The 288,358-nt window shown below is 40.3% G+C and overlaps 3 protein-coding genes across 3 annotated transcripts; 2 read left to right on the top strand and 1 right to left on the bottom strand.

Moving 5' to 3' along the window:
- Positions 1 to 33,110: 33,110 nt before the first annotated feature.
- SLC16A9 (solute carrier family 16 member 9) lies at positions 33,111 to 37,484 on the top strand. Its single transcript, XM_080347624.1, has 4 exons — positions 33,111 to 33,204; positions 34,070 to 34,165; positions 35,802 to 36,710; positions 37,048 to 37,484. Exons 1-4 carry the CDS (start codon positions 33,126 to 33,128, stop codon positions 37,224 to 37,226), a joined length of 1,263 nt encoding a protein of 420 aa, XP_080203750.1. The 5' UTR covers positions 33,111 to 33,125; the 3' UTR covers positions 37,227 to 37,484.
- Positions 37,485 to 46,650: 9,166 nt separating this feature from the next.
- Positions 46,651 to 181,548, top strand: FAM13C (family with sequence similarity 13 member C; the record flags this gene model as incomplete). Its single annotated transcript, XM_080348188.1, has 20 exons — positions 46,651 to 46,675; positions 46,879 to 47,088; positions 48,791 to 48,974; positions 61,669 to 61,804; positions 85,936 to 85,982; positions 131,145 to 131,183; positions 136,004 to 136,060; positions 137,818 to 138,016; positions 144,386 to 144,507; positions 152,547 to 152,610; positions 159,675 to 159,825; positions 160,196 to 160,261; positions 165,454 to 165,664; positions 166,584 to 166,722; positions 168,090 to 168,171; positions 170,082 to 170,293; positions 177,208 to 177,303; positions 178,548 to 178,747; positions 180,243 to 180,344; positions 181,058 to 181,548. The coding sequence occupies 20 exons, from the start codon at positions 46,651 to 46,653 to the stop codon at positions 181,179 to 181,181; spliced, it is 2,466 nt and encodes an 821-aa protein (XP_080204314.1). The 3' UTR covers positions 181,182 to 181,548.
- Positions 181,549 to 183,563: 2,015 nt separating this feature from the next.
- Positions 183,564 to 222,316, bottom strand: PHYHIPL (phytanoyl-CoA 2-hydroxylase interacting protein like; the record flags this gene model as incomplete). Its single annotated transcript, XM_080348294.1, has 5 exons — positions 183,564 to 184,098; positions 187,300 to 187,417; positions 188,433 to 188,607; positions 193,575 to 193,771; positions 222,211 to 222,316. 5 exons carry the CDS (start codon positions 222,314 to 222,316, stop codon positions 183,564 to 183,566), a joined length of 1,131 nt encoding a protein of 376 aa, XP_080204420.1.
- Between the last annotated feature and the right edge of the window lie 66,042 nt (positions 222,317 to 288,358).

Genomic DNA, 288,358 nt, shown 5'->3' on the forward strand with positions numbered 1-288,358 from the left:
GTATGGAAAACTATGAGGTGGATGTATGTTTCCTTCTATTTGTCAGCCTGTCATCACTGAGAAAGAGAGGAAGAAAACGAGAACTCGGAATCTGAGAAAGATATGTGCGTGTCTTTATTTTTGCTTGTCTTTGATTCTAGTTGGGCCATTTCTGGTATTTTCACTTACATGGCTGAGTGGGAAATCTGGAGATTATCCTATGTGCATAATAAAGTTTGCATAAGAGATGCTTCCCACCTTGGATTAGGTGAACGTTCCAAGTATAATCATGCGTGCTTGACTCCATCAGTTTTACTTGTATCTTGGAAGAATGCAGCTGAATTTCTTGAGCTGTTATTGTGGGGAAATTCCAGAGTATCTTTCTCCCCCTGAATTAAATATGTAAGTTTAACCTTTTACAGCTGCCTTCCAGTGAGGGTTCAGGCTTTTTTTGCCATGGGAAGAACTGCAGTATCTTTTGGTCTGCTTACCTTGAAGGTACTTTCTGATGACTGGGGTTAGGAGAATAACAATTCCATCTTTTTCTGAGTTTTTCTAAGCTCATAGGGGCAGAGATGTGTATTTTTACAAAGTTACAGAAAACGCGTGTGTTGAATCAAAATCAGTATACAGCAGTACAGTTGCTTTTCTAATTGGATATATAGTATGAGAGGAAGAGAAGGGGAAAAAAATGCCTGTATTAAAGGATATGCTGTATATTTTGTAGTTCAGAAAAGAGTGCTTTTGCTATTTCTTTGTAAAAAGGAATGTTATTGTATCTGGTGGTCTACTTCAGCTTTTCTTGATTTTCTTGTAATCGAACCTGATTACAGTTAAGTAGTTCTACTATTGATGGATTCAGTCATTTCCTAATGGAGCTTTGTCTTAGGAATCCGTGATTTCTACTATTTTGACATCTTATTAAAACATTATTTATGATATTTAATAATCAATATTAAAGCATTAACCAGTTAGAATTTATGGATAACTTTTTTAATTGTAGTGAGTGCTTGCTTGATACTGGGACATCTTATTAGCTATCTCTGGATAGAAACAGAGAGCAGAAAAGCAGCCATAGTGTATTATAAGTGCGGTGTTATAGCTGAATTATAAAATATGCATTTACAGTTGAATGGTTAACTTTAGATGCCTAAAGACTATGGTATGCATTTGTGAAAATTCTCTGTGCACTTTGTGTCGTCCATTGTGAAATATGTTTTTATCACCTTTTTATTGTATTAATTCATTCATCAACTTGGTGCAGAGCTCACCTGTGTGGCATACTCCAGAGCTTTTGTGAGGATTACTTGCCGTACCTGGCTCTATTGCCAAGTTTCTAGGCTTAGTTCTTAGGCACTGAACAGAGGATAAGCACGGTAAGTCCTACTGAGACTGAGTCTTGCTGAACTCATTGGTTGAATCCACTCATCTGTCTCGTCTTTCAGCTGTTGCCCAGACACACCTCTGACCACACGCTCTGCTCTGGTCAGCCCAGGCCTCTGCATGCAATATCGAGCGTGCTGTTCCATTTTGACCAGTAAAAGCCCTGTGTTATGGTGGTGGCAAGTTCTTGGGTACCAGGCTGTGGAAGTACTTGAGTGAATGCTAATCTAGCTATCCATGTTACTCTGTTCCTAAAACACATGCAGTATTTGGTAAAATGCCTTTATTCTCTCTCCACTGCTGCAGATGCTGAGCAGTTGGACACTGACACAGCTGGTGGGGCTGGGAGCTGGATGAATGAGCTGTGGTAATGCTGTCTGTCTTCAGCCATGTCATTTGTTTTTTGTCTGGCATTTGAACAGAAATGAGTCACTTGAACATGCATGTCATCAGTTTAACTTCAGGTTGCCTTGTCCAGGCAATCTCCCCTTTAGATGGTGGTTCTGTATTTTTTCTGGTGCTTGTACCCATTTATAAAGGAAAGCAAATTCCCAGCATTGCAGGAGTTCGCTTAGATATTCTGGTAAACTGCTGAGAGCAGGCTAATGAGTGATGCATTGCAAAGCGAACAGCTTTAATAATCCCTCCTGTATGTAAAGATGCTGGCTTGGATATCAGGCTGTTTCATGTGCTTTTGAGGCCGTTCTGTACCTTCAGTATATCCTTCAGCCCAGAAGCACAAGGGGGTTGAAGTCAGTCCTGCATTCCCCAGGTGGAGACTGAAGGTATGTATAAGGACCATTGTATCACTTTAATGCAAAAAGACGAAATACAAGTATTGTGGAGGCTGCGATGGGACCCTTGCTTTCGAGTCTCAGTGGTCTTCATGAAAACCAGCTATGACTTTACTCCTGCATGGGGAAAAGTCTCCTCATGCTAACTGGTGGTGATGCCTGCTGTGACAAAGTTCTTTTCATTTGGGTGATATGAAGCAAGATGAGAGTATTTGCAATGAAGAATAAAAAGCAAAAGCTGAATACAGGTTGGGGTTGCTGAGTGGAACAAGATTAATTTCTAAATCTTCATATTTGTGAAAATTCTGTACAGTATACTGTTTGTTTTGTTTCGCTTTGTGTTTTGTTTTGTTTTTCTCTAAGGATTGAACAAAGTCTGGCATGTAAAGTTAATGAAACCAGAACGGTGTTCTGTGGGAGTCTCAAGTATCTGTGGTGTGACCATCTGCATCCTTCCTAACAAGGAGGGAAATACTGATGTCTAGTGGGATTGATTTAAACTTCACGGCACTAATGCTTTTCTTTGTCACACTAGAGATTACTTGGAGAAGTTGCAGGAACCTCCTAGTGTAGCCAGCATGGTCAGGGGTCACGGTGTGGTAGAGACCACTTCATAGCTTGAGATCCCCTTTATAATGGAGTTTTATTTCACCCAGTCACAGTGTGGAATGCATTTCTGGGGCTGAACTTCAGAACTATACCACTCATACCTCTCTTTTTCCTCAGTCCCTATAGTCACACTCTGGCTTTTCTCTGGTAACTAAAGGCCCCTTTGATCTGGTGAGGTAAAGCAGTGTTGCAAACTGGGCTCTTGCCATTCTGCATCTGAGTGCGTTTTGACAGTTACTGCTGAATGAGACAGGTTGTAACTCCATAGTGTATCTTAACACTGTCTTGGATGTCAACAGCAAAACATAAATGGAGAAGTGTTTGATAACGAGTATTTTATCTTTCTGCCTGGAGATGGGAATTTAAAATCTGCTGTGACCTGTCTTTTTTTTCGTGCTTCCTTAAATCATCTGATTTTTGTCTGGCTCTTCAACACATAGTATCTACTTTTGCTTATTTTTTAGGGAAAGAAGGAATGCTAGTAATATGAAGTAGTTTTGCAGTTCAGCTGAGATCAGCACCTGATTTTCTTTTGAATATGCAGACTTGCTAATCTGAATCAGCAAATAAGGCAAATTGTTTGGATGGCTTGTACGTGAATTTTCGCAGTCATTGCGATATGAAAAGTGTTGGATGTTGTTCTTTTGTTCTGGAGTGTGGCTGTGCAGCTCAGGGCTGTGCACACACAGGTGCTGTGAGCCCGCCAGGCTGGGGGCTGCAAGGGTTGGAGCCCCCACCGCTGCCCAGCTGTCAGCAGCGTTCTGGCTCTGCAGAACCTGAAGCAGCAGGGATTTGCAGATGGAAGGCCAGCTCAGCTCAGCAGCCCTTTCCTGTGGGCTGTGCTCTGTGGCTCTGCCACCGTGCAGGCTTGCCTGATTATCCTAAAATCTGAGAACAACATACCGTAATGGCCAAAGAAAGCACCTCTTCATTTGAAAATGGCACTGCACCCAATCCTATATCTGCAAGTGTGTCTAGTACGGTTGTGTGACACTGATAAGCGACTGAAGGAGCACATTAGTGTCACGCTGCCACGATGAGCAGAAGGAGAACAGAGGGACCTGGTTGAAAGGGAAGAGTGATATTTGAGGCTAATAGAAAACCGGGCAGATATTCAATTACCTTTTGACTAGCCCTTTCCTCTCTGCCTAGCTAGGACTGCAAAAACCATTCTCTACTGGCGGCTGAAATAAATAACTTACATTTTTTCTATGGATAAACAACATTTAATCCAATTCCTTGTATTCCTTACACACGTGTTCATTAGAGCATAAGCAAAACAGCGCTGGGTGCGCGGGGGATTCACTCCGCCCAACACACACACTTTTAACAATAAGAAGTGTGCTTAAATACAGTATAGTATCACATATTCATAATGACCCCAGAAACGCCTATACATATTCATGATCTTTCCCACTTCTTGTTAAAATGAGTCTCAGATAACCATTTACATATTCCCCTCCTTGACCCTCCCCTGTCGTGCCTGCGCAATGTCATTTGGTGAATTTGAGGAAGGGTCTTTAGGGGTCTTTGGATGAAGGCTCCTTCGGCTTCGTCACAGTGGACTTTTTCCCTTTGGCTCATTAGGAGGAACTGGCTGGAACCCAAGCTACCAAACTGACTGAAACCAGACTGGCGCCCCCTTTTTGCTGTAAATCTCGGCTATCTTGTCTCCTCAAGGTTGCAGCTGGTGCTGTAAAACTTCTTATCTCGGCATTTAATGAAGTCCTGCTTTTTTTAACACAATTAGTTACATACAGCTCTAAACTAGATATTAATAATGTGGTTTAAAATGTTAGCTTGTTAGTAGGCCCTTATTATATAGTTGCCTAACCCTTAAAATGTTAGTTCCCTCTATCAATATAACTTCCTAAACAAGTTTCATAACTTTTTACATAGAACTTAACCACCTTTCCCTTTTCCAAGTTCAGAGTCCGTGCCTCATTTGGTTATACCTGTAAACATTAAACATCTTAAAACGAATCACAACTGCATTTTTCACACTGCGAACAGCCCTAAGCTGAATCACAGAGTTTTTCTCACGCAGCAGTGCTGGCACCAGGGAGGGTCACAGCAAACTCCAGTCAGATCAGAGAACTGGGTGAACTTTGGAGAGACTGACTTGCTGGAGAGCCAGGAGCAGAGAGGAGAGCGGAGGGCAGCGCAGACCGAGAGCTGTAGGGGCGCTCCCAGCGGGGAAAGGGAGGGAAGGAGCCCAGGGGGAATCGCTGGGGTGGTCGGTTACCCCAAGGGACCAAAAGCTCCTGGAAGTGATGATACAGGAGACAGGACATTGTTTCTAAGTTGTTAAATGACCCATGGCAATGAAGCACCCCTCTTTACCTGAAATAGGTTATAATTTATGTTTTGGTATATACTTGAGCAAATGGGGGAAGAAAAGATTGATGGTGAGTTTGGGGTTACTCTCCTGCTCTTACATGTCTTGTAGATCTAGATCTACCTTATTTTGGCCCCAATTTAAGTAAAAATATTGCACAGCCATGGTGGTAGAGAAATTGCAGTTCCTAAATATGATCAAATCCACAGCTGTGGTGTTACCTATTGGCAAAATCTTAATTTTCACAGAAACTGCAACTAGAAATGAGTTTCTGTGGATGGGTGATTAAAATGATTAAGGCTTTTAAACTTAATATGCTCTTTTGTTGCTTTTGCTTGTCAGGACATATTTCTCTGTAATTTTAAAAGCCTCTGTTCACTTTTACTGCACGGAGATTTTTGCACCAGATTTAGTGAACTGCAAATGTCATAAGTTTTATTTAAATTTATTTTCCAGGGTTTTCTTTCCAAAATAAGTGTTAACCATGGCAACATCCTAAGGAATTAAACCTGTTAAAACTTACTGCATTCCTCACACTATTAAGGAACTCTAGGATTAGTCTGGCTGTTGTCTTGACTGTTTAATTAAGGATGATTTTAATGCTGTCAGTTCCTGAACATAATTAAGGGTTTTCAAGTTAACTGTGTCATATTGTGAAAAGTCATTAAGTTTCTTTAAAAAAAAAGAACTTCTGTGTAGACTGAAGCTTCTCCTACTATTAAGAGTGTATGGATTGACTGTGTGTAAGTGAAATTAATATCTGAATTAAGAGGGATTTTAGCTGAAACACCCCAAGAGCTTCCGAGGCATGCTCTGGGATTGCTGTGTCCTTGCTCCAGCAGTCTCCTTGATTTAAGGGATGATGTATTGCAAGAACAATTTGTGAAAGTCAAGATTGCATGATAAATCTTTGTCTTGTATTTTACCCTCCACTTTACAGAATGTTCATTTGAATCATGAAACAAATCATTATGAGCAAAACATGTAAACAGATTGGATGTGCCAGGGGAATAACAAGGGTGAAGAGGGCACCATGTGAACAGAATACTTGCCTTTCCATTGCCTAATAACTGAGAGGGAAATCCAGCTTGTTTTCTTAACAGGAAATGGAGCAGATTTTGATACTTTTGCTACAGTTAAATGGCTTGGTTTCTTTCCAAATACTTTCACTTTACTCAGTCTTTACAGATCCATGGTCTTTTGAAATATTTGTAATATTCTGATTCTGAAACTTTCAGGTTTCTGTTAAGAAGGTATCTCCATGTTCCTGGGTTACCTCTTTGAAGAAAAAGATAAAAATAAGCTAGTTTCATTTCCAAAGAGAACTAATATTTAGTTGATCAGAGTCAGAATGCCTCCTGATAGTAATAAAATTTGCTCAAGATTTGCTAAAGATTTACTAGATTAAGCCATTAAATAATGAATAAACTGTACACTGTTAGAACTGATTGTAAGTGAGGGAGTCCTTCAGGCTACAAAATTCACATCTTGAATGATTTATACTGGCACAAGCAGCCAGAATTGTAGCCTGATACTTGTGTGTGTGTGTGCACAGTATAATGAAAGTACACTTAAACCTCTTGCCTTCATTATTTGGTTTGGGTGTTTTGAGGTTTGGTTTGGTTTGTTTTCTTTTGGTTAACATGCTGCCAGGTTTATTTGCCTGCTACTTGCTCCTCTTGCAGTTCTTGCTCTTTGGTCCATATTGAGTTTTAGCAATCTTTTATAATTGCTGGGGCAGCTTCTTTTACCAGTGCAGAACTATATTTTAGAGTTTTTCTTTAATGATACAAATGTCTTGTAACTTACAGATGATAATGCACCTGCCAAGCTTAGCTGTCATGCTATAGGGGTCTTTGCTGCTAACAGTAGAACCTCCACATTCTCCCATGCTTTTCAGTTATTTCCTATCTTCCAAATTCCTGTTTTTAAAACTGTTCTGGAAACAAGAGTTTGTAATGGTTTGCTCTTTTTTTACAGCACTGCCACTTGCATTTATGAATTGCCACCTGATCTTATTTAAAATGTAATTCAGCAAACATCAATGTACCTTTGCTTAATTCCCCAAAATACTTGGGTTGGAAAGTGTCCAGAAGAGGCTACGAAGTTGATGAAGGGTTTGAAGGGGAAGCCGTATGAGGAGCGGCTGAAGTCACTTGGTTTGTTCAGCCTGGAGGAGACTGAGGGGACACATCATTGTGGTCTGCAGCTTCCTCACAAGGGGCCGAGGAGGGGCAGGTGCTGAGCTCTTCTCTCTGGTGACCAGTGACAGAACCCGAGGGAATGTCAGGAAGATGTGCCGGGAGAGGTTCGGGTTGGACATTAGGAAAAGGTTCTTCACCCAGAGGGTGCTGGAGCACTGGAACAGGCTCCCCAGGGAGGTGTCACGGCCCCAAGCCTGACAGTGTTCAGGAAGAGACTGGACAACACCCTCAGACACACGGTGTGAACTGTGGGGTTGTCATGTGCAGGGACAGAAGTTGGACTCGATGATCGTTGTGGGTCCCTTCCAACTCAGGACATTCTGTGGTTCTATGATTTCTTGAGGGCTGAAATTGGCACTTACCTAGATATTATGGGTCAGCTGTGGTTCTTGTTCACACTGATGAATTAACTAAAGTGAGGTTATTTTGGACTTAGACAAGCAGAAATGAGAGCTGAGTTGGGTTGCAAATTCCAAGTGGATGAGTGGCCTTTGAAATCAGCTTTGATGTCTTCTGCACCTTCCTGAAAATTTTACAGTGCTTTCTAAACTGAACGTATCCTCCAAGCCTCAGATCTCAGAGTTCAATGAAAGGCACAGCAGCGTTCTGCAGGGGCAAAAGGAGCCAGGGCTCTGTTCTCTCGGCATTTATGCCCTGACACTAACATTGCCCACATGATGCTCAGGCTTAATTTTCTTCCTCTGCAGCAAATCCCCCCGAATAGAGCAGTCAATAAAAGCCTGACACTTCTACAGCTTTCCCATCCAAGTTGGCCTAAGGCTGAGGTGGGGGAGGTCTCAGCGAAGAACAAGGATTCAGCAAAGACATTTTTGTTTGTTTTCCCCTCCCAAGGGTTCCTGGCTGTGTCTCTCCTGTTGCCAGAGCAGTTACACAATTGCTGCAGAACTTCAAAGATGGCTTCACGGAAGCCGTGAAGGATGTTTTCTGTTGCTGGACTGGAGAAACTTAAGGTGGTTTGTCACCCCACCCTAGAGCAGAAAACTTCCCTCTAAGGAAAATAACTAATTTTCTGCAAATGCAGTTTTACTTTGGTGTTGACCAAGTCAAATTTAAAATTCATCTCTTCTTACCTGTTTTACTTCAGCTCTTTTAGCTGAGGTAAATCTGTTCTAAGATTATTCTCCTTGGTGATGGGTATCTAAAATAATATTAAAAAAAAGAATAAATCTGCAACTTGAAGCAATGGCATTTTCATTTGAGACCCTGGCCCTGTATTTAAGATGCTGTGTAGTTGTGTGTGAAGCCTGCGGCAATTGGTCTTTTAGGCAAATTATGTAGACTTCTTTTAATGACTATATGAAGGGAGGAAACAGCCATGAGGAGTAAAAAGGAACAGGAAATTCATGTGTCAATTTGCAGACCTATTAATTGTATAGGAATGCTTTGTGTGTTAAAAATAAATTCCAAGCCTGTGTAGAGATATTTAAAATAAACTTTCTCCAATGTCTCAGTTATTTCTAGAATATAAGAATTAGTATAGCCAAATAAGGAGAGCTTTTTGTTTGTTTGTTTGTCAAATGGACATTTTTTTCTTTGACTCTCAAATCCTCTAAATATCCTTGCAGACATTGTGTCTATTCTGAGGGACTTCTCATTACCAAAAAGTGGGCCACGTGAATCAGTGGAGAAATAACCTTTCTCTGAGGCAAAACTCAGCCCTAATGGTAGAAAAGAATCGGACGAGCCCACTCCAAGCCCAGCCTACCCCTGCCTAAGCTGCACTCCAGCGCAGAACCTTGGCTTGGCCCTCAGTCTCATATCGTAGTTATGGGTCTGGCTTGTGCAGCCCCTCGGTTTGAGGTAGGACTGCTTCCCTCTTTCTGGAAGCATTCTAGATTCCTGCTGAAAGGGGTCATTCTTTGTGTTAAATACATGACTTTGCTCTGGGGAGGGGTGGGGGAAGAGACAAAGTCTTCTCCAAAGCTTTGTGAATTCAAGTTAGGGGCTTCACTCTGTGTCTTAGATGTGAGATGTGGTCTAATTTCTGACTGTTCAGGCAAAAGCTTTTCACGTTTTGATAGCTATTGTAAGGGACAAGAGGATCAAAGCAATCTCTAGCTAGAAACTCTCCAAATGAATGTAGACTGGACACAAACATGCTACAAGATCTCCAAGGCAGACCTGTTAATGCCTGCTAGAGTGTACTTCAGTGCTTTCCAGCGGCATGGTCTGAATGCCATCTAAATCCATCTCTTGGAGCTCTGTTCGTGTGTGTCACAGCTTCTCTCCAGATCTCTCTGCCGAGGCGGGAAGCTGCTTTGGCATTGCCTAGTCTGAAACACCCTGGGAGACAATTTTCCATTTGATGCCTTGCTTGTATGTGTGGTGCACAGACTGTTTAATCCACTGTTTCTGAGCCCAGAAATTCTGTAGGCTGAAGGAAACCAAAGCACAATAGATGGTCTCTGTGCTTTATATCCTTAGAGGGGATGTTCTCTTGTGCCTCATTCATATGTATCTTTCTGGCCTATCATACCAGGAAGGCTTACAAACATCTTTTGTGAAATAAGGATAACTCCAGCTGTCCAAAACTCAGGTACTACAACAAAACTTTCTGCCTTGTTTAAAAATGAATGTTTCCAAACATTGACAGCACTTATGGAGAGCTGATAGTCTGAACAGTTATGTCACTCCCCTGTGGCTCCAGCTGCTGCTAACAGTAAGCACCTGACACCTGATTTGTAATGGGCAGCAGGTGCTCCTTGAGACTGTTGAGGTGCCCCAGCCTGGCCATGCTGTGTAAGGAGGGTTATTTGTGACAGGTGTCTGGAGTCTTCCTCAAGTGGGAAAAAGCCACAGACAATGGCAATGGCAATTCCTCACAAAATGATAAAGGAGTACTGTATGGCTTTGGACAGGACTTGCTCTGTGGATGTGTTGCATTGAAAGTGTCATTTGCAACACTGAGAAGAAGAAACCTTTCTCAGTCAGTTTGTGGGACAGATTTGGGTATGTAATGCATATATTCTACTGACACTTTGTTTTTCTAATTTTTCTAGCTGTTCCACTGTTTGCTGTAATGATTACTGGAGAATTTGGAATACTCCACCTCAAAGAAGATCACAAAAGTTTCAAAGATAGATCTTTTTACATTATTTAGTTGGTAGATGATGTACCTCAGAGGTGAAAGACCCTTTAGGTTCAGCTATTACACTGAGGTTTGGAACCATCCCAAATGCTGACCCTGCCCAACTCTGACTCTGGATCAGCACAAGAGCACAGCACTGGCAGATCTTGGACTGCTGAAATACAGCATCCCAATCCTTTCACCTGGCAATCTTTGCCATATACTCTTTAAGTAGCAAAGCCCAAAAGCCAAATAGAATTTAACACAAGTGCAGTTTTGCATTTGTATCTGGTTTACAGAGAAGTCCCCAAGTTGTTTCAGTGAGGATATACTTATTTGGTATTTGGACTTTTTTTGGTAAGGAAGCTCAAATTATCAGTAAACAGACAGTGGTTTCCAATTATCTTTACGGTCACTTGGAGAGAGTATCACATTGTAGTGGTAGAGCACACTGGATATGTTTACATGGTAGTTGTCAGAACAAATACATTTTAAGCTAATTTATTGATGGTAAATTGTCTAAGCACTTTGTAGGTGGTGTGAGATTACCAATACTTGAGATAGAAGATTTCAGTATAGTGCACTATTTATGCTGCAGAATACAAGGACTGGCGATTCGGAGCAGAGCAAGCATTAGCAAGTGTAGGACAGGAGTTAGCAGGAAACCATGCCAGGATTTCTGAGTGGTGGAACAACGACCCTCACCTGCCCAGCACAGGCTGTTTCCTGCCTCATTGCGTGTGAGCTGCTGCAGAAGCTCGAGGAACGTCCCTGTTAGTCCCTGCCGGCCTGCCCTTTGCAAACTGTGTGGAGTGGAAGAGCTGGACCTGAAAGCTACAGCCCCTGGGTGAGCTTGCTTCTCATCTTGAGATCACTTACAAAGGTTCCCGAAGCTTAGATGGCAGAGGCGAGATGCCAACAGGAGGAGGGAAGTAAGCTTATCTTGGTTAACGTTTCTCTTTGGATGCAAAAACACACTTACAAACTATTTCTTCAGGAACTGGTTGTGAGAGTTATGGTGGGCCTGGGTGTGGATGTAAAGCCTGCTTGTCACTGCTGAGTAACTCTGTGTGTGTCTGCACTAAACGCAGACTAAAGGTGTTTACTGTGGACAAATCTATATTTAGACAAGCCCTGGTGACAGCTTAACATGGGCTTAAAATAAACCTCTTCCATTGTGGAATCTTCCTTTCCCTTTTGTGCCTCCACTGAGTTTATCTTGGAGTACAAAATTAAAATACATAGACTTTTTGGGACACTCAACAGAAATTTGGATACAAATGGTGCACTGCTTTAGCATGTGCTGTGTTGCCAACAAATCGGTGCATCTGCATAACTACAAAAAATGCAGCATAATTTGGAATCCTGGTCTCAGCCTGTGAAGACCCAAGAGGAGGTGAAGGGTAGTACTGGAAAGAAGGCTACATCTTAACTGGCAGAATTGCATTATACAGAAAAAAAATGACAACATTTGCATTGAAATGAGATTGCACTGAGATGAATTTAGGTCGCTGGCAGTTTCATGCTGCTACTATTAGCCTCTCCGTTTCATTAACAGAAAATAAATGCCTTCCTCAGTATTTTAATATAGTTAAATAAGTGAGGGAAAAGCTAACTCAATTCTATTAAATGAAGGTAATACTCAAGCAGGATACAAAGCGTATGCCTGCATTCTGCAGAGTCTCACACAAATGCATTGTGCTGCTTCCTGCCCTGATAAATGTGTGCCATGAAACTTCAGTCAGTAGACAAATTGTCAGTGGGAAATGAGCAAACACTTCTGAGGAGCCAACTCCAGTATCCAGCTCTACCTGGTGGCTCCCTCAACAAAAATACTTGCCTTTGGTAGGCTGAGATTGTCATCTTTGTGCTCTGGAGGTGAAGTCAGCCTGTATTTGCAAAGGCTATTTCACAGAGCCTTTACGAAGACTAAAAGCTGTTCACCAGAGGGAAACTGAGGATTTCTAGAGCGCTGTACCGTCCGAGTCCTGCTGGGAAATCAGCAGGCGTGTGATGAGGTTGGGAACAGCCCTTCTCCATGTCAAGTGCTCAACAGGCAGAAGCTGGAGAAAGTTCTGTGTAACAAATGAGTCATTATTTTCTTAAAAGACATCCTTTAATGCATTTTTGCCACCTCATCATGCCCTTTGCCAAAGCTCTGGTTACTGCAGCTGTCACCCAGGAGTTTGTTGCATTCTGGTACTTGTTTTGTTCTAGTTCATGCTGCTTTTCAGCAACACCAAGGATCTAGTTCTCTATTTTCTGTCCATCCTCTGCTGAAAGTAAAAATGTGCTTAACTAATTTGCATCATATTTTTTAATAAAGACTGTTATGCTAGCATTTTAAAGCATGAAGCTAATACAAAATAAAATTTAGAAAAGATTAGAAAACTTAAAACTTAGAAAAGATTAGATTAGAAAATAAAAGTTAGAAAAGATATCTGATATTCCTGATTAAAAACAAAAAAAACAGAGTTAGCATAAATCAGTCTGCCTTCCTATAGTTAAGCACACACTGTATGCACCCTATATACCATAGCTCAGAAAGAGGTGTGACATCTAGAAATGGAAAAGATCTTTTATCAAGCTATTAAGTTATTTTCTGCAAAAAATTATTTGATTATGTGTTGTGATTTTTTTTAATGTGCTGGTATTTTCACTGACATCTGGTTCTTCAATGTAACCACACATAGTTGTATGTACAAGACTTGCTCCTATATGAGATAGCTCTGACCCTCACCTTTCTTCCGTAAGGAATCTTCTTTCGATCTGTAAAGAAAACCAAATCCTTTCCCTGAAACGAGTGCACTCTGAGCTATCCCAGTACAACATGCACCATCTTAACCAGATTTGAGCTTTACTGTGAGGGACACTTAACAAGATCAGCACCACACCGGAAGATGGGGATCAAACAACAGAAAATGTGTATCTTGGTATAAATAGCAATTTTGGTCTGTACTGGCATCGATCTTGGTGAATTTATGGCAAACCCAGAGGTCATGAGAGACCTGTGTCAAAATGGAAATGTACTACTTTGTATTCCCTGAAGGTGGATGCTCTAGAAAAATGGAGCTGATATATTTATTTGCTTGGAGATGCAGCAGTAATTTTATTCCCATTTTACACTCTTAGCAAATGCACTTCCTGCTGCCAACACTTATCTGTCATTCCACGCACACTGTTGTATTTTACTTGAAGTATGTGTGTGTGTGTATATATATATATATATATATGTATATGTGTGTATCTCTAAGGAAGAAATTCCTCCCTATAAGGATGATGAGGCCCTGGCACAGGCTGCCCAGAGGAGCTGTGGATGCCCCATCCCTGGCAGTGTTCAAGGCCAGGCTGGATGGGGCTTGGAGCAGCCTGGTCTAGTGGAAGGTGTCCCAACTCATGGCAGGGGGGCTGGAATTAAATGATTTGTAAGGTCCCTTCCAACCAAACCATCCTATTGTTCTATATGTGATTTTAAAAATAGCCTTAAATTATTGTGATTTATCTTTGATGTTCTAATACGTAAAACATCATTATTTAACACATTCAAATAGCTCCTTTATCAGTTTAGATAATTCAAATACATGCAGCAGATTAAGAAGATTACATTATGTAAAAAATTGCCATAGTTTCCTAGTTTGTTACAACAAACTTATACTAAGGAACTTTACTTCTGAAATCTTCAAAAAACATTCCTTGCAACTACATTAGTTGCTTGTGTTGCATAGCAAGTGTATTTAAGTGAGCGGCGAGACAAAATTACTTTTCTTAGATAATTTTGTCCTGTAATCTTTCCATGTCTTCATTACTTATATGGTAGTGTAAGGTGAAAACAAAATACAAACTCACCTTTCAGTCTTGTAAAAGTGAAAAAGCAGTTATAGATTATAATTTTTCAACCTAAATGACCGCTACATTTCTTTTGCTACAAGTTTTGCAGAAGGTTTTCACATGATGTTTATTTTGCATATACATCATAGAATGGTTTGGGTTGGAAGGGACCTTCAAAGCTTATCCAATGCCACCTCTGCCATGAGCAGGGACATCTTCACCAGCTCAGGTTGCTCAGAGCCCCATCCAGCCTGGCCTGGGGTGTCTCCAGGGATGGGGCATCAACATCCCTCTGGGCAACCTGGGCCAGTACTTTTCCACCTTCATTGTAAAAAAATTTCTTCCTCATGTCTAACTTAGATCCTCCCTTCTCTAGTTTAAAACCATTGCCTTCTTGTAACACACTGTTCTAAAAAGTCAGTCCCCATCTTTCTTATCGGCTCCTTTTAAGTACTGAAAGGCTGCAATAAGGTCTTCCGGAGCCTTCTCTAAGTAGGATAGCATGATGGAACACTAGAAAGGTACATAATTAATACCCTGAATAAATAGAAAACCAATTTACAAATCAGCATTTGGAAGTAGGCAGCTGAACAGTCTATTAGACAGTGGTTACGCTGGTGGTACAGTTCATCTGAAGACCTGCTTCAGTTCTTGACCATTATGGGACCTCTTCAGAAGAAACATATGTGGACACATCACATTGTGTGTTTGCAGTGACAGACAGACTGGATGGAGGGAGGTGGTTCTGCCACTAGACCTGCATCTCCTCAAACAACATAAGTCAAGTTCCCTGTCAGCATAGCCATGATGACAGCAGGGGGATTTGTAGTACTTCATTGGCATCTCAGGGGAAATCTGTGTTCTTTGCAGCTTCTGCAATCTTATTATCCCCTTTCACACGAACCTGAGAGAAGGTATAATGACCCTGTTTGTGTGGTCAAGTGTCACTCTTTCTGCCTCTCACATGAAGGGTTATAATATAACTACTGAAGTATTGCCTTTTAAGGCTGCTGAAGACAAATGAGTGTCCTTTAGACTCTGTAACTGCACAGACATTTAATATATCTGCTTAAATTAAACTGTGGTCAAACTACTGATTGCTTTCCTCACCTTTTTTCTCCTTCAATCATTAACAGACATTTTTCACAAGCAAGTTAACAAACCACCAAAGAAGACAATGAACTTTAGGTGTATTAGCTTGGCCCTTTCATTCCAGAGTCTCTCCTCCTACTCAGATTGTGTAAAGACCGCAAACATGCAAAAGAATGCTTCTCAATCTGGACCACAGGTTACAGGACAGTAGTTGATCAAATATTTAGAATTGGTTTATGTTTTGTGATTTTCCTCCATTGCAGGTCATGTACCTTCAGTTTAAAAAGAAACAAACCAACCCCACCAAAACTACAACCAAACATCCAAACAAAAACAAACAAAAACCTCAAAACAAAAACCAACCCTGGACATCCCCACTTCTACCCAGCATACCAGCTGCGTTTCTTGGTGGGAAGGACTGCTTCCAGGATGGCTGCATGAATGCTTTCTAAATTTCCTCTCTGTACCTTCAGGAGCTGCTGCACTGCCTGCAGAATGGAGAACGTTCCCAGATGATCTCTATGCCCAATATAGCTGCTAGTGACCTAGGATTGGAAATCCTGCACCCATGGCTCACCAAAAATAAGGTAACCTTTTAAGTAGGAGTTGCTCTCAGCCCTGGCCTGCCTGTGTGAGTGCCTTTATCCTTTGGATTCTTTAACCTCAGAGTCTGGGGAGGGAGAGGTTTGCAGGCATTATTCAATGTTCCCCTTCATTTTCTATTTTAAAGAGAAGGTCTAAGAATTCTTCTGGTGATGTGTGGGGCAAACGTGTGGTTACAAAAGGTGCAGCCATGGCACTGTTACAATTCACTTGCCTTTGGAGGCCCTGTAGAGTTTCTCAAGTGAAGAAATAAGAAGATTAATCAGCAATTTGAAATCCAAACCAAAATGTAGTTGCCAAAATACTGTAAGATGAGTGAGCAGAAACCTAGAGTTGGAGGGAGATGGGTTGCTTGTTATGAAACCAAGGACAAAAACACATGGAGGAGGGACTCTTTGCCTTAGCCTTTTGGTTCTGTGCCTTAATTTCACAGGTTGGTCTTTTGCCAGCAAGGTTGCCCTCTCAAAATTATGGTATGCCCTTGAGTGACATGTTGATATGAAAGGAACGTTAATTAAAAGTGGAGGACTTGTCATCAGGAGGGCATCCAGAGAAGTTAAAGCAAAGCAATTAGGATCAATATGTATTGATTTAAAGTGCATTTTAATTCTCAAGTGGGGTTTCTCTTTCAGGTCCAAAGCTGCCTGTGATCTAAAGTCAGTTTGCATCTGACTAGGACAGATTTCTCTGCATGAAGATCCAGTGTAGGCTGTAACTGATGTGCCTTAACTCTTGGGAATGTTCCTGTGTGGATAATTCATTATGAACTCAAGGCTTCTTATATGCAGTAGTCTGATAACTACCTGTGAATACAGGAGTATTCTTCTTCACTATTTTTTAGACAGTCGTCACCAATTTTGCTAGAGTGAAATGGCCACTTAGTTTTAGCCCACAACATTCTTTCTTAAGCTTCTATAGAGCTCAAAAAGCAAAACACTTACATCAAGCACTGTAATGGGAACTGGAGCTTTATATGTGCTGTATTTATTAGTTTTTCTATTGAAGTGTAGGATACAGGACATCTTGAGGGATTGTTTCAGAATTGTTATTTTCCAGCTGTCTCTTGTGTGGCTATGGAAAGATTTCAGCTAGCTTTTCGATTTCAGCCCGTGTCCTGAAGCCCAAGAAATTATCAAAGTAAACAGCGGCTGTTTACTATCTGGGCAGCTGTCTTCAGTCATTTCTTGTTTCAGCAACTTAGTACATGTGTGTTCCTGAAATTCTATGCTCTCCCAAAGAAATCTCTGCCAGTGTCAAGCTAGCCTTGCTTTTCCTGATATTTAAAGCACTAGTTGATGGAGTTTAAGCCTACTTGCCTCTTCTAGTTGTCTAATGCTTATGCAGAACAATTTGTTCCTTTGTCTATGCAATAACTTTTTATAGTTATTGAAGAATGCTATCTACCTTCTTTCTAGATGAAATGCCATTTATTTCAGTTCTCCTCCTTGGATCAGTTTTCTAGGCTCTGATAATTCCTGTTATCTTTTTTTTGTTTGTTTGTTTTTGTTTTTTTTTGTTTTTTTTTGTTTTTTTGTTGGCTGCCCTTTTTGACATGAGATAGATACCCAAAGTTGAACCATATGCCAGCAGAGTCCTCCCCACCTCAGAGATGTCTTAGAAGTGAGTCTTGAGTTTGTGTCATTCTGTCAGTCCTTCCAGTAGCAAGTGTTAATTTTAATATTTGCTTGAACACTGTTAGGTGGATCCAGGCACTTTTAAAGATACTTGAAGTTCATGAACCTTTGTAAATATTGCACAGAGGAGTAGAACTGGACTGTGGATCTGAAAGGGGAGCTATGCTATATGTGTAGGAACTGAACAGGCTCTAAACATCTTACATCACTTCAGAATTTCAGCTCTAGGAATATTTCGGCGCTCAGACTTTCACCCAACTCTGGGAATGTTTGTTTCCACCTGCAGCTTGTGTGGGTACTTGAGCTGACTTAATTGGGTACAAAGAGCAGCAGAGCTGTCATGCTGAACACACACCCATGGGTAGATCCTGATATTCCTGCATATTCAGCCAGCTTCTACAACAGATTTTGCGATCTGGATAGCACAAGTTGCAGGTGGCTGAACTTGTGTGAGTTGGCAACTACTTTGTCATACGCGTAGCAGTGCTGTGTGTGCCCTGCACACTGATCTGGGCTAGAGCTCTGATGAGGCTGCCTCTGATCCGAAAGTGGATCTCTTACTGAGCTGGCAGGCTAGGGTAGCAGTGCTGTGTGCGCTGCCTGCATTGCTGTTTGCAGTGCAAGTTTGCGACCTTTGGGGAAAGGGGCGCCAGCACCCACCGCCGCCCTGCAGCCCCTGGTACCCGAGCAGGTTCGAGCCCGCTGCGGTTATGCCTGGAAGAGCCGCGCTCGTGCTCTTGCCTCCCGTGCGTCAGCGCGGGCGTGCGAATGAAGGGATCAGGGTATGGTGGGAGGGGGCTTTGATCTGCCTTGGGGCCAGGCTGGCGGTGGGGCGGGGCGCGAGGAGAGGCGTGACACCACGGTGAGCGGCTCCTGCCCCGGCTCCGCTGCGGCCGCCTGGCCCCAGGCTGGGAGCGCCCCTCGGCCGACGACCGGTGTCCGCCTCTCCCCGGCGAGAGCGGGGCGCAGGGAGGCGGAGGGTCCAGGGTCTGCCCGCCGAGCAGGAGTAGGGCGGGGGTCCGCCATGGAGGTGAGCCGAGGGGCGACCGGCCCCACGCCTGGCCGGAGGGGCGGGGGCCAGCCCGGCAGCCGGGGGGAGGAGGGGGTGGCGGCCCCCGGCGGCTCCTCCCCCGCCCGAGTTACAACCGGTTCGTGCCGGCACCGGCCGCGCCTCGCCCCACCGCGCCGGGGATGCGGAGTTGCCCCGGCTCGCCGGGGCGGCTCCTGCCCGCCGCCCTACGGGCCGTCCGCTGCTGCCGGCGCGGGGCGCAGGTAATGGGGACGCCGCGGCTCGGGGAGACCCGGGCTTCGGCCGGGCCTTGGGGGGCCGCGGGGGTGTGCGGAGCGAGGGGCCGGGCCGGCCGGAGCTGCGGCGGGCGCCGTGCGCCTCCCCTGGCGGGACCGCTGCCGCCACCCGGCCCGGCTGTCTGGCGGGAGGCCTCGCGGGGCTGTCCCGGCCCCGGGTGTCGGTGCGTGGGGCGGCTGGGCCAGGTCGGTGGCCCTAAGGGGGCTCTCCACGGACGTCCACGCCGCCCAGGGTTCAGAGAAAGAAGCTGGCTCAGGATCTGCCGTCGCCCCTGGGTGCCCACTGAGGTGGCCGAGTCCCTTGCGGTTCCCATCGACGTCCGCCCCTCGGTGCCCTCTGTGAGCACCCCGCGGGTACCTCCTGGTGTTCCTTGTGCATGCCTGGTGGCACCCGGTGGTCACCCAGTGGTGTCGCGGTGCCAGTGCCCACTATGGCACACGGCAGTGGGCACCTGAGCATCCGTGCGTGTCCGTTGCGGGCACCTGTCAGCGATTCAGAGGCCGCAGCTGCTCGGGAACAGGGCAGCACGGCGTGGCCGTGACTTGATGCGTGCGTGACATCGGGCTGCCAAGGGCAACCTTTCAGTCATGAGGGTGTGCGGATGAGCGCTTCCCATTGAAACAGGTCTGGGGGTGGAAGGCGTCAATGTGTAATGCATCCCTCTGGAGCGGGAGTGTGGGCTGGCCCTGGGGGTGTGGGGAGAGGCGAGGCGAGCCGGGGGCTATAAGAGCCCGTCCATCCTCACGGAGGACCTGGGCAAGGGGCACGGACCATTTGGGAGAGCAGGTGCCAAGGGGAGCCCTCGTAGGTTGTGATGCGTAAGGAGGCGCACACCGTGCTCCTGTTCTACAGAGGAGCTCTCCCCTAGTAAATGAAGTTTGCTGGTGGCTTACAACAGCACCAGATTGCATCTGCCTGCGTGGATGTGTGCTGGCCTCTAACAGGCAGTCATACTTAGCGGCGGGGGGGATTCCATCCCTCTGAAGCTCTGGAAACAGGTAAGACAGGTTGCCCTGAGCTGACAGATTTGTACAAAGCTGACGGGTTTATGTTCTGTCCTGGTTAATGCTTCTTTATGTGAACTTATTTTGCACAATGGAAAAATGTTATTATGTCGTCAGTAAGTGTTGTTTTGGTATTTTGTTTTGTTTTAAACCCCATGCTTCTTCCCTCATTGGGCAGAAATGGAAGAATCTGTGTTGATGAGCCTCCTGCATAATTTACAAATGGGAAAGTGGAGGAGCACAAAAAATAGGTAAACCTGAATGCCAAGAGGGAAATAGCTACATCCAGTGTGAAAGAACTTAAAGACAAATTTTTAAACAAGGAGAGCTAGTGCAGTGAGAGCGTCAGTCAAAATCTGATGTCATCAAAGTACAGATGCGTCTTTTTCATTGCATTTAATACAATGCTTATATTGCCATGTCAGTACATGTGCAGGTGTTTGGATACGATGAATATGTTAAAAACAATTGTAATGTATCACTGCCACTTTAATGGTCTTAAGTGTTATTTGCAAGCCAAGGGTAGCAGAAACTTCAAATGATACTTCCAAGAATATTGCCTGAAAAATAAATAGAAATTGACATGCAATCTAATTCAGCTTAAAATGAGGGATGTTATTAATACTATTCTGGCTGGTACCATCTTAATGTGTACCAGTGCCTTGCAAAACTGGAATAACTGAGTGTCAACCACACAGTGGTTCTGCTGACACCGGCTTTCTTTGCAGCCATGTGCTGCTCACAGAAAGCCGCATACTTAACCAGACTCTGCTTGCACAAATAACAAACTGGAAACAACTGTATTGCTACTGTCTTTCTCAAGATTCCCTTTGCCACAGATTGATTTCTATGCTGAAGGCTAATGTTTCAGTTGTGCTCCTGTTCTTTAGACCAATTATTTTTTTTGTGCTCCTCTGCCATCTTTTAACCCAAATTTTAAGTTTTATAGAAAAAGAGCTCAATATTGTGATAAAGATGCTTAGATTAAAAAAAAAAAAATAGTTGCAGCCACACACTTCTCTCTTTCCAGATTAAAATTTGTTGTTCAGTTTGTTCTCTAGAGTTTCTTCTTGTTGTTGATGGTAAAGGCTTTCATCAGGCAGCTCCCTTCCTCTGATTCTTATTCACAGTGAGTACGACTCACTGAAAAGCTTTTTCTGACCAAACTTCAAGTTACAGTTTAATTCTTTATGCTTCGTCCCTCCATTTCAACATTTTTTGATGTGACTAGGTTTTCTGGAGTCTGAAACAACATCCTTAGGTTTTGTGAACAGTAAGGTTTGTGAAGTGGTTCCGACCTGAATCTTAAACCCCTGGTTGTTTGTCTCCTTCCAGGATCACACAAATCTTCCTGGCTGGTTCCAAAGGAAAGCAAAACTGTTAAGTGCTCATTTCTGTATGCGTTTCTGCTTCTTTATTTTAGATGATTGCACATATCTGTGCGGCCTGTGTCTTCCTTCCGCACAGGTAGAAAATAGTAAAAGACACTTTGAATCCCTCCCAAGTCATCACACAGATTTGATGCCCGTGTTGGGAACAACGAAGATGTAGTTCCTACTGTCAGCTCTTGTCTGTGCTACCAAGATTTTACACTACAACTTGACGTTTTCAGGGAAGCATTAAATAATGTACCAGTAAATGGTATATGGATATCCACAGTCCCAGCAGCAGCTTGATTGACTGGAACATCTTCAACCATGTATCATAGCAGAGAGCTTTGGGAATGGGCTCCTTGCACAGGGCTCTCAGACTTTGTGCCTCCAGGGAAATTAGAAAATACAGCTTATTTTAGTTGAGAGGCACATAGGGGTGTGAGGTGAAGGGGCAACTTGCAAGAAAGGGGAGGAGAAGCCAGGTTGTGTTTCTTCTAAAAAACAAACTCTAGGACTCTGTAGGTCTGTTTGCACTTTGAGGATGATTTCTGGGGAAAAAATGACAGTGGTTTTCACTTTTTGCTTGACAATCACAGACTGTAAATGGCTCAAAGTGTTTAGAAAGTAGAGATGTTTTTACTACCTAAAATCTTGTTATTGTGCTAGAAGATGCAAAAGACATCTGTGGTGCAAAATAAGGAGTCACCAGGATGTGGGAGGTCAGCTCTTGCTGTGTAAGTCGGGAGCAGTTGGTTAAAGTCAATAAAGCTGTTCAGACTTGCAGGAGATGAGGAACTGATCCAGCGTTTTTTGTCTTTCTGTTAGAAAAGACTACGTGACCTAAGACTATGAAAATGTCTTTCCTCTCCTGCCCTGCCCTCCCCTCTTCCCCATCAAGTGTTTAGAATAGCAGAACTGAACTCAGAGTTGTCTCTGTGCCAAATTTTAGGACGTCAATATAGTGGAAATCAATATAACAGCGAAAATGTGTTTGTTTTCTAAAGGTTACTGTTTAAACAAATATGAGTTGGGATTACTTACTCTCTATTCCCATTATTTTATGGTTTTCTGAAAATTTCCTTGCTTTGTCTCAGTGGAAGTGCTTTTTCTTGAAGCTGTTACTCATTTCCACCATTTTTACTCCAGTCAGGGACAAAACAAGCCAAGTGAGACTTATTTAATACACGGAGAGATGCATATGTCAGCTCTTTTCGTGATTGCATGTATATAGCTTAAATATTTTGTGTAGAAATGTGGCGATCCCCTTTTGTATAAAGGTTATTGTAGCAGGAAAATAATGGTAAGTGGCTTTTGAATACTTCGATAGCATATGGTATGGCATGATTTGTGTCCATCTCAGCTGTCACCCTGGCATCTGATGTAATCAAGGGACAGTTACCAGGCATTTGAGGGAGTAAATCAGAGTTTACATTTATAGCTGAAACATGTAACTTTGTAACATTTGTAACTGGAAATACTGTATCTTAAAGGACTGTCAGTATGATAAAACTGTAAATCACTCCTAAAGGACCTTGAACATCAAAGCTTATTTCACATTAGTAGACAATGTTTTTGTTATTTTGGAGCTCAAGGATGCTGTCAGCTGCTAATGAATTGAGGGGGGATCAGTACTTTTCCACTAAGATAACTTGGTTACTTCTGAAGTTCCTCTGAAAACATATTAAAAAGAAGAAATTTAACATGAAGACACGAGTTTTTCAGAGTTGTGTTCCCTGTTGCAGTGATACTTCAGCTGAACACTTGCTTTGCTGCTCTTTTCCTGCAGGTAGAGTCACCACATGAAGGCACATCTGTAGGAAGCTGAAGGACTTTTTTGTCATCATCTGTAAGTACCTACCCTCAAAGTAACAATATAAGTGCATCTGTAAACTACAACTGGCCTTTTTCAAGTCTCTATAGTAATTATTCCTCAAAAATTTGTACTGTAGCTTTCTTTTGTAAGGTTTCAATGCAGATTCTTAAAAGTTACTGGAGCAAAGAAGTTGGGGAGCTTGAATGAGAGTTCTGCTACTGTCTACTTGTTTATACCATTGCTTTCATACAGCAGTAATTTTTTTTCCATCTCTGCTGGGTTGCGAGTCAAAAAGGCAGTGTGACTTGTTTATTTTTCTGCTTTATCTCATGGGTGTCTCCCAGAGCAGAACAGTTATTGCAGCAGCCTTAATGCATAAGCTGTAGTGTGAAAATGGTCTTTGAGGGTATTTCAAGAAGAAAACAGGGTAAGATCTTATCTCTTTGTATCTTACAGGGTAAACAAATTAAAATTGTTGAGAATCACACGTCCAATTAGTGACAGAGCCAGGAACACAACATGGGTTTTGTGGTCATCACTGCAGCAGATTTCTCCCTGAAGAGAGGGAGAGCGGGTTAGTTGTGTGCACAGGGACTTACATATCATTGGAGTTGTCCAAACTCCAAAGCACTTTGGCCTGGAAACTTCTAAATTCTTCACCAGAGGTTAGAGGCATTGGTCCCTACTTTCACAAACTAATCTTGAGAAGGTGTGAGGACAGTCAGCTATTTAAAGCCGTAGATGTATAAGTGATGGACCTTGCCATGCAGAGGACTAAGGGGGTATTTATGGAGTTCAAGAAGTGGGTGCCAGTTTGGGGAAGGGTGATGTGCACAAAGTGCAGAGAGGGGACACTGCAACAGGTTACAGGAGGTTTTTGTGTGCATGTTTAATACTGTCATGTCTTGGCATATAAGCCAGCACCTATATACAATTTTAGGACTCACTCCGCTTACTAATATGTACAAAGTGATTTTTGGATGTATCACTCCTCTTCACATCACCGTGCTGACAGAGCAAAGTACTGAACTGTTACTATTTCCAGAATGCCAGTTTTCCTCTTGGCCTGCTCCTCCCAGATTACACTATCCAGTGGCAAACACCTTGCTAAACTGCAAGGTACTGTGCCGAGACTACAACTAAGTAGAGATTTTTCTTCTTTTGGATCTTTAACTAATATTTTTATACGTGTGGTTTTTTTTTTGTTTGTTTTTTTTTTTTTTTTTTAATCCTAAATTATTTGCTGGGATTGTTTTATACTTGTAGCTTTTCTTGTCCTTCAAGCCTATATGCTTCACTCATGATATCCGAGGGCTTAACAGCTGGTGGCCATGTGGTTCTCTTATTGCACTATGTCAGATATTAATGCCTGAGGTCTTCACAAAGGCTGTTTAACACTCAGAAAATGAAATGTTCACCCTTTCTGTAACACAGTGCTGGTGTATGTATGACTTATTAATGCTTTGTGTACTGTTCCTGTGTTATCCAGAAGAGGCAGAAGTACCAAATGGTAACTAGTTTCCATTGTCTGTGTGTTGAATATATTTCTCGAAGGCTGGTTGAAACAAGCCTCTGTGTGAATGTGTACTTCTCTGTACAGCTCAATTGCCTTAGCAAACCTAGATCAGTCACTCTTCTAATGCTTGTTTCTGTTTGTTGTTTTTTTGTTTACACAGGCTCTGCCTTCACATCTGCACTCATCTGGCAAGATGGTATTTCGGAAACCACCCGATGGTGGCTGGGGCTGGGTGATCGTTGTCGTTTCCTTCTTCACTCAGTTCTTGTGTTACGGGTCACCGCTGGCGGTGGGAGTCTTGTATGTAGAATGGCTGGATGCTTTTGGAGAAGGGAAAGGCAAGACTGCTTGGGTTGGATCGCTAGCAAATGGAATCGGATTGCTTGCCAGTAAGTGTGTCTTAAATCAAAATGTTTCTTTCTAATAGATGCTTCTGTCTGTGTGCGCTTTTGGAATTAAATGATAAACAGCTTCAAATGATAGAATGAGGATGCTGCATTTTTGTTTTAGGTCAAGACAGGTAAGAAAATTACATCTGTAGTTCCACTATACTTAAATGAAAACAATATAATCGTAAACGAGCAATAAAAGTATTACCCTTAGAAAATTCAAAATTATTGTATTTGAGTAAACAGGAAAAACCAAACTGGGAAACTGAGTGGTAATTTTGTTGATGGGATTTTAAAAAAAAATATAATGAGTCTTGAAGACTAAAATTTGCATTACTATCTTTAAAATCAGAGAAAACTGTTAGAATGAAATGGTTCAAGTGCTTTAGGAAAAAAACAAGGTCAATCAATAAACCAGTTACGCATTTTTCAGCTCTAGAAGTAAATCCACCAGTTAGGGTGGGTGAGGGCTCTTTTTCAGTGTTTGCTTAAGAAAAATCTCAATTTGAAGACTGGAAAGTTATGGATAACAGTGGCATTAAATAAAACAACTTTCCTGGAAGGTTTTCTTTAGTAAGACATTGTCACTTTGAGAGTAACAGCAGGGTTTTAGGGAAATAAACCATGACTTTTCAAGTCCATATGTCCATTTTTTATTGTTATTTTAATATCGAGCTTGAGTATTGTACTGGGTAATATCACTAACTTTTGTTTTTTGAAGATTCACCATGGGAACTATTATATTTTTGCTGAATCTGGAAAAAAATTGCATGTCAGTAGAGAAATTGCTATCGGCAAAAGCAATTATATAGTTTAATGGACAAAATGCAGCTCAGGATTCTGGTGAAATCTCTCCTTAAAAGAAAGTTGACATTCAAATAGCAATACAGACCTGAATAAAGACCACTGCTTTGTATGGCACTACAACTGGCCGAATAGTGGCATCACGCTTGTGTTGGGGTTTTATATCACTAGGCAGGATGGAAATGGGCAAAGGCAGGTGTGTCATCAACCACAAGAAGACTCTTTTCAGTCCCAGGGTGTAAGTGGGCAAAGGACTGTACGCCGCTCTTCATCATACTTTTTTATTTTCCTGTTTTGAGGGCATTAACTCCTTTTATTAATGGATCAGGACCTAAAGAAACCTGAGTGAGAGAATGAAGTGGGGGAAGGCTCAACAAGATAGTTACTGAAGAAAAACTAGGCAGAAAGGGATTGCAAGAGACAGAGTGAAAACAACTCGCTCTCTGGAGATCAGAAGTCTCCGGCTCACTCTGCTGACACGAGCCTCAACCCTGTTTCTTGTATGTCAGCACCGTGCTGGTTTCCAGATTTCTTAATGCTCTCTGTCTTGCCACTGTGAGCAATTGTCAGTAGTTGCTTTATAGCAAATACAAATGTCTGTGAATGAATAATAGAAATAAAAGATACCATTGTGTTTGATTTTGGCATGGAGTGCTTAAATTACTTGAAATTTTGATGGCTTAGGAGGAATATTGTCTGTCACTGTACTTTTGTTCTTTCAGTTTTGGATTTAGAAGCTTAATAAATCATTCCTACTTTTAACGCCTTCAAAGAAAAGTACAGTGAGTTCCTTTTAATTGCATTGATATATCAGAGTTGAGTGAAAACAAAATGCATGTTCCCCGCTTTACCTGAAATAGAAGATCTCAGTGTCTTATCAAGCTGGGATCTGACCTTAATGATAACTTTACTTAAAGTAAACTTGTTGGAGGGACACTGTAAGTATGATAAGCTCTACTTAAAACTTGAATGCTCTCAACAAGTCACAACTTTTCATGCAGTTTTCATAGCAGTCCTTTTCCAGACCTAGTCACTAGAGTAAAGAATGTGTGTGTTTTCAGCATGAAACCATTGATATAACACATTGCAAAGTTGGGCCCTTTTCAGGAATATAGGAAAAGAGAACTTGCTTCTGTTCTTATTTGTGCTCTTGCAAGTTCAAGTATTATAGGCCAGGTGGAACCACTATGTGTTGTAGCCTGTGTTAACTAGATGATTGGGCTAGATGACTTTTTCTAAATTAACATGTTTTCATGTACGTGAGGAGATACTATCTGTAACTTAATAACAACCACCCCAGGCAAGCTGATTTCAGAAGCAATATTGCATGTATGGATGCCAGTAACAGGACAGCTTCACCCCAAAGCCTTTTGGTAGTTCCCTTGCCTTTTTCTGTTCCTAACTTAACTCTTCTAGATTTTGTTGTTCTTTTCCTTCTCCTTCTTTATTTTGGTTTCCAGTCTCTGATCTAGTTATCCAAAGACATATTTTCAAGTATTGGTACTCTTAAAGCAACCCGTGTTGCATGCAGAAAATACTGTAATTCTCATTTGATTTAGGGCACATTTGTTTTATGCATTCTCTGTCTCTTATGGCTTTTCTCAGTAGTTCGTTCCCTCCTTAAAAGTATGTAATCTTATGATACAAGTTGCTTAGTTTTCATTTTCCGATGACTAATGATGTTATCTTTAAGTGGCATATTTTGAAGAGACTCTGAATAAGTGTGGTGTGTGTCTAGAGCCTGCAATCAAATTACTTCTGAATTTTATTTTAAGCCTGTATCTTGATACAGTCTTTTTGCCATTGATACAAGAGACTTCCGCTCTTTTAATTAAGACTCTTCTGGGAAGCCTCTCCAATTAACATCACTTTTCTGAAGCTGTAGGTGACAGACTGGAAAAAGAATGGCAGTTGTGGCAGATTTGCAGCTACATCCAGGAAATAAGTTAGTGTCCATTTTGTTAAGGCAGACTTTTCTCATTGATAGCACTAGAAATCATATTATCTAGCTTCTCTAACTGTGGAAGGTAGGTCCAGTAGCTTTGCTGTAGTAGTACTGTAATTTCACCAAAAAGAAGAAAATGTCCTTCTGTGTATGCCAGCTGGCACAGGAAAAGGTTCTGTGTGTCTTCTCCCCTCTCTACATGTAGTCTTAAAAATTTTCTGAAATAGCTGATGCTGGTGAGTCCGTTCACATTTGTTGTATCCTTTCTACAGTGTTTACCTCTTGCTTGTGTGAGAGCTAAACTTAGACTCGAGACATCGAAATGCAGGACAGCACCTTGTTTATGGAGATGAATTTCCCAGCCGCCTGGTGTTGGGTTTCTATCCTGCTCGCAGCACAGACAGCGTCACTCAGGCCAGAGTCCAGCCCGGGGCTGGGCTGTTCAGCTCATCATCTGGAAAAGGGAACACAACGGGAACATGGTTGATCTCTTCCTTGCAGGATGACTTGAGTTACAACTTTCTGTGATGCAGCCTTACGGTGTATGGGACGAAATGTGCCTAAAACAGTGAGAGAAAAGCATCAGTGTTATTGCACAGGGCAGTGGTGAGACCTCCTCTACAATACTGGGTGTCATAACTCTGGTCAGGCCGTATAGTAGATGCAGCACATGATTCCGTGGATGATGCAGGGCTTTTTGCATAGGAAGAATTTGAAAGAGCTTAGCATATTTCCCCTGCTAAAACATGTCAGAGAAGGATATTTATTATGCTGTTGAAGATCGCACGTTTCTCCTGCACCAAGTGTTCTTAATTTCTCATCCATTTGGAGCCTGAAATTAAATTTGATCCATGTTATACTTGTTGAAAGCAAAACAGACAAAGACTTTGGCATTTGTAATTGGCACCACAGCTGTTTATAGTAAGAATTGACTTCACAGTACTTGGCATAGCAGGAAGCACCAGCATCGGTCTCCTATTCCCACTCCCATTTATTAATGGAGAAAGAACAAAGGGAAGATTCTTCCTTCAAAGGCATGTTTTGATATATTAATGGGATGTTTCTGCTGGCCTGAAGCATTCAGTGTTAAATGTTGAAAAAGCTTAATTTTGTGTTTTCAAGCAACATTTTTACAACTTTAAAAAAACCTTCACAGAATCTACATGTTTTTGGGCAAAACCCTCACACGTAGGTAGCCACCACCATAAATTATAGAAGCTATACATAGTTTGTGGGGAGCGGAGAAGATGTCCCAAAGGTTCCCCTAAAGAGGACCCCAGTTTATTTAATAACTTTATCAGGAAGGAGTAGGCCTTTCAACCAGTTGGGAGTAAGTTGCTGTCCCATGTAAAAATGCTTTTGCTGATCTATATTCTTATCCAAAGGACAAACGCTTGGAGAATATTATGTTTATTGTGATCAGGCCTTAGCAGTGCATTTAACAGGCAAAAAAATACTCTTGTGTTCTGTCCAGTGGATTTTACGGGCATTCCATGAGTGTTGCTTCTACTCTATGGTTTCCACATGCTCAAACAGATACCAACAAATAGGGTGGCTCAGATGAATGCAGGCGATAAGAAAATGAACTCAGTTGTCCAGTATTGTTTGTTTAGCAAAAGGCTTTGTTTGTGTATGAGGTGAAGGGGGGAGGACCCTTGAGACAAGCAAGTGAAGGAGAGTTGATTCACAGAATTTTTCTCTTCATGCAAGAAGTCTGAGGAAGAGAGTGCTAGCTCTTGTTGTCTGTGAAACAAAACGAATTTGTACTTGTCTGGAGGTCAGAAGATCGTGGTAGTTATAAAGTCCCTGTGTGAGCACCAGATGACTTGTTCTCACATCTCAGGCAGGACTCACGGCCATGTTCAGGTCTCACTGAGGTTAAAGTCTTTTATTCAAGGAAAAGTTAATGAAAATATCAATATACAAATGATTGCTGCTAGGAGTTGTTCTTTGATCTCTCTACATGAAGATCTACTGTGAGAGCCCATCTTCTTTCTGCTACTTCTTCCCATTTTGTGTGGGGATCTTCTTGACTCCTCCTCTGCATTGCCTGATAATTGTGTTTCTGGCTGCTGAGCCTTGACGGGTTATGTGCTGAAGAGCAGTGGCTGTACCCCTGCTGGCTTCTAGGTCTTTCTGAACAATACCATTTTCTTCCTAGAGTTAGCTGTTATTCTTATAAGCTGAGCTGGTATCTTTTTTTTTGGTAGAGTTTGGTCTAGTTTTAAGATACATCATTTGGAAGGAAAAAAGCTCCAGGGATTTTATTTGTAAAAGAGGTAAATATTTATCAATTTATCCAAATATTATTCTAATACTAGTACTAACCCCTGGAGTTGTTTGACAAACTGAACAAAATATGGTCTTAAAGGCCATTTTCCATGCTTACTATTGAGGATTGCCCCTGGAATTTTATTTTTATGTTGTTCATGTTAGAGTGAGAAATACATTTTCAGTAGAAGGATCTTTCTGAACAAGAGTCAACTAATGAAAACACTTATGCTGCCTGAAGAACGTTCCCTGTGTGACTGTAGATAGACTCTTACATTCTTTGGAACTTCCACTTTGAACAAAATCCACAGGGCAGGAGTTCACAGAGCAAGTCTCAGTCTCACTCTGGGAAAGCTGGATGTTTGACCAGAATTAACTGCCTCGAACCCATTGTTCTTGAATTACTTGTAGAGAATGACATGTTTGTGTACAGTGAGCTCCTGTGCAAATACCATGGTAATAACCAAAGGAACTGTGCCTGGTGGAAAAAAATGCCAGCGCTTTGGGAAACAGAGAAAGAGAGGGAATGTGGTGAGGAGGGAGAAGAACAAAGAGGCTGGCCGTCATGGAGGTTTTCTTTTGTGAGTTTTATTTGCTAGCAGTAGGATGAGGGGAGTGTGAAAGTAAGACCTGGTGTGAAGGGGAAGATGGAGCTGTTTTTCTTGTCATCCCAGAGGCCTATAATGACTTTAAATACTTATGCTGGCATTCCTTCTTATAAACAGCGCCATTGCTGAGCTGCCAGATCTCTTGCTGTGTGAGATGCCACATTGACACTGAGTTTATTGGAGCAGGTTCTTCAGTTTTGTGCAGGTTATTTTCCACGTCCAAGCAAAAAGATCTTTGTACTTTCTGTGCTCCTTTGGGATTATTTTTTGTAAGCGGGAGAAGCTGGAAGAGCGTCTCCTTGGACCCTGTCAGAGATGCTTTTGATGAAGTTCCAGAGGAGAGTGTCCTTGTCAGATTATGAAGACATGTTCTTCATATCTGTGTCTCCCTTGTTCTAGCTTGAGGTCACAGGGTCCAGCTTCACGTTGGATCCTCTTGTGGTGATCAGTGCAGTCTGTAGCACCACTCCAGCCTGGACAGACACCTTCTGAAAGAAGCTGCATTGAAATACAGAGAGCAGGTAGAAGGGAAATGCTGTTTGTTTTAGCAAATTAGTGGGTGAGAATTAAAGAGCAGAAAGAGTGCAAATTCCTCTGCTTAATTGAATTATGTTATCACTACCTAATGTTCTCTTAGTGCGGAAGAACTTTTAAGGAATTACAGATTCAATCCTTTGTTTATTTTTAAATCCTCTAGTTTTAGGAAACATACCAATCTTAATTTGGCAGTTCTAGTAATTAATTCTAAGAATCAGCAACAATTTAACACTCTCAGCTTTTGTTCTCTGCAAGTTGCTCTGCCCAAGTTATTCTGGCTGGCTTTCATTCCCACAGCGTGCTGGCTCTGGAGAAGCAGCAAGCGCTTACATATTCCTTTTTCATTGTTTCCAAAATCCAAGTAAGCCCCACTTCCCCAGATTTTTCTCGATTCTTCTTTGACTCTTTGCCTGGATAAGCCCAAATTCAGACTCCTTTCCCTTTACATTCCCTAGGCAGATAGCTCTTATGTAGGGCAAAAGTTCTGATCTGCCTCGCCTTTGAGGATTGTTTCACCTGCTGCCGAATCTGTGCCCCTGCTTGCCAGAAATGCTTGTCCCATGGCCGGTAACCACAGGAAAACCTTGCCTGCATTCCCAGCTGCTACCTCCTGTCTGCAAACCTCAGCAAGCACCATCCCCAGCTCCAACTGCTCTTCACCTCGGATCACCTCTCTGGGCTCACCTCCCATCTGCGGGGAATCTCGGTTACATCTGAGTCAGGGAGGACCAACCTTTACAAACAGACTCCAAAGTTACTGCTTTTGCAGATAGAATGGACCGTGGGGTGTCTCTGTACTGTGAATGAGATACAAATGTGGTGAGAGTTTTGTTGTTGTTGTAGTTTTTTAAATAATGTCATTCATCTGTTTATCAAACTTCTCATATCAGAGTTGCTGAGTTTAGGCTCTTGGGGCTAATATTCAAGTCTATGAATGTGTGGAACTGCAGATTTTCAGATGAGAGATTGTCTTTTGCAAGCCAAGTGCCTTGCTGGTTGCTTATTTATGCAGGGCACCAAGCTTGCATGCTACTTCAGACTAAAAGGTGTATTCCAGGTCACACAACTGAAAATAAGTGCTTGTTCTACAACTTCTGTGAGAGCAGAACTGGCTGACTACAGGCAGAAGTACGAATGTTGCCTGCACTTTGTTCTTGTTTTGAAAAGCTAACCAACCAAGAAATATTGTGGGGGTAAAGAGAGGGAAGAACCTCTTCCCAACTTCATGAACATTGGTCTGGACCTTCTCAATAAATATCTTTTAGTTTCCATAGTTTTACAGTAGAATCCAAGATAGTTAATAAGCAGTTATTCAGTAGAATTGGAACTAGCAGGTATTTAATTGCCTAGAAAATCAGGGGCAGAATACTGTTTGTCTTTATCTGGTATCTCAGCAGATATTTCCTCTAAGCACCAGGTGGCATTCTTACCATGGTTATGATCAGGAGTTAATATTTTCCATTTCAGTTTTATAAATCTCATATCAAGATAAATACAGATACTGTCTTTTTTGAAACACAGGTTTTGGGCTCCATCAAAAAATATGCACTTGGTTAAAGCTTGATTGATGGTCTAACTTCTTTTGGTACCTAAAGAGGGAGATTCTCTTCAGAAGCTTTGTACAAGTCCTTAGGTGTGCAGTGACAGTGTTACAGTCTAGTGTGTATGTGTCATCCTGTGTTTAAAGAATGTTTTGCTTACTGTCTCCCTCCCAGCCTTGGTACTGTTTTGTGGTCTTGATATCATTTTATTCTTGAATAAAAATCTCGCAATCCTGATCTTGTATGTTTTTATAACTGTCTTTAAAAATCTTATAGAAATGAGTACTCTCAATTGTTGTTTAATATAATTATATATTCAAATAACTATTGCAAGAAACATTTCCACAGACTGAATTTTTTTCTGGTATTTACTAAGAACGTTTCTCCTGCTTTTCCTTTAGGTCCTGTCTGCAGCATATGTGTGTCATCTTTTGGAGCAAGACCAGTAGCAATTTTTAGTGGCTTTATGGTGGCCGGGGGGCTCATGATGAGCAGTTTTGCACCTAACATATACTTTCTGTATGTTTCATATGGGATTGTTGTTGGTAAGAAACACTTCCCCTTCATATAGAGATTTATTCTTTATTATTTTGAGTCTTGGTTTATGAATCTGAAATGGGAAACTGATTCACAGAGGCAGCAATGATCTGAGACTTGTATTATCAAGATATACTTTATTTTGGGGCATGGAGGGGTGTCGCACAGGCAGGCTGTTATTATGTAGTGAAAGATAAAGGCAATGCACATATTCTCCAGGGTTTGAAAACAGTTTGTCCTGTGATGCGATTGTTAGAGATGGAGAAGCTGAGGTTTTACTAAAGAGTAATCAAGCAGGTCTTCTGCAGGCATGACGTGCCAGTCTCAAAGTAATAACTTCTCTTCAGGAATTTTGTCATGTACTCATTCTAATTTGATAAATTAGAGGTCATTAGGGAGCACTGTTGTGCTCCACATAACTGGATTGCACCTGAAAAGCTGTGCTAAAGGCACGAAGGTCCTGTTCTCCTGGCAGGTGATGACCTGCCCCTCTGCTGTGGGTGGTTTATCGAATTAAGGGTGCCGGGAACTGAGGCAGTTTCTGGCCAGCAGGCACCCAGCAGCGTGCTGGCCGGGGCACTGAGCCCTGCAGTGCAGCTCCGTGGGCTGACAGCCAGGTAACCCTTCACATAGCACTAAGCCTGGGCCAGTAAACGCCTCAAACCCAGCCTGCAAAGGCAGGTTCTGCAGCCAGGGGTGCTGGGGGCAGCCCAAAGGCCCTGTTGGCATGAGGATGGTCTGGCTGGTGCTGAGACAGAGTTAAAAGGTACCTCTGTGCCCAGGGTACACTACTGTATTATCTGGGGAAGGAAAAAGGGGGCGTTCATTTCCCTGAGTATGTTACATGCTTTATTTCTAACTCTTTTTCCCAAGGGCTTGGATGTGGCCTTTTGTACACTGCAACGGTTACCATCACTTGCCACTATTTTGACAAACGCAGAGGCTTTGCACTTGGTCTGATTTCAACAGGTATGACTTTTAATTGTCGTTCTCTCTGTCTTTTGAACTGTGATACAGCTACTAGCTATTGCCCTAGCAATAAACCCCAGGAGATTATATTTTTCTCAGTTACTTCCTGAGGTACTTAAGTCAAAACATCAGTAGCAATGAACAGATAAAATCAGGCTTCAGATAAAATATTAACTACACTGCAGGTGTATGGTATGGCTTGTCCATATAGAGGAAAAAAAGGAGGTTCAATAAAATAAAAGCAGACTCACGAGTAACTTGGGCTTTATGCCATGGGTAATAAGGGGGTAAACTTTCTATAGGACTCTCTCCTCCCTCTTCTTTCTTACACAAGATCCAAGGTGAGAAAGAGATTGGAGATGCGGGGTATAAATGCTGGATCACCATAACCTCACATTTGCTGTATCTTTAAAGGAGTAGTGGAAGTTTGGGCTTACGTTTTTAATATTTTTTCATTTCCAGTCTAAAAGGAGACTAAATTCTGAAATCTTCCAAAAACTCATCCCAGCTTTTTGTCCACGTATGTTAAAGGGATCCTAGGAAAAACAAGTCTTTGATAATAAAAGGAGAGTTCTCAGGTAGCTGTTAGTGAGGAGAGGCCTGGTCAGTACAGGGTGTTGTGAGATGTTACTGTCAGATCCACACCAGTGGAATAAAGGGGAAATTCTGCAGAAGTGTTCCTTGGAAGCATTTTCAGTGGCTTTTGTTGGGATTCCAGGTAGTTTGCCTTAAGGCCTGATCTTAATTTTAGTACCTGGCAGACAAAACAAGTCTGAATTTCATAGTTTTTTCCTTTTTTAGCACTGAAGTATATAGATGGCTTTAATATAACCTAGAGACAGTCTTCACCAAATCATTTTAATTTAAAGTTTGTCTTTAAATTGGCCTGAAAAAACTGCTCTGTATTTGTGAGTGAACATCCATTGATTACAATGGATTTATACTCACTTCAACCGAGAGCTTTCTCTTTACATTGGTGGGATTGCATAAAATGCTTGTATTCATAGTAATTACTTACTCTTTGGTGTTTTCTTCTGAATAGCCAAACTTCTCAAATGCATGTTTGGCCCTGCAGAACTTCAGAAAGGCCTTTGGAGTAGTAAACTCGTACTGTGTGAGCCCCCCTTCTTAAACAGCAAGAAGTCAAGGGCTCTTTCTAGGAGGGTTCCTGGTGCACCCCAGGTCTATTCCTGCCTTGGAGGAGGAAGGTGGCAGCGAGGGGGAGAGAGGGGAAAATGTTGGTGTGTGAAATTCTGACTGTGCTAACTCAAAATGGTACCTAGAGGAGGAGTAGGTGTATATGAGGGCATGGCAGAAGGATGGCTTAATAGTTCTTTGGTGGTTTTGACCAGTTATAGTATTGATCCTACTTGTTTCTAAAGTGTCTGCAGTGTTAATCACCATAAATTGTTCAGATATTTTGAAAAGCTTTTTATTTTGTGCATATTCAATAAAGAAACTGTAACTTCAAGAGGGATGGTAACTTACCAGTCTGTTAGACTGGGGAGAGAGGAGCACAGATGACTTACCATCCCTGTGATGGTACATTTGTAGCTGCTGAAACGTAGAAGTTTGTTAGTGTTGAAGAATGTTCTCAGGTTCTTGAGTTTAAATTGAGCTTATTTTCCTTTTACAGGCTCAAGTGTCGGACTCTTTATATATGCAGCATTGCAAAGAGAGCTTATCGATCTGTATGGACTGGATGGTTGTCTGCTAATAGTTGGTGCTCTGTCTCTAAATATACTAGCATGTGGCAGCCTAATGAGACCGTTGGAGTCATCTGATTCCCCTCCACCAGAAAAATCATGTGTTGACAAAGTTCCAGATCAATATTTTGTTTACCACGAAAAAGAAAAGACTGTTGAAGAAAATATAAGCATCCTTGACAAGGGCTACATTGATGAAAAATGTGCAAACAATATGCCTGATTACAAACAGGATAGCATTTTAAATAAGAATGTATTAAGCTCAATAAATGTAAATGAGAAAGACACGTATAAAAAGAAAGTTGTAGAACAGACAAACTTCTGCAAGCAACTCGCCAAAAGGAAGTGGCAGCTCTATTTGAACTATTGGGAGGAAACCGCTGTTCTTTTTAAGAACAAAGTATTTTCAGCTCTCTTTGTTGCCATCTTGCTCTTTGATATTGGTGGATTTCCTCCTTCTCTGCTCATGGAAGATGTAGCAAGAAGTGCAAACATTAATGAAGATGATTATCCTGTGCCCCTTATTTCCATTATAGGCATAATGACAGCTGTTGGCAAACTTATTTTAGGAATACTGGCAGATTTTAAATGGGTTAACACTTTATATCTATACGTAACTACCTTACTAATGATGGGAGTGGCCTTGTTTGCAATTCCATTTGCCAAAAGTTACCTTACATTAGCGATGCTTTCCGGGATCTTGGGTTTTCTGACTGGGAACTGGTCAATTTTTCCATACGTAACAACAAAGACTGTGGGAATTGAGAAACTGACTCATGCATATGGGATACTTATGTTCTTTGCTGGACTTGGAAATAGCCTTGGACCACCAATTGTAGGTAAGGTCAAAGCAGATACTGTAAAATGAACATGAGCTTGTTAGGACCAGACAAAATTAATTTGCATGCTACTAGTTCTAGTTGGTCCTAATAACAATGGAAAGACTAAATCAAAACCTTCCAAAAAAGTAAAGCCTGTTTCCCTTGAGCTGGCCAAGCTGATTGTGTTCTGGTTTTAGCTTTGATGAAAAGCACACTTCATGTCTAAGTGGTCAAGCTGCATTTTACATTTGGCCTTTCTTTTTTTTTTCCTTTCATGAAGTTTTTCTGACTTACAGTGCCATGTTACATTTAACTCCACACTGATGCACTTCTTCTCTCTTATTTTCACCCTCAGGTTGGTTTTACGACTGGACGCAGGAGTATGACACTGCATTCTATTTCAGTGGCTTTTGTGTCTTACTGGGTGGATTTCTTCTGCTGTTGGCAGCCTTACCCTGCTGGAACGCCTGTACCAGTCAGAGCTCCAAGCTGCCTCCAAATACTTACTCCTACAAAGTTGCATCTAGCGCTTAGGTGACAACTGGAAAACACGCTGTGCTTTTTTATATTATATAGCAAAATGTTTTAGTAATTTTCCACTTATTTATGAACCCCAAAAATCCTCTTCCACTAGAAAAAATTCCATTGTTGCTTGTTGTTCAGTTCCTTTTTCTTCTTTTATTTGTTGTTTGTTTTTAAGAACAGTCTTATTTTGTTTACTATGCACTGTGTTTTCAGCCTTTATCTACTGTAATTTCCTTTCACCATGTAAGGGGTCTATTCTGCTGTATTATCAGCTGTACTTCTGTGGGGTTTTTTAAGGGGAATGATGTGGAGGGGTGAAAATTTTGAAGCAAAAATGAAGGCCTGTTCCTTATAGGAGAAGACTGGCATTTCTGTCACCTTTTATAGGTCTCCGAGTTGCACAATCAGACTTTAAAAAAGAAAAAATTGCCTTATTAGAATGTAATACTGTGGCAAGGTGCTTGTAACATCATGCTTAGATTAACTTTTTGTCTTTTTAAAGTTTCTCTGATTTACAATGAAGTGCCAATTGGGGGAGGGAGAAGAGGGGGAACAAAAGCAACCTTGTGTTGCATAGCTGAAGTAAACTTCATGATGAACATAAGGATTCTTACTACCACTGCAACTAAGAACTGTTTATAAATATTTCACATTTTGTGAAGCCTCTTCATAAAACTGTTGAACCAAAACCTTTTAAACCAAGGAATAAATGTGATTGTCAAAACAATGAAAAGAAATGCTGACTTGGTTATGCAAGCTCGTAATCTGTAGGTCGGAGCTGGAGATGTGCTCGCAGAAGCCCACAGGTGAGTGTTTCTAAGCAGGTCACCTCCAGTCTGGCAGGACTGGGGCATCTCTTTATGTGCAGCTACAGTTTGGTAGGTTGAACCTGCTATGAAAAGTTTAGTAGTTGAGCTTTCAACAAGGTAATGGCTTTAAACTGGAAGAGGGTAGATTTATATTAAGCCTAAGGAAGAAATTCTTCACTATGAGGTTGTTATTTTTGTGCTGTCATGGACATAGCAAGGAGAAAAGTTAGGAACAGGGAGCAAGAGAGAGCACGGTGGGGGATAACTGAAGAGGTGCGGGGCAAGCTAGAGTGGAAAGAATTGCAACACTTGAATACCCAACAGGCCAGTGAAGAGAGAGCCCCTGAAACCGCTGCCTGGGTGCTCTCTAGCTGCAGGCTCGCTCTGGGGCTGTGTTGGCTTTTTGCTTCTGTCCAACCCAGGGCCCAAGTCTGGTGTGACTGGGGAAATACTGTAAGGCTGGAGTTACTCCTGAGCCAGGCGGGTGCTGCAGCGAAGGTGGGATGGCTGGGCTGGCTCTGCGCTGCCCCGGGTGCCCTGGGCAATGGCTTTTGCTGCAGGAGCTGATCCTGTGCCAGAAATGCGTCTGGTTGCTCTTGCATAGCAGTCACAGAAGTCTCCTACCAATGTGTCACGCTTTTTGGCTTCTTGCTGTAGGCTTAAAGTTTAGTGGAGCACGTTGGGAAGCCTTGGGTTCTCAGTCCTGAGTTCCATGCTGTATGGTTGCCTGCAAATGCCCAGATAGTTCTCAGCAGCGCTATGCGCCTCAAACATCTGCTGGGACTCTGGCTAAAAATAATCCTTAAGACCAAAAAAAAACAAACAGGCATGTAATGAGCAACATCTATTGTCAAAGTGCTATGCACAGACTTACTATGTTTGCACACCTCATTAAACAGGAGCGATGTAAGCTCTAAGTGGGGCAGACATAAGTGCAAGTAATGTTCCTTCTTCTGGTCCAATGTAGGAAAATCTAGCTTGGCTTCAGGCAGTTTTTACTGACTTTCTGGGATTCACTTATGTTTGTATTAAAACTTGACAAAAACAAAGATGCAGTTAGCATCTTGGTTTTTTCCCTCCATTTGTCAGCGGGGTGTAACTACTGTGTTTTTTCTTTTTCCCCGGATTGCTTATTCCATGCCTGTGGAAAAAATATTGAGTAGTTGATATAGGCATAAATGCAACTCCAGTTCCAAGTTGGAGCCATGGTTATCTGATGTGGATTTGCACCTGTTTCACGTTCTGCATGGCAGCTGTAGACAGATTTCACTGCATGCATATGACAGTAGTACCGTGTCTTACACACCTTACAGACACTGCAGTGGCATACTGGATATAATCTGGGTATGGGTGCCTTCAGATCCTTCAGATCCTTTAAAGTCTTTCACCTCCTGATGACAATACATTCTGAGTAGTTTAAATATTAAACTGGAGTTAAAGTAGTTGTCAGTCTGTTTGAAAACATTCATCTGGAATAAATGTTGATGACTGGGCAATATGTAACACTTTTGCAATGGAAATGGAGCCTAGTATTCGGCAGCTTGATATGCATGGGACTATGACCAGTGATCTGCGATAGTTTCCTGCTGTAACCCTACCCATCAGTGAGGAAAGAGCCGTGGCTGTTGAAGAATTTTAGAGGGCATTTCAAAAAGATGGACACAATTTGAAATCACACACAATTTGGAATCAGATCCATCTTACTGCAACACTCTGTATATTGCCACTTCAGGCAGTATGTGCTCTGACTCCTAGCCAGTTAGTTGAGTACTGTGACTGTACTAATTTTGACTTCAACTGATAAACGAGACCTAACATTTCATGTTTCATTTTTTGCTTTTTACTTCTATAGTTTTGCAGGGTTCCTTTCCAGGAAGAGTTTTCCAGAGATGCTGTAACCTGAGTATTATCTGAGAACCATTCCTCCTTCTATCCTGACACACCTCATTCAAATCAGCCCAAAGGTTAGAGAGGTTTTTGGAGGGTAGCAGGAGAGCTACAACACAATTATCAGTGCCTCATTTGCTTGGTAAGTAAGTCGTCAGCATTGACAGGGTGGTAGATGCTGGGGTCAATGCCCAGACTCCCTGGTGTAATTCTGGGGTCACTACCAGGACCTGGGGTCATGCCAGGCATCACACCAGGGGTGTCCAGGCCTGACACCGGGGTCATGCCGGCCCTCTCCTGGGGAGATCCTGGTGTTGATTCCGGCATCACACCTGGGGATGGTGAGGTCCTCAACGTTATCCCCAGCATCGCTCTGGGGATGGGTTTGTGGACTTGTTTAGTGTTTTATCCTGTTTTTAAAAAGTCATATCAATTTCAAAGTCAGAGCAATAGTGTTCCTGTTTATGCCAGTGACTTTTGTCTGAGCACCCCACCCAAAACAAACCCTGGCTTTCAAATCAGTTCTTGACAGTGCGCTGGACTCCTATATCCCTGGTACAACATCATCTTCTTAAGCTCTCTTGTCTCACAGGACCTTCTCTTCCCTCAGCTCCCACGGGGTCGGTCTGACCCCGGCGTTAGGATGGGCAGGAGACACATACTACATCATGGGTCTCGCAGCTGGGGGATGCTGATTTGCCTGTTGAGAAGCTGCAAAAAACAACACCATCAGCGGTGAGGTCCTGGGGGGTGCTGACCCTTGGCCTTCTGCTCCACTGGGCTGGCATTTGTTTTGATATATTGGAAGGAAAGGCTTCTAAAGCAGCTGAAATGACCTAGAGGTTGATTACATGAATTTGTGATGTCCGGTGTTCTGGATACAAGTCAGTGCATAATCTTCTTGTAGCAACAGCATAATTTAGCAACTCCAGCAGAGCAGTCACAAAGGGTCTGGAATGTTTACTACAGATGAGACAAACAGTGGTGTTTTCATGAGCTGATTAATTTGTATTTATGGTGTTCTCTGACCTTCGGACACACTGGAAGGGTTTTTCTTTTCTACAGTTATCAACTTGAAAAAACAGCAAAAAAAAAAAGAACTAAACACTCCAAATATGACCCAATTAAAATCAAGGTATCATGAAATCTGTTTCAGGTTAACATTAGATACCAGTAGGCAAGCAGTATGACTGAAACACAGCACTTAGGTGTGGACAATGCTTTTAATGAATAACATATAATATTGATTTTTTAATCAGCATTGTGTGCCCACATATCCTTAAAAAGTTGCTTTTGAAGTGGTCTCTGGATAATGAGGATCATGTCATGGGGAGCTGGCTAGCAGCTGCAACTGGATTGAATTTCTTTGCTTCAGGTCAAACTTTATGTGTTTATTTATGAACCCCACAGATCTGCTCTGATCCTGAGCACCTGATGCTCAAAGCCTGCATTTTGCCAGCTACTCTTCAGCTGGGATCAGTGGGACTGCTTTCCCCAGTGTTTGCTTCTAACCCAGAGCCACCGCAGCCTCTCCAGCTGGACCTGAGCCTGGCAGGGGAAGCAGCGGCTTCCCCACGCCGCATCCCCACCACGGCCTCTCTGCGGGGAGCACATGCTGGCCGCTGTGCTCTTGCCCACCACAAAGGGTTTGCTTTCCTGTTTGGCTGGATGCTCGGAGGCTCCTGAAGCCGAGACACAGCTCATTAGATGAGCAGAACAGGCTGCTTGCAGTTTGGAAGGAAAACTCTTTAACGAACTGTAAAGCCTCGGTTAATCATTTTTCTTGTTGCTGTTTTTTACTGCTGCTGATAGTGGGTTTACCTCTGCCCTCTCTCACAGAGTTCCCGATGTTCCTAATGCTTCTGTAGAAAAAACATGTTTTCCGAGGAAGAAAACCAAACTTTTCTGTTTTTCTTTCACGTTTATTCTTTTCTGAGACACCAGCAACCCTCCAAAGCAGCCCTTTCAGTAGCTGGAGGCTGTGCCCCTAGGGAAGGGAGTACAAAAGCAGCCCCCAGCACTCCCCAGCCCCTCACACCACCCAGGCCAGGCTCTGCCTTCCCTCACAAGCCTTCCCCTGGGCGGCAGGGTGCTGGGAGACAAAAAGTTTTGATTTTAATTTAGATGTGGGCCTTGAATTCAAGGTGGCTGCTCAGGGCACCACACATCCTATCCATGTATCTGAAGTCCTGCAGGGACTGGCTTTGATCCAGAGGCTGTGAAGGAAGGGTGTGAATTGCAGCTACTCAGTATGAGCAGTTACATGTTTGATTTGTGCTGCCTGCAGCCTTCTGCTCTTCGTGCAATATCAATGCAAGAAGAAATCATCCCTTGGAACCCCGTTACTTGGTACAAAAAGAAAATCCCGTCCAGGGCTTGGGTCTCCTTGCTGTGTCTGGGTGTCCGCAGGTCCCACTCTCCGGCAAGCCTCGTGTGCCCTCTAGCTGTTACAGACTTTCTGGGAAACTGAGATGGCTTCACTTTCTGCAAGCCTCGCAGAATTTTGCTTTTGGACCCAACAGGCAGGTCTTGAAAACAAATTCTTCAATAATTTCAATTGGAGGAGCAGTAAAGACCAAGCAGCTGATTGCAGTCGCTGCTGCTTCGTTTGTGCTGTGATTATCCAGTAGGAAACACTTGTGCTCACTGCTCAGGCAGGGAATTTGTTGCTTTTAAACGTATTTGGCTACAGTTTACTTGTTTGGCTGCAGCAGGGGAGAGTGACATGTCAGCAGGATGATTCCTATGACATTCAGTAAGATGGAGGGTGGGGAGCAAAAAGTTTAGAGAGCTGTCGATTTTTTTTTAATTTTATAATTGTTGTGGGTTTGTTTGTTTGTTTTGGTTTGCATAGGCCTTTTTGTGAGATATATCTTTGCAGAGGGCAAATCGCTGCCTGTCCACAAGCGTGGTGAGTTGGGTCGCTGGTGGCTCTGAGAGCCTTGTACCTTTGTCTGTCCCAAAGGGACCCAGGGAAGGTGGGGGAGCTGCTCCTGCTCCAGCTGCTTTGCAAACACAACAGTAAAGTCTGTGAGGATGTGGAGGACGGCAAAGCACTGTTTATGGTGGCTGAAGGGCAGTGGTGGGGCAGAGGATTCAAATGCAGCAGGGAGGGGATGTCATGCACTGGACCCCATATTGCTGTGACAGGGCAATCACACCATGGGGTGTGGGAGGACCAACACATTTTCTTCTCTTTTTTAGGAGTTGTTTTTATGTGAAGTAGTGTTGAGGGACGGGGCAACACCATCAGCTTTCACACCACCTGTATTCCCAACAGCTTTGAGGAGGCTCAGCTGTGAAGTGGGCGATGCTGTAGGGTGGTGGTGCTGGAGGAGTCAGGGCAGGGCTCCACAAGCAGCTACAGCTGATGGGCCCAAGTGGAGCTCATTTGCAGAGATAAGGCCAGGCTGTCCCTGCCCAGGCTGGTGGGGAGGGGTGCAGAGCTGGTACTACCAGGTAGCCATGGGGTAGGGGAGCTCTACTCTGTCTTGGGGGAGGCTGAGCTGCTGGGTGAGGTGGTATCTACCCCTAGTTCAGCCTGTGGGCTGAGTATGTGAGGGGGCTGTGAGGATCGATGGTGTCGAGGAAAGGGCTGAGCCTTGCGTGCCACTGGCCAAAATGGGCTTTGGGGCAGCCAGTCATGCTGTGGGAATAGCCCATGCACCATAGACAAAGGGATTAAATGCCAGTTGGGCCAGCGAAGTCAGCCAGCCAGTTCTGGTGTGCAGCAGGGAAAATGCATAAATTTTCTGAGGGCTGGAGCAAGTGGAGGCAGCAGTGAGGAGTTTTTGTCTAGATGTGGCCCCACTCACTGTGGATTTGGCCGTTTCCTGGCTGCACTTGGGTGGTGGGGGCTGGCATGCCCTACTGAGAAAGCAAAGTCATCACCTCTGTGAGGTCACAGAATGTTAGGGGTTAGAAGGAACCTCTGGAGATCATTTAGTCCAACCCACCTGCTAAAGCAGATTCACCCAGAGTAGGTTGCACAGGAGTGTGTCCAGAGAAGGAGACTCCACCAGTTCTCTAGGCAGCCTGTTCCAGTGCTCTGTCACAAAAGGTCTTCTCTCACACCAGATGGGCAGCAAAGGCTTGAACCAGAAAATTTCCAGACCTCATCGTGAGATCTTCTGGAGAGGTAAGTGGGCTAAAGTTCTGCACAATTTTTAAGCAGTATTCCCTCTGCCGAGGAAGAGAGAAGCGCCTCTGCTGTCTGTGTTGAACCACCAGTCTGGTGTGTTTACAGGGTAACTTCTGCTTTCTGCTTTTCTAGTACCCCACCAAGGGGCTCTCACTCAATGCCTGTATTTTTTTTTCCTTGTGCATTTTGGTTTTGCTTTGTATGTACCTACCAAATTTATATTTAGAATCTCCCAGCTTTAACTGCAACATTACTTGCTTTTTTGTGGCTTATTTCTTAGGAGAGGCTTTGCATCTGGAAGAATTTTAATAGAGGATGTTGGGCTTAACAGCATCTATATCTTCTGTATTTCAAAGGCTGGATGGAATCTTGCTTGTATGTTTACCAAAATGATTGTACAGGTGTTATATAAATGCGTATCTATAACTTGTATACACTGAGGGCCACCTCAAAATATTTTGCTTACTGCTGCTGGCAGGCACAATGACCAGCAGGTAATATGAGCGCCTGCAAACCTGCATTGAAAAAAACCCCTGAAAAGTAAATATCAAACACACGATCATTGTGCTCCAGGAAACCGTGCCGTTGTGTGTGCGTTAGGAGCCATGGAAACATCTCCTGATGGTAACAAAACCTCAGTTTGTGCAATGTGACTCTGCAAGCAACTGTTGGCTACAAGTCATCTGCTCCTACCAGCGGTTAATTTCTACGTTCAACAAAATCTGGAGTGAAACTACTGATTAAGATGATGCCTAGCAATTATGCTATGATAAATTAATTGTGCAGGAGCAGCCCAATAGCTGCAGTTAGCTTTGGTCGGTCTGCGTGGATTTGTGAGGGGAAGAAAGGTGATGGTATCTTCAGAGCAGCACAGCCGAAATATGGGAGCGGGCGCTTCCCTTTCAATTTGTGTAAGTGAAGTTAAATCTGGCTTCTCGAGCCCTTTCTCCCACCCTTTCTTCTTTCTGAGAAGGCTGTGCTGCTTCCCCCAGCACAACTGCTGCATCTGAAGGGGGAAAGAGGAGGTATTTACAGTAATATATCACAGAGACTTTAGAGGCTTTTTTTCTTAAACACCTCGTGGCTTATATATAAAAATGATGCAAAATATATTTGGTACATGCTGATATTGGTTACTCTTGGGTAATTATCAATGCTTTAGCATTAACATCATGTGCTGAAAGAGCAAAGCGAGGTTTGGGTGTCTGAGTATGTTTGTGCGTGTTTGCCATGGCAGCGCGGCTGGACGTGGCCTCCTCAGGCTCCAGCTTGCAGCTTTACCGAAAGCGTGGAGTTTATGAGCTGAAAACCAGCTTTTCTGTAGCAGTTCAGCTACAAACCTATAGGAAAGTCATTCCTTTTTTCTTCTGAAAACGTAGTAACAAAAACATTTAAGAAGCAGCTGGTTTTAGAATGTGTTTGGATGATGGTACAAAAAATTAAAATCCCCCTTTAAAATGAAATGCAGATAATGTTTAAATATTCCTGATTCTGAACCGGTAAATCTGGGCAATTCACGTGTGGGCTTCTGGTCTCATTATGTAGTGGAAATGAGTCCAGTCCTTCATGACTGAGTGTAGCTGCCCAGCTGGAAAAAGAGGACAAAATGGAGCACAGTGGGTTGTGTCACCTGTTTACAGGGCAAAGCAGGGGGTAAAAGAGGAGGGAAAGGGGATAAGGGAGCAAGGACTCCTCACAGCCAGGCAGCATTTCCCGCTTTCTTAAAGATGTCCCCCCGAGGCACCATAGGTGGCTGCACTGGGGGGTGACTGCAGAACCTTCTGGAGCTGGTGGGAACCAGCCCCCCCTTACCTGGACAGCCCCTGCTCCCTGCACAGAGACCCCTCAGCCCTGGCAGTGTCCCCTGTGCATGTCCCGGTCAGCCTCTCCATCCCAAAAAGATGAAAAAGGAGCTCTCGAGTGCAGGTTGTTTGTGATTTTGTACCTGTGTTTTTGCATCGTTTTTCGGGACAAGAAATTTGCAATAACCATGTGAGCAGCGGTGAACCCTTTACCAGGCTCATGCTGTCGCTTAAATTGTTCTTCTGGCTCCTCCATGAATCTTTCAATTGTTGTCTTTGTGAATTGGGTAGAAAATAGCAAATTTCATGGGGCTGGAAGGCTGTGCCCCTGCGCTTGGTCAGCCTTTTGCTGACTGTTGGGCTGTTCTTAAGGCAGGAGATTAGGAATCCCTCCCTGCCCCAAACATGGCACCTGCCTTCACCTGGGGTCCATTTTTCTCTGTGGATGTGAATGGGTTTTATTAGGATTTACCCCGTCACAGGTCTTCTCTCAGCTCTACCGGAGTGATACTGGTACTTTAAAGAACATGCAGTAGGAGTAAAATCTGTACAGGACAATAATTTTTACCTGAGATGTAGACCCTTGGACCTTAAAATAGTGAAGACCAGTTTCTGCTTATCACTTGCCTGTTTTTATTCCCCAGAAATCATTATCTTCTGTTCAAGTCAGGCACACAATAAATAAAGTCTCACCAGATCTACAGTTAAGTAGAGAAACAAGCACATTTGGTGTTCCTCTGGAAGCCCTCATACAGAATGCAACAGAATGTGGAGTTCCTTTTGTTGTGACACAGATGGTAGAGTACCTAGAAGAGTTTGGTAAGTTGGTGTTTTCTGTGTTTGGTCTCTGAAAATGGTTATTCTTTCTTTAAACTGTACTTTTCAGCTCTAACTGCTGAAAAGTCTGTTTTTACAATTACTGTGGTTTCTTAGAGGAGTTCTTTGTTTCTGAGATCCAGTTCTTATCACATAGGTATAGTAATGCAACCATTGCTTACTGTTTCGTATTTCTTCTTAAACAGGTCTGGAGCACGTCGGTATATTCCGAGTCAGTGGCTCAGTAAATAAAATCAAGGAATTGAAACAGAAATACAATCAAGGAGAAAAAGTAGACCTTATTAATGATGGAGATGTTGATTCTGTGGCCAGTCTCCTGAAACTCTTTCTGAAAGAACTGCCAGTGGCTGTTTTTCCAGATAACATCTGTTCTGGCTTGCTAAAAGCTTTCCAAGGTACAGAACAAGCACCTTCCAAGCTTCTGTCTTTCTCTAACATTAGTAGATTATGTATGTGTTCATTGCACTTTTCTATAAGCAAGGATTTAAGTTTTCTTAACCCAAGACTGATGTTTAATTGCTTTTGATGGACTAGTCTATCTTGTCTACAGTTTTTTTTTTTAATTCATGAAGGCTTTTGGACTCCCCAACATCTTGTGGCAAGGCATTCTGCAATCCAGTCCTGTATTATTTGAGAAAGTACATCATCAACATGCTTTCTTTTTAAATTGGATACCTTACTCATTGCTTAGTTAACATTTTTATTTTTAATCTAATCACCATCATAATGCTGTTCCTGCAGTTACATAGCCACTGCCTCAATTCTCTCTTTTCTAAACTGAAGCCTCTTTCTGTATTTAACCTTCCCTTGTACAAGAGCCTTTTTGTACATCCTGGTTCCCATTTAGTACTTTTTGCTAGTTTTCTTATAGTCTTCTTGGACAGCAGTGTGTGGCACAGCATGAAGCATGCAAGATGCAAAGCCAAGATGAACATCTACAGCAACACACTGTCTAGTGCCCGATTCATGTCTGTAGTGGCTGAGCAATGTGTTCAGACTATTCTGACCGATGATTTTGAGCAGTAACTAATTCAGGTGTTTGCATACAAATAGGTGAGGTTTGTGGGTTGGGTTGCAAGTTGCTTTTATTCAAACTTCATCTGCTAAGTGCTGTTATGTATGTGCTTATTAGAAAAAAAATCCCTTTCATGAACTATGAAAGTCTATGCTGAAAGATCTAGGGCTTTTTTGCAGGTACTTTGTTTTGACTACCTTGAACAGTCTTATTTCCTCCTGCCTCCCAACCCCTTTTCCATATCTACCATTAACAGGTTGAGTACCATAGGTCTTGGCCTTTATGAAATGTATTTTTTAGGGCTAAAATCCTTTAGGGCAGGATTCGCTATTCACAATGTCAAAGCTACACAGATGTGTCCTTGTGATCTATGGAGAACTTGAGCACCAGCTGTCAGTAATTGAGCAGTACTGTCACCTCAGTTCTAATGACCAGGGGACTTTATCTTACTAATTCTGAACTGATGATTAAATTGAGTTGTTTGTGAACCTTTTTTTCTGCCTTGTGGCTCTTCTTTGAAGAATGAGAACCGAGAAAATACTAAGTATCCCAAATTTAGATTTTTAAGCGTCTCTGTTTAACTACAGTTGCATATTTATAGAGCAAAAACGTTTTGAGACTGAGAGCTACAAATTAGTCAGGAAATAAAGATGATGTGGGCCAAAAGGGTACAATTTCTTATTCCTCTTAATGAGAATCATACAGCACGTGTAAGATCTCTGGGGATAGTCAAGGCTGACAATCTTGTATCATCTTTAAAGGCAGCTTTAAGGATACAGGTATGTGACTGCTGCCTGCAATTCCATTAAAAAGCAGCAAGTGCTAGATGATTCTGTCATAACAAGAATGATAGCAGAAACAGTGTATATAAAATTTAATATCTGGAAAATCCACGGTATTTAAATATTAATATGTGAACCCTGTTGTCAAAATTCAGTGTACAAATTATTTTTTTAGGACGTATTTATTCTTTAATATATTTTAACACCTGTCTTCTTTCTTAGATCTGTAATAATGTTTATGATGGAATTATGTTACTATTAGGAATAACTGTTATAACTTTTTTTTTGTTCCCTCCCCAGAGCATAAAATCCGCACAACAGAATGCATAGAGAACCTGAGACAGTTGCTCAGTGGGCTGCCCAAAGCCCATCAAAACCTCCTTCAGTTCCTGTCTGCTTTCCTGTTAAAGATAGCAACATACAGCGCAGTGAATTTCATGACTCTGGAAAACCTAGCCATTGTGTTTGGACCTGCTCTGTTCAGGTGAGTACTCTCTATATGGCTGCCTTACATAGTATTACTAGATTGTGCTTCACAATGAGGCTTTCTGTCATATCTGTATGTCCAATAATAAGTGCAGCATTTTGAAAATTAAATGTTCATGTAGTATATTATGGGCCAGCGTGACAGATTCTGAACTGGTTGACTACCTTCATCCTTTTAGACACTGACTGTACAGGGCTAGCATGAAGTAAGAAACGATCTGTAGAGAAAAGGCACAAGGGAGGGAGAGCTGTTTAATGAGAACTACTCTTTTCTTAGCCAAGCTAGGTGCTGGCTGGGGAGGATACTTGATTGTTAGTCTTGATTCTGAAAAGCTAAGGCTGACTTTGTGTCGAGGGTTAAGATTGCGGGGTGACAATAAAACCCTGGCAGATGTATTGTTAACCCCCTCTTCCCCCCCCACTTCCCCCTTTTTGCCCCTCCCTCTCCCCCCTTCCACTCAGGAGAGGCGATTGGGAGGAAAAAAGAAGGACAGAGAGAAGAGAGTTGGAAAAATTAAAGATGTTTTACTAATGCTAATAATAAGAATAGAGAAAATAATACAAAATATACAAAACCAATCTTGAAAGTCTCAGCAACTGCAGAGCCAGCACCCAAAGTCCTGGATTAGACTCCACAGCCAACCAGAGCTGGATTCAGTCTGTCACTAGGCCTCAGTTCACAGGGACGACTAGCAAGGTCCGCTCCTAATGTCGGCCATAGGGAAAAGGGAAAAAGAAAGGCCGAGATCCTCGTGATCTCCCATTTTATATGAAGTATTCACGTGAATGGAATGTTATACACAGTTGGTCAGTCGTTTCTCGTCGCCCCTCTCGCGAGATGTCCATCCATGCTTATCAATAAGTTTGCATTCCATTGCTAGGTTTTACCAAAACATGTGTCTGGTTCTCCAGGAAAATGCAGTTAATATGAAGGCTTTAGCTGACAGGCAAAATTCACTGAAAGAGAAACTTGTTTTTAACAAAACCAGGACATTCCACCCCTTATAATATGCCATTCACTGAATGCTTAAACCTTATCAATACAATCTATCAACACAATCTAATTAATCACTACTACTATATATATATATATACACATATGTACATATATACCCAGGAGTAATTAATCTTAATCAGTGGACCATCCTTTGAAAAGTTCATTAAGTTCATTTTGTCACAACAGTCTCCCAGGGCAGGAAAAATGGTACAAGTGCACTGTTTGTGGGTTAAAGACATCAACTTCGAAGAAGTTGTCAGGCGCCACTCAGAGAAGCTAGCTCTTGTTTCATCATCACTGTCTTGATCTGAAAGACACTTATTAAACACTGTTAGTACGACAATTCACATCATGCAGTTCAGTATTGAATATTTTCACCTAAGCTCAAATCCCCTTGAGGTACACACTGAACTTCTCCATCCTTAAGCATCACCCACCAGGTGCTGCCAGGTCCCTGGGCAAAAACAATCCCACGAATGGGCTTGCCTTTGCCTGAGGCAGGAGTAACCCAGACTGCCTTTCCTAACATGTTTTTCATGTGTACTACAGGGACTTTATCTCCTTCTACAGTCCATAGAATTTCTGATTGGGCAGGCCCAGCTCGATTGGTTGATCCCCTGGTGTTGACCAACCAAGTGGCTTTTGCTAAATGTGAATGCCAGTTTTTAAAGGTTCCACCACCAAGTGCCTTTAGTGTAGTTTTTAGCAAACCATTGTACCTTTCAATTTTCCCAGAGGCTGGTGCATGATATGGAATATGATATACCCACTCAATACCATGTTCTTTGGCCCAATTGTCTATAAGACTGTTTTTGAAATGAGTACCATTGTCTGATTCAATTCTTTCTGGCGTACCATGTCGCCAAAGGACTTGCTTTTCAAGGCCCAAGATAGTATTTCGGGCTGTAGCATGAGGTACAGCATATGTTTCCAACCATCCGGTGGTTGCTTCCACCATTGTAAGTACATAACGCTTACCTTGACGTGTTTGTGGAAGTGTAATATAATCAATCTGCCAAGCTTCTCCATACTTATACTTTAACCATCGCCCCCCATACCATACAGGCTTTAACCGTTTTGCTTGTTTGATTTCGGCGCAAGTTTCACATTCATGAATAACCTGTGAAATAGTGTCCATAGTTAAATCCACCCCTTGATCGCGAGCCCATTTATATGTTGCATCTCTACCTTGATGCCCTGAAGCATCATGGGCCCACCGAGCTAGGAAAAGTTCACCTTTATGTTGCCAGTCCAAGTCCACCTCAGCTACTTTAATTTTAGCAGCTTGATCTGCTTGTTGGTTGTTTAGATGTTCCTCGGTGGCTCGACTTTCAGGCACATGAGCATCTACATGACGAACTTTCACAGGCAGGCTCTCTAGCCAAGCAGCAATGTCTTGCCACAGTGTGGCAGCCCAAATGGGTTTACCTCTACGCTGCCAGTTGTTTTTCTTCCATTGCTGTAGCCACCCCCACAAGGCATTTGCTACCATCCATGAGTCAGTATAGAGATAAAGTATTGGCCACTTTTCTCGTTCAGCAATGTCCAAAGCCAGCTGGATGGCTTTCACTTCTGCAAATTGACTAGATTCACCTTGTCCTTCAGTGGCTTCTGTAACTTGTCGTGTGGGACTCCACACAGCAGCTTTCCACCTTCGATGTTTTCCTACAAGACGACAGGACCCATCTGTGAACAGTGCATACTGCTTATCAGTCTCTGAAAGAGTATTATACGGTGGTGCTTCTTCAGCACGTTTTACTTCCTCCTCATCTGGAGACATCCCAAAGTCTTTACTTTCTGGCCAGTCTGTAATCACTTCTAAGATTCCTGGACGGTTGGGATTTCCAATTCGAGCTCGTTGCGTGATCAGTGCAATCCATTTACTCCACGTAACTTCGGTTGCATGATGTGGAGAGGGAACCGTCCCTTTGAACATCCAGCTCAGCACCGGCAGTCGAGGTGCCAGGAGGAGCTGTGCTTCAGTACCGATCACTTCCGAAGCAGCTCGAACTCCTTCATATGCTGCTAGTATCTCTTTTTCAGTTGGAGTATAGTTGGCCTCAGATCCTTTGTATCCTCGACTCCAAAAACCTAAGGGTCGACCTCGGGTTTCTCCTGGTGCTTTCTGCCAGAGGCTCCAGGTAAGTCCATTATCTCCGGCTGCAGTGTAGAGCACGTTTTTAACATCTAGTCCAGTCCGAACTGGTCCAAGGGCCACCGCGTGAGTTATCTCACGCCTAATTTGTTCAAAGGCTTGTCGTTGTTCAGGGCCCCACTCAAATTGGTTCTTTTTACGAGTCACTCGATAGAGAGGGCTCACAATCTGGCTGTAGTCAGGAATATGCATTCTCCAAAAACCTACAACGCCCAAGAAAGTCTGTGTCTCCTTTTTATTAGTAGGTGGAGACATTGCAGCAATTTTGTTGATCACATCCATTGGGATCTGACGACGGCCATCTTGCCATTTTATTCCTAAAAATTGGATCTCTCGTGCAGGTCCCTTGACCTTGCTCCGTTTTATGGCAAAACCAGCATCCAAAAGAATCTGAATTATTCTCTCACCTTTCTCGAAGACTTCTTTCGCTGTGTCGCCCCATACAATGATGTCATCAATATACTGCAAGTGTTCTGGAGCTTTACCTTGCTCTAGGGTGGTCTGGATCAGTCCATGGCAGATGGTAGGACTGTGTTTCCACCCCTGGGGCAAGCGATTCCACGTGTACTGGATGCCTCTCCAGGTGAAAGCAAACTGCGGCCTGCACTCTGCTGCTACAGGAATAGAGAAAAATGCATTAGCAATGTCAATTGTAGCATACCACTTAGCTGCCTTTGACTCCAGTTCAAATTGCAGTTCTAGCATGTCAGGCACAGCAGCACTCAGTGGTGGCGTAACTTTATTCAGGCCACGATAGTCCACAGTTAGTCTCCACTCATCACTAGACTTACGCACTGGCCAGATTGGGCTGTTAAAAGGTGAGCGAGTCTTACTGATCACACCCTGGCTTTCCAATTGACGGATCAACTTCTGGATAGGAATCAAAGAGTCTCGATTGGTGCGATATTGCCGGCGATGCACTGTTGTGGTAGCAGTTGGCACCTGCTGATCGTCAACCATCAGCAGTCCTACAACAGAAGGATCATCTGAAAGACCAGGCAAATCAGACAGCTGTTCAATTTTCTCAGTGTCCACAGCTGCTATACCAAATGCCCACCTATACCCTTTTGGGTCCTTAAAATACCCTCTCTTGAGGTAGTCTATGCCAAGGATGCATGGAGCATCTGGACCAGTCACAATGGGATGCTTTTCCCAGTTTTTTCCAGTTAGGCTCATTTCAGCCTCTACAACAGTCAGTTCCTGGGATCCCCCAGTCACTCCAACAATATTGATGGATTGCGTTCCTTTATAATTAGAAGGAATTATTGTGCACTGAGCACCAGTGTCCACTAAAGCTTTGTACTCCTGGGGGTGTGTTGTACCAGGCCATCGTATTTGTACAGTCCAATAAACTCTGTTATCCCTTTCCTCCACCTGGTTGGAGGCAGGGCACCTCTAATTTCTGTTTTGCACAGTCTCTGGGTGTGAATTAGAGGTTCCTTCAAGAGCATCAGAATCTCTTCTGCTCCTTTTGTAAACTGGAGCAGCCACCTTCCTAGGAGTTTTTCCTTTTATCTCACGTACTCGTTCCTGAAGTTCTGAGGTAGGTCTCCCATGCCACTTATTCATGTTTTCTCCCTGCTCATGCAGGAAGAACCACAGTGAACCTCTTTTTGTGGGCTGCCTCTGTCCTCTCTCTCGAGACTGGAAACGCCTTTTCCTAACAGCTGAAACATAGGTTTGTGCAGGTCGTGAATGGTATGTGTCTTCCCTGAGTTCTTTGATTTCTTGCAATAGCTTTTCAAATCGGTCATCAGATTTTTCACACAGTCTCTCTACAGCAGAGACACAAGCCCGTAGAGAACCAGCAAGGCTGTCCTCAAAGTCACAGAGCTGCTCAATCACTTCAGTAATATCTTGTCCAACTCTAGATGACCAGAGCATTCCTGCCAATGACTTAGCATATGCAGATGATGCACTTTGTACAAATCTGCGCCACAGAGGTCGTGTACAATTGATTCTATCTGGATCTGTTCCCTCTTGGCTGTTTGGTCCAAAATAGATGATCTCTCGCACAGCTAATTCTCTCAGGAACTGAATACCTTTCTCCATAGTATTCCATTTCCCTAACTTGGATATACAATCTTCCTTGTAGGGAAATCTTACTTTCATAGCTGCCAAGAGTCGGGTCCAGAGAGTAGTGGCATTAGACTCTCTTGAAATTGCCCTATCAATGGTGGAATCTCTTGACAGAGATCTCAGCTGCCTGGCTTCACCACCTTCCAGTTCAATTGTATCTGCCCCATTGTCCCAGCATCGGAGCAACCAGGTTAAAATATTCTCGCCTTCACGACGACTGAAGTCTTTTCGCAGATCTCTCAGCTCACCTGGAGAAAAGGACCGAGTGGTGGTCACTTCATCTCCTCCCTGTCCTGATGGTGCCCCTTGGGTTGATGTTGGCCCTGTGCCATCATCTGCTGCACGGGTAGTCTTTCTAGTGACTTTCTTACAACCAGCAACTGATGCTGATATGGGTTTACCATCATTTGATTCATTTCCAGAGTCTGAATGACTGTCACAGTGATCGCTATGGTTACAGCAGCAACAGTGCCCAGTGTGTGAAGAAGGGGGAGCTGCCTTTAAGGCTGCAGACTTAGTGTTATCAGAAGTGACCTTGGCACTCTGTGGAGGAGCTGTACCTTCAGCCTGCGAAGGCGTCGTGGCGGGGGCAGCAGCTGCAACGGCAGCTTTCACTGTTTTGCTCTTTCTCGAGCGGCTCGGAGGGCTTTTTGCTAAAGCTTCCGAAGACGCACCGCAAATCTCAGGACAACAAAGAGACGCAAACCTCCTGTTAAACGCCATTTCTCTTAACAGAAGCACAAACTGACACACATTCAGCAAACCAGATAACACCATCACAGTTCTATCAAAACTCTGAGGATATTCAAAGCTCTCTAAAACATTTGCGAACTGTCCTAGCGAAAAAACGAAAGTATTGTTAGTCAGCCTTTCTAAAGGTTCACTTGACCAATTAGCAAACACAGAGCCGTACTGCTCTTTAATCTCTCCTGGAGGCTTTTCAAGGTAAAGCAGAAGTGAGTAGAAATTCATTAGCGGCTGCAGTATAATGAAATAAACCAGTGACAAACCACACAGTATCATCATGAGCATTGTCCAGTTCCTTGTTGTTATATAATGAATACTTCGATTTAAAAAGAAAGCCCAACACAGATATGGAATCAGTGAGCACAATGTAGAAAATAACTGATACAACTTAAGCCATAACATCTTTAAATCAGTGTAATTCACTTTGCCTTAATACCACTAAATAATATCCGAAGCAAACAGGCGCGCGAGTATCACAACTCTATGAGTTGGCACCGTGCCAAGAAAATTGAAAGGTACGTCAGAGCAGTAGAAAAGCCAAAAAATCTCCAGATTTACCCCTTTCTCGTGCCCCACGTTGGGCGCCAATTATCTGTCGAGGGTTAAGATTGCGGGGTGACAATAAAACCCTGGCAGATGTATTGTTAACCCCCTCTTCCCGCCCCACTTCCCCCTTTTTGCCCCTCCCTCTCCCCCCTTCCACTCAGGAGAGGCGATTGGGAGGAAAAAAGAAGGACAGAGAGAAGAGAGTTGGAAAAATTAAAGATGTTTTACTAATGCTAATAATAAGAATAGAGAAAATAATACAAAATATACAAAACCAATCTTGAAAGTCTCAGCAACTGCAGAGCCAGCACCCAAAGTCCTGGATTAGACTCCACAGCCAACCAGAGCTGGATTCAGTCTGTCACTAGGCCTCAGTTCACAGGGACGACTAGCAAGGTCCGCTCCTAATGTCGGCCATAGGGAAAAGGGAAAAAGAAAGGCCGAGATCCTCGTGATCTCCCATTTTATATGAAGTATTCACGTGAATGGAATGTTATACACAGTTGGTCAGTCGTTTCTCGTCGCCCCTCTCGCGAGATGTCCATCCATGCTTATCAATAAGTTTGCATTCCATTGCTAGGTTTTACCAAAACGTGTGTCTGGTTCTCCAGGAAAATGCAGTTAATATGAAGGCTTTAGCTGACAGGCAAAATTCACTGAAAGAGAAACTTGTTTTTAACAAAACCAGGACACTTTGTAATAATGTTGGACATCAGAAAAAGGAATCTCCTCTCTCAGGAAAGAGAAATAACTCATCTGCTCTTACCACTAAAATGCAAGTTGGCATCCAAGCAGAGGCCAGCTGAACTTGTAAGCAGTAAGTGCTTGGCTGAACCTAGAGATGTTGAGGATGATGGTGAGTGGATGCATAGCTGAATGCCAAAAAATAAAAGGTGAGAGGGCCTGTGTCATGCAAGTCAAGGTGTTGAGAAGGAACAGCCTACAGTGGTGTGATAAGGAAGGATTTTCCAGTGAAGCTGGAAGGATTTAGTTCTTTGTGCTATCCTGCATGCTGACACTAGAGGATGTTAAAATGTTTATACTTGTCTTACAAATTGTAAGCCTTTTAGTGGAATGTAGCTATTCCAGTTTAATGTGAACTATAAGCCAATGCCACTGTGCAAAATGTATATGTTAACAATTCATATGTAGTACGAAAAGCATTGCTATTCTTCACTTTTATGTATGACGAGCCAAGTAGGTTATTAAAAATATATATTCAGCAAAATTAGTACCAATCTTCTTAAAAATCAATTATAGGCTTTGTTTTGGGGAACTGCACTCTTAACCCCTGCTGCCGTTTCCATAGATCTCTGTTTGTGTCTGTTTACCTGCTCTGTGGGCTTATCACCAGATGTACCAGCATAGAACCCTTGCAGGTGATATAAGTAAACGGGCTCTTACTTCAGCAAAAGTACAGCCAGGGAGAAGAATCTAACAGTATGCAGTGTGGCAGGTGCTATGCTGTTCACTCCTGTGAGAACAGGCTTCACCATGGGGGATACACAGTGATGGAACAAAACAGTTCTGCATCCAAACCCAAAGTTCCTTAATATTTGCATGCTAAAATTAGTAAATTAGTATAGACAGCTGAGGTATACTTGACAGTGTCTGAATTAGTCATGTGGTGATACTTATAAATCTATAAAAAGCTGATGCTAAAAGGCCTTGATTAAGAATCTATCCCTTGACCTCCACACTAACTCAACAAGGACTGCACTGACTGTCGCTCTTCTGCCATCAGAATATTTTCTTATCTGCCACAAGAATATATTGTTTTATTTCTTTATCTCTGTTCTCAAATTGTCTGAATGTGTGCCCACTGATTCCTGTATCTGCACAGAAGAATCCAGTAGGCTGCCTTATTGATGAGCTGTTTCTGTTTTTAAGTATTCCTCTCTGTTTTGGAAGATGTTCCAGCTGCTTCTGAACATGCCCCTCTGTCTGGTTTTTAAAGTACACTCAGTGCTAAACTAAATGCTTGTGGCAATGGCCTGCCTGCAAAGCCTTGAAAACGATGAGCGTCGGGTTTCCCTGACGGTTGCTTGTCAAGGCAACACAGCTGCCATAAATAGAAGTATATCTGCTCTATGAACATTAACTCCACCTTCTTCCAGTCATTCTGATCTCACCAGCTCCAGGAGAGAAACCAGTAAGTCTGGAGCTCATTTTTTGGTAAAGTGTATCGCTAATGCCATCCTTGGAGAGTTACCTTCTAGGATTATGAAAAATCAGCTTTTTGGTAGTTGGGGAGGGAGGAGAGCCTAGCCTGGCAACTGGTGTTTTCTCTCATTGGGACTGCTGTGCCATTTCCTGCTGAGTGACCCGAGGCCTCAAATGTTTCAGAATAAACCATCTGTATTGTCCTGTACAGCAGCAAAGCTATAGGTAGTCTAACGTGGCAAACCATACATGCTGACAGAAGGAATAAAATCATAAATATCCTTTATGTCTTTCAGAGCAAGAATTAGTGCAATTAGCTGCCACATTATGAAACATTTGGCAGTCAGAGTGTAGATTCATTGGAAAGTGAGACATGTTGGGTAGTACTTCCTATAGATTTTTCAGTCAGAATGTGAAGGTCATGGCAAAAAACAAGTCTAGATCTAATCTGCAGAAGTGTATACCCCATGCGATTAGTGGAAATAACTTCTGGATGTGATGTCAGCTCCACTTATGGCACTAAATCATTGCAGGTATTAAAACTGTTCTGCATGTGTTCTGCCAATCTGCGTTTTTGTGCAATTACTTCTTTCTTCTTTGGCATTAAACAAGTAAACTAGGTTGTTTGCAAGCTTTTTTTACTTTAAAATTTTGAACTATTTATATTCAAGTGTAAATTCTGTCTATGATCACCACCTGCTTCAATCTGTTGACACTTTTATTTGTGGAGACCTGACATGCTTATGGTTTCACTGAAGTGTCTGAGTTGGAATATTCAGTAGTTGGAACATGGAACACATATGGGCCTTGGGGACACAAAATCAGAGTATAAGGCCTGCTGCTCATTATACCTTGTCAGCCTAAACTGCAAATACTTCACAATTAGTAACTATGGTAATTGCAGCACAAAAAATATAAACCTTAGCACAGGTATCATACTGGAACTCTAGTTACAGGGTCCCAGAAAACTCCTACTATCATGAAATGTAAATGCTAGGAAACTAATATCACTGTTTGTGTGAAAACTGAATTTAAAGAATCTGTCTCTTCTATATTTTTAATCTGTTGCAGTGTCTTTAATGCTGTTTATATTGAATATTTGACTAAAATCGTCTTAATATTGGAAGAATTCTATTATATTTTTAGTATATATGCTTCCAGTTCAGGGTGGTGGGGCCAAAAGTGTGAATAAAAAAAGAAGGCATGTTTCAGAAAAGGCATAACCGAGTAAAATGTTTTAATTTTACCTTAGCATCCTTTGCAAACCACCTCTTATTTTTCTGCTGACCTTCCTCCTTCATGCTTTTTTTTTTTCCCCCCATGAGACTGTTAAGCTATCTTCGCTTATAATAAGTTGTTCCACCAACACTTTTCACTTTGCTTTTCTTTTAGATTTTTGACCCTGACATCTGTTTCTTATCTTTTGAGACTTCAGTCTGCATGATGCAGCTTTCATGTCCTCACCTCCTTGTAGGTAAGGGAACTATAAGCATAACTTGTAGGTAAAGTATCAGGCTGGCTACTCTCTAGACTTTCTTTGCTAAGCTCCCCTCCTTTCTCAACTTGTAATGCTTGTTTATTTATTTATTTATGTATTTATTTTCTGCTCATTCTCTGAACTGTTTATCTTTTTCTGTCGTTCACCCTTCTTCTTCCGAGTTGTTTCATGTCCTTCTAGTCTCTGTGAACGTGGAGGATAACGTGTTGCTTCGCTTTTATTGACGACTCAGCTGGTGTTACTTTAATTCCTATGGGTGCTTTTTTATGCCTCATCTTGGTAAAGAAATTTCTGCCACCACCCTCAGCAAGTAATTCTTATGGGAGTGCACAAGGATGCTGGCCAACCAGCTGTTTGCTTCTACTCCCTTTGACTCATTCTTTCTGTAAGTTTGCAGCAAGCCTCTGCCGGCAGGGAACCTTGGCAGACGTCCTGAACAAAGCCAAGGCAAGGGACTGTATGGATTTTCTAGCTTGCACTTTGTGACAAAGCAACTTTGAAAAGCTTAAACTCAGGGGAACCAGTAGCTTATTCCTTATGATCAAGTTTTAATTGTTTCTTATCTGCAGTGAGAGTTTTTCTGTGTTTTATTTGCACTACAACTGATTACAGGGCTTTTATGATGAAGTGGAAAGTACAGTTCAGCAGCTGGGCTCCTCCTAGAAACATTCCTGGATTTAGCAGTGTGGTTTCCCTATTATCAGCCCGATAATAAAGTTTCCACGAGCAGCAGAAGTATCTGAAGAGTCAGGAAGTGATTATTTTACAAAATTAATTGAAAGTCATTGTGAAAGGTGTCTGCAGAGAAAACTGAAAATGTATTTTCTGTATGTGGAAAGCACTTCTGTTGCCACCCATGAATATCTGCAGACGAGCAGACATTGATATTTGGAGTCAGCTGTGGGGTCACATCCCAGAGTACAGGCTAGATTTAAGATGAAATGAGAATTGGGCACCCAAAAACATAGGCTGCTAGTAAAGGAAGGTGGGACTTAGTAAGTAGGGTGAGAGATGTTTATCTTCGTGAACAACTTGTAGAGTGTTGTTTGCTAGTAAGGAGTTAACAGTTGGTACAGATGGATTTGGGAATATATGTCAAAGTTAAAGAAGACAAGGGACTAAAAAGATTGCATGTATGGCCTTTGAATTGAGGGTGTTAATGTTTGGGCACACAATGAATAATCTCTTAGGATTGTTGTACGCAGAAAAGGCTGTTGCTCGGTCAACCGGGTTTTACACACAGGCTTGTTTTTTTTGTGGAGAAACTGAGCCTGTCCTGAGACGAGTAGGAATCTAAGGAGGAGAAATTTTAGTCAACCTTAAAGAAAGAAGTGATGATACAATAGTTTATCCTCTAACTCCATCTGTTGTACCTTGGCTATAACTCTGCTCAGAGCATCTTCTTTCGAAAGGAGCCCAACCTCAAATTTTCAAAGAAACAACAGTAAGTTTACAAAAGAATGTGAATGAAAACAACTGGACTGCACCCAGTGTGTGTATTTGTACTTCACAATCACAAATGAATGATGAATGTAGTGATTTGGTGAACAGAAGACTGGTGTGTGTATGTCTCCACAGAGTTTATGAATTTTTTGTTTAAATATTAATACTGTGCTGGGTTGAACTGACTTGGTGCAGCATGGCTGGAGGAGCTGGATTAAGGCAATGCCATTTATGTAAATGTTCTTCAAGCTTCAAATAGTTCACAGGTGGAATACACTGTTCCTTCAGGGAATAAGGTTAGAATTCAATACAAAGAATTCATTGACTTTAATTAAATTATTCCAACTTAGTCTACTTGTGTGGATAGTACAAGTTCAACTGCTATTTATTTAAAAGAAAAAAAAGGGACAGAAAGAAAAAGTCAACCAAACCCAACCCAACCTGTTAATGGAAGCACCCAGAAGTTACACTGCATTATGTATCTGAGGTGTGTGTTGTTTTTTTTTTTTTTATTGTTGAGGGTGTGTGTGGTTTTGTTTTTTTTGTTTTTTGGTTTTTTTGTGTGTGTGTGTGTGTTTTGGTTTTGTTTGTTTGTTGTTCTCCAGGTAGTTCTGGTAAAAAGATACTCTAGCCATAAAATTTAACCTTCACAAACTAAGCTAGAACAAAACTACTCTCTTCCAGCCCCAATGCCAGTGATTGATGGCAGATTTCTGAGGCTCTTTTTGTCCCCCTCATCCTTGATTTTATGAAGTTCATGTCTGAGTTACTGCCAGGTTCTGGCTATTTTGCTGTGCTGCCCCAAAGATGCATTGTGTTGTGAACTGTTGCAGCAAACTGGGGCTTTGCCACTGTGAGGCTTCCGGTGCTGTGAACCCACCAAGTTAAATTGGTTCCTGTCCCAATGATTGCTTGTTGGAAATGAGGCTGGGACTCTGTTTTATCCAGTCGCCCAACCGGTTGCTTTGCTGAATTATCTTGGGTACTGGGAGTCTCCATGTGTGGCTCATCACCAACCTTTAATCTGAGAGCTTCTAAACTTAATCTATCCCTTCTTCCTTTAGGGTCCCTGTTGGTCCCTTGGCTTGTGAGGAGCAAAGGCTTTACAATGGCTTCCTGCTGTATTTGCTTCAACACCATGAGATGCTTTTTGTTGACCTGAACCCTTGTTTCTCACAGAGACAAGCAAGTGGCCTTCAGGTAAGAAAGTTATGTTACCTGATTCAGCAAGTAATTAAAAGTGCTGCATTAGGTTGGAAATGGAAACATATTTGCTTATACATAGTGTAATTAATGACTATAGTTTGTTGTCGGCAATTTAAATATTCATCATATGTCTAAGCTAGAGGGGAACATGAGTGTTTAAAATTCTGGTTTTGAAAAAAAAGGCAAGTGCAAAGTAAAAGGTCAAGAATAAAATCCCGAGTTGTTCCACTTTAAATATCTTAATGCTGAGCTTTGTTAGATCAAAACCACTGGACTTTTCCTCGACCGAAGCATTTCTGTGTTTGGCTACACATTGGTGATGCAGGAAAGCAAAACCAGAAGAGTGAAACTCTTTCACCTTTCCAGAACTCACTGTGTATGTTTCATCTTTTCCTTGGGCATATTATTTTCTAAAACATTGTTAGTATTAATACTTTGATGCCTGTTTTGTCAAAAACCCTGGAAGAAACATGATAGACACATGCTGCCTAAGGGAAAGGGTCAATCTAAGTCTTGTTTTCAGTTCATCATGTGATGTATCACTGCTGCTTAAATTGAAATTGATTTTTAGCAAAAGACATGGAGGAAATGTTGTAGCAAAACCTACAGTTTAATACTGCCCCATGCAGTCACCACACATCCTTGCAGTTCTCAACCAGACTGATAACTGTGCCAGATCAGGTGAAGTATTACGAAAGAGATTTGCATTGCATGTAACTGTAGATCTTGTGATTCCTTGATTTCCTGGCTTCTTTCTCTGAGCATGTCTGTTAAGGAAAAACAGCAGATTTCTAATAAAAAGGTACAGAGAGCAGAATACACCGATACAAGGATACTTCTGAAATATTCCCGATATGTCACAGGACAGGGCCCCAAATCTAAGACTTTGATTGTTTCACAAAATGAGTGTTGGAGCCCACACCTCCAGGTCTTCTTACTCTCTGAAGGTGTCCCATGTTGCTGCCACATCTGAGAATTCCTGCAACCTGTACTCAAATGTGCATGCAAGATCAAAATAGTAGTTATTCTACCATGTCTGCTTCTGCTTGTAAAACTAGAAGAAGAGTCAGCAGCTAAAGGAAATTGGAAAGGTATTAGAGAAGCCAGGAAACCTGGCTTTCTATTGCGGTGCTTTTGTTTTAGAAGCAACTTCACTCCCTGTAATTCTGTGAAATGTCACAGTCTGTCTGGGATTGTGGTGATGTGGGAAAGAATTCTGCTCAAAAGATCCTTTCAAGTTCTTGAATAAAACCTCAGACGAGGCTCGGCCATGAGGCGCTCTCCTGCTCTGAGGTACGCTTGTGAAAGAATTCCCATCTGTGGGTGAGAAGGGAATTCAGTATTCTGTGGCTGATGTTGTTTTTGTAATTTCTGGCAGGAAACCCAGCACATTGAATAGGTACCCTTCATCTTTCATAATATAGCAATTGTTCAAAGTCCACTAAACTGGAAACATCAAAGTTAGGTTTACAAACTAAACATATTAAAAGTGCATGTTCTAGTTCCAGCAAAGCAAGCAAAAAGTGAAATGGCAAACCTGGCTCCAATCCCTTGTTGCTTCCTGGAAATGAAATTTGCTTTTATTGGCTGTTTCTCATGAAATAACTTAAAGCATTTACACAGATACTTGCCTTTGGACAACTTAATTCCAGTGATTTTTGTTGTTGTTCTTGTTGGAGTGCCTTTCCCCCCCCCCCCCCATTTCAACATTATATGTTACCCTATAATTGAGCTTTAACAAATTGAAGCCATACTGATCTGGCAGGCAGGCCATACAGCTGACGGTGGCTTAACCTTCAGTTGTGTTGTTTGTAGGCTGAGATGGGCAAGATTGATTGTTCCTGAGCAGAGCTCTTAGTATCTTGAAGTGCCAGGAGTCATACTAGTTACTCTGTGTCTGCAGGCTGATTCAGACTGGGAGAAGAATTTACAAGATTTTGAAAGACCCTAGTCTAATAGTTCAGAACTACAGGGCGTTTAAAAAAGATGGACCCAATTTGAAAACACTGTATCTCTGCAATTGGGTCTGTCTTTTTGAAACACCCTGTATTACCTCAGGATGGATAGTAGACTGTTCACAACCACCTATCCTATCTGAAGATAGTTGTTCAAAAGATCTATCCAAGAGATACATCCAAGCTATGTATTCTAGCTTGTCCTTTTGTTTTCCTGACCATTGCATAAGTATGTTTTTTCCTAAAATAGGGTTGTAATGCTATACAATCCTGACAGTGTTTGCCCTTTTTTTTTATTTTTTTTATTTTTTTTTTTTTAATTCACCTTTATTGTGCGAGTCCATTAGCATTTAAGGCTGTCCTGTAACCTTCTGTCCCAGCTCACAAACTGCACTGGTATTAACTGATTTTCCTTTTTGGCTTAAACCATTTTTTAAAAAGAGGTGTTAGACATTTTGGTGTTTGTTTTGACTTGGGGCCTCTCTGGATAATTGTGTTTAACCTGAAGTGTGTTACTAGCTGTGTTGGAGATGTACAAGATTAGCTTAACTTCTCTAGTGTAATTAAATTATGAGCAAAACTTTGCTGATAGCAATTTGTCACATTATTTGCCCTCATCGTTTCTGAATCTCACATTCTAGATAAAAGTTGAATATGGAAATTTTTTTGCATCTACTCCAAGAGTGCTTTCTCATATTTTCCTTTTGTAAAGAAGTAATAGATAAATCCTTCCTGAATTATGCACACTACCTTTGTCTTGCAAACAAACAGAAGCATGACTTTGTGGGTGCATACAAGCCACTGCATGTATCTCCATTAAAGCATGGGGTTCATCAGAAAAAAAAGCCTTCACCCTGAGGAAATTAGTCTCATTTCTTGTTTTCTTTTCTTCCTTTGTCCATCTATGCATTCTACACTATGTGTAGCTACACTATGTGTAGCAAGGCTGAAGGGTCTGCCTATTGATTTGGTCTCACGTAGCTACTCTCTACAATTGTGGAACCCCATTATAAAGGGATTGCAGGGATCCAGGGGCTGGGAAAGTGGAGCTGGACCTGCAGGTTGACCACAGATACCTCGGAGAGAATTTCTGAAACTGCGGTGTGGTTGGAATTGGTCAGAACAGTGCAACTAAATATTTAATGGAGAATTCATCTACTCAAATTATGGCTTTGTTGGGAAGGCTTTTGTGGTCTGTAGAGTTTTGTCAGTCTCTGGTTTTTAGCCTTTTTCAAACACAAAATGGATGTTTTGGCGTTAACCTTGTTCTGTGAAAAAATGTGATGCCTTACTCTCATCTGAAGTTGTTGTAAAAAAGAATTGTGGTCTTCGAAATGGACTCTCCTCAATTTGAAGGACAGCAATAATTTATGTTTTCCTTTAGTAGTCCCTTGACAATGCTAATGGAATTAGCTGAAACCTTTCAGAACAAACAAGCAATCAAACAGATGTCATCTCATGATTTAGTAAACTGGAATTTCCAGGTTAGGTTAAATTGTCAAAACATTTTTTCTTGAACAGAGGAATATAGTTCTAGTTCCTAGTTGTGGCTCTTAACATTTTTTCCTAAATTTAACCTGGTATAGATCTTCATTACTTTCATTTTAATTTTTTGCTTAACAGTGGTAACTTTTAGTTTGGTTTAGATGTGAACATAGCAAATTCTGTGTGTACCATGTGAATGGCCAGGAGATTTGTCAATGTTTCTGTAGGGATTGCTGTTACATTATAGAAAGAATTCTTCATGTTATTTCCCATTCCACAGAAAAATTATTTTCCATAACTGTTGTAAATTCAGCAAAACATGGCCTCATTAAACATCATGTTTTAATTTTGTATTTGAGTACTGCCCAAGCCATAAGACTGGATAAAAATGCCATATATTGAGGCCCAAAGTAGGACCTAGATCTCCATAAAAAATGTGGCTAAGAGTTTTTAAGGATGCATATATTTCTTTTGGATAAACAGTGCAGAATATTTTACTAACTGTAGGCATAAGGATTTTATAAAAACCCCTGTAGCCTTAGGCGAGCCTGACTTAAAACAACCTAAGTAGATCTGGCTGGAGTATTATGCACTCCAAGGTCTTCAGTGCCAGAGCCTTTCTTCCTGTCCGTGGAGGGAATAGGATATGGAGAAAGCAAGGTGCTTTTTCTGTGCTGTGCTTGTGATCTGCAGCAGACTCTCCTTTGTACCAGAGATCTGTAACTTGGAAACGCCAAGCACGCCTGCTCTCCATTCGGAGTGAACTGCAGAGTGTGGAGGGAATGTCACTGATTTAATGTCTGGTCCTGCGTGGCTGGGGGTTTCTCTGGACTTGCTGTACAAGCGCCCTGGGACACACACTGCTGTCACTCTTCAACCCCTTTCTATGACTTAGTGGATTTTGCCAGCATCCAGTTTTCTCACGTGAAGCACTGTTGGCTCTGCTTTGCTCTAACAAGCAGCCTGAGCACAGAGGAGGGGAACTGGCCAAACTGAAATCCTGCGATTCTTTACTGCAATCAATGACAGAAGAAGAACAGAGCTCAGGCAATCACACCAGCTGATTACACTGATCGCTGCCTGTCATGCAATAATGATAGAAAGTGTGTGAGAGGAGGAAGTCTTTCTAAAACTGGTTACTAATACCGGTCTTTTCTGGCTTGAAAAATATGTTTTGAAGGCAGTATGCTGTACAAAAAACAACCTGGTGGAGACTCGTTTTTGCTACTTCTTTGTCTGTGCATGCCCGGTTTCAGTTTTGCTGTTAAGAGAACATCTCAAAGGCTCCTACCATAGTCATGCTCACAGAATTTATGTAGATTACAGATTAAGAAGTCTTATCTGCAATGTGTGAGGGAGAGTAATACCTGATGTGTTCAGAGAGGCAGCTGGTTGCTTTGCTTACTAAGATCAGCTACACTACAAGGAACAGGATTATAATTAATCAGTTAGTGTACACATTAGGATAACACAGATTTCTGCTTTCAGAGAGTCTGTGTGCTCGTCCTCTGATGTTAAAAAAAATTACCACACCACCTAAAGCTCAGACTTGTGGCTCTGAGATTTTCAGGCATCTCAAGGTTGCAATAGAGGATGGAGCCAGCAGTGTTTTCTTCCACATGGGGTCAGCATTGTTCTCTCTCTCCTGAGCTGTTATTTGCTTTGAACATAAGTATTTAACATGTTCTGAGTACCCATCTTAAAATTAGTTATTACATTTCTATTTTTGTAACGTATCAGAACATCAGCCTGTTCCTTGCTCAGATAATTACTGATATCAGAGAGGCATGAAGCAAGGGTATGAATTCAGCTCCAAAAATACTATGAAACACAAGCTTGCCTTTGTTTTGTGCTAATGTCACCTTCCTTACCTCAGCAGGACTACCAATAAAATCTCTTACTACTTTTGTATTCCTTTCCTTTGATGTACATGAGCAATGTAGTTTGTTTGTAGATGACCAGGGCTTTTAAAAAACAAAACAACGTCAGAAATGAACTCTTTGCTGGGAAAATCATCCTTTGGGAAATTAAAAGTATTTTTACTGAGAGGCTTGTGATATGGAAGCATTAAAATATTTCAGCCTTTTTACTTGTCGTTGGCTTTAATAGTGGGGCGGGGTGGGGGGGAAGACATTATTTTAAACACTTAGTGGCTTTTCATTTTTGTGCAAGATTAGGGATGGGAAGAGGAAATGTTTTCAGAAAAGTAGGCAAGAAATATAGAGTAAAATACAAACCTGAGGAAAAAAAAATCCACTGTCAGAAAAAATATTGAAATAAGAAAATTCCATTACTCATCTAACTGCAGTTAATTGTGGTTCATTTAATTGTAGTTAGTTGCAGAGCTGTGTAGCAGTGAATAGACATATTCTGAATGTATAGATTCCCCTCAAGCTGTCTCTCCTGGCCCCTAGCAATTTCTAGACTGCTTTGTTCCTCTTTAATTATGTTATTTCACCTATTGTAGCAAAGATGCAAATGTGCTGGAGTACTTAAACAAGAATATAGGAGAGAATAGGGCTAGCACTTATTGTAGTTGCACGTAGAAAGGCTTGGCTGAATCTTGAAAGCATATTAGTATGTTGTAGCATAATGCAGTTTTACCTTCTCCTGGTTTATTTGGGGTTTTGCTATAGAACAGAGTCCGCAGTATTTAATTTCTTTACTTCAAGTCAAAAAGGAAATGCATGCTCATGAGTCAGCATTTCTGCTAAATAGTTTCCAGAACTATGAAACCAAATACTGGGTACCTTGTTATTTTGCTATGAAAAAGAACGGGTTGAAATACGCCTGTAATAAAAACACAAATGCTATTGAGCCAAAAACATAAGAAACAATTGAAATCTAGGGTGAAGTTGAGTGCTGCACCTGTTCCCTAGGGCTCATGGTTAGAAAAATTTAGTCCAGGTTGGCTTGGTTTACTGATACAAAAATTTACTCCTCAAAAAATAAAAGAGGGATTTGTGGGAAAATTGGAGAGGAATAAGTGGAAAAAAAAAAACCTGTAAGAGTATTATGGCCAAACATACTTCAGAAAGTTTTGATAAGAGCAAATAAACACAACACCTCCATATGTGCCTTTTTTTTTTTTTTTTTTAAATGCATTTCTATCCAGTTCAAAGACCATTTTTAATTTAAAGGAATATTATTTCAGTTTGGCTTTGCACAAACAGGTTGGCTTACGTGGCTGGTAATTTATAGACACACTCGAGGCTGAGATTCTGTCAACAACCTTAATTCTGAGCTTTGAATTTTCACTGCCCATCTGCTTTAATTAGATGGTGCCCTCTTCCCAGAGAACTGGGGATGAGCACACAGGGATTCTGTCTAGTGCAGAAATGCTGGAGTGGGCCTTAGGCTGGTTCTGCCAAGTGGTGGGGTCGTCAGCTGTGCCTGGAGATACTGCTCAGGACTGCATTTTTCCATAAGCTGTCTGCATTGGGGAGGGCCACACCTGGAGTATTGTGTTCAGTTCTGGGCCCCTCAGTTCAGGAAAGAGATTGAAGTGCTGGAGGGTCCAGAGAAGAGCAACAAGACTGGGGAAGGGACTTGAACACAAGCCCTATGGGGAGAGGCTGAGGGAGCTGGGGTTGTTTAGTCTGGAGAAGAGGAGGCTCAGAGGTGAGCTCAGCACTCTCTATAACTATCTGAAGGGAAGTTATAGCCAGGTGGGGATTGGTCTCTTCTCCCAGGCATCAGCAATAGGACAAGGGGGCATGGGCTTCAACTCTGCCAGGGGAAATTTAGACTGGATATTAGGAAGAAATTCTTTACAGAGAGAGTGGTCAGGCATTGGAATGGCTGCCCAGGGAGGTGCTGGACTCGCTGTCCCTGGAGGTGTTTAAAGTGAGGTTGGACATGGCACTTAGTGCCATGATCTAGTAAACAGACTAGAGTTGGACCAAGGGTTGGACTCGATGACCTCTGAGGTCTTTTCCAACCCAGTCGATTCTGTGATTCTGTGATTCTGTGAAGTATTTGGGGGCTGCTGCTGTTTGATCCAGTGTTGCTTCCAGTACATGACTGAAGCTTTGCCTGGGAGTTGCTGGTGTTGCTGGGCTGCACATAAGAGCAGCTGTAGGTGCTCAGCTTTCCATTACTTCAGGAGACTCCTCATGCCAGCATCCATGGGTGGTGAGCAGGGCAGAGCGGGGAGCCAAATGCACAGGCTAAAATGGATTCTCCCCCCTCCATCTTGGCCGTGGAGTGGCTGAAAGATGCAGAGGTTCACCAAGATGAGGGCCGCTGGGATCTCTGCCTGGCATAGGCAGGAGAGGGGCCTGGGCAGTGGAACAAGGGCAGGCTGATCCCTGTGTAAACCCTGCAGGCAGGGGAATGGTGAAGGTACACAAGGTAAGGACATGACTGTAAGTAGCGGAAAACAGGAGATGACATAGGGAGTTATGTATAGATCCTAAGCTCTCTAGCTTTGGGACTTTTGTGTATGTAACTTATATTCTTCCCTCCACCCCCCAAAAAAAACCCTAATTAAGCTGAATGGGACTACATTATAAGAAAAAAATGTTACTTAAAACCAAAAGAAAACAAAATCTAACAACAAATACACAAAAAACCCCAAACAAACTAACTTTTTTGTTTACCAGAGTGTCTACATGATGGCTTTAGTATTTTTGTAGAGTTGCTGTGGAGATCAAGTGAAGAAAATATGGTTTAGAACTCGTTATCTCATACTATTTTAGTTCTTTACTCTTTAATTTTATTTTCAAGCTCTTTGGGAATTACATGGATAGCTTTGAGCTTCGTGACCTTTTTCATTGGCCTATAAATAGGACTATGCAACAACAATAAACAATGAGCTAAATTTGGATATATGCAGCATACTGTAACACAAACCCATACAATACTTCTAAAAATGTTTGTCTTTTGCATATTTTTCACTAGAGAAGTATAGCAAGCAGTCTACCTCTTAATTGCAAGGAATGATGAACACAACATTTCCTTGATTAAATATCTCATCTGAAGCTTTACTTATCCAACTCTTTCTTTCATGTCTTAATGTTTAGTCTAACCAAATTCCTAGCTATTTTGTTAATCATTTATACTCCATAATTCTTTACATGCTTAAGCAAAATGCTGGTTGGGTTGGGCGGACAGTGTGAGAAAAGGGTGATAAGCTGTGTTCAAAATTAATATTCAAGGGTCTGTGGAACAGTAAAGAGCTGTATCTATCTAATTACCTTTTGCAACCAATAAGCACTGTTCATGTTAGAAGCTTAAGCAACTTGTGAAAACAGCTGTCGACAGAGCAGCAAGCTGTTGTATTCTAGATAATGGGTGAGCTGTGAATGCCTTTTCACCTGCCCTTAGTAACTTGTGTGTTACAAAGAAAACAGTCTACTTCTTGCAAGTTGTGGGAAAAAAGATACTTCTAGGAAACATGTCAACTAAAACAAAATCTTCTGGATCTGCCTGGAGCATGAGTTAGTTATTAGCAGCAGCAAGTAGCATTGACTTCTTTTCCAGTGTTCCTTATCCCCTGTATGCACACAGAAACAGTCATCGTGCTGTCAACCAGAAAGAGCACAAGTAGATGCAACCTAAATCCAGATCCGTGCAAATTTTATTCCTTATAAAGTCTGTGTTTCTAATGTCTATAGCAAATCTACATCTATGTAATTGTCATTCTTTGTGAAGTCTGTTTATTTCTAAAGTCTATAGCAAAACAGGAAACAGATAAATTCGTTTGTATGCTTGAAATTCACAGCTATGCTGTTTCTGAAAAGTATGCTTAGGGATCTCCTAAAACACAACTAAAAATAAGAAAAAATACAACCCACAGTCAAACCACACCACCCTACACAAACAGAAAACCAAACAAAAATGCCCACAAACAAAACCAAAGCAAACAAAAACCCAACACCAAACAAAACCCAAAGCCAAACAAAATCCTCTGTTGCTGCATTTTACTCCAGTGAAGCCTACTTCATTTCTTTAAAGGAGAGAAGTTTGTATTGAGTCAAAATCAAAGAAAAAAATATAAAAAACCTTTATGTGTAGAAGAGGGTGGCAGCATTTTTTATATTCTTATTAAGCTGTCTCTCCTGAGAAGCTTGACACTGCCACTGTCAATCCAGGAAAGGAAAAGAAACTCTTCAAAGTCAGATATGGTAACTTCAATTAAAGGACAGGTCAGCTCCTAAGAATACTGAGGGGAATGATGGATCTCTTCAACTTCTTCCCACTTAATAGATTCTACAGTATGCAATGTTCCCTCCTTTGAAATTTTTATATAGCATGAGATTTCTTTTTTTGATCAAAATTAACTTCAAAGTTCAAGGGCTGCTGCTGTCCCTGTGTGATCTTCAGTTGTGGCTTTTCAGTTGGTTGAAAGGGAGAAAAAAATCTAGTAGTGGAAAATAGAATAATAAATTCATTCTTTGGTATCAATTTACGAATCACTCCAATGAAGAGCAGAGAGTGGTGTCCTCATCTCACCCTGTTGCAGCTCTTCCACTCGGAACAAAATGTTACTTCTGGAACTGCTACAAGGTCTTTAGTTATATCATTTTTCCCCTTTCCCTACCAAATTTTTCTTGAAAGTGAAAAAGTGTTATATACTACTTTGAAACTGTTACTGTTACAAATTAGAACAAACATTTGGCATTAGGAAATTTATTTATTTTTATTCATTTTTCCTTGTTAAATTAATTTTCACTGCTGCAACACACTTCATACCTGCTAAACTCTTGGCTCTTTGTCCAATATGATACTAAAGCAAGGAAAAGTCTATAAATTAGGTGTTGTACTGATTGAAGTGGTGTGAATCACTCCTCATAGAGAGGAATGGTAAGGTTTCTTCTCAGCCTGGCTCTGCAGCTCTTATTGCAGAGGGGTTTTTCTCCTAGGAAGGGAAAATGTTGACTGTCAGTTGCTTTGGGTAGAGATTGAAGGTCTTAGTCCAACGGTTAGAAGCCCTCAATGCGTCAGTGCCCAGCTATGCTATTAAAAAGCTTATTTCTGTATCACCTCTGCTCTGATTTGTGTAGCTGAGGTCGTGGAGCTCCCTGGTTGAAGCTACTTGTGACTGGAATGATCTGTGGAGAAGGAAGTACTATTCCTGAACCAGAGTACTTTCAAGGAGTTTTACAAGATGAAATATTTTATTTGTGGCAGAGAATGTAGTATGCTCCTGACAAAAGATACCAGTTCACTGTTTTCTTGTGTTCTGCACACACAATGGCAACCTCCCACTATAGCAGAAGCAGAGAACTTATTCTGTTGAGAATAATGCTATGCCAGTGTCATTACTCTAGGTGGTGCTTGGATATTATCATGGGAGGCTGGAATAGCTTCAGTGAAGCGGAACAAACACTTTGAATTACATAACAGTGACTTCTTGAAATTTTCACAGGGTGTCTGAATTTGTCCTCAAATAGGCGACAAGTCAACAAATTCCAACCGAAGGAAGCTCACTGTGCAACTAAAACCATATGAGAGTTTGAAGTCACGGTTGTGTCAGCCCAAGGGGGTTATCATGTGTTATCTGAGGCAAATATTGCACAGTAATGTTTGGAACGCACAGTAATTACACTTGGTTAATTAACCAATGAAGTAGGGGTAGTGCTATTTTTCTTTCATCAGTCCTAAGCTAACAGATACTGTGCAGACAACCCTGTGCAGCGGTCCTAATGCTATCTCTACACTATTCAGCTGGCTGGACAAATTAGTTTGGATTAGCTATTTAGCTAACATAACTGCTTTCGGTACCTGTGATAGTGTTGTCATGCCCACAGTTCAAAAGAATACAGAAGATAAGGCAAGAATGTGTTTGTTTCCTGGATATATGTTCCTGGATATCTTATGCATGTATCATTTGTTTTTCAGTGATGCAGTAAACCAAGTTTACTGGTCTACTATGGATGTGGCCAGGTGGATAGGAGTTTCAAAAGGGTGGTTATGATCTCATCTGAACCTCTGAAAAAAACCTCTTCAGTGCCAGGAAAAATATTGGATGAGGTTTTTTCAATATTGTCTTTCTTCCTGAAGAGAGTATTAAAAAATAAGGAAAGAAAGAAGGTCTGTAGTGCTTACAAAAATTCTTCATCTTGTCCTTGCTGTTTTGAAGACTTAAAACCTGATCTGAAGTGTAATCCAGAAAAATGCATCCAGAGGATTTGTTCATAAGCATACAGTTGACATCAGCAAACTCCTATTATGACTGTAATGTTCCTTATATTGGAGCCTCATTCTAATCTTCTGGCAGCATTCAAGTTCAATGATTTCCATTTTGATTGAATTAATTAGCAAAGTTGGGATGATTCCCTGATTCTGAAATTGTCAGAATTTTTTTAACAGGACGTTTTTGAAGGTTATTTTTGTCCTAGTTAATAACAAGTAGAATATCTGACTGCATTTCTGTATTGTTTAAATCAAAAATGCGTGGTCCATTTGGAAGCAGAAAAATGGTAAATGAGAGCTATATTTACGTACTTATCTTGCCTTTAAGTTAATCTCCCATTACTAGTCTTGAGCGTTTCAGGTTGCTATAGAAACAGCCACATCCTCCAACTGTGCTTCCTCCAAGACTTAATTGCATTCTGAGTTTCATACGCCCTCTATTAATCACAGCACTGGCAGACATAAGCACATTGCAGAATGAGTTGAATTAATGGTTCAATATGATGTATGCATTTCTTTAATGTTATGTTTCCATATCCCTTTTCAAATTTTCCTTTACTAGCTGGTTAAACTCTTCTATAACATATAGCGATACTGCAGGGATGGATTCTCTCTGTTTGCTGCCACTTCATTTGACGTTTTCCAGTCTTTGATGCCATCAGAATAGCTGGAAGAGTCATTAGGCATAGGGACTTTCATTTTTTCTTAGGCAAGTCAAATTACTCATGAACTACTTTAGCTCTGATGAAGTTTTTCTGAGATTTCTCCTTCACTTCTGTGAAGAGAGATATGGAAGTGCACACCTGCTGTCTCAATGGCTTTGGTAAGCTTGTGCTGACTCAGTGTTCTTTGTGGGTCAAAGGCAGTTTTTCAGCCAAGCCTGTTTTATGTGGGAAATATCAATCCATCAAGGTAGAAATGGAGTATGATTGTATGCAAGGTTCAATAAGGCTTTTGTTTTTATTTTATGCTTGATGGAATTTCTCACCAAAACTGGACTGAGAATGTGTCTCATTCAACTAGCACAACGAAATCTCATAAATTTCCTTTCTCACTCAGTTCTCAGCATATGATGCTGTCAGTACAAACACACAGTTCTTACTGATGCTGTTCTGCTTTCAGTGAGAATGGACATCAGGAACCGATGGATGACATCACTTTCTTCTGTGTCCAATGGATGCAGGTTTAGAACTTTGTAATAAAAACAGGCAATTCTCACTATTCTCTTCTTATGCAAAAAGAGGAGAGAAAATGCATTGCAACAGAAGGCAGAGATCAAGCAGTGCATGTATTTGCATCTCCTCTTAAGCCCTCTGTCTCAGCTCTGCTTTGCTGGTGCTTAGTGGGTAAGAGATGAGGAACAGGACAAATATTCTCTGTGCTCTGTTGCTCTCAGACCTGGGATGTTTCCACATTTCTGTTAATGCTGGCCTGCGGGTTTATTTCTGTCCTCATTAGAAGCATTAGAGACAAACCACAACTGGTGAATGAGCAAAGTCAGGCTGATGCTGAGAAACAAGGCAAAGTGAGAATTCTACCAACATGTCACTTTAAAATGTTCATGCACATTCAGATACTGAACATCTGAAGACATCTTAAATACACCCATTGCAACACTGACACTTTTCAAATATCACTTACAATCTGACCCTTTGTGCTAATGTTTTTCATATCATTCACATTTTTTCCTTTTTAGTAGTTCTGCCTATGTACAGAATTGCTTGAATTATGTAATGACGGTCCCCTATAAAAATCTTTGTAATTAAGTCAAGTTAACCCAAGGTAGCTTTTCTGGCCTCATCCTTACTGCTAACATCTCTTTTGTTCTTTTTTAGCTCTTTCAACAAAAAAAGATCAATTAAGAAATGAAGAAATTATGAGTCTTGCCAGGATTAACCTGAAAGACTGTAGACAGTTTTGCAGCACTCATTTTCACCCTCTTTTTTTTTTTTCCTCGTGTCCTTTTTCATTAGCTGCCTATTTTACGCTTCTTGCCACAACACAGTGCATTTCCCATCTCAGAACTTAAATCTCTTCCACAACATCTCAGCTTTCCTTTGTAGCTGCTCTATGTGTGCATTAAAGAGAGCTGGATTCTCATGCCAGCTCTGTCTCAACATATATTTTTTGGGTTGCCCTACAGAACATCAACATATATTCTAAAAATCTGTGTGTGCTGGACACCTTCCTCAAACATTCTAAAAACACTTACTTCAGGATGGGATTCATTTGGATTTGAATATAAAATATTGTTTGTTGATTCCTTGTCATTCTTGAGAAGCCAAACAGTTGCCGTGTCTCCAAGCTGTCTGCCTGGATGAGCTGTTTTCCAGGCAGTGACAGCACTTCCTTTACAGTAATTGTTGCTTGCAACATCTCCGTAGGCATTCAGAACGAAAACCTTGCCCATCAGCTGGACAGCCCAATGTATGAGCATGTGGAGGGCTTGACAACTCTTACATACAGTTGCTTGCAATCTTAGTAAAGAGAGAAGTCTGAGATATGCCAGTAGCATATTGTTCTACTCTACTGTAGAATGTATTGCAAAATATTTTTTCAAAAGCTGTAATTTCTTATGATTTCTGTAGTCTACAGTGTTTGTAGGCTGTTCTTATACCCTATTTCCCCAAAAATAAGACCTACCCTGAAAATAAGCCCTAGCATAATTTTTCAGGATTTTTGAGGATGCTTGAAATATAAGCCCTACTGCAAAAATAAGCCCTAGTCACAGTTCATTAAAAAAAAAATAAATTTAAATAGTATCCAGGCAACTGTACTTCTAAAAAAGTAAATAAATCGGCGATTGAATGCAGCGGGACAGATAAACCCTTCACCAAGAGAAGCAGACACCTGACAGACACCAGGCAGTTGCGTTGCCAGTGTGCTACAGGCAGGCTACACGGACAAGAGATGCTCATTTAAGGAAAGCGCTATTGCTAGACATGAGAAATTGGGGCCAATCGTTCTAAAGGAAATAGAGCCACAAGAAATTGATGATGGAATTCGGAATTTGGAGAGTTACGATGAAGCTCCAGAATGTGATGACATGAGTATATTTGAATAAATGTTGATTTTTTTTTTTTTTCCTCAAGAATAAATGTAGATCGTTTATCATGAGAAAATAAGACATCCCCTGAAAATAGGCCTGAACACATCTTTTTGGAGCAAAAAATTATATAAGTCCCTGTCTTATTTTTGGGGAAGCGAGGTAGTTGATGCTATGCTGATGGGAGGCTGTTCCTATAGGCACATGGCACCTTTAGAGTAGAGATGTCTGGATGTCTCTGGTGTCTGGGTGTCTCTGAAGCCGCAGTAGCTCACATAGTTCTGGCTAGTGAATGCAGCACTTGGTTGCAGAGAGGCACTTACCATTGTACTTTGCTTGTTATGCTTCGCTAAAACCTGTCTCCTGTTTTCAGGTACCTGTCATTCATCCTTCCTTCCCTTCTCCATCCTCTGTGAGAAAACTGACTCACAACCAGCTCTTGTACACTACCCAGAGGTGGGCAAAATGTAGGGATGCTGCTTCTTAGGTTTGTAATGGAAACCTTGCTGTTTCTGGGAGCAGGGGAGGTTAACCATGCAAGCTGCTGGCAGAAGTCAGACACTTATGAGCCAGGTTGCTTAGCAGAGAGTGGAATGATTAATCCTTGTAATTGACTTTAATTTTTGATTTCTTCTCCTTCGCTTGTTTCTTAGTATAAGCAAAGAAGAGGTGGAGTGAAACCTGACCATAAAGAGAGTTTTGGATAAACAGGGCTACTACTGAAATAGTACATACTTAGGCAAATCCCCACTAAGGTAAAGAGGAGTACTAATAGCGAAGGGCACAGGACCAGCCATTCAGCAGATCAGCTCTTGCATTTTGTATCACTTTTTTGGTTTTGTTGTTCTTTTTTTGGTGCATTAAATACAGCTTTCTTATAGCACACACTAAGCAAGATGGAAGAAAACACTCATAAAATGGGGGTGGAATGTAGGCTATGTGGGGCTAAACTTTTAAAATTCTTGAAACACAGTCCTAATAATTACTTCTAATGTGATTTCCATCTCTTTACCCCTGACTTTTGCCTCCGGAATAAATCCCTAGTGAAATGTCTGTTTTCTGTCCTAACCCTACTCACCTCAGTGAGCACCTACCTAACAGAAGGATTTAATGCATGTGTTAACTAAATCAGCTGTTTTGTATGTACTTACTTAGCATGCAATGGAAATGAGTGTGAACTCTATTAATATTCTTACGTAAACAGAATCAGTTTTATTCAGTTCTTCAGCTAGTGAAGCACTGTGGGAACAAGACAGACAGAAGCTTGGGAATTACTCTACAAGGAAGAATCTCAGTGTTTCTTGGCAAAAGCTGCTTTATGCTCCAGGCTTGCTTGGTTAGAGCCAACAGTAACAAGGTCTTATTCTAGACAGGAGTTTAAATAAATAGACACTGAACATTTCTGTCTGTCTTTGAAAGCTGACATAAAGAAATCCCAAAGTTTATTTCAAAGAGGGCTTAAGTTTTATCTAGCTACAGCCAGATACTCAATTTTGGGGAGGGGGTTTAATAAAAGAAAAGAGGAGTCTGAGTCCCAATTGAGGACTTACAGAAAATTCTCTTTATTTACTTCCAAATACTGACAGAATGGAAATATTTTTTGCTCAATTCTTTGTCTGTTAATTTTCTCAAAATATGAACATAAACTCCAAGGCATGAGGTGACTGAAGTGACTTACTCAGCAATAATTGGATTTCTAGAGTCGATTACTATCAAATTTTTATTAAAATAGCCATAGGAGCAGCTGATTTTTCGTATATGGTCATGTATAGACTACCTTTTTTTTTTGAGGTTGTTGCAGAAGGCTACAATGGAGGCATTAGATAGCATTAGATGTACAGTGTCTTAACTTTTATAATGCACTTTAAAATTTTTCTTGCACGCTTATATTGAATGACTGTATTAAATGAGAACTTGTGGCTGGAAGGTCAATATCTCCCATGCTATGTCATGTGCAGGGGAGCCCACACCCTCATGCATCCATCTATCTGGTGCTTCCCTGAGGTACACCGATGGAGGAAAGGGGGGAGTTCTTTTCCCCAACGGCTTCTTAGCTGGAGTCAACACTGATAACTCGGTGAATGGGATATTGGCACCTTAGTTTCTGTCCACTAAACTAAAACCAGCATATATGCCATTTGATGCTTTTGTTTTGTCTCAGGATGCTGCTTCAAAGGTCTCTTCATTTTCTTAAACTGCTTCTGGCTGAATATTATTTTAGTATAAAGATAACATCATCAGGCACAAACGTAAGGAAAAGGGGAATGATCCTGTTTATTCTTGAGTTATTTTTGTTTCCCCTAGACTGGATGATGTAGTTAAGAAGAACTTCAGAACATAATCTTGCATACTGAAAAGTGCTGCAGATCTGTCAGGAACTAATGCAAGAAAGAGCAGAGCTCTGCCTTAAATCATTCTTCTTTGTCCATATTCTTCTCCTTCCTTCATTAAATCCTATGTTCAGCCTTTTCCATCTTTCTGTTTTAATAAAATGATGAACTACGAATCTCAAACTCATGGGGAAAAATATGACCCAATGTATCTTTGCAGCACAGATGAAAAGGGAGCCTGTTTCTCTTGGCCTATGTTTTCTAATTGCCAGTTCACAATATATTTTAATATTATCAGCAGAAATGTTAATAGAAAACCAAGGAATCACTGCTTAGTGCATTGACCTGCACAATTAGTCTTCAATTAATTCAAGATATCTTCTCAGTGTTTTGTATTCAGTACACGTTGCAACATTTGATGTGCAACAAGGTCGTCTTCTAAGACCTATATTCAAATGCAACAATAAAAGAAATAGCAATCTCCAAAACAAAACTGAAGGCAATTAGTACCATATGTACAGCACCAGTGACAAAAATGAGCAATTTATTCCAAAATCCAAAAGTCAGTTTATAACTCTCTGTATGAACTTGTTTTCCTGGATCCAAACATAATAAAATGCAACTCATATTTTGTTAACTGCTCAGAATTGCACCTGGTCACCTGAAAGACATTTCTGAGGTCTTGGAAAAGCCTGTAGGAATCAGAAAAGGGCCAAAAAACCACGAAGAAATTCTTAATAACAGAACAGTTTAAAACCAATACATTTTAAAATAATTGAGAAAGTATTTGAATGAAGAAATAGTCTCAATTCTCATTTCCTTGGAATGTGCTCTGTGAAAGGAAATAGAAGGTAATTATTCTAAGAACACCTGTGGTAAGGTCTTTAATTATAATCGTTCAGATAGAAGTTAATTAAAAGCACATCTTTAATGTAGCGTTATGGTTTTCCCTACATGCCACCATCTGGGATGGACTCTTTTCTGCCCTCTCAATTATTTAACTGAAATAGTAACGAAGAGCTGCGAATGTAGTTCTAATTTTCTCTTATCTGCTGAACTATTGAAAGAATCTATGAGACTTACTGCAAAATTTGAATTTATATGCTTCTTGGGAGATGACTTAAGCCATCCACCCTTTTTGCTCCTGGTTTCCACCACCAGGCAGGTCAAGTGTGCTGGGACATATCGATGTCCCTGTTGAGCATCAATCTGCTGAGATAACTTGCTCTGTTCTGGTACCACACTCACAACAGCCACCACATTGCCCGAGCTCTCTGGGATGTCAGGCTTGACTGTGGAAATAATGGGAGGAAATAGGAGGTGGGGAGGGAGATGTAAATGCATCCACACAGTTGAATCTAGTGAAGAAGGTGGCATTTAAAATACCCAGCAGGTTAAAACTGAACTTTGGTAGCAGTGCCGAGCTGCATGGGAAGAACCAACAGGCTCCCATGGTGTTTTGGTAATTAACTGTAGCATATGAAGGAGAGCAAAGAGAACTTTTCTTGCATTTTTTTTCCAGAAGTACTTTAAGACTTTCTCAAAGGTGAAAAAGTTGACAGACACTGCAGTGTCTTGCAAAATCTGTGGGGCTGGAGCATGCTCTTTTCTGTATGTCATGTCCACTCCCAAATACTGGTGTTTTGGGTGGGTTGTTTGAATATTTTGCGTTGTTGCTTTTTAAAAAAATCTTTATCTATCAATTTATTTATTTATTTTTAAGGAAGGGATGAAATTTGTTTCCAAAGCATTTCTATGTCTCTTTCTCAAACTGGGCTGCATGAGATCATTGCTGACAGGCTTAATGTTTCATTTAGTTACAGGCTTCCCAAATTGGTTATGGTGTTCAAAACCAAATCATCCTCCACACTAATGCTGTTGCCCACATTACTGATTCACAAAAACCAGACTAGAAGTGAAATGCATCCTCTTTCTGCTCCTTGCCCCCAAAAAGTCAGTTACATTGTGCTAATGAGCACAATAAGACAAATCAATTCTGAAGTTTATAGGTGAGGTATTAGCAAGAACTTTTAAGGGAAGTGTTAAAACTCCTGCATCTTCAAAATATTTGTCTATCTTGCACACAGTGTGTCAAAACAATTGTTCTCCATGAGGCAAAGTGTCAGCAAAAATTTGAGGTAGGTAGTAAGCTGACTTGCAGGCCAGCTTGAACAGTAACTGAACAGCACAAACATTTCTCCCTGTACAGGTTTTATTATAAGTCTGTTGTGCAGCAGGCTCATTAGAAGGGTATGAAGAGCTTGGGGTGCTGGGATGACACAATCAAAGAACCTTGTTGGGGAAAGTAAACCCACAAAAGATGCTTTCTGAGCACTATGACAGGGTGGCATTGCAGTGTTTCATATTGCAAGTACGGGTTTGGGCAGAGAGGGGGGAACAAGGCCAGTGTAGTAAGGTAACATAGACATAAATCGAGGTTTTATTAATATATGCATCAAATAAAACAAGAAAAAAATGGAGAAATTGTTATAGACACCTTTAATCAGGGTAATTACAAAGCCTTTTTAGGAGTTGAGAGTGTATCCTGGCTGTGTGTATCAGTGTAGAGAAATGCTGAATTCACAGTTAGATCAGTTTCAAAAGTTGCCTGATGTGCATGATGTCTGGTTTTTATCGATTCTTTGAGTGAGGTTTTTAAAATTGAAAATGGCTGTTGCTTTTACATGAATATACATTTTAAAATTTTGGCATGTGTGTTATCACAAACCTCCCACCTAATTAAAAATTATAATATGCCATTCAATTTTTATCAACTGAGATAAACTTAGGCTGCACCAAATTGGTATTCCATTATAATTCCAGAAAAGTTAGACTTATGTGTTCTGGCTTTAGAATGAGAGACAAAATACAGTAAAAACCTAAAATCTCTACCCTTACTAATTTCTAGTATTCTGAGCAGAAGAGCCATTAACAAAATTTGAATTTAGAGTTGAATTGAATCTAGAGTTGAAGATTTAACTAACTGGCATAGTGAATACTTAAATATCTTGAGTGTCAAGATGATTTATACTAATCTGTTTCTTTCAGAGTTTTATTTGTATAGAATTCTATTTTTCAAGATTAATTTTATTCCTTCTGGGTAAAATCATGGCTATCTCTGCTCAAAGTCTCTTAGATTCTGTTAAAAAAGATGAATTCTCAATAGCAAATGGCACACTAATATTACATTCTGAATAAAATGCAGATAGGCTATTGCAATTTTGCAGTAATTATGTAGGTTAGGGTTGTAAGATATACCTCACTTTCATACTAAAATTATTACACTCAAAAAAAAACTTGTTAGTGAAGCAGGTATTATTACCATTATTTAGTACATTCTTTAGGTTTTATAACCTCAAATTATTAAATGACTCTCAAACATAATAACAAAATAGCTTTGAAAGAGAGTACTAAAACTAAACCTCTGTAACAGTGTTAATGGGTGTTACAGGATAATTTCAATAAAAGAAAAAGGAAACTGAAGTTCATAGTGATTCTTGTATATTACATACTTGGAGAAGATGCATATATTTAAAAAATATGTAAATTAATACATATATTGTTGAGCTCTGTTTATATTTTGAATTCAAGTTCTAACTTCTTGTTCTTGGAAGTGTCAAGATAGCTGGAGAGTGGCTGAACCAAGTAACACTGCATATTGACTCAGGTTAACGCACTAATGAGAAGCCCATTTTGGTTTCTCCCTCTAGCAGATGATCTCTTGAAAGTTATGTTTTAATAACTTATCACATGGGTTTGCCTACCACAGCTCATTCTGCTGTGAATTTTGAGATACTGTATTCAATGATGTGTGCAAGCTTTCCTTGAGACTTTACATCTTTTCTCCCAGTAGTGTTCTTATGATAACCTTCTTTTAATAGGAAGCCAGAAAAAATATTTGTCATAGCAAAGTTTAGCAGAACAAATTCAAGGCTTTACATCCAAACACCATGGGGAAGATGATGGGTTATAACGGTATGCATTTTAGAAAAGTATTGCCTTATTTTTAAATATTCCTGTCACTGGACAACATGAGTTTGGGGCTACCTTTTGGGTTTTTTGTGTTAGTAGATTCTGTAGAAATGTGTCCTCAATGGCAACATTCAAAGGAATAGCATGTTCTTTGCTGGCTATCTGCCACATTGTCAGAAAAGGAAGATGCATCTTGGGGAAAGGTGCATGGATGAAGAACACTTTTACATAGAGCCAGTGGCAGGAAGCATGCAGAACTGCTGGAGAGACACTTGAATTTACAGTAGACTCCCCTGAACCTCTCAAAAAAATTAAAACTCCTGGTATCCTTTAATATTTCTTTCTTTGTGTTCGGACAGGAGTAGGTAAAGTCATTAGTATACAACCTTCAGATCAAAAATCGCCCCTTAGTACTTATTTTATGACTTGCATTTTTAAAGGAGCTTGGAAGTTTCACTTGTATTAGAAAACCTGTGGTTGTAGAAAGTGTGAAAAGTTTATTATGTAGTGCCTCAGTGTATTGATTTGAATTTAACCTTTTGCACTGCAGTTTTTTCCTTAAAATGGCCTAAGGTACTGTCAGACAAATGACCCCTCTTTGGCATATTTTACTCTCCACTCAAATACCAACTTGATAAAGTGCAATATGCAATAGCTTTGTGAACCATCCTGCAGTGGTTTAACTGTTAGTGGAAGAAGTCCAAAAATCTAGAGCCGAAGCCTAACTTTGAAATGGAAAAAAAAAAATTCAGTGTGTTTATTTTTCTTGTCAGTTACACAATGTTATTTATTTTGCAGACCTGTTCTCCTTTTCTGTGGCTCCAGACTCATTAGCTGCAAGAGATGCATTTTTAAGTTGCTGAAAGAGTTGTTAATTAGGGCAATTTCTTACACTAACTAACTGCAAAAGATCCCTGGAGAAATCCTTGTTCTTATGCAGAAATCCATGTGCAATTAAAAACCAATTATGTATGTTTAAGGTATAGTGAAGTAAACAATGAAGCTGTGTGTGCTATGTATTGTTCATAGCTGTGCCACTTCTAAAGGGAGTTCATTTTCTGTGTTTAAAATGTAAAGTTCAGGAAGAAAACAGTCAGTACTCCATGTTGAAAAGGTTCCAGTGAAGACAATGCAATAATTAAAAGCTGATGATCCTAGAGGGAGTTTGAACAAAATTAATGCTGACTGTTTAACCTAGAGGAGCTGTAGTCACTACAGAGGAAGAAAGAAGCCTAGGTTTAGTGCTCAAATGTTTAACAAAATATTGGCCCAAGGCTGGAATAAATAAGGGAGCTGCATCGGGTGACACACTCAGCTGCTGGAGTTTGCAGGGGTTGGGGTACACTCCTGGGGAGACGAGGGAATTGAATCTCACTTTCCCATCCTGAGTGAATACTGCAGCCACAGAGCTACGGGGACTGACTGCTTTATGATTGTAGAATAACCCAGGGTAGAAGAGACCTCAGGAGGTCCCAACCATCTGCCCAGCAGTAGTTCCCCTTGTCCCAGAGTGTCTGTGGTGTTCAGACAGGTATATTGGTTGGTAAATCCAGCACCCTGCAGTACATTCGGGGATAAAGATTAAAAAACTGCAATTCCTTATTTACAGTCAGGGAAATGTATAGTAAAACTTGAAACTATATGCATGTTTTACAGGGCTAAGAAAGAAAGTAAAAAGGCTTGGGGTTGGCATTCTCACATATTGAAGATGCGTATCTAAGAGCAGTTCACCTCATCATCTTGCTTTTCACCTGAGCATTATTACTATTAGTAAGGTAAATAAATGAAAGTTATGTAGTTCAGTGCTATGCATGAAATTCCTCTTGGCAGGCACTGACTGCTCTGTGTATGTGTGCAAGATTTAGGTCTTGCTTTAATTAACAAGGAAGTTCAGTGCTTGCCAGCCTACTTAGAAAGTGCTTAGCATATTTAAGTTCTTAAAGTTAAGTACATGCCTGACTTGAGGCCTAAAGAAAAAGTTTTCAATTTTTATGATAATGTATGGTCTATGAATGTAAGATTCTTTGAGGCTGGAGGTATCTGTTGAGGTGTGTAGTGGCTGGTTTGTTACTACAGGATAAATATGTGACAGATGTCGGTACAAAACCACTTTTCTGTCCATGCTACAAAATGGTGAATATTTATCATGTCCTAATTTTCTAGATTAGGCTATAGCACTGGGGCAGGAAAAATCACAAGGGATGGAAGGATGAAAAGTGAGAAGGGTATCAAAACCAAAATAATTTTTCCTATTTCCAATTACATTGCTAACTGTCTGGGGTGCAGATAACACAACATCTGATCCAAACTCTGTTATCTCTTAAACTAAAATAGTACCACTGAGGTCTTTCAAAACTGAAACTTAGTTCAGTCTTAAAAGGCAAAAGTTCCAGCTGGTTTGAGGAGCATCTTATAAACGTTTTCCTGCTTGGCTACGTTGGTGTTTCTCATAGATGCCTCCTGCATTCAACTAAGAGTTTTTTGCCTTTTTTTTTTTTTTTTTTTTTTTTTTAAATTTATATCTCCTATTTGACAAAGTCTTTACCAATTATAGGGTTACCGTGCCTCTTAAATTGTGTAAAATTGCAGATACCCTGAAGGGAATTTGACATATGGAATACGTGACATCAATATGAAAAGCTGCAGAGACAGGTTTTCCCAGGGAGGAGAGATGACTGTGATCAGGCTATGGCACTATCAGAAAGTTTGGGCGTGTGAAAGTATTATTCTGATTCCAAGCTGAGGTGTCCCTGTTAATTTGGATTTATTACCATTGTATAGTAGTAAACAGAAAATAAACCCCACTTTCTATTGCTCAGGCTTCCCCCTTCCTCCCCTTTCAAAAGAGTTGCTGTCCTTTGTTAGTGTTTCTGTTGAGTTACTGCTTTATCATATGTAGAAAGGTGCCACTAAATCGGTGGTCATTAAAATAATATTTTAACATTTTTTAAATGATTTTTTTTTACAGCTGTTTCTATTAGTATTGCGTTAATGACTTTCCTGCTTTCTCACATGGGCTTCAAGCTAGGAAAATAGAGGGTGCAATCTTGACTATGACAAGAAAATGATAAACACTTAAATGGAAAAGAAGTATTTATCCTCCTGAAAATAGACAAGAACAACAAAACTGAAAGGCAGACCAAGCTGGTCCTGAATTGAAATCCAGCCTTGCACATTTTGTTTCTTTTCTCTACACAGGAAAACAACACAGAAGATAAAGAAAGAGACAGGCTCATGTTATTAAGGTAGGATTAAAGCACCTGTTGTTTAACTGCTTCATGGAAACTTTTGATATCTCATTACCAGTCTGTATAATAGACTTGCAGCTAAACTTTCTGGAGAGCGAAAAACTGATGTGTAAACCTGTAAAGCTGAAATCCTTCACTGTGTTTCTGTCGGAAAGATTTTACTTTTATGAGGCTTGCATTCATGTAAGCAAACAGTGTTATGTTATGCCCCAAGACTAGATTTCCGTGCATCATTTCTCCAGCATTTGACTTGTCTGGCCACAGCTTAGCCAAAACATTTCTTAAGGGAATGTTTTCACCATTAGACTTAAAAATACAGTAATGTGTTCCTACCCCTATTTGCATTTTGGAGTAGAAATACATGGACTGAGCTAATAGCCACTGGAAAATCATGGTACACATTCCAGTCTTTTGGATTTTGTGAGTTTTGTTCTGAGATTCCACGGAAGCACCATCATAGAGGCCACATTTATTGTGCTCTGCAGTGAAAAAGCTGAGGAAAGGATGTTACGGTTCACAGCAACTTCAAGTATTTCCTAGATATTTTGTAATGCCATATGCTGCTGAAGTATCTCACTTCATATTCTGCTTACTTTGCCAGAAGTGCAGCAGCTTAATAAACCATATTCATTAGGAAATAACTTCCTGAGAGAACTAGGAAAGATAATTCAATGTTTTGGGCAAAGCTATTGAAGCAGAGACAAGCTGGCATTTCCCAAAAGCTAAGCAAATGTTAGTGGAGCTATAAAACAGTATAATACATTATTTGTGAGACAAAAGTCAAGGGAAAAGATTTCAAAAGATACTCTCTTTGCCAGCAGGCAGTATCTCCCGGTGTTGAGCCCTTATCATCCTGGAAATTACCAAGCACTGTTGAAATGATAATCTGTTCTGTGAGAGGGTATCTTCTAATTCATACTGATTGTTTAGGTCTGGTGGAGGATTGGCATGTAGTTCTGATTTCTGAGTCTGAGATACAGTACCAGGTTCAGCAGATAATAGGAATTCTGATTTTTTGTTTCGTTTTGTTTTTGATCATAATGGAATAACTGTCAATTGTTTTTACCTGATCACAGTGAACTGCGAAGTAATGGTTTGGATGTTTGTCTGTATTATAAAACAGCTGAATTTCAGTGTCTGCAATGAAAAAGAATAAAAAAGGATGTGTGTGTGAATGTGTTTTATAAACACTGGGGCATATCAATATGGACAGTGGAAACACTGAGCTTCCACCCTACTGAAATTAGGGCATTCTTCAGGCATTTAAGTTCAAATCCCTTGGGCACAGAGTAGAATCAAAACCAAGTTTTCTACCTTGAGTTTGTGCCATTCATTTTGGATTGAAAAAAAAAAATCATCTCATCCTCAAATTTTTTTTTTTTTTTTGTGAATCCATCAGCCATGATTTTGTCTTGCTAACTGAAATTCTACACAAAATACAAACCTAATGTATATATCCTTGGGACAGCCAGATTCACATTTCTCAGAGAACTTAGCATTGACTGGTATTCATTCTTTTACAACCAAGATCTAATGAAGATCAGCAAAAGGCAATTTTTTAGGAAATTAATTTGAATATGCCTGTCTTGGAAGCAGTGTTTATTATTTCTTTAAGATGTACTAGCAAGTGGGCCAATTGTGAACTTGCTCACTTGTTTGTTTTCAGTTAAACAAAACTAAGCAAATGCTGTTGGTAAACATTCACTTTGCAAACCCTCAGGCCAGTCAACAGGCCCAGTTCCAAATCTGTAACCCCAGCTGTTGTTACTACCACTCTGTTGGTGTGAAAATGCATAGTAATTTTTTCTGGCAAAGATGAACTAACCATTTGACCATTTAGTTTGAGCTAGTGTGGCACGTTCGTCTGAACAGAGACTGGAGAACCTGAAGGAAGTGACCCCACCTCCAACAAGGAGAGGCACTAGTTGCATAGAGCGACATTGTTGGTTTAAAATAATTATCCAATGCTGCAAGAAGGTTGCTTTTGAAACCAGGTGTTAGATGTGACAGTCTGCCACCCAAAAGATGTGTGCTGCATGAAGACAAATACTCATGAAATATGCTGAAGAGATAGTCGTAGCCTCAGTCTGCTGTGATGAGAATAAGTATTGTAATTAAGAAACCTGCTGGATGTACTGTGAAGCTTGCTGATTCAGAACCAGAGTACTGGTATTCATTCACCACAAAATCACCTTTCTGTTAAGTCTGAGTACAATTAAGTGCTACTCAGTTTCTCAGTAAATACATCAATACAGAAAGGCGTTACCAAGAGTACGTGACTGGGAAAGGGCAGTAAATCTACTTTAGCTTTCCAAAATGTATGGCTAGCTCTAAACTGAGAGCAAGACTAATTACCATGCACTTGCCTTCACATCACTGATGTTAAATATGTTATTTTTTTGTTTGGTATGTCTATATGGTGTTGCTACTTTCTTAAAATATAAGCATTCTCAGATAAAACAGGATGATGCTTCCCTTTTTCAATTATTTACTGCCTTTTCTCTGTCCTGTGCTCTTATAGTCTGGAACTAAAACTTGTCTGGGTAATTTAACTTGTATCAAACTCCTTTTATAACAGAAAACTGAGGATGACTCACGCTTTTGATTGACAAGCTACAGATTTCTGTTACTTAATTTTGTGGAACAGCAGTTGTGTTTCATTTATCTGGTTTTGTGTTATGCCCTTTTAAAGCAAATCAGTATACTACCACAAGATACCTATTAACTGATTCTCTGTTTTGTTTTGTAGAGGTTTAACTTGATTGCATAAACAAAACTGTCAGTTTGGGAATCTAATATACAGAAATGTGTTTGATAGATGTCTATCAGTATGCTTAGCCAGGCATTAATCCCTTTAAATTAAATTTGCTTTTAAGGGCAAATAAAAATGTCTGTCTTGGGGAAAGACCACCAGCATGTATAGAATTCTGGAAATGCTGCAGGATATTTTGGTTTTAGGAACAATTAATTATGGTAGAATCATCCTGGTGAGCTTTGTTTGGTTTCATTTCTTTTCATGTAAAAACAAATTGTTAAATATAATTAGTTTTACTAGCTCTGCTAGCTAAATTCAAGGACAGGTGCAGGAACACCACATGGCACCACACTGTAAGCAGGGTAGTGTCACCAGTCTGAATGTACATGATGCTAAATACTGTTAAATCTAGTAGGCACAAAATTGTCATTATCATGGGAAACTGGCATTTTGTCCTGCCTGACTCCACTATACACCTCTCAATGCCAATAGAATCCTGTTACCTTTTTCGAAAAAGATGTGCAAATTGACCAGAGTGCTTAGAATATAAAATGTCAGCAATGTAAACTGACAGACCTTGTCCCACCCACCACGAAAGTTTTGTCAGAAACTGTCTAGGGATTATCAAACTAGCAAATCCACAAAGAAAAGTTTGAAATGGATGAAGTGCATTCTGAAGGAAGGGATCACAAGGCTGATGTTTCACTTCTCTCCTTCTCCGTCCTAACATGCTTTTCATAAAATATGCAAATTCTTCGGCAATTTATAATGAAGATCAAAGACAGCAAAATTGATGAGCAGAGGAAAATGTATAAAAAAACTTTCCAGAGTACTTTTTCTCTGATCAGATTTTTTCTGATTGCACTTTATATTTTAAATTGATTTTTTTTTTTTTTTGTCTTTGATCCAGAAAATTTGACTGGGGTTTGGAAATCTGTGGCTATGCACGAGGCTTGAGCCAGTGCACTGGAACTACTTTTTGGTGTGTGTGCTTTTGGTGTTTATTTGTACAAAATATAGGAACGAAAAGTTTTGTTTTGATATTTGCTTGATATTGAGGTTGATGATGAAGATGTATGAATCAGCAAATGCTCTTGGCTTTGCTTTTGTCTCTCAAATACCGTTTTTACATCCTCTACATGAAAGTTTTAAAGAAATCTACTGTTTTGCACATCTGTCCACATGCATACTCATGTACTCAGGCTTACTTTGTTGTTAGCTAAAGTAATGTAAAATTCTACATCATGATTTTTCGGTCTCATTTTGAGAGCAGGTTTATTTTTCATAGACATTTTTCTGCTTTATAAAAATTAAACCAAAATAAATCTTGTTAAGGGGCAATGCTTGACTAAATCAGCTTAATATTGCTTCCCCATAATGTCCGTGTGCACCCTTACTCCAGAGTACTGTGTAATGAGATATGCTACCACTGTTTCAGCTCCCTCACATCCATTTAGAAAGTCCTGTTTTCAGTGATGTTACTGCTACTCCACTGTTTACACTAATATATATATATATATATATTTTTTTCCTTACAGTAGTATTTTTTACACTATTTTTTTCTGCTTACACAAGCCGGCTGGTCAAGAGAAAGCAAGTCTATTCATTTTAGGCCTTATTTGTAGACACTTAGGGATGGATCCAGACTAAGCAGATGCAGGCACATCTTCTCTCATAGATCATAATGAATTATTGTAGCTAATGTGATCCACTTACCAGCATCAGCTTGGTTCTGCTGTATCCATCCATGCATCCTGTATATTGATATAGGGTATGCAGCAGGGAATATTTCAGGTGGTTTTAATGAGGAAATGAGGATGCAGACATAAATTATGGGGCTATGCTTTCTATGTAGGTATTGTGCCAAATGTCAAGCTTTCATTTTTAACTTCCACTGCTAAAAAAAAAAAAAAAAAAAGAAAAAAAAAGAAAAAAGAAAAGAAAAATTTTTCAGTATTTTCCAAATGAAATAGTTTTTTATCCAGTCTCTGGTAAAATTAAATCCAGTAACAGCTGATGTGTATGAAAGACTTCGGAAATGTTGTTGGCAATCATTGTAAATTGTAGTTCAGTAGGTTCATTTTCAGCTTTGGGGGCTTGACAGTAGAACTCAACAGAAGTTTTAGGTCACCATATTTTAATCTGCAAGTATAATTCTCTGAATTTCCCTCATTTCCCCTTAAGAGCAGTCATTAAAATTTCCTAGCATTTCACCCTTTCTTCAGGGAGCATGACAGACTGAGGAAATAGCAGTTTTCCACAATTTATGCCAAAGCAAAGTTTCAACTTAATTGCTGTCAAGTAGCTTATTTTTCTCACAGCTGTAAAGCAGGTGTCTGTATCTCAGTATAACTAGTGCTACAGTAAATTGAATGAGGCAAGTACTAATATCCCTGAAAGCTGAAACAACTTTGAGGATTATGAGTCATATCAGCTGCGTGGGTGAACTTGAAGAAATAGAATTACATGAACTGTTTCCCTATTGATTTCTTATGAAAGCTGAATTCATTTAAATAAAGAGCTATGGGTAGTCTATGTAAAAAGAGAAGCCAGTCTGGTTTACACTAGGGACAGTATTGAGCTACAAAATTCAGAATTCCTCCCAAGTCTATGGCTGGGTTTGCTTTACTTCCAATTTACGTAGTCCGTATCTCATATCAAACAGCAATGTTTCAATGCTGGTATACTCAGGCACCTTTCTAAACTGCTCTGGAATAACAGGGTTGCACTTCTAATCCAACTAGTGATATATCTTGACTGGGAACTGAATAGGATCTCTTCGAGCAGTATCACACAGTATCACAGTATGTTTGGGATTGGAAGGGACCTCAAAAGATCATCTAGTCCAATCCCCCTGCTGGAGCAGGAATGCCTAGGTGAGGTCGCACAGGAACATGTCCAGGTGGGTTTTGAATGTCTACAGAGAAGGAGACTCCACAATCTCTCTGGGCAGCCTGTTCCAGTGCTCTGTCACCCTCACTGAGAAGAAGTTTATTTTCAAATTTAAGTGGAATCTCTTGTGTTCCAGCTTGATCCCATTGCCCCTTGTCCTATCATTGTTTGCCAATGAGAAGAGCCTGGCTCCATCCTCATGGCACTCACCCTTTATATATTTATAAACATTAATAAGGTCACCCCTCAGTCTCTTCTCCAAACTAAAGAGATCCAGCTCCCTCAGCCTTTCTTCATAAGGGAGATGCTCCACTCCCTTAATCATCTTTGTTGCCCTACGCTGGACCCTCTCCAGCAGTTCCCTGTCCTTCTTGAACTGAGGGGCCCATAACTGGACACAATATTCCAGATGTGGTCTCACCAGGGCAGAGTAGAGGGGAAGGAGGACCTCTCTCGATCTACTAACCACTCCCCTTCTAATACACCCCAGGATGCCATTGGCCTTCCTGGCCACAAGGGCGCAGTGCTGGCTCATGGTCATCCTGTTGTCCACCAGGACCCCCAGGTCCCTTTCCCCTACACTGCTCTCTAATATGTAATTTCCCAACCTATACTGGAACCTGGGGTTGTTCCTGCCCAGATGCAGGACTCTACACTTTCTCTTGTTAAATTTCATCAGGTTATTCCCCGCACAACTCTCCAGCCTGTCCAGGTCTCTGGATGGCAGCACAGCCTTCTGGCATGTCAGCCACTCCTCCCAGCTTGGTGTCAACAGCAAACTTGCTGATAGTACACTCTATTCCCTCGTCTAAATTGTTAATGAATATATTGAATAATACTGGCCCCAGTACTGACCCCAGAGGCACTCCACTAGATATTGGCCTCCAACTAGACTCCACACCATTGACTACCACACTCTGGCTTCTCTCCTTAAGCCAGTTTGCAACCCACCTCACTACTCTATTGTCTAGACCACACCTCCTCAACTTAGCTGTGAGGATGCTGTGAGAGACTGTGTCAAAGGCTTTACTGAAGTCAAGGTAGACCACATCCACCGCTCTGCCATCACCCATCCACCTTGTTACATTCTCATAAAAGGCTATGAGGTTGGTCAAGCATGACTTACCCTTGGTAAAGCCGTGCTGATTGCCCCTAATAAACCTCTTATCCTTGATATGCCTTGAGATGGCACCAAGGACAAGCTGTTCCATTACTTTCCCAGGGACAGAGGTGAGGCTGACCGGCCTGTAATTACCCGGGTCCTCCCTCCTGCCCTTTGTGAAGACTGGAGTGACATTTGCTTTCCTCCAATCCTCGGGCACCTCTCCCGTTCCCCAAGACTTGGCAAAGATGATGGAGAGTGGTCTAGCAATGACTTCAGCCAGCTCCCTCAGCACCCGTGGATGCATCCCATCTGGACCCATGGATTTATGGATGTCCAGACTATTTAATTGCTCCCTAATCCAGTCCCCATTGACTAAAGCAAACTCCTCCATTGACCTCGCTTCATCCGGGGTCTCAGGGGTACAGGGCTCCCCAGGACAGCCTCCGGCAGAGTAGACAGAGACAAAGAAGGCATTCAGTAATTCTGCCTTCTCTGTATCTTCTGCCTCCAGGGCACCCACTCCATTCATCAGTGGGCCTGTATTGCTTCTGATATTAGTTTTATCTCCTATGTATTTGAAAAAGTTCTTTTTGCTGTCCTTGACCCTTCTCACCAGCTGTAATTCTAAGGAGGCCTTGGCTATCCTAGCTGCCTTCCTACATCCTCTAACAGCAGCCTTATATTCCTCCTAAGTGGCCAGCCCCTGCTTCCATGACCTGTAAACTCTCCTCTTCTGCTTGAGCATACCCAACAGATCCCTATTCAACCATGCAGGCCTCCTGGCTCCCTTACTTGACTTCCTACGTGTGGGGATGCTCTGATCCTGAGCGTGGAAGAAGCAATCTCTGAATGCAATCCAGCTCTCTTGGGCCCCTTTTCCTTCAAACAGTCTTGCCCATGGGATTTCCCCCAGCAATTGCTTGAAAAGGCCAAAGTTAGCCCTGCTAAAGTCCAGGGTTGCAATTCTACTTGCTATTCTGTTCCTGCCACACAAGATGCTGAACTTCACCATCTCATGGTCACTGCAGCCCAGGCAGCCCTCAACCTTTACTGCTTCGACCAGACCCTCCTTGTTAGTGAGGATGAGATCCAGCAGTGCACCTCTCCTAGTCAGCTCCTCCACCATCTGCATGAGGAAGTTCTCATCAATGCACTGGAGGAACCTCCTGGACTGTGGCTGGCTGGCTGAATGGTCCTTCCAGCAAACATCAGGGAAGTTAAAATCCCTCACAACAACCAAGGCCTGTGACTGTGAGGCCACTCTCAGCTGCCCACAGAAGGCCTCATCAACTTCCTCAGCCTGATCTGGTGGCCTGCAATAGATGCCCACACCAGTGTCACCCCGGCCAGCCTGCCCCTTAATTCTGACCCATACACTCTCAACTCGCTCGTCATCTGCTCCTGGGCAGGATTTAGTACATTGTAGTTGCTCTCTCACATAGAGAGCAACTCCACCACCACGCCTGGCTGGCCTGTCTTTCCTGAAAAGGGCATAGCCATCCATGACCACATTCCAGTCATGTGAACTATCCGACCATGTTTCTGTAATTGCCACCAGATCATAATGTCCCGACCGAACATAGGATTCTAACTCCTCCTGCTTGTTCCCCATGCTGTGTGCATTGGTGTACAGGCATTTCAGGGAGCGAGCAGAGCACACCAATTTCTCCCTAGGGGCATAGGAGGCCACCTGGTCCTCATCAGTTTTAGAATGCTGCCCCACTGGGACAAGCCCAGCTACAACCCCATCCGCCTTCGAGCCTAGTTTAAAGCTCTCCAAATGAGCCCAGCTAATTCCTGCCCCAGCATCCTTTTGGCCCTGCGAGATAAACCTTTCCTGCGTAACACTGTCTGGACTGGAGTCTTATAAAACCAACCATCATCAAAAAATCCAAAGCCCTGCCTGTAGCACCAGTCTTGGAGCCAACCATTTAGAGACTGAATTTTCCTATTCCATCCCATATCGTCACTTGAAGATGGAAGGAGTGAAGAGAAGATCACTTGAGCCCCTGAGTCTTTCACTATCCTTCCCAAGACCTTGAAATCATTCTTCATTCCCCTCAGACTACGGGAAGCAGCTTCCTCCCCATCTATCTGGAAGACCAGCAGCGGGCAGTAGTCTGTCAGGTGCACCAGTTTGGGGAGCTCTCTAGCGATAGGTACTTTAAGAGTGACAGTTTTATAAACCACCTCAGGCAACCATTTTGTAGTATAAAACCAGCTTATTTCCTAACTTGAGGTAATTGGTAACTGTCTTTTATTTTAGTGTCACCCACACAACTGCTGATTGTATTTCTATTCAGAAATGCTAAGCTAAAGTTGCATTTGCTCTTAGCTCTTGATAGTTCTTATGGGATAAAATTATTTTCCAGAGAAACTATAAGCCAGTTATGTCAATGAGATTAAAAATACTGGAGAACTGAGTCAAGCAGCATATTCCTGAGTCACAGCCCTTGTTGAGAAGAACAGATTTCAAACATATGTTAAATATACTTTATAGTCTTTGATTCTTCTGTCTGTAACTTCAGATACATTTAAACCTTTTTTTTTTTTTTTCTAAATTTTTCTCTCTTCAACTCTTGCTGAATCAAACGAAATCTGCCCATGGTGTGAGAATTGCTAATTGGGCTTTCTAATTACCATAAAATTTGTCAGTGCTTTATAAAGAGTGTTGCTGTTGTGTGCTGCAGTGATAGTGTAATTAAAGCATATGCAAAATATATAAATAGCCAACTCTTTTTGCATGTACTATTCCTATCTGTGGATCAGCTCTTGGGTTCAGGGATAGGGTCATTCTGGCATTAATGGGGAGCAGGGGGGCAGGAAGGCTGAGTGCCTGGTTCTTCGTGCACCATTCCTGCCAGTGTAAGCAGCTCTGGTAATGCAGCCTGGTGCTGGGTGCTGCTTTGGAAGCAGTTCCTCAGCTTTGGAGGGAGTTAATGAGTAAATCTTTCTTCATGCAGGAAAGGTATGAAAGAAAGTGTCTCAGAGCTGATTTTATTTGCTGCTAAAACAAAGTTAAAGAGCAGAACTCTGCAATTAATTGAATTTATCTTAGCTTCCTACCCTAGCCTCAACATCTTACGTTTTCCATGACTCAGACTGCATGGGAAATGTGATATGCAAATATTTTTTTCATAAAATGAGCACTGTCAATACGGAATATTTTTGATTTTATTTTTATGGTTAAATATGTTTTGCATTTTATGTGGTCTGTATTTTGAAAAATATTGAAGACCTGTATTGTACATTGACTTTGTTACTGTCCTGGAGATATATATTTCACAATGGCTCAGCCTGGAAAATAACAGATTATGAATTTTATGAACTCCTTTCTCAGAAATGGCACTTCAGATCTGTGGTTTTCTTCTAGTGTGACATTAATGTTGTTTGTGGCACAGCAGGACTGTCAAGAGAATTTAAATATTAGATTATATGAATCATCATAAAAACAGTAGTAACATTGTTTTCCATGACTACTGGTCTGTGATGTAACTCTGGATCATCTGGATCAGATCTTGCTTTATTACTGAGAACACAAATTCAGTGGGTTGGGAAAGAATTTCCCTGATACTCCTTGATTTTTTTTATTTTTTTATTTTTTTTTTTTGATAGCGTAAGCCTTCTAGCTGTTTAATTTTATTTAAGTATTTTGGAGTAATTTAGTAAAGTAATGACACAAAAACCTGAAAAAGCCCTCTTTGCAGAAGAGAGTGGGAATACTAGTTATTTATTACAACGCATTACAAAACATTTTCCAGAGAGGATGGACTTGGCCAGAAAAGTTGCTTGTGTTCATTTCTCTCAGATTGCCGAAAAGGGAATCATTAGACTCACTAATTAGTTGTCAAGTTTAATGAAATATTCTGAACTTAGAGTTTGAAGGCACTTATAAACCACTAGGAATATACAAAGTCTCTGATTTTGCCTTATAATTCTCTAAACAATTATTAATTTGCTCTAATATTTCAGCTTCCCTGCATCACTAGCTTATTGGGTTGAAATACTACCTGTTTTGCTTTGGCTTTCTTGTGATCTGAAGATTCAATTATGGTTAACATCAATGAAGTAACTACATTAATTTTTTGGCTCTTTATGAAGGAGTGAAATTATTTTGGTGGCTAACAAAAATATTAGTTAGTGTTGCTTTTCACTACACAGTCCTGAAGATTTGGGATAAAATATTTCTGGGGGTAATTAAAAGGATAAAGTCTATAATGTTTTGATGTGACCAAAAGGGAATGCTGTGGAGGCTCTTCCTAATTACTGGGGAAATATTTTACTTATTTTTTATTTATCTTCTTCTAAACCACTTAGATGGTTTGGAGACAAGTTTTTTATTCTGAAGAGAAGGCTCAGAGAATTTTGTTACTGAGTAAATGTCCTAATACTCTCGTGTGGTGTGCCACAGGCTTTTGCCTGGAAGGAATAAGGGAAAGCATTAGTAAAAGTCCAGCCTCCTGGTGTGAGGCAAAGGGGTCTCTTTTAATACGTGCTGTACACAATGCATGATCCATGCTGTAGGACTTTTGGGCAGATGGAACAGCTGTGGGAACAGAAGAGGGCTTGGGTTGAGATATGCATTTGAATCTTCTTTTGCTGTTGAGTATAGGATTAATGCTCCATGCACCACTATGTGTAGCACGCAAGCTTCTTCCCTGGGTCTCCTTGCCCCACACAAGGTTCTTGAGTGTGCAGGGGCTTCTGGTTTTTGTCTCTTTAGGTTGTCTGTAATTCATGTGGATTTCCAATGCACCTCCTTGGTATCCTGGGGCTCTGGTTCTCTGCACTCTGGATCAGTACTGCACCTCCAACATTTCCAGGTGCCCTAGGGAAACTCTGATATGTATTCATTGCTCAGGAATGTATGGTGTCAAAAGGAAAAGCTGAAGAAGGTTGCAATGATTTTTTATGGGGTATTTTTTTTTTCTTTAGGCAGCACTAGTGGTAATAAACTTCCTCTATGTTTATCCCAGTTCTCTGATCAGAATATCTCAAGTTGGAAGGGACCCATAAGGATCATTGACTCTAACTCCTTGCTCCTTGCACGACTACCTGAAATTAAATCATATGACTAAGGGCATCTTCCAGAAGCTACTTGAACCTCTGACAGGCAAGAGAAGCCTAAGATTGTTCCTCTCATCCTTTTTCCCAAAGACACAGCTTCTTATCTGGACCAAAGACTCTTCCATCTGTCGTTTGTAGTCAGCTTCCTTCAATATGACCAGCAGGTCTAGCAGGCAACAGTCCTCAGCAAATGATGCTTCTTTCTATTCCCCCCTCCCATTCTGCTCTCTGATTTGAGCTCTGCTTCTGTGATTATGCTTTAGATTTAAAAAATACAATGATTTTTTTCCTCTGTTGGGTTCCAACATTCCTTCTCAAGACAGAAGTTGCTTCATTGCCTTGTAGTTAATGTTTAGTTCTCTAAGAGCTTGACTTATTCATGAGAGACTGTTTTGTACTCTCTTTCACGGCAGAATTTTCTATTTCCAGATCACTCTGGGTCATTTGCTTGCCACATTATACCAGAGGTCTTAATCCAAAAAGATTTCTTGATAAAAATTTTCTTGAGACTCATATCTCTGTACAGTGTTCCTTTTCTGATGGTATGGAGTGTTTTGGCAACACTTCATTGAGTTTAGAACAAAAAACACTTCTGGCCAGCTCTTTGCTAGAGGACAAGGGTTTTGCAAGTACTACAGCTGATGTTTTATGATCTTGTGTACGGCCAATGTCAGAAATTCATCAGTAACTGTATAGTTAGATACTATCTAACACCTGAGTCATGCCAGTGTTACTCCAATTAGAGCTTCTTATTGTACAAAGTTACACCAGCACAGACCTGCAGTGAGGAACTAATCTACTCTTACATAACCTTTGCAGTGTGAGGCTGTTGGCAATAGGAAAAAGATTTATTTTTATTTTGGAAGTGCCTTTTTGTGCACTGCTTGGATTCTGTTGCAATGGTAGATGTTTTCACTCATGGGTCTTTTCTTAAGCCACATTATTACTGAGAAAGGAAAGCCTGACCTGGGTTTGTATGCAGTCATTTAGAGGGAACCTCCACTGCTGGGGGAAGAAAGGAAAATAAAATAGATCTTCTCTAGTTTCTGGTGCAGTGCTTGTTACTGTTTTATGGAAGGAATGGAAAATCTGGATGTTACAGTCTTCTGCTTTCATGGACTGCAGAGCTCAAAAGTAGCATATGTACTTTTCTCGTTGAGCAAGGTCAGACAAATATCGTGCAATCTAGTCACGACTAATGAAGATACTGGATGTGTGGATAGTGTATTTGGGCTCCTGAATCTGAAATTAGCTCAGGCCTTGTGATCAGGGCAGGAGGTGCTCTGAGCTTGTAGCTGAGCTCTGACACATGCTGTGTTGGGTAGCACTGTGGTGGTCAGCACCAAAAGCCAACAGTATGCAGAGAACTCACCTTGTGATTTTAAAAATTTTCCCTAGTTTCTGGAGCTGGGGTTTGGTCTAATGCTTAGCAGTGTTTTGGGGCTTGCATTTGGCCTCCTAAGCTGCCTGCCAATGTCTACCTGCACACTCCTGCACCCATGGGCAGTAGTACTGCACAGGCTGGACAACTACAGCAGTACCCTGGGCATTTTATTAAGGGCATTTTCAATCTGAAATAACGTTTTGAGTTCACACCAATGCATGTGTTGGCTATTTTGTTCTCGTCCTTATAAAGGTAACCATGTTTCATTTATTTCCTCAGACCATGTGCAATGTGTCAATAGTGAATGCTACTTTTTTTTTCCAGGTGATACACTGACTTAGTAGAGGATTGCTAACTTTGGGTTACTATTGCGGTGGGCAGTATAACTCATCAGTTGTTACACCTGTCTCAAACAGATTTGTGCGTGAAGGTGTGGGTAATGTATCTTCGTCGGTCTACAATTTAATAGTTAAGGTTGTGATTATTTTAAGTGACTGCTTATGATTTTCTCTAATATTGATGGGTTTTGTGTGAAATGTTGACACTCATTTACCACCTAGTTTCCCAAAGTATTTTCCATTTTCATTCAGAGCTTTCCAAAACTTTGGCATTTTTGCCTCATATATGTTACATCTAATTTTTTTTCCAAGTAATATGGGGATATATTGAAATTAGAGTATCTCTCAAAAACAGTGATTGTTCTCCATGTAATATAGCCATGATTTCAAAAGGAATACCCTTCCCCCCCCTCCTTTTTTTTTTTTCCTGAAAAACAAACCACCCCCAAAAACCCCACACCAAACTGATATTATTCCTACTACTTTGCACTATAAACTTCACAAAAGTAAACTTTCAGAATTTGTTTTGATTTCATTGCAATATGTTGAAATGGATATGTCAGCAGCAGCATTTTTCTTCCTAGATTTGAAGTTCAGTAGTTTTCCATAGAAAAAGCATATTCCCGAGTGAATGGAAATTCATGCTGAGCTACTTCATGTTGGCTAACTTTGCATGTCACCTCTGATGTTTCTGTTGGCTGGCAAAAATGGCTGGTATTTTCTGTTTATCAATTCTTTTGACTCTTTCTCTGCAAAGCAACTAATAGTCTGCAGGTGGAAGACTTCAAGTATTTAAAGGAAAAGATGGCTGATTACATTGAAAGCAAGCCTCTAATCACACTGCTTAAACGTTGTTTTTGAATCAGTTACAGTATCTTAATTGTTTTACTTGTGTGATGATTTTGAGAAATATTTTTATACCTTTGAGAAGGCTGATATGTGTGGATCATTTACTCTTTTAATATAAGCACAAATGTGTTGCATATTTTTTTTATCCTGATAGTTTTATGGAGCAAGAAATACATTATACAATCTTGCTTGGTTTTAGATTCAACATGAAAAATGCTAGATGTCTTTCAGAGGAAGCTCTGAGAAGTCTGCTGCTTACATTTCCAGCTTGGTCTAGAGACTATACAAAACTGCCAGCAGGAAAAACAACATCCTGACTGAAATTCAGACCATAGTTTTATTTGTGCTGTCTTGTGACTGTGAATTCTTCCCACACCAAAAGAATCTAAGATAAACTTGTACCTAAGCCCTTACAATTGATAGCTTTCATCCTTTACCATTTGCAGATTAAGGTGTAATGCAGTAAACACAGATACAGAATCTCATTAAAACTGCATGCTGCAGATGTCTTCTCACAGATAAATATATTTCCAGTAAAATCCTCAATGTGCCAAAATACTGTATTTTTTTTCCACACCGCCCACTTAAGAAAATAAAATCAGTGACTGCTTCACCATTCGCCCTGAAGAGAAGCAATTGATAGAGGTTTTCAGGGGAGTAGCCAGAACGCTCTTCTGTCCCCGGGGTGTGTTTTGAATTCTCTATATCGTATTTCTTCTAAATTCTTTGATGCAGAAAGTTTAGTGTTTTTGTTTTTAATTACAATTCTCTATAAAAAAGCACTTAAATTTTCTCATCTGTTCAAACAACTGTAACCCTGTACAGTCCAAAGCATCTCATGGGAATTGTTTGCATCATGGTTTCTCGTTTTTCTTGTGTGTTTTATGTTAAGAGACCTATTCAGAAGGGCAAGGACTGCCCTGAAAGGTAGCAACAGGGTTTTAAATAAGCTGTGTATAATTAAAACGGTAAATCGGAAAATTTTCTGGAAGGTTATTTTTTGAGAATATTTTCAGCCCACAGCCTGGTCTCATCTGAGCACCTAGAAAGACCATAGAAGATTTTATGAGACTTGTAAAAGTGTAATATGGCTATGTTGGGAAAACAGATGGTGCAAGTACAGTGTGGGTGGACTCTTGGATAGTACCCACCTAAAGCAGGCAGTCTCAGGTGTCACAAAACCCTAGAGAAAATACAGTGCAGTTTTGCAGTGATGCTTTGGGCTACAGGTAGGAGGTAAATGTCCACCAGGCTCTTGCCAAAGCTGGGATGAAGTCAAGGAAGGGCTGCATGAGCCAGAGGTGCAGCAAGCGGATGGACTCTGAGCATGCAAGCTCCAGGATGGGAGGAGGCACCCTTGTCCTGCAATTTAATATGTGATGGACAGCTTGTTTAGTCTCCCTTCAGTGGAGCTGAAAGGTGTGAGGCAGGTTAATGAAAATATTATGAAGTGGTCACCAAGAAAATATGGGTTTCTTGCACATGGTATATCAACATCCCACTTTGTTATATCTTTTTGTAATTTCTATTTTTTTCTCTTTTGAATGTGCTTGCTCAGATCAATGCCAAAAAAAGCTTCATCTTCAAATACACTTAAAAACAACAATGCATTTCTTTTATTACGTATTTATGGAGGGCATCACTGGCTTGATTTACATGGGATTTCCATTTTAAAGATTTCTGTTCTATTTGTATACTTGTCTATTGCATTCCGGTAGCTAAAATTGCTGTATAGCATAGGCAAAAGGACAGTTTTGGATTAGCTAATTCATGTTACATGAACTCACATCAGTGTGGCTGTGGAGATCCATATAAGATATAAAAAAGTTAGGAGCTGGTTAAATACTGAAAGGAACCAATGCTGAGCTCTGACATCACTGTGGCAAAGTAAGAAGTGCCTGGATTTGAGCTAACTGGCTTAAAAAATAACTTGGCTTTATCTACATGCTCTACTACAGTTGCTGCAGTGACCACAGCAGTAGATGTGTTTGCATGTTCCCAGGAAAGTTATGCTAGAAATAATTGAAAATAATCAAGTTATAAACCTTTTTTTTTTTTTTTTTCTTTCTTTCTTTTGTATGTTTCTGTATAAATTGTCTTTTGGTACTTTTCTGTATAAATTGACTTTCTGTGTCAGACTATAAATATTTTCATGTAGAGTGAAATACCAAACATGTACCAGTAACATAATTTACTCTGCTTCACAAAGTTAGTATGAAATTTGAAAGCAGCACCCTGATAACACTTGACAGAGTGGCAAAGTTTCTTTTGGAGTAAGCTAATTACTTTTATGTGGTTTATTAGCAGAAATCTCTCCCAGTTCAATTTTAAATTGGCCAAATTATTATTAACTTCGTTATTACTTGTTCATCAGACTGAGATATTTGTGCTTTTATCTTAAAGTGAATACCTCTAGTTATACAATATCCACAGCTATATAAAAAAAAATTTAATGGGAAGGATGCCATTTTTGCTTAGTATTAGGACAGACTTTTGAGACTGTGTTCAGTACTTCTGCTGTCTTCTGTCATCTAGAATGCTACAGCAACACCCCTTAGGTCCAGCTTTACCTCCGTGGTTCGCATGAGCACCTCAGCTGGTCACAGGCTGTTGCTTGGGGCTCTTCTCCCTCTCTGCTTCAAATAAGGATGTTCAGTAGAGTTTTAATTTCTCATGAGGAGATGGCTTTTTTTTTGGTTTTGTTGTTTTGCTACTCAATAATGAGATGATCCAAAATTTCACTAGTTGTTTTTGACTGTGAGAGAGCTTTGGGCTCCTTCTACAGTCTCCCTTTCATATTGTGACATAGAGCATAAAGACAGATTTATCCATGTATGTCTGTCTTCAGCTTCTTGTTCTGCACATTATGTTGTTAAATCTTGTTGGTCGGGACAAAACTTTCTTGGCATAGAGAATCTTTCACACGTACCTGCTGACAAGGAATGAATGATTTTGTTAAGGGCTGAGGTGGGTCCCTTGTTGTTTTTGCATAATTTGAGATGACATTTCTGAACATTGATCAGTTCTGGCATTTGTTATACTATTATTCCTTGCGGTAAATTTCAGTATTTAGACACATATTGATACCTTCAATGTACTTCCTTCCGCCTTTTTCTTCTGTATGTTGAAGTGAAGATAATGTTTCAGCTTTCAGTGAAGCCTTAAGTACTTGTTTAATTGCTCAAACCATATTTCACTGTAACATTGTTTCTAATATAGTTAACATTATTGTGGTTAGCTGAAGTTCAAATTCCATTAAGAAAAACTGCAAGTTCATGCCTGAGGCACTGTTTTAACCCCTCAAGAGATCAGTATATAAATGTCTACCTTAAGCATAATCTTGATAGCCAAAAACTGTGCAACTTTGTCTCTTTTTCCGTTACCTTCAGAGAATACAGAAAATGGTGCAGAATGAGACCCATTAGTGGGTAATTTTCCTAATCATGCATAAATGCCAGTAATACTAATGGACCACATAAGAAGGTATTAAAAGGCAAACAGTGTATATATGTCACTACTGGGATCAATGTCTTATTCTGCCTGACCATTGTTTATCAGGGAGGATCAAGGTGGTGTGGGGGGAGGAAGGATGGTTTGCTTCTTCTGTTGGTTTTATTTTGAACCAGTTGTAAAATGCAGGATATACAAATTTCAGAGACAAGGCTTTGAGTGGTTGTTTTTCCTGGTTCCCAGAGACTGAGCTCCATTTGATATGTGTTTCTGCTGGGAAACAGTCACTAGTGTGAGAAACATAAGGGACAAAAGGAAAAAACTATGAATATGACTATTTTTAGGCAATTTCCTATCCAGATTGATGTAATATTTTGTCTAGTTTTCTCAAGAACTAAAAATAATCTCACCATGACATGGTTCTCCCCCAGCAAAGAGTCTTTCTGAACTGTTACAAACCCAAGGTTTATAACCTACTAAAGTTTTTAATGTGGTATCTAAAACTAAGGCAACAAAACAGGTTCTCATTAAAAAATAGACATATGATGTCACAGTTGGGCAAGAATATCAGATATATATGTATTCAGACATGCTCATGTCAATTGTAGGCTGTTAAATCACACTTGATACCAAAAGATGCCACACAGATTTCCCCAAAGTCACTAAATTAACAAGAATCATCTTAGTATCTGACCACGCACCCAGAGAATAAGTGCACCTCCCTGAGACCGGCTGACGAGTGGTGATGATTTACCCATGCACAGTATTCTCTGAATTTCTCCCAATGCAATTGCAAGAAATGTTTAGTATTTGCTGTCAATTATTATATTTCTATCTTAGAAAGGAAATGCAGATGCAAACTTAAATCAGGCCATAGATTGCCCTAGACAAGCAATGAAAATTATACCCTAGCTTGCAAATAAATATAAAATAACTGGAGGTGGATGCCACTGAAGGTGTCAACACTTTCAGCTGAGCCTGTGTGAAGGGATCCATAAGCCCAGGGTTAGTTACAGGCTGCTTTGCAGGAGTGTCGAGGTGTCAGCTCCACTGGCTGGGGTCAGAGCTGCCAGTGCCCATGACTCTCAACATCTGCCCAGCTGGGCTAAACGCCTGTGTGTACATCTCCTACCCTGGGCCAGGGCCCCTGAAACAGTGATTTGAGTTAGCCCTGTGGTCTGACCAGCTTTAAAAGCTTAATTCTTGGTGCATTTAATGCAACGAATCTTTTCCACAATGGAGAGAGTGTTCATCTAATGCTTTTTATAAAGAATACCAAGTGCTTTAGTGAATTTTGGAATGTTGTTTGAGGGAGGATAGCATAGTCTGTGTTAGACTACATTGCAGTTCTCCAGTGGCAGGGAAGGCATAACAGAAGAGCTTCACCTGATTTCTGAAAGGAGTATTAAACAGCTGGCAGAAATTTATTTGTTCAGCTCAAAATCTTTATGTTCATAAGATTAACGAATTAAAGGACAGGGCTAGAAAACAAGGATTCCTGCCTCAGAAATCTGGTCTCTGGGCAAAATGAAATGGCAGTTTGTACTCTTTTGTTGTTGTTGGGTGTGTGTTTTTATTTTTTTTTTTAATACAGTTTTTTCCATTTTTTTCCCCATTGTGATATTCTAGATTAATTGCCCTTTCACTGTGAACTGGATTTTTGTTGGAGATTATACCCTTATTAATGTGACAGCCATAGTATTCTTAAAAACTTTCAACCTTCAGCTTCTTTGGACAAACTATGAGAAATAGCTTGATAACAAGCTATTGAAAATTTTAAGCTTTTCACAGAAATATAAAATGAAGGGTACTTATCATTAGCTATTCCACAAAACCAAGGTGGAATATTTGTGGGATTCCTTTCTTTGAAGATTACAGGGTTAAACATTGTCATGTGAAAGTATTTGTTTATTTATTTTTTCCACAATATTAAATGTGGTAATTAACAAAAGAAACAAGCATGAGAAGGTAAATTTTTATATTTTTCAAAAAGCAAAATCAGAATGCATTAAAATATTGTAGTATATATCAGTATTTTGTGTGGAATGTAATAAGCAGATTAATAACAAAGAATTAAGCTAAAGTAAATTAACAGCTGTAGGTATAATAAATAAATAAAAAGCCCCTCAACTTACAGACCTGAATCCTGTCATACCTAGAATTGCCAAATAATCTGTTACCATATTTTTGCCTCTGCAACTGAAAAATCAGTGCTAATTAAGAACACCGACCACCTGCTATCATTGACAATGAGGTGCCTCCACTCTGGATCCCAGGAAGAATTCTGTAATTAATTTGGCACTATTGTAATTTTATCTTGCATTTTTGAGTAACAAGCTGGACACCAGCTGAGATCATAAAGATTTATTTTTTCTCAAGTTTTCCAAGGAAAACCTTTGTTTTTTGGAAGAGACAGCCTTTCACGAAGGAGTCCAATAGGCACTGCTGGCAAGCCCTTTGTATGGAGATTCTTGTAGTGAGCAAGCTCAGGTTAAATTCTTTCTTAGAAAGTCCAGATAAAAGTGTTTGCCAAATCACTGAGATGGGGAAAAAGACCCTTGAGATAGTATTGTCTAGTAACTTTAGAGTATAGAATATTGTGTGTATGTGTAGTATTTTTTTTTTAATGGTTGCTTCTCTTTGATTACTTTCTTTGATTATTTTCTTGATCTCAAAATGAGGCAAATAGTGTTACGGTTCATGATATCCCTATTTTTTGTTTCTCAGTACTGCCTTGGGTTATTGGTGGGGTGTTTTTTTGTATGCCAAGTTTACTATAAACCTCACTCTTGGGCTGAGACAGATTCAAGTTGGCTGAATAACAATTACCAAGCCATAAAATTGATGAGCTTTAAATTTGGGATGCAAGAAAAAAAAAAACCAAAACATAACAATTTATGGGAGGACTTTAAAATCTATGTGTAATAATTGTAAGATAAGGAAAAACATATACCTGTATGTATGTTGTCTTGGCTTGTCCTCAGACAATACATTGATTTACCAATTCTGGTAAAACTTGGTTCTAAAATACCATCAAGGCATGGATGGATGATCCTGAGAAACACAAGTGCTGAACGATAAATAATTCATCTTGGGATAGTTTTCTTTGTCATTTTGTGATCCTTTTCTGTTGCTTTTTGAAGCTTTCAGTGTCTTGTTAGGTGTATTTCTCACATAAATACAGGACTAATGGAAAAATCAAAAGAGTGGCAGTGATGGGACGGGAGAGTCTTTTCCATGGAGACAGTGAGATCTAACTGCTGGATGAAGTTATAGCTGTAGGTGGTACTTTTGCAAAAAGAACACATGGAAAACAAACTGTTTACAAAAAAATGTTTCTATAATTGATATAAACATGTTGCATATATTCACCAACATGTCTGTGTTTGCATAAAAATGCAATTAAGGCTCAGAATGTGAATGTGTAAAGGTCAAATTCAGAAGATGTAAACTTCCAAGCTCTTGCATCAGGGATACGTGCAAGACTATCACTAGGTATCAGTGAATAATAAGTAAAACTTGATTGCATTAGGTCAGTTAGAGAGATTAATGACTCCAGGACAACTGCAAAGGTCTCAAGATGTCAATATTTATTATTTTTTTAAACAATGAGAACAGGAAAAAAAAAAAAAAACCCCAAACACAACACCATACCATAAAAAACAATACTGATGCAGTTCAAATACTTTTGTTTGTCTGTTTAGAAGGAAAGGCGTTGTGATAATACTTAAAAATGTGGCAAGCGACCATCTGCATCATTCTGGATGTAGATTTAGACATTTGTGATACTCTGGGAGTTCCAGTATTAATTTTGCTTTGTTGTTAAGGTTGGCATTAGTATCTGAGCTTTGTGACAACATGATGTCCTTCATCACTTGGTATTTGTCCCTATTATTTAGAAAATCTGGGATTTGTTTGCCATTCATCATGATTGTTGATGTACCACAGAGACGACCAGGCTCTTCGCCCTATATGGTTTATCTGCACTGATCAGCAGCACAATGCTTTCGCAAATGTTATACAGTTAGAAGAATGTTGCCTTGTGCCTGAAGGTCTTTCCAAGCCCTGACGTACCAAAAAGGCACTTGTGATCTTTTGAGATATTCTTTGCTTCAGCAGCCATGAAGTCCATTAAAATTATCCTTTTTTATTGAGAATGTGATGACCTGCCAGGTGTTGTCAATTGTAGAATAGACTGTAGAATGTGAAAATATAGAATTGTGGGGTATGTTTCCTTTGTGTCCCTTTCTCTTTTTCTGCTTGTAAGAGCTGATTAGTCCCAGATGCAGAAAGAAGAAGAGAGCAGCATGTACTGCATTAAGGAAAGTTTTGTCATTCTTCAGGGTGGGCAATGACTTGCTTTGAACCCTTCCTGAGGTGGGCTGGGCAGTGACACCATTGAAACACTGAGCCCTTCACCTTTCCAGAGGGAATACTGGCAGTGCTGTCATTTAGTCTGCAATACAGAGATTTGGTGCTGGTGATAGGGGTGTTTGCTCTCGGGACGAGTCTCCGGTGTGCATGGTGGCAGATTCTGGAAAGTGATTTCTTTCAACAGTTTCCAAAGCACTATTGTAAAAGGTAACATAGATAGATATTTAGGAGCCAAAATCTCAATGGTAGATCAGTAGTTCTGAACACCTAGCTCACTTCTACTAAAATTTTATACTGAGCTGCTGTGAAGTTCTTTGATCCTAAAGGTACTCATCACTTGCATCATTTTCTGTCCTAAAGTGATTTATATCCTCCAGCGATGCAAAACTCAATAAGAAATGTGTTTTATCACAACTGCAATGATGTAGCGTAGGCCCTACTAGTGATCATGATAGTTTTTAATGAAAAGTTAGGGAATAACTAAGCAGAGCAGAACTTCCACTTCACCAGTAAGGTTAAAAATAGAAACACCAAAAGGCAAGGAGAACATATATAAGAAACATATAAATGTATCTCTGTGTGTGTGTATAAAGAAATTATTTTTGTCCATTCAAATAGCTGCCAAAGATACTGTGCTGAAGTTCCAGAATAGTAATTTTGGTCATTTTCTTGCAGATTCTGAGGAACTAACTTTGTTCTTCATTTGGCATGATGCTTTTAGCTGTTTTATTTCATGTTATTGAAAGACTTGCTTTATCTTAATGTCTGTTTGAATGTCATCTTTGTACCTTTTCAAAAGTGTGCATTCTGCATTGTATGTATTTTCTCAGATGTGAGGGACCTAAAATATTGCTGAAAACCAAGCTTTGGACTGCCAACAACAAAATATTCGTGAGAGTTTACCAGATTTTGGAAGAACAGTAGTTTGATTGACCTTGTTAAGGAATTATTTGCCACATAATAAATGATTTTACTTTTAATCAGTGCCTTTAAAAAACAAGTTGAAGAATGTAATTCGTGTTCTTCATAGTAATAAAGTTTTGACAGTAAAAAAGACAAAAGGTACCCTCAAAAGCATTTTTGCCTTTTATTGCACTTAGAGTGCCTGTCCAGATGTGATACTGATCACAGATCACAGCAGTTTCAATCTTGCAACCAAATTTATTCTAAAAAATAAAAACAACAACTTTTTTTTCAAGAAGTTTTTGAAAGCTTTGAAACTCTTGGAAATCAATTTGCTTGAGTATTGAATGTGTATAAACTAATTAAACATGTATAATATTCATGTTAATGAGCAAAACATTCACAATAGATTTTGCATTTGTTACTTTGACAAAGCAGCCACTGCTTCGACTTGTATTGCCCCCTCTGAAGCATGGCAAAACTTTCCTTAATGCAACGTATGCTGCTCTCTTCTTCCTTCAACATCTGGGACTAATCAGATGTTACAAACAGAAACAAAAATCTAATAACGCAAAGGAAATATAAGCTACTGTTCTGTTATGACAGTTCATAATTTTTCAGCCAGGTGGTCACTTTAAAGCCAAAATAATAAAATGCAAGTAGAGTCTTGTTTTCTTCTCTCTGAATTGTTCCGTGTTTGCTTCTCTCTGTATGTCTGGTTATTTTTCTGTTAGATCAGCTGTCATTTACCTTAAGGTGTGTGGTGAAAGAAGAAAAACTGAACTCCAGAAAAGCTTTTTCTGCAGTTTGCCTATTACATTTGAGCCATGCTTAGGTACAATTGATCAAATAGTTTCAGCGTAAGAAATACTTATTTTGGTTACAAACTTTCCCCCTTTTTTTTTTCCTTTTTTCCCAAAATGCATGCAGATTGCAGTATCTGCTTCTGTCTGCCTGCTCCACAAAGATGCTGCCTGTATTTCTGAATTTTGTGCTCACACAGAACTGAAATAGGTCTGCTGTAGATACCAAAAAAGAAATTGCAAACCTGTTTCTGACATGATGATGTTGGGCAGTGAGGAGGTGATAAAAATGGATGCCTGGCTAATGGTGACAGGCTTTTGAGAAGAACAGAAGCACATCAGAACAGAAAAAACATTGAATATATGGAATAAATAAAGCTCTCCTTCCCACAGGTTTTTTGCACAGATGTTCTTGGGACAATGCCAGGAACCTACAGATGCAGAAGGCCTTCCCCTAGTCCTCATTCCCTTCAAGCACTTCTCAGGTTCACACTTCCTTGAACCCTGGATGTACACCGCTTTTTACTTCTTGCCAGGTGATTTATAAAGGTTTTCCCAGCCAACTAGAAAGTCTGTTACCTGAAATCCTTTAAAACAGTTTGTACTATCTGGTAAGGTACAGTCAGCTAAAGAAAACAATGCACATGTTATAGCAAGTCTCAGAACTATTAGTGATTGTCATTGTTTTGCCCTGTAGAAGAAGGTGAAGTGGTTCTGTGACGTTGCTATAGTAGCTGTAGTTCTTCTTGAGTGTCATCCTGAGAGTTACAATGGCCATGAAGGCTACTCTGAAGACAGACAGTGATTAATGCAATATTCGTAGACTCACAGATCTGAAAGAAGCCTCAGGAGCTCATCTAATCCATACTTTTGCCTAAAGGCAAGGTAAACTCCACTAAAATATTCCTTACAGACATTTGTCTAACCTGATCTTTCCACCAGAGGTGGAGACCAAGCAACATCCCTGGACGATTTACTCCAGCACTTATCTAATTTGTGTCTCTCCAGCTACACAGTGCTTTTTGTCACCTGTCATAGTTCCTTAGCTTTTGTGATGTGTCTATTTGTGAGGCTTGAACTGAAGGTAAAATAGGGTAATCCAGACCTCTTGGTTTAGTTTAAAATATGCAAGTCAAGACAAAAAGAAAGCACACATTTCTTTTGCTTAAAGTTAACCAAATGAGCTCTGTTTGACTGGGGAATGGGTTAAATAGAACCACTTGGCTTCCAACTGCATTTCACCTACAGAACTATGAGCAAATTCTGCTTCTGAAGCATATCATGCTGAATAATTTAGGGACTCTGGGACTGTTTATTGTACATAAAGGTATTGCAGGCAATATTATATCACTAGTTTGCATAGAGGCTTTCTGTAATTTGGAATAGAATATCTACTGTATTCGAGCAGAAAATAATGTATGCTTGATGAAAATTATATCTCCAAGTGTTAGCAGCTTTGTCAAAATAACAGATCAAAAATCTAATGTGAAATTTGTGTTTCAATAAAATTAATGGAGTCCATCCCTAGGACTTGAGAAAGTAGTTTATGATTATCCAACAGTGTAGTGGACTTAAATTAGCTGAATCAGTTTCCCAGAGAACATCTAGACAAGCAAAACAAGTCTGCATTGCAGCATCTGGTAGCTTGGATTATGCTGGGCACGTCAGAGCCCAGGGGCACGGCAGCAGTTCTGCTCTGGTTACATGGGACGCGACTGCTGTACGCCTGCATGGCTTTGGGTACCTGCCCGCAGGGACAGCTGGTCTGCAGGTGATGTGAAGCCATGCAGGATTCAGCAACAGATCACGTTACCCTTGTCAAGTCCCACCAGGGTGGTGTGTCGAGCACAGCTTGCTGTGACATTAAATGGCTTCAGAGCATGTTGTCTTTTTAAACAAATATTCAGTTTAAAACTTTTTTATCTGTTGATAAGCAAATAATTATTTTTTTCTCTGTGCTTGTTTCTTATAAGTGTTATGCAAAGGTTTTTAGTAGTGGTTTGGAATATGAGGCAAGGTTTTTCATGAGGGAAGATCAGGACACGTGGTTCATCCATCTGATGTGAAATATTAAGTGAAATGCCTGCTGTATGCCAGACAGGAAGAGCATCTAATTTATTTATTTCACTGGGAATAATTCATTACCCAAAAGTTCTAATTTGTGCCTGTCAAAACTAAACTTCCATCTTGAGTCGGTTCTCTCTTTGTGGCCCTTCTACTTCACTCGTGAATGCATGCTGGATTTGATCTTAAAACAGCTTTGTGCATGCTTTTCTATTTGATGCAATTGTGCGCCATTAGTATTCTAATGAATACCATTACTGGTAAAATGATGTTGATCCTGAAAGTTATTGCAAGTGCTAAGAATATTAAACTCAGTGCCACTGAAATATCTGAGTTCTAGTGACAATTTTAGGTCTCTGATGGCTTCAGTGGTAAATATTAGAAACTAAAAGTGGATGCATCTGTATCCATACTTATTTTTTAGACAGTCTTTTACTTACTCCTGCAATTAACTGACTGGAAGCAATGCAATTGCACTGGTAAACTGGATTTAGTACTTGTTTCTGTGTGATGCTACTCTAAATAAAAGCCTTTCAGTTAGCTCAGATGACAAACTATTATCTAGGATTGTCCTGCCAAATACTGTGTGAAAGTTGGTTTAGTAGCCTGCTGAAGGACGGCATTGGCTGCTTTGTCGTATCTCTATTAATTTAGAATAATATACTGACTAAAACATTTTATGCAGATCACATTTTAGTCCCTAGCTGCCCAAATAATTTTTTCTTTTCTAAGTTCATTGAAACATTTCTGTAATGTTTAAGTTTGAGGAATGGGATTCATGTGGGCAATTGGGGGTCACTAAACTAAGAGATTCCTCCAGAGTCCTAATCCTCTCTTGTGTTTGGTTATGGTACAAACTGGAACAGTTTAACAGGAGAGATCAGGAGAGATTAATTCTCTGTACTGGCAGTTTGGGGCAAACTGTCTGGACATGAACAGCCAATGTTCGTATTCATGCTCCAGTACAGACAGTTTGAACTGTGATTCCTGGTACCATTTGTGCACAAATTATGGGAATAGTAGGAGACTGAGAGACAGAAAAGGATAGAGAGAAGGTAAGAATCTCTTTGCTTACTTTTTCTTTTTAAATCACTGTATGAAACTATTTTTTTTTTCCTTTAAACAAATCTGCAAATGGAAATGTTTTATTTTGGATAAAAATAGGTACTATGTTGATGCTTTTCACTTCTTTTTTGTTAGTTTGTCACTGATGACTACTAACTGATGAAACTCTGAACAAATGTGGTTTTAGTTTAGTTATACAAAGCCATACACGGATTGCTCTTAGGCCTGGCATTATATTAGCTAGACACATTCTGATTTCATGCATTAGCATTTGACAAAAATCGAACATCTTTAAAGAAAGCAATGTTATCCATTAAGAAGTATTACTGAACTGTTTGAATCTAGCTGGACAGATGTATTCTAACTAGAGCAAATGTTGAAAACATACCAGCTTCCAAACAAATTAGTAACATTGAGTCCTGATTTATTTCTGTCCCACAGTCTCATCTGCCCATCTCTGCTGTTTAGCCTCTGTAATTGCAGATACGACTGTCTTCCAAACATTGAACATGCAAGAATTTCTGCCTGTGTGCAAAACATCAGCAAATTAAAGCTGGCAGCAGGAGAGAATGAATTAAAATGTAAATCTGGCTGTGGCTGTTATAAATATAAATCAAAGTATGAATCTCATACTCATCTGAGGTAGTTGTATATGAAAAAAGGTTCATACAATTCTATTAATAAATGAAAACTTTTTTTTTTTTTTGAAGTCAATCTAGCTTTTATCACATCCAGAAAGGAAAATGAATACAAAAATATTTCTCTTTAGTTTTATGGTAATTCTAATTTTAATTTTAATCCAAATTCTTATCAGTCAGTTCTGTAATTATTTCTAATTGTTCCAGACTCACAAAGGTTAAGTTATAAACTGTACTCCATAGAATATTCTAAACCCCAAAGTATTAACAAACTGCCAGAAGATCAAAATAGGTGCATGTGAAAAAGAGGTTTTCCATATAATTTGAATAAGTTTTATCATTATTTAATGCAAAAAAGTATCGCACACATACTTATGCAACCAACTGATCGTTTGCACATGCAGAAGTCAAGTTTAATGAATACATAGAGCAGAAATGCATATTGTGTTTTCCTGTTTGCAGCTGTTACTGCTTGTATATGTATTTCATAACCATTGAATCCTAATTACCTGGGGTGCTTAGGTTAAAGAGCAACCATTGGGATTGATTCCACAGCTAGAATTACCAGATGGCTATTTATGGTCATGCATATTTCTGAGCATTAATTCAATAAAAATTATAATGTAACATCTACCTTTTTTTAATGAAATGCAAAATAAAGCAAGCAGTTACCAACCCAAACCTCTGCCCTGGGTTAATTAGATTTGCAAATTTTCAGAGATCCTACAGCCTAATTTTGGATACAGCTGGAAACAATGCCAAGCATGAGAGTGTCTTTACGATAAAGAGTAAGAATAGGTCATTCATCTAAACACTTTGGTTTTCAGGGTCTTTGTTAAAGGTTTTGCCAAAAAAAAAAAAAAAAAAATCGGTGTCTCTATAAATACAGGAAAGATAAATTACCTTGGCTCTTATCAATGCTTTTACTTCTGACCTAATATTTCTGTTATTGTAATTAATTTTGTGCTTACGGGAAACTTTTCAAGATTCAGCCTTTCCAATTCTCTGTCTTCTCTTTCTCAAGTTCAACATGAGACTGGTTCCCCTCTCCTCTTTTGTTTTTTTGGTTGTTTTCTTTTTTCAGTACATCTTCCCATCCCACTAGATCAATTCAGGTTTTGTCAGCCTTCTTGACAGCAGTGAACTGAGATACCCATAACCTTTTCAATATTTTAACAGGTTTTATTTCTCCTCGCCCCAAACTTTTAATTGTTTCCAGGTGTAGGAGCACTGTCATTTCTCCCTTTTTTACCTTGTCCTGATTCTGGTTATGATCCCACAAGTCAAAAGGCTTTCTTTTTGCACAGACACTGGGTGGAACAAGGGGCTTTAGCAGGTGTCTTAGTGTCAGTAAATCCAAGAGCATCAGCAGATCCCTGCCAGATCCCTTCAGTTCTCTTAGAATGATTATTAAGGAAGCAACAATACTTTTTTTCATCTCTTTGTTTATGGCATTTTCAGACATATTCAGTTTTGATCTCTCTTTGAACAGCAATTAGAAAGGAGTTTTCAAGCTTATATTCGATGTCTAGGGATTTAGCAAAGTCATCTAAAAACAGTTCAAAGTAAAGAATATGAAGCTCCATTCAAATAGTGCTGATATATTTCTAATTTTTTGTTTGTGTGAGTGAAAGTAGGAAGGTACTTTATTATGCAGATGTTGCCTGTGTTTGTGTCTGAAATGTAATTACAAAACTGTTTTACTAGATTAATGACAGGTTTTCAGCTTCTCAAAATTGTGTGGTTGTTTTTAATCTTACAATTGGGCAGCTTCTTCCTGCTAAAGAATATGTCTTGTTGACCTAAGCAACAGCAAAAATAATATTCTGAAAACTGTGCACTGTGGAAACATATATAGAAACACAGATGACTGGATGATGCTTTGAGTTATGGGAACTAGGTGATTCTTATGATTCTTAAAACATTTCATGGCTTAGATGGCTGTGCTGCACAAAGAAATGAATTGTGTTGTGTATAGCAATGCTATAATGACACTTTAAAATGGTGGCAAAGGTCTCAAGTTGGAAGGAGACTTGCCTTCTTATGCCTTATGGAAGGGCCAGGTGGTCTGCTTATATGTGAGAAGTTTCGAGGTTATTTCCTTAAAATCTTTAATTGCTGAAGAAACATCTTAAGTAATAACTTCTAAGATATGTCCTCCTGAGACCCTGAGGAGGCCAGCAGCTTCACAAACAGGAGATGAAGCAGGTGAAGAGAATGAAACAAAAATGTAGGAGATAGCAAGGTAATTTTAGGGTATCTGTACAGGAAAGCAGAACTTTCTGTTGCATAAGGCGAATCTAGCTGCAAATTTCCAAGAGCTCCATGGTGAGGAATCTCCTATCTAACATCTTAACAACTTGCCAGCTTTCCAGGAAGACAGATATATGAGGCTGGAGATGAGGTTTGCTGCACACTTTGGCTGGTATGTGCATATCTCAGGCCTGTGGTTCTCGAGCAGGAGAACGGCGCTATTGTTGATGAAGTCCCATGTCACTCACTACCTGACGATTGAGAAATAAGCTCAAGGGCAGCTACCATGAATTTTGTTTGCAGGTTTTGCAGACTCTTACAATACAGCCAAGTAGAAAAGCCTGTCCAGATAGCTGACTGAGATCTGCAGGAATTCCTCAATATGTCTCTGAAATTCTTACCAGTTCTTTCGTATGTATGTAATGTTTTGTATGTAACTTCATTGATGTGGGAAGTTATTCTAGTTGTGTATTTCCTGTTGCTGTGTGAACAGATTGCTACTGATAACAAATATTTCATTTTCTTAAGACTGCTTTTAAACAATATAGGAAAATGTCACTCTTTTGAGACTAAATCTGAGACACATTTCCAGTTTTACCCTTTCTCAAAGTTTTAATGTTAAAGCAGAAGGTTATTTTTTACACACATCAGAGGACATTATGAAAAAAGTTGTTGACTATTAGTTTCAAGTGGCAGCAGTGTTGTGACTCACCCTTTCCACAGGCATCATTCCCTACATTCATAATGGATTTTGAAAATTGGAACAGGCTTCTGCCAACAAATGAAATATTAATGAAATATAGGGTTGCATAATATAGCTTTTGCATAATGTAATTTTTCCCAGAAAATGAAATGATCACCTGCTAAAAAATATACTGAGGAAATGCTTTATAGTCTTATTTTGCTGTGAGCCAAAAGGTATTTTTTTTGGTGAGAGATTGAATATGTTTGCATTGGCATATTTATTGTTTACAGAGCCTCTGCAGCTTTGATGCATCAGATGAAACTCTTGAAGGTGTATGACATGGTTTATCACAATGACTGCTGCATTAACTGTAATCAGTTTATCATACTTTTCAGTATGAAACAGATCAGATTTATTGAAAAGTGTAGAGTGCACAAGCAAAGAATGGAGGATGCTGAGGATAGTGGAAACTCAGGAATTCAGTACTGGGGCCAGTATTATTCAATATATTCATTAACGACTTAGACGAGGGAATAGAGTGTACTATCAGCAAGTTTGCTGATGACACTAAGCTGGGAGGAGTGGCTGACATGCCAGAAGGCTGTGCTGCCATCCAGCGAGACCTAGACAGGCTGGAGAGTTGGGCGGGGAATAACCTAATGAAATTTAACAAGGAAAAGTGTAGAGTCCTGCATCTGGGCAGGAACAACCCCAGGTTCCAGTATCGATTGGGAAATTATATATTAGAGAGCAGTGTAGGGGAAAGGGACCTGGGGATCCTGGTGGACAACAGGATGACCATGAGCCAGCACTGTGCCCTTGTGGCCAGGAAGGCCAATGGCATCCTGGGATGTATTAGAAGTGGGGTGGTTAGTAGATCAAGAGAGGTCCTCCTTCCCCTCTACTCTGCCCTGGTGAGACCCCATCTGGAATATTGTGTCCAGTTCTGGGCCCCTCAGTTCAAGAAGGACAGGGAACTGCTGGAGAGAGTCCAGCATAGGGCAACCAAGATGATTAAGGGAGTGGAGCACCTCCCTTATGAGGAAAGGCTGAGGGAGCTGGGTCTCTTTAGTTTGGAGAAGAGGAGACTGAGGGGTGACCTTATTAATGTTTATAAATATATAAAGGGTGAGTGCCATGAGGATGGAGCCAGGCTCTTCTCGGTGGCAAACAATGATAGGACAAGGGGTAATGGGATCAAGCTGGAACACAAGAGGTTCCACTTAAATTTGAGAAAAAACTTCTTCTCAGTAAGGGTGACAGAGCACTGGAACAGGCTGCCCAGGGGAGTTGTGGAGTCTCCTTCTCTGGAGACATTCAAGACTCACCTGGACATGTTCCTGTGCAACCTCACCTAGGCGTTCCTGCTCCAGCAGGGGGATTGGACTAGATGATCTTTTGAGGTCCCTTCCAATCCCAAACATACTGTGATACTGTGATACTGTGATTCATCAGCACACATAAGTAAATATTTTCTGACTAATTACCTAGAAATTTTCTCCCGGATAGCAGAGAGAGATGCTTGACTGCTCTACAAAAGTTGTTAATCAATTGATCAATCAATTAATCAGTCAGTCAAATGCTCCCTACGGTATGGATTAAATTTAGTATGTCCTTGGTTACTGCCTGATACCCCAAGTGACAGCACAAACCTTTTGTTCCCTTTCTTATGCTTCTCTAACCTAAGTCTGTAAGTAGGGATTCAGATCAAGGCCTTTAGCAACAACTTGGGGAAAACAACTAGAATTTCTACAGTCAAAGGGAGGGTAATAAATAATAATAAACCCCATTAATCTTCTTTTCCATTAGTGGCAATGTCAGATAAACCTGCTTAGAGACTCTTGAGAAATGTTACATGGATGATTTATTGTGTGTGTAGTTTTAGATGTAACTATAATTTTGAAACGTGGTACCTCTATAGATTCAACAAATGATAGAGTAGAATAGCAGATGAATTACAGCACCATATAATGGGCAATTTCAGTATATCTCTTTGGCTGATTTCACAGCCTTTTCAGTTAGTGCTGGCTGTGTTGTGTGGATATGAACGTCATTTGCTGCAAAGGGTGGCAGAAGACTTTGTGGCATTCAGTTCCTTTACTCCTTTCTTCTTGCTTTTTAATTTTGGCATATGACTATTTGTAAAAATGAAATAGTAAGAAGTTTATTTGCCTGCTCTCCATCACAGGTGCACACATTAGTTATGGTTTTACAAACTTTTTGAGATAGTGGGGATTCATTATAATGATGTATGAGGAGAAATGCTTACCCTGTATTGAAGAGCGTGTTAATAATGAATGAACTCTAAACTTTCCTCTCTTATATAGATTTAATATCCCTGTTGATTTAAAAATGCAAAATGCTTTTTGCTAGAGGATGACTGTTCTTCAAGCTCTCCGTAAAAGCATCGCTGTTCCTGACATCAGCTGCATTTGTTTGAGAGAGGACTCAGCTACTCTTTTATTCTGCTTGAAATTCACTGCGCAAAACTATAATGTGATTGAGCAATGAGCTGTAGAATACCCGCAGGCAGGGTGCAGGCACCTGATAGCAGGATGACTCAACTCTCCATCCCCCCACTCTGGCATTCAGTTGTATCTGCCTTATGTTTGACTAAGAAATAATTTGCTAGATTCTAGACCAATGCACTTTCCTAACACTTACTGTATGTTTCACTTAAAGCTTTAAGATGCATTTATATATCATTGTGATTTGCTTAGATCTACACTGTGATTGTGCTTTGGTAATCATTTTTAAATTATAGAATGCAAGGCAATTGAGAAAGAACACACAGAAGTGATTTAAAGGCTGACTTTTTAAAAAGAGAGCTATTAAACAGGTTACTCACAACCATGAGTCACTTGAATTGAGTCACACTTACTTTCTTGGTAGCTATAGATTATATTTTTCCTGTTTCTCCACGCAGCTATGAGTAATGCTGTATTGAGAATTATTACTGCTTTGGAGAATGGCTTTCCCCTACTCTGTGAGAAGCCCTATCTGAATGTATTTTTGTATTGGGCAGTTTACAATGCCATTATTTGGCCTCTTCTTTCAAAACCCTTGAGTGTCTGGTTGTGTAAGACAAGCAATGAAATATGTGCCTAGTGTTGAGTTGAGTAGACAAGCAAATAAGGGACCTCACTGTCAATCCATGATTTGCACCATTTCGATGAGGCTTAATGGGAGATATTAATAGTCATCCTGGTTTACATTAGCTCTTTTGCCACCTACTGTGACAGACACATGAGCTTTGGTGTAGTTATGCGTAATGGAGATGATCTGTGGGGAACAGACCAAAAAGAATGTGTGTGTGTGTGTTGGGGAGGATGGGAGGCGAAATATGTCCTGAGATAGTAACTGGGTGGGTGCTTCAATAACTGTTGAAGCTGGGTTTGGATGTGTTGGGTTTTTTTTTCCTTCTATATTTGTAGTGAGCGTGCATCAACACAGCTGTAGTGTTAGGCATAATCCCAGAGCCTTTACAACCACCATTCTAGACACAAAATTAGCATAATATATATTGGCCAAATGTTTTCAGCTTGGTGGCTACCTAAAATTAGGCTGAAACTATGTAGGTGCTTAAATGTGGATTTGGGAGCCTGGATTTGGGTCAGAAAATGTGGGCTGTACTTCTCAAGCATCAACAAAGAGAGGGAAGATACGGTAGCTCTGAATATTCCTGAATATGCCTACATTTAGACTGCAATATTCAGTGCTCTTTTTTAATAAGTACTGTCAGAATTTTTGTTAATATAAAGGCAAGATGTCATTTTGTAATCTTTATGGAAAAAAAGTGGATATTACAGTCACAATTTTAAGGATTATTTATTATTTTTCACTGGCTCTGCCTCGGAGTATTTTTCTAAAGACTGATTCTCTCCAAAAATGGATCACTCACCTAGAAATAAAACTCTCTTACATGACTGGTATCCTGCTGACTGGGGCTGCATGACTGCTAGATGAAAAAATATTAAAATTAGAATGAAAATGTCTTTCTTATTTTTACTTCTTTGCTGAATAATGTAAAACCCAAACCAATTTTCTCCATTTTATCAAAGAGGTCAGGGGACAAACAATTTGAGTTAGAAAATGTGATGATGTCACGAAGAGCACTCAATGTGCTTTACAACAAAGCATTTAAATGCCTCAAAAGGAAAAAGTAATTTTCACTGCCTTTTTGTAACAAAACTATTGCAATAGATAGCAAAGTGGTAAAGCTGCTTCCTGCATAATTGTCTTTCCCATATGCTTCTGCTTCCTTTCAGCAGATCTATACAGGAAATACTTCAGTCACAAATAGTTTTTATTGGGACCAAATTTATGTGAAAAGAGGTCATTTGTTCAGTGTCATCAGCTGTTGTAAAATTGTGCAAGATCAACCCAGAGAAAATTCTTGCTTTCAAATCCTTTTCGAGCCTTAAAAGCTGTTGCTAATTTGGGATGAGAACACATTGAAACAAATAACCAACTCAAAAAGAACATGAAATGCATTTTTATAACTGAAGGGCCGACTGCTCTCCTCTGTATGTTCTCCAGCAGCTTGCTGAACTAATTCTGGAGATCTTCACGAGACATTCTAAGTCAGAATGAAAAGATAGCTCTTTTGCAAAGTCTCATTAAGTGAGATTTGCCTTGCTTCTTGGAAGAGGACCTCCCCTTAGGAGTTAGAAAAAGCTCCAAAGCTTGGCCCTATGAAAATCATGGGCTGTTTTAAGGACTTTTCTGCAGTGCCATAGGCAGTAGGTCACCTGGGATCTGGCTATGTTAGAACTCAGATCTTGGTATTTGGGACAAGAAAGTCCATTACTTAAGAAATGGAGATATCCCAGTGACTGTGGTACAGGGCATATCTGCAGACATGCTTTAGCTTGGTGCTATCTCAGGATATTTCTTGCACAGTGAGGGAACCGAGCCAGCTCACAAGATAAAAGGGCGCACACAAGCAGTACGCAGTGCGGCAGGAGAATAAAAAGCCAAGAGTACAGATGGTGTGTGGTTACATGGATATTTCTTTGGCATTGTAAAGAAATCACATCCTGTGTTCCCTGTGTTGCAGTGCTTGCTACAGGTCTATCTCTTCCCCAAACGACCATTATACAAAATAAAATGCTTTTAAGTAATGAAAAGGTACATTCGAACATGTGTATAAGACATCTCTTTGCCATTTACTTATATTTTCTTTAGGGTTCTGGTTTTATGCCAGAAAACTGAATATTATATAATGAAACTGTATGATTTAATTTCTGATAGAGTGTTGTGTCCTATCCTGGCTGTTTTACTGTGTTGAATGCCATAACATAGTCTACTAAGAATGTACATTTGGGTGAAACAGAATTTCCTCTATTTTTCCCTCAATCTAAAAGAAAAAAGAAAAATATTTTGCTTACTGAGAAAAACAAAACAAAACAAAATTTGTTGTGAGTTAATAATTTTCTCAAACTTTGGAAGAACAAACTTTTATCTGTGCTGATGCATTGTCCTTTTGGTAAGTTAAAATAGCAGGTGGTAGGACACTAGTACAGATCATGAGCCTGGATAGAAATAGAAGCCAAATAGAGGAGACTACTTGCTATGAGAAGAAATTAAAACAGCAAGGGAGAAGCTGAGAAGGAGTTGACCGCTGACTGTGGCTGTTAATATTGTCTTATTCATGGCATTTCTGTGAAATACAAGTGCAGGGGAATATGTCATAAGCGATAAGACTTTTCTGATGTCAGTGGATCATGATATTGGAAAAGGTAATGATCTGAATCAGTGGTTTTCAAATGTCATTGACTATACATCATATTGAATAGAAATTCAGAAAATAAACTTGGAAAAGAAAAAGGTAGGATTCATTACCATGCATTTTTTGTGATGGAAATGAGAACTGGCCACTGGAGCTTCATTAACTCCCACGAAAACAGAAAAGCTTATGCTCAGAAGTAAAGGGACCTCTCCCAGCTGCCCATCACTCCTGTCTTTTACATTGTGATTGTTTGCTAATGTTATTTGCTGTATTTATTCTGGAGATTTTTCTTGCCTTCCTATTATGTCCTCCTAGATCAGTGTCATTTATTTGCTAACCACATTCTTTTCTGTCTTTTCTTCTTGTCTAAAATTGCTTGATATGTGGACAGCTTTTTCTCTCTATGAGAGTTCAGATAGCTGGGAAGAAATATTATGTTGAACTGAGAGTCAGAAATCAGTTAACTAAGTACAGTTCTTGTTAGGCTTTTACCATGGCTTGGGGGGCTCCAGAGGGGCCTGTGAGAAGTTGGATCTGTCTGGGTTTTATAGTTATGTGATGCATGCAGCAAGTTCAGAAAAGGACAGGTAAATAAACACATTATATCAATTTTGATTTAATGACATCAGCTGCTCTTCTGGCTTTACTAGCCCCTGAAATCGATAAACACTCAGGAAAGGAGTGACAGGATTCGTGTGTATAAAGACACTGACTGCAGTGAAAGGGGTTACAAAGCTCTCTGTGGATCCCGTGTGTTATACAGTTGTATCATCTGGTGTGTACAGACAGAGATTCCTTGGTTTTTTTTCAGATGTAAGCAATGTTATCTTTAGTTTTTCAGACATTTCAAATGTGCAGAGTAATGCAGTGTAAAGCTAAGTCCACTCCTAAACATCTGTGTGTTACTGCCCACATTTTCTTTTGTTTCCAAATGAGGCGGAGTTCAGGTTATTTATGATGGTACAGGAGTCTTAAGTTATAGTTTAAATTACTGTAACTGCATTTGTTACTATTCTCTTTCTGAATTTTAGTAATCACTCTAAGTGTCACACAAACAATAGTGGTTATTCATAATACTTCATAATATGGCTGTACCGGTTAGATTTTCCTGCAGTGCAACAAAAAATGGAAAGTAAGAAGCAAGCTACGAAAAATAAGTATTCAAGGACTTAGGGGATCTGTCTGGCTTTATACCCAAAAAAGTATTCAGGCACATCAGATCCAAGGGATCAGTCCTGCTAGGCTGTCAATACTCTGGGCAACATCCTCAGGTGGTGTGAGCCAGCGTAGCATTGCACGAACCCGCGGCGCAGCTGCCCAGCCCTCTGAGAGCAGCCTGTTGATGTTTCTTCCTTGTAGTCAGAGCACAGAAATACACAAACACGTTTTGTAAACTAGACAGATGCTTAGAGGGGATTCGCTGTGAATGTTTTTCATGTTACCTGAAATGTTACTCAGATATCAATAGGACTAATAAGTGGTTGTTGTGCAGTGCGTAGTATATGCTTGAGTAAAAGGCCAGGTGCTCTTCGAGAACACATAATTCCTGATAATGGAAGTCTTTGATAATGCTAATTAAAGAGGTGTTGCCTATATGTCACCGAGAATAAGCTCTGACTTTAGGCAGCAATTGCTGTAAGTTGTTTTTGTTATGTGATTTCTGCATTGGTATAGATCTGTTTTGTATTATTGTGGCTTCTGTGCTGCTGGGAAGATGAAACTACAGGCGAAGCAAGATAGTATGTACTACTCTGATAGTAACATGGAGGACAGAGAGCAAGGTTTGCAAAGTACCTAATGAGTAAGTATACTACTATAGACAGATATGGCAAAAGACAAATGCTGAAGTCTCTCAGGTTTATGGTTCTGTGAATAGATGTTTGGAAGAAACATAAATGTGGTTATATACATATGCATGCGTGCCTGTGTGTGCATATGCACACAGGTTATGTGGTTAGGTTCCAAGGTGGTGAGGAAGAGCTCTGAAAGAGAGAAGACTGGGGAAAAAAAAAAACTATTTACTTTCTTGTTTAGTTTTTGCTTTCAGAAAATAGATTACCCAGCACAATCAGCATTGCTGCAGATGTCAACAGTCATCTCCCCAAAAAACAGCCAAGAATCATGAGGATACCTTCATATATACTTTGCATATGTATTTCTTGTGTTGGGGCTTAACAAAACCCAAATTGTGTGACTCCACTTTTTTGAATGTGTGAGCAGCTCTTTGCTTGCTTTTCCATTTACTTTCAAATATTCAAATTTTTGAGAATGTGGTTTAGCTTAAGTTCACTTTTCCATTTAATTTTGTGTTTGAAAATGCTAGGAAAGCTATACATTTAAGCCTTATTTTGGCATTCTTACTCATAAATTACAGTTTGGCCTCTACCTACATGGTCATGTTCACATTGTTCAGCAAGATCCTGCACTCTCATAAAGAAAAGGAAAGGAAATTCTTGAATGTTTGACAGTGCAATCTGTTCCTGGCTGACTGCCTAGTTCTCTGCAGTTCTCTTCAGAAGAAGAAACACGAAGTATGGAACTCCTTAATTTGGGCTTTCCTTAATTTTGATGTTCACAAGGTGCTAATTCCTCTTAACAACTTTACTATATATAATACTAATTAATGCTGTTAAAGTTTTCCATTGGTTTTAGTAGGCCTCTAAAATAATCAGTCTGGGAGTGTAGAGGAGGAATGTGACCCTGCAGCATTTCTGCACTGTTAGATAGCTCAGGAAAAAAAAAGAGGGAACACTGTTTTAGAAACCTATCACCACCAATACAAAACAAAAATCCCCTATTGCTGCCTTTATCTAAACACATTCTCCACACATCCAGAGAAGTATTATTTTTTACAATGTATTTGACTTTATTTGTCTCTCTTCCTACTGTGACAAACAAAATGAACATCATGAGCTTGCAGACACATCAGGCAGCTAAATTAATTCAGAGAGGTCATTCTTGCAACCCAGATGTTTTCTTAAGTAGTGGTAAAGATCAAGGCTTCTTAAATAAGAACGACACTTCAGTGATCTGTTGAAGCATTCTGGGTATATATGTTCTGGAGTGTATGTATATGTGTGCATGCATTTTTTGCCATCTTGCAATGCTTGGAGGAAAAACTGGTTTTGAATCAGTGCTGTGTTGAGTCTAGCCTGACATGTGTAAACCTGCTGGAAATAGTTTTGTCATCTGTGGCAGTATTACATTATCTGCAGTGAATGACTACAGTCAAACAAGTTTTAGTGCCTATAATAGCTCAGCCACCAGCATGAATTTGACTGGTACAGTTGAGTTTATTGTGCAGCCTAGTGCATTTTGGATGATGGTTCTTGGGCGTCTCTACAGAGATTTTCAGCAGAGCTGATGTGACTTCAAAAAGCAGCTAGTTCTTGAATAACAAAATTAGAGGCACAGTTCTGTATTTCCAGTGTAGCACACTTACACAAGTCAGCAGACCTATAGGAAATAGGCTTGTGTTAATTAACCAGGGCACCAGTAGCCATGTAGCCTTCCAGCAGGGAGCTCAGTGTGGGTGCCCTGCCCCAGGGCGTACCCCTGTTCTTGGGAGGTTTCTCTGTTGGCAGGCTTAGAGCTTGATCGGCTGTGTGCACCTGAGCTACAGAAATCTAACCCAGCTGATGGGGCTGAAATGGTTCACAAATCAGAATTTCCAGTCTGCACAAAATTGTGCATTTCTGAGGTATTTTTCCCTTCAAAAGAGCAGGGATTTGACTGATGTATGGCTGTGCCTTTTGAGCTCCAGGGTAGATGAACTTGGGTGTACTATGGGAGTGTGTATGGGTTTCAGAGGCCTGCTGCTTAGAATGCTCGAGTAAGGAAGTATATGCAGTTTGCTCACTGAAATACCTTCAGAAAATATAACCCCGAATGTCTCTGCAGTTGCACAAAGCTTTATCCAACCCAACATATATATACCTTATGGAAGGGCCCTGGTTTGGGTTATGACAACTATGCCTCTGCTTACCTTAAACTCAAGCCTTTGCCCACATGCACTTGTCTGTGCATTTTAAGACACACAGCAAGATCAGCTGAATGCTTTTTCCCCCCAGGTTCACTCATTCAGATGATGTACTAATTAGGTCACTGAAAAAATCAAAGATACAGAAACTGGATTGAGTGCTCCACAACTGGCTACTAGATTTAATTGCTGTATTTTAGTTGAATTTGTCTTAAGATGTTTTCTGATGTCTCTGAGAACGTTACCCATAAAAAGGCAGACTGCATGTCCAGAAAACAAGTCAGTGAACACATGAATATTTTGAGCCTCAGAGTGTAGCATTCAGTATTTATCACTACAGGAAGGAGGCGTGTTACTTCTCTCGCACATGGCAGCTCCTTGGTTAGTGCCTTACTGATTGGAAAATAGCAAAAGTATCCTGCAGGATCACTTTTGAAGAAAGGGCAAGGCGCTGGAATGGTTCACTGTGATTAACACTACACTGCAGAATGATCCCTGCTCTTATCCCATACGAAATTCCTGTATGTTGGAAGAGAACAGACTTGCTGAAGGCAGAGATGAGTTTCTGTGGTCTCTCAGTTTGTTTTCTGCCTGAATAAAAATGTTTTATCACAAATGTGACCTCAGAAGTAGCAGTGTGACCTGACAAGCAAGCATATTTCATCTGCTCCTTGGTGGACTTGAATGTATTTTGCCCATGTGAGCATATGCTGTCTATGCATACAGGTGGGAGTGAAAGCATCTCCTTGTTGGTATGATTTGAGAGGGAGATGAGGGACTGTTGGAACACTTCAGGGTATTGCTACTTGGCAGCAACATGCATACTCCAAGGCAAACAAATTTGCTCAATATTTTTATGAGTCTCTGAGCTCAGCTGGTTCTGGCAGGGGTGACTTGGCTTCATCCAGAGAGGCAGTAGCGGGGACATCACTCCAACTTTGCTTTTATTTGGGTAGTAGAACATGAGCAACTTCTTCCTAGAGCTGGAGGGAGTCGCCTTGGACTCCTCGTCATGCACAGCACTTCATGTCACATCTGTCATGTCCCTCTACAGTGTCTGGTGAAGCTCCCTTGGAAGGCCTAGTCATAATGCAAAATATAATTGCTTCAGATGCAGCAATTTCAGCACAAGCACTTTGGACTCTGTGGAATACTAGATAATAATGAAGAAAATAGTCTTGTGATAAATGTTAATCACACCCTATAGGATTGCACTGAATTTGTCATTAAATAGTAGATATTAAATGCAGAAATACTAACTTTCCCAGAACCTCAGAGAGTTCAGTGTTCTTTGTAAATAGGTAATTCTCCCTCTAAACATACACTTTTATTTCCCGATACAAATTCTTCATTATTCTGTAGTTAAGGCTGAAAGGCCTCATCATTCACCTGAGTCAGAAATGCCCTTAAGAGAGCACAGTCGTTTACTGAGATGAACGAATTTTGGAAATTGAGGTGAAGGTTTTGTTCTGCAGGGGAAACCAAGCTGCAATGAAGTTTGCAGGGGTGTGTGTGTGTGTGTGTGTGTGTTTGTGACTATTTACACAACTGCAGCTCAGCCAGCTTCGCTATTCCTCCTTTCTTTTTTCTGGCCTTTTGATCTTTATTGTTGCAAACTCCTCTGTTCTCCTGAAGCCAGAACTACTTCTGCCTACTTTTGTCTCACTACCTTTCTCTTCTTTTGCAGTCTTCTCCAACAAGACCATACTGTCTATGTAAAGAATTCACTACCTGATATGTGTTTAAAGTGCCAACTACTGCTGTTCTGAGATTATGAAGGTAGTATTTATATTGAACATTCATCTATTACATGCAAAACTGAGCTGAGTGATTCACATTTCAGTCTTCCTCCTGACCTAGCAGTAATTCTTTTGATGATACCGACCAAATAAAGAATGCCTATTTGTCAGCCATGAATAAGCAATATATTCGTCAAATTTTTAGAAGTGAATAGCAACATATTTTTGAATCCTGGTATCTCCAAAATACATGTAGACGTTTGCTTTAGAGTTATGTGACATTTTTCTTGTCAGCTGAGAGCTGGCATGTGATATTTGTGTTGGCTAGATCAACGTTTGGCAAAAGAGGGTAAGAACAAAACTGGGTATGAAATGCGAAGCTTTTTAACAAAGAAAAGTGTCTTTCCATAGATATAATATTGCAAACATATGAAACACTTGAAATGTTCAGCATAAATAAGGAAATACTGAATCAAAAGCCTTATTTTCAGAATTTCAAAAAGGTGTATTTTAATGACTTCAAAGTGTAAAATCCTTAAAAATATATCTGCTACTGAATGGTGAAATGCCAAGTTTACTTCATGTACAGGTGTAGCATCATTTTTATTTGGACTTCAGGATGATAAGAGACCTGGCACTTCATGTGAATTTGGTGTTGAAATATATTTGGCACTGAGAATTTTAGTATGCTGAAGAGTAATGTTTTATGGCATTACATACTTAATTGGCTTTAATGGCATTATTGAAAATGGGGAGTTAACACTAGTGTTATGTTTTCCTTGCACCTAGGACTTATTGAGAACTGGAGGTGCCGGTTCAACCATCTTTGGTTCTCCCTTGTAAAGCAGGGGAAGGCCCAAGCCAGCATTGTTGGTGAAGTAAAGTTTTGCCACTAAAGAGAAATTAAATACTTCTGGGAGGAAAAGAAAAGAAGTAAAGTTATTGTCGGCCTACTATAGTTGTTCCACTAGGAGCAGGATGGCTTCATCTATACGATTGGGGGATTAGCTCTGAAACAGAATGCTGGGTTTAGCTGGCCTTTATTTTCATGTATTTAATAACATTATTCTGTTTTACATTAAATTTGTTTTTTATTGAATGATTTCACAACCCTGCAAGAAGAGACTATCCAAGCAACACCTTTAAAACAAATGGAGTTTGTGAGTGACCTGGAAGAAATGTAAAATGCTTTGCTAGAAGAGATATAAGGACGGCTACATAGCACTGAGGTTCAGACAAACAACAGAAAACCTATGCCATTTCAAACTTGATCTCAGTCCAAAGCAAACTGATCTTCAATCATATTCTGTTAGGAGTAATAGCAACAAAGCTTTGCAGTATTTTTGCACAAGGCATGAATTAGCAGTGAATTTTTGCATGTAGAAATGGAGAAGTTATGTTTACAAGAGCATTCGATGTTTGTTCCCCTTCTTGTGTGGTTGTCTGTAGAGGAGTGTGGATAAATACTCAGTCTCTCTTTAAGCTCTACACTAGCCAAGCTGTGATACTTATCAGTGTGATTTTGTGACAAAAAATTGTGAACCTAGCCTAACCATTAAAAATCAAGAGCCAAGCCCCTAAACATTCTGAAATTCGTTTATTAAAAATGGTATCAGATTTTTTTTTTTAATGACCCTCTACTTTTTGAGCATATAAATTGATGTTTTTATTGTCACAACAACTAGAAGCATTCCTTCTCTTCAGGTGCTCTCCTGCACACAGAAGAACAATAAATAAATTTCTATTTGTATGGTCAGACCCAAGAAACTGGAAAAAGGAGGAGAAAAAATTGGAAATTTTAGGTGTAAGGCAAGATTTAAATGCTAACCATTGAAATCAGCTTTTCTGTTCCCCCTTCTCTCACAAAACCTGCGAATCTGTAGGGCAGAAGTCCCTATAGACTGGGTGTGATATTCTGATCTCCAGGTAATTTGTGCCGTTATATAAACTGACATACATATATATATACACAAATATAGGAAAGAAAATAGTAAAATAGTGTGTGCAAGCAGGCAGGAAGGCTGGGAAGGGATGCAGATAATTTACATTGTTAGTGCTGTTGGTGAGAGAAGTGAAATGGTCATGGCTGTGGCTCCCAGCTGCTGCTGCTGCCTGGGGAATGTGTGTCAGCATCACGCAGCGGCATAGGAGGAGGACACTGCGCCTCTTCATCCCTGCTCCACTGGGGCTGTCGTCTTTGAGGTGCCATTGTCACAAACAGGAGTGCTCATACCATGCTGTTGTCTGCATCGCCTCTCCTCCCCCACCCAAACAACAAAAAAATCCCAGTTCTGGTATGTAGCAGTGAGATTATTTTTTTTCCTGCTACTATAAGATTTCAGGATGATCCAAGAGTGTATTTACTGGATTTGAGAGGTGTCATTCGAGGGGGAATTCCACTGCTGCCTCGAAACCAGTAGTTCACAGTATCCTCAGCTGACCCTAATGCATGTATTACATCAGGTCTGAAACATTTCGTTGCGGGAGCACAGCAGCCTATTCCTTTCATAGAAATGGTTTCCTCTATTGCTTGCTGTTAGGTTAATAACCTTTTGCTACTTGAACTGTCCTTTCTGCCTGATTATTTTTTCCTCACTTCCCCTGAGGTTTGGCCATGAGCTGAGGGTGTAAGAGACCACTAAACAAGAAGAGAAAAACCTCCAGAGACCTTAGCCAAGCAACCCTATTTAAGAAGTAAAAACAACTGTGTTTGAGGAGCCAGTTACATAGAGCAAACGTTTAAAGGACAGAATGCCAAATACTTGTTTGTAAACCTAAGCCTTTATTAGCAGCATTGTTACAATTAGAAAATGATCCCTCTCTGAGTCTCACAGGCTACCTGCATCTCTGTATTCATTCCAAACTCTGCTGGATGTGCTTTGTGAGTGTTGTAGGACTAATCCCTCTGGTTCCTTGATTATGAGCATGTGCAGAGCAGCTGAAGGTACGGTCGTGCATGTAGAGCTAACACACAGAGACTTGCCTTGCAATGCCATGTCTGTGCTTGTGTTCCTACAACCAAGAAAGATACAGCGAGTCTGCCTGCCTTGCTGACTTATCTGATGTTTTCTTGTTTCTGTTTCAGCATTCAGGATAATTCCTTCAACACGGCAGCTTTAGCAGAGTAAGTGAACACCTTAAAGATATTTTTATTTTTAAATAAGAATGATGAGTTTAGTTACTGTAGGGAAAAATTGCAAGTAGTGTGAGAGATGTCCCATGCTTTCTGTCATATATTTTGATTCAGTTTTCTTTATTCTAAATATACTATTGACTGTATGGGAAGGATTGCATGAAACAGCTGCCTGTACATGCTCTGGGACCATTTGGCAGTGAAATACTTTTCTGAGAGAATATATGTTTGATGCACACCACGCATGTTTAAATGCATGATTTTAAGTGTAGGATAAATCTCCTGTGAAAATATTGCTCATTTCTTGTACTGATGATGTTGACAAACACAAATATGTCAGTTTTCTAAGAACACATACTCTAAACCTCCTCCAAGCATTATTAGAAAAAAAAATATTTGCAAATGTTTTGAAAAAAATAGCTCAATGTTATTTAGACAGGCCAAGTACCATCTACATCATTTCTTTGAAATCAATTCCATAAACTCATTAAAAGGCCTTTCATATAGATCATGATCATGAGGATATGTTGGGCTTTTTTGTTGTTATTTTACAGAGAAGAGAGAACATTAGAAAGTTAGAAAGACAAAGGCTTTATGAACTATTACAAATGACATGGACTTTCTTTTATTTCAGTCTAAACCACTTCAGTTTTGGTGTACTCTACGTTATTATTTTGCATGCTTTGGATTATTTCAAAAGCTTTTAGAGAAGATTCTTCAGCAGTAATGTGCCAAGCAGTTTCTTGGGAAGGAAATGATTTATAGATTTGTTTGTGTGTTAGGCGAGTTTTGCACTGCTAAAATGCACATAATTTTAAAAAGCCCTAGATGGACAGTGAGCTGTTTGCCCAAGTGCTGTGGGGACAGGACACGTTCTGAAAGCAGGCCAAGTTGTAATCATCTGAGCCATCCCTAAGTGTTGTCAAAAACGCTACAGGAAAAGTAACATTTCATAGAGATCTAAATAAATTCCCTCTCATACGTTGCTTTGCTTTATTTGCTTACATTTGCTTTATTTAATATTTTAACTTAGTCGTGCTTTTCATGTCATTGTGACAGATACGGAAAGATTTAACAGAAGTGAATAAATCATCAAGTAATTTTTTCATTATTTTCCTATGTCCCTATTAGTTAAGTGATGAATTATGTTCTGTAAAATTCTGGGATGCTCGCAGAAGAATAACGAGGTTACAGACAGTACATTTTTCATATTTTTCTTTTTTTTTTTTTTTTCCTCCTTCCCTGTTGTCTGTCACTAAGTACATCCATTGCTTCCCATAGACATTCCCCTGGAGTGACCTGGTGCCTGCTTCTACCCTTGAGGTTTCTGGGTCTGGAAGGTTCTGGCTGGTCACTGTGGTGCTTCGTGTGCCCATGAGGGCAGGGACCAGGTTGGTGCAGGAGCTGCTGCCTCCTGCCAGTGCTGCCCTGCCTGGGGAAGCCAGAGGTGCCTGAAAGGGGAATCTCCCTTGTTTAAGCTGTTGTTGTTTTTGTTTCAGGGACTTAAACTTTTAATCTTGTCTTTCCAAACACAGAAGTAGAAACATGCTTTTAGAAAACAAAGCAAGCAAACAATGACATCTGAAAAGCATTGACCAAATGAACAGACTTGGTTTCCAGAGTTGATTTTCCTAAATCCTGTTTAGGTCCTCCCCACAAAGCCTCTCTTTGAGAACTGCTGGGGATGCATGATTCTTACTGATTTCAGCACTAGTTGTTTGTGCTGGCCATATCGGAAAATAGGTCACTTTTATTTATCAGAATAAAGAGAGAGCTTGCCATGCAACTTTAGACATCCCCATTTGACAATTTCTCTTTTTACTTGTGGCAAAGGCAAAATTAGGGCTTCCTGAATGCTATAAAATCAGTGATACAATACTTCCAGGAACATTTCTTCAGACAAGGCAAGTGCCTTGGGCTGCTAAGCTTCCAGCAAGCCATGCGTGCAGCCTGGTTTAGAAGTTGTTCATGTGAACATCTTAAAGGTCAAGTCAGCAAAAAGGAGCAGCTTTCAAGTGGTACTGAAATGGCTGCTATGAAAAGGTGAAAATGGGAGAAAGTTAAAAAAGCTAATCCCATTAAACCAGAGATCCTTGGACAAAAAGAGACAGTTCTATAAGGAGTCAGAGCAGCACTCCATCTAGACTGGGATTCCATCTCTGACCTAACTCTGGCCCATGCCATAAGATCAGTAGTGGTTGTACTTACTTTATAGAGACATGCCCATCAGTCAGTAGTTAGGTTGAGCACTGAAGTAGAAGGATTCATATCACTGGTTTTGTCCAAATACATACTTCTTGCACAATATAAGCTTCAGCCCATGTGGATTTGGGACTTGAAGCTGTTCTGGTGTATTCTGGTGTTTTAGGGATGAGTGACATATTACTACAGTTTTTGGGTTGCTGTGAACTCTCTCTACTATGTGACCACAAGCTTTCACAAGATGTAGAAAACTCTTGAATATCCCTATATCTGTCAAATATAGCTAAAGTCGAACAACAAGATTTACAGGTTACTGGTGAGAGGAGCGTGTGTGTGTCTGTTGATATGTGCAGACAACTGACGTGAACACATAAGCTGTAATTCTTAAGCTCAGGTAAAATCGCTCTGTCCTTTGATGATGAGTATTTGCATTGTATCATGAATTCATCTTTTCAAAGGTCTTGTTATGGTCTTAGCTTCAAGCACTATCTTGTGAGAGTGAGCCTCCTTGGTTAATAGTCATTCTTACAAAGAGAAAAATTTCTAGTAATAATTTCAGAGTGTGTTGTTTCTGAAATTGCTCAGTCTTTTTATGACATGATGGACATGGTCTTCTCTAATTCATTACTGTTTATCTTTCCTATCTACTACTATCTGGTTATTCAAATACATTTTGTCATGTTCACTTATGTTGTTTATAAGTTCTGTCTTGTTCTATGACTTTTAGCAGTTTCTGAATGTTAATTTAAGATGTGTACTTCTCAAGATCACCTTGTTACGGCCAGCTCAGGGAAAACAACCCTCGGGGTACTTTCCAAGTTTAGGAGTGTGCACACAGGTATGCACACATACACTTGGCTGGTGGACCTGTGCTCAGTCATCCATTGTCTCCCCAGAGACTGTTCCGAGTAGCCAAAATGGTCTTTCAGGACAGAAGGTTGCCAAGTGTGGTAATTGGTAAGAAGAGGCCATGAGTGGTAACAAGATGGTAACAGAACTGCTTCTTCCCATCTCCTCTTCCCGCAGCACACGCAGGAGGGAGAACTTGTCACTTTAGAGGGTCCCTGGCCTTTGTTGACTGTGGCTCGGCCCACGGTGTGCAGCACACCTGGTGGCATCTTACCCTGCTCTGACCTTGGCACTGTCTCCTCACACTGAATTTCCTTGCTATATTTTTCTCCCTCTGAGATTTACCATTGTGTTTTCTATTTGGGTTTCTGGTTCCTTTTGTACTGGGCTTCCTTCTTCACACTGCCAGTATGTCCCATCCTCACACCTTGCTGGTGTCAGAGACACGTAAGGCAATTAGTGACACAGCACAGCAGAAGGTGTGACTGGCATTCAGAGACAAAGGCAGCTGGATTTCAACAGTGAATTTATCCATTTTGTACATCAGTCCCTGTCTTCCACCTGTCATCTCTCTTTGCCTTGTGGGAAGAACTGCACCTGTGGCAGGAATGTTGTGTGATGAAGAGGGATCTGCAACTGTAGTTATATGTTCCAGTTGAGAGCAGCAAATTCTTTCATCCATATGCTGATGTATTCAGGAAATGTAAACACTTGAGTGTCCCTTTAAATATTTGCTGCTGCAGTCTGGCTTTTGATAAAGATACAGCAGAAGACTGGAGGGAAAGAAGAATATATTAAAAACCTTGGCATCAAATTGCAAGGCAGAGCTATGCATCTATCACTTAATGTGCTCTGTCCTAAGCACAGCAGCTCTTCTGAAAATTTAACAAGTCAGTGGAAGTACAGGCTGCTTCCCCCGTAATGAAGAGATTCCTCTGCCAGCAAACCTCGAGTGATCCAGGCCTGCTTAGTGTCTGTGCCCTGTGAGTATGAACAGAGGGTGAGGAGAGGGGCCTGACTTTTCCCCAGACATGATATCTGGAAAGGGTATATGCATATTTGTGAGGAGCGTATGCATATATATGTGTGTTTATGCAAAGAAAAAATACCCATAGATTTTGCCATTATATCATTCCGCAAAGTTCAGCTGTGCTGCACAATATAGTGTTCAATGCTGAGTGGTTAGCATATTTATCCAGACTTCTCTTCGATTATGACAATTCTTTTGTTTGTAACTTAAGGGGGTGCAATTGATTATGATTCTTCAGGTATGTTAAAAAATACTGCTAGTTCATGTTTTAAGACTGATGATCACTTTATATTTTATTTGAGGATTCTTTTCTTGCTGCACAAAGAATGACTGCTCTGCTATAGTTAATATTTTTCTGAGTCTAGCAGCAAAACACCCTTAGCTTATGGTTTCTGTTTTTTTCTTTTTTATGTGAAGTATACTATAAGCAATTAAAACACAAAATTTCCTGTAATTTTCCTATAATTTTTATGGTAACATCTGAGTTCTTTGTCATCATTATTTCCATCTGGCTGAAAATGATATACCACATTGTGTACAAATAACATCTCAAATCCTTTTCTTCCTCCGGGGTTTAGATTATCATGGCACAGACAGGGCATTAAATGTCTCCAGCTAAGGTGTGAGAAGGAGAAATGTGTTTATACTTTAAGCTGTGCTGGCGTGTTATTAAAAGCTAAATTTATGCAGCTGACAGAAAATCAGCAATTGTTTTGTATCTGTTTTCAAGGTGTGATGGAGATTCAGACTCTGTATATGAAGATCAAGGAGCCAGTTCCAGCCCCAGGTATTGTACAGCAAATTTTGTCTGAAATTCATTGGTAACAGCTAAAGCTGTCAGAATGCTTCTGTTAAACCATTAGAAAGAAACCTTTATTCTCATGGGAATGCAGAATTTCTGGGGTATTACCTGCTAAAGCTACTAGTATTTCTGGGAAATGTGTATTTGTCTTGTATATTTTTATGTAAACAATATTAATTACTGTTGTTATTATATGTGTAAATATATTATGGTCTGCGTTCTGAACTTCACATCGTATTACTTTCATTCAGATGCATCTCTGATGCTAATACATTGAATTTTACTGTACAGCAGCTGGTACAAACTAGTAGTAAGCAGAAGTTGACAACTGTGCAAGGATATACTCATTGATGAGTGTCTCTGTGAAAAAAAAAATCCTTCAAACTGTAATTTAACTGGAGTATTCTTGAAGCACATGTCTTATGGCTATGTTAGTGTATGTTGATTGCCAGAAGATGCAACTTAACCTTTCAGAAGGATTTAAAAAGCAGATTATACCTTAAAATTAGAAACACTTCTGCACATTTTTGAAATGCCCATAGGATATAAAGCACCTCACTCTGTAACTATAACAACTGCCTTGGAGCACACTTGCAGAAGGCTTGGGCAGCAATGGCGTTTAACTCCATAGGCACCCTGCAAGCATCCATCTGGATGCTCACGGGCCACAGATGGAAAGTGAGTTTGGCAGCTCAGAATCCTTAGGAGAAAATGTTAAATTATCACATTATGCTTTCTAAAAAATCTCAGGGTGGTTTAATTCAATAGTCCTTGACTCCTTCAGTTGTGAACATTTCACACCAGGAGAGAGGTCATCTCTCAGCTAACCATTAGGATTTTAGCAACTGAAGCTAGCATCTGAAATTCTGCCTGCAAACTAAGCCACAGCCAGGGATTTTGGAGCAGTAATGCTGATCTGCTCATCCGGCCAACTGAGCACAGGCAGCCTCGCATTCTGCATTGCGGTAGCTTTCTTAACGGTGCCAGGGACATGCTTCCCGTGGAAGGCGTTAGACCATTCTAAGGCTGGATTGACTGGATGTGGATAAAACTATCAAGGTCTTCAGAGGACAGGTTGCACTCTGTAGGCCAGGTGGAGATTGAAAATACCTTTCCCAGATTCAGGGGTTACCTGGGCATCCAGGAGCATCTGTTTAAACCACCAGATGCAAATTCACCAGATTGTACAGGAAGACCTTTTCTCCAAACTGGCAGCACATGGTACTTGTTCCTTCCACCCAAACTCATCTCTGACTGTTCAATCCCTACTTTGTGTGCTTTACCTCCCTCACTTTGTCCAAAAACCCTCAAAACCAGAGACTGTCATAAGGGAAGTGCAACTATAAGGGGGAATTATTGTATGAGACAACATTTTTGTGAGATTATAACCTAGTTGGAATCATTGGATGGAGAAAGATCTTCTGCACAAAAAAAAAGACAGTTTCAGATTTTATTTGGGGAATATGAACTATAGGGCTGAAGCCAAGGAGTACCTCTAAAAATGACTCCACAGTTGAATGTGTAATAATGTAATAATAGTACTTTAGCTTGTGATTTGGCAATAAACAGTAGCCTCTCAGATTCATTTTGCTAACATATACAGTGTCTGATGTGTAGACTACTCAACTTGGTAAAATTAAAATGCCATGAATAGCTGAGAACTTGTTGTTATTCTTCCTTCACATTGTTTTGACAGGTGTCTGAAGTCCTGCCTGATGCATTTCAATTTTATTTTCTTATAGAGATGATGATAACAAAGAAAATTATCCAGACAACACTGCTGTCTTAGAGGAAAGGCAGCTGCCTTTGCAAGATACTCAGCAGCACAAGCAACAAGCTTTAACGGTCTACACTCTAAAGCCTGAAATGGGAAACTTAAAGCTAAGAAAACCTAAGCCCGTCGCAAAGGTAGAAAATGGAAAAAGCAATGAGGAAAGTCAGGTAAAGAACTAAACTTACCAAAGATGGGTTTATGGCACAGTGTTTGAGCAAACATACCTTTTGAATTGCAAAGTGGGACTGCCTGGTAATCCATGATGTGACTGAGCCCCTTCAATAATCTACCCTGATTTGCAAGGACATGGAGTCCTGGAACCCTCCTGTAACAACAGGCAATTTCTTCCAACCTGGGAACTGCAGAGAGGGGTGTGTTGCAACTGCTGTAAGAAGTGAGCGGAGAGCAGAGCTGAATATGTGCAATTATCTCTCTTTAGATTTCCTGTGACTGCTTGCACCAAATAGGAACATCTTGTTAGTTGCAGCACTTGATTAGACTTTTTCTGTTTTGTTTATTTGACAGACGATCTCCTGCACTGGTATTTTGCCTGCCAATGGAAAGATTTAGTACTTTCCATTTAATCTACTCCAATGCAGATTCTGATAGCAGAGCTCTTGCCCACAGGCTTCCTTGAGTCGAGCTGAGGAAAGCAGAACTGTAACTTTTCTAAAGGCTAGAAAAGAAGACAAGGAAGGAAGATGCTTCTGCTGCTGCCTGTGGAGGTACATTGCCATGCAGGTTCCAGAGTTACCACCCTCAGCAGCTGCTGGAAGTGCCTCTGCTCTCACTGGGTGCTCCCCAAATCATGTCTCATGTGTAGTGCAAGGGATAGAGCTCTGGTCCAGGTATAACCCCTCAGCTAGAAACATTCTCATAACCAAGACAGTTGACCTTAAAGTTGATACATTGTTGGCCTGTAGTAGGCACAAGGTCTGAGACATGTTGTATTTACTATGTTCTGTCTCTCCTCCATTCTTGTTTGTGGATAGAAATTGCATTCCGAAGTGCTTTGAACCCATCATAGACTGGGAATCATTTTGGTTCATTTTTTCAAATTTAGAATGGGAATGCATAATTTTGGATGGATGTCTTACTTTCTGTGTGAGGAATAAATACCCTTTTGAATCCCAGAAGAAAAAATAAAAGGAAATGGCATCCCAATGGTATTACCACAGCCACTTGCAGAATACCAATGTCAACTCTTGCCCCACTCTTCTTGCATGTTTTTGCTGGAGTTCACCTCTGAGATGAATGGTAATAACTGCTGAATTTTTGTAGTTGTATTGCATTACTAGTAAATGTTACTTAGGCTGCAGGGAGATGAAGTGTGCATGTTTATCAGCAGATAAAAAAAAAAAGAAAAAAAGATAGAAAATTTTGCCCTATGAAGAACAATTGGAGGCACATCAGGTAGAGGACTCATGAAGAAGTCAAAACCAGGGCAACATGTCTTTCAGTGACTTCTGAGTCTCCTGTCTGCTCCCTGTGTGTGTCATGGTGATATCTCTCACCCAATGAAAGCTAATGCAGCACAAATTTGCTGCTCTATGGTATTTTACATGGCCCGAAGTGGTTAACTGAAAATGTTGATGTTCTTTCATGGGAAACTTTTGGAGTGTATAATTAGACTGCCATAAAATAGCAGTGCAACTTAGATATGCAGCCTCTGGAAGGAAAAACATTCAGGCAGATAATTGTCACATGGCCCAAGGTCTTGAATTAGGAAAGACAAAATTCGTTCTGGGACCCCACACCACCCATTGCTCCCATCTCTGCCATACTGGAACAGGTAGGATGTGTAGGCATTATTTTATCTCATCTATGATTTGATGAGAGTACTTGAGGGATGAGAGCTAATGTAGAGCTTATAGAGTATAATATAGAGTATAATATAAAATATAATATAAAATATAAATAAATATAAATAAATAAATAAAAATAAATAAATAAATATATATATATAAATAAAAATATAATATAAAATATAATATAAAACATAAACACAAAGCAAACATCCCTCCATAACAGGCACTTCATGTTATTTCATAGAGGGAATTGTATCCTAGTCCCATGAAAGACTCTTCAATGGACATCATATATCTACACTGTGTTCAATAGTGCTTCCTGTAAAGAGTTTGCCCCTTAGAACAGTTTGCAAAAAGAAGCTGTTTTGGAGAAAGCATTTACCTATTCATTCTGCATAGGCTTCATTCTCATTAGAAAGGATGTGCACGCTGCTTGACTCTGAGTGCTTACCTTGCTGCATATTCAGCTACCTCAAAGGATTTTCTTCTTAAAGAAGCAAGCATCTGCCTCCTGGCTTTGTTAAAGATGCCTATGGAAAACAAGGCTCTGCTTGGGAGGAGCTGTGTGAAGGGTTTCTGTGTGTGGGTTCTCTTTGGGATCCTTGGTGAATTATGACCTCCCAAATTGTATTGCAACTGTCTGTGCTAACAGCCCTGGTCAGGAACTTGTAGAAATTACTTCTCCCCATTTTGAAACTGAAAGCAAAGTGCTGCTGTGTTGTTTCTAGTAGCTGTTCTTTATATGCATATGGGAGGTTGTTATTATTGGGAAAAGTGGGTCAAACTGATGCTTCAAAACACTGTGCAACTGCATATACCTTCCTTTTGTGAAACACTTTGCCACCAAGCCACTCAATGAGATAAATGATGTACAAGCAGCTGTTGTCGAGCTGACAAATAGCAATATCTGAGTACATTCATTTATGAAAGAAAAGCATGATGCACAGCACATGCTGATTAAACTGTTCATTCTCATTTTTCTGAGTTTATTGATAGAGTACTTTTTCATTAGTCTTCTCACTTCTCTAACCTGACTTCTCTGTGGCATCAGAAAGAGACAATGACAATATTGCAGTGACAGGATCTATTTTAAAGGTGTTGCTCTGATAAGCCAAGGAAATATTTGCTACTCACTCCTATGTGTTATAAGCCCATGAACTGCTTTTTAAGAAAATTGTCCCTTTAAAATCAGAATAGGCACCTTTAAAATCAGAATATTGGAAGATAAATGTGTTTGGTGCATGTGCTGGGAGGATTATATTCTGTTTGGATGGGAACCAATTTTTTGTGTCTTTCTGTTAGTGAGAATCCAGGGGATTTTCACTGTAGAAAGGCCACTGAGAGGGACCAGACCTCTGTGTTCAAGTAGAGGAAAGATTTTGAGTTTCACAAGGTTCTCAGTCTGCTGAAGTGTGATTCTTGTGCCTCTGATGTTTTGACACAAGTGTAGTACTGTGGTCATGGTGATGACCATAACAGAACCAAATACTGTACCAAGTGACTTCACTTTACCACTTGTCAGTTGATAAAATGTCACTAGAGTAAAGCTCTACATTGGATATTGCATGTAGTTATTTCTTTGGGGGCAGGAACTGGGTATGGGGGCAGCTGTAACCTTCCCAAAGTATGGGAAGAGAAGCAGGCTGCCAGAATGTCATTGTCATTGCACTGCTGTACTCCAGCTACTTGCTTTCATCTGTCCTATGGTTTCATGAGATTCTTTAGCAATTATGCTATATTAATCTGTAGAAAATTCAATTACTTAAGTATTATTTGACTTCAAGAGGTGAGGAAGCATATGCTCAGGGGAGTCACTGTGAGAACAGATGGTGAGGAATGGAGAGTCTGCTTTCCTTGCCTAATCCTTTCTCCTGTCACTCACCTTTGATGCACAGTCATGAAAACAGTTTATTAAATGAGCCATCCTCAAATGCCTTATTGATAATGAGGCATACTTATTAAATGACACTAAACATGCTAGCTAATAGGTAGATACAGCAAAAGTTCAGTTTTAAAGTGGTATTGTCAGAGTAAATGACTATAATACTGAAATGATGACTTGACATCCAGTGCCTAGAGATGAGAACACTGAAAACTGCTGCAGGAAATTTGGTATTTTGAGTATACATGAAGTGGGAAAATTGCATGGATTCTGAAGAACTTCTAGTTCTTTGACATTAAAATTGTTTAAATGCACAGGAATCATAAAAACAGAGCCCATGTTAACACATTAGCTACATAAACACAAGAGTGTGTCAGGCAGTGTGCAAGTTCCACTTCAGTTTTTAGGTATGCTCTATGTTTAAAACATACCTCCCATCATGGATTAAATGTGTTGAATTCACTGCCCATTAAATATACCAGCTTATTTTCTTGTATGGACTGGCATTTTCAGGAGCGGTAGGAGGCATTTCTTGCTCAGGACTTCAGTCTTGACTATCTTCTATATTGATGCAGCACCATGACGTATGACAGGGCTGTCATCCCAAATGCTAGTACAATATTTGCACGGTGCTTGCACCTGAAGAGAGATGTGTGTTGGATGAAACATATGAAGAATGCAAGGCACATTCTCAAGGCACTGTATAGTCCCCAAGAGCATATAATCATTTTTATATGACATGGGGAAAATAATGTTAAGATAGTAATGGAAAAACTAGAACAGCTGCAAAAAACTGCTTTCCATTTGTTACCCAAATTGCTATTACCATTTTTGGATAAAATATTCATTCAGTGCTAAACTGTATTAGATAGGCACAGGGAGAGAGGCGGACATCTGTCCTAGCAGGCTCTAAAGAGGACAGTAACAAAAACAAGAGTAATGCAAGTCAATTGAGTGAAGTTTTCACTCCTTTTGCCCTGACATCACCAGTGCTTCATCACATCCAGTCTGAAAAAAGGGCAGCCTCTGGTTTGGAGCTTAACCTCTGCTGGGTCAGTTGTACTGCAGTGGCTGATACCAAAGCAAACTAATTGAATGTTAGCACAGGTCTCTTCAAGAGGCAGGCAAGGTACTTTCAGCCGTAGGGCAGGTCTACACTTCATTACCGTAGTGTGGACATGACCCATGGACAGATGTGTATGTTGAAGTTAGGACATGACTGTGTCCTCCTGGGTACCTTCTGTGGTGATGACAGCTGCCTCTTTCTAGAGATGGATTTCAACACTCTTTTTATACTCGTCTCATAGAATTAGTAGGAGGAATTAATCTTCACTTACCCAACCAATTTCCTATAGTTAAAATGTCATAATGTAGAGTCATAATGTAGAGGAAGTAAAATGTCTTTGATCGGACTTTTCCTATATTTTTACCAGTTGTTGTTTGTGATATTTTGTTTGTTTTGTGTTTTGTTTGTTTGTTTGTTTGTGGTTTTCTTTGGTTTATTATTATTATTTTTGTTGTTTCTTTTTATTTTATTGTTTATTTGTTGTTGTTGGTTTGGTTTGGTTTTGTTTGTTTTGTTTTTACAAGATCCCTTAGTTCTTCTTCATCAATGTTGAGAGGTGGGCACTGCATATTTCTCCTGAGAGGATACCATTTGGGTTACTTTCTTGAATTTGTAACTTTTTACAAAGTTAACAATTTTACAGAAATGTATTTTAGTTTTGTTTGAATACAATGTATCGCTAAACAAGCTTCGTTCAGAGTCTATAAGGACAGAACACACTAAGAAGGAAGTAAAAGCAGCCACTGTTTTTGTAAATGTAGAATGATCTCAATCATACACTTACCCCTCCAAACAGTTCTATCCAAACTTCCAACTCCCACACTTTCAACTAAGCTTTGAAACTGGAGCAAAACTAGATCTATTGTTTGCCAGGAGAAGTGAACACTATTGTTTTGCAAAGCATGTTGTATTTTGGAAACTATTGGAATAAAATGTTGGACCATAAAGGCTAATAAAGAAGTAAGAAAAATCCCCACTTTGATTATCAAATTTTCAAAGAACTTCATTAACTTTCTCCTCTGCAATGCAAGGGAAGTATTATTAATATAATCCATTTTATAGGTAAGGATGTTAAGATGTGCTGAACACATCTTGTCACAACCCTACAACTTGCTTTGAAAGCTCGGAGTAAAATGCACGTTTCTAATTCCTAATCCCTTTCTCAATTTGTTGGACTAAAGTGGCGCTTTTATTTTTGTGTGGCAGGTTGGCTGAGGTGACTTTTGTTTCCTCACTACCTTGCACTCCTCCTGTGGTAACACTCTGTTCATAAGACCATGAGTATGCCAGGGAAGGGAAAGCACAAAAGGAAACAGGAAAGTGGTTAAACCTTACAAACCTTATTTAAGTGAACTGAATTTGTTTTTGTCAGCCAAAATTTTTCTGATGATGCTCAAGTAATAAATTACTACTGACATGTGAGTAAATAATTTCAAATGAAATTTGCATGTATATATAAGCAAAAAATATTGAACTCTGTACATAGCACCTCTTAGCTCAGAAGCTGACATCTATTATCTAACTAATAACCAGAAAATGGGCTACAGTCTGCTCTGCTCTGGTTTCAAAAAATCTTTACAGTGAAAGAAGATACTACCTTGTTTAGAACCTTCCAGTCTGTGTTTTCCAATTGTTTCCAGTTGATTACCAAAAAATAACAAAGAACCACAATCAGCATCCAGTCTCATTGAGCTCTTTTGTTCTTAAAGAAAAATATTCAGCTAAGCCTGATTGATACTGACAGGACATTCAACATTTTTTGTTTGCTTGTTTTGTGCAGGAGCCGGAAACCACATTGCCAGGCTTCTCAGAGTGGCAGGGGAAGGCTGGATCCCCAGCTAATGACTATGCACAGAACGTGGCTTTCAGATGCCAGGAAGCAGTCATGAGATTTCAACCAAAGTAAGCCTTGGGAGAAGACTGTGCATTTAACTTCTGATTAACTGTAGGAAAGGCTAATTCATTTGCTATCTTTTGCATAAAATATTCAGACCCCTGGCTCCCGTTGGCAGTTGTATTCTGTATTTATATGCTTAGAACTGTTTGAGGAAAGTGAAAGGGATGAAGATAAGAATGCAAATTTTACTGTTCTGTAAAACCCTTACGTTTCAAGCAGGAAGAGCATCCTCAGTTCAGAAACTTCAATTCCTCTGTGCCAAGTTTCAAAAATATCTTGCACTACTTTTCTTTTACCCCCATTGCTGACTTGTCTCACTCTTTCTCAGAGTTGTATCATCACTAAAAATTGGGAAGCCACATACCTGATTTTAGCATGGGTATGCTGTAGTACCTGTGCTCATTCTAATGCTTTGAAGGGTACAGTGTGTTCAGGTGAGGCATGAGCTGAGTCTTGATGACAGGTAACTCAGCTGATTATGGAGTAACTCAGCTCTGGTAACTACTGGAAGTCATGGTTCCTCCTCTGATCCTTCATGACTGTGTGAAAGGCTAGAAATGGGGGTTCAGCTTGTCCAGCTGACCCAATCTACCATTGAAAGTGTGTCCTAAGGATAAGATTTAGCTTTTGCTGACAAGGCATGGACTGTGTAAATAAGATCATGCTCTTCACAGTCATCAGTTTTTGGGGCACTACTTTACAAATTATCCATGTTCAGGTGCTGCTTTGGCCCTGCTTTGCTGTGCACATAGAGTTTCAGGCAGGTGAGCCAGGTCTTTGCTCTCTGTCCTCTGCCTCAAGGTGTGTGATGGCCTTGATGCTGTGTGGCAGAGGCTCTGGTTCTCTTGGAGGGATCAGAGCAGCAGCTGTACATCCCAGGGATGCTCAGTGGGTCAGGGCACAGCGTGGGGACACCCAGAGCTCATTACCTCCAGGGTCTCTTGCAAGTCAGTGCTAGGTTAGTGGTGACAGTTGCCATCCAAGGACAGTTTGGTGCTTTAATGTGAAATGAACTGGCTGCTTTCACCACAGCTTTTAGTAGACAACATTGTAAATGCTATTAATTTGTGCTCTCAAAGGAAGCTTTAGCAGAATGGCCATGTGTTTAATTAGCTTCCACAAAGAACTGCTTTCACCTTCCAGTGCTTCTGTATGCATTGCAGTGTCTGAGACACTGCAAAGTCCTGCATCTCAGAGAGCATTTCTAATTAGCCCCATCATAGAAAGCCTGCCTTCTCCTGTTATGGCATTCTTTCTGCTAGGAAAAAATCATACACATTTCTTGTAAAGAGGACAATAGTGAGTTTTGGATGAGAGAGTTAGACCTACCTAGTGGCTCTGCTAGTAGGAAGTCTGTGTATTGGTAGATAATGAAATAGCATTGGTTAATTTTGATGGATAAAAGGAATGTGATGAAAGAAACATGGACTTTAAAGATAAGAACCAGAGTAGAGTGTGCATGGATAAAACAGCAACCATAGCAAAGTTCCCTTGTCCACTTCAACAGTTTGGCCTTTTTAGTTTGCCTGGTATTAAATAATTGTTCACTATTCTATTTACTCCTGTTTAATGCCAGGTTAACTCCTTAGGGAGCCTGCTATCCACAAGTGCTGAACCTATTAAATAATGGAACCTTGATTTATCGTGCTAAGAGCTGTGAAAGCATAGCAATCAAATCTCAACTCTGGCCATGTCTTAGTTTGATTACACTACAACAAAACAAAGGCAACTTTTCTCTTAAAAAAGAAACTTCAAACAAGGAGTAAACAAGCATTAACACATTGTCTCTTGCCTCGCACACACTTTATTTACTTTAACTGTCTTAACTGTCCTTAGAAAAAACATTCCCACCCCCAAGCTGGGGCAGGGGACTTTGAATTAGGTATGCTGAAGTTAACACTTCCAGTTTGAGGGTCACTGTGTCTGGTGACTCTTCTTAAGGGTCACCAGCAGCTTGCCCCATCCCTCCACTGTCAATCAGCTTTGATAGGGCCAGAGAAATTACGCACCCATGTCTCAGCTCGTGTGGCTGGCTGCTACATCGGGATCACAGAACTGGCTCGTGCAACAGGCTTTGAAATGCAGCTGCCAGCATCTGATGTCTTGCCTTGTTTTCTGCCATCTCCACTCTGGGACATGGCAAAGGTTAAGTGTTCAGTCTTGGCAGCAGGCAACAGTCAGAGCTAAATTTTGACAGAACATATCAGAACGAATCTTGAGTTTCACTAACTTCCATCCTGTTTTTGCTAGGTTACTGGTGTAAAATTAGTAATGCATTGGAACACTGCACAAGCCTATGATCCCCAGCTCATAGACTAGCAGCTTTCTGGTATTTTGGAGAAGAGGACATGGCCACACTGCTGGAGGGATACTGCTGTGCAGGCTCCTCTGTCTATCAAATGTATGTGGGGAGGAGAAGAAGGGATTTATTTCTGTTTCATATTAAGAAGCAGGGTTGATTATTTCTAGTGCTGCATGTTGTTACTTCTGCTTTAATTCAGTTTCTTCAGAATGCTATAGCTCTGCTATTAGTTTTATTTGAGTTTCAAGGTCTAAATGCCTCTCAACTGTACAGAGTTTCAAAAAAATGTATGAGGCAGCTAAAATCAGGATAGTTTTAGTTTGTCTAAATATGGATTAAAAGCCACTGATATATGAAAAACTTTTCACTACAGTCTCTATTAAGCAAAAGAATCTAAATTCAGAGTAACCTAACAAGGGATGCTCATAAACACATACGTGACAGTAAAGAACAGAATAGGCAATATAAAAGAAACAATCTACTGAAATATGACTCATAAGCATATACATTTATTGTTGGCGGGGGGGGGGGGCAGTACTCTTGTTTTATGATAACCACGGAAACAGTGAAGGAAACATTTTAATGAGATTTGAGAGAAGTGGAAGAATAGGCTTGGGGAAGACGTTTACAGTCAGAAGAATGATGGAATACTGTCTTCTTCTTGGCTAAGCTACATCTGACTGTGAATCAAGGATTTTAATTTCAAGGGGTCTTTATCATGTAGGATTTATGAACATCACTGTCAATTCAGAATATTAAATGACATATGCATGGATGGAAACCTTTGCATTTTATTACAAGAACAGGAATTTCTAATATTATTGCTAGTGATTACATTGAATACTGGTCTAGTCATTGTGCGTAGTTGACTTTGGATAAGAGTGGAATATAATTGCACTTTAGGGAGAAAAAAGTTATATGCAGACCCCAGAAACAAATGTTACAATAGGGAGAATTGCTTTTTTATTTTATTGGAGAAGAGGAAAGCCAGTATGATACAATACATATGATTACAAAAAGCTGCTCTTACCGATTGCCTCTTCTAAGGCAATCAGTAAAACTGATGTAGATTGTAGAGCTGTGTACACAGTTACCAGAATGGAGGATGATGTTTTCTTCAGATGTCCATCACATAGAGGAGGGATGAAACGTGGGACTCCTGGGTGGTGGGAAAGTCAGGGTTTCGGAGAAGGTTGCATTCAGAGTTAATGTGTGAGCTACTTTTTGGGGTTAAATTTTCTGCCAAAGAAAAATTCCTGAAAGTTCCCCTTTTCCCCATTCCCCAGATAAAACGGGAATGGAGTGGTTCCATTTAGTAGAACTCAGCTGGTCCCTGGGTTGGTCCCTAATTTCTGCAGATGCTGTAGGATGGCAGTTGCTGTCAGACCTACAACTGCTCTCCAGGAAAATTTGAAATGTTAGGAGTCCTGTGGGAGACCAGGCTCTAGTGAGGGTTTCGGCATTTAAGTTTTCAAGGCAAGTAGCTTTAGAGAGTGTAGTTAAGGTGGGGGGTCATGTAGTTTCCATGCTTTCAGCTGAGCAGCTACAACTCAGTGATGTGTGGGAGGAAGCTGGGAAGCTGCAGAGGTGCTGATGTCCCTGCACCACACAGCAAACCTGTGCAGGTGAGGCTGCGTTTGTGAGGCTGCATTCCTGCACAGGTGGCCAGGCGAGCAGGGAGAAAACGTGGCCAGATTCCTTCCGAGTCCTGCCTCAGACCTGGCAAAATTTCATCATGACCTGTATGGGTTTGCAAATAGCTCTGTGTCAGCAAATCAGGATTTGCTGGTGAAATGTTTCTTTGCTGGGAAATGACTGACTGGTTACTAAGAACAGTTTCTTCACGAGGCTTCATATATAAAATATTGGTGTTTGTGGTTCCGCTGGCACTTCTTGTATCAAGACATGAAAAATCCCTGAGCAAGGTCTTGGGTTACAATACACTTAAAAAAAAGAAAAGAGGAGGATAGGGAGGGGGGAAAAAACACTGTGTTACTGTAGCCCATGTAAGGACTGTGCCTGGTGAGTATGAGAGGCACCCATAATGAGAAAAACAAGTGTGGATGTTCACAGCCAGCCTTTACATAACGACTGTGATTGATGGGACAGGCACTGCTGCGCTGGCTCTCTGTCTGGCTGCTTGTTCCAGCATTCAGGAGCTGCCCGAGGAGTAGCCCAGGATACATCCAAACAGCCTTGGGCCCTCGGTCGTGTTTTTTTCATTGCAGTTGTGCACCCTGTGTTCATCAAAAAACCTGGTGCAGTTCCGTGTTGCTTTGTAAGGAGTCAAAGGCATGCTTTTGAAGCATTCACCTGCAGCCCTGTACCTATGGTGGTGACTATATTTGAATTTCATAATGCTTTTTGCCATTTTAAAGGTCTTGGAAAGGACCTGTTAGCCTAGAAGGCCACCCTCACAGCAGGAAGGGGAAAGCTGATTGCTGGACTGGAGCCAGGGAAGGAGTATTGAGCCAGAACAGACTGAAAGTGAATCTGGAAAAGGGGTTTCATCCCACAGCACAGTATGTGATTTGCTTGCCAGGATTTATCCTGACGCGTTGCTAATGCATTAATTGGCCCAAGACACTTGTGGCTTTGTGGTGCATAAACACCTAAGCCTCCTGAAGATGGGGTTAGTGTAATGCAGAGCTGGACTGGATTGAGACTTGCAAATCACTGGATGCAATGCTCCTTTCTGGGTTTAGTCTGGGAAATAAAAAGTGAATTTGTTTAAGCTATCTTTAAACCTTTTTCCTGTTTTTTAAAATGATGTGATTTTATTTGAATTTTATGCAACTTGAAAGTGATATGCATAATTCAATAATTCACATGTTCTGGTCTGTTTTTTAAACAGCTCACTGCTCATGCAAATTGATCTTCCCCTTGAAGTCTAGTAGGAGCTCTGTTATGAAAATCAGTATTTAGATTTTTTGCTGTTGTTTTTATGTCCACAAGCTTCAAAAGTACATGTTACTGGGTTTCATCTTCGTCATCTGTGCCATGCAGAATGGGGCAATTCTACCAAAGTCAGAGTTGCCAGTCTACAGGGAGTGTGAGAGATAAGGCTTTTCATATTTTATAAAGAATGATATAACATATATTTGAGTAGTAGCCACAGAGTGAATTCAATTTTCATTAGTTTACATGATGTACATTATACAAAATAAGGGTTGCCTGCAATTATTCAAAATTTCAGCTAAGGCTTAAAATAATTTTAATGTACTCAGCACAGATGGAAAACCAGGGTTTGTTCCTGCTGCTTTTGAAGTTAATGGATATTTTGTGGTTGACTTTTAATGAGCCCAGGATCCAACCCATAGTTATTAAATTCTAAGCTTTTTGTTGCCTGGTGACAATCAGATAACCTGCATTTGTCTAGCAGAGCGGTTAATCTTGGTGAAGACAAAAAAGCACACCCTAAAACTCTGTGTACAGAGTAAGATCAGTTCAGCATACATAAATGACTGGTAATGCAAATCGTCTTCACACAAAAATGGTTACTCACGTTAAAGATTTCAGTGTCTCCAGAATCCTAAGAATGCAAAACCAAGAGCATCTTACTCCAGTATTTTTAGTGAAAGAGCAACAGTGAAATGCAAGATTTCCACATCCCTAATGCAGTAGACAAGAACATCATCCTGAACAAGAGAGAGACGGTGCTGCAAACTTTTTACTCTCCAGAGTGAATAGAACTTCATGTAGCATCTGTAAGAACTGCTGCTAGAGTTTAGGGGTTTTGGGGTTGATTCTGTTTTTATTTTTTAATGCACCCTGAAAGCTGTCACCCAAATGAACCCCAGAAGTGTACAAATGTGATAAGCATCTTCTCCTTCCTTTTCTCTATGTCTAGCTTCAGCTCAGTGCAATAGATCACTCTAAATGTGTTTTTTTTTTTTCTTCATTAGTGAATTATTTCTTCATCTGTATTTAGCCATGCGGGTCCTTCCTTACACATTGTTAAACAAACTATAAATATTTCACTCTTTCCTATTAACTTAGTCCTTTTGCTCTCCCCTTGTTTTTTCTCAGGTTTTTTTAACTCTCTTTTGCTGCCTCATTCTGTCCTTTCTGCTGCGAAAAAGCTAGAGATTGGTTGTTCAGCAATAAACTTTTTGATCTGTAATTCCATTTCCCTTCTGTTCTCTTCACATTATGGAGACATTTGCTATTTGTTTTCAGGTGAGACAGCATGTGGAGAGCTGCACAGAGATGTAGATAGGTGCTTGTACAACAGTCAGGCAAGGCACTTTGCAGATTAAGCATCTCCAGAAATAACCCCTGATCACGTACCTGTGTCTCTTGAGAGAGGTGCAGGCTGGTTGGCCAGTGAGGCCTCGCTTTCTGGTGTGAGATGTACCACCACCAAAATTATTCATTTTTGTTCCTATGTAAATTGTGCACCTTGGATCCTGTTTGGAGGCAAGTGGTTTTTCACCTTGATGTAGCTATTGAATGTATCTGTTTTGGGGAGGAAAGTAGCACATCCATCATTTCAGTCTTTAAATGCTTCATAAATCTATGAAAAACTGCAACAAAGGTATGTGCATTTGTCTGCATTGGTTTTGAGGTCTCTAGAGACTTGTAAAACTATTCAGTTTTACTGGGTTGACCCTGAGCACAATAGGTTGAAAAATATTATTTTGTCCAAAGGAATCTGAGTTTTGTGTTAGTTTTGATTGTGTCTGTGAGTGAGTCTCACAGTGACCAGCAAACATTTTCCACCTTTTCAGTAGTGAGAAACCTCATTCTCTGAGACAGCAATAAGTTTTCTTGCTTCAGCTGAGTCAGCTTGTGTTACACCCGTGTCGGGCTGTGCAACTGAGTGTGGAAAGCCGCTGTTTGCTGTGAGGAAAGACAGAGCTGTGGCATGAGGCTATTCAGGTTGCTCACCTAATCCATGGGAAGGTTTTTTTGTTTTGTTTTTGCGCTTCAGTTTCATTCCTTGGTAGAGTGAATTTGTAGCTAATCCTGAAGCTGGTAGGTGTGTGAAGACTTAGGCCTGGATCACATTGCCTAGATGGGGCACAGTTGTCTCATAAGCCATAGACAGAGGGAAGTGATTTTCACCCTGCTGGTCCAAGACCTTCCTTGCCTATTTCCATGTGGAGAAGCAGTGATACACTGAGGGAAAACCAAAAGTATGGACATCTCTGATGGCTGCAAAGTGACACTCATTAGAAAATGTGGACATCTTTCTTACTCAAAGGGTTTCTGGCTCCTCATGAGAGTCCCTTTGGTCTTAGTGGAATTTGCAAAACAGAACTGAAGCAGAAAGTTGAAGATTGGGAGCCTGAAATACCATCAAATTTAAATATGGAAAGATTTATTCTTCATGACTCTGAGACAGGAAAACTCTTGTTCCTCATTTAAAGCATGTAGGACAAATCATGCTTAGATTTAAACGTATGTTTTAGCTTTTTCTTGGCTTTACCCAAAATCACGAAGATACTGAGAGCTGATCATTCTTCTGTAAACTGTTTCTGTGTGACAGAGTGAGCCCAGATTTTGGTGTCATAGTTTCCAAGACCTCACTCACAGTTTAAATATATTATTTAGGATTTCATTAAAATCACTGTTGTTTGGAATGAGATATAAAATACAGTTGTAGCCTTCATGGGGTTTTTTTATAAAACAACTTTATCCCATAACTTGTAACTTATGTACAGACATGATGAAAAGTCTGAAATATTTGCAATACAAATAAGCAATCTATTGAGTGAAAATTCTTATTTTGTTTTGTAGAATAGATCAGAACACGTGTGTTTCACCAAGAAAAGCAACCGAGCAGTTTAACAGCTTCAATGAGGTAAGCTTAACCAAAAAATGAAATATGATGTTACAAATTTTAAATTAGATGTCTGGTTTTTGTTAATTCTAAGGTCCTGGAATAATGTAATCACTTGAGAATCTTACGTTAGCTTTTTAACAGATCATTGTAGTCATGTTTTTGGAGAAAAGCTTAAAAATGGGATGTGAGACTGCTATAATAGTTTAAAAGCCAGAAGCAAGAGATTTTAAAGAAATTTGAAGCCAGCTTTATGCTGTTTTCTGTTTGTGCTCAGAAAGGAATTGAACATTCAATATTGACTGAGTGAAATGCCATCTTTCAAGAATACTTGACTTTTTCCATGTATTACAGCTTAAATGTCTTCAACTATCAATTACATTTTGTTTAAAAATAAGGAGTTTTCAAGGTTGCTACATCCTGCATAAATAAACTATGAAGAGTGCAATGTAGTCTAAAATGTATTCTTGTAAGATGGGAGGAGGAGAGGGTTGGAATGAACAGAGGAAGCAAGGAAATCCAAATAACACCTGTGACACTTGAAACAAGAGCTGTTTTCACAGGGATTATGCCAGGAGGATGATGTGAGAGAAGAGCACAAAGAATCTGTCTGTGTGATCATGTCAGACAATGGATGTGCCTGGGCTAGATTCTCACAATCGGCAATATACTTGAGGCCAAAACCAAGCTTTGCAGTTATTCAAAGTTGGAAACCTTATTAAGTGTCTCTCACAAACAAGGGTGTCCGCATACTAGCGCAGAGTACACTTACACACTACAAGCACAATGAGCAGCACTGGGCTTAAATAAGGAGCAGACAACATTTTTAAGTGTAGTCCAAGACACCAGAACAACAGAAGCAAAGGGGAAAAAGAGTTGGGGGGAAGGGAACCCATTCCTGTCAAGCCATGGAAAAGACTGCTTTGTTTCCATAATGAGCCAGAAAACATCTATGTCTATTAGTAGAGACCTGACTTTCATTAGGGGAAAACCACAATGTGCCCTTTTAAAGAAATTCAGGCTTAGCTTCTCCTTACAATGAATTATTTCTGGTGCATTCGTGTCATTGTTGTGCAGCTCACTATTGAAAGTCTCCATGCTGACTGGTAAGGCACATTCCATGACCAACATAAGCGAGTATACTCAGCCTCTGCCTACCCAATTAAGGCCCTGAAGAAAACATTAAGTTATTGTTTCTTTTGAGAAGCCTCATTGCAACTAATCACCAAAGCTTCCACTTAAAAGCTTACCTTTAAAATTCTTGCAAAGGATTCCTTAAAGGTCAAGATAAAAGAAAATCAGTGTAAGATATTCAAACAGATAATTAGATCTTAAAATAAAATAAATTGCTAATAATTTATGGGGAATGAGAAAAGGTTACATTCTGGTGCTTTCTTTTGTAAAATCTTAGATTGTATTGTGTCTCAGGTCTACAGCTAACCCAAATGGGCATGTGTCATAAGAAAAGAAATTCCCTTCTTAGATCAGAGAAAGTGATGTTCTCACTGCTCATCCATGGTTTTATACAGACCCAAGGCATTTCTTGTTCTATTTTATTGTTGCTTGTTTTTTTCCCATAAAGGAACTTCTGAATTGAAAATGTCACATGCCTCAAGACACAAATATTGCTGTAGCAGATACCACAGAGATTTAGTTACATTCACATAAAATATGCCTATCTTGTTTTAATCTGAACTCTCAGATTAAAAAGCAAGGGAGATGCTTTTATGCATCCCTCTTCTAATGTGACATATAAAAGCATTAATTTCCTTAGAGTGAAGAAATTGGGCAGGTTGATATTTGCTCAGGTTTTTTTCTATACAAACCACTTCAAAGATTATTAGATAATGAATGCTTGGATTATTCTCCTCCTCTGCCCCAGCTGATTTCATAAATCCATCAATAAACTGGCTATAATAGAAAAGCTGCCTTCCTACCCTGGAGGGGCCGGAGCAGGTCCAGGGGCAGGGTTCAGACACTCTTAATATTCAGAAACAGTGTGCAAGGTAGGGTGGTTTCAGTTTATGTGGAAAGCACTAAGCCTGGGCTTTGCTTTTCCTTCCTTCTCCCTGTTGTCCTCCAGGCTGAGCCCAGGCAGGGCCCACGGGGAGAACAGACTTATTCACTTTCCCTATTCCCGCAGGTCTTAAATTTAACAGACCTTAGGGTGTCCACAAAGATGAAACAAGGATCCTGATAATAGTAATGCTTTTTCAGGGAGGGCCATTTGTGACAGCGGTGGCTCTTTTGGCCATGATTAGCTATCTGTTCTCTGCGGATGCAGTGAGCACGGACTGAGCAGCAGGTCTGGCAGAGCTGTAGCTCTTGGTGCGATAAGGGAGAGTGTGGGGCTGTGAGGCTCCATCTGACACGTTGTCTGCCATCGGGCTATGGCCCCCTGGACGTGCTGACCAACACGTCTCATGGTGCTGATCCTGCAGGGCCTCATGCAGGGACCTCCAGCTGGAGAGGGAGTTACCGATGGCACCTACTGAGAAAAGGTCTGTAAGGTATTTCAGGGAACTCCGACTCATCGCCACAGCATTTTGGTGAAAAACTGGGAGTATTTGTTCATTAAGTGTCTTGTTCTACAGAGGGATTAAGCAGTGTGAGTGTAGGTGTGTAGTATTTATCTCTAGATGTAAGAGGTTATCTATCATCTCAGTAATTCCTTCCCCTAAGACCTCAACTCTTGATTTTCAATAATCATTGGCTGGAAAAAAGAGATGATCAGTGGTGCACAGTCTACAGGATTGCTTGTTTGCAAAGATGGATTCTTTAGTACAGGCTGACCTTCATCTACAATCCTTTAGTGCTGTGTTTTCTCTACCATGCAGGAGTATGATACTTTCGTGACTATGTTTTCTCAAAGCATTAGCAAAAACTACAAACAGGAGAGAAATATCACACTGTCTCTCTTTCTGTTTTCCTCTAGCTTCCTGTGAATGTCTTTATTTTTTCCATTATCTTTGATCTGAGATTATGGAGGATGTTTTCTCATCTTCTAATGGTACTGACATGGCTCAAGTTCTTCATATTGTCAGTTACTCTAAGAGAATATAAGAAGATATAAGAAAGTTTTGTCCAATTATGATTGCTTCTTTTTCAAAATTGCAAAATATTATTCTTAAGAGGAAACAATACAGTTGTTTTTCCAAATAAGCTTAAGGATTAATATTAAGTATTAAAATGTCCTTTCAATTGTGTTATCATGGATCAGGAATTACTGCTTCAGAAACACTGATGTTTAGGCATGAGAGTGCCTAAGCTGGAATTAGCATCACGTCTGAAGTATTTGAACTGAGATCGTTAGCTGATATAATGTCCCATATTTTAAATTACTTCAGTGGTATTGGTTTTCGATGTAAGAGTTTACTAAAATTTCTGATGGTGCCCACCATGACCTAGCATTTCTCTCTCTATGTATTTTAGTTGTCTGCCTTCACTTCTAACAGATTTTGCAACTTCTTTTAAATGGCCAAGAGCAGGGGTGGCCCAGCTGGGACCCAGAGGCAGGTCTGGACCATGAGACAGTTTCAAGCAGCCTGTGCACAAGCTGGTTCATCTCCAGATGAAATGTATTGCTGAGCGTGTACAGTGCAGAAAAGCACCCACCCCCACCACTGTGGCAGGACGCCTGCAGTCACATCAGGGCTGTACAGGTACTGGAAAGTATCGGAGAATTAGGGGCAAGTTGGAGGTAGTCAGTAAGATTTCAAATTAACTTGGGAGGCTTGAGAAGATTAAGACCAGGTTCTTGTTGCCTTCCTTTTGGGGGCAGTTGGTAGCTGATAGGTCTGAGGCTGGCAGGGTCCAGCCTGGCTGCTCTGGCGTTGCTGGTACTTTAAGCATCCCCCTGAGAAGGGCAGGACAGGACATGCAGCAGAGCAGTCAGCAAGGTCATCCCACCATTTACTGGAATGCTCCTGGTGGCCATGAGTTGGTGACCCTGGGCAGCTTTGTGCTTGGCCTTTGCTTAAAGCTGTATCTCCTTACGCGTGTTCCCTAAAATACGTGTTGGCTTTTCATGTGTAGTACGCTGTGGCAGCACCATAGTACTCAGCTGTGTTTTAGGAGTAAGATGAGGCTGATGGCATATCCTGGATTCATAATCTCCCTGATAACATCAAAATGATCAAAGCTGCTTACTCCTTTTCACCCTACATAAAATCCCTGTCAAGGGTACATTAATGAAATCATATAAGGAATTTCTATTATTATATGAATTTTTTTAGTATTTGGCAGTGACTGGAAATTTGCCATCCACTCACCTTCCACAGATGGGTGAAAAATATCATAAGGAACAACTGAATACAAACTGGCTGGTGAATTGCAGCATCAGCATTGCCAAAATACAGTGTTTAACAATGTAGTCTGCGTAGTTTTTACATGGAACTTACCATAAATATTAGTGTATCATAAGAAATAATGATGCAACATGAATGTATTTTCTTCTTTTTTTTTTTTTTTTTTTTTTTGGTCAAATGCTTGAAGTGGAAATGCTTGAAGTGATAGTCTGTGAAGGTTAAGTATGTTTGTCAGTTATTTGCCTATGTTCACCTCATTGTGTTCTGGTGTGTTTGTCTGTGCTTTCCTTACTTGCCATTTCTCATGAGTTCTGCATTGGGATCAGAGTCCTCACTGGTCTATAACTAATGTAGTCATCTTTTGCTAGATGACATTAATGGCTGTAAAATACTGCCTGTCTGCTGTGATAATTCCATAGCTACTTTATTTGGGCATAGCTGGAGTGAGAAGCAGTGGAAAATGAGGCCAGTCATGTCATGAAAACTCTTCCCAAAACAGTGCCATGGGTAGGATTCAAATCAGCACCCTTCCCTTGACAAGAAAAACTTGCTGTTACTTGAAAGCTGTTGAAGGTGAGATGGTTACCATCATTCTTTCTCTAATTCAAGAAAGTCCTGTAAAGGACTGAAGAAGATTTTAAAGTGCCTCATAAAAGATACTCGAATTAATGGTAAAAAATCTGCTAAATACATCAAAAGCAGGAAGCCAGGTAGGGTATCTCTGGGACTGCTACCTGGTAGACATGTAAAATGGGATCAGTTTCAAGTAATATATGTAAAATATTGGACCAAACAGTGTCAGTAAGTGACAAGGAGGAGATGCCAGTCATTCAAGAGTCTGGAAAAACTGAGGTGTGAAGATGGGGAGCTGCTGGTCAAGATAGGTAAATTATCCTTACGAATGGCAGCTGGGCCAGAGGATGGCAGGTTGTTAATACAACCTATACCTGGAAATACTATCCTCTGCCTTGGATTGTAGAAAACAACTCTTTATCATGCCGTATTTTTAAATAATAGTATTAACTTTAGGCATTTGATTCTGAATCAGTGCTTGATCTTGCAATCACTTCTTTCCTCTTATTATAGAATGAGATGTCAAAATGTATCTTGACAACAGATGAGAGGAACTTAATTCTTAAATAAATGTCTAGCACAAACCATTTCTGTGTTCATACATCTCTAATATCAAGCTGCTTCTGACAGGAATGGCCAGAGCTCTTGCTCACTCTGGGACCAGGAGAAGGGACCTGTTTCTGAGTGTCCTTTTTGACCTATGCTGAGGCCAAAGTTTAAGTGCTTAAATGTAACGTAATTTGTTTTATGGAACTGGGTGTGGATTTTGAAGCACTCCTGAGAGCACATAGAGGGTCTCAGAATCTACTTATGGTGATCTTGTGGTTTTTTGGAAACTTCTCTGTTTTGAGGTGTCTCCTAGAAAGCGCTGCTTTCTGCTCCCTTTTCACTACCTGAATTCTATAAGAGGAATGAAGGGATTAAGGCTGAAATTTTCCCTGCTGTTCTCAGCCAAATTAGTTTCCTTTTAATTTTTTAAAAATTTTATTTAATTTGATTTTTTCCTAAAAACACTGCCATCCTTTGGTTTATAAAATGACTGCATTACAATAAAAATAATGCAAAGACATATTAAATTGTACACTACATAGGTGACATATTGTTACACAAAGGAAGCTATTCCAATAAATAAATTCATTATTTCTGTCTTTGACAGAGTAGGGAAAGGAGCTTTTCAGGGTATATACTTGATGAATTTTTTCCCTGTTTTAAGTCAGATTTTTTTTATTTCAGAAGTTGCTTTTCACAAATATGTACCATTTGTGCAACTTAACACTTGATGCATAACTCTGTGTGTGCCAGCTGTGTAATTATTAAGATAGCTTTGTGTCATTTTGTTTTATATTACAAGCTGTATTTCCCTTGAGAAAGGGGAACTAAATGTGCAGGGTATCGGTAGTGACTCATTTTACTCAGTCAGATGGTGATTAGGGCTTTCACAGCATTTACATCACAGCAAGATGCTTGTGTCAGATTGTACAGCTGAATATTGCATGCAGCAGGAAAGATTCAAATGAGAAATGGACCAAGCATGACACAGTAGCTGGAAATGATGTTACAGATAACAAGCCTTGTCCTCATCGATTTGTCTGCAGCCAGTGACAATGATCTGTTAATTTTGCCTTTGCAGCAGATAGGAAATGAGCTGGTTGCCCTGTAGAAGCAGCAGCAGCCTACATAAAAGCTATGTCTACATAAAGAAGTATCTCTAAACCAGCCAATTAAAAAATATCTCTTCCAAGAATTCCATGAAGGAGCGTGTTCTCAGTAACTCTTTGTTTGCTGCTACCTACTGCACAATAGGCTGGAGAGGGAGATTTGTTATTTTATGAATGGTAAATGGGGAGGGACATAATGTCATCAGATCGTGATGTCAGCCCAATGAATGAAATACTTGCTTAATGTATTGCTTCAGGACCAAGAAAAGGGATACCATCTCAGTTTGGCTTCCTAGAATAAAGCATCTTTTGCTGACGAATTCATCTTTCCCACGTGTCATGAATAATCCATTCAAATTGGGACTTAAATAACCAGAAGTCAAGAAACTCGTGCAATAGTGCACATTTGCTCTCTCGCACGTCCTCGCAGAGCTGCCAGTGGAACAACACCCCTTTGCAGGCACTGCTGATGGGCTCAGGGAGTTGAAGAGCGATTGCTGAATCCTGTTGTTCTCTATCTAGCCCAATGTTCTGCTTTTGTCTGCAGAATTCTTTGTTGAAGCTACAAGCCCTTGAAACCGATCTGTGCTCTGCATTTCTGCCAACCCAGGAGGAAACTCCCCAGCTGCCGGCATCCAGGGACCCAGCCCCTTCGTCAGTCCAAACCAGTGTGCAAGCTGATGGGGCCAGTTGTGGAGGTAAGCAACCATGTCATGATGTGTTCTCATTTGCAATTATAAAAAAGCCTTGTGACTCGCACTTTAACATCAGATTTGCAGTCCTCTGGGAAACAGTGCAGAGCTAATGCAAAGTGCAATTTCCTGATGCAAATGCTGTGTAATGTATAGAGGGGTGATAGCTGGTAAAAGAATGGAAATTAATGGCTGTAACCTTCTGTTTTTCTGAGAGGGAGTCTTGCTTTTCAGACAGGTTTTCAGAATCCTGACTCTCTTATTTTCAGTTTTAATATTTTTTTAAGTAAATTTATGCTCTTTGCCTCCTATGTCTGTATTGTGTGAGATCACCTGCCATATCATGTAATTCTATTTTTGTCGTTCTTTTTGTCAGAGAAATATCACTTCATTTCTCCTATTATTGATTTTAATTTAATGCATCAGCAGAGAGATAGCGAAGGTGAGTTTTACAGCATGTGGTTTTTAATCATTCATGAACCTCTCTTATTACCCATCTGGGAAAACTGTGGTGTGTTATCTCTCCCCCTTTCCTCAATATTGAAACCAGTCCTTACAAATAAATAGCCCTAAGACTTGACACTATTTTTGTCAATTCATAGCGTGTAGTCACAGGGCTGGCAGAGTCGTGATGCTCAGTAGAAGAGGAATCACTGTTCCTCAAAAATAGGTCAAAGGCAAGATGACTAATACATCTCACAGACGAGTGACATGAATACACAAATACTAAAATTGCTCACCATATATGGTACAAATTAAGGCAGATAGGTCAGTAACCCCGTTGCAATTGATGTTTTATGGCAGAATAAAGGCTGGGTTCAGAAAAACTTATTTCAAGAGCTGTTTGCTCAGAATTTTCAGGAAGAAATAAAAGTAAATTATTTACCGAAGAAAAACCACAAATAATAGTGTTCTCCTTGGGAAATCCTAAAGTTTACGGTTTGTATTACACAATTAAGGAAAATTGCCTGTGGAATCTAAGCTATTATAAAGATAAAGGAACATAAAAAATACTAAACATCCTGGATTTTAACTAAAACCCATGAATGCTTTAGCTCAGCTAGGCAAATAGCTTAATCACTCTGGATACAGGTATGGAACTTGTATGGGTTCTGGTCCCTTGGCGAGGGTCTGAGGCAGGGACAGATCTCATCTCTGTGCTGCACAGGCATTTTGCAGCCCACCCAAAATCTGCACATAGTCTCTTCCTTTATGGCAGGGTCGATTTTTCCTCCTTTTCCAGTAGTCTACTGCATTGTTTTGTTCTGGTAGTTTCTTAATTCATTGTTATGATGGTTCATAATTGTTTCCTTTGCTTATTTTTGCTGGTTTGATTGGATTTTGTTTTAATTCATACTGTTAGTGACCCCTTCTTCCCCTACCCTCTCTAGCTCCTATTTGCCTGTCTCCTGCTACACAGGCAAATACTGGATGATGTAGCATTTCCCTCACACAGTTCAGAGCATGCTCTGGCACTCTAGCACATCAAACTTGTGCTTTAATTAAAGCTTACTTATTTAATGGATTTTAATGTATGCTTATTCCTACTAACATCTGCTTCGTGGCTTGTATTTTTTAATAACTTGACATTTTACATAGATAGGGCTAGTCCTAGTTATGTCTCTTAACTTACTACTGAAACTTTTGATACATTCAGTTTAGGTACAGTTTTCAGATGGGATCATTGGCAATTTCAGCTGGAAACTGGATTGAAGTTCAGTGATTTGTACCAGGCTAGGAACAGAGTTTTTAGAGGATGTGCCATACATACTATGTCTCTAGTTATTAGCCTTTGCTCAGTGACTCTGGCAATACAAATTTTTATACTAACCATATAAAAATCTACTATTTTTTAGATAAACATGAGTGTGTAGTCTATTGAATTTATTTTGATTCACATCCCAGCCAAAAATAAAGAGAAAAAAGTACATTATATGTATGGTGAGTGAAGATAGAACAGTCTAGTAAAATGGCAGGGTATTCCAGGATGCAAAGTGTAGGGGGTGAACAGTATCTCTTCTCTCTGAGCAAAGTCAGCAATTTCCAGTTTACTCTTGAATACGAAAAAACTTGGATTAGAGCTGGCAAAATGAGACCATAAAGAATTGTAAGGGGGTATTAAGCCATTTTTCTTAAGGGGAAATAAAGAAAAGCAGAGTGTAATTTTTATAGCTTTTGGATATGAATACGTACCAAATATATGACTTGAACCATGAGCAGCTGAACTTAACTGCAAGATATTCTAAATGTCTTTAAAATTAGAAATCCTAATGCTGGCGCTCATGGACACCGTGTTTTGAGGGATGAACATATTACATCTCCATAATCTTTTTATATACCACAAGTTTCAGTGTATTATTGTTTTACTTAAAGTAAGGAATGTCTCATGCAAGAATGTAGACTTGTACCATATGATTTGTACACATTATGAAACACACCACCTGCTATAGCATACCGGATCTTTTCTTTAAGTGCTGTGGTGAACTCTTGTCAGTGCTAAGCTGGGCTGAGTAGATGAGGTGGAATAGGTGCAGTCGAAGGGGCAAGAGAGGCTAGATCAGACACATGAACACAGGTAGATGTTTGGTCAGTTCATGGGCTACACACAGGATAATGCTTAGTGTCCCATCTAGGATCTATGCAGAACTAGAATCAGCATGATGGCCATAAATTGTAATTAAATATGGGCTTGGTTATAACTTGTCACCATCCTGATATGTTCCTCTAGTATAGTAACCAGACCATGGAATGAATCAGTTTGGATGACTTGCTGACGATGTCTGGACAATAGGTATTAATTTAATGTATCTGTGGTAGGGCTGGGACTAAAGCCTTTCCTGGGGCCATATCAAAGTTGCACCAGTTTGCAGGCTTCACTGGAGCAATGCTGTCAGGAAACCCTGGTGCCAGGGAAACGGAAGAGCTCTGGCATTTAGGAAATACTTCCAAATTCATCCGCGTTGCAGATTGTCTCCCTTTCATGTGCTAGTTGAATAGGAAAATCTCCTTGAACTCTCTGCAGCTGTTTGTTTGGTTTTACACTGGGGCTGCTGCAGCCACTACTTGTCCTTTGCATTTATCTTCCAGGAGTGTTTAGTTTTGAACATGTACTTTTCTTCCAGTTCTGAGGCTGGGTTGAGCCTCTTAAAACTTCCTGGTCGTAAATATGAAAATCAGCAGATGTCTGTCACCATATGGTTGATGAGCAGCACAGCCTGCCTCCTGCAAGACCTCAAATGTTGGGAACTTTTTTCCTTCACCTATCACACACAGACTGGCTGATTTTTTTAATATGTAACATCATTTTCCTTTCACAGTGAGGACACTGCTACTTACTAGGACTTAAAAAAATATATTCCTTTTAAGAACAGAGCATGAGAAATAGTGAAGGTAATCTGTGTACTTCACAGTGATTATATGTTTTTCAAGTTCAAAGATGGTGAAATATAAGGAAGTCAATTTCTTCTCATTGACAATATTATGTTTCTCAGAAGTTGAAAACAAACAAACAAACAAACCCAAACCAACCAACACCCCACTAAACCAAAACCATTAATTTTTCAAGTCTTACAGGGTAAGGCAAGATTACTTGGCAGAAAAAGATGACATTTTCGTTTGCAGAACAACATTTCTCCCAGCCTGTATCACTGTATGTTGTCTGTGCAGGTAATTTGCTGTGACTGGTCAATGTTCTACCCTTGTTCCTCCCAGATACCTCTCTGGATCTCCGTATGGGCGGATCTGAATCTCATGCATGATTTAGAAGTTTAGGATGTTGCTCTGGTATCTGGGAGAGCTGAATTTGACCTACAGAGTATGAAATACTTAGGAGTAAAGATGCTAGGTTGGAGTTAATAATCAACTACATTGCCTCATGGTGAAAATGCTTAACATAATTATAATTGATAGTACTGGTAGAGTAGATTAACTTAGAGATACAGAAGTCACATGTAACTTTTGCATGACAGACTAATATACAATATTAAACGGGATCTTTTATTGTCTGTAAAGCAAAACCAGTTGCATAGTTCCTTTTCAAATGATATTTTGGGCTACTGTAACTATTATTTTTGAAATCAGTAGGTGCTTTCTATGAAAGGTGCCAGAGCTGGTTTGTCCCCACTCTCCCAGTGCAGCAACAGAGATCAGTAGCTTCAGTACCTGTTAGGCAGAGGTCAAATAAAGTTTATTATAAGAGTTCCATTAAAATCCCGAAAGAAATATCCACCCACCATGAGAACATCCTGTCCTATGCACAAAGGAGAAAACTGATAGAAAGTGAAGGTGAAAGAACTTTTAAAACCTGCCTGCTCTTCCATGAGTAAATCCATGTAGACTTGTTTTTCTGTGCAGTTTTAGACTTTCATTGAAGCCAAAAAACTGTGTAGTGTATTAGAATGAATGCTATATTGCAAATAAAATAGTGATCAGAAATAAAATGCATGCTGTCTGGAAATATAAAATAACTGATATGAATTCAAAGGATATATATATATATAAATATATATATATGGTTTTAGAGGAGAAAAATAAATAATGTAGCTGGTGTAAAATATTATGTACTATGGAAACTGATGTAGGGGAACCTGAGACAGACAATACATATTTACACTGTTTCTTGTGGGGAGAGCTTTTATGAAAGCACAGAGCTTCTCCCAAAATACATAATCTGTTATAAAGTACAATTATCTGATAGTAAAAGTATCAGCTGGGCTAGATCATCCTCACCCAGTTCACCCATGGAAGGTAAGGAGGAAGATTCAATGTCCCTTCTTGTTAATGTACCCAGGTAGAACAAAGTGAAAATGAAGTCTTGGCATTCCCAGGGGGCAGGCTGTGGAAAGTGCCCATTATTTTCCATGTTACCCATTAACAGAATCAGTGTGATGAGGTTCACCAATTCCTACTTTTTCAGTCCAGAATGAATCATTCTGTCTTGTAACTTGACCATCTCTATCACACAAATTTTACCTTTGGAGGCACCAGAAATGAGGTTTCCATTTATAGTAAAAGACAACATTAACCTGGTATCACAAGTGTGACTCCTCCAAGTAGCAGTCACTGCACACTGCCTTGAATGGTACTGGTTGTTGTTATTTTCATATCTTACGTTGTTCAGACCCATGTATGTTACTTCAAACCTTAATGAAATTCTACAGGATACTGCAAGGAACACTGGAGTTTCTTAGCATCAGGACTTCTTATATTTTTGATGTGCCTTTCACTTGACTGACGGACTAAAAGCTAAATCACAAAATGAAACTTGTTTTGTACATTCATTGTCTTCTGTAGGAATATGGCTTTCAAAGGCAAACAGATCTATGGAAATATAATTAATGTTTCTATTCTGGGAAACTCTTCATTTCTTATATTACCCTTCATAGTTTACAAACACGCCCATGACCTTCCCCTGGGGAACTCAAAATTTCTTTTTGTTAAGCCAGTAATTGTCCTTTCTATTTTTCTCATCCTCAGTATTATTTTCATCTGCATGTGATACTTTGCTGAACTATATGCTGTTTACATTGAATAGTTATGCCTTGAATAATTCTGTAAGTATAGATTTGTATTTATCTAGGTAGCCAAATATCTTGTGAGTGACCCTCAGTCCATATTGTTTATGTTTCTTTCTAGAGCCTGTGCCAGCCCACAGAGAGTGGCAGAATGACATGGACAGCAGCCCACAGGAACATCACTCCCTAGGGACCAGCCGACTGCTGTACCACATCACGGATGGAGACAATCCCCTTTTGTCACCACGCTGCTCTATCTTTAGCCAAAGCCAGAGATTTAATCTAGACACGGAGTCTGCCCCTTCTCCACCAAGTGCTCAGCCTTTCATGATGTAAGACAGCATATTTTAATTCTGATATGTTTTAAATAGTTTTTGTATAATCTGTGATCTTTGGCTCTTCCTGTTTTTTCAGTTATTGTTACATCATAAAAAATAAATTGTCATGTCGTAGCGTGTTTTCACATGGTTAATTTGCAATACCATAAACAGGATCTAACATTTATTCAGTCATAAAACAGAGCAATATTAGTTAAAGTCTTTGTTAATTATAGTTAGCAATTATTAACTAACTTTAACGTTAGTTAATAATTAGTCTGATGAGTGAACATAAGATAGAGAGGCTTATCAAGGTACAATACTACAAATTTTAGCTGTAATAGAGCTATAGCTTGAGTCATTCACTAATTATGGGAGTGTCATAGAGTATATAACAGTCCATATACGTGATCTCCAGAAACCAAGCTGTGAGTTTCAGACAGAAACTAAACTTTCTTTAAAGCTTATACACATAGCTGTCAGCTGCATATGAATAAGAATCAAATCTACTTATTTGCAATTGCAAGAAATCAGAAACTAAACTACCTTCAAAATGATAATATTTATCAGCAGTAATAAACACCACCCTGAACTTACTTTTACAAATCATGTTCTTACAATCTCCCGTTACACCTGGAAGATTTGTGAAGTAAGATGTGGGTGTTAAATGGAAATTGAAAAATATTCAGAACTACCACAATTAGCTAAAAAAAATAAGAGACAGAGTGAAAGACAGATGGTGAACCCATCAGTATACATTAGGGGTACAAGCAAAAGCAATTATTCTATGCCTGCTTTGTAAAACTAAACTATCTCGGTTCTGTGAAAGAATTCAGCTGCCAATTCTGAAGTGCTGGGAAAGCATTAGGTGAAACAAGGCACGGTCCATTAGAGCCAGTTCTTTGATGCAGCTACTATGCTTTGGCTTTTGCAGGCCAAGAAGTTCTTCTAGATGTAACTGTGAAGAGTGCAAAGAACCACAAACAGTAGCACAACTCACCAAGCACCTTCAGAGTCTCAAGAGAAAGATTAGGAAGTATGAAGAAAAGTTTGAGCAAGAAAAAAAATACCTGGTAAGATAGCAATTGAAAAGATAAAGGGAAATACGACAAGAGGCAATCGCGAATCCCAGTGTGTTTAAAATTCTGCAAAACAATATGAAGAAATTGTATTTTTGGTAAAATAGGAAAATCATCAATGAAGGGATATCTTTTTATCAGATGTCAGTATATGCAGTAGTTCTGAGACTCTAATTTGCATTCTATTAGGATTACCTTAGTTGCAAAATATCCATAGCTGATAGACTTAAGAACCAAATTGATCCAAAAGATGAAAAGCTACTTATTTACTTTGTAGAGGTCATTGGCTTGGAAACAGTTGCTCTGCTGTGCAGATTCATTCACACAGGCAGAGTCCTGTAAACCTCCAAAGCACAGGGCTCAATAGAAGGTAATGGCAGAAATGAGAGAAATAAAAGTTGTGGTGTGTTTCTGGGGGGTTGTTTGAGGCCGATGGTGTCCTCTGTGCTGTGTACACAACAAGATCACTGCTCATATCGAGCTGGTTTGTGTAACACGTATTGTGCAGTATGAACATCCCAAAACATCTGTGATGCTACAGATGTGTACAATGTGAAACAGGGAAGTTTGTGATATTTTATTGCTACATCAAAAGGAAAGTTCAGCTAATTTGATGTTACCTTGTAATCCGGACAATCACTGCAAACTTCAGTGTACATTTGTACATTGTACTGCCCTATAGTCATCATATACTCCTACGAGTAATATTTCATACTTAAATAGTCATCACGCTCTGACCAGAAAAGAAATTATTTAGGAGGTTTAATTTTACAAAACTGTTTTACTATCGTAGATATCTGAGTTTTGAAGATCCCATGTGAATTGATTTTAATTTGGAGACAATTTCTAAATGCAAAAAAAGAACCGATGTACAAAGCTTTTGTTGTTTGCTGCTTTTGAAATCACTCTGTTGGACAGGATTTTTTCATTTGATTAGTTAACCAGTTCAGTTGAAACATTTAAAATGCTGTTTCCCAAGAGAATCCCTGCCTGAAAGCAGTTAAGGGCTCATCCCTGTAAGGGACAGAATGCTTTGGTTGCCATCCGGAAAATCACTTAGGAACTTGACTAGCATTAGGTATTTGTTCAGTCCTTTTGAAGCCGCTGAGATTACTCCAATTAGTCAAGGACTTAATGTTTTCTTTAGGATCAGAGCCAAAATACTCAGGTTTATGTAACACTGTGACACAATGGGGACAGATAGGCCTGATAGATCAGTACCTCTGCATGACACTGTGATATAGTGCAGTTGAAACTCCAGACATTTTTTAGCACATTGTGCATGGATAAGTTTTTATCTGTTTTATTGTATAACCATCAATTCCTTCTTTTTTTATTCTTCCCATTTTCTTTACACTTAGCCTTCACATGGTGACAAGACTTCCAATCCTGAAGTTCTGAAATGGATGAATGATTTGGCCAGAGGTCGTAAGCAGCTCAAAGGTACATAATAGCATGTAGTTCCACTTTATTGTTGAAGCTTTTGGAAGTGTGAAAGTACCTGGAATATTTTAGTGTTCCTTTTTTGACCTTGGTGCTCTACTCATTTTTCACTAATGCGTGGTGATAATTTTCCCAATGACAACCAAGATATTAAGTGATATGACTTGCCTTCATTCCTAAAAGCAGGGATTAAAATAAGCCCATTCCACCCTCATCACAAAGCTAAAAAGGGGAAAGGGAAAAAGACATCATCTCTCCCTCACCACTTTAAACATTCATGCAAAAGGCAATGTTATTCTAAATATTTTTATGTGTCTGAAATACGGAACTACAAAATTAAACTGTCCTTGTAATAGTACAAATGTAGGTGCAAAATGTTGCTTTAGGAATGAGATTACACAACTCTAAAGCTCTTATTTGTTTGATCACAAAAATAGATCTTTCCCTGCTATCAGATTCACTCTTGGGGGTCTAGTTTTGCCCTTGACTGTCTGCATACCACTCCATTAACGTCTGTGGGTGTATCACATGCTTGCCCTCAGGGAAAATGTAGCCAGACTAATTGATTCTTTTTTTTGAAGGCTATTTATAATTTATCTAAATCTTTTTTCCCCATTATAAATGGATTCTCACCACTAATTAAATCATAATATTATGTTTCATCTCTGTTTTGAATATAGTTAAGAATGTTGATATAGAAGGCGTGATTGTGGTAAATAAAGAATTAGAAACTCAACTTTCAGTAAATATCTTCTGGAAAGTTCTCCCTTTGATACTAGGCTTTGCAATTACTGTATTATTTTTTTTTCCCCTCTTGAACTTTGTGTTACAAATCCAGGAAGGGGCAAATGAGAGGAAATGGCCAAACTACGTAGTTAACTTTCTGAAAAATATCTCTCTGACTCAACCATTGCTTCAGCTAGGCAGGGGTATGGCTTTCATAGGTCAGCCTGACCTGCACACCCAAAATGCCTCGATCCTGTAAACAACCCTGATTTTTTTATCCTGAATAATGACACTGCTTTTAAGTGAAGTAAGACTCTTGAGGTTCATGAGACAGGTACAACTGAAATGGAAAAACTTGCAAGTGCTTGTAGGTCCTCCTTCAAGTTGGTAAGGCTTGTCCATCATTCCTAGCTCTATGAGTTTAATAAAAATTACTGTTTTTCTCAACAAACCTGGCCTGTATCCTCAGACTGTCACAGCTTAAAATATATGTTACTGTTTCTGCACAGATTTCAATAAATTTAACACGTTTGGAGCCATTGATCTCTGCCTTGCCCAAGGTCCTTCACCAGCCAGACATATGCTAGGAACAAAGCCTGGTTTTACAGGAGCTAAATCAGACCTTAATTCAATTTCTTTGTTGCTCTGTGTAGGTCCCTAGAGCTCCAGGGTCTTTGGCTTGATGTCAAGCTTATATACTTACATACTTTATTGCTTCCTGGGAAGCTAGGACACAACCTATATGTCTTCTTGCGGGGTTGCTCAGGTGCTCCTCTGCCAAGGGAAGTAATTTAAGCGAAGTGGCTGATTCTCCTTGTGAGGACCAGCTCAGTAGCCTGTCTGGGATTCCTACCCAGAGCCCACTCTTTAACCCACTGCCTCACTAGTCCTCACCCATGGTAACACCTTTTATGTTAAAGATGGGCTTGGAGGAAAAAGATAAGTACATCTGTGCTATAAGTTTCATTGGTCTGGACACAACTCATCCCTTTACCATTGGATTTCACTTTAACCAAGCAAAAGATATTACATGTTGAAGTGCAGCAGTGCTACTTTCCTATGAAACTGTGGTATGATAATAGTCATATGTAAGAAGTAGGGATGTGTTTTTTCTTGTAGTGTCAGAAGAAACTTCTTTGCAAATATTTCTAATCTATTTACTTGCCAAGTAATTTGCCTTTCAGAGCTGAAACTCAGAATTTCAGAAGAGCAAAACTGTACCTCACGAGCACCCCAAAGACATGATCATCGCGAAAGCACTGGGACCTCTAAAGGGGCTGGGACACAGGAGACCACAAGTGTGGAACCACCTCCCTCAGTAGAAGACACCGTGGATAGTGTATTGAGGCGACTAAAGGAGAAAAGACAACACTTCAACCTTCCTGAGACTATTAAGGTATTTAACAAGTATGGCTGTTTCTTTCAGAACTTTATAATTTGATGTAGATATTAGTTCACATATAGCTGTCTCAGGGTACGCTGGTGGATGTGCATCCTGTATCTTCTGGCACTGTAGTGCATTCTATCTCTAACAAGATAGGAGCTCTAGTGTCAATTTCTGAAGTGACTTTTCTGTGAAGTGTTGCAAAGAAAAAGAGGCACAGAAGAGGCGCAGAAGGTTTTTTCATATCATGCTAAACGCTTTTTGCTCAGAGATGCACGTATAAAACTGTTTGCCAGGCACTGCTGAAACCTGCCTACCTGAGGAAGTGTGTCGAAGATGGTGACAGCAAAAGCAATCCCGTCTTGAGTCCACAGAAACTGTGTGACTAAAACCATTCTGAAGTTATTTTGACACTGAAGGTCCTCTCTCACCTGAGAAATGCTGAAAGGCTCTGCTCGTTCAGTCACTCTGCACTAAGCTCACATGGATAGCACAACCGTCTGCTTTGCCTTTCTGCTCCTGTGCTGCCTCTGCTCTTCCATCTTTTCAATTACTCTTCTAAATGTAGGACCAATATTCCATGAAACATGCTTGCTTGTCTGGCCAATCTATTTCTGTTTTTGTTTTTAAACTTCTGCTGTACTTCCACACTACTGATATATTATAGGGTCTGTCTGAGGCTGCTGTTCTGCGATACATATTGTCCATAAAAGTACTTCTGGTTTGGCTATTTTTGCTGTCCTATTTGTGCTGCTATACAGCCAGGCAAGGAAGTAAATCCTGTCCTCAAAGGTACCTAAAATCTAAATGTTGACAGTACCATTCAGACTCTGGCTGATAAACAAAAAAGGGGAAGGGGTGAGGAGGACAAATAGGAGTGAAAAGAACCCAAATGCTAAATTATGCAAGAACTAAGAAATTATTCTGGGTGGATTTCAGTAGCAGAAAGTACCCAGCAGAGATAATTTTTATTTTTTTTCTTTTATTTTGTTTCTATTCTTAGTTCTTCAACAACTGGTTACTGTGTAAAAACTTAAACTCTGCATGATGATGCTGTGCTTCTGAGATCTTGAGCTCTGCATACATGACTGACTTTTTAATTGCTTCTTTTTATAAATGTTTTGAAAAATCTGCAATGGAAAAATGTTTCACAACCAGAACTCCCTTGCAAGAAAACAAAAGATGACAACAAAACCATGCTGTTCTGTATATAGTCCTAAAATCCCAACTGTACAGACTGTATGATAGTATTTTTAGTTCATATATATATATATGTAAAATTATATATATATATATGTATATATATGTATATATGTATATATGTATATGTATTAATATATATATGTGTGTATATGTATATATGTATATATGTATATATGTATATATAATGCAAGGAGTGAGATCAGATGACACCAAAACAGATGTCAGTGAGGAAATCTTGCCCAGAAAACTCTCTTATAAGATTAAGTTGGGTGTGGGTCTCTGTCCCATGCATTTTTCAATTAATTGGACTTCTCCTGATTTTCCCAGAGAGAACCCCTAAATCTGTGCAGTGCCAGTGCTGACTTGAAATATTCTCATACAGAATTCTGTAGTGTGAATTAAATATTTGCACAAGTTAATATTTTAAAATATAATTTTTAAAGATCTTATTTATTTTCTTCTTGTATTCTTGTAGAGAGAACCTGTGTTGAAAGAACTATTCATTTGTTAGCAAAAATGTTTGATAATAGTTATACAAAACATCATGGAACAGAGGCTTGAAAAGGAATAATATGAAGTCAAATTGATCTTTTTCAAAAAGAAGTATTTTAGGAGATCCTTAAGTATAACATTAAAATGATAGGTTTTTTATTATGCGTCATCCTGGACTTTTGGGGGAGAATAAGGTTTATCGCACTGATGATGTGAAATTAATTAAGCTTATCTGCTGGTTACAGTAAAGATCAAAGGCTTCATCTCAGCTACATGCAAGTTTGGCGTTACTGTAGATATTTGTTTTGTGTTCAATATTCTATTTTGTATATAATATTTAGATCCTGTACCAGAGTCTGAGCTAGATTATTAGTACACTAGTGGCAGCTGAAGGTTTCTTTTTTCAGTACTGCTATTTTGGGCAAGGATAGTCTCTCCATACAAGCCTGCTCAGTTCTCCCCAGAAAATAAACTGTGGGAAGCCTCTATGGCCTTGCTGAAATACAAATGTGAGGCTGAGTGTCCTTAAGAGGTGCAGAGTAAAACCCTGAACCACCCAGTAGGTCTAAAGAGGACAAGCCACAAGATCTGAATATGAAATAGCAGAATGTGGTTTTCAGAACAAAACACCCTTCCTGTAAAATAGAGAAGACACAGAAAAAATTGGGATTCAGCAACCCATATAGGGATGGTCATGTGTTACTATTTGTTTGTTACTTGCTCCTGGTGCTGGGAGCTGGTGATTTATTTAACAATTTACCTCTTTTTAGGTACAAGGCTTCAGGAAGAAAAAGAAAAAAAAAAATTTAGATCATGAATGTAGGAGTTCAGGGGCCAAAGAAACATAATTTATAATTACTCAGAACAAACACCAAATCCCTAAAACCCAAATTCAAATCCCAACTCCTGATTTTAAACCAATCCGGATGTTTAATGGCTGGGGATGAAATCGCTGCCCCAGTCACAGGAGGAGCAGCCCTGTGCTGCTCAGCTGGGGCTGCAGTCAGACTTGATCTGACCCTCAGCGAAGTCAACTGGTACTGTTCTGTGGATGTGTCCTGTGCCTTGTTGCCTGACTTCAACGTTTTTCTTACTATTTTTGTGTTAAATACCACTTTGTAGTGAGCCACTGCACACCCCCAAGGGGCAGCCTTAGCGGGTGCTGGGAACCCGGGCTCATTGCCTGCATGGAAACAAAGCACTGCCTCTGAGACCAACAGGCCTTGGCCAGACACCATCTGTGCTGTCTTCTGTCTGTCCTCACACTATGTGTCTTCTGTCTGGAAAAACAACAGCAAGCTTACAAGCTAGAAGCATTCAGGGAACTGACTAGTGAGGATTTCACGTGCCTTCGTTCCAAGTTATGAAAAAACAAACGACCACCTTAGCTTTATATGTAGCCTCCTTCTTCTTTCTTTATATGCAACAAACAACTTTTGCCTTGTTTTCAGTTTTAAGGTTTGCAGTCTGTTCCCCAAGGCTTTTTTTAGACTGGTTACCTTTATGTGTCAGTCCTCTCATTATTGATCCGCTTCAGTTCATCTTTTCCTTGGTTATGAAGCAATGTTTTTATTTAATTAGCATTGAATTTCATATTACTCTATGCAGCCTACAGTTCTAGGATGTCTCAGACAATTCTGTAATTTGCGAGTGCACCTGCCTTCTCTGATTTTGAAATTATCAGCCATTTCAAACTTAGCTGAATTCAAACCTGTCTTGAGATTGCTAATAAAATGAGCTAATGAAATAGACCCAAGTGCTGAACCCGCTTGAGATTGTTTCTCATGTGTAAAATCAATATTAATGATCACTCTCTGTTTCCTCCTAACCATTCAGCTGCTTCAGGCTTAATACTTTTTGAAAGAATTAACCTTGTATTAATTGCAGAACTAGCAATAAGTAAACCAATTAACTACTTTTTAATACTCCTACATTCTAGTTAGCAGCTCTTCTCTGAACATGAATGACAGATAAATTTGGAGTGATTAACTAAAGCAGACTTTTAAGGCAAAATGTGATTAGTGTTTCTGGACTGGTTTTTGCATATGAACAGCAAACAAAGAAGGTTTTGCTCCTGCTGAAGTGAACAGTGAGGCACTCCGTTAGTATTAGAAGAGCATTACTTCTTCAGGGCTTGATACATTTCTAAAAAGTAGAGGCTAATTATTAAAAAAACTTCCTCAAATTGTCAATAAAAGAACCCTAGCCATCGACTTTCTACAGAAAGTGTGCTCAGCATTTATGGGGTGTTAACCACGGTATCACAATGACTGGACATTTAGGGATTTAATTGTGAATCTGTCACTCCACTCCATAAATGTGTTGTGTTCGCGTAGCTAAAGCTTTCTGTTCTTCATCACTTACCAGCCCAGGCAAATCTATTTTTCTTGATGAGTAATTAAAAACCGAGGAATGCCCTCTCTGCATTTTTGCAGGTTTTTGAGTGTTTTGTCTGTAATGGTTGTTCTCATTTGTTACAACTAAATCATATTTGATACATAATGAGGAATGCTATCTATGGTTTATGAACTGATCTGGCAAATAGAAGTTAATAACATGCAGATCTCATTAATTAATTTCTCCCTAGGATGGCTGAGAAAAATATTTTTTTAGTTTTTCAGTTATAACAACTATTCATGTTACCTAAACATTGCAAAACGTTCTAGGAAAGTGCTGCACTGCTATCTGTGGGACCTCAATGCCAAAACCTTCTCCTCAGCTGCTGCAGTTGTCTTTTGTGAACCCACCTTCCCAAAACCCAACCCATGAGATGTACCCCATATCCATGGAATTTAGCTATGATATTCAAGGCAAAAACCTCTGCTTGTTTAGACTTTCTGTCAAACAGCACTCCAGAAAAGTTTTTCAGGTGCAGATTCTGATTGAGCAACACACAAAGATTCTTGCCTTATTGACTGAGACCATAACTGTACCTTGGAAACTTTATAGAGAAGGATGCAGTGTTCTGTCAATAGCCTGATACTGCTTCCTGACTCTGAGCTCATTAAATTGCTTTCATAAAAATAGTAATTTCAAAAGAAATCAAGGCAGGCAAGTATTACATCTAACACCTACATTAATCAGTAGAAGTATCTCCAAGCTCTCATTGGCTTTGCGTTAGGCCTTGAAAGTGTGACATGTACTTTGATTCATTTAAAACTTCAGTCATGTACATGTGGACTCTGTTCTTGCTCAGTCAATGCCAAGTCCCCATTGACCTCAGTGTGGACAGAAACAGAATTCATTATTAATGTTTATCTGGGGAGACTAGATTATTAAACAGATACCTACGTGTACCCTTGTCATGAAATCCTGACTCATAATCTTATAAATAACTTTTTCAAATAGGATATGACAAAAAAGCAAATGGCTTTGGAAAAAATCAGTCTTCAGAAATGTCTACTATATTTTGAGAGTATTCATGGACGACCTGTAAGTATACCATGGAAAGATAGGTAAATTAAAAATTATCTAACTTGTCTAACAAATATTTTTGGAGTCCTATATAAAATAGATTTGGATGAATTTGACATGATTAACATAATTTTAATTATTTTATACTAATCTTCAGGTATAAATGTGATTGCCTGATACTGATGAATTTGGTTTATACTTTTAAAAATAAAATAAAATGGCACTTTTCTAGTGGTCCTGCATCTCTCTTCATGATTGGAAGTTGCAGGTTTTGATGCTAAAGGTGGAGGTTTACACATCCACAGCAGACTTTGGCTCCTGCATACTGTAGCTGTGTTAGGACATATGAAAGTTAGAATGCTCAACTCCTATGAAAAGTTTATAGGGCACCATTTGAGAAATGAAAAACAAAAACGACCTTACCTGTCATCTGTGTTATCCTCTACTTCACAGCAGCACTTAAATCTGTTAATTAAAATCTCTGTAGACTGTAGGTACAAAACAAGAAAGTGCCTCCGTTGCTGAGATGATGATGCATAAATTTGTCTGCACAAAGCTGGGGCATTCCTGTTTAATGTCTATGTCTGCATTCTTATGACTGTCTCTGTTTTTGGCTAGTAAATGTTGCAGTGGAGGACAAGGGGAGTGGCAGCAGCATGTGTCAAAAAATATGCCAGCTCTTAAAATTATTATGATTTTAATCTATTCTCTCCACATCTTGGATAAAATCGTTTTTGTCAGTCTTCTTTAGGCTTGGAATTAGAGCTGAGGGATGGAGAGAGGATACAGGAAGGGTATGAAGAAATGTTATTTCCTAAGAAGAACAAAAATGATATTGAGATAGTGATCTATAGACTTGAAGATCGAAAGATAGAAAAGAGAGTAACAGGGCATGCTTTGTAGCATGGGGTTCAGAGAGAGTGTTTCTTCTCGAGGTTGAAGGAGCCCTATAACCAGCTACGAAAGGGGATGATAACTGCATCAGGAAAGAGGTGATTGGCAATACTAAGCAGCCATGAGGGAATCCTGGGTCTGCCAAACAGCTCTGACTTCAGTGCGTGTGTTTGGGCTTCACTGCAGCAGTGCAGTTGCAGCGCCAAGAGACAGTGAAATTCCTGTGAGATTTACTTTTTTTTTCCTTACCACAGTTAGTCGCTATACTGCACAGCTAGTTTCCATAAGCTTTTATCTTTGTATTTGTAAATATTTGTGGCTGGATCAGGCTCTCAACACCTGATCTAAAATACTGTTCTCCTCCAAATCAGTGCTCTTAGAGCTCATAAAAGAGCAAGCACACACTCAGTGACCAGGTGGCTGCTCCCGACTGTGGCAGGCACTTCCAGTGAGCAATTTGCCTGGAGCCGGCTTGCTCACCAAGGCTGGACAGCCATGCTCTCAGCGCTCTCCATCCCACCGGGCTGCTGAGCCTATTGGCCCAGGCAGGCTGTCACATCACTGTAGCTGGCCTGTTGCCATTATTATTGCAGTTAAGTAAGTGAGATATCAATGCGAGGCACAGTAGAAACCCACCTTAACTCTTACAACTCTATTAGCATCTTCAGAAAGGACAGAAAATAGTTTACCCTCTGCCTGGGCGGTGCTGGGTATTTTCCATTAAAAAATAGATTGCCGTTTTCCTTTTTTAGAAATTGTACAGATTAAACTACAGTTCCCATGAAATATTCGTTGGAAGCAAAATACACATCAGATCATACAATTCTAATACTTTTTTTCAGCTTTACAGGAGCAAATGAGAAATGTATTTATTTATTATTTCTAATTTTGGAGGAGTATATCTTGTTATGATTTCTCTTTAGGTAGCTAAGCAAGAAAAGAGCCTCATGAAACCTCTTTACGACAGATACAGAATTATCAAGAAACTTCTTGCAACTCCGTCTTTGATCACGACAATTGTAAGTTGGAAAGAATTCATAGCCATTGTCAAGAAAACATACTATCGGCTATGTTTGATGTGTACCTGTGTGTCCATTTGGCAGCAGTAGAAGTACTGATATTTGAAGAATCTGCTCATTGGCTAATACAGGGTGTTGATATTTCAAACAGAGAAAATGCTCTGTAAAATTCAACTTCAAAGTGTGCCAGAGGCTGTAACGTAGGACAACAGTTTCTGAGGCAATCACTTCAAATGGCTGGCTAAGAGAGCAAAGGCTTGCATGAGTTTTCCATTATGGGTAACATATGCAACACAGAATGAAACCAATCTCTTTCCATGAAGAACCATAGTGTTAGTATTTCTGCTATATTTTGTTGACAATGCTTTTATCAATAATATAGCACATAAATATAATTTGTAGTACTTTAACTAGTTATGTATCAATGTAATGTAACAGTACTAGTCTCACTGTAAGAAGCAGTGGAATCTGGCTATTTGGAAGTTAATTAGCATGTCTCTATCAAAAATACTAATCTAATAGTAATTGGGGCTGGGTTGATTTTTAAAATTATAAAGTATCATGTTAGATGATAGTAGAGCTTCAAATTTCTCTGAAAAAAATCCCAATGTAAATCCTTGTAGCATGCACATGGATATTTTCTTTAAAAACGTAACTGAAGTTCCCTTGTGTTACTTCTTAGGAGGTTTGTTTCACAGAGTTTTTATGCTTAAGCCCTAGTTTCAAAAGGTCAACATTTCTTCTGAGGATGAAGGAAGGTGAGGAAGACAGTGACATGACTCTGTTTTGGTAGTTAACATTTGTAGCTATAAAACTGTGGAATCTCTACCTCTAACTCATGTTACAGAAAGAATTTCTGGACATAATACATAATAGATGGTATCTAAGAGGAGTAAAAGACTGCAAGATTGCAGTTCTTACATAAATACAGAATGTTCTTTAAATTGTTGCTACTTATAAGGGCTTTTGAGTAAATAGAAATAAATTACTGGCTGGAGATACTCAGAAGCAGGGCCAACTTCTGTGCTATTTACGCATGGTGGACAACACACAGCAGCTCAGTGAGCCCCACAAGACCTCTCACCAACTATCTCCGGCAGACCTGGGTACAGTTTTCAATATGCGTAATCTGTTTCAATGAATACACTCAGATGGTTAGATCCTAATTCTTTATGTTGTCATCCTATTAATTGTTATTATTGTAATGTATACAGCTAATTTAATAATGCTTTACACTTTATAAGCAGGAGGAGGAAGACTCAGATGAAGACCATTCTCAAAGCAGCCATGAGTTATCATCCAGTCCAATATCTTGCCTCCCTGTTGATGAGCACCTGTGTTACTCTCAGGAGGAGAGTGAGCCCGCATACGTTTCACCTCTGGATGAAAAGAAAGTTTTCAGGCAAACAGCTTTGTCCATGTCCAATTTACATGAGGCAACGATGTAAGTTCCGTCTTTTTTTTTTTTTTTCCCTGTTTTAAAATGTTTTATGTAGACTTTGTAAATGAAAAATGATCCGTACTTATTCCATGGAAATATTCTATAACAAAGAAATTATTCAGTGCTTTCTTGAAGGAGAAAAGAAGCAAGGGATTTATTTGGGCAGCAAACCTGTGGTTTTAGGTATTTATTCAAACAACTTGGTGCCACGTCCATGAAAAGAAAGGTGAAGGAGTAAAAGCAGATAAGATAAATAACTCCAGAGTGCTAGATACTACATAATAGCATAGGAAAGATACGTTGACCTACCTATAATTCTTGCAGAATTTTTGGATATCTTAATACTTACGTTCCTACAAAACAGCCATAAAAGAAAGTACAGCTTGACCAAGCAGGATAGCCTGCCCTTGTGTGTGTGTGTACTGGGACTGACTGCATGAGTGATGTAAAAATGCCAGAGGCATGAGGCACACCAACAGCAACAGGTGAGCTGAGTGAAGGGCTGTGCTATACATGGTTCCTTGGGAGGACACTGCATGTGTGTAAAATCAGTTTCTTCTTTGCGTAGAAGTAGTTATTAGTGTCTGGATGCCCAGAAAACTTACCATCACCATCCTATGCTCCATTCTAAACCAGAAAAAGGCCTCTTCCTGACTTGTAGTTAAGAGTTGTATGAAACAGCAGATCTCAAGATACATATAGGCTTTTATCCCTCAGTCCTGAAACCTGTTGAAGAATATGCCTTCCAAGAGCATGTGTGTGTTCTCATAGCTTATGGGATGGTATCTCTTTCTTGTGTTTTGTTTGGAAGCTCTTAGATGCATAAATGAAGTTGATTGGGCTCTACCAAAACTGTCTTCACTTTCTATGTAGTCAACAATTTATGTGATAGTTTGCTCACAAACTCTGTGAAGATATTTATGTGCATTTTGTTATAATGGAAAAAAAACCAAACAAAACAAAACAGCTGCATATGTCGTAACAGAATTCTTTATCTGCTTAAAAACCTTACTCTCCAAACATCACCTGAAACATGCCCTCCAAAAACATGTAGATTCTGGGTATCACTAGAATTTCTACTGAATCACAGTAATGCTTGGTAACATTTGTTTTTAGGAGTAGTACTTGGATGTTAATTTTATTAATTCAGTTGCAGAGATGCAGAGCATTTCCTATGAGATGCTCCATGAATTCCGCACAGAATTAAGACCACTAGCAAGACCCAGTCCTGAAATATTTTCCTCTCATGTTGTCCATGGAGTCTCCACCTTTATTAAAGGGTGAGACCACAAGTAAAAGGGAAGAAGCACAACTGTTTAGCTTGTGTGATGGTAGACCCAGTTAGATGCATAGTTGGAGGGGTGTGCTGGACTGTGTCGTGGCACTGAGATCACTGCCTGCCATGCCCATAGCCTCAGGCTGCTTAGCACCCAAAGCCGCAACTTTTACAACACTTCTAAGCACATGAGGGCTTTGTGTTCTTCTCTCTGTTTTACAGGCCCGTTCTGCTTGAACATCTCAGAGAAACAAGAGCAGATAAGAAAAGGCTTCGCAAAGCTCTGAGAGAGTTTGAGGAAGAATTCTATAAACAGACAGGAAGGTAAATAACCAGCTCAACAAAAACCCCCTTCTCCTCCTCCTTGTCGGGCTCCTGTGCAGACGTGTGATACAGGTGGTGTGGGGTAGGTACGCTTAGGTGAGCAGGACAAAGAAGAAACAACTGGAGGACTGGAAGATTCCGGAGAGGTGTCTGGTCTCTGTGAAGATGTCCACCTCCTTGCTTAGTTCCTCCAGGATGTGGCTGCTAGAGAGTCTTTCCAAGGATGTAAATGTGCAGGGATTACACTCAGCAGTTGGGCCATTTTTAAAAGGCCAGATTTCAAAACAGAAGCCGCTGTTTCTTTCACCACAAAGATAAATGGTGGCTACTTTTCACTCTTTGTTTATCCTCCTCTATTTAGCAAACTCGTTTGGTGAAAACCACTGAAGATATGAGCGTGTAGTATTCTGGCAACAGTTTTCAAAGCCCTGTGTAATAACTTCTCTGCTTATTGTAGAATGGTGTAGTTATGCTTGCATAGCTGACATGAAAGAAAGCTACCTAGAATATGAAATGAAAACTCAGTATTTTAAATACTATTATTTAATTTCTGCCTAGTGGAGCTTTTCAGTCCTGTCAAATTATCTTTAGTCACCTACAGTTAGGGAAAAAATAATCCAACCCAATCCTCATTAGTTGTTGCAGAATTAATTTTAAAGACTATTTATCCTCTTTCTCATAAAAGTGATGGCACTTTTATTTGCTTTTCATAGGAGTCCTCAAAAAGAAGATCGGGTGCCAATGGCTGAGGAATACTCTGAATATAAGCACACAAAAGCCAAAATCAGGCTCTTGGAGGTTCTCATCAGTAAGCATGATATTTCCAAAACTATTTGAAGCGAATGCAGTAGCATGGTATTGATCTCTAGCAAAAAAAAAAAAAAAAAAAAAAAAAGCAAAAAAAAGCGCAAACAAATAGATAATTTAAAAAAAAAAGCTAAAGTAATTTTACAGGTCTTGGTCTGCTGCACAACTGTTTGACACACTGAGATTTTTGATGCACTTTACCAATTATACTAGCTGGGATGAGAGAGGACAGCAATATGCAAGAATATTAAGCACGGGTGAGTGGACTATAGTTTATATTTTTCCTTCTGAAAAAGCCTTGAAGTGCACTGTGAGAATGTTAGAAATTGAAAGGACACTGAAGTATTGTAGATTCTCAGTTTGACCTGCTCTTAGTTTTAAAAAGTGTGAGGAGATGCTCTCCAGGTTTTTAGCACATCTTAGTACATTACAAAGTACCACCTATTTTTTTTCCAGAATTAAACATACACTATAATTAACTATTAATGTTGGTTCTTAATGTGCTGATTCACTAGAATAAAAGAAACATGAGCTGAAAGCAAATGAAGGAAAAACTCCTGAGCATACTCTGTCTTTCAAGATGGAGTTGCCATTCAATTCCAATAGCTTCAAAGAAAGATACAAAGAACCAGCGGCAGGACTTGGTGTAAAATCCTGAGAGCAGAGCAAAGTGAAGCTGCCTATGCAAACAGGAAAGGCAGAACATGACTGCCAAGTGGAGAAATTGTGCTGGTTTGGTTTTGGGGTTTTTGTTTGTTTGTTTTAAGAAATAAGAGAAAGTGGCAAAACGAAACAATTACAGTTTACTGAGAAGAAATAAAACAAACATACTGGCTGCTGTCCTTTTCACAATGGTTCACAGGACCTGGCTTGTGGTACTTAAAATTCAGTAAATAGATCAATTATTACATGCTAATTTTGGTTTCTGTATTAAACTTTGCACTTTATTTTGCCTGATGCTGTAACATTTACTTTTCTAACTACCAAAGCTTGTTTAGACGCATGCACTTTGTAAAATGTCTAAGTATTTCTTGTGTAATAAATTGCCACATACATATATATATATACATATATATATATATAAACAAGACTAGATTATTGCATTATGCTAAGATATTTTGGATAGATAAAGTACATGGTATATAATTGAGTGTCACAGTTATCTGATGAGGAACCTTAGACTTCTTGTTTATTAAAAGAAAAAAAGATTATTTAAAAGAAGTTATTTTTCCATTGGAATTATGCATCTTTCTTAACTTTCAGAGCACCACACTTTGTAATATTAAGATTTTTTCACTATTTGTGATAGACCATTTGTGTGAAAAGTGGACTATTAACAGAAGGGTTATGAGTGGTTTTTTGTAATAGAAATGAATCTAAAAAAAAAAAGGCATTTGAATCATGTTTAGTGTTTTGCTTTAACTGTCATTTTTGTATTGACCACATAGTATAAGCAACCTGTTTTCTATCTTGTTAAGAAGATTTCATTTTATAGAGTCTATTACGTATCAAATATGTTTGTATTTATATTGTGTGTAATGGCTTGGCATGATTTTGAAGATGTACACATTTTCAAGTAGTTTGGAGGAAAAAGTATGACCACTAAAAAAGGAATTTTTTATTTCTCAGAGATTTGTTGTTTCAGTGTACCGACTCAATAATTTGTAACTTTTATGAATCAGAAATGGTCTCCTTCGTAAATCTGTTTTAATTAAAGTCATCTAGAGCAACAGGAACAGATACAGAGCTATTTGAAGTTTACAAACTACATCTTTGATAAGGGAAAATGATTTCATGACATATGTATACAATTGATATTAAAATGTAATCTATATATTCTATATGATTGTATAATATTTTATACAACAGTACAAATAAAATATTTTTCTATTATATTTATTATGTCGAGACACAGCTTCTGTTTTCAGTTAGCTAATATAAATAACATAAATAACACTGTCAAACAACACGTTGGAAGTGCTGACATTTCTAGGCTTTGAAATTTAACTCATGCTGCAATTACAACCTTTCATGCTGTTTGGAGTTATCCCGGTACTTGTTCAGTAGTTAAAATGAATGCATATTTAAACACCATTTATAAGCCATTATTTTTTTTTTTTGCTAAAGCAGTTTATATAGGATTTTGTTATGTTTGGCAAGAAACAGAAAACAATTGTTGCAGCATCTAGGTATAAATGGTTGCCAGAAAGAAATCCAGGACTTCTAATAATTGAAAGCATCGGGGGAACAGAAGGGAAAGAGGGAAAGAAGAAATACTAAAAATGCTATCGGAGATTTTGAAGACTCATGTTTGCTTTTGGTGAGAGCGACATGTGCATGCTTCTGACAAAAACGGCTGACTATGGAAATGGGCAACAGAGGTTTGAAGGCTCCTAAGTAACAGGGGAGGTTTTAACGTCCAACACTGATATTGCAGGTCTTGCAGCTGGGATCTTTCTTTGCATTGGCAGTAGACAAGCTCATTAGTTGGTGACCAGTAATTTCCGCAACTGTGCCGAGGGAGAGATCCACAGGATCAGTGTAAATTACTTCCAAAATAACATCCTGGGCATGATGGTAAACCATGACGCCGTCTTCTTCATCGCAGGTCAGAAATTTATTATCTTTTATGTTTAGCTGAGGAAGGCGCTGCTTACAGAATTCATCTCCTGGTGATCCAACAGGGGCGATGACGAGAATGACGTAGTGGTAGGCTGTGTACATGCAGTAGAAGTCTCCAAAGTACAAGTTAGTATTTGGATTGAAGAGTTTTTCAGCTGCAATCTCAAATCTGTATCTTCCGTAAGGTGAATCTTGCGGTGGTTTCCCGGTGTTGAACTCAGTGTTGCAGCTGAAGAAGATGCCTTCCAGCTTCCCACTGATCGGAGAGCCATGGCTGCCACTGTTATCCTTAACAGAGGGCTGCATAGCATTCCCATGGTGCTCTCTACAAATGAATGATTGGCATTGTTTATTTTGTAACGCATGCTAAAGGGAAAGTGGAAAGTTAGGACATCCTGATGTTTGGTAACAGTACTGAAGGGACACAAAGGAAAACTGTTAAACTGAAAACTGGTTAGTGTCAAGAAAATCAAGTGACAGCAGAGTCAGAAAGAGGTAGAATAACTTGCCTGCTCAAGGGGAAAATCTGCTTTTCCAGTCTGGCTTCTCTGTCAGCTGTTTGGGTATTAAATGCAGGCAAAGAATAGCACCAACAAACAAAAGCCCCCAAACCACCCATATCTTTAATTAGCTGATTTGTTCAGCCTTACACTACAATTCTGACAATAAACACGTTTTAATTTAATCACATTTTGAAAATTGCAAACCAGTCTCAATATGCTGAATATACTCTTTGTTAATGTGGATTTTTAGCAGAGGCAGTGTATATTTAATGTAGAAAACTGCCAGTGAAAGTTATTTCTGAACAATGTTTTTCAGACAATTTATAGGAAGGAATGTACTATGTGCCAGGTTTTTTTCCCCAAAATGATAATTTCAGGTCTAATTTGTCTACTGCTGAGTTCAACCATAGCAGAGCTGGGCAGAGAGTACTGAGTAATTTGGTTAGTTTCCACTTTGGTTGGGATCCAGCTTCTGCAGTCACTAGTCCTAAAGGGAAAATAATGTACAAACCTTTTCTTTTTTTCCTTCCAGTTGAGCTCAGTTTGGTTCCAGTGAAAAGAAACATTCAGTATAACAAGTGAAATTTTAACCCCCTAGATCTCAAACTGCGTTCAGCAACATTAGGCTGTTAAATTTAGGAGAACAGTCCAAAACAACCCATCTAATCCTCCTCAGCACTCGAGAGTTTATGTCTAGCAGGATCTTCTCCAGAACTTGTGCCTCACACCTCTCTGGAAGTGCTGTAGTGACAGCTTTGGCTCTCTCTGCACCTGCAACCACCGGATACCAGAAAGGGAAACATCCCCTTTTCTAAGTCCTGCAAAACAACAGATTTACTAGGCACCCTTAGAAAATGTCTTTGTACACATTGACAGATTAAAAATGCATGAGGCTGTGGGGCTGGAGAGCCTTACACCCCCCCCCCCCCTCTTGTTTTAGGAAAACTCTTCCCTTTCTGCTTTTAACTTGCAATAGCTCCAGGTAAAATGGTGCTGGCTAGGAGAAGATTTTACTTGGTTAGAGAGGGAAGGAACAGTCAAACAAGTTCAACGTATTATGTACAAACCAGCTCTAACCAACTCAGTAATATCTCTGTCATGGTTTCTAATCTCCTCAGCAGCTCATCTTAATTTGGCTCTAAGATAAATTTCAAGAGTTTCCTGGGCCGTTCAAATACTACATAGTGATTGTCTCAAGCCCTATTTCACAAGACATTGCTTGGTGTGTGGGAATACAACTGGTATATTATGACTGAAGTGATTACTAGGTAGAAAAAATAATTAACTTGAATCACCACTGTGCAAACTGAACAGCCAGATATCTTGCAGTTCAATTTCTGTGGCAAGATACTGACATCCAGTGGCCAATTAGGCTAATTATACATCACTCTTCTGCTTTATGGCTCTCCCAGACGAGGTAAGCGGCAGAGTGACATGAACGCCACTTACAAGCTCACACGTCAAATCCTACATTTAGGGGTTGCTGCTTTAGCACTGTGACAGTTCCTTATTCGTCAGTGCTACCAGAGCTACCTATATGCTTTTCTGAGCTTTTTCACTAGTTATGACACCACAGAGGCCATTTGCAGGCATGGCATGACAAGGAATTTTTCCTAAAAGTAAGCACGTGGTTAGGGTTTTTAACATAACATTCAGAAAGGTGTACTGTGGAAGGACTGGCCCCTGTGACCATATGAGTGTATTTCTGAGAAGAAAAGGCGACCATCAGACAGTTACAGATGATATTCTAGCTTCATACCGACCTGCCAAAACACAGCTTTTTTGCCTCTGTAACTCACTAAAAGAAGGGAAAACAAACTAGTCTTTGTATCAAACCAAGAAAGAACATAACAGGAGGGAGGGGAAAAGTTATGCTGCAGTCAGTTAGAGTAATTTTTGGCAGAATCCAAAGCTATAAATGCATCACAGTGGCAATTTTCAAAGATCTATGAACACAAAGGCAGGTGCACTATGATTACATAGCTGAAAACAAAGCAATATGAGACTCAGAACCACCACAGGCATAAGTCTTTTGTGGTATCCAGTCCAGGATGGCAGTAGAGATTTACGAGGTTCTCCAAGAGCCTCAACAACTGCAATTCATTCTCTGCCTTCATTCACTTCTGCAGCTAGGTGCAATAAAATTCTTCTAAAACAAAGAGCAAACCCCTTGCTTTGGAATATACAAGACATGCCTGGAATCAAGCACATACTTATGACTGCAATGTGGGAATATTTCCAAGGGTGGGGGGTGTGCTTTTCGGAGTCAGATTCCCTCTAGTATTTTTTTTTCTTCACCATAGATATTAAAAAAAGCACAGTCAGTGCTGCCACCCTTCTGCCACAGTGCTGCAACAGGTGTACACACACCGCTTACCTCTCATCCATGTCCTTCTGATGTGGAAGGTTACCTCTGCGTGCTGGCTGCTGCTGCTCAGTACGTGAGCTCTGACTCCTACTGAAAAGTCGTCTTTTCTATTGTAATGGTGCTTCTGGTTCTATGTGCAAAAGCACACTGGGTCTCCAACACGAATAAGGAACCTACCTACAGCTATCAATCATCTCATTTATTCATTTCTGCTGAAGCACAGTGTTGTAAAATTATATAAACATCACCCCCTCTCCCTCCTCACGTGATCTGTAAATTAACATTCAGATTGCAGAACCCCAGTTCCTGCGCACGCAGTTGTGCGCTTCTGCTATTAGACATCTCACTCTGAATTTCTTAGTACAATAGAAGTATTTGGCTACTAAACACGCTGTTCTAATAACAGGAACTTCAATCAGGCTGGAGATTCTGTAAATACTTCAGTTTCTGCTTCAAAACACAAACTTATGACTGAACAGAAGTGCTAAGTTAAGCAAGGTGGAAGAAATTAGTTATAATTTATTTTTGCCCTGCTTCTGAACTGGCAATAAAGTACACAGACATTCTGCTCCAGCTTTAGCACAGCTGCCTCCATTTGCTTATTTTCCTTACTCCCTTGACTTGCCAAAAATTTTGCATCTGTTTACTTTCTTACCTGATGTAATCAAAGTATTCTTTGTGCTGATTCCGATAAAAAACAGACAGTTTAAGCATACGGCCAGCAATCACTTCAGCTTTTTCCAATAGCTGTGTTAGGTGAACTTTTGAATAATCTAGAAAGAAAAGACAGTCTGCTAGTATGAGGGGCAGGAAAAACTACAATACTGTCCAAAAGCTACACAGATGTGCAGACTTAAAATTGGAATCAGAGCTTTAGTAACATATATGACATCATGCAGCAGCTATATGGAAACTATATAGACCAGGATGCGTTTCTAACAGTGGCAAAAAACAAATGGCAGGAAGATGCACTTTTGAGTGTCCCCTCTCCTTTCCTCACAAATGCTCTGCAAGCTCTGTATTTCACATGTTAGAGCTGGTTTCCTTGTATTTGGGACTGCAGAGGAGCTGAGAACTGCCCTCTCTGACTTCTGTTATTTGATAAACTGTCTGCTACAATGTCCTTGGTTGTGAGCCAATACCAATTCACGTAACTAGAAAAGCTCGCTTAGAACCTAGCCTAAATGGCTTCTCAACCAACACAGGATTCATAGAGAGATCGTTTCAGCTCTCAACTTTCACACAGGCAAGTACATTGGCACCAGGTGAGGAAGATCCAAAGGAAGACATTTATAAATCAGTGATGGGCTAAACTGATCCCCAGGACAGGGTGTTGGTGATGTTCAGGCTTTGCAGCATGCAGAGAAGGGAGGGCAGCAGAATGTCTTAAGAAAGCTGTCTGCTATGGAGCTGCCATTCTATCTTTTCTCCACAGGTACTAGTAACCAGCAGCAGGCACACAAGTGGCCCTGCTCCACTTTGGTTCACCAGTCTCCTTTCCTAGCCTGGGACAAGCAGTAGCGCCAGGCACAGGTCTTTGGGGCAGCCAAGCTACCGCGGAACACAGGGGCACTGCAGCTGCCTGCCTGCCTGCCTGCCTCTCTCTCCCCGCCATTAATGCACCAAACCTGAGCACATATGAAGCCTAAAGTAAGAATTCCCATTTCCAGGTGTGACTTCTGTAACCCTACCAGCCTCGCTGGCACTGGTAGGCGGCTAACCCACTCATGCAGCAAACTACTGTTAATTGTGTGCATCCTGTGGTGCACGTTTCCTCAGCAATATTACCTGCTGTGCAAAACTCGATGATTTCACTCCACTCAGAAACAACATAATCACCATCAACCTGCTTTGACGCTGTCTGGACCGCTACTGTGTATTCCGTTCTTGGGCTCAAGAACCAGTGCCCGCGGACCGTCATGGGCAAAGGAACAGCTTTGGCCACCAATTTAGTGGGTACGTCCTGATGGAAACAAAAAGACAAAACCACACACAAGTTAGCAGTGCAACCAAACCCAATCCACCACCCCTTCCTTCCTCGTTTTTGCAATGTAATCCCCAATCCCTGGCTTTTCTCTGCAAACCTCAGTTAATTTTCACAGTCCACTGGTGTGGCAAAGTTAACAGAGTGGCCAAGGGCAATGGTCTTTAAGGGCTGCTCTGAGAGCTACAGTGATAACTTGCATGTATGAGCATATTATTGGTTCCAAGGGACTGTTGATAGATACTATTATACATAGCTCAAATATATGCTTCAGACTAGGGCCATCTGCACTTTAGTATGCAGAGAAGCACACACTAAGGAGCACAAGGATATCTTATTTTAAAAGCTTCTTGTGCTCTCATTGCCATTGTTTTCTTTCAGTCAGTGTAACCAAACAAAATTCCTGCTGCCATCAATCAGCCCACCTATACTGCTGTTAGTATCTTCCAAACCAAACTTCAAAAGAAAAAAAGAAATGCATTGAAAAGCAACTTTGAGTGTTTTACATATATCAAAATAACCTTATGAACAGGAAACTCCAGAACAAGCCAAACACACAGCTAGATGGCTTGTGTTTGTCATTGCAACTTGAGCTTCCCATCCCACCACCATTTCAGGTACTCTGTTTTACTCTTCACGCATATAGCACTACAGTGCAGCAAAGAAGAACAGCTGCTTGTTGTTCAAATACCTGATTTCTTTAGTGCCAAAGACTGCAGCAGAGACCACTAAGGGGAAGAAAAAAATGAAGAACTGGACAGTTCATGCTAGAACTGTGTGTGAAAGAGTGGAGTTGAATTATTCTCTGCATGGTGTATACGAGGACTTGTGATAGACCGAGAGAGGTATTTATTCTTGAATATTTATCAGTAATTATAGAACTGTAAGATGGCTGTCATGTGAGAAGTGGGCATTTTAGATAACATCCATAGCTGTCCACATATAAATACTAATACATAGTCATCCACCTATCAATACTAGCACAGTAGTCCCTTAAGGAAAAAAGAAACAAGAAAGAGATATTTTCTGTACAAGATCTGTAAGCAAGACCTGAAAGATTTTTGTATTTTTTTTGCTTGTCTTCTATTAGGGAAAAATATCTTTCTTTTATCATTTTCTGTCAGCAAAAAATATTGATCGGTTTCTGCACAAAGAAGCTGTAAAATTAGCAGCTTGTGATATTACAGTAAATGTGATTGAGTGATAATCAGGGGTAAGATTTTGTTGCCATGATTTCTTTTTTGCAATTCTCATTTAAACCAAATAACAGGGCCTGTAAGGGGCTCAGTTGTGCACTGTGAAATAAATAATATATAAAAGACAGAGAAAAATTACAAGGAAAAAGAAAAGAAACCTCAAATGACATTTAAAGCTGCCACTCCGGAGCTATATTGCAAAGGCATCCCACTGGACCGAATCTGCCAGTGCTAAAGCAGTCAGCAGCTGCTACACTTACATTCATTACTCTTCCTGTCATCTTTTCTTTGGCTGTGGCAAAAATTGCCTCTACCCGGGCCAGGTCTCTGTGCCCACAACCCGGTGGTGGTTTTTGCCCCCATTAATGTTGTCAGTTTTCATCTATCATTAAAAGCCTCATTGCCCACATGCATCAAACCTTACTTTCCAGCTGTGGATCAGGAAATTCTTCTAACTGTACCAAAAAGTAACAGACTACCTGAAACCACATTAAATACAGGGGTTTATCTCCTGCACAGCTTGGGAGGAGGGGCAGATATGATGCTTTTCATAACTCTAATCTGTTGTTCCTTTTCTAAGCAAACACTTGTGGGGTTTTTTTAAGGTTGAGGCATTGACCTCGGTAAAAAATGTTCAAATATCCAAGTAGAAATTTCATTGGGGATTCTCCATTTCTTTCACCTCTATTCTGCTCAGCTTATTCCTGGCTGAGCCACCAAAGTAGTGCAAAGGAGGTTATATGCCAGCCGGGATTCTGCAGTGGCAGATGGCTGCCCTGTCACCGGCAGCCAACAGGAAACTCTAAAGGTAACTAGGTGGCAATAATTTCCAAGAAAGACCTGTAAGCACTGAAAAACTAAGCAGCAAGGTATACGGGTCACACTCCTTCTCTCCGTTTTGGGAAGAGCTGCCTACTTTGCAATCCCTTTTCACTGACAAAGCAGCAGCTTTCATTTTTCAGCTTTCTCCCGTTTCATCTTATCCTTCCCTTTCCCAGGTCTGCACTGTGGGAACTCAGCACATCCTAGTTTTGCTGAATATCTGAGCCTCATTTCCCATTGCATGGGAAAAATCATACTTCCGTATCTTGAAAAAGCAGGTAGGTATGTGCAAATCACATTGAGAAAAGGACAGAGTCGTCTTAGTATTCTATTCTTTACATTCTACTACAAATACAAAACTCCTCCTTCACAGATATTATGGCAATAGCCATAAATAATAAATCTGTATGTACCCTAAATATGCTGTATATTTTTTATATATTAGACAACAGAAAAAGTATCAAAAGGATGAATCATTCACATGTGCTCTCCTGGGTACGCAAGGGAAGAAACAGCCCCCTTTCCTGAAGCACAGCATCTATCAGGCTATGTCCGTATTCACAGTCACTTGCTCACAGCCATGTGAGAAAACTGAGACTTTAACTCTCTACAAGTTAGAAAACAGTTTAAGCTGGTCATCTGGGCTTATTACCTGTGAGAGAAATGGCGTCTTGCAGACAATGATTTACCTTACCCGTATGCTAAGTAAGGATGATATTTTTCCCTGAAAATGCCTGTCCCTTTCCACAGCCTGACTGCTGGATGAGTCCTGAGAGTAAGTGCCAATGATCCTCTTTATAACTAAGTAGTGAGGCCTGCTCTTTTCTTTCTAAACAGCTCAGCTAGGAGAAGGGGCAGTGATTTCCTTCACACAGCAGCTTTGTTATGAAGGCAATGGGTGGGTGGGGACTGATTCAGTTCCCTCCAGATTCTGGGAGCGTTTAGTCCCTGGTGCTGCATCTGCCAGGTTATGGGTGCCCTACCCAGTGGGTCTGCTGCTGAGTTCAGCTATGAAACTCCTGCAATTAATACTGTAGAGATGAAGGATCCTTGTTATGGCACATTTTGAATTGGACCAATTTTTAATTTCTCAACAAAAGCTTATTCTAGAAAGTGTGCTAAGAATTACTTAGTACTAAAGACACAAACACATACGTGTTCTGGCACAGATACTTGTGAACAGAACTGCCCCTCACCCACTCTGCTGTAAGGATTTTCATCATTCTGGCTGGGGGAAGTGGAAACAAAACAAAACAAAACAAAAACAAAAAAAGCTTTACTAAAGTCACTAATACAAGAAATTTTAAGTTAATTCTGACAAGACATCCAACTTATTCATCATTCTAATTGAAAGCCTTTAGTCTCCTTTTCTTACAAAACTTATTACCTCTCTCCTTTGACTAAAACCTTAATCACAGTAAAAAGCTAGAGAATTGCTGAGGAAAAAAAAACACAAAACAAAATCAAAACCAAACCAAACCAAAATAAATCTAATGACTTATCTTTATTACACTACCAATATCCTTTTTTTCCCTCTCCATTTTAACACACGTAATCACCATGATGCAAATTTTGAAGTGAATATAGTGTTCAATCTGCTATGGTAGCTCTATCTTTTACAAAAACAGATTTTACAACTTTAGATCAGTGTGCACACAAATGAAAAAACCCAAGTAGATTAATAAAATGAAAGAAATTAAAAATATTCCATCCAAGTAAGCATTTATATTAGAAGGTATATTTATTCCTGTGGTATAAAATAGTGATTCAAATTCAAAGGCTGCCAGTCCAAAAGTAATACCAATAAGAAAAAACACATGCATGCCCTATTTTATTTGCTACCACAATTAAAAACATGTCATAATAAAAGGCTATTATAGCATTAAATTTGGGAGTGTTTTGCATGCTGGTTCCTAGCAACTGCAACATCATGGCCAAACATGTAAAATTCTTGATTTAAAGCAGCAGTAAGTGATTTTCCTTACACTTAATGAATACATTACTTCCAACCAGATCAAATGCAAAAAAAGTCAAATAAGGAAAGGTGAAAATTATACATATGCTTTTAACAGCAGTCACAGGAAAAATATTCTCACATTAAAATGACTCAGAGAAATCAGTGGAAATATTTCCTAGTTATCCCACTGGTTTATAAACTAATAGGAATTTAGGCGTTGGTAGAATTAGAGCTTTTATATTTGCCTGCATAGTTATTTGTGTCTTGGCAAACCTTATATTTTAGAGATATTGCCAGCATCATTATTTTTTAAATTTGCAGATGATTGTGCTTTTAAATCTTTTATCTCATTCCATATTTCTCTAGACATCTCAGTATTTCAGCTATTCTAAGATCAAAGCAAATTTTGCTGGATTTAATAACTACAGATTCTGCAAAGCATTCAGTATGTCCCTGCATCAGTGGCTTGAGGAAAGAGGCCAGATGAATATTCAGGTCACAGTGCTGAATGCTGCAAACTAAAATTGCTGGAAGCCTTCCTAGAAGTGCATTAGAATTTGTGACTCTTCTGTTGAAATGACATGTGTTGCTTTCATGAGTCTGTCACTGAACGAGGACAGGCACAGAATACATAAATCGTTTAAATAATTACTAAGATGCAGTCAGGAATAAAAAAAAGCCTGTCATGCAATAAATTGTACAGATTCCAAAACTGTTTAAGTTTCAAATGAAATAAGAAAAGGTAATGTTCAGTTCTCTATTAGACAAATGTATTTGTGTGTACACATATATAGGCTAGAGATGGAGAAGGTATTCCAAGTAAAAAATAGTCAATCAGATTATCAAAAGCCCATCCTTGCTGGCTGTCCAATACCTGTTTCCCATGGTCAAGCTTTGAAAGGTTAATAAAACACTGAGATTCATCTATTTAAAATCAACTATTTCCACCTTGATTTTTAAATGAAAATTACCTTGTGTTTAAATTTGTTGGAGTTCTTGTTTTCTTTCTTGTTGAGATCAATGAAGTAATGAGTAATGCGGTCCTTGGATTTAGAATCCATCTCCCAAGAAATCTTGAAGGAATCACATGTGATGTTACTTATTTTGATGTTGTGTGGGACTGGAAGTTCCTCCATCTCTGCGATCCCACTGTCTTGTGATTTATTCCCTGCATAAAAAATAAACATGATTCATTTGGTTAAAGACCTATTAGATATCTGTTTCCTCTTCTCCAATACATTGACATCTCTGAACAACCTTTCACAAAGTCTCATAGGTGGCACTCAGAAGCAGCTATGAGGTACAATTATGCAAGTCTCAATTTCAGTGATGGGAAATATTGGAAGGGGTTGAAAGTCCTCATGTGAATAAGCAGCAATAACATCTAAGCAGGCTGCACATACTGGTTAGGATCACAACGTGTGTGCAGCTGCAGTTTGAGAAAAAGAAATATCTGAAGCTATCTGGTGCTACAGCTTTTAGTTAAGATGCCAGCAACATCCACTGTTCATATAATGGCTCTATCCATACCTGTCAGTGAAATAAATAAAAACAGAAACCATATTCAACCTAAAACTGTTTTTCAAGCACAAAGTAAACCCAATCTCTCCAAAGTTTATAGATTGTGCATGTATATACACAAATGTATATACATATACACATATATAAACCACTCTCCTTCACAAGGAAACAATTAACAATGATCATTTGTTGAGCCACAGTAAAAGGGACATACACACCAGTTTCATTTTCTGGTTCGTATTCTCTCTATTCTATTTGCCCAGTTGAGACCTTGCTGTTTTCTGGGGAGTTTTTTCCAATTTCTCTAAGTGCATATGGTAGATGAACAAATCACCGTGACCCCCAAAAGCATCACAGGTTCTAAGATTAGGTCTTCCCTTAGTTCCCAAGGCAACCTTGTAGTAAAGCATTCTGTGAACACTAAAACTCAGAAATGTTAGGCGATCTTGCACTACAAGACACAAGTCAAAAGCAAACAAACAATAAGAAGAAAAAGCAGAAAGAAAAGAAAATGAGTGGATAAAAAGGAAAAAATAGAGAAGATGGTGTAAGAGAAGGAAAGAAACAGGGCATTAAAAAAAGAAATCAAACATAGATAAGAATAGAAAGAAACAATGGAGAAAATTCAGCCTTGTGTCTGTGTAAGAAAGAGAGGAAAACTCCCAAATTCTGTCCAGATGAGGAAGACTGGAAGCCCATACAGAGATGTCAGGGAACACATTGTCAGAATTATTTTAGCCACATCTAATTATAGAGAAAGATAGCATTTATATACTTCTATCATAACTTCTAAAGTACTGAACACAGAACATGAGTCTAGTCATTAATAATAACAGTTTGACTTGTAAAGCATTACACACCTTTACACCTATTGACATACATTGTCAAAGAATTATATCAACACTCAAGGCAGGAATATTAAGGCTGTCCTGATTGCTCAAAATTCCCATGGATATGTGGAATTGAGTCACAGAGCCTGCAAAATCCACAGATATGCAGCTAACATTCTGAATAAATTAATTTATTGATGACTTCAAGAACATCCAACAACTTGTCTGTTTTTTAAGCATCCTATTGCTCTTTTTTTCCTTTTCAACCAGTATCAAAGTGAGATGGTGCACTGTCTTGCTCAGAATTGTATCCTGTTTGTGCCATCCACAGTGACATTTTCAACAGCTGCACTGCCTGCAATAGACTCAGAAATACCAGTCATTACTGAAAACTTTCTGTTCATACGAAATACATGGTAAGTGCTTTTTCCAACAGGAGATTTCAAGAAGCCAGCAGGGAGAAAATGGCTTTGCCTTCTTTTGTAAGCGTATTTTATTTTAAAAATGTCTGAAAGCTCTATCAGGTACACTGAAAAAGCTACACGTTATTGCTCTTCCAGGAGCAAGGATCTGTGTTTAAGCAGAAGACGGAGCGAAGCTGCTGAGGTTCTCTGACCTCCTGGAGAGCAGGATGGACTTGGATCCCAGCACACTGAATAACTAAATGAAGACCTGAATAGACATGCAGTCAGGAAATCCAAGCCATATATATCTACAATACATTAATGTGCAACTTCTTTGCTTCTCTACTCCGTAACTATGGGCCCAAGCTGTGTTACAAACAGCCAAAATAGTTTAAGCTTCAGGAGACAGGCAAATGACCACTGACAGAAAGTAACATAGATGGAAAAAGATTTTGGAGTACACTGATGACAGTTAAAGAGCAAAAGTACTTCTGTAAATGGGTACTGTTTTCTGTAATTCACAGAATCACAGAATGTTAGGGTTTGGAAGGGACCTCAAAAGATCACCCAGTCCAATTCCCCTGCCGGAGCAGGAACATCCAGATGAGGCTACACAGGAATGTGTCCAGGTGGGATTTGAATGTCTCCAGAGTAGGAGACTCCACAACCCCACTGGGCAGCCTGTTCCAGTGTTCTGTTACCCTCACTGAGAAGAAGTTTCTTCTCAAATTTAAGTGGAACCTCTTGTGTTCCAGTTTGAACCAATTACCCCTTGTCCTACCATTGGTTGTCACTGAGAAGAGCCTGGCTCCATCCTCATGACACTCACCCTTTATAAATCTGTAAACATGAATAAGGTCACCCCTCAGTCTCCTCTTCTCCAAGCTAAAGAAACCAAGCGCCCTCAGCCTTTCCTCATAAGGGAGATGCTGCACTCCCTTAATCATCTTTGTTGCCCTATGCTGGACTCTCTCCAGCAGTTCTCTGTCCTTCTGGAACTGAGGGGCCCAGAACTGGACACAATATTCCAGATGTGGTCTCACCAGGGCAGAGTAGAGGGGCAGGAGAACCTCTCTCAACCTACTAACCACTCCCCTTCTAATACACCCCAGGATGCCATTGGCCTTCCTGGCCACAAGGGCACAGTGCTGGCTCATGGTCATCCTGTTGTCCACCAGGACCCCCAGGTCCCTTTCCCCCACGCTGCTCTCTAATAGGTCATTCCCCAACTTATACTGGAACCTGGGGTTGTTTGTACCAAGATGCAAGACTCTGCACTTTCCCTTGTTATATTTCATTAAATTTTTCCCCGCCCAACTCTCCAGCCTGTCCAGGTCTCTGGATGACAGCACAGCCTTCTGGCATGTCAGCCACTCCTCCCAGCTTGGTGTCAACAGCAAACTTGCTGACAGTCACTCAATTCCCTCGTCCAAATTGTTGATGAATATATTGAATAATACAGGCCCCAGTACTGACCCCAGAGGCACTCCACTAGATACTGGCCTCCAACTAGACTCTGCCCCATTGACCACAACTCTCTGGCTTCTTCCCTTCAGCCAGTTTGCAGTTCTTCTCACTACCCAATTGTCCAGACTGCACTCCCTCAGTTTAGCTGTGAGGATGCTGTGGGAGACTGCGTCAAATGCCTTACTCAAGTCAAGGTAGACCACATCCACTGCTCTGCCATCATCTATCCACCTCATTATGTCCTCATAAAAGTCAATGAGGTTGGTCAAGCATGATTTCCCCTTGGTGAAGCCATGTTGACTGCCCCTAATGACCCTCTTATCCCTGATATGCCTTGAGATGGCACCAAGGATAAGTCATTCCATCAGTTTCCCAGGGATGGAGATGAGGCTGACCAGTCTATAGTTATCCAGGTCCTCCTTCCTGCCCTTTTTGAAGACTGGAGTGACATTTGCTTTCCTCCAATCCTCAGGCACCTCTCCCATTTCCCAAGACTTGGCAAAGACGATGGAGAGTGGTCCAGCAATGACCTCAGCCAGCTCCCTCAGCACCTGTGGGTGCATCCCATCCGGACCCATGGATTTATGGATGTCCAGATTGCCTAACTGCTCCCTAACCCAGTCCTCATCAACCAAGGCAAACTCCTTCATTTTCCTGACTTCCTCTGGGGCCTCAGGGGTACAGGGCTCCCCAGGACAGTCTCCGGCAGAGCAGACAGAGACAAAGAAGGCATTCAGTAATTCTGTCTTCTCTGTATCTTCTGTCACCAGGGCACCCACGTCATTCATCAGTGGGCCTACATTGCCTCTGGTGTTAGTTTTATCTGCCACATCTTTGAAAAAGCTCTTCCTGTTGTCCTTGACCCCTCTCACCAGGTTTAATTCTAAGGAGGCCTTAGCTTTCCAAGTTGCCTCCCTACACTCTCTGACAACAGCCTCATATTCTTCCCAAGTGGCCAGCCCCTCCTTCCATGATCTGTAAACTCTCCTCTTCCACTTGAGCATACCCAACAGATCCCTGTTTAACCACTCAGGTCTCCTGGCTCCCTTCCTTGACTTCCTACGTGTCAGGATGCTCTGATCTTGTGCCCGGTAGAAACAGTCCCCGAACACTAACCAAATCTACCTTCAAGCAGCCTTGCCCATGGGATTTCCCCCAGCAATTGCTTGAAAAGGCCAAAGTTTGCCCTGCTGAAGTCCAGGGTTGCAATTCTGCTGGCAGTTCTGTTCCTGCCACAGGAGATCCTGAACTCCACAATTTCATGGTCGCTGCAGCCAAGGCAGCCCTCGACCTTTACTGCTTCAACCAGACCCTCCATGTTAGTGAGGATGAGGTCCAGCAGTGCACCTCTTCTAGTCGGCTCGTCCACCCCGCTTTGCATCAGAAAGTTCTCATCAAGGCACTGGAGGAACCTCCTGGACTGTGGCTGGCTGGCTGAATGGTCCTTCCAGCAAACATCAGGGAAGTTAAAATCCACCACAACAACCAAGGCCTGTGACTGTGAGGCTGCTCTCAGCTGTCTGCAGAAGGCCTCATCAACTTCCTCACCCTGATCTGGTAGCGTATAATAGACATCCACCACAGTATCACCCCTGCCAGCCCACTCCTTAATTTTCACCCATGGACTCTCAGCTCACCCCTCATCCATGCCTGGACAATACTCAATACATTGTAGTTGCTCTCTCACGTAAAGAGCGACTCCACCACCATGCCTTGTTTCTGTTATTGGAAATAGTGTCTGGCATACATCTTCAGATGTGTGCACTCCTGATCCTTTTACTTTCTTTGCTTAAGAACTGAATAAATAGTTTAAATAAATGTCTAGCAGAAAATCTCCAGGTAATTTTTAGCAACATTTTTAATATGTCAGGAAAAGAAACCATTTGCATTAGAGTGTTAAGCTATCTTTTCTTCCTAATGGAACATAATCCAAAATAAACACTTCTCCAAAATCTTTTAAGCTTTTTGAAAGAGGAAAAAAAAAATACAGATTTTGAAATACAGAATATGAACAGAATATGAAATAAGATGGTAAAATACCTCATAATAATCACTAACAAGCAATACTCCACTTTTCCTTCTATTTAGAATATGTAATGTCTGTGATATTTGTAATGCATATTACAAATGCATTTTTTGATACATATTTGTGTAGTCCTGAATGTCAAAATCCATTGACAGGCAGTAATAGGAACCTGATAGTGATATATAGTATTAATACAGAGGACGGTGATTCACTGAGCATTGGTAAATGGTGATTTTTGAATAGCAATTGTTGCAGCATTGCATGGGAATGAGGAGAAAAAGGATAGAGCATGAAAAGCATGCTCTTGTTTTTTGAGATTTGACTGATCCAAGGAACCAGACATGCAAGTATTAGACCAGGTTTGTCCGCGCAGCAGACACCCCAGCATGCAGACCAACAAGAAATTTTGAAACAGCGTTCTCTTGCAAAGCAGGAGCTCTAACTCAGAATCTGGATCCTGCAGAAACCAGCACTTTCAGTGTTAGGAACAGCATTCTGTCCTGAGACGTACTGGAATATAACATATAAATATGAGATACATTGCTGAACACCACTGTACTGTAATTAATCAAAAATAAATGAAGAAGAAGGACAGTTAGAATATCCTAACCAGTCTGGTAATATATAACAACTGCATAATGTGGAATATTTCCATAACAGTTTATCAGTATTAGAACAGCATTACAACTACTATAATATATAGTTACATACTTAAAAGACAAAATAGAAGGAATGGGCAGAATTTTCTATAGCAGAAGGGTAACTTCAAACTAAACTCAAAAGTCAGGTGTTTACAAAAATACTACTATCTACTTTTAAAGTGGGGGTTCAACTAGGGTCTGATAATATTGCCAACCAAAGCACTTTAAAATGCTGGCTGCTACAAAAAAAATGCTTAGAAGCCGACCCACTAGTTAAAACTAGGGACTTCACGTGTGTGATAAGTGAAACATAGGTGTCATGGAGATAAGAAAACCTGGCAGACATAACTGACTAAAAAGGTAACACACTTGTACCTTGCCTTTCCTTCACCTGGGCTTTGGTGAATATTTTTAATTGCTTTTCATCCTAGAAAGCAAGTCTACTTCAAACCACTTCTTCTTTATATAAAAATCAATGTAAAGAACTGATCAACATCAATAAATACGATGTCTAGTAAAAGCAGAAATAGCAGCTGAACTTACTCAAATCCAGCATATAGTTGCCCTAAAGCACTCCAAAACTCCAGCTGAAAGAAAGTTACTACTGTTATGGATGTGAAAATAGGCGGAGAAAGCCTTAGAACTGGCTGCTTGAACATTTGTCGTTTTGCTGCTTCACTGAAGCTAAGCTGATCTTTCTTTGAAGCATCACAATATAGACAAAAGCTGAAAATCAAAGTAGCATAGGAAACGTTGCTCTAAACTGCTTAATGTTGAATTAAAATAGATCAGCTTCCAACTAAAATTGTTACTTCATTTTGCACATTCATGTTGCTTCAACACCAGAAGCCACTGCGGGGCTGCAGGGAAGCGCTGCTTTCAAGTCTCTTTTGGACAGTAACTCATAGCAGTTAAACAACCCTAGTCTCCTCTGCCAAAAAAAAAAACCAGGCTTGTCATCCCCGTGTGCTGCAGAAACACCTCTGTTTTAACCAAACCCAGTTCACTTCTAGAAAAAGCAAAGGGGCCCAGTGGCTCTTGACCTGTGTAATAAGAAGTCAAAGACCACTCGTGTACATAGGTCACACTGGAAGCATAAGACTTTAAATTTCTTCAAAGCCAAAGAATAAATACAACACGCCAGCTTTACTGAGATCAGCTGGAGAACTGCAAGATTAATGTTTTATGCTCCTATTCACAGGCTTATCTCTCTCTGCCATATTCAGAGTTAAATTTCAAGTTAAATTGTCTAATCAATTTTAAAATGGTTATGATACTCACTGCTGCAGCTGAGCCAAAATGCTGGCAAATGAGTAACAAAACAGTTTTATTTATATACACATAGACACACTTAATTTAGTATCCTTGTTATATCTTCTACTTACGTAAATTATCTCTGAATGAAAAAAAAAAAAGGCAGAAAATTCCAATTGAACATTTGTGGTTTTCATCTGTCACTACTGGAATCAAATGATAGGACTCAGAAATTGATAAGCCCACACTGAAATGATTTGGAAAAGGATGGGGTTTTTTTTGGATTTGCTTTGTCACTCAAAACAAGCTGAACCATTACATCTGCAGCAGTGGAAGAATGGTGGAGAAGATTCTTTTTCCTTAGTTCTAAAAATGTAGAACTTCACAGCACAGCAAGGGAGTACATGCCTACTGAGTTTTCATTTCACAAAGTGTTTGTGTTATCCACAAAAGAAAACCTGAAAAGACTAATTTGTAATCCATGCTCTAAGCATACTTACAGCTCACAGAACTGAGTTTTATGAAACTAGACCAATAAGACATTTCTGGGTTCCTATGGTCTTGCTTATAGATGTTTTCACTGACATTATCTTGGCAAATACATTCTTGCTAGTAAGCATTAACAATGGAAAAAAATTAACTGAAGCAGCATGATACACATTTAATAAACATATAGGATCCCTACACATACATCTGTATTTCCCATAGTTTGAATGTTATCCATCATGTGGAACCATCAAAGACAGGTTCATGCTCAGAGGCTGTACACCAGACACGCTGCAGAACAACTCCTAAGTACTCAGAACTCATGCAATTTGCATTAAGCAATCAAATCACATCCTCTTTCCCATAACTCCATCCAAAACACTAATATGCCACCTTGCACAGCATTAGCTGTGCAGCTTGCTGCACTATGCAACCATGAAAAATTATCCATCAGTCAAGAAACAAATGCACGGAAAACAGAACCTGCGAATAACTGAATTCAATGACATAATAGCCATCCATCAACAAGGAAAAACCTAAAAGTATTACAGCCATAACAAGTGTGATTGCTTGTACTCAGTGTGAAGTAAACTCGTGAAATATTAATTCAACTGAAATATCATCTATTAAATCTGGAGGAATTAAAAGAAGGCAGGGCCAGGTAAAATTCTTTCCTCTGCTGGAGCTGTGAGAGTATCCTGAATGACAAAATGTAACTATAGAATACTACTATTTGTCCGCAATTTAGACTTAGGTGCTAGAGGAATGGCCATCAAAGTAATATAAGAATGATTTTCAGATCGCTCTTTACCCTTCATGGGGTTTAGATTCAACCAATTCAGATATCCAATATTTGGGCAAAAATTATTTATTCATTTTATATATGGAAAAAATGTAAATATCTCAACAGAATTTGGAATAGAGAGGGGGTCTGTTTGAGCCATCACTTGAACGAATTCAGAGCTGTCCTAAGTAGTGCTGGAAAGTTACGCAACCCTGAAGTGATGTAAAAGTTCTTTATATCACAGAGCCCAGATGTGTCAGGAGAACAACCAACAGAAAAGAGAAGAAAGCAATAAAATGTCTTTTCCTTTCATGACTCTTGTTGACTGTGTTCCCTGCTGAGGCTGTGTCTTTCTGTCCCTCAAGATGCAAATTACATCAGCTTGATGAAGTGTAACTTACATTTTCATTTAAATCCATTATGAACCCTCCTCAATATCTATTATATAGATTTGCCTCTTTTGGAATCACCTTGGAAAATCTCCAGTTTTATGGACAAAACCAAATCATCTAAGTTTCTTTGTACTCAGGGATAAATCTTCAGTGTCTTTAGAGTCATGTTATGGGAAACATGGACTTCTGATGCTTTTGGAGCAGACATTCAAAAACGACTATTATGCCTCTCCTAAGCTGCCAACACCATTGCCATAGATCTTTGAAAATATTTTCCAAAGGGATTCATTTAAAAAAGCATAAAGGCATTCTGGGCTGTCAATTTGTACTTTGTGAATCTCATGCTTGTCCTTGCATCTGAAACAGTTGCTATTAAGACATCTCTTTACCAGAGGATGAAGCTCTTCGCATTTAATATGGTCTAGACTTAAAACACAACACAACACAAACGGTGAAAAGTTTGTTAGTGATGGCTATTGCCAGTTACAGCCCTGTCTTTTGCAGCTGTAAGTTACACTGAAACATCCTAAGAGCTAAGAGTCGAGTCACCACATTCTCAGCTGAGGAGGTGACTTGGGAACAGCAGTTTCTTAAACTTTGATTTCACAATGATTTGTAAACAACACCTGTATAAAACCTCCGTTAATTTTCCAAAAGCCATGCATATATGGAGAGATTTCAAATAAACTTAGTGTTAAAAGTCATGGAATCTAATAATTCTCAAAGAATGTAACTGAAAATACTGAAATGTCACTACTTCTTAAAGTCATGGCACTCATTTAAGGCTCAATTAAAACTGTAGAGAAATGGTAAAGTAAATAACAGGTCCTACTCAAATTCTGTCTGAAGACTGGCTCTCTTCTGCCTTTATCTCTAGGCAAAGAAGAAAACAGTTCAAGACACTTTCAAAAAATGAGAACTTTTGACTTTTATATGATGAATAATGCCTTTCTGATAGGAGGAAAAGAAATTATGGAAAATGATGGAAAACTAGGTGATACAAAACAGCTATTTTAGGGGGTTATGCAGACAATAAAGACAAATAAGCCTATGTAACATGCCAAGCGACTGAAATACCTCCACCTCCAATACTGACCTGTCACCCAGGATTGAAAGAAAGCAAGCCTAGATCCAGTGGTAGTTGTTCTGTTCATCCAAAATGCCCTTTTTTTTTTTTTTTGTGTCAGGGAAGACACCTAGAATTTACTAAATTAACTGGGAATGGCAAAAGCACAAGGAAGCCCCAATGATATTCCCTAACCAGCAACTGGGAGGAAAGTCAGTGGAACCGTTGTCACGGCACTTCTACATTATCACAATATTTTCCTGTACTGATGTTATTTCACTGTTGTGGTTCACATAGTTTGGGGTTTATCTGGGCTGCTCTCATGCAGAAGATAATGCACTAAGTACTGTACTCTACTGTCTTTAGAAAGACACACAAGATACTAACGTCTGCAGTTACCTCTGTGAAGTGTCAGATACATGAAAACCTAGAAATTGGATAGGGGAAATGCGACTAAGGTTTGTGAATCAGAAAATAAGCAAGGTGAGACTTCACCCACGTAGTACAGAATTAAAAGTTAATGCTGGATTCTCAATACACTTCGGGAAGATATCTGAAAATCAAAAGATATATAGATGAGGATGAGAGGCATGGAGTAATAAACTATAAGGTAAAGTAAATGTTGAGACCCTGAAAGATCAGGTTTACATTATACATAGATACCAACAGCACGTGTAATAAACACGCAGTACCCAAACAAAATCCTAAGATTCAAATAACTTTTTTTAAAAAATGTCACATTTTCAGATCTTGAAATATACCTATTGGGGAACTGTTTTTCTCAAGTTAATATTTTCAATACAATGCGAGACAAAAGCTATGACCTTTTGAAATAAAAATGTTTAATGAGAGGTGATTGACTTCATAAAAAACACCTAGGTACATACCATGACATAAATCCTCTTAGTAGATACTGATACTAACAACTGAAAATAATTCATTCAGAAACAGTAACTCCAATAAAATGAACGGCAGCATTCCTATGCCTTCCGAAAGAATAAAAATTCTACCTTTTCTTATCTTGATAATTCAGTTGGTTGGTTATATATCAGCTCTATACAGGTAAAATATTAAGTCTGTAATTCTAGAAAACTGATCTAGACTGACATCACTTGAGCACTATAATTCAGAATGAATTATCCAACTCACCATGGAGGTATTTTATTTATTCAAAAATTCAATAGGAGGGAGAATTTTTCTTTCTCTGTAACCATCAAAAATGACAGGAAAGTGCCAGGAAATTATATATTAGCTGCATACTTCAAATTTAACTAAGCAAAACCACAATATGATGTTTTTCTCCTGAGCTCTGGAATGAATGGGTCCCCATCCAACTGCTAGCTATGTAAAATTGTTTTACCAGACCACGACAATATGTTCCTACCAAGCAAACAATCGACCTGAATATCAAGAATTTCAATGTTTGCTGCAACACCTTGTTCAATAGAGACAAATCACGCAGAGGAAATAAAAATACAACAACATTTACAAAATTAGCAAATCAAGGTTGTTATTTGTTAGGGCATGTATGTCTATTCTGTTTCACAGTATCCTTGTAAAACCAGTTCCTACATTAGATAAAGAGACAATGCCTGGGTCTATAAATCCTGTTTGAGGGATAAACCCCTCTAAATCTTCTTGTCATTTCCTTCCCATGTCTGATACTACTGTTGTGCATTTTTTGGTAAGATAATGTGCACCCTTTTGAAAATTAAAAACAAACAAACAAACAAAACAAACAAAACACAAAAAGAGACAAACAGTTTTGAAAATAAAGCATTATTTAAAACTATAGTATCTATATCTATAATTACTGAATGTTTTTACAATGTTCATATATATTCAGATTCTCTTGTTACTTGATTTTAACTCAAGGTGCAATTTATCTGTTTCTTCCTAATCTACACCATTGACTTCAGCAGGAATATTCCACATCGCAAAACAAAGAGAACAAAACTAGACTTTGAGAGCACAATTATGCCTTTAGTACAGCTGTCTTCTTCAGCAGAGAGGGTTCCCCAAAACTGTGCCTACATAAAGCACCGAGCAATCTCCAGATTGTCTAGTTTCTGCACTAAAGAATTTCTCTCAGCCTCTTACAAAGGACTCAATTCTTCCTCCATCTCACACGGAGAACAAATCTACTCTACAAGTGGTCCCATGATTCAAATCAACAGACCAATATCTCAATCCTGCCACTGGAAGCAACAAATGTGCAGGCTCTTAGTTCCCACTGAGCAGTGCCCCGCTCCCTCCCAAGCCTCGTTTCTCACTGTCTGCTGTCAACTACAGGACTGAAACCTTGCTCTACAAGCAGCCTCTTGTTGCACACAGACAGCTCGGAGACTTCATTGCTACCTGACAGGAGGTGTAGTACAGCAACTGAAAGACAATATATAATGAAAGAAATGCATTCAGCACCAAATTGGTGCTTTGCCCTTCCCTTGAATACTAACTCAAGTGAGATGCTCATTTGCCCTTAGCGAAAGCATTTGACTATCATGTATTTTGAGGCCTTGTACACGTAGGACTTCAGAGGCTTTATTTCCTCAAATGTCTATGTTTTTCACTAACATAAATGGGAATACACAATTAAGTGTGGCAAACCTGACAGCTAGCAGCAGCAAATGAAGTCTTACACTGGTATAGTCTGAAATACAATTATGCCATCAGAACGTCAGGGATTTGGCTTACAGCTCAAGCATTCTCCTAGTGAACACCTAGTGAACTACATTAGGTTAAATAGGTGTGCTGGTTTTGGCTGGCACAGACTTCATTGTCTTAATAGTAACTAGATCGGGCTGTGTTTTGGATTTGTGCTGGCAACAGTATTGATAACACAGGGATGTTTTAGTTACTGCTGAGCAGCACTTGCACAGAGCCAAGGCCTTTTTGACCTTCACACCCCCGAGCCCAGCGAGTGAGCTGGGGCCACACAAGCAGTTGGGAGGGGACACAGCTGGAACAGCTGACCCCAGCTGACCAAAGGGATATTCCACACCATATGACATGATGCTCAGTATAAAAAGCTGGAGGAAAAAGGAGGAAGTGGGTGGGATGTTTGGAGTGATGTTGTTTTTCTTCCCAAGTAACCGTTCTATGTGCTGGAGCCCGGCTTTCCTGGCAATGGTTGAACACCTGCCTGTCCATGGGAAGTGGTGAATGAAACCCTTGTTCTGCTTTGCTCATGTGCACAATTTTTGTTTTACTTAATAAATTGTCTTTATCTCAACCTAGGGGTTTTCTTACTTTTACTCTTCTGATTCTCTCCCCCATTCCATCAGGGGTGGAGTTAGCGAGCGGCTGGGAGGTGCTTAGTTGCTTAGTTGTGTATCTGTACAGAGGAGGTTACCAGAATTAGCAGAAATCAAATAGTGCCATTACAACATTTCTGTGGAATATAAATTTTGGCTGAGATATAAAATTCTCCAGAGTAGATTTGTTGGGCCATATGCACTCCTTCAATGTTAAAGAAATAAATTTTATACAAAAGATGCATCCTCTAATTTAAAAGTAAAGGCTACTGTCCAAAAGATTTTATACATATGACTTGCAACAATGCTCATGTGCAATACTGATACGATGTACTACTGTGGAAACCACTAATACTCTGAGAAAGAAGAAAATACTAAAAAAGACCAACATCAGCCTTGGGAGGTTGGTCTCCACAGGCTCACCTTCTGTTCAGTGCAGAAATGCAGTTTCCTGAAGTGGATAATCTGAATATCTACATTTAGCTCTCACATTTAACTTTGCCCTGGAGGAGTCCAATTCTTTCCAGAGACTAGAGAGGGAGGTCACAGAAGTTAAGAGCTAGCTGAAGTCACATTTTGTAATTATTTCCTAAATTACATTCAACTATTCTCATGATCCTCATGATGCAAAAGTAACCTCTAATAATTTGCACGATCCCCACCAAAGACAAATAGGAAAAAGAACATGGGAGAAAAAAAGGTAAATATTACACTGCAGCCAATTTCTAAAGTGCCATAGCAAAGAAATCTACATCACACAGACTCAGAAATGTCCTCTGGAGTGATGTCTTAAAAGGAATAAACTTCAAAAATAATTTCTCTGAATTTCTGTGTCACACACTTCAGAATTTTTCACTTATGCTCACAATTTATTTCTGGAAACTATCAACAGGATCAAACATTTCAGGACCATTTAGACTTGAATGTGGATGAATTTATATCTTGCTAATTGAAATTACAGCTAAGTTATTTAGTAACTGTAATCTAATTAATTTTAAATAAAATAAATAATGCATTCAATTGCATAATTAAACCAATTTCTCAAAACAATTGTTTCCTCTTTTGTGATTACCATTATCAGATACATCACTGTGAATTCTCCTCTGTTGTTATCAGCCAATTGTTCCAATTCAGTACTAATTAATCTTTTGATTTTTGACCCATCCTGACTTGAAGCAAAAAATTAGGTAACATTTGGTAACATCTTCAGAAGTACCTAAATTATTTGGAAAGGTCTTAATGAAATCAATGGGATTTAAGCTGAGTTACTTGAGGGCTTCTGAAAACTTGACTGCAAATATTTAAAAATGCATAGCTATGGCTGAAAGTGAATTGTGGAGGCACACAAGTTACACAAACCCAACGTATAAAACAAAACCTGACTGAAAATCTGGTCAGCAAAACTTTGTGCAATGGTTAATATAGCAAGGCCAACCTCCTCCTTTCACTAAGATTAGATTATTATTGAGTATTCTGATGACTAGAAAGTATTTAGTATTTGTACTTCACTCATTCAAAACTTAACCGCATTTTCAGAGTGTCAATAGCAGCCAAAAAACGAAACTTTCTGAAACACAGACTACTACTATTATACCTTGTACCTTGTCATATTGAAGCTAAACAATCTTCTCTGCAACCCTCTATGGAATGAGAATTGCAGCGTGGCAAAACCAGCTACAGTTGGCACAGCATTGGCTTTCATGCCCCGACCATCAGAGCTAGTGCTGGTGCAATCCTACCTTCTTGAAATCAAACAGGACATTATAGTAGACTGCAAACACTATGCCATCACATTATTTACTACTAATTAAAATAATACTCTCATTTTGTTCAAAACAGCAAGCTTACAGTACATGGGTGGTAAGTGGTTCTTCTCAGCATGTGTTGACTACAAGATGCATTTCAAAACCAAATTTTAAATAAAATGAGCATTTCTCAGCTGCTGAAAAGGAAAGAAGGTAATAACGGATGTAAGAAGCTCTAAAACATCTTCTAGCTTAATTTAAATGTCATTTAAAAATTAAAATGAACTTTACAGAAACATACACTAGAATTTGCATATAATGCATACCTTCAATTATATGGAATTTCAGATTTTTGAAAGCAAGTAACTACATCAGAAACGCTACTATAAAATCGGATCAAGTTGTCACATGTACTTTATTCATTTAGCAGGAGAAGCCTGCATTGTCAGGTATCTATGCATCCTTATGAAATTCTGACCATACTTGACACAGCACTCAGAACCATTTTGTGGTGTATTTCTGAGAGGATGCTATCTCAGTACTGCTTTGCTGGAAAACAGGGAGTGACATTTTTCAGCAGACTCCCACCCTGCTGATTACTAAAGGGGCAGATTTTAGAGCAGGAATGGATCTGAGGATTCTTATGGCATGAGGTTTTTCTCCTCCAATGAATAAACAAGTATAGCAGCCTCTGAGATGGTGGAACTCTCTATGTCTCCAAGACTAATAACAACAGAAAACAGACCTCATAGATGAAGGCACTGACTGTATGACCCTGGACAAGTTGCTTGGGGCCAGATTCCAATTCAAGTTATGCAGCTCTGGGTCATTGGCCTAATTGCTCCAATGCTCTTCATCTATCACAGTGTAACTGAGGGTCTTAATCTTCTACTGCTTTTTATATTAACTGTATAGTAGAGAAGTGAGTGGCCTTTCACGATTTGTGTTTTCACATGTCACTAAACAAAAGAGAGTCAAACAAACACTGTCCTTTCAGTTTATTGCTGTGAACCTCACACTCATACTTGTTTACTTCATTCTTATTTGGCTGGCAACAGCTTGTGCCATTTATCATAGCTGTGTCTTAACCAAAACCAAAAATGTGTTCTTTACTTCAATTCGTCTGAGTTCAAATCTAGCAAAGAGCAGCAACCTTGTATTCACATGAGCTTTTATTTGACCTAACAGCTTGTCTGCCTCGATCATACAAGGATTTTCATTTAAAACCTAGTTTTCTTTCAAGCAAAGGGAAGCCCCGAGAGAAAGGCAAAACTCGTCACTTGAAGGGCAGCAGGGAGAACTCAGGGCTGGGGTATACACTTTTACTAAGCATTTTTTCTTGAGAAAGTAGGGTGCTCAGCATGAGTAGGCTTCTGTAATTCACTGAATACCCTCCTGCTAGTCTGCAGCATGAATGAGCATTTCTCTACTTCAGCGCACTGGTAATTGCTGTGTGCTCTTCATACAGATCTCTGCTAAGGAATAGGATTTAGCTGTTTTACACCAGTTTGTGCTTTTTAACTGTGATTTGAAATGTATTATAAATTTACAATAGCTTAGGAAATTCTACACTGTAACTTGTACTATTTTTTTTTTAATTTAATTTTTATGCAGGTTTCAGACTTTCTATCAGATCCTGACAAATGAAGGATAAAGGGGTTTTGAGAGAATTTTTTGGCAGGAGCTGAAGTTGTTCTGTTTTACTTCATTTTTAGGTGGTTTCCTAGGGCAATGAAACATAATCAGGGTCTTTGGATGTGAGTCTGCCATTGGTTAACTGCTACTAACTTTTGAACCTCTGGCAAGTGTAGGGAGCTCATATCTAATTCAGGTTGCTGCCAGTTCCATTAAAGCAGGCAAGCATGCAGAAATGAGAGAGGATCCTGCCTACCAAGAGGAAGGCTACCATGAGTTCAAGCTTTTCACAGATACAAAATTGACACAGCTATGAACACTGTAGTCAGAAGAAATCTTTAAGCACAGTTTTTGCCATGTTAGAATTCACCCCTCACTCAGACATAGGATAGCATATAGACTGTATGGGTTTATTAAAAGTCTTGACTCGGGGTCATCATCTTCTTGTCCTGATGGCATTTGTAACAGATGTCTCATGTAGAATCTCTAAAGAAGATTGTCTAATGAAGAAGAGAAAACTCAAACTGAAGTTTTGATGTAATTAAGTCAAAAGAAACCTATAACTATTCTGAACCATCAGATTTAAATTCATTGGAATGCCATGGTCCTCAATAGTTCCAGAAATATTTTTTTAAAAAGAACAGCTCAATTGGATACTTTAAATACTTTCCATTACAAAGACTTCTGTAGTCTTATAATTTGGGCTATCAAACAGCCATTAGAACATAACAAGTTATCAATCATGATCACGCTAACACAAAATTGAATGATTACCTATAGAGTTATGCTACTTTAAAATAATTAATATTTAGATTCATTTTTTCATCTTTTAGATTTACAGCATTCAAAAGCATCCCAAGTAACTCTTTCCAATTCACACTCCCTACTATAAGGGCTAAATACAACAAGCATAGCAAGATATACTGAAAAATTTTGTTTCACTCTATGGCTTCCATCTCAAGTGGTACACAACTGCATTAGGGTTGACAGCCTCACCAGACAGCCTCGGTGGTTTGCTAATGGTTTGCTCAAGGAAGCAACCCATAAACCATCTGAACATTACAGAATATACAAAAAAAAAAGAAGGAGGAGAATCAGTATTTTATTTTTCACATATGGGACCTGATTCTGTCTTCCCTGCCTTTGTACAGTTATGAGAAAGCACAGAGTAGCAGACATGTTCCTATTACATAGGTTATGCTGGAGCATCTGGCTACCTGACATGTCACAAAACTTGAAATTAAACATTCATGCTCTAGAAAGGCTGCTATACTGTAAATCAAGTGTGATTTAAGAACTCCATGCTACCTAAACAGAGTGACAAAGTGAAGTACAGAAGCAATATATTCCATGGATCAAGGTCCGAAAGCATGGTACAGAGCAGCTGACAGAGGAAACAAAGAAATGTACCTGGAGTTTCAGGTGCCTCCATCTGGGGGAGAAGAGAAAGCAACCTCTACATATTGGCAGAGGTGAGACAGTCCCAATAAATTGCATATGAAGTCTTACTGCTCAAACCTGTCCTTTCATGAACGGTAAGGTGGCAGATGTGTCATCAGAGAACAGGCAACACTGGCTAAAATTCCAGTATTCTCCATGACACAATGGATTCAGTGATCAGATAGGTTTGAGGATTTTTACTTCCTGTGATTAGAGATATACCTTGAAATTCCACTGAAACTGTAAAGGCTAGAACTTCATCAGAAACATTAGTGTTCTGAAAGCCATGTTTACTGCGGAACATTTATATTAAATTACCAGCATAATTCCATCATAAAAGAGTAAGTGCATAATATTTACTTTATGTCATCAGATGCACCTTAGTGGCATTAAAATACAATCTGGTGCACACTCTGTTCTCGATTTTATTGCTTATGTATAATTTCCCTTTACAAAAGTTGGATTAAAAGGACCAAGGACACAGTATGAATCACCCCACTGATATTTGTATACTAGTACTTATGGGTGGTCAAGATTGAAAGAGCCTTTTAACATCTTTTTATCCTGCTGATTTTTAAGGCCATATGTGCTCAACTATGACTACACATAGAAGTGAACTGCAAAAAACCCCAACAGAATAATACTTTAGAAATGTTATTTCTTCCCCAAAACCAAAGGTAGACAAAATCCAAACAAATTGCAACTTAAAGAGAGAAATTCCAAATTAGATGCCTATCTGTATGAAATAAGATAGAATACACACAACAAAAGTTAGGAAAATAAAGTTGTTGTAAGATCTAAATCATGCCATGTTGCAAACACAAATTTGTTTTTAGGTAAAGTCTTATTGAAGCCAATGGAACAACTCAGGGAATAAATTTATGAGATGCCTCTGACAACTGCAAACTGCAGAATTCTCCTAATGAGAGTGCATTGATATACAAAGCTTAACATGGGAATTCCCCAAACTGTGCTTCTCCTAGAGCTGCCAGCTGTGTCTGACTTAACAGTATCGAAGAAATAAACTCCAGATGCCACTCCATACTTAGAACTAAGAAAGAGTGTGAGTCTGATAATACTTCCTGCCATTGTGCAGGAATGAAAGAGTAACACCAAACTAGTTTTAAGGTTTCCTCTTTTTGGCAGCAGCTAGAACTGTCAAGGCTCATAGAAACTGTTGTTAGGTTATAAAAACAGTATAGGTAATCATTGTTTTAAAAAACAGTCATGCAAAACAGCTTGTTCAGTCAAGCATAAATAAAACAAGAACACTGGGAAAACAATAAAATAAAACTGATTAATGATTCAACTACAAACACCGCTATGGAAACTGATCCAACTACAAACACTACAACAAATTCTAAGCAAACCTTCTGTGCTGAAGGCAACATTTTCAAGGTCAAATAAAGGATGCTCCACCATAAAACTTAGTGTGGAAACCACACTAAGTGATCCTGGAGCAGAGCTTTCCTTAGTTGCGATGTGGTAAATCTTGCATTTGTTCATATTTTCCTAACACAGTGACATATTTTATCCATGTATCTGTAATGGATTTGCATGGCAGATTTGAGGGGGGGGGCGGGCTACAGGGGTGGCTTCTCTGAGAAGTTGCTAGAAGCTTCCCACATGTCTGACAGAGTCAATACCATTGACTTGAAGACAGATCCACCGCTGGCTAAGGCCAACCCCATCACCAATGGTGGTAGTGCCTTTGGGATAACATATTTAAGAAGGGGAGGTAGGAATGAGAACGTGTGAGAGAAACAACTCTGTAGACATCAAGATAATTGAAGAAGGAGGGGGAAGAGATGCTCCAGGCACCTGAGCACCCGTGGTGCAGACCATGGTGAGGCTGGATGTCCCGCCCATAGAGGTCCATGGTGAAGCAGATCTCCACCTGCAGCCCGGGGAGGACCCCATGCCAGAGCAGGTGGATATGTGAAGGAGGCTATGACCCCATGGAGAGCCCACACTGGAGCAGGCTCCTGGCAGGAGTTGTGGACCGTGGAGAGAGGAGCCCACACTGGACCAGGTTTGCTGGAAGGACTTATGACACCATGGGGGACCCACACTGGAGCAGTTGGTTCCTGAAGGACTGCAGCGCGTGGGAAGGACTCAACTGGAGAAGTTTGTGGAACACTGTTTCCTGTGAGAGGGGAAGAGTGTGCGGAGTCCTCCTATGAGAAGGAAGGAGCAGCAGAGCCAGTGTGTGATGAACTGACTGCAGGGAGGAGGTAGACAAAACTGGGAGTAAAGCTGAACCTGGGCAGAAGAAAGGGGTGTAAGGAAGGTGTTTAAAGATTTAGTTTTTATTTTACATTACTCTGATGTGATTGATAATAAATTAAACTAATTTCCCTAAGTTGGGTCTATTTTGCCCATGACAGGAATCGGTGAACAATCTCTCTCTGTCCTTATCTCAACCCATGAGCCTTTCATTATATTTTCTCTCCCCTGTCCAGCTGAGGAGGGGAGTGACAGAGCAGCTTTGGTGGGCACTTGGGTCAGCCCACCACAGTATCATGTATTGGCAATTTTAGTACTACTTTTTCAGACATATTTATAAATTTTTGAAGAAAGTAGTCTGCAAGCAAAATGCTTAAAATTTCTATCAGAAGAGAAAAAACATAGTGGATGATTCTGGGCTGTGTTCAGCCATGATTAAATATAGCCTTCCAGGTCACATATAGCACAAAAGGCCATGCATGCTGGCAGCACAGCAGAGGTACCTACTGTACCAAGCGGACTAAGAAAAACAAACCCAGGCTGCAAGGACTTTTAAAGATTACCTCCTCAATTGTGGTTAAATATGCTGGCTCTACTTTAGCAGCAAAAAGGGAATTGAAAACTACCTTATTTAGAAAAGCCATGGCCTCCAAACCTGCTATATAGATGTCATGGATAATAAAAGGTGGAGGAAATTACAAGGAATTGGTAAAGGACAAGATCTTTCTAGATTTTGGAGGGAAAAAAAATGGAAAATTAATGAGGCAGAGAAGTCTCAGAAGGAAAATCCAAGGTCGAGAAGATTAGCTTCAGCAAGCCCTTGGAGACAATTGAACACAAGGATGCCTGACTGGAACCCATTCAAAAATGAATGATGGAATACTAGAGAACTCTAAATAAGAATGTGATATAGTCTCTCCTCCCCCAGCCTTGCGTGACAGAAGGAATATTCTGCTTGTTCTAGAAGACATGGCTCTGGGAGCAGGGACCTCACTGGAGAGCTGCTGTAAAAGCTGAAGTGGCCTGTAGGGCAGACCCTGATTAGATTATACAGGCATAACTGCAGGGCAAATAGCATATTGGGAGAAGCAAGCTCAGAATACAGTTTACCAGAGGTGTTAGAGCCATCAGATTAGTAATCTGATAATAAAACTGCTCCATCTATCTCAAGATGGAAGGTGAAACAGATGGAAAGGATACTAATGGTTTATCTCTTACTAAAGAAAAACAGGGTTTGTCTTTGAGATTTGCAGAAGATATATGAAATTTTAAGTGAGGAGTTGGCTTGGCATTCCTGCCTCTCAAATGCTGCAGAGAATACAATTTCTCTTCCTTAAATGATTCCTCCTGCCATTATACTTATTAAGAACTCCTGATCTGCAGGGCTGAACACTGGCTGACAGAGATGAGATTGCTACACAGAAAAACAGCAGAAGTTCAGGTGTCTCTTGGGCTACCATAGAGCCTGTGGCTAGTTCCAAGCTAAATAAGGATCTTTATGAATGATCTGGAAAGAAATATCACATTTCTGTATTGCAGACAGCATTAAAACAGAAGGAGCTGCAAGTGCGAGATGGCTTATAAACAAAGGCAGAAAATGATAAAATGGATTCTGTTACAGAATAAATAAAAGAATGTGTCTGGGAACTATAATTTGAAACAAACACAAAGAAGAAGGGACATGCATGGGAGACAGTAATGTTTAAAAGCCTTAATTATAACAATTAGTAGAAATTAACTACAAAGCCCACATTCTATATTTGAGTTTCAACCTAGTAATATCAGTGTATAGCACCAGGAATAATTAGTGAAGAATAATTGAATCAATAGAGGCACAAATAGAATACCAGTCAAGATTTAAATCACTAATAATATATAACTTGGTCATTGCCAGTTAAAATAGTTAATAAACAATTAAACAGATTTGAGGCATAAAGCTCTAAAAGAAGACAAGGAAGGATGAAGAAAGAAGAAAAATAACTCTCAAAATCAAATAATATAAAGGAAGAATGGAGATGACTACATTTCTTGACACAGGGATTTTAAAGAGTCAGTTTCTAGCAAAGCCTCCCTAGTTATTAGTGTTGTCATTGCTTAAGATACAAAACAAGACAGGATAAAACACTTGCAACCGTGAGCTGAAGTGAAAGACAAGCAAATCACTAGTGTTCTTCTCTTCCACAGTTTTAAAGATCATTTATGAATACTTCAAAATAGTTGCTTGGCTCCATTTAGTATTTTTCTGTGTCCTAACAGTAAGGAATATAACATGTGAGAATCTTAATCTCTGGCATGAATATAAAGCTAAAACAATAGCAAGTATTTTTCTTTGCAAAAAGAGAGCTTGTGCTACTAGATTTTAGCTCCTACCTGATGCAGCATTATTTCTTATCACCAAAAAACAAACAAACAAATAAATCACTATTTTTAAGTTCAGTCAGGTTAGATGAAATGTTATGGAAGAAATACATTTCTTAGTTGGCCATTCTATCATTCAAACCCTAGAAAAGTTTGCATTTTGAAGAGACTGAATTTAAACCTCCAAACTTGCAGTTGGGGAAAGGAAGAAAAACAACAATAAACATGAGAGGAATAAAACCAATAAACATGCCTCGATCAGTTACAAGCACTTCTCTGTTATGCTGGGTACAAAAATATGATTTGTTTATTCCTATGCTCAGAACGCTCAGTTTTGTTTGTTTGTTTAAAAAAAACAAAAACATCATCACCACCACCACCAATAAAAATCAATCAATCAAAAAAAAACAAAAAAAAAAAACAACAAAAAAACCACAATAAGCCAAAACAAAACAAACATCCAAACCAACTATGCAAGTCCAACCATTCAGGACACGTAAGAATTACTGTGAAAATTGGATCTCTCAATTGTCCTTTGTGTAGGATTCCACCTAGAAATTAAATTTTTTCCCATTTCTGAGACTTGCAGGATAAAATTTCAAAAATAGCAGTGATACTGTTCCATAATACCAAAAAAAAAAGGGATTTGAAGAACGCATGCAGAGACTGCACAATGCCACTTTATCCCTTCTGTTTGAAAGGCAAATGTGTACATGATAGAAGCATGAAGACTCCCAGTTATAAACTCAAGAAATATCTTTTGGAATGCTCCAACAAATCCAGCATAATAATAAACTTCTAAAATAAATAAGAAAACATGAGATATGCTCAAATAACATGGAAAACCACCGATGCAAGTTGTTTACATAAGACAGAAATGACACTTTAGCTTGTTTGATGTAATGCTTTTATACAAGCTTGTTAGACTGAACAATTTTGATGGTGTCAAGTGTTTGGAAGGTGATGAAATTGACTCATTCAACTGAAACTGGTCAAGATGCTAATTCTGGTTCTGATCCTGATACCCAAATACTGTCTTCAAATACATGAAGTGAGCACAGAAAAAAAAAAAAAAGCTTTAAAAGCACTTTAGTGAGACTGTATAGTTTAAGTCATCAATAGTTAGAAAACATCAGAATGAAGCACACTTGAATAACCTTAAATTGGCTCCTTTATTTGTTCAGATTATGTTATAGTCTTTAACTACATGATTACATACTATTTTTTCCACATAAATTCTGACTCATTCAGCATACATAATGAATAGTGCGTACATAATGAACTATTTTTCTTGTAACAGCAATTCACTATTGTTCAGTGTGTAGTCCCAGGACTTATTTGCTACACATTATTCATATTCTTCTCTGAAGACAAAATTATGAATTTCCTCATGGAATTTTCCATGTACCTCAAGGGTTTTCCAGGCTACTACATTGCCTGGCTGCTTAACAAACATTCATTAGTTTATTTTGAAAATATCTCTGTGAGGACAGGCAATAATACAGAAAAGGAAAAACACAAGTAACAAACCCCTTTAAAAAGTAGTTTGCCCTTGCTCAGTTCCATGCAGAAAGTCTGGAACAGACTTCAGGATAGAACTAAATATCTCTCTCCTTTATTTCTTCCCTCACCTTGCTTATGATATACCATTCAACTTCCCCAGTATTCACCATACAACATAAACATTCCAACACCATGCCACTTCTGCACAGAGGATCAAACTTTCACTGTTTCCTAGCTTTGAGTGCTTAACTTGCTAATCTTAACAGCCTATTATATGTCTGCAATTCATTGGGTTTTACGAAATGATAACTAAAAAAAAGAAAAAAACTACATGTGGCTTCATATCAGTTCTCATATGGGTAACCTGCTGTGCTGGAACATGTAGGTGCATAACAAGAGGCACAAGTGCTACCATTTGAGCTAAGGGACCAACCATCAGCCGTACCAGACTACCAACCTTCACAAAAATCAGCACTGAAAATGGATGTCACACTTTGTCAGTGGATTTCAGACCTCTTTGCTGGCAAATGAACAAGGAGAATTTGGTATCCTGGGCTCATGTGTGGCTTTGAAAGATGCCACATGCTGATACTCACTAACCTTTCTCCGACTGCCACACCAAAACACAGCCACTTCTGCCCTGTGGTTCTTCTACTTCCCAGTCACACTTCAGAAGTGCTGTTCTTCATTCCTCAGGTTGTCTTTTCAGTCCCAGTCTTTTTGCCCAGCAAGTCCTAGTTCCATTCCTTTACTCCTAACCTCTATGGTCAAAACCATCCAGTTCCACCTTGCACATTATTGTACTTTCTGTTTCTGCAGACACGCTTCCAGGTTTACTCTTAAGAGTTTCCCAGTCCTCATTCATACAATTCATCTCATCTGGGTGAACGCTCCCTCATCTTTTTTTCCCAGTTTTACTCCCCTAGGCATCCTGCCTGAACTTGGACTACCTTCCTTGCTCCTCCATCTTTTTCTCCTATTCTTACTCAGGGTCATTTTGCCCACTTCTTTCTTCCTATTCAATCTAATCCTCACAAGCATCCCCAGCTTCTAAGTCTTTCCCTACTGCCTCAGTCTCTATTACCACCAAGCCAGTTTTCTTGCCCCTCTCCCCAGACCATGTCTCCCAAGTTCCAACATCCTCACTGAAGGTTTGTTGCTCTGCTTTTCTCCTTTCTGCATTTTGATAGGTGTCTTCTGCTGTCCAGTTGTCCATGCCAAGCACAAGAGCAGGGGAAGCGGATGCCACCATCACTGCTCTCACACTGGCAGGGCCCAGCAGCCCAAGTGCAGTCTCTGTAGGGGGAGCGCTGCCCAGCCACAGCATGTAGCTCCAGGAAACAGAGCTGCTAAAATCTAAGGGCTGTAGCAAGTCTGTGAAAAGTACAGTTTTTTCAAAGGCATGTGATTTTCTGAACTTAGATATACTTTAATAGAATTGGCCTGCTCAGGACAAAAAGGGCATCCGCCTGCTAAAGGTTTAATCCCTAGGTAGGGCTAACATAAATTTTATGGAAAGGTCACCAGAATTTTTAGCACAGATTAAACATTCTTTACTGATCTAAGTTTAGAGTAAAATGGCTACAATGTTGAAATATGGCAAAGGAAAGAAACAACCTATGCACTTTTTCATATACACAAAGTGAGTTCAGCAGAGCTCTAAGGAACTACATCTTAGACTGTGCAACAGAGTAATACTGAGCTGTGCTAGTAGACCCACCTAAAATAATGAGGAAAAGTAATGCAAGATATAGATTTGTAAATAACAGAGAAGGCTAAAAATAAGAGCTGATAATTGGCTTTGTAATGTTGCATTCATTTTAAAATAATCTTACCAGGTGTTTTTATTGAAAAAAAAAATCTCCAAAATGTATAATTTGTTTTCATTTGATATTTGTAAGTTTTCTTAATGGTCCTGATTCATTAAAAGAGATGAAGATGTTTGCAAAACAACAGTGAAAAGAAAAATTAAAAACACAGAAAAAATCTAAAAAGGTATGAACTGTTGTTATATTATTAATTACTCACTCCAGTTTCGGGATTTCTGGCTCCCACATATACCTCCATAGGAGAAATAACCCAGTTTTCTGACTACTAAATGTATCGCTAGTAATTCCCTTATCTCAGAAAATGAGAAAAATTATTTGGTATCTGCATAAATATTCCATTATTGCTTATGTTTATACTGCAGCATTGACTGCAATTCCAAACTAAGTGTGCTGCAGAATTTATCATAGTTGGATATATGATGCCGTAATTGTATTGGTTGCTTTTACAGCTACAACAGCTTAGAGATCAAGGACACTTTCAAAATGTGAAAATCTAACATTTCTAATTCACTATGGCTTATATATTGGTATTTACCACAAAACTTTGATTAACTTCAGGGATGCCAACATATCACCTTAACAACTATGTGCTTTACAACAAAGATATTCTAAAATAAATTGTAAGTATTGATAATATAAATGCACTAACTAATCCCATGTATGCTATTCGGGATGTAAACATGTTGCATGTACATTTGCATGCCTGCCTAGAAGGATTAATGCCCTAACCTTTGCTTGCTTGGTTTTTGTTCCCATTAAAACAGGCTTTTTGATACATAAGTGCCACCTGTAGGAAATACTGAAGTATGCTCAAGTGCAGTCTTGTGCCAAATTAGGCACTGAGTTGCTTATTGGTACGTGACAAATATAGGTGCCTCCTTCAGAAATTCAACCATCTATCATAGGAAGGGATGACCCTATATGATAGTGGCTTACTTGATGAGATTAGTTTGTAAAACCAGATCTACAAGAAAGTTGTTGTCTTCCAGTGAAGCGTATACTACATTTTCCGATTTGCTTGTCTGTATGACACTATTCCATAGAAACTGAGCAGTCCTTAACTAGTCTGTTGAGCCAAGTAGAGTCTGCAATGATTAACGTGGAGTACTTCACTATAATTACTCAGAGCAGACTAATACGAAGGATTGCATGACTTATCTATTTTCATTTATCTCTACTATTAATAAAAAAGAAATAGACATGAAAATTGCCTTAACAAAAAAACAGTCTAGCCTCCACTACTACAAACATAGAACATAGTCCAAGTTCTCTAGGCAGTGAGTTAGATATGAGTGGGCAGACATGAATATTGTATCTCAATTTGAACTAAAAAAAACCAAAAACAAAAAACAAAAAACCAAAGCATTTTCAATGCAATGTGAAAAATAGCTACTGAAAAGACTTTTCAATGTCTTGTCAATTTCTTGTTTATTTTAAGAAAAATAAAGAGCTTACAAAAATCCAGCATTTCAAACACTGAGTGTGCCCAGGTCAAAAGAGTGAACTATTTCTTCACAACTAATTTGTAAAAGAACTGAGAAAACCAGACTGACCATCACCTATAACAGTTACGCTCCAAAAATACACCCACAACAAGGAAATTGTTTCATTAATTCAACTATACCATCCACTAACACAATATCTCCCCTCCACAGTATATTTACCAGGTAAAATACATTCCACAACCAAAGCACATTTTGCATCCAAAAATGAGAAGTTATTTTTGATAATACTATATCAAATGAGAAGATGAGAATAAGCCAGTGGATGAGCACAAATTACGTGCCACTCTACAAGAAAATATTTTTGCATTGTCTGTCAGTTTTGTCTGTTTAGTTTCATTACTCATGGTTGTGCATAAATGATATCACCCTCTCCTACCACAGTCAGCTTTCAGTGTTGTTTTAAGCACACAAATTTGTTACGGCTGCCCCTCACCACCACCTTCCGTTTATCTGGTTGCTTCCACCAGGTGATCCTTCATCTCCACGCCAAACTCCAGCAGCTGGAGGCTCTGGCTGTGCCCTCCCGGGGAAGGGCTGCCCCTCTCCAGGTCACTGCCCCCCTAGGTCACTGCTGCCCCCTCCACGGCGCGCCCGAGCCCGCCGCTGGGGCGGTGCTGTCCGCGGTGCTGAACCGCGGGGCCCGCCGGCCCCGCCGCCTACCCCCGAGCCACGGGCTCGGTCAACTCCCCGCCTTATCGCTCGTACGAGCCACCGGCACCAACTTTCGCCGTTAGCCCGCGCCAGCCAGCAGATTTGTCTGTGTATTTTAAGCATAGGAACTGCCCTACAATACAAAGGAGTTTGGAGATGACGGGTAACAAAAAAAAAAAAAAACCCAAACACACCAGGGCCACTACCCTGTTCCTAGATTCGGACTCTCTGCGGAGCCTGCTCTAGTTCTCTTCATCGCCTCTCCCAGAATCAACCCCGGCGTCCATTCCAGGCAGGGGCAGGGTTGTGCAGCAGGCTCGCCCAGGGGTAAACGCACTGCAACGCAAAGCATGGCTTAGGGAGCGGCGGGTTTCCCTCCCTTCCCTCCAGCAAGGTGCAAGCTTCTCTTTTTTTTCTTTTGTTCTCAATGGCAGGAAGGTGGCGGCGGGAGGGGTGGGGAACACTTGCACCTACAAATACAGGGGGAATAACAAAGGACCATACGCCGCGGGGATTAATTTGCATTAGCATCCATGAGGGCAACAGCATCTTGCGTCTGCAGGGATTAGCCCTGCCGAGCCCGGACTTACCGTCCCTATCGCAGAGCTGAATCGCCTCCAGGCTCAGGTTCTTGATCACCTCCTCGCAGGGGCTCGTGGGGCTGCTCATGGTGTGCGCCAGGCGCGGAGCCTCCATCGCGCCCCTCGCCGCTCCCTGCTGTGGCGCCGCCGGGGGCTCTGGGGCTGGGGCGGGCGGGCGGTGCAGAGCCGCGCGGCAGCGCTTCCCGGCGCTTCCCGGCGCCGCCCGGCTCGGCTGGGCTCGGCTCGGCTGGGCTCGGCGGAGGCGGGAGCGGATTTGTCACCGCAGTGAGGCGGGGAGGGGGCAGCAGAGAGGCGCGCGCTCATCGCACCCCAGGCTCCGCGTTTAAAGGGGCCGCCGCCGCCGCGTCAAAACGGAGGCTCGGACGGCTCCCCTCCCCCACCCCTCCTTATGTAACCGCGGCGGCGACGAGCGGCTCCTGCCCGCCACCGGCAGCCTCGCCAGCCGCCTGACCTCCCTTTTCTCCGGCCCCGTCAGCCGCCTCGCTCGGCCCTTCCCCTCACAGCCCGCAGGTCCCTGGGGACGCGGCGACCGTTGGTAACGCCCGGTGCGAGGCTCCCCGGTGGGCACCGGCACCTCCCGGGCACGCACAGCCCCGCCGGGCTGGCACCGGCACCTCCCGGGCACGCACAGCCCCGCCGGGCCGGCACCGGACCCACCGGAGGTCCCGGGGATCTAAAACGCACCGGCTGAGGCGGCGCTGGGAATCGTCCCTGCAAACAGCCGGCCTGCACGCTTCATTTCGAGGTGTTCTCGCCCCCTGGGGGGATCCGCATCAACGCAAAACCCCCAACACCCCATGGTTATTGATCTTCCCCAGCACACAGTGCACCACAAACACAAATCGCACTGAACTGCAAGGGCTGCATGCATTCAACTTTGCTCCTTCAATTATGCAGGAATTTGAAGAAATATTATCCTTTGTTAAATTGATAAAAGAAGAAAAGCTGGCAGAAGGTTAGGGGTGGTAGGACAGGGTACAGGAATGAGTTGCTCCTGGCTACCTGCCCTGCACGCTTCCCTCCTGCTCTTTTCGTGGGAACGAGAAAGAACCTGCAGTATAACAATGCTGTTCTTACCAGTCTTTTGTGGAAAAAAAAAATAAATATATATATATATATATGTGTGTGTGTATATATATATTTTAAGCAGAGAGAAACAATTCCATCTCAGTTAACTGTTTCAGGAACAAGAATAGGGACAGAAAAGGAGAAAATGTCAATAAAGAGCAACAGAAGAATAACCTAACACTTGTGCAGCACTGCAGGGCTGGCAGGTGCAACAGCTCAGCTGCCTCCTCACCTCAGCTCTGTGGGGATGATGGAGGAGCAGCCTTGGGGCTGTGGAGGTGCTGCACTTGCTCCACTTTACAGACTGACTTGGGGATCAAGCTCATCGTGCTTGGATGGGATCACCAGGCTACAGACAAAGTGGTTTCAGCCCATTTCCTGCTGCAAATCACAATAAACGTTGATGGTACCTTTGTTGATTCACTAAACCAAAATTGGCAACATTTGGCCATCCATTTTGAGACATCAGCACTCGCTGCTTTGAGAAACACCGGTTCATTGCACAGTGATCCCTGACAAAGCTTGAGGCAGTGTTTCTTGGCCAGGATTACATGGCAGCAAGTCCAGAGTGCTCCTAAAGCTCCCATTTCCCATTTTCGAGTCTCAAGAGCCACACAGTCTCCTATCACGTCCTCACTGAGCTGGCGTGATAGCAAGCTCCACACATAGCCAGATGTTTGTCGCTCAGGGATGGCTGCCCGCTGGATTTTGGGATTATTCTGTTCTCTGTGATGGTTTCTAGGGACACTAATCTGAGGAACTGAGCTCTGGCATTACCTTTCACAAAGCCACTGCCAAGTGCTGCTGCCTGGGAAAAACAAACAGATTTTAGGAGCTCTGACTCCTACAGCACCTTCAAAGATCTGTAGTGCAGCATGGGGAGAAACTGCAATGCTGACCACCCTTTCTGCATCATCTCCTCTTCGCCTCCTCCCTTCCTTGCTCACCTTCTCTTTGTCTTTCTGTCATTTTTCCACAACTAAAGGAAAATGTGTGCAGAGGGGTCAGGCAAAGGAGAAATTGAATGAGTGGGAAGGAAACCTAAAGGAAAAGAAATTAAAAGGAAGTGATAACAAACAGGGAGGGAGAGTGTGAGTCAATGGGGAGGTGGGAAGGCAGAGGAATATATGAATGAATGTGCAGACAGAATGAGGACAAATGTAGAGTCTGCGAGGGAAGAAATGAAAGAGGATGAGACTGCATTCATCAGGTTTTAATTTTGGCTCTGACAAGCATTCATTTCTTGCACAGAAGCAAAACCTTTCTCCTAGATATTGCAACTGTTCGTAGCACACAGTCACCTCCTACGTAAGACTGGAAAATGTCTGTCTCTGAAGCCAGCGTATTTAGTCTCTCAGCCTCATGTTCCACATTCATTCCTTTCCACAATGTGGCAGACACTTCAGCAGCTCACACAATCTTGTTACTTCCTTGCTGCAACATTATATAAAGTCCACTTGAAGCAGACCTTGTTCTTGAATACTGAGAGAATTCCCATTTTTTTTCTGCCTCTATTTTATACGCCTTTCTCTCCTCTACTTTTTATTCTATGCAACTGAATTCAGGTTTTATAGAACAGGTGGATTTTGCATAGCTCTTTGAAGGCAGACAGCTTTGGGGGTGTTCCAGTTCTTCCAAGACCTCTCATTTCTCAGCTGCCTTTTAGCAATAACCCCAGGCTGAGCTATATCTATTTATCTCCCCACACCATTACACTTTTTTCTTTTTTTTTTTTTTTTTTTTTTTAAGAAAAGACTGGTTATTCTACAAATACTGGCAGACTTCAGTGAAAGAGTAGAGCAAAGAAACCTTTTTCCATAGCTCTACTTTTCTGAAGCATGAAACAAGCTGGACCTGCCTGAGACAGCATTTTGCAGAGTCACACTTCAGACTTCATGCTTCCCTCAGCCAATCGCTACTCCCATCACCTGGGCTGGGTCTCAACATTTTTTAAAGCTCAAATTACTCCCAGATGCGATTCCATCATGCAATCACTCTGCGGTGAATTTAGTCCTAGGTATTTCAGTTTCAAAGCACACCATAGCCTCTTGGTGTTTTTCTTACCCGAAAGAACTGTACTCTGCTTGTCTTAACAAGGAATAGCATGTCTGAGGCAGAAGTTACTTTTGTGCCAAAGGACGACAGAGTATCAGCATATACTCAGAAAGTTTATTCTGTGATGGATTAACCCTGACAGTGTTTAGCAAAAAAAAGTCACATATCACTAATAGGGGTAAACATTATGTAAAGGGAAGTCAGCCAATGGCAGCATAACATCAGAGACAAGACAGCGTCATGTGTTTGGAACTGCAAAAGCTTGCAAAGAATTTGCCACAACGGCAGCCTTTAGCACTTTCAATGTTAAATAGAGTATTACCAATTTCTGTAGTTCAACAAGAGTGGCTCTATTATTATTATAACCTCACATAAGGAGAGAGAAAGGGTGTTTTTCTAGCATGACACATGTACCAGGAGACATGAGCTGTGACACACAGCCATTGCCTGGCCAGGTTCAACAGTGCCTTAGCCTGACATTCGCAGCCCCCAGGTAGGTCACCAGGACCTTGCTGCAGGGCTGCCACTTCACAGCAAACAGGCACAGACAGACAGAGACACATGTGGCTTCTTTCCTAAAACCCACAACCTCATTCGACCCATAAAAGTGAGAGGAAAAGGTGCTGTGTGCTCCTCTCCTCCCCACAAACAAACCCACACACCATTACAAAGTTCTTTCCCACCTGTGCTGTGCTTCATTTTGGGAAAACTGTTTCACAGCAGCAGAGTACAGCACAGAGCTGTAAGGCAACCTCATTCTTCCTGTTTGAAAACACTTTTGTATTTCACACTAGCAGGTTTTTATTTGCAAGTTATAAAAGAAAGCTCCTTTCTCAGACTTCAACAAGACTCAAAGTTCCAGCTCTTGCTTCCCACTTGGGAATAAAATAGACTTGTGTTATTGCTCAGTGGACTGTGCAAGCAGAAGGCAGAAAGGCTACAGACACAGTTTTCAGGAAAGAAAAACAAGCAAGGAAATAAAGATGGCTTTTTCTTTCTTTTTTTTTTTTTTTTTTCTACTAATATGGCACTTTTGAGGACAACAGAAAATATGAAAGGACAGATAAATGGAAGGGTCAAAATCAGCATCCAGCATTTTGGCTCAGTCCTAAAAGGAGCATTGACTAAGCTTAGCAACTAACTCCTGAAGTTTCATGGAAAAAAAATGCTTTGCAATTTCACAGTCATTCTTTGTCTTCAGTGGACATGTCAGTGCTTCAAGCGTGCAAAGGCACATACTTGCAAAGGGTTGCATGCAAGATATTACTGAAACACCACAGGACTGAAGTAGAATTCACACACGGGTGACAGAAAGACAGGAATAAGATTTAGGATCCTAAGTGAAGGCTGTGACTGTGTACAGTTAATGTGCAGTGCGACACAGCTTCGTTTTCTATGTGGAGACAGACATCGCTGTGTGACAATTTAGAGCTCTAGGCACAGGATCTCTGTGGGAACCTCTGTGGTTTTTTGTTTGTTTGTGGGGGCTTTTTATGTTGTTAGTTTTTCAGATAGCAAAGCAAGAGCCTCCTCAAATACTCAAACAAGAAGGATGATGGTACTGGTCCTCCCTTTTTTTTCCCAGGAAAATCTGAGGAAGAGCAGCGGTGCTCACTCTTACCTCTGGAGTGAATCTTTCTCCCACTCTCTGCAAAGGTAAGAACTGCAGCCAGGCACCCTGGCACTGAGATCAGCAGCGAGGCCACAGCTCTCTTGGGAAGGGGTCTGTCTGCTGTTTTCTGCTTTGATGTAGCTCATGATGCTGAAAAGCCCTGACTATTTTCAGAGACTGTCTGGTGAGATGTATATAGTTCATACATCTCAAAATGTCTCTCCTTCCCTCTTAAGAAGAATTCATTTCAGCAATTGCATTCAGTTCATGCATTCAAGCTTTTATTGCAAGGCTGTAAAGCATACTTTAAAACATCAAAGATATAATTGGCCATAAAGCATACTTTAAAACATCAAAGATACAATTCTGAGGTAATCTTGTAACTTCTGATGCCAGGGGACCTACTCATGAATCTGTAGGTTTTGGTATAGTATGATGTGAAAATGGCTTCTGTATGGGGAAAAGCCAGGCTGCTACTGACAATTATTCTGTGAAAAGGGCAACCAAGGGGATATGTGATGGAAATTCACTAAAGCACGAGTAGCACAAACAGGGTAGCCAAAGTCTGACTGTTTGACAAGTGTCCCCGTACAAGAGTGTGTCAAATGCAGTTAATAGCAACCAGCTTCAAAACAAGCAGAAGGAGGTGGTATTAGAAACGGTGTTAGACTTGTAAGGCCAAAGGATAGTGTCGATGCTAAAAGTTTGCATCGGTTCAAGAAGAGGCTGGAAACGTTCACAGAAAAGAAATCCTCTAGAGCTACTAAGTCAGAGTCCCCAATCTGAAAACAATACTAGAGCCTGGGGAAGAGTTACTGAGGACTGTTACATGTGCTTGTCCTGCTCTTCATCTTCTGCAAACACCCATTTTCAGCTACTGCTAAAGAGACTATACTGGGCCTGGCAGGTCTTCAGTCTGATGCAGCACAGTCAATGTGAATTGAAATGCCCTGGTATGTAACCTTCATCCTTGGCACCCACCACCATGCTGTCCTCATTCATCATAAACACTTCCGAGGCTGGAGCCCTCCAACTGTACCATCTGGGTGAGCAACTCCCAACCTACTGTGAGCAAAGCAAACAATTAAAAAGAAATGTTCCTCTCAGATAAACAGAAATATATCAAGCAAATTATCATTTCATTAATGCTGTTTATGCTGCTGCTTTCCAAATTTCAATTTTCTGATCAGCTTTATAAAGCCTGAATAAGCATTTAAGAAAGACAAATTCTTTCACATGCAAAAATAATGTACTTGTGGCTTCATAAAATTTATTTGTTGCCTAATAGGCACGAAGTGCTGTTAATACTTAGCATTATCATGTATTAATTTGCTTTTCTTTTAAGTTTAGCCTCAGTTTATTAGATCCATAGTATCCCCAGAGAACAACTCATTCTTCTTACTTTAGTATCATTTTCACTTTTAATTAGTGCTTTATCCTCCAGATATTGGGCCATATCTTGACCTTTAAAGGATGCTACTGACTGCTTGTCCTTGACAATGCTGACTGCTATTCAGATTTGCTTTCTGTCTGCAGTTCACTGGCCAGCGTGTGGTACCTTTTAGTGAATTTTAGCCCAAGCTGATTTGTTTTGGTAAGTTCCTTAAGTTATTATGTGACAGAACATCAAATGCCTTTGTAAAGTCTTGATGCTATTCTGTACTCTACTAATCTTCTGGCTTCATCTTAAAAAGAAGTAGAGTGATAAATGTTTTAATTGTCTAGCTTAGTTTACTGTCATACACTTGTGTCATATCTGGGTCTCTACTTGCTTCTGTATGAATGCATTTTCCCCTTCTGCTTTAGTATTTATACTATTTATTTCAATTTGGAGCCATGCCCATAAGACAATAGTTTCCATAGTTACTCTTAATTCAATTTTTAAAGACTTGTGACATGCTGACACTTTATTAGTCTCCTGATACTTCATCAATTCTCTATGGGTTTTTTTAGCCACCAATTGTTCCATCAGTTCTATAAATACCCAAAGGGACACCTCCAATGCATTTGTTCAAGTGATGATATTCATTATGTATTTCTTAGTTACGTTTTCCCAGCAGATCACAATTACATCAATGATTTCTTAACCAAGGCATTATTCAAAGTTTAATCCCTTTTCCAATAAACTTAATGGCAAAAGCCCAATTAGTTTTAGTGGGAATAAGAACTGGTCTCAAAATTTATCTCCATATTACAAATTAATTACAATTAATATTTTCTTGGTCAAGTCATTTTGTGTTACTGTGCCTTCAGGACTCATAGTCTCTTCATATTACATTTAAGCTCTTGGCAGCTGTTTCAGTGTATCCTCATGCTGTCCCTGTTTTCTCATGTGCACTAAACTTGGAATATAAAAGCCTGTTTTGGTGGCCCTCCAGTTTTTTGTTTCAAATGCAGTTCATGTTTTACTTTTACTTGCTTAAGTAGCCCACAGTGACCCATTTTCTCCTCAGTGTTTCCCATTTTCATTGGAACAAGACACATTTCTGTTGGCTTCCCATTACAGTATCTTCTGGAGTCTTTCCTACTGCCCTTTCCCTTTCCACAAAGGCTTTTCTTAAACTCTCTTAACTAATCCTGTGCATCACATTTTCCTCATAATACTACATAATTTTGTTGGATGATGTCAGAACTCTTCAAAGACAGCCAAGAAAGAGGTATAGCTCAGTAAGCCCTAAAGTTAATGAAGAAAGTCTGACTAGTTCCTCAATGTCATCTAATGATCTAGTTTTCTTATAACTACAGAGCTTTAAGCTTTTTGCATAAGCACAGAAGATAGTCATTCCAGATTAATGTTGCTGCCTGCCAGCTTTTGTACCATCAAGATCTACTCTGACTGAGGTGACATGACAAGACAGGAAAGACTCCCTTATCTTATCCCCCTCTGCTACCAGGAACACAACTAATTAACTACTAAGGAAACAGAAAGAAAATTATGTTATATGAATGAGAGGAGGAACACCCAGACATACCCTCTCCTTGGCTCAAAGCCTGGATTTGTAGGATACTAGTCTTAAATTTCACTAACTTGCCTCATAGTCAGTACAAGCTCTTATACTGTCTTTCACATATACAATTATTTAAATATGTGATCCACTATTAGAATTGAACAAGGAAATACATTAGAAATGGCAGTTAAGTGCTGCATTTTACATGTTTTTACTCTGGTAGGAATTGCATGCCCACTTAGCACCCACATACAAGCAGATTAGAGAGAGTACACAAACAGACAATAAAGTGATGGTTAGTTTATAGCACCATTTTGTTAATAACATCCACAAGCATTTTAATTAAACCATGTTCTGCTCTGAAAGAGATCATATCACCGTTACTTGTGTTCTGAATACATGGCAGCCCTGCAGTATGTTATTTATTGATATTATAGCAATCCTTACAGATTTCCAGTTGCTGTATGTATGCAGTACCATGGTGTTTAAATTCAGTGGGGGAATTGTGGCATTCTGTGAGCCTTGAAAATCAGCCCTGACCCCAAAATCTCCTGCTGACCGATTCCCTGCTCCTGGTTCTTAAACCAGGCTGCACAGGAGGATACTTGCAAAGGCCACCTTTAGCCTAAGGAGCTTATTTGCCTTAGGATCTTTCCACAGCCAGTGTGGAGTGGTAAAATCCTCAGCAGAAAGTCTCAGTGGGAGCTCATTGTAGGTGCTTCGAGTTGCCCCAGAGGAAATGCATTATTTTGATTCTACGGGAAGCTGTGGGAGAAAAGCATCCTGAGAAGCATCCTCTGTGAAGGCCTCCTAAATTGTTCTTATATGTTTGCAACAGCCGTCTCTGATAATCTGTCAAATTGTCAAATGGGAAATGAGAAGAGCAAACAAATCCAGGACAAGTCTCTCTCCTAGCCAGGCTTACAGTAGCCCCTCACCTCCCTGTCCAAAGTTCAGAGGGTTTAATCTGCACATGCTCACAGGGACAGGGCTGGCAGGCAGAACAAGCCGTCATTTACCCGGCACAGCTGGTGCCTCATGACCGGGGTCTGACAGTGGCTCCCGTGTGATGGAACACAGGTCTGTTTTCAGACTTGTCTGATTGCTGCTTATCTACGACCTGCCAAACTCGCACCAAAAGCCCATCATCTGTAAATTATTTTTCTCCAATTTCCTCTTTTTCTTCCATGCTAACTGCTAACTTGATATTTTACCTGAGCTTTTTTTTTTTAAATCAAATTTACTAGAGTTATTTCTCTTTTTTTTTCCTTTTATTACCAGTATATTTCTTCTTCATTCTCTTGTTTCTTATTTTTCTCTATTTTTAGTCTAACCTTACCCACTCCCATCTGCCTCGATGCCAGATTCTGACTGATACATCTCCGTATAAATTCAGTTTAGCCACTGACAGTAGTCTTTTAGGTTTGACCACATGACATCCACCCGGTCATTTCTGGGGTGTGAAGGGGAAATCAGATAGAGAATAGCAAAAAAATTGCTTTCTATGTTGAAGTGGTTGATTTTATTTAGTGAAATTAAATTTTCTGGTTTATTGTCCTTAGCATTACTGTTTACAGTAGCTGCAACTAGACAAGGAAGCTGTCTTCATGGATTTTATCAGTCTCATAATGTATTCCTTGTCATGCTGTGAAAATATGAATTTGTGTATGTAAGTGACAGAAAAGTTTCAGATGCAGATCCAGAAGAGCAACAAAAGTAATGGTTTATACCATGGAGCTGTACAGAGTTTTGTATTTTAAATGCTAGTCATCTAGATTAGTCCTACTCTTCCACAAGGGTAATAGTTACACTACTACAGTTTATTTCCTTATGTTTTTAGAACAGTCACTAGCCTTTTAAACATAATTTATAGCTGTAGCTCCATCAAATTAATTTAGAGGTTGTACCAGCCTAATTATACCCACGTCTGCTGTGATATAGCTAAAGCAATAGAAAAACTGAGCACAAACCTCTCTTAATTTCTGTATACTACTAAACAGCTCCTGGCAGGAATGAATTAGCCCTGGTATTAAGAAAGTACTGAAACCCATGTGTATTTTTGGACGAGAGCCAAATGTTCATTTATGGCAAAACCTCTAGAAACTTATTACTACATGTGTGGTTACATTCATAAAATTTGTTCAAGTGAAGTTATTCAGAAAAGGCAGATATGGCACAGACTGAGGTTGAGGAGAGATTGAAAACTGAAATTCTTTAGCACCGACCAAGGACTGTTCACATTTGCCTAATAGTGCAATAGAAATGAGTGCCAGTGGCACTAAATTATATCCAAGTCCTCCATTCTCTGCACAGAGTTTGAGGCCTAAGCAAAAATGCTCCATGACCGCTTTTTCATCATCTACCCTGTGGTTTTGTTCTTCCGTGGAGTAGAGTGATATATTACTGTAAACTAGGGGGAGCAAATGAAGTATAAATCAAAGCTAAGACTGAGAGTTAATGAGATTAGCAGCTATCAGACCCATAGGCTATCTATAGCCTGACCACTAAGTCTTATGCCCTCAGGAGTTAATAACCAGGCTATCGCAAACACCAAAAATGCACACGACTGGCCTCTGTCTGAATTACAAGCAAACCTTCCTGCTTCCAGCACAGAGTAGTGATGTCTGATAAATATGTGACAGCAAATAATTCCGGGAGAAAACACAAGAAGGTGCTCCAAGATGTTTTCAGGGCTTCTTCCCATGCTTGGGAGCAATAACCAACACAATAACAAATGAAACACACGTTGGGAAGCCCTGCTGTGAAAGCAGAGGTTTGTCCCCACGCTCCTCTCAACAGGTATTTGAAAACTCACTTCTTAAATAAAACTTGCAAAAAATCAACTAAAAATACGAGCAGTGAAGATGATGGCTAATGTGCAGAAAACCAAGCTATCTGTGTCTTGGTTTTATTTTGGTGCACGCTGCTTCAGCATTTGAAACCATAACATCTAGAACTTATGAGAACAGTTGTTATCAGCAAGCATTATTAAATAGCAGACAGTTTGGACAAAGGTGCTCACTCCCGATGTGTTGCTGTTTAGCTGCAGAAGGCAACTGCCTGGAAGATGCCAGGAGTGTCAATACAGACACAGGAGCAAGCAGTGGGATTATACTACAGTTGGTTTAGGGTTTTCAGCACTCATTAAAATGACTGCCTGACAGCACTATCTAAATGGAAATATTATGCAAGCTTTATGTAAACTGTGAATTCATCTTGGAGAAAAACCTCCTTCCTGTATCTTACTGGGAAAAACACATTGTGGACAAATATATTCAGATTGAAATAGATCATGCAACCAGTTTTAGAGAGAACATATGGTCTTATCCCTATTCTCTCATTTTGGATCTCTCCACCCTCTCTAGCTCTCCATACTGTCAAACTCCCAGTGACCTCAACAGAAAATCGTTCATCTCAAACTAGAGCTGAGCAGAGCAGCCAGCTGCCTCTCCTTCAGCCAGTTATTCCCAAACTGAGGTTGCAATCCCTCGTGCAGCTGCAAGACAGGCAACAGAGAGTGGGGTCAGTTCTCCAGCCTATTATGTGGTAGCTCCACAGCCTGTGGGAGCAAAAGCTTTGCTACAGCAATGATCGTGGGTATCTTCTTTCATTGCTTTTAAATTGTTTTCTCTTCTTACTCCCCCTCAACTAGCCATGGGGTATTATTAGTGCTTGATCGATCTGAACCCTAAGGCAAAGTTTTCAGCACTGGGCACACTCCTACCGAGAGAGTTTTGTATGAATTATAAAGTCAGGGCATTCAACTAGTACATCAATTCCCTTCCCACAGGCTGTCTTCATGAACACTTATTCATCTTGAAATGGTGGTACGCTAAGAAGTCACTTAAGCTCTTAAGCTTCCCTGATCTCATGTCACAACTTCAAGAACAACTGAAAGGGAGGAAGAGAATGCTCGGAAAAGCATAAAACCAAAAACTGTAGTCAGTAACATTTCTGTTGCTGCAGCTGCTGTTAAATAAAGAGATCACTCCATGCACAGATAAAGCATAACAGCATAATCTGCTATATGGCTCATAACAAACTTCAGTCCAACGTTTTTGTCACCAAAAGATTATTGCTGTGGTGTCCTCCTTTTTTTGGGAAAGTAGACAAGCAGATAAAAATACCCCCTGCATGCACCCTTCTAGAGACTGTGGAGGAGGAGAAGCAAAGAGACATCCAGCCCTTTGTAGGAGAACTGTTGGCTGTTTCTGGCAAACAGAATATTGTTCTGACAGAGACACGTTATTTATTTTTTTTTCCTATCATTTTGTTTATCAGTATCAGTGGCCTTTACAAAAGCACTCTTATATTTCAAAGGCAGAATTACCACATGAATGCTAGATTTGGGCTTCCAAAAAGGCTAAGCAACACATTTATTACAGCCTTAAGTCATGTCTTCCAGGCTTGCTGGAGGTCAGAGGGGTTTTTGCAGGGAAGCAACTAAGAGCACTTGTAATGTTCTACCTGCTAACTAAAGAGCAGACAAACACTGGCAGGCTGGCTGCAGCTGCGGGCACACCGCGCTTGCTGTGTCTCATTTCAGAAGTGTAACCTTGCTTCCCTCTCTCAAGCCCTCTGCCACAAGCACACAGGAGCACGGGAGCAGCTGAGCACTCCGGGTGCCAAGCCCTGTCTGCAGGGTCTGCAACAGCCTGTGCTCGGCAGCGCTTCTCACAGAAAAGGAGGAGGCAGGTTCCTCTCAGGCCTTGCGTGAGGGCGGGGGAAGGAAGGGGAGAGGAAGCCGCTTTCCATACTCTTCACCCTCTCATGAGAGATGAGCAGAGGAAGCCAGATTTGGGAAAAACGTATGAACATGAGACCATGGCAGGGCTATCAGAGCCACAACCCCAGCCCTTGATGTTGACTTCACATGTTTGGGAAAGTGGTCAAGACGGAGGCACAAGAACCTGTCTGCACCCTGATGCTGCATCTTCCCTTCCAGGGGCACAGTGGCTGGGACAGCCAAAGAAGCACACACAGGACAGTGGTCCTGTCAAAACCTCTCTGCCCTTCTCCTCAAAGTGCTTTCTCCTGCTCACTCTTCTTGCTTAACAGTGGCTTCCAGGGGAAAAGAGAAAAGGGAAGAACAACAAGTGGCAAATTTGACTTGCCATTTCCTGATATGACACAGCAGTGCTGCAGCTGTCAGCAAGCTTCATGCTTGGTCATGCTTCTCTCCAAGAGGACACACAGACACACAAGTCCTGGGAGTGAAGAGACTTCCACATGACACGTCCATCCTGACTGAGTACCTGACATGTACACCCCACCTGAGCACCCCCTCCCCACGCTGCCTGAGCTCTGGGCCTGCAGGATCCCTGAGTGGCAGGAGGCTGGTAGAGAGAATGGACTCCACACATTTCCATCATTCAGAGGCAGGTTATCAATTGTTTGAGGACCTGTCCAGGTCAAGTTAGATTCTATTTACAGAGCTGCATAATGACTGTTGATGACATCTGCCCACAACTGGCAGCAAGCATTGATGAGTACTGTAAACAACCAGTTTCCAAATGTACAGCCACGTGTCTCCTTTCTGCTTCAGGCGGCTGATAAAGATCCATTGATGGTAGTTGCTGTTTAATATTGTAAATGATTTTGGAGATTACAGTCTTCTCTTATGTAATCTCCTTATGTAAGGACTGAGAAAGAAAACATGTAATGAGCAGAATTTGAACAGCAAATAAGCAGGGGATCTGCATCTCAACACAGGTATTGCCATCTTTGAAGACTTTTCTGAGTATCCAAAGTTAATGAAAAGCCAACAGAAATAAAACTCACCTATTAGATATACACAAGAAACTTAAACGGGAGTTGTATCTTACTACAGAATCTTGTGTGGTAATCCACTCCCTGGTATTTAGCTAACGAGATGTTCATGGAATGAAATTGGAGGTAACTAAGCAAGTAAGTTCTAACACTAAGCAAAACCAAACCAAAACTGAATGAAAAACTCCAAAACCTGGAGCTTACAGATTGCAAATGGGTTGTTCCTGGGGCAGGTTCAGGTTGGAGAAAAACAAGTTGTTCTTCCTAACCAGCTCTCACCTGGTGACACATGATGTCTGACATTTTTTCACACCGATTTATAAAACCATGCTGTGCTACTCCCTTCACAGTCTCCCCATGTGCTGTGTCAGCAGCTCCTGCTGTAAGTGTATTGCTTGTGGCTCCTAAGGAAGAGTGCATTCATTCATTATTGCTCATTCCTCATAACTCATGCTTGTAGTAGAGAAAGACAGAGGGTATGACTTAAAATGTTTAAAAACTTGATGGCAGGGAGAGGAGAACATAAAACAAAAGATAAATGAAACAAAGCAAGAGTAGCAGAATAGATGGAAAATATGGAAACACTCTTTTGCCCTCTTCATTCATATTTATTACTGTCTGCTCTGTTCCCTTTGTTATCTTCCATTGCTATATTATGTGTCATACTGTAAGCTTTAAGAACATCGTGCTCAGATAAAATGGCAAAAAGCCAACATATGCAAGACTTGAACATGCCAGAGATATTAACAATGTTCATGGGTGGAGGCTGTTTGTAGCACTGTGAGAATACCTCAGCAAGTTCCATACATACAGAAAAAAGGTCAAAATCAGGAGGTTTATGCTGTCTTTCTTTCTGAGGATGAGGTATAGAAGGGTCACAGATTTGCAAAACTCAGTAAGTGATGGAGATTTTTCACTGCGTTCAGATGAGATTTGAATTAGTTTTTAGGAGAGCTCAGAAATACTCGAAAAAATCCACCAGCATTTGCTCAAACTTTTTTATTAATTTAGTTCAGCTGTGTTCAGTTCTTTCTATGTTTGTCCTTCATATACATTGTAATGAATGAATTTGCTGGTGATGAGACTGACAGAGACTGAAATCATTATGCAAATTATTCAGTGAAGGATTTGGAATAATGCATTGGTAAAGACTGGATTCTTAAAGATAGAAGCAACTAAGGAAATTTCTTGTTTGCCTTGTCACTACAGTAGTTATAAACAAAAACACACATATCTGTGTTTGTTTGTTGTTGTTTTTTCCCCCTCTATTCAAAAAGCTGTAATTCTGAAAATAGTTAACATTGAAATGCCTTTCATACTGGACTTTATCAGCCTCTCAAGCAGAAAACACTGTTTAAACTTACATATTTTATCAAAAACTTGTCCATTTTTTTTTTCTTTTTGCATTTTTTTTCTTTAAAATGCAAAACATTAGTTGATGTGCATTTCATTTGCAGCAAGACCAGGGACAAACTCATGGAGAAAAGGGTTAAAGTTCCTAACACTAGCTCCATTTACAATGAAATATCACAGGCAGAACAAATCCAAACACGGTACTCACACCTGTCTTCTCTTAAACCCTGCAAATAGCTCTGAACTATGAGATAGAATGTCCAAAAAGATGGAAAGTAAGAAGAAAAAAAAATACAAACTAGAGGAAGATATTCTTGTTTTATGGGGGGAAAACAGTAATAACATCTGACTAGATTCAGTTAGTTAAGAAAATGAGACTTCCTGATGTTTATTACTGAATTACTAAACATGAGCAGAGGTGTTACCAGAGCGGCTGATGACGTTACAGCCCTACTGAAGTCTCTGGCGCTGCTGCTGCACTCACCAGTGCTGGGAGTTTTCTGCTCTGCTGCCCTGTGCCCAGCAAGTGAATCTGTTTGTGTCTCTCACTGGTGCTTTATATACAACTGAGTTCATTATACTTCAGACAGACTCCTTGGACAGTTCTGGAGACCTGGAAACCCATAGTGTGCAGATACATACTCGACTGAAATTTCTTAAATCAAGTGTTCTTTGTGGAGCAGACACAAAAAAAAAAAAAACAACAAGGCAGAGTTTTTAAAGTAATTTGCTATTGTCACACTAAGAAACAGAGACACGGGGAATTTCAAGAAGCTAACTTTCTGCTCAAAGATATCTTTTCTATTAACAGTTTTCTTTAAACTATCTCTGCAATTTTTATAATGTTCTTACAGTGCTCCTCCTTCTTCTGCTTGCTGTGTTTTCCATCAGGAACAGTAAGTTTACTGTCTGGATCTCTTCATTCACTGTGACATTAGGTACTTAAGCCTAAGGCGCCAATGTCTTTCAAAAGGTTGTACGGGGTTGCAACGCTTTGGTTCTGAAGATGAAATGCATCCAGGCACTGAATTCTGAACTTCTACTATTTCTTGACCTATGCTGACAATTTGCACTCTTTTTTCTTCCACTCCTTCTAGGAGGGAGACATTCAGTTATCCAGATATTTCTTTTGGATGCACATATAGCTTAGTTGCAAAAATAACTGAACGTATATGAAGGACAAACCTTATTTATAACTGCTCTGTTCCATATGTGATTGATTGCCTCCAGTAAGGATACTCAAGCGTAGCCAAGCTATTTGTGTTGGAGGCAGTGGCTGCAGAACTGTATCATTTGGCAGTGACCAGATAGGTGGGCTTTCTTAGTTCTCCTCTGTACGTGCCCCAGAAGACATTATTATTTTAAAAGTCATTAATACTGCTTATTACAATTCTGAAGTAACAGTTTTCCTCTGCTTCTGCAAATTTTTTGCTTTGTCTTCTGCACTGAAGCCATCGTTTTCCTTCTCCTCCTCTCAACCCTATTTTGCCAGGTTGTCTTTGTAACATAGCATATGTAATAGAAATAATTTTTTATTTATATGTTACACCTATATATGTGCCAAGTAAGGCATAGAGGGTGAGGAAAAGTATAAGGATAAAATATCTCTTATGAGGTTCCCTAAGACCTCCACTTCTGTGCACCCAAGAGGGGAATGCAGCTCCCATGCTTTGGCTTGATAGTGATCATACCACCATGGGCTGGAGGAGCACAACCTATGAGCAAGAGGGCAAAAACCAGATGTGCAGTTTAGATACAAATGCTGATTACAGAAGTCATTCTATCTTTTTACAGAGAAGCACAGGGAATATTCTGTCATTGCATGTTTCTATACTGACCTAAACAACATGAACTCCAGCAGCCGCTGCAGAAACCCACTCCTTGGGTAGGATAAGAAGGAGGACCTGTGTAACTGCAGGAATACTTCTGCTCCACTACAGCTACAAGAATAGTTGTCTGCCATATGTACTGTATACGAGCGCTCATTTTAATTAAGGTCTAATCTCCTCAGTCTCTGCACTAATCCCTGGTTCTCTTTTGTAATATTTCCACAGACAACTCTGGGGTATTTTCTGGTGTTGCAAAAGTCTTAACTTTGCTGGGTTTGGTCTGCTTTGACAGGCTCCTGTGTATCCATCTTCAGCTCTTATTTTTTGACAAAAATCTGCTAAACATGTGAGGCAGAAAAAACCCACCAGTGTTTGAGCATTAGCTGGATGAGAATGGCAATTTGTGGATTTGAGGAACAGCAAAGGTGCTGCTAGAGTGTGTAAGTGGGCAGCTGGCACAGTAGCTTTTGCCAACATTTGTGTCAACGTGGGAGTACAGCAATATGGTAGCTGTTAACATTGTACTCAATAAATATCTCATCATATGTGAAGATACGACTAGCCTTTTGGAGGAAAAAGCTGAGTATTCTCTGCACCTGCAGCAGGATTTCATTTGTAATCCCAGCAAATGTCAGCAGGCCTTTGTGGATGCTTAAATACTGTATAAATAAAATTGCTTTCTTGAAATCTTGTGTATAGGCAAATAGTGAAATAATTCACAAATTCAATTATTCAGAGAAAAATAGTGTAATGCTCAACATGGCACTTTTTTCAGCTGACCCAAGTCTTAAGGAAAACACAGGCTTGCTGTTGTCAAGTGCACGTGACAATTTTTGTTACTACGAGACTCTATGTACTATATGGAGTAGAATAGAATAGCTGATTTTCAGTTAGAAGGGGCCTACAATGATCATCTAGTTCAACTGCCTGACCACTTCAGGGCTGACCAAAAGTTAAAGCATGTTATTAAGCATCATTATTATTATTAAGCATTGTCTGAACTTCTCAAACGCTAACAGGCTTGGGGCATCGACCACCTCTGCAGAAAGCCTATTCCAATGTCTGACCACCCTCTCAGTAAAGAAATCCTTCCTAATGTCCAGTGTAAACCTCCCCTGGTGCAGCTTTGAACTGTATGTGCACCCATAAAAGGGAAGCACTTAAGTTATTTACAACTTTGTTGTTGTTGTTCCTGTTAGAAATAGGACAGACATTAAAATTATTGTTTTAGGACTACAGAAATAGTTTCTGTTTCACATGAATTGATACATTTCATAGCTATTGGAGTTATACAACCAAGACAATATTGTAGATAAAAATGGCACTAAAGCCTCCGTGGGGTATGTTTCTACAACTATTTCTTGCCATGCGGTTTCCTCCTGGGGATCTCTTACAACCCTTACACAAAGAATCACTACATTCTACTATTAGGAAAAAAAAAATACCTGGTGTTAGGTTTCTGTGTTCTAGTCATTCTGTTTTCATGTTGCCATGACATTTCTCTCTGTGAGGAGTGTGCCTACAGTTCTTTCTCCACCTTCTTCAAAGGGCCTTCTTTCTGTGCCTCGGTCCACCACTGCTACCCTTCCGAGCATCATTCCTACACAGCTACTGATTTTTGATAACTGCCAGAGCCCAATGCCCTGTAATTTATGCTGTGTATGTTCCCTTAGAAAAAATGTTCTCTATAATAAAAATTTAACATGGTGTCAACAACTGAAACATCACCATTTTAAAGAGTCCAAACCACAGGTATTTTCAAGACATTTTGTCTGTGGAGTTTCAAAAAGGTTGATTTCCAGACACAAATATCAAGAGACACAGAACTGGAGCAAACTCAAAATATACACTATAACAACTTGCCTTTAGATTTAGTAAGGTGATATAAATCACTATTTATCTTCAGGACCTCAGAAAATAGCCTAAGCTAATCAATTCCTCATTTTTATTTCTTTCTTCATTGTCCACTAGTATCTTGTTGCTAGCATGGACATGAACTGCAGAATAAGCATGAGGAATTCTAAAATAAAAACAAAAAAAAATCTCCTATCCTATCACTCTTAAAACTAGCTGGCCACTCAGGTAAATAATATTTTCCATTCAATAGTAATGGTGCTTATCCACTCTCCAAACCAGCTTCCACATGAGGATTCTACCCACAGAACATCACCCATGTTTTTATTTTTACATTCACGAAAATCATACGCTGTCTTTTATGAAAGAATTTGGGAAAGTGGTGGAGGTAAAAAATGACAGTACTTATTTCAAAATAAATTACTTAATAAAGTGCTTCTGCTACTATCATGGACAAAAATGCTCTCGTATGCATAGGAAATCAACTTTTGTAGTTTCACATGCAAATAGAAGAAGGGCCATTTACACCTTCTTACTGAAAAGTTAATGACTTGCACATTCCCTAACAAATATTTTCAATACGCTTCAGTAGTGTAGCTATTTACATTGACCACTATTATCACCAGCATAAAAAAAGAAAATACTTTCTCCACCTTATCCCTTAAGCCTAAAAGCTTGAAATTTCTGTCTGCAGAGAAATATCAAACTGCAACATACCCTCACACCAAAACCAAAGGACAGAATTTAATATATTGAATGAAAATTAAGATCCTGAAAGATTGCTCTGGAAAGTGAGATATCAGCAGACTGATTTTAGCAGCAGGCAGCCAGGAAAGACCATGGCAGAGGTGGATCTAATTTTTTACTATCATTGTGCAGTGAGCACACAGCATAGGGAGCGAAGAGCTCATGGGGACGGGACAGCCCCAGGAGAGCCCAATCGCCCCACAAAGTCACCTCTTCCAGCTGCACGGTAAGCTGCCTCATTTGTATTTACCAAAGAGGTGAAAGAAGAGCCTCATGCAGCCATCACCAGCCTGACTGGACAGCAAAGCTAAGGAATGAATCTACTACTTGTTCTCTCCCAGGGTGTTTTCAGTGTCCCAAGGACACAGGAGGGCCCCACCAGTGTCAATGTGGACACTCACACATTGCTCAGGGAGCATCATTATATCTGCTGTTCCCACCTCTGATTTCTCTTTTTGAGCAGATACTACCTGGTGAGTTAAGTCTGGCTTGTAGCTACTCCATGGCTAGAGATCCTATCCTGTATATGGTGGTGTGATTTGTGCATTTGATAATGACAGGATAAGGCTTAAGCCATAGCTGTACTGGCCAGCTATCTCCAGCATGTCTCCCAAGTACCAAACAAGTCTTAGGAGAAACGTCAGTAGGGTAATACTGTAAAACAGCCTTTTGTATAGCAAATACTCTGCCATGACATAAACAGTGTTATTCTGGACAAGATTTTCTTAATAAAGTAGTAAACAATCTTGTATCAAAACAAGGACAGCTGGAAATTGATACGCTGTATAACTACTCTTCCAATAAGAACTTAAATGAAAAAAAAAATAATCAGTAAATCCAAGCATGCTGACCCATGTGAGATTTATGAAAACAGGATGCATGAATTTGACATAGAGTGTGGAAAGTGTTAAGAAATTTATAAAGCCAAGCACTGTTCACTCTTCATTTTGCAGTGAACCACTACTCCAGTGGGTTTTACAGTCCTAAGGGGACTTGAGGCAAGAACACTTCATATGCACAATAAAGGTGCCAAAATAAAGAATCTGACATAACACCCAGTAGAACAGATCATTCTGCACACATATAAATAAATAAAACTCCACTCCGAAAACAAGCAACAAGCAAACAAACAAACAAGAAAACCTTTATCCTGGAGCATCTGGGACCCAAAGGCATTCAAGTCCAAGAGAACAAATCTCATCTGAGCTTTGTCACATGCTAAAGAGCAGTTCTGACCATGCATTCAGAAGAGGGCACCATCTGTTACATCTCCTTTACGAATCACATACATGTACTCCCCTCCTCCATGAAGAAATAAATAAAAAATATATTCATTTAATGGAAGTAGCTATAACCTTCAGAATAGATGGGAAACCTGATGGACCGAGATGCAGTGAATCCCTTACTTGCTGATTTTAGGAAGGGAAACTCTTGGGTTTGAAAGTTGTTTCTAGACAGTTTTCCAACTTCACGCCTTAGGAGAAGATCAGCAATATAGAAGAATACCATTTTGTGTTGTTAAACTCTAGAGACATGTGGTAACCAGACAAAAATAGTTAATGCCAGCAGAGTAAAACTTTAAAGAAAAATGCACATCGGATTTATCTGTATAACGTGTGTATTCCTACTCACTTTCCTCAGTAACTGCATAGTTAGGATTGTATCAAGCCATTAATTCTACAATAAATTCTCCTCCTGCTCCTTACAGCATCACTATTCTCTACTTTCAGCATATCTGAGCATCTCATTGAATCTCATTTTTCCTACAGGCGGTGGTCATGTTCTTCCAAGCTCCTCCATCCTGGTCTCTCTGCCCTCTTCACCACCTTCCTCTCTCAGTTGCTTGGCTCTTTTCTAGCTCCCTTTCCTCTCTCTTTCTGGTCTCCCTCTGCCCCAGGACTGTCATACCTCATGCACACGGTGAGCAGCTGGGATCCTTGCTTGGGGAGATGCTGACGCTGGAGATGCCAACTTCTCCGTGGGCCCTTCCCCTCGCAGAAGGCTCCGCACCGCCCTCCCGCTGCTCCTCCCCCAGCTCCCGCCAGTCCCCTCATTCGGACACAGAGAAGGGAGGTTTTGTTGGAAGTTGTGTTGGGGCTTCACGCTGGGAACTGTCCTGTCCACTCTGGCCACTAGCCAAACACCAAAGACACCTGAAGTGAAGGGTCAATAAGTGACCTGAGATGCTACTAGTCCCATCCCAAAGTCATGCAGGTGTGAGTGTTGAGCTCTGAAGGCAGCCTGCCTCCCCAAATCTCTTCTCAGTCACCTCTCCTGGTGACCTCCCTCTCCATACAGATGCTCTCCCGGTACCAGAAGGGGAGGGTGAGCAGGGAAGAGGAGGTGGCTGCACAGCCAGGCTTCCCCCTGCCACCACTGTCATCCTATTTGCATTGCAGGGAGATGATCTGGCTGCCTTTGTGGGGCCCTCTGGCAGGAGCCCAGCAGCCTTTCTGTGCCACTGCTCACACTGTACTGCCGGAGCATAAACACGGGCTTGTCCACAGCCCTCTCAACAGCTCTGGAGGAAATCCATGATTGCCCAGGGTCAAACAGGCCAGGGAGGCTGGGCTGCTTTCTGTACACCAGCTACTGCTCGTATCCCCATTCCCTCTTTCTTGTGAGAGCATGGAAGTTAGCTGGTATTGGAGAAATAGGACAAGGGAATGCAGTGGAACTGCAATAAATATTCTCATTTGGAGTCTAATGCTACAAAATTGTCTCCATTGTTTCTAAAGACACAGACTGGATAGTGTTTAGCATTTCTCAGGACCATGCCATGGTGCCACAGAGGTAAATAAATGAGGCAGAAAATACATAATGTTTGAGAAGAAAAAAAAAGAGAGTTAATGGTGTGAGGAGAAAAATCATTTTAAAACCAGAAAAGACAACCTCAACCAATCTTCTTCTCTACCCTACAAATATCAAAAGCATAAAAGATGTTATCAACACTCTACTCTCTCATGTCTAATCTCTCTTTGACAGGGAGGATGATCCTGGAAGGTCTAGAGGTCTTAACACCCTACTGCTAGGCACTATATGTGAGATACCAGAGCATTATGCTGACTTTGCACAGACCTGAGTGGCCTCACGAACTTCAAGGCGTGAGAACACAAGAAATAGATCAGAAAAAAGATTGTCCCTCTCCAGGCTTTGAGATCTCTAGACTGGAAAGATTTTCCCTGTACTTCCTGAAATTAATGCACAGACTTGAAACCTTCTGGCCTTTCTTGCTGAGCTTTCTGCCTCCATCTGCTGTAACACAGGTACAGGTCTAGCCTTCTACAAATACTGAATGTCAAGCTTCCCTTGGGCAGCACCATATACAGACCAAGAATTGACGTTGCGCCTACAGTATGCTCCGTGAAAACTCCAGTAGCTTTAACAGAAGCTGGTGTATGTGTTAGAGGACACTTTTTTTTCCTTCTCTGTTATCACTTAAGCTGGGGTGCTTTGCCTACAGGGAAAGCCCTTCCTGAATGTAGAACCTGAAACCCAGGAAAGCACTGGTGTGCAAGCACAACCAGCAGCTTCTCTGCCCATCACATGGGCAGAGGGGTGAAGCACACATGCTCACATACTGTAAGACAGTGCTTTAGTTGTCTGTTCAACAAAACATGGCATCTTGTGAATAGCCCCTTTTCCGCAAAGACAAAAGGCAGGATTCTCCTGCCAACTTCCCTGTTGCTGCAGTGATCAGCTGATCAAACTCTTTGGAAGCTGATGTAAATTATCTTTATTCCACTGTCTTCAATGAAGCCAGACAAATTTATACCCACCGAGAAACTAATCCTTACTTATTACTGCAGTAGTGTACTACTGTACAAAGGAATATAGTTACAAAATTGCAATGCAAATATGGATATGAAAAGAAAAAGAATATTTCTCTTTCCAAAAACCATCAAGTTTCTACAGGACCATAAAAGCACAGGCTACAGACTTCATTCTCTCTACCTTTCCTCTGAAATTGTCTTCAACAAATCCAACCTTTAAAATTTCTTTCCTATCCCGAATCAGTTACTATTTCCTGTTCTACATTTAATTTTTAATAAGGAATTAAATATATACTCTGATCAAAAAAATCCATCTCCTCTTGAAATACCCAAATGTTAAAACTGTACTTCTGTGGCAAAGAGATGGCGCTCTGAAGAACAGAGCCGTCTACAGAAATCTTTTTGATAATGGTGTCCTTCTCTCAAATCCAAACATTTCCTTGATGTAGAATACAAATTGAGCTCTAGTGTATAAGTCAGCTAGGATTTCAAAGTTGGCCTTTATACTTTGCCATTAATTAATTCCGTCCAAGAAATTCAAACAAAGATACAAACAAAAAAGTTCTCTAAATACGTTACATAAGGCATTCAGAATATTCCAATTCATTCCCCTCCAGGAACACAGCAGAGTCAAAGAATAGTGTACACAGCATGTTTAGACTGTATAAAAAGCACTAGAAGCTGTAAGAATAGTTTTAAACCCATTTATTTAAAGCTCTCCATTATAAGAGCTATTGTAGAGTATTTGGTAATCAATCTACACTTCTGAGTTCTAAACAATTGCAGGCTTAATGAAGTGTACTTTTCTTCACTTTCGGACACAGGAACAAAGAGTTTCCTATTAAAAGGGAGGAAATGAAAGCAGAAGGCAGAAAACCTCTTCCAAAAATTACTGGGGCTTCTGAGCAAATTAAATATCAAATAGAAAGTCAGAAACTCTTATTTGGAATCGCTCTCTTAGGGTGAAAAACATCTGAGAAAGAGACTTTCTTTCCTAATAATCATCCTGAAAGTAAATTTAAAGTTTTCTTCTTCTCAAGATTTACTTAGTCCAACTTGTACAGAAACACAAGGGAAACTTATCCCCTAACATCTTCGGCATAAAACTCAGTAGTATTCGCTCACCTGAAAAGCATCTGGCAGAGTCACAAATGCTTTGTCAGACCAGAAACCAAAGTGAAAAGTAGACTTTCTTGTGTTCTCCACTACTCCACAATGCACAGATGCCATCTCCATTCTTCTCCCTCCTGTGGCATTGTGACAATCTTTTATAAGAGGCCACAGAGCAAAGTTGATCCCACACAGTGCTGCAAGCACCATTAACTTCTGTGAGATTGTCTAAGCCCATTATCTCTTACTCTTAGCTCTTTGTTCTTTGGAGTTCCACTCACAGAAAACTAATTTTATGGCAGCTCCTTATTTGTGCTGGGAATCTTATATGATTGGCATTTTTTTGTAGCCTGATTATTTTCTTGTAATTTTATTTACTGTGCAGTACACCTAGGAAATTTCTACACCAAACTGTATAATTTATATGACTTAATCTCTAAAACTTGGTTGCAAACATGTAGCATGAGAAAGGAGATATTGGGCATCCTGTTGGCTTTTTATTTAGAGATAGATCTACAGAAAGGGACAATCTTACTAAGGTTTTAGGTTAAAATGACTTGTAGCATTTCCTGGGACTGTTTCAGAAAATACAATTCCTATAAGGGGAACAGAGATTAACAGCAGTGTCTATAGGGGCATACAGAACAGTGTAACTTTCTATTTTTATCACGTTTATGATAACTAAGGCTTACGAATCACTATATTTCCACCATGCAAATCCTGAGGTTCTTTGTTGTTTGGTTTTGGTTTTGTGTGTTTATGTGTTTGTTTGGGGTTGGTTGGTTTGTTTGTTTCGTGGGGTTTTTTGTTTGTTTGGGGTTTTTTGTTGTTTCTGTGTTTGGTTTGGTTTTTTTTTTGTTTGTTTGTTTTTTTTTTTTTTAACATACATTCTGGTTAGTGCAATCTGTTTAAATATTCATTGATGCCCTTTAGGCACTGAACCACCTGCACTGAAAGGCATAGAAAAAATTTCACTTGCGTACTGTAAGAACCAGCTACTGGGAACAATCTAAAGCCAAACCAAGAAAAGATCAATTATTTCCCTCTTTCCTCCCTGTAATAAATTCCAAATGCCCTGATTCAGCTTTCCTGATTCAGCCTTTCTATTCCACTTGAAATTGAAGATGCAACTAAAACCATACTGTGACACATGCCTGAACATATCGTCCCTTTCACCTAAATATACCCAGTCCAAAGGAAGCTGATACTTGCAGTCTTGTAGCTTATTCATCTGAATAGCTTTGTGGTCTCATATTCAATAATTTTGATTTTCTTTGAGGCATGTGGCTGGGAAATGAATCTGACACAATATAAACCCTTTTGTTAAGTAATTGCCAAACTTCATCTCATCTTTCATATAAATACAAAAACTCTACTACTTCTGCTCTCACAGTCTAAATATCACTGTCATGTTACATCTTTGCAATAAGTTAATTTGCCTACACTTTGCACTTGATAAAGACAATAAATTGTTGCTTGACTTGCTGTCTGGAAATTTGGTACACTGTATCTGTTTATGGTCTGGAAAAAGAAAAATGACTTCAGGCAATATAACTAAGACCCACAAGGATTTTGTGAAGGATAAACCAACCCACTAGTGAGTAGCAATGAAATGCTGATTTTGATGGGACACGATTAAGTAGGAGTTGTACCCCAAGTCAGAAGCAATCTAAAAAGCATTAATGAAACCATAGTAGCTTTTGATATTAACATGGGTTTCAAAAGAAAGAGAAAACTTGAGTTTTCTTAAAGTAACAAAGTCCCTCTGATCCCACATAGCTATGCAATGTGTAGACAGATATTCAGGCATGAAAAGCAGGCTGCACTATTTGTCCATGAAAAGCAGAATCATGTGACAAAAATGCATATTTTTATTGTGACTACAACTTACAGACTACATAGTCTGATGAGGTGACAGATAAATATTTCTGTAGCATAATGTGGGATGACTGCTGATTGTGCTAAGGGCTCTGTAAGGAAGGTTTCCATGACAGCATTCTGTGTATTATTGGTGTTTTGGAAATAACATTCAGTTTTGATGTCCAACTGCTACAGATTTTGCAGTTCCCATGAAACACTGTATTTGAGCAGAAAAAAGCCAGGGCTAGCTTGCATATTTTACATACAGCCAGGAATCCCTGGAAGTGATATTCCTGTGATAAACCATAGAACTAAGTGATAAAGCACAGAGCTATTTGATAAATGCACCTTTAATTACCTTTGCTACTCTTTGGCCAGTAACCTTTCTGTGTCAGGACTTATTCTGAAGTTTTATACCGTTGAACAGGCTCAGACAGCTGGCATTTCCAGTCTGCTGGCTACATTAAAATATAGACCTTTTCTTGAAAACTAATTCTTTCTCGAAGCCCAAGAGAAGTTAGTTTCAAGCCTGGGCCAAGAAAAAAAAGCTTTTCAATACATTAAAATATGATGGCTTTTAAAGCACAGCATCTTATTCCACAGAGCTGAGGATGCATTTAGCTCTGAACGAAAGGGGAGAGTTGGGACAGCAAGAGCCTTAAAAATCCTTCACATTCAGATGTTCATAAAAGTTATTCCAAGTAAGTTTTTAATCTGTTTTTCAGCTGTCTTATTCCTCTGCATTTAGACAGAGATTTTCCAAAGGGTCTGAAAGATCTAGCTGCTCAGTTCCTATTGAATTTCAGTAGCATTCCACTGCTTAACTCTGATGTGCTGCTCTGAAGGCTATCAGACATGAAACAACCTCCATACATGAGTTTAAATTGACACTGAGTATCTGAGATTTTTCAAGAACAAGGCCAAAATGCAGATCATATCTACAGTCCAGGGGGCGATCCTGTGTAACTTTCTGCTAGTTTGGAACTGGGGACTTTCCTAAATCCACCTATGACACTGATAAAGCAAACTACACTACCACATTATGCATATCTGCCTGTAAGCATATATGTAGAATTTACATACAATAAAATATCTAACTAGTTGCAATCTCCTTAAGGAGCTTTTATCTTAATCCATTTGAATTTCAAAGCGTGGCTAAAATTGCAGGAGGATTTTAATTGTATACAAGATCTAAGCTTGGATAAGTGATCTGTGTGGATTCTTAATCTTTTGTGGGCAGCCAGTACTTCTTAATCAGCACAAAAAATAATTCAATAACAAAAACAAATTATAGGTGACCTTAAAAAAGCATGGATTTTCTAGTACATTTGGAGGTATGGCACACTGAATTCCCTCTGATAAAGGAAACAAGATATTCTGTTTCCAAAGTGCAACTTATATTAATTGGTTTGCTCGCATTTTTTAGAGGATTATGAGAAAAATCTGAAGATGTGGTGAATGAACAGCACGGCATTCCTCAGCTACTCTCAGGGACAGAGAAGATACCTACCCACACACTCTGTTCCTGAAGTAAATCCCAAAGTGTTTTTCTGTATAAATGTCACTCAAGAGAATTAACCACTGGTGTCCCACTTTCATGCAGCATCCAAATAACCCAATAAAATACAGCAATGTATATTTCCATCCTTACATATGCTTATCCGTAGTCCTGCACCGTGTCAGGAAAGTAGTTTTCCTGGGGCAGAGCATGGAAATGAGCCCTTTGCTCCTGTTTTGAAGAATGTACAGATTTAACTTGTGAAAAGCTTGTGTGTAAAGGATGACCTGATATCCTTTGATAATATGTAACATGACATTAGAGCTTCCACTGGAATCAACAAGAATAAGATGCGCTGGTGGCACTACAGATAAGCCAAAGCAGCACCTGCTTTGCACTGAGCTGTGGTGCTGCCTAATGATTAACACAGGAAGAATTTATCTGACAGACCAGGGCAAGGAGAGAGTCCGAGGCCCTTGGCACAGCTGAGCAGTCAGGCTACTACATGTGACTATAATTTGTCTGTCTCTCTAAATTTACAGCAAGAGAAATGGTGAGATAAAGTCCTGAGGAAAAACATGCAAGTGAAGTAGGGAGAGGCTAAGTTTATCGTAGCCACTTCCATTATCCAGTGCTAGGGGAAAGCAACACTTAATCTTCTTCAGGGTCAGGTAATATGCTCAAGAGAGATGCTTGGTTCTGGTAGCTTTTTTATTTTTTTTCCCAAAGGAAAGAGTATGGGCATTTCTGAACTTTTAGCCATTCACCTGATTTCTACTCACAGTCTTACAGACTTGTTCCATAATCTTTGCATAAGGTCTTAAACGAAATTTGGAGAAGAAGAGACAGTCTTCCATTTTGAGGAATGCTAGTAATCACACGAACAGACAATGGTAAAATAGCTGAGGGGATGCCCCTGGAATCTATGTTATGGTCTTGCATTTCATGCTGTACCTCAGCATATTTATAAAGCACAGAGCAGCACTCACTTCCATACCCAAGGTTTGTTACTTTACAGAAAAGAGCAAATATGAGGAAGAAAAATGTTGCTCAACCATTGTCTTCCCCATTTTTCTCACCAAGCTTTTGTTTATTCTTTGAAAGCAGTTCCTATCCTTGTCGTAAATACAAGATAGCCATTTTGAGGAGCAAATGCATGGAGGAATTTGCAAACTCTTTGGGATGCAGCAAACTGCAGAACTTCCCCAGCAAGTATGCACTGTGCCCATGGAGAGGGTTTGCATTGTGCCCTGCATCCCCAGCTCCAGAGACCCTTCTCACACAGAGGATATGTTATGTGCCCTACAGGTCTGACAACTGGCTTGTCTCTGTCCCACAGTCCTCTTTGTAACATCACTCAGGAAGACACCACCTGGCACAAGGCGTGGGAAGACTAGCAAAGAGAAACCTACTGTCAAGGGCAAAATAGCAAGATTTGATGATGAAGTGTTCCTAACCCAGACAACCTGGATATATATCATGTTCAAGCCAAAGTCACAAATTAAAATGATCTTAGAATTAACAAGCTGCAAAGGAGGCCATGGAGGATTTTGGACTTTCTGCCCTTACGTGCACGGTCTGTGCTGCACAGGGGTGGCTGAAGGAAGCAGAGGGCAGGCACAGCCAGAATCCACAGGCAAACACAGCAGCACATTTGAGCAAGTTAGAGCATGCAAGCGTGCAAAGCATTTAGATACCTTATTTTAAAAATTAAGTGTCACAGGAAAGTGAAGATGGATCTTATCTTGAGAAGAGTTTTATCTCTCCTCAGAATACGCTGGCAGCACAGGCCCTGTTACTGTGTACTTAGCAAGTTTCCCTAAAATCCAAAGCTGAAATAAACTGCAAAGTGTGCCAACATTTCTTCAGCTCACAGACAGGCTTCCTTTCCATAGTTTTTTCTTTTTCTTACTGATGGAAAGTGCAATGAATGCTTGAGCTATAGAAAATACACTGTAAACCCCCAGCTTCAAAACAGGCATCATTTTATAGAAGCTGGTAAAGTCCTATGGCTCCCTACCTGTTTTGGCTCCTATGACTGCAATGGGAGCTAGCTATGTAACATCTGACGCCTGCATTTCACTCAGCAGCAGCTATTCTGCCTTTTATCAAAAGAGAATACCATGCAACTCTAATCAGAGTTGATGTAGATCAATATGAGCCTTTACTTTCATTGTGTTTAAAGGGACACATGATTTATTGATTTGTATATCAAATTTTAGCACATGTATTTTCTCTTCTGTCTGCAGTCAATCTGCTATAATGCACAGTGGATCTGTACATCCAATGTTATCCAACAAAAAAACCAGAGTAATTCCAGGGAGACGATTAAGAAACTATACTGGCATAAGACACATTTATTTTATGTTACGTTCAAATTTGTAGTATGTACAGATTTCTACTTGAACACAGTGAAATAATTCAGTGTCCTGCAAAAATCATTAAATCTGAACATCCTTGCTTTCAATGGTTTTACAACATGGTTGCTTACTAGACTTAAATGTGATGTGCCATTTCTAGATATTTAAAAATAATTTCAAATTAAAAGCTAATTTAACTTGTGGTGTGGATAATTAGTTGAAACCAACACAGAGCTGGTTAAGAAACAAAGGCCACATACTGTGCTGACATATATTCTTTCTTTTTCTTTTAAACAATTTTATCAATCATACACCTGACATGAGCTGATCATTAGAGTCAGGAGTTAGGTAGGATTTAGCACATTGGCCATGTATAGACATTAGTGCATTAGAGATGTAGTTTAACAACTCTCTGGACTACCTCTGTGGTCAATGCAGCAGGACAAACACCTTGCTCTACCCCATCCTCGTCTTGGGATCCAATGCAGCAGGACAAACACCTTGCTCTACCCCATCCTTGTCTTGGGATCCAATGCAGCAGGACAAACACCTTGCTCTACCACATCCTCGTCTTGGAATCCAATGCAGCAGGACAAACACCTTGCTCTACCACATCCTCGTCTTAGGATCGAATGCAGCAGGACAAACACCTTGCTCTACCCCATCCTTGTCTTGGGATCCTCTCCAGTGACCAGCTCCACCTGGATGGCTGACCTTGGCTACATAGCTGACATTTATAAAGCCCAGTGTAGAGGATAGGAATCCCAGTTGCAGTGAAAGCTGTTGATTTTGCTTAAAATCAACTTTGCTTAATTTCACAGGTGTGACCCAGCCCTAATACCTTGCTTCAGTGATGCATTACAGCTTATTTCCATGAGCTTAGCTCATTCTTATGGTCAGGCAAATGCAAAAGCATGACTTGCTGAATCATGCCCTCAGTCAAAAAGATGGACTGATGTTCACTTGTTAAAGCTTGTATAAATCATATGCCATCCTTAGCAGGATTAATTAACACAGCATTAAGGATAAAGAGCAAACCTACAGCTGTAGTGCTTCTAACAAATGAGAGGGGCTTTTAACACCTTTGACCCTTCCTACTCCCAGCTGAAATGCAGAAATATCACTCACATTTACTTCTCTTGGAAACAAGCAAAAGGAACATGAAAAATAAGTTAAAACTTATGAATGACAGTAACATTGTCTACTACGGAGGTGTCATCACCAGCTAGTAATGTTTTTTTCCAGGGCATATCAATTGTACATGTCCGGCATTTAGCAGTGCTGGAGTTGGAGGCAGAGAAATCCAGCTTTACTTCTGCTGTGGGAATAAAACCATGATCCTATGTGAATGACTCACTGCTGTTGTGTAAATTTGAGAGCATCTTTACATGAAAGATGAAGGCATTTTAGATGAGCCCACTTGATCAGTGCTGTCTTCTCAAGCTTGAGGACACTTCTGGGGAAGACAGACTTGAAATGCAACAAGATTTGAGCTAAAATGTTGCTAGAAAATAAATTCATCAAAGATCAGCTAGGAAATATTCTCTACCCTCATACACAATTCAGCTTGGCTGTGGAATTGCCTCTGCTCAGGATTTCTTTTTGAACTTTGACTCCAGTTATGCAGCATTCCTCAGTGCAGGTGTGGTAATTCTAAACTCATTTTAGGGAAGTGGTAGGTCTGAAATGTACACCAAAGGGCAGTTGGTTTCATGGCAATATTTTTAAGAAGTTGTTTCAATAATAACAGTTCAATCAGCTTCTTCAATTATTATTTGCAGGCTTAAAGAAAAGTCGTCTTTTTTTTTTCCATCTTCTTCCATTTTTCACTGAACTTGACCTGCCAGGGCCCAAGCGCACTCATGTGAATCCTCTCTCATCACCTCTGCCCAGCATTGCTGCTGGACTTGTGTTGGCTGAGTGCGCTGCCACTGCTCCTGCCCTCTCCTCAGCCACATCTGCTGCTTGCACCCCAGGAAGAGGAGAGAAGCTACCCCAGGAGCCCACAGGTGCCCTGCACACTGAGCCTTTGGCTATGAGATGCCCCTCTTCTCCTCTCTGTGGCTGCTGGCTGTGCCTCTACATGGCCTGATGCACCCAGAGGAGCTCCTTGCCCAGCACAGCAGCACTCAAGAGGTCTAAAGGAGTCCCAGTTGTAACAACTGGTGTGTTCCCTTGTCATAACACTGAAGGTACATACGGCCTTTGTAAATGTAGGGCTTTTAGTTCTGGCACTGTTACCCATTCTCACCAGTCCTGGAAATCATATTAGCAGGTACTGCACAGATTTCAGCAATCACAGTCAAACAGGAAAAGTCTTGCAAAAGTTTATCATCCTACATATGCAATCATGCCTAAGAGATGACATAAGATAGTACAAACTTTAGAGACAAAACTTGTTTAACAGGCTCTTATTCTTTAGTCATCCAGGACAATGTGTTCTTCTGTTGGCTTTGCTTCCCTGGGAACTGAGCTGAAGCTGGAATGCTCCCTTCATGCAGCCCAAATGCCGGTTTCCATTTTGTAGATCTATACGATTCCGTTTGCTCCAGTGGTTCAAAAGTTCAACAGGGAAAAGCTCCCGCAGAGAGGAGAGCGCGAGCGGCTCACACTAACAACTGGGTGCTTGCCTTGGAAAACAGCACATGTCTGTTCACATGCATTCAAACTGTGGGCTGCTGGAGCACCCCATTGAGAATGAACCACGCAGGGGAGTGACTTTACAGACCTTTCAGTCACCAGGAGTAACACAAACAGGAGCCAGAAAAAACATTTTGCTATTTTAAAGGGCATCATTATATAGTGCTTGATAAAATCTTTTGTACCAAACTTGTGGAATCAGGAGGGAAAACAGTACCCAGTTGTTTGAGGAACACATTCAGATGTAAAATCTGACCTCAGCTCTGTGTTGTTGTTTTGACAGGATAGAGACAAAAGGATACACAAACCCCATAGCTCAGAGAGGGGAAAGAAAAGCTGGTAGCTGAAAGAGTCTCAGCTGCTGCGTGAGGACACTCACAGTGTGCGAGTCCGAAGGAAATCACCCACACCCAAGTCCAGGGCAAAAATTAGTACAAAGGAGTACTTGGGAGATTTCAATTATGCCTTGCTAAGGCCAACTAAGATTATTTTCAGAGTAAACTAGTAAAGGTAAAATACACTATTCTTTTTTTCACAGAAGTGCAGGTCAAAGCAGTGTTGTTCCACAAGTGCTATACTTCACAGAGAAATACCTTCCTCAAAAAAAGTGTCCTGCTCTGCTCCTATTGGAGTCAGAGACATTACTCACACTGAGGGAGAAGAATTAAACCCATACAGTAAGCACAGATAAGAATTTTTACGCGCTGGTCCAATACAATTATATGGTACCTCTAGTTCCCAAGGTTTTGAAAGATATTTACCATGCTCTGCAGTTTTAACAGGACCGTTCAGACACCAATATATACAAACCTCTCTATCATACCGTATCAACACTCACCCCTCTGCCTGGAAAAGCCTCTCTGTGGTGGGACAGGTTGGCTCCCAGCTGTAGGCACATGGCTCTAGCAGGCAAAGAGCCTCACAGCAAGTCCTCCCAGCACACACAGCCCTGCTCTGCCCACAGCACTCACCTCGGCTTCTCTGAGAGCACCCCAGCAACCTCACCACCTTACATTTTATTTGCCAGGATATTTTATGTATAAACCCTTGACGCTTTCTCCTGCACACACCTCACTGCTTGGGGGAAAAAGCACGTGTGTGGCAGATGTCAGCTCCGCTGCTCTGCAGCCCCTGGAGGCACCCAGGAGGGGAGAAGATGAGGGCACCACACAAATCCACATCACCCAGCAGGCAATGATGTCCTTGGTGTTATATGATGCATCTGCCCACTTGAAGGTACACTGAAACCCAGCTGATCATCAGACTTTTCTAAAGAGCTTCTTCCTGCACATGGTTTATAGAGGAACTGAATGGAACAGCGCATCCTGGAGCACCACACTGTGCACAAGCTACTGAAGTGGCTGCACAACCTGCCAAGCTTGCACATACCCTAAGAAATTATTTGAAGCTGAAAGGCACTTGCAGCCTTTTGAGCCCTGAGCTTAAAATGTCTGTTTATGATTATTTTTTTCCACAACATAATATGAGATAATTTGAATGATGAAACCAGATGCTGGTAGAATACATCCTGAGGTGAAAATGTTTTATATATTGTGGTTAAAAAAAAAAAAGCCAATTACTAAACTTTTTGGTTTACATAAAACATTCTTAGTGTTGTTTGTTTAAAGGAACAAAAGTCCTAGAAATATTCAAGTTGTGTGGTCAGTAGTTTTATTTCAGTCTCAAGCAATTGATGGAAAATAGGATCAGACAAACCTTGAAAGCTTAAACCTACCTTTGGCTGCTTTTCTGGCAAGAAATCACTTCTCAGCCTGAAAATACTGCCATAGTATACAAGAAGAGAACCATGGATGAAAAGTTATCTCAGAGTACGTGTCAGTTTTAATGTACAAAGCCTTTATCATGAGGCAGAACTAAGAAAAGAGTTGAAAACCACGGAGGGCACTGTGGAATGTTTTTTTTTTTCCCCAACAGTAACAAAACTCCTCCATGTTGCTATTTGTGGTTTATGATGTGTTTTTGCATCAGGAGCATGTGAACTGTAATTTGTAATGGTTCAAGACACAGAACAGGAAACCTGAGCCAAGGACAGACTTTATTTCTGCTCTAAACCTGCCTTTGTTGCTGACCTAAGATTGCTGAGGATGACCCTCAAGTCCTGGGATGTTACTCTGTGTTCTTATACCAAATAAGCTGCAAACACACTAAGAGGAAAATTATGTCCAAGGCCGCCTTTAGCCACTTCCCTCACTTTCAGCTTTCTCCCCCACCACTTTACAAATAAAAAATAAAAGTTTCCAACAATAAGCATAGCAAAACCCTTGAGAAATTACCCGGGAAAGAAACGTTGCAGTGTTTAAAGAGAAACTTAAAGAAACGCACATCAGAAACATATTTAAAGCTGCCGGAGCTCAGCCAGAGCTGCTAATTTGCAGCTGGGGAGACAGGGGAGGCTGTATGCACTGTCAGGGCAGCACTTGAAGGTGAAAGAGCCCAAAACCTCAAGTCTTCACCAAGGAAGGAGCTTTGGCTCATGTCCTAGGGGGATGTCCCAGAACTGATGGCCTCTAACCAGCCTGACCTGAAAACTTAGCTCTACCAAGATGTATTTTGCTTATTATAGCAATAAAAACCTAAGGGAGATTAAAAGGAGAAGAATAACTGCTCGGCATGAGTGCTGGGGTGTTCAAAAAGCTTCGTAGGTTCAATCAAGTTCAAAGCAATATTTAGCTGCTTTGCTTTGCTCACAAAATTGATTTTCCTGCTTTCTTCTTCTGAGTATTTGTGCTTCTGCAGTTGTACCTCAGTCACTCGTCTGCATAGCATGGCATCTGTTGTGGTCCAATGAAAAGAAAAATTGTGCATGGGAAGAACCAAAGAACTCCACCTCATCCTTCAAATCTTTCATACAGAGGCTTGGTAGCATCCAGGAGGTGCCCAATGCACACAGGCAGCCGTTTTCTGCACTCACAGACACAGCTGGAGCTGCTCGGTTTCTCGGGTTCAGCCGCTGTCAATTCATCATAAATACTGCCGAGTTCCTTCCTCTGCCAGCAAAGCGACAGTTCTGTGTCTTCATATTTATTATTAGGATGTTTTTTAAAAACTCCCTATTATTTAGTACTTTGAAAGCATGCTGTCTTTTCCGGCATAAAATGTTGGCACTGCTATACCCTGTGGGTTTTTATACAGTAAATTGATGAGATTATTTTATTTAAAACTGTTGTTCTAAATACAATCAGAGACTTCTGGCTCTTGGATTGTGTTCATTTTGGCTGCATCACAGCATAAATTCTGACTTGAATCCCATATAAATATTTGCCCTTTTAGCATTTATTTTTATTCTAATCATATTCATAGAGTTTGTTTGATTGAAAGTATTCATAAACCAGATTAAATAGATCACTTTGCTACACAGTTTTGCCATGAATCTCAGTTCTGCAGAGCAAGATATTATTGCCAGATTTTTCCTGCAGCCTCTATAAACATTTACTTTACTGTCCTACAATTACTCTAACTTATATTTTCATGCACATCCTAATGATTCTCAATTAATTTTATTAGCAGAAAGATTCTGTGGGATGTTCAAGCTCCATAAAGTTGTACTCTCATTCACATTTATTTAAATACCCCGGTTAATCTTGGCAAATTCAGCACTATGCTTCACAAACAGGATAACTCCCACCTATCAAAGTGAGCCTCACAATGAAACGCTAACAAGTTTTAGGAGCCCACCCCAAGACTGTTCCAAAAAGATACATTCCAGCCTTTAAGCACATGTATCTCTGATTTATCCAGGAATAGTCTTTGCATATTCACATCAGGGGGCAGATTTTGCCTTCCAACTTGGATGAGATGAACAGTTGGAAAATTAATACATATCTGGTTTGCAAAAAGGAAGGGACAGCAAGCACCAGGAACGAGCACCCAGCCTGCAGCAAGGTGGAGCTCCCCATCCACATGCACCACGGGTGGCTTGGGTAAGATGCAGCACATTGTTCCAGACTGCTTATTTTAAAATACTGACACAGAAATTTATCACAATTATCATGAATTATTGCTTGCCTTGCCAGTTTCTGCAGTAGTCAGTGAATGGCTCTGGAGCTATAAAAATTGTCTCAGTGCAATGGATGGTTTATTGTGGTCAGGACTGAAACACTGGAAAAACTATAATATTGCTAATTTAGTACAGATTCTCTACAAAAGCACACATGACTTTGGTAACCTGGCTTTGAGGTTGAATGCGCAGGGTCTTTCAGAAGACACAAATCCCAAAATTGAAATGTGAAAACTGATACACCACAAATATCTTTTGACATATGCCATGTGTGTATCAGGAGTTATTGGAGATTCTCCAATGCATCACTCAAAATCCTCTTTAGTGTACTTGCTTTTAAATACTTATTAAAAAAATCTAAGCATACATGGTCAGAAGACACCCTATTTTTACCAGAACTTTGAGGACAGGAAGATGGAATTTATCAAAAGCAAATTTAAAAGGAAGTTTCAGAAATTTTTCGAAAGAAAAAAACTTATTTGTTTTTCCAGAAAATAAAATAATATTTCAGCCAGTTCAACTTATTCTACAGTAACAGAATGTGCTGGAGTTCATCATCATACCCCAAAACTGAAGTCTCTGTGTTCTTTACTCAATATACAAATGTATCTGTTGTAGAAAGATAGATGGTCAACAGGGAAACAAGCAGATCTCGTAGCCAGACCTGCTTATTAAAGGCTCCAGAGCTGAATCCAATGACTTTTTGTCAGACTAAAACACGTTATGCTGAAAGGCAGTCAGCAAGGAACCAGATACTTCAGCAGAATATACCTCTCTCTTTGATATTTTGTTCCAATTGTAAATCACTGTCAAACATTCCTTTCTTATTCATTACTTGCACTGATCTGGCTGCAGCTTCCAGCTGATGATCCTCCTCATGCCTTTCTCCACTAGATTCAAGAGCCCCTTAGAACCCATTAAAGTATTTATATGCTGCAGACAAGTCACCCCTCAAGCCCCATCCGGAGAAACTAAACAGATTGAGCTTCTTAAGCCTCTCCATGGAAGGAATTATCTCTAGCCTTCAAATCAGTTTGGGAATCCTTGCCACACTCTGCTGTTTCCTAGCTGCTGCTTTTTATAAATATATTTTCTCCTTTTTTTAAAAAAAACCATGACCAGATCTTTTTCCTCAATAGCACTTCACCAAAGGTGTTCAAAACAGTATCATCATTTTTTTCCTATTTATCATGCCTCTTTTAGCAAACTGTGGTTTGTTTTGTTTTGTTGTTTGGTTGGTTTTAGGTTTTGGTTTTTTGCTTGTTTCTTTTTTAATCTTCCCAATGCGGAATACATATTGGGAGTTGCACATGGGATATTGTCTTTCTTGCCAGCCATACTCAGCAGCTGGGACAGCGGCTACATGTAGCTGGCAATCTTTGTTCTTGAAGGTGTATTCTTCCAATGAATCAGTTAATCAGTTTAGCAAGTGGCTTGGATATCTCCGATATGCTGCTCATCCTGTTATTTAATATTCTACCAGTCACTGTGTTATCCCATTTTTAATGCTTGCTGTCAGATTATTGAGAAGCTGCGCTGGCCATTTAGCCTGTTCATCATTCACTGAAGAGCACTTTGCGGGCTCGATGTTGCAATGCTAAATGATAAAAACATACATCTCAGTCAAAAAGTAAATTTACTTCAGAGGCTGGAATCAGGTTCGCCTGACCACGTTAATTACACTCTTACTCTTCAGTTCGCTCTGTCAGAATTTTTTTCCTAAGATTTTTCTTGCCTTGCTCTACAAAATGAGAGCTAGTCCATTTTTTGGAAATGTCACTAGGAAAATTCCCTGCTATTGCAGAGTGATGGTGATATTATTGAACTTTTTTACTCTTCGTTTGCTTTTCAAAACTTTTAATGTAAGTTGTTTGATTTCCCACCACTTTTTACGTTCTATATTTCTAATTCCTTACTTTGTTTTCTCCTAAGGCAAGATATTATTTTAACCAAAACAATATTTTCGCATTGCTATGGAATACTGGATTTTTGGCAATCTAGAAAAATCTTAGAGATCTTTGATATTCTTCTGTGTGTGTGCACATATGCACACACATATGTCGTATTTGTAACTTTTGTGCAACTCTGACAAAGTAGGCCTTGGGAATCAGCTGCCATGGACAACAGCAGTTTGGAGTAGTCCTCTTTCTATCCATTGTTGAAATCATCAGGTCATGACCACCAGCTTCTGTGTAAACACTGATTTCTGGCCAATCAACTAACTCCCTTCCATCTTATGAATTAGGCTCAAAATGCAGCTACTCTGTATAAAGAGAAAGAAATTTTGAAATAGAAAATTTGGCTTTACAATTAAGAACTTTAATAATGATCCACTTTGAGTGCCTAAGAACTTCAACATGTGAGTTTAAGACTCAGACTGACCTCCTATAAGCCCTGATATTTTGCCACCACATTTTAGAGAAGGACTTAGGAAATCGCGTGTTGTGTTCTCCCATTTTACTTATGACCCACAAAAGGTTCCCCACCAGTATTGTCTGATGGGCTTTACAGCAGTAATGCATTTGAATCAGAACTAATATATTCTCATTCACCAATTTAATTAATACCAGCAAAGATCTCTGTAATATTCCAGTTAACAGACACACGCACCGTCAGATAACTAATTCTAATCCATGTTCTTCCAGGTTCCTCATTTTGCCTAAATATTATCTGAAATCTGTGCAGATTAAAGACTTTTGATAAACTTGGCAAATTAAATGGTTCCAGTTAAATTAGTACAGATAGCTCCCTTCTTTGTAGCTTAAAATCCTATCTGTAAAATCCATATGACTTAGAAGCACCTGTCATAGGAGAAAAAATAATCAGGTGCTTACAATAGTTTGAAAGTCATATTAGATTACAGTAGAATTTAACTTTTTTCTGGAGGAAATCCACATGTGTGTCATTTGTAGCACCTAGAATTAGGCCTCCTGGTTATTCATGCAGTTGGGGTAAAGACAAAATTCACTGCACAAGCTGAAGCTGGGAGGGCAGCTGCCACGTCCCCCAGCACAGCCCCGGCCCCTGCACTGCTGCAGCTCTCCCACCCACCCGTGCCCACTGCTTTTTTCACAAGGGATGAGCAACCAGAGAAATGCTGAGCCAGAACCCTCCGCAGTCCAGGGAGTTCTTCTCTTACTGTGCCATCCTTAGGTGCAAAGCTGCATAGCTTGTTTTATCAATGACTAATACATCGTGTGACTATTTCTACTTTTATTCCGTGTTTCAACAGATAGACTGTATGAATGTGTTGCTACAGTTTTATGTACATCACAAGAAAACTGAGTTTTCAAGATTAATCTGGTGGCTCAAGAATAATGGGGAGAAGGGAGAGGGAAGAAGGGAGAGGAAGAGCTTAGATTAGTGCCTGAAGGCAAGATCAGGACACAATATGCTTTACTATCGACCAGCTATGTAATTTTTGCCTGAAATTCCCTTATTTCAGTCTCAGTGCCAAGTGACATGAAATGTATGGAAACATCTGACAAACATGAGGGAAAGGAATACAAGATTTACCTAAGTGCCAAGGCCCTGGCAAATGTAACAGCCCTATGAAAAAAAATAGCCTTGGCAATTCCAGGCGACTGCCAAAATCAGCTTTCTGATTCTTTTCCTGATACCACGCTGGCAGTTGCCAGGGCCTCACTACTCATATGCAGGAGGAGAATTGTGATCACAACTTCATAACTCTGCTTCGGGACCGAGCTCCTCCCCTGCTTCAGCGAGAGGCCAGTGGAACAGCCTGAAATCCCAAGGTCAGCACTGGAGAATGGAAATCATTTCACATCCTGGAAAAAGCAGGTTTGCATTTAAATGTACTGCACTCTCAGCTTCCTTATCCTGTCAATTGCCAGCATAAAATGACTAGTTAATTGTTGTCGAAAGTCCAGCTTTCCTGCAAATGCACCCTAGCCCAGTAACTCAGGAATGAACTGAACACGAGAGACAAAAGATGTTCAGTGAAAATCGGTGTGTGCTTCAATACGCTGCTGCCTGATGAGTACAGTGAAGCATTGGGGGTACATCTCTGTTTGAATACAGCTTCATGTGTAAGAGGAAAAAATACATACTGAAAATGACCTCCTTTTCAAGTGAGACAGGTAGAAGGGGCACATGCAAACTGTGTGATGTAGTGCTTGTTTTTCCCTAGACTGCGTCAACTGGCAAATTATTTCAGAACATCTGATATGATCAGAGAGTTCCTATCAGGCTTTCAGACATTAAGCCAAGCCATGGGATCATCACCAGTGGTTAAATTGACAGCATAAAGTGGAAAAAAAAAAAGACAAAGAAAGGGTGGAACGCATGTAACAAAAATATTACAGCAGACAGATAAAGAAATTTTGTTGTAGCTAACAATGAACAGGAACCAGTATCTGCACTGAAGCAGAAAGAGCAGTGAGCGAACACAAGAAGACCAGTGACTGTGACTGCAGACTTGCTGAACTCATTAAAAGCCATGACAAGAAAGGTATAGGCACCTTATGCAAGATTTATGATGCTGCCTGCAGAAGATTTGAAGCAAATACTGCCAAAGAAAGCGAGAAATACAATTATATTATTTAAAACATGTATAAACAAAGTATATTGGTCAAGAAAGAAGCCATGGGAATACTGTAGGAAGCATCCTAGACATTAGGTCAGAAAACACTGTATCAGCACTTCGTCTGACACCAGGAATCAGAAGGAAAGGACATCGACAAACAAACGCATGCCTGGCCAAGTAAATCAAGTTTTCTACTTGTGTACATCACAGAAAGCTGCAGCAAAGAGGTTCTTGTGTATTTGTCACCCTGCTGTGCTATCTGTAGTTTAGCTGGGAAACCACAATTCAAAACAGAAAGGTAGAATGAAAATGTAAAGCACTTGTGCCAAAGTAACAAATTGGAAGGTCTGAGAAATAAAGGTTCAGCAAAATGCATGTGCTGGAGCAGACAGACATTAGCCAGAGAAAAGACATTAGGTGAAACACACGTGTTATTTTTTTTTTCTTTTAATGTATGCTCTGATCAAAAACTGAGCTTAAATTTCTGTGCTGTATTTGGCTCTACTCAAAGTATATTTCCTTTTTGAAGTTGGTGACTAGTTGAAATATCTCTCTTCCCAACGGCCTACAGTCACTCTCTGAAACAACAAGCTACATGGGTTATTTTCAAGGCCCGTTGTTATTTTTGGCTGCTGCAGAAATTTTTCAGCCTTGGTTTTTCAAATTGAACCGGACACTTTCAACTGACATGACAAACTTCAGTCAGGGTGTCTCGAATCCCCACCTCCTCCAGCCCTCACGCTGTCTGAAGAATTACCACGACCAGAAAAGGCCGATTTCCTTTCACGAGCTGGAGGCATGAAAAGCCAGCAGTGATTGCAAGCAACATGAACAAAGTCCTGCTCGCAGGCTAATTCCTGATGGACAGCAGAAAAGGACTTTCTGCAAAGGCCTCTTGTTACACTAGAGTAAAAAAGAACCAGGCAACCAACCAACACACACACAAAAAACCCCAACAACAAAAAACAACCAAACAAAAGAAACAAATGAAAACCCCAAACAAACAAAGAAACCCCAAAACTCTGCTAGTGATATATTTTTACTGCACCCACAGAGGAAAGAAAATGCTTTTTGTACATCTCTTGGTAACGTTTTGGTAAATGTCTTCCACCCAACATCACTGCTCTTCTGTCCTCTACGCTCACTTTTAGCAGTTCTCTGCAGCATCTTGGTGGTCTCCCTCATTCTATTTTGTTAGTTCTGTCTGTGAATGACAACTTGTTTTAGTGCTGGTCATTTGGCAAGCACTCACAAAGATTCCAATCCAAAAAGCTAATCTCTCCCTAGCTCCAAATCTGCAAGGCCTTAATGAGGCCTAGTGGAGAAGCAGCAGTTGGCGGAGATTCATTAAAGATGAGGGCATCCTCACATAGTTACTAATTGCTCCAGCTCACTAGCTTGTGGTATTTGTGAAAACTGGAGCCTGCCAAGCAATGCTCTCAATTTAAATTTTTGCAGGTCTTTGTGCCTGCTTTGGAACTTTCCCACTCTGCCCATGAATCAAAGTACATATCAGATTGATTTTCTTTTTTATAATGACAGAAGGTACTTATTCTGCTGGGGTCTTTGCACTCCCTTGTCTAGATAAATATTCAACTACTGAAAGCCATGCTATTGTAAAATTTCTGAGGAATAACTATGAAGGCATCATCAATAGTATGTTCTGTGTAGAGGCAAACATTTTGCTGCTGCAGGTCTGATTAAAATGAAAGCCTAGCCTTTTATGAAGAGTTGTGGCAAATCACTACTTGATGAAAATGTATTTCTTCAGTCAAGTCAGAAAGCCTCTGACATATATTGGTTTTGATCTTATTAAAAAAAAAATAAAATCCTTTTTGATTCATCTGATCTTGCTTTTTTTTTGCATGCAATAACTTCCAGTGTACCCAAACATTCCTTATTTCTACCTTGCAAACTCATTAAAGTATTGCACTTGTCATTCATAATCTATGCATCAAGTTCATGTCTGAGGGTGTTTAAATGAAGGACTAGATGTACCGGAACGGTTAGTACCACTCATTTTGCTCTGAAGTACATGTTAGAATCAAGCCAGTAGGTTTTGTCTCAAGTGTTTGAAAATTCTCTCTCAAGCTGCATTTCTAAAGACATAACAACCTGAGAAACTGAAGCTGAAGTCATTCCATAATAAGCATTTGGGGGTAATATTAACAGAGAGTTTTGTAAATTAAACACAGCAAGAGATTTTAGATCTCAGAGGAACATTTTTGGAATAAGCAAACAGCAAGAGATGCCCACCTGCATCTGCCAGCTAAGCATAGGCAATATTGTACCTGCAAAGATCTACCCCCAGCCCTGTGTTCTCCTCACCTGACCTGCTCACTTGGGCAGCAGATGGAACGTGCACCTGACAGACTGTTTTTTCAGGTAGGTTTTTTTAATGGGGATATTTTGCCAGTATGAATTGACACCCTGACCAGGTTTTTCAAATTTCTGTCTTATGTTGAGGTCAGACTTGAAGGAGTGGCAGATTCATGATGCACAAAGAGGAGAAGGGTTCCACTCCGGAGCGTGGATTTTCCTTGAAGTGTCCCACAGGGCCATCTGTGGTCTCTGCTCTGAAGCTGAAGGTGCTTTTGAAATAGCAGCTCGGCAGATACCCCATCCTGATACTGAGGGTTTGAGCTGGTTTAACTCTGTTTCTAGAGAAATAGCTCAGTGATCATCTTGGCTGAAAGACTGTCTAATGCCCTTGAGGGAATGATCATGACTAGCAGCTTTGCACTACAGTAAGTTCAAACTTTGACCAAAAGGATGAAATTTACCTGAATGGGAAACAGTTTGTTGCATGGTTCATGACTATGAAATAGTTCTCTTTCCCCATGCAGAGGACATCAGAAACCTCATGTTCTACTTGTGAAAAATGAGAAAAAAACCACCTATGTGGCTATAAAGAAAATAAGAAAAGCAAACCAAAAATTCTGAACTACAGTTCATGAAGGTCAGACTGTCCAGGTATTGAACAGAAAGCCCAGGGGCCTTGCACATGCTGCTATGGTGCCACTGCCTGCATTTTTCACATCGGCCACTCCCCACACTGCCCTGAGGTGCCGGGTTGCTGCATCCCCGGGCAGCTCTGTCCCAGCTGGGACTCCCACTGGCCTTTTACACCTTCTTCCCACAGGAGGATGGGTTTGGTTTCCAGCTAAATCTGCAGAAATTTTGTAATAAATGCGAACTAAAATACTTTTCATGGCATTTTGAATATGTCACAGCCTTTACTGAAGGAGTAAAGTGACAGGTCATCACAGAAGCAACACTCTTTGGAAAAGCACGGTTTATCACTAACTCTCCTCTCCTAGTCTCTAAGGGTCTGACAGTCTTAAGAAAAGAAGGATTTCTGGTGACTCTCTGGGTTTCTCACTGAGCTGCTGGAAATAGCCTGAGAGAGCAAAAACCACAGTGGCTTTTGCAAAAACCCATTGCTACTCTGCAAGAGCTGCCTGATGAGCTCTCATCAGCCATCCTCAGCAGGAGCAAGTACCTGCAAGTGATGTTGCCAGGGTGACCTTCTCCCCAGCAGCCTGTCGTCTGCTAGGAGAGCCATGGTTTAGCTCTCACTGGTTAGAGCAATTAGATTTTGACAGTATAGTACTTAGCCAACAGCTCCATACTGCAAGTCTTTAGTGAGCTCCCTGACAAACAGGAGGCAAGGAGCAGCCTCACAGTCAACATTGAGTTTTCAGTCCCATGGGCAGGCAGACAGAGCTCTCAGGTTCAGAGTCACTGAGTAAACCACGCATGGACTCAGCCTGGGGCGGCATCCCACAGCCACAATCCAGAAGCATGTAAAGGTGAATAAGCAGCATATAGTTCCTCAGAAATCTGCTGAGAAACTCTCCTTTCACAAGGCATTCATTCAGAAACTGAGCAACAAATACATTTTCAAAATCAGTGTACACCTTCCAAAGCAGGAAAAGGAACAGTATTTTCACAAGTGTACTGCGTGGTGTGGGGTGTTTTCTTCGCACTTCTTACTGTATGACTTCAAACATTGTTTTACATAGTCTTCTATTCTACTTGAAATAGCACCATCCCTTATCAGTATTCAGCAAGACACAGGTCTTCTGTCTTCATCCCAGAAAGGACACAGCACTGGGCAAATACATCTGCTTCTAGGAATTAGATGCAATAAGGCAAAACCAGAACCCACTGCATTTGCACAGTAAACAAACAAGCAAAGAAACAAAAACCACCACCAACAAACAAACAAACAAACAAACCCCTCCATGCTGTAAGAGAGAAACACTACACAAGCAAGTGAAAGCATATGGCTGTTTCTGGAAAGTATTTTAACACAACAGTCATGATGTAAAACTTACTCAAACCAGTGCTGAGAGGATCAAAACAGAATTGAGGCAAAAAGGAGAAATGTGGTGGGTGAGTTAAGGGAATTAACATAGCTAATAAGAAGTATGCAGAATAATTAGCTAAGACAGCTAATTTATCTTCAATAAACACATTTATATATAGGCTTACATGAATCACAGAATGTTAGGGATTGGAAGGGACAAGCAGATTTTAACTCTCTGCAGGTAAATGTTCTCCAATTTGTATTCACACTTGTTCTCGTGCTGCTATATCTATGTTAAGTTATAAAGAGCATGACAACTCCTTTTCCTCAGCAGCACAGCAGAAGGAGTGGAGTTTTGTCCAGTCACCAGAGATGGTCACAGGCAAGTCACTCAGCTTCACTGTGTCACCACTTGCATCCGTGCATGAGAGACCAGAGCTCCCACCCTCCAGAGAACAGTACAACATCTGCTCTGCACATTGGAGGCAGGAGATGCAAAAGTCCTTATGACAGACACAAGGATTGGAAGAACTCTAAGGATAGGCATGAGGAAGCAGAAAGTAAATTTTCCTCCCTGTTTCATTCCTTAAAAATTTTGTGACCACTGGTATTTCCTACTCTTCCCAGACTAAGGGACAAAAGCACAGGCTTAGGGGCTGTGGCAGGGAAGGATTCCTTCCCAAATCAGGCTCCCAGTACCAGGAACCACAATAATCATCACAGACACCTCAAAATGCTTCTGTATAAAACAAAGGAGAATCTTTTTTTTTTTTGATGACAAGCCCTTCCAGCCCTCCAAAGACAGTCTGATGTTCAATATGACTATCCTGCCATTACAGTGGATGAGCACTTGAGTCCACTTACTTCAGTGTTCAAGGTGCCATCTGCTTTATTTGCTATTTTTCTCTTCTCTTCTCTTCTCTCCCCCTTTTCAAAGAGGAATTCTGGCTAACTAGGCATCACACTATATCAGTGTCTACGGCAGACTCTACCGTGTACACAGTGTGCTGTACATGAGCTGCAGGGTGCAATTCCACCTCAAAACAACCCTTGAGAGCACCATGTCCTGAGGCCATCACTCAGCAGCACATATATCACCTTGCAGAGATGATTAAGCCTCTGCCAACCAGAGGCAGGGTCTGGCCCCAGATGACAACAAATTCAAAAGGCAGAGCACTACCCAGAGTCACCATAATGGCTGAGATACCTCCTGTAGATTTACAGCTAAAATAACCTGTTTCTTGGACAGATGTGAAGGTGCTGCAGGTTTCAAAGGACTGACCTGTGCCTGCTCTCCAGATGACAGCTCTGTTTTACAGCTGGAAAGCAGACATGGGCTGCCAGAGATCGACAGCTTAGTGTGGAAGCCAGGCTAAATAAATGATTTGTGAACATCACATCCTGCTCATGCAAATACCCTGTATATACTGCATGTTTTATTTGCTGTACCATTTAGTGTCGTCCTCCTGCATGGTAAATAATTTACTGTCCTCTTCTCGAAGAGGGCTTCCTGTTGTACAGAACACATGGAAAACCATCATGACTGACAAAAATCTAGCTTGTGAAAGAGTTCTTGCATTTCTTGTCTATGAATAAGTTATGTCCTGTTCACGGGAACTTAGTGTAACTACAATATTTAGCTGCCATAGTATTCAGCGTCATCCTGCCCCCATTGTAAATAATTTATCTGTTTATTTCCACAGGGAACATCACATGAGTGAACTTGAATGGCAGTTGATTACATGCACAGTATGTATAGCCCAAGAACGGATTTGCAACAGCCACGTGATAGGAGTCCTGGTCACTGCTGCCGCTGCAGAACAGCTGAGAAGCAAACACGCTGTCTATTGATAAGCTTTTGTTAGGGGAGCATCCAGAAATAGCTGTGTGCTGTGATAGCACACCAGCCAGCATGAGTGGCACTTCTTAGTGTTTCAGATGAGTCCATTAGGCAGGGACTAATAAGTCTTCACTAAGGGTAAAGCTTGGTCAGGCCATGTTCACCTTTCAAAGTCACCTCAAGACTCCTCAAGGGAACAATAAAAAGTCATTCAGATGTCTGTATGGTGTTGGATTTTTTGTTTCAGATTAGTAAAATATCAGTTAAGGAAACTTGCCCCCCCTCAATAATTTTCACACATAATAATTCTTTGTACTATTTCTATCTTAACATGACTCCTCGAGTTAAGAAACTGAACTGCAAGACAAAATTTCTCATAATCACCAAGAATCAAATACTCATAAGGACTAACTGCTATTTTATGAGAAATATCCTCAAGACCTTCAGGTTCTTGGGGCTTCCAGATTTTTAGCTTTCCCAATGTACCATTAAGTGTATGGTCCTAAAAAAGCAGGAAAAGCAGCAACTATCTCTGACGTGATCATATTTCTTCACTCCTCAAGGAGGCTGTGAGTCTGAACTAGTATTTTTAAAGCACTTTGAATGGAAGTTTATAGCTGCAGCTGACAGATTTGCCTGCTACTCCTTTTCCATTTAATTTTTGTGCACCATTTTTGCTGTGTGTCTGTCACCATGCCGTGTTGGCTTTCATTAAGAAGTATTTTACTCCAAGAAGTCTCCCTGAAGCAATGGACTGGCCCATACCCAAAGCTGGCTCACAAGGAGGATCAGGTCCCAGCTGCGTGCTTCGTGCCTTAAGCGCTCCTGAGAGAAGCCCTTGCAGCAGTGCACAGGCTAATGTGCTTCTCAGAAGGATTAAGCGGGCTGGATTCTGTTGCTAGATGAACAAATTCATTTGATTTCTAAACTCTATAGATTTCTATCGCTTATGGAACTTCACACAAAAACACAGAGTTTAATTAGCAGGTTATTAATGTGCACCAAATGAGGATTTGTCACCAATGCAATGTGACTTTCTTGAACTTCTACAGAATCTCACAGCGTTTAGCACTTTGCACAGCTTCTGAATGTACCTGGTTTGTTTTCAAAACATTAATTTGCACTGTGAATTAAATTTCTTCTCACAGCTATTATTCAATTGAATTGAATTGAATTAAGCTACAACTGTTTATGCCAGTGTAACTAGAAGGAGAATCTAGCCTGATAAGATACAACCTGACTTTAAGATGTAGTGCTTAGGATGCACTGTAAAATATGGTTACATCGTGAGCTACAGGTAGCATTGCTCTCCTAGTCTGCCAGTGTTAACAACTCTAAACAAACAGCCAAAAAACCCCCCAAAAACCAAACAAACCCACTAAAAACAAACAAACCCACTCCCCTCCCCTCCCCAAAACCCCCCCCACAAAACAAACAACAACAACAAAAAAACAAAAAACAAAACCAAAAACAAACAAACAAAAACAAAACAAAACAAACCCCCCCCCAAACAAACAAACAAAACTCACCACAACAAAACAATTGTTTAAAGACTTCAGAATTCCTACTGACCCCTTGTCCTGGTTTTGTTAAAAACAAGTTTCTCTTTCAGTGAATTTTGCCTGTCAGCTAAAGCCTTCATATTAACTGCATTTTCCTGGAGAACCAGACACATGTTTTGGTAAAACCTAGCAATGGAATGCAAACTTATTGATAAGCATGGATGGACATCTCGCGAGAGGGGCGACGAGGAACAACTGACCAACTGTGTATAACATTCCATTCACGTGAATACTTCATATAAAATGGGAGATCACGAGGATCTCGGCCCTTCTTTTCCTTTTTTTCCTTCTGCTTATGGCCAACATTAGGAGAGGACCTTGCTAGTCATCCCTGCGAACTGAGGCCTAGTGACAGACTGAATCCAGCTCTGGTTGGCTGTGGAGTCTAATCCAGGACTTTGGGTGCCGGCTCTGCAGTTGCTGAGACTTTCAAGATTGGTTTTGTATATTTTGTATTATTTTCTCTATTCTTATTAATAGCATTAGTAAAACATCTTTAATTTTTTCCAACTCTCTTCTCTCTGTCCTTCTTTTTTTCCTCCCGATCGCCTGTCCTTAGTGGAAGGGGGGAGAGGGAGGGGCAAAAAGGGGGAAGTGGGGGGGAGAGGGGGTTAACAATACATCTGCCAGGGTTTTATTGTCACCCCGCAATCTTAACCCTCGACACCCCTATAATCAGCAAAACTGGATTTTACACTAGAGTTGAAATTAATGGTCCTACCAAGTATGTTTTATTGACTTTCTATGCTTTTACACAATACACACATTCCCACTGGCTTGGAAAATTCTGGTGGCTTTTTACTGAAAGTAGATGCAGTTTATATTAAATATATAAAGACGCATGCCACTGCATGCACTTGGGAATACATTTTTTGAAATATATTACTAGTTTCAGAGCTGTATCATGAAAGTTTTGCCTTACAACAAGATGAATTACACTTAGGACAACTAAAGCTGTGCAGTTTACAAACAGCACGGGTTTCTCTTGTTACTTAAGCAATAAATTACTCCTGAAACCTGGGCACAAATTTGCCCAGAGGCGCTAATCAAAATGGATATTGTGCAAAAGTTATGCCAGAGTGCCACAGGAAGAAAATTTTCCTTCTAGAAGCAGCTAACATGGAAGAATGTGAAGTAGAGCAGAGTGAAAATTTCTCTTTCAGCTTTGATATATGCCTGCTCAGGTAATTTGAAATCTTTTGTTCCACTTGAAATGCAACATTAAGTTTTCGTTCCTTATCAGATCTGTCCTTGTCTTTCATTTAAGAGCTTCCCTAGCAGAATGATAAAAATTCATTTTATTTGTATAGTCTCAATCCCTACCCCTATTTACATATGTTTTCCCAAAGAATCTGCTCATCAAATCCAGACTAAACATGGACACAGCCTTGGATATACACTTTCTTTTTTTTCATGACACTAATTTTAAAGGAAATCTACTGTCTAGGAAAAAAAAAATGAAATAGTTTCATCTGCTATGAATACTTAAATATAGTTGTGCAGATTATAACGATGACCAGGTATTAGTTGTAGCACCAGTTCATCACATCATAGACAGGTGAGCAGGGATGAGCACTGACTATTTGGCAGGAGGTTTATTTTGTCAAAACCCAAACAGGCAAAAAGAGATTCTCCATTACAAAAATCTTACAGTCTGATAAACACAATAGACACAAGGAAAAATGATTATTTCATACAGAGAACTAATCTTCACGAACTTGCCCATTGCAGAGGGCAAGATCCACAGTGCAGCCAGACAATCCCTAACATCCAGCTTGATATTTCAGCCAAGTCTGTCTCTGGTCCACAGAGCAACTTCGTATATGATTTTAGATTATACAATTAATAGTTTTTGCTGACAGTAAACCATTTTCTCATAGATTAATAGTTTGTTTCTGGAATTCCTCCTTTCCAATGCAATGGTAAAAATAAAGATTGACATTTAAACTGAGATTCAGTCCAGTGTCCTTAATGTTTTGCTAAGGTTTCCCTGTGAGCCTCTCAACTCTCCCTGCTTTGCCCTCTTCCTGGAGAAATTCTTCAAATAACTTGGGGCAGAAAAGAAAAAAAATTCTCACATAGTAAAATGCTGCTTCACCAACTACCTGCATGTTATATAATAACTGTGTAGCTCTGAAACAAATCATTCAAATATCAGCTTATAATTACCTCAGAAAGCAGATTTTAGAAAGAAATGGTCTCTTGTCCAACATATTTCCCATTCAAAGCATTTCACAAGTATTAGGCTAAACAACTCTTGTAATATTCCCACAAGATAAGAAACGAATGATCTCTACAGACAGAGGTAGGAGACAGGATCTATCTGACTTGCCAGAGGCCACTAGGAAAACAAGCTGCAAAAATCAACGTAAACTCTGAATTTCCCATTCACTAGGAGTCCATTAGTTACTTATTTAGACTTACAAAAACATCTGTGTCTCTTTCCTGGGTTAGCAGGAGTCCAGGTAGGACAATCAATACACAGAGACCATCTCTCGCCTGTCTCTTGGTGACACAATTCTCACTGGGACATCCTCATCCTGGCCCGTGCAGGGCGGTCACATCCTCACTCAGCCCCCTGACACAGCCAGTCCACCCCAGGCACAGAAACCTGAGTGAGATGTCACCTGAGGGCTCAGCGCAGTTTTATGATATACCACGGTTGTAGCAGTAATGCACGAATCCAACCACTTTGGAATATTTTCTTGTGTGTTTATTTTAGCCCCAAATTACACAAAGCCTGCGTCACAGCCCAGGTGCCTTTGGGAACCAGCAGCCAGGTTAAGAGGCTGAGCTTGCAGGCGAATCATGGCAATCTGTGGAGAAGCAATTATTCTGCATTGACAGACACAAATTATAAATTACAGGCGTTGAAATCATTGCACAATCCCTATTGTGCTTATGGCACTTCCACACTGTCTCACTGAGATACAAAAATTTACAGAGAAGACAGGAATAAAAGGTGACAAAACCTGCACACTTTCCCTCAAAATATAAATTATTCAGTAATACTAAAAACACATGAGCAGCAATCAGGCTTCCCACAATTCTGTGGCATTAAGGTCTTTGACAGTTTCTTTTGAGTTCAACAAGAGATTAAAATGTCTTCCTACCAGACCAATTTTTTTTCTTTTTTAATGTGAGATGGTTGTTGCTTTAACAGAACAGCAACAAATAAAACAGTCAGGTAGACGTGAAAAACTAACAGCAAAAATAGCAGGTATTGGCACAGAACACATTAAGAATGAAAAAAAAAAAAATAAAAATCAATATTTTTGTCTTACAACAGTGTGTCTTGGGAGCACTAATAATAGGTACCTCTTTTCTCTCTGAGAATGACTTTTTCCCTTCATCGCACATGACCTGATGCAGGACTTGTCTAACTGCTGTATCTGGATGCAAAGCAAGTGAGAAAAGGAACCTTTGTCTGTGACTTTAAAAGCAGGAATTCTGACTGGAGAGGGGATGATTAAAATGCTCTGCGTAGCAATGGTAGACGAGTGACTGTCTCCCTGACAACAACGATAATGCTCATATGAATAAAATCCTGTGTTCACATAAAAGTCTGGAGGTTCAGGTCCTAGAAATGTCAAAAGCAGCTGAGCCTGGCATCTCATATAGTATTGTTATTGATTTCTTAATTATCAGGCATGAAACACATTGATATTCAGTTTATTCTATTTATAGTTTTCTCTTTTGCTATCTCAGAGAAATACATCATTTCTAGAACAGTGGCTTTAACAGCATCATTTTTTTTCAGTGTATGCTGTTAAATTTAAAGTCTGATACATTTATCGCTTTACAATTTCTTAACTGATTCATTACATTAAGGAAGAATATTATTTGGTTTTCTTCATTGCCACAAGGCATATTTATATCAATTAATTGCATTAGATGTTCGCATAATTTCCCCTAATTTCTGGAAAAAACACACAAAGTTAATGTTGTGTAACTCTGGGGAAATGATACCATCAGGCCCTTTTGAGGAACTCTGGCAGGAAAGGTGCTTCATTTCTGAGGAAATATGGGTTTAAGTCTCAGAGCCAATTGCTTTTTCTCATACTTTAAATCAAACAGCGTGCATCTGTAGCTTCATTATGGCAAAGGAAATACATGCTTGCGAGCTGTAATCAACAGATAAGTGCCGGTTCCCTGAACTAAAATTTATCTATTTCATTTAAACTGCAATGCAGAAGCTTCCCAGGGTGCATGGCCTCAGTCTCCCCTGCTGGGCACGCTTTGGTATTTTGGGGTGAGCACAGGGGATGCCCCATTATTCAGTAGAGACAGCATGTGGGGCTGGGCAGGTTCAGCCATGCTCCTGCTAAGCCCTGCATGTCAAGATGTCCTGCTAAACTAAAATGTCCAGCAGCAGCTGGAGCAAGATCTCCCACTTCTTCTGAGACTCACCTAACCACTGGGGAGAGACAGTCGCTCGTTAAAGCCTGGCTCTTATCTCCCCAAAATTTTCATACAAATCAGGAACATAACAGTGCAACAACACATTTTTTTTGCTTGTAGGTCTCCCCTAATGCTGCACGGGCTGTTACAAGATGCAAGTCAACTGTTGTGCCAAGCACAGACAGAGGGACTATCTCTTAATCCCATCACTTCAAAAGCTCCTGCTCCCATCCCTACCTTTGCCCCCCTAACCACAGTGGTGAGAAGCACGACCCAACTCACACAGCGAAAAGAGCAGAAGATCTTACTGTACGCAGAGTTGTAATTGACATTTCCCCAGCCCAGCTTTTAGGAGCGTGCCCACAGCAAGCCAAGCAGACAAACATGGAAGTGGAGGCAGAAGCAGGCTGACCCAAGATCCCACTCAGATTACTAGCTGGGTGCAGGCTCTGCTGTCACCAAAACACCCAGGGGGAGGCTGGCTGCACCGCGGTGCTGGGACTGCTGGGCAGCCACCACCGAGTGCCCGCCACAGCCCAAACCTGGTCTCCGAGCCCTGCACCCATTCAAGCTCGCTGGAGGAGCTGCCTTTACAAAGAAGTTCCTGCACCTCCAATCCTGCAGTGATCGGTGACAAATTAGAAGGAAATTATTCATATGGCATCGACTGTCATTTTAATAGGCTACTTATCACACCATTGCTCCTCATGTCTGCTATAGTAATGCTCAGGTGCATAATTGTTCTGAGCTCTGTACTAACACAGGGAAAGGTGATTCCCTGCACACTAATAGTCTTTCACAAATTATGGTGTATTTTCCTTTAGTTATAGAGTGTGGGGGAATACCCATCTGTAAATGCACTGCTCAATTTTCAGATACAGCTTTGATAGCAAACCAAAAGTAATTAGTAGTGTGGGCCCTGGCAACCTGACAATAGAGGTTTACTTTGAATGCTTGCTTCTAGAGTATCTATTCAGAACACAATTGTTTAATTTCTAGGGGATGACTAGAAGATAGCAAGCCAAATAGTTTTCCTTTCTTTGTTATGGAAAGGCACTCCAACTAAAATGTAACTTGAATTAAGAGCAATAAAATAAAATTTAAAATTAAATTAAATGAGGTTCAGTTTTGAAACGTTTGCTAGAAACAACAGTAATATATACTAATTGAATGAAATTAAGTTAAAACTTACAGTGGTGTAAAAAACAACATCAAATGATAACTATAGCATTGTTTGCTTGTGAAGATGATTTTTTCATCTGATTTTAGTGTAACTATTACTGCTTTTCAATTAGTGCATAACTGGGCTTTACACTGAGGCTTTGGCAATGCTTCAGTCCAACTTACTTTAGGACTCTCTTTCCCAAGAAGCTGAAAATTTGGACCATGATGTTTTTGACATTGGGTTCTTCTACCTTTGGGCTGTCCACTGCAGCATCACTTCATAGTCCTCTGGCCTTCCTAACCACGAGGCAGAGAGGGGGCTCATTTCATTGGGATGAATGATCAAGATAAAGTCAAAGCAGATACTTCAGACAGGAATTTTTTGCTATAAAAGCATTTATGAAGTAATTCTGAAGGCTGAACTAATTAATTATAACCATCTGTTCACAGATAATTCATAATAAACAAAGAAAAAAAAAGCCTATTGAATTGTTTACTATGAATTTTTCACTAGGTTGTGGGCAGAGTTGTAGCAATCCTTGGTGTTTACCTGCTCTGAGTGCTTTGTGAAATGCAGCTGGGGCTGCAAAATCGACAGGCATGGATGCTTTATTGCCTAATTCACAGAAAAGGGCCACTGTAAGTACAGGCAGTGGAAGTTTTCCCGTGTACTTCAAAGAATGGCAGGGTGAACCACGGCACAACCAAAGGCTGCACCACTGCAGACCTATTAACATTAAGTAGGTTGGTGCCTTGAGCATAAAAGGTTCTTCTATAAGCAATGAATGCTTTTCAAAACACACAAGAACTGCTGTAGCTACCATTCTTCAAAAGAAAAAGAAGTATCAAGTTTTCCTAAATGAAAAATAGCTATTGAGCTTTATCCCATTATGCCCTTTGTTCCACAGCTGGTAAACACTTCATTTAAAACTCATTATTTGCCAAGCCCCCTTCATTTTTTCCATTTTAGATTTGTGACTACTTTATACCTATTTTTCATCATCACAGCTTTTTATTCAAACTGAAACAGCTTTTCCATAGTTTCTTTCCCTGATTCATCTAATTGAGTGTGATCACAGATCTCCTTGCCCTTTTCTAGGTTGAACAAATGAAGTTTTTCTGGTCTTATCGCATATGATAGTCTCCAAGCCTCAGTCATTAGCTCACACCTGATCCAGTTTCACATCCTTTCGTGCACATGAGCAAGGAGGGTATCATATTTTTCTGGGATAACTCTTTGAAGTTATTTGGATAAGGACACTGTTAGTCAGAGCCATAGCTTTCCAAATGCCTTAAGTAATGCTTTTCACTGTCTCCATCTGTAGGGTGGATGGGAGTAGGTGTGCAGGGGAGCACAAGCTGCAGGTCTCAGGATTTACTTCTAAAGCAAATCATGTGGTGCTTGTGAGGAATGTACCCAACCATGACAGTCAAGGCTGGGAGGGGGTGTAAAAGCATCAAACTTCAACATTACCTTCTCCAGACTTTCTTTTCCCAATATGTCGCCTAATTATGTATTGTTGTTTGTTTGGAAAGTGCAGGGATAAAACTACACAAAAAGTAAAAACAAGACTTGTGGAAGTGGGTAAATTATTTTCATGATAATACAGTAACGATTTTCTTTAAGGCTAATGTTGCATAGATTACTATAGCACTGCACATCTCTCACCACTCTATTTTGTAAAACTGAACTGGTTTTGCACCTACATTTTATAATTTATATTGAATGTTTTGTGTCTAGTCCTACTAGCAGCTACCAAGACCTATCAGGCAAACATCCCATTTATTTTGCTGCATTCACCTGGAGTTTTGCCGAAACCAAACATGGCATGTTGAAGATGTTTTATATTGGTAGAGAAGGATTTGTTCAGTCTATTTGTCTTACTGTTGGGTGAGGTTTTAAGCCCTAATAAAAGATAATATTTTTTTGAGCAAAAGAGCAAATGTCTTTTCAGGGAATTAAAAATCTCTGTTAGAAGCAATGATGACATCCATAACTAAAAATTTAGACTGGGCCTACGTATCTCTACATTCCTTTGCATTTCTCATAAGCAGCATATTTAGATAGTGTCCCTCTTTCTAGGTGACAAGGATGACAATGAAAGAGAAGACAGTGGAAGATCAGCCTCTCATCACCACTAACGTTACACTTCCAAACCTTCTTGGTTAAAACTGCTCTTTTTAAATCAGATTTTTGCCGAGTGACAAAGAATTGCTTTATTTTCTCTGGTTCAGTGAAGAATAGGCCTGTGTTAATTTATCTGGAATAAACATGCATACAGCCCACATTGTCTTCTGATAACATTGTTTACAGTTGTTGGTCCTGTTCAGTGTGTTGTAGATGTGGACTGTTACAGATATGGAGTGTTAGCAGCGCAAAGTAGCTGTGACTCTGCCTCCCTGTAATTTTCATTAGGTCTTATTCACGTGCCCCTCAGAGTGAGAGAGTCAAAGTCATCTGCCCGCTGGTTATTATGCTGTTCACAAAGGGGTCCTTCAGCCTGGAACAGGAGACTGAAAACAAGTCTGTTGACAAATGATTGTGAGCCATGTTATTCCTATTTAGAATCACTGCAGCTGTCTGAAGCTGAAGTTAACATCCCCATCTGCACATACCCAGGGTGATTTTACACCCCTAAACAGAACAAAAGCTCCATGCAAGAAATTCAAGCAAGACCTAAGCTATCTCACATAGCTTCTTCAAGTATTGAAAATTGCTTTTAACCATGTTTAAAATAGTAATACATGCTGAGAGCAATTTCTTTCTCCAGGTTGGTATCACAAAGCTGAACCTATCATCATGCTCAAGATTTTTAAAAAGGGAAGATTGTGTCAGAACAGGTACAGAAAACTACCTAATTGTAGTCAATGAGAAGACAGTGCTAATCAGCATATATCCTGTCTCAGACTTTTCCTATTTGCCATGAGAATTACCATATCAATAAATGTACAAAATTTCCTATAGTCTGGAATATAAATATATTCAGCTTCAGATGTGTAGTGGGGACAAGAGGAAATCAGTATCTTCCTGGTTAACTGAAAATGAGTATCTACTGGCATTATTATTTCTTAGAAACAAAATACATAAGACGTACCAAATGGAAATGAAATTTCTCCACTGTTATTGGAGCAGTTACCACAGAATAACTGACTGTACATCAGAAACTACATTGACTTTCAAAGCTGCATTTGCTTCTGATACACATCTATCCTGTCTGACATGATTCAAAATGTTTTATCACATGCAAATCCCCACACTGAAGAAGACAAAATCAAACACGCAATACAATGTCAGCGATAACTAGTCAGGCAGCAATATGTAGAAAAGCGTTAGGAGTCATCTTGAACTGAACAGGAGTTTGCAAAGCAATGCTGATGAACAGGAGGCAGATTTAATGGGCTGAACTAATAAGGCAGGCAATTATTCCTTTCCCTTCAGTGTTGGTAAGAATAATGAGTACAGTCTGGGCCTGACACTCCATTTTTTTCTTTAGAGGTTGGGGGAATCTTTGTGGAAGGCTTTAAGAAGAGGTTACACAAATATTTCTCAGGGCAAAGTAGGTGAACTTGGTCTTGTCTTAGAGTTAGACTGGAGACTATCTAGAGTTCCCTCCTAGTCCTATGTAACACTACTGACGTCTGTCAATATTGAGGTTAGTGCTTTTTGTTAAAAATAAAACAAAAATAACTATAAGAGAGAACGCCAAAATTGAACTGGAAAGCTGATGCTACATGAATGGATTTTTGTGCATTGACCTAATACTAGTATTAGCAACTGCTGCATTAAGCCTATTTCCAAAGATTTGTGTTCTACAATAATTTCTAAAGGGCCCAAATATGCTTAAATGTTCTTAGATTTTAGGATCAAAAACCTGTCTCTTTACTATAGCCTCCATCTAAAGATGCAGATAATTTTCCAGAACTTAATTATGAAGTGACGGCCACATCTTCTTGAAAACAAAGGACTTCCAGAGGAAAAGAGCAAACATCTTGCTCATCCCACTGGTGTTTCATCTCTGCACTAAGGGCCCTTCGCTTCAGAGCTAATTGTGAAGGAATGCTTTTGGCAGGAATGGATGTTTTCTCCACACCGGGGAAGAAAGATTTCTGCAGGAGTTAGTGCACTAGCACAGAGCAAGTCTGCCAGCACAGCCAGAAACAGGGGCTGACAGCTCTGGGTCCTGGGGAACACACAGCATCATGCAAGTGGGACCCACCACCAGCTTTTCTAGGTCCTGGGAGAGCCCCAGCCACCCTGGCTGGCCCTATGCTGGGGCTGCAGAGCAGAGCAGAGACCTGGTTAAGAGCAGCTCTGCTGATCAGACACCCACCCTGGAGCAGCTGCAAAGGATGACGATGATTCATCGCTTGCCTTTGGGTTTTTACAGATGCAGCTCCAGCTTTCAGCCAGGGCAGGACAGGTGCAAGCCAAGCCCTGATGTTGTCTGAACACACCTTCCCTGCAAGAACCTCAACCTGATTCAATTGACAGGTATAGGACAAATCAAGTTAAATTCCCTCCTGCAGATCTATCATCCAGCTCACCTTTAAAGTGGCATTAAGTCAGCCCCCACGCAGTCAGACCTGGAGCCCATGAGCACTGGTGAGTAATTTATTTTCCACATTTACCTACGTGTGTGATTCTGGCTATCAGGTACCAAACTGCAAGCAGCATAAGGACTATGCAGTTATTCAAATTTGTTAATAGGAAATAATCTCAGTGAGCAGTTTACTAATTACCTGCAGAGGGAGAGAGTAGTCTAAGAAATTTTACAGCCTAAGTACCTTGCCCTTGGGAACTCTTTAACTACCTTACCTGTCAACTTTTCCTGATGTATCATCAACTTTAAACATAAAATTAAACACAAAGCAGAGAAAAACACAACTGGATTGAGACGGGAGCACAACAGATTTCCTCTTTGTTCCAAAGTGGTATATCAGCCATAGGACAGAGGACTGAATCCTACAAGGCAATATGAATGAGGACATGTGAACACCCAGCCTAAACAAAATACACATCGTGCCCAGCAACTGGGCAGCAGAGGATAGAGGCTGGGTTGGTTTGGTTGCTCTGCTGGCAATACCAACAGTGTTCCCATTTCTCAGCAGTGAGGCTGCAGAGAGCTCAGCCCCTCTGTGACCGTGCAAGTGCGCTTGTCAGAGGAGATGAGGTATCCCCAAGGTCCCTCGGGCAAGGAGCCAAAACAAGCCCTCTTGATCATCTCTGAGATGCCTCCTGCCTCCAATGTCCTCGAAACAAACCACAGGGATTTCTCTACTCGAGTTGGCTGCCCTGTTTCTCCAAGCTGTGGGCAGGCTACTTGTTTCATGGAGGATCTTGCACAGAGGTTTTAGATCTTCAACTAGGAAATTGTTCATTTTAAACACTACATGAAGAAAAAAAGCTGAGTGGGAAGGTTTTTATCCCAGATTTTTCAGAGGAGAGGTTTGAACTAAAATAAAAGGAAACTTCTGGATAAAGCAAAAGGTGTAATCAGCTTGTAGGAGGTCAGAGCGTACAGTGTGCAGTGACTAGGCAGAAAGGGCTCCGCTGCTTCTGTTGCATTTACTGCTCAGCTTCCTAAAATGGCTTCAGTGGAGCTTTTCTCCAACTAATGGCCACCCTGCCTACACCACAAAGCAGATTTCACCTTCTTAACCTGCACTCAACATCCAGTTGCCAGGGGAAAGCCTCTGTTTCCTGCATTTGCCCTGCAAAGGGCTGCAGCAGCGCTGGGTGGGACCTGTCCCATCACGATGCCCTGGGGTGCTCCCCCTTCATCTGAAACACCAACACAGAGAATGTGAGATGTGGCAGATGATGCCTGCAGGAGGGAAAAGGCTTGGGGAGGTAAAGGGTCCTACAGCATAATTTGTACCTAGAAAAGATTGCACTCTAGGAACATCCCCAGCTCACTTTGAAGGATGAGATTCATTACACCCTAGTCTGCTCTCCAGAGAAGTCAAGGATGCTTCATAGACATGCTGAAGGCAGACAGCATTGGCAGCTTCCAGTCTAAACAACTATCCATCCCAAAAATCAAATCAAACTTTCATTATCTACCAGGAAATATGAAATCCAGCGAGGCTTTTCAAATTCTACGCCAAAGTAGATGGGAGGTTTTTGTTGAAATGCAGTGCACATTACCACAGCACTCCTAGTGCCACTACTCAGTGACCTGAGATATTCTAGATATTTTTTCTGAAGCCTGCTGTGCTCAGCATGAGAGAATTCTGTTTACAGAGAACCCAAAATCCAGCATTTACAATATAAAAATCAATGAAGAGCACAAATTCTAATATTTCATACAATTTTTCTGGAGCTGCAGCTGCTTTGATTCTGCTTGCTGGAAGGTGTAATTCACGGTCATCCCAGACCAAAACAAATGAACCCAAACCTCACAAATCAATACTGCTGTCTTGATGCTCTACACCTTTCTAGGTGTTTTGCAGAGATCCCCAGGTGAAACAGCAAAAAGGAGAAATGTACAGTTAATACATCCCCCATGAAGTGTGGTCCAGGCTGCAGCTTTGTGGAGCTGTTATGATTGTTCGCAGCAATCGAGCTCAGCAGAGGCTTTCGTGTTCAGCGCACTGCATCATCTCCAAGGAGCTTCCTTTACAACACTTATAAATGAGAAAACAAGATAACTTTAGACTGCACAGCTGCAGGGTGCAGGAGGAAAGCGATAAAATAACACTGAATTAAGCCATTCATTCAAAGGCCACTGAATTGGAATGCATTGATTTAATGAGGCTGGACTCTAAATAGCTACTAAAAAAAAAAAAAAAAAAAAAGTAAAAAGTGTTATTACCCACACCCGGCTAATCTCCCAGGAACAGTTGCAGACAAGGCTTCCCACATTATGTAGGTCAGCTCCTCCTCTAAAATTCATCTGTTTTAGTGAAAATAGAGAGCAGGCACTGGAGATGTGCTCCCTGACCCCAGCTCTTCAGCACCATGTAGTTGGAGATTGTTTTGTTTTTTCCTGGCACTCTGCATTTTGCCCCTCACAAGGCTGGACAGCAGCTGCACCGTGCAGGTCGGGCTAATGCGCATCCTCAAAGCCACGGCACGGACTCTTACAGCCCCTCTGCAACGCTTCGTGGCTGATGGGGTGAACTAGGAACTTGGAGTTTAGACATATGCACCAATGATATTTTGTATATATTGAATCAGGTAAAAATAGTACACTGTGTTATTCTAAGATACTGGCAGAACATTGAATGGAGTCAATATTTAGGTAGTGACATCCCGTTACCACCACAAACGGTGGATGCAGACAGTGGCAGCGTTGCCCCTGGTCAAGCACGCAGTGGCCGCTAAGACCCGCAGAGCCAGAGACACCTCAGATCCAACCATTCCTCCCCACCTGCGGGCATGCTCCTCCTCACCTGCCTGGGCACAGAACACCTGTTCCCACAAAAAACCCATGCACTCTCCATCCCTGAGGCAAGGGAGGACCATCATGAGTGACAAATAAGTGCTGTGGCATTTAGAGCATTAGACACTTGTATTTCAGGCTGATTAACTTGGGATAAGAACCTAAACAGGATGGAAGTGGGGGAAGAAACTTTTTTTTTTTTTACATAAAATATTTGGCAATATCACACCTCATATCACAGACACGTATCACAGGAAAACTAAGGCCATGGCATCAGGATGGATGTACAGCAGTTGCACAGGGTGGAGGTGGGGGCTCTTCATCATCTCGCTGCGTTGCTGAGTCAGAGCCCACGATTCACCATGATGCACTCGCGCAGTGCCGGCACCAGCTACTGATGAGCAAGAAAACTCCTCTAACATTTTCTGCAGGGGCAGCTAGAGCAATATACAGTGTTCTGGATGGATTTCTAAGTAATTGAAATTCCCCTAGCTTTTCAAATAGATCATTTAGTCTTCATTTTTGTCTTGTACAGGCTTATAAAGGTAGCTCACTTCAGCTTGAGCACAGCAACTTTCACACAATTTAAAGTACCTGTAATCTGATGACATGAAAAGTGTTTATATAAAACAGGTGATTTCATGCATACAGTAAGTATATTTAGCATATTGGTATTCTTCTACATATCATGATATGGTAATTGCTTAAAAACCTCCAGTGCTATGTTGAAATACACCTAGGTACTAAGTACGGCATTCTACCCTGCACCCCCCTGTGAAAGGGATTTGGGGGACAGAGATGTCCCCCCTGCCAGGGCAGCTGCCTCACACATCACCCTCACAGAGGAGTCCCCTTGTGCTTTTGCAAATTTATAGTGACATCAAAGTCTCCCACTACAGCCTCTGCCACGGGTCAGGTGCTCACAGGGTTTTCACATGAAGGACTGAGTGCTTAGGTTAGGCTGGATTTCAAACATCACCGAACATCCCACGATAGAAAGTGCCTCACATGCACATGGAACAACTCGCTTCAAACTTTGTCACTGTCTGGAGCAAAACACTGCCTGCTTGGGAAGCACAGGCCATCTCAGGGAACCAAATGTCGTGCGGTTCATCCCACATGCATATCTCTTCAATAATTCATCACTTGTACAAGGTACTGCCTTAAGAAAGATTATTTATGATCTCTGGGGACATTTTGTGAACTCCCAGGGAGCAGGCAATGAAACAGAGTATCCCACAGGTCAGGGAAACCAGAGGCGAGGACAGGCTGTGAGTGACCTGAATTATAGGAGATACCATAGCCACAGGTGACAACATAAAATGCTAAAAACATGTTGAAGGGATACAGTAAAAACAACTAGATCAATAGAAACTGCACAGAATATTTCCTCCATCAAGTGAACAAAGCTGAATAAGTTTGCAAAGCCTAGAGCTGAAGGTAAATCAGATCTAGGTTTTGAAAAATCAGAAGCTGTTCATTTTCATAAATTTAATCCTAGTTCAGCTGGCTGGGGTATTTTTGGTATTACAGTTTGAGTGCACCATGCTTTCAAGTCCATGCACCAAAGGAATCTTTACAATCTTAGCTGCACCTTAGCACAGGATGTTCCCTAAGCACTGCACTGGCAGCAGAAACAACCTGCACCATCATGGCAGTCCCCTTCAGGTTTCTAAATATAGTTCAGATGGAGACTTAAGGCATTTTTTGATCTTTCTTACAGTGGTTAACATTGCTTCAGTGCAGAGTGCTTTAAAAAAAACCTATATAGACACACACAGAGGTAAACACTCAGTGTAGGTGTGTCTCTGACTCCATTAAAAAGATGTGCCCACTGGGCTGTGAAGAGCAAAATTAATTCTGCATGAAAAGGCTCTTATTTGTGTGTTTCTGGCAACAAACCCTCTCAGATAGATAGGAAAGGTGTTATTAGCACTGTGTCATTCCAATGCCATCATACCCATGTCCCAACCTTTCTACCCCCAACAGCCTTCTCCTAAGCCACAAGCTGCAGTTGCTGCCATTGATGCAGCTTTACAAATCTCCAAAGCCAGCCTCACAAACCTGGGTTTAGCCACATGAAAGAATGCAGAAAACTACTTTCAAATCCATTGCACAACATGTCTGTGGTACAGAGAGCACAGACACAAGAGCCATAGAGGGAAACCAAAGAACTGAATCTGACTGTCCCCTGGCTTGGGACTGATAGGGCTGCAGAGAGGCCTGAGGAGCTGGCCCCATGCCCGGAGGGGACCCAGAGCACACACACTGTGCCCATCCCAGTACACTCAGCTGTGCCCAGGGACGTTGCTGGCTGCCATGTCTCTGCCATCAATGCCTATAAACCAACGGAATTTCTGCTTTTTTTTTTTTTAAATAAACAATTAGAAGCTACGGTTCTCCTTGACTGGGATTTACCATGGTCTGTGTTTGTATGATACAGGGTACAATTTGGCAAGATCTGTGAAACACAGAAAAAGGGGGATCTCTGCTTAACTTAACTAACACTCACTTCCAGTTTGTGGTTATTAACAACAAACTATATTGCTGCTAGGAGGAGAGTGTGCGTGTTTTTAAATGGAGCATGGTTTATGCTTCCTAATAGCAGGCAGAATTTCTGCTAAGCACTATCTTCTCACCAAAATTAGAATCACTTACTCAAGAGCATACACAGGTTAATTTCAAATCTACATCTCTTTGGTGTTCAGTTCAGAAGGTGCATATTTATCCCAGTACTTCTGTGTAAAGCTCTTTGATTAAATGAGCCATTTCCAAGAAAGGTTAAAGTTTCATTTCAGTACTGTCTGCAGGCTAATCAAAATAACAGAAATACCAGTCTTACTAAGGGAAGAAAGAGATGAGAGATGGAGAGAGCAGTTGAACACACTTCATTTACAGAAAACAAAGACGCCTTGTTTTGTACAGTACTGTAGAGCAGTTAGTGCTATCTTCATCTTGAACCATTCAGTCTATTCCCAATGCTTTATCCTCTTTAGTATCTCCTCACATTTATTTCCATCTATAGACAGAAAAACCCAGACCGAGACACAAGAAACTTGTAGCCTCTAGGTAACGCAACCAGCCACTGCACACTGCCCCACAGAGCAGTGAAGGCCTCTTTGTCCTGAAGGGGTTTGGTTTTGGTTTTAAAATGTTTCATATGCTAATGATAGACTAAAGGAGTAACCCTGGGCTTGTCAGCATGCAGTCATGTAATCCATTACTGAATGACCACATAAATCAGGGGAACATGCTCTTGTCTCCATTGGTGAAAATTTCAGGAGTTTTCCAAATTCTCCATTTCTTGAGCACCTTTGGGTACATGACTCTGTGCAATAGTGGAACTGGGAGGTTTGCTCTTGAGACCCTGGGAGGAGATTTTAAAGCTGCTCGTGGGCAGCAGCAGAGCAGCACATCCAGCACCTTACAGCTCTGCAAAGGGGAACCAGCAGAGCAGAACATCCAGCACCTTACAGCTCTGCAAAGGGGAACCAGCCCTGCTGTCCCTAATCAGTGGGGCAGAGAAGCTGCTTTTTACTGCAAGACTCTTTCTTCCTTTGTACTTCTGCCCAAGCTGCTGCCAGCAGGTATTGGCAGGGATTTCAATTGCTGTTTTGAATCTGTGCCTGACAAAGGCACATGCAGGTTGAGTCTGAACATCTTTGATGTAGCTGCACTGAGTTTTCAGTATATTCTTGATCCATCCTGGCCCACAGCCAGAGCTGCACCTTCCCATGTGTAAGAGATAGGGAGCCTGAAGAATATGTATGCAGTATGTGTATTCCCTGTCCATTGCTGTCCCCATGGTGACTTCCTAGTGACCCTTTCACGGTTGCCACCATCGTGTCCAGAGCTGTCCATGTTTGCTTCTGCTCTGCATCACACTGTCCTGAAGCTGTGCAACACTCACTGGAAAACAAGACCGAACTGCAAACCAACAGCTCATATTTTGCTTTCAGACTGGGAATCCGTTTTCCCAGACCCTGAGGAGAGGGACTGCTTTGCAGCAGACTGCTCTACCTTGGAGAAGCCAAGGCCAGGTTAATAACATCAGTGCTGCAGTTAATAAGTGTCACTGGCAGCTAGAAAAAGTGAGAAATTTCACACCCTGAACATGGAGTTTTCTCCTGAGGAAATCCTTGTGGTTTGCTGCCCTCTCTTAAAAGGAAACATACCTTAGAATTTGTTGGCTGTGGAGGGCACAGGGTGGGGATGTGGCAGCATCTCAGTCCCAGCTCCTTCCTGTCCCAGAGGGAAACACCTCAGTTGCTTCCTCTCCACACTGACACATACCATGGAAACCATGATTGTGATGTACCCAGAGTCAGGGCAAGACTAGTGACATCAACAATAGCGTTACTTGGTGACAAAGGACTGGTCAGTCCTTCCTGGCAGCAGCTGCTGGGGCTGCATGTGAGCTGGGAGGAGAGGA

Source organism: Nesoenas mayeri, assembly GCF_963082525.1.
Source record: "Nesoenas mayeri genome assembly, chromosome: 7".
NCBI lineage: Eukaryota > Metazoa > Chordata > Aves > Columbiformes > Columbidae > Nesoenas > Nesoenas mayeri.

Excerpts from the sequence above, each read along its gene's own strand:
- SLC16A9 (XM_080347624.1), top strand. The coding sequence starts at position 33,126 with ATGGTGGCCGGGGGGCTCATGATGAGCAGTTTTGCACCTAACATATAC. Across the intron at positions 33,205-34,069 it reads TTCATATGGGATTGTTGTTG|GGCTTGGATGTGGCCTTTTG; the intron begins GTAAGAAACACT and ends CTTTTTCCCAAG. Across the intron at positions 36,711-37,047 it reads CCTTGGACCACCAATTGTAG|GTTGGTTTTACGACTGGACG; the intron begins GTAAGGTCAAAG and ends TTTCACCCTCAG.